The 211,569-nt window shown below is 35.6% G+C and overlaps 5 protein-coding genes and 5 long non-coding RNA genes across 15 annotated transcripts; 6 read left to right on the top strand and 4 right to left on the bottom strand.

Moving 5' to 3' along the window:
* Positions 1–5,829: 5,829 nt before the first annotated feature.
* Positions 5,830–33,769, bottom strand: LOC127869538 (uncharacterized). The gene is made up of 2 exons (XR_008044665.1): positions 33,524–33,769; positions 5,830–6,621 (listed from the first exon to the last, which is right to left on the bottom strand). It is a non-coding gene; the product is annotated as an uncharacterized LOC127869538 (long non-coding RNA).
* LOC127869537 (uncharacterized) lies at positions 9,784–24,649 on the top strand. 2 transcript variants are annotated; one of them, XR_008044663.1, is made up of 9 exons: positions 9,784–9,990; positions 10,806–10,877; positions 15,365–15,605; positions 17,982–18,062; positions 20,211–20,300; positions 21,289–21,381; positions 21,757–21,946; positions 22,735–22,958; positions 23,806–24,649. It is a non-coding gene; the product is annotated as an uncharacterized LOC127869537 (long non-coding RNA). The 2 variants fall into 2 exon arrangements; XR_008044664.1 differs by lacking the exon at positions 10,806–10,877.
* A 2,917-nt stretch (positions 33,770–36,686) lies between the features above and the next one.
* Positions 36,687–51,106, bottom strand: LOC127869536 (uncharacterized). Its single transcript, XM_052412184.1, has 11 exons — positions 50,966–51,106; positions 49,999–50,190; positions 48,793–48,924; positions 47,625–47,714; positions 47,182–47,259; positions 46,274–46,312; positions 45,742–45,810; positions 45,403–45,590; positions 43,051–43,115; positions 42,058–42,167; positions 36,687–39,730 (listed from the first exon to the last, which is right to left on the bottom strand). The coding sequence occupies exons 2-11, from the start codon at positions 50,162–50,164 to the stop codon at positions 39,606–39,608; spliced, it is 1,062 nt and encodes a 353-aa protein (XP_052268144.1). The 5' UTR covers positions 50,165–50,190; positions 50,966–51,106; the 3' UTR covers positions 36,687–39,605.
* Positions 51,107–63,675: 12,569 nt separating this feature from the next.
* Positions 63,676–66,778, top strand: LOC127869535 (uncharacterized). The gene is made up of 3 exons (XR_008044662.1): positions 63,676–63,773; positions 64,582–64,728; positions 65,264–66,778. It is a non-coding gene; the product is annotated as an uncharacterized LOC127869535 (long non-coding RNA).
* A 426-nt stretch (positions 66,779–67,204) lies between these two features.
* Positions 67,205–69,241, bottom strand: LOC127869534 (uncharacterized). Its single transcript, XR_008044661.1, has 3 exons — positions 69,148–69,241; positions 68,313–68,450; positions 67,205–67,759 (listed from the first exon to the last, which is right to left on the bottom strand). It is a non-coding gene; the product is annotated as an uncharacterized LOC127869534 (long non-coding RNA).
* Positions 69,242–84,957: 15,716 nt separating this feature from the next.
* Positions 84,958–167,472, top strand: LOC127869531 (uncharacterized). Of its 5 annotated transcripts, XM_052412179.1 has the most exons (4): positions 84,958–85,131; positions 87,457–87,519; positions 88,546–89,506; positions 166,576–167,472. In XM_052412179.1, exons 2-4 carry the CDS (start codon positions 87,457–87,459, stop codon positions 166,944–166,946), a joined length of 1,395 nt encoding a protein of 464 aa, XP_052268139.1. In that variant the 5' UTR covers positions 84,958–85,131; the 3' UTR covers positions 166,947–167,472. The 5 variants fall into 5 exon arrangements, with proteins under 5 accessions (XP_052268139.1, XP_052268142.1, XP_052268140.1 ...); XM_052412182.1 differs by lacking the exons at positions 87,457–87,519; positions 88,546–89,506 and adding an exon at positions 164,527–164,589 and having other exon boundaries at positions 165,612–167,472; XM_052412180.1 differs by lacking the exon at positions 88,546–89,506 and having other exon boundaries at positions 165,612–167,472.
* Positions 111,602–115,158, bottom strand: LOC127869533 (uncharacterized). Its single transcript, XR_008044660.1, has 5 exons — positions 115,077–115,158; positions 114,888–114,942; positions 113,961–114,386; positions 113,387–113,457; positions 111,602–112,966 (listed from the first exon to the last, which is right to left on the bottom strand). It is a non-coding gene; the product is annotated as an uncharacterized LOC127869533 (long non-coding RNA).
* Positions 167,473–181,572: 14,100 nt separating the features above from the next.
* On the top strand, positions 181,573–186,084 carry LOC127870210 (disintegrin and metalloproteinase domain-containing protein 10-like). Its single transcript, XM_052412864.1, has 6 exons — positions 181,573–181,688; positions 182,710–182,828; positions 183,301–183,662; positions 184,056–184,158; positions 184,887–185,042; positions 186,065–186,084. Exons 1-6 carry the CDS (start codon positions 181,633–181,635, stop codon positions 186,082–186,084), a joined length of 816 nt encoding a protein of 271 aa, XP_052268824.1. The 5' UTR covers positions 181,573–181,632.
* A 117-nt stretch (positions 186,085–186,201) lies between these two features.
* On the top strand, positions 186,202–188,995 carry LOC127870209 (disintegrin and metalloproteinase domain-containing protein 10-like). The gene is made up of 4 exons (XM_052412863.1): positions 186,202–186,331; positions 186,646–186,823; positions 187,578–187,743; positions 188,860–188,995. The coding sequence occupies exons 1-4, from the start codon at positions 186,221–186,223 to the stop codon at positions 188,993–188,995; spliced, it is 591 nt and encodes a 196-aa protein (XP_052268823.1). The 5' UTR covers positions 186,202–186,220.
* A 369-nt stretch (positions 188,996–189,364) lies between these two features.
* On the top strand, positions 189,365–194,199 carry LOC127870497 (disintegrin and metalloproteinase domain-containing protein 10-like). Its single transcript, XM_052413088.1, has 5 exons — positions 189,365–189,452; positions 190,684–190,799; positions 190,988–191,090; positions 192,447–192,578; positions 193,037–194,199. The coding sequence occupies exons 1-5, from the start codon at positions 189,375–189,377 to the stop codon at positions 193,211–193,213; spliced, it is 606 nt and encodes a 201-aa protein (XP_052269048.1). The 5' UTR covers positions 189,365–189,374; the 3' UTR covers positions 193,214–194,199.
* Positions 194,200–211,569: the final 17,370 nt, after the last annotated feature.

Raw genomic sequence — 211,569 nt, 5'->3', positions numbered from 1 at the left:
TTTTGTTATCGTATTTAACATCGTCAAGTCATGAATAAAGATACGTCAAGTCGAAATGCTAAGGAAACGTTTTATACATGAAATTTGTAACCAAATATACATTTTTCGGCTGACGATAACCACCTTATAACTACACACATTATATGTTTGTTGAAACATACCACTGCATACATATATATTTTCTTCTTCTTCCGCTCCACTTACAAAATAACAATTCTAAGGCCGGAAACCAATCCAATAACATATCCGGCTCGCATTCAATTTTTCAAATGTTAATTTTACTGCTATTATCACTTAACAAAAGACTTCTAAGGCTAAAATACCTTTGTTTTAATAATATTTATTCGTTCAAGAGATTTGAAGAAACAGATATTTTACTATTTTTGCAGCAAATGCGGACAAATAAAGTTTTTTATTTAAAGCCTTAAAATAACATTTCAAAAGTTAAAAAAAAAAAATAAGGTTTAAAAGGATGAATCCTCAATAACAATTTTAAGGGCCTATTCTCTAAACGCGTAATTAAGCTGTCTTTGCTTCTGGCGCTTCATTACCGTTTCGCTACAAACACTACAATCTGTGTGGTGACGTTTTGTTCTTACGAGAGATTTTAACAAATGTATTTATGTGATTGCGTAAACGCAGATGCGCAGTGTGTTTCACTCAGGCAGTCGGTTGTATGTGATTTCCTTACTGTATTTGATATTTATACTACATACATTATTTAAAAACTCGATCCTTATTGATATGATTATGATGTTAAGAACTAAAAAGTTGACATTCAAATTTACACTTTCCCTTTGACTTGGTGGCTTGAGACAGTCGTATAACGAATTGTCTCATATTTTAAAAGAATTATTATGGGTGATGTGAACGTACTTTGCGATTTTCATAGGTATGAGAGACGAAATGCATGTATATCAAGCACATACATTAGAGTAAAAAAAATTGCCATTTCCCGTAATGACAGCTTAAACCATGGTTATTATGTGCGGAGCAAAACATTATATAGCTTTTTAAGTATATCATGATTTTTTGAGCGCTTTCACGAAAGCTAATGAAAACGGCTAATTAGAATTGCGGCAATGAAATGTCCCATTTACACTGGAAAGACACCGTTTCAGCCACCGTGTTTTGAAAATGTATGTGTGTCGATCAATACTTCATGTAACACATTACGCTATTGCATATCCAAGCAAGAATATTGCTAGAGAATGTGTTACTTGTGAATCTGCAATTGTTTTGCAATGTTCGCATTAAGTACAAACATTGGAACTAAGGGTATGACACAACTTGCTTAAAGTTGTGATGTTAGTCAGCCTAAAGAATGTTTATAAATTGATAAACAATATAATATTTTAATACGTTGATCGAAATTCCATCAGAACGCACAAAATGTGTTGCTGTCCAGGTAAGTGCAGGTGAAATCAGTGATTTACGTAACCATATCTTACAGCGAATACAGATTTCATATGGCGCTATATTAAAGGAACATTTTGGTTCTTATGTGGGGAAGTATTTGATTTTAAAACTGCTGTATTACTTTTAAATAATATACAACAAAATCATAGGGAAAAAGTGTGCTTTTTTGCAGAAAAATGTTGAATTGTGGAGATGCACTTCAAGGACAATATCCAAATGCAGTACGAAGACAGTTTGTAGGGTTTTACATTAACGGATTATAGAAGAGTCACTTAAACTTACAATAAACCGTCGAATTACCGTATACTTGTTGATAGGCTCGTAGGTAAGGATCAGGATCCTTCTTAGTCTACATTTTCGTCATCTAATGGTAACTTTACTACTTTGGTATTGAGAGTGTTTATATGTACGTTTTACATAAAAATATTCTAGTAATAATTGAAACACCCAATACATCGATTTAGATATAACACTGGTATGAAAAATTTTAGACCATTATTATCAAAGTCTTTAAATAGACCAGTCTTCTAACACAACTTTTAGAAGTTGTAAAACACACGAACGTCTGGTACGAAAACCAAAGCGTTGATCGGATAATACATGGTTTCTGTCCTAATGTTTAAGCATGTGCGATCTAATTATATTAACCTGAGGTTTACATTATTTGGACTATAAGCTAACAGGTATATAGTTTCCCATTTCATACTTACTTCCTTTTTTAAAAAAGGAATCACTTTTGTATTTTTTCATTCACATGGTATTTACCAATTGCAACTGATGTTTGAAAAAGCATTGAAGTATGATTTGCCATTAAATTAGCATTAAATTGCCCGGTCGCCTAGACGTGGCTAGGTATAAGTCCGAGAGTAAATTCTCATCTTCAGCGGGGCTTCGATGCTTATCAATGTTATATTATGTTATTTTCGTTTAAAAAGCCGTAAAGATTTTCTGCGTAAAACACTTCAATAGAAGAAATGTAACTTATTGGCTTTGTCACAATTGGAAATAGCAATATCCAATAGATGAGTTTAACTTTGTCTGCTGTTTAACATACTTCCAAAAATTTAAAGTTTATGTTTTGCATTTAATGCAATTTACGGTTCAATGTTAAACATGAATAGTATCTTTAATTAAATTGAAATCCGCTTTTATTTTAATTATAATTAAGTTTTAAAAACTTTTGCCCCAATATATCCCTTCCCATTCAGACTGAAAATGTGCTATGTCAGAATTTGAATATTGAACTCTTTCAGTCAAGCAAAGTCAATTTTATTGGTAAATACATAAGTACATAGCCAAACAGCATACATACGACATGTAATAGCGGTGTAAATAAATGCTTATTCAACATGTTGATGAAAAGTATGGTATTTATAAAATGGACATGAAATAATAATTAATTAATGGTTACAGGGCATGTTGACCAAAATGACATAGAAAAAGTGAAACCAACTCGTAGACAACATAGACATACTAGATCGATGGTGGTGACATTGGTTGCCGTAAAGAACGAACAATAACATATATACTTAATTAATACTCATTATGATTAGATATTAGATCGAAGGCCATTCTAGTAAATTTAGATTGGCTTAATAATATCTGCCTATTCGAAGTAGTCATAAGTTGCTTAAATTGTATAACAGAAGGCCAATGTAGATAATATTTAGGTAACACAAGTTTTCTTAAATATCTATATAATGGACAAATTAACAAAAAATGGTATTTATTCTCAATTACACCCATATTACACCTTGTACATATTCGTTCGCTTCTTGGAATACTTCTTTATCGACCTACTTCAATGAATAGTGAGTGTGCAGAACAGCGAAGTCTAGTCAAGCAAATTCTATCCCTAACATTTACAACTATATCTAAATAGTTTTAAAATCAAAATTTGATTTAAACAAATGATACGTATAAAGTTTGGGAAAGTTATCGATATCGGTTCCGGTTTGGTGTAAACATCTAGATTTAAAATGTAGTGTGAATAATTATAAAAAAACGTGTGTGAAGTTACAATAATAACGATATTGAGTGATAATCATGACATTCAAGGTTTAATGGACAGGATATGTGTAAAATCTGCAAAAAAGGAGGTTTGTTACAACTCTCAAGCTCTTGTTTTTCCATGAGCGGGTGGGGTGTGGAAAAAGTCGCGCAAATTGTTCATGAATACATAAATATGTGTTAACAGTTGTTACACGTACACGTACATATTTCCGAACGGTTTTCTCGTCACGCTTGCCTGCACCTTGTAATAACTCTGTGGTTGTAGATATATTGGACAGAGGTGTTTAGAAGCTAATCTCACTACTATCCCGTTAAGTTGTGATTGTTGGGAACCATGAACAAACGCCAGCATTCATCCACTGCGAGTGAGCAAACGGATACCAGCTTATTGGACTCGTCTGTTTTTGACAGTTTAAAGGGGCAGAAGTCCAAAAAAGATTCAAAGAAGAAAAAAGTAGAAGATGATGCTCCCAAACAAAAATCTATTAAATCCATGTTAAGTCAGCAAAACGCAGAAGTTACCACTGAAAAGTCTATTCGGTCCATAGAAACACGTCTAGATGAGGTTAGCTTGAAACTTTCCACAGTTTTGACAAAAGATGACACTTCCGTTATTCGAACAATTATCAGGGAGACCATTGATGAACTCAAAGACAAGTTATTGAGCTCCGTCATCAAACGCTTAGAAATAATCGAATCAAACGTCTTCGACCAATCAAAGGAAATTGACACTTTACACATTCAAATCAACAATAAGAATAAAGAAATAGAAGAGCTTAAAACAAAACTAAACAAATCAGAAATGCACAGTGCAGAAAGTTTAAATGAGCTCAAACAATACAGCCGCAGAAATAACTTGCGCATCAACGGTCTCCAAAGCGACACAGAGTTCCAATCGTCCATATCGGTTACAGAACAGGTGTCGTCCCTTTTGAATACCAAGCTTAAATTGAAGGTTCAAAAGGAAGACATAGATGTCGCTCATAGGTTAGGGAAATTTAACAGAGAGGCCAGACCAGTGATCGTCAAGTTTGTAAGGCGCCAAACGAAGGCTGACGTTATGCGAAACGCTAAACTGCTCAAACGGTCAGGTGTTTTTCTAAATTAGGACCTTACAAAATCAAACGCGGAAGTCCAAGCGTCCGTAAGGCTGAAAGACCCCGAGAACGTAGAGCGTGCCTGGTCTTTCGAAGGGAAGCTCTATGCACGTTTTAAAGGCAAAGACCGCTAAGACAGAATTGACTACGAACACTTTCAAACATGGCTCAACAAACCATGGCCGCAGACAGTCGGTTCACAGTCGTATGCCAGCCGGGCCTCAGCTAACACAAATCGACGCCGTTATTAAAGTTAATCAGACGTGACATACTCTAATTTTGTTCATCTATATAAGGTGTTCCAATCAGTTTTTTAACATAACCTTGTGAGTAGACCCCATATATAAATATTTTCGTTTGTGGTATCAGACTCGATCGCATATTGCCCCATACAATTCTAGATTAGTACTTATGTTTCTGCATCGTGTACATGCTTGTTTGTATATTTATTTATATATAACTATGCATCTGTATGTATTTGTACGTGTGTTGATAGATGTGTACAGATGTTGTTTTTGTACATCGTATATACATAGTGCACATAGTGTTATATATATATATATGTGTGTGTGTGTGTGTGTGCGTGCGTGCGTGCGTGCGTGCGTGTGTGTGTGTGTGTGTGTGTGTGTGTAAATGGTGGAAACCCACTACCGGTCTTACGTTACACACCAAACTACCCACTACATATTGGCAACCCACTACACAAAACCTGGTAGTGACTTTGACATTTTGCTTTTTGGGGCTAAATTTGACATTTACTTTTTTAAAAATTTATTTTTACCATGGAATTGACTTGGGGGCAGGGGATATATTTTTGACCAAATTTCGAGTTCCGAAAGGCCGCAAACAGTCAAATCCATTGCATCAAAACAGAAAGTGACACAAGAAAGCCTTTTTGTGTCAGTGTCATAGCATAGGCAATATACATTGAAAATACAACCAAAGACAAGGCTGGCTTCTTCACTTGTGAAACTAAGGCCCTTGATCTTTCCCCCCATCCACCTCATTTTTAATGAAAAAATGAGAAATTTGACCCATTTCATGGCATGCACAGAACATTCAAACAGAATGCAATCCTAGTTTTGGCTACATTACTCATTAATTTCATCCCTGTGCTTTGTTTATTTACCTAGAAAAGTGTCTCCCATACGTTTAGATTTTTCACAATTTACCTTCAAAGTTTTGTTCTGTTTCTGCAGCGTGAAATATTGACTTCCGACAAAAGTGAAAACCTCCTTTTTGAAGATTCAAAATTTCCTTGCTAGGGAGCTGTGGCTAGTTTTAATGTTTTTTTCCAAAATTTTGAGACATTCTTTCTACAACCTAACACAAGAAATACATCTTATAAATACCTAATTGATTTTTAAAGACCATAGGGAACACCTACTCTAACGATATGTAATTTTCATGGACCCCCCTTTCACTGATATATCCCCTGCCACCTTAAGTTTTTTAATATATGCATAATAAAACAAAAAGCTTTTGTTATATTGAAATATAATGTTTAATGAATTAAATGCAACATTTCTGAACTGTATCCTGTGTTTTGTTTGTATTTTATAGTAATTCCAAAATTTCACACAATTCAAGGGAAACAACCAGAACAGAAATAATCCAAAAAATAGTGTTCCTATTCACAACATTTGACTCTATTTAGTAGAGAAGCACACAAGTTATATGTCAAATGTTTAAAATGATTATTGACACTATCAATCAGTCTTACAGATGTATATTCCCATATGATTACATAATACATGCACCAAATATTGATATTCATTCATTAAAATACCATTCAAAATGAGATCACTCCATGAGAAATCACAGCACAGTTATAAAAACAATCACGCTAGGAAAAACAAAGGTGTACTTTTCAAAAAAGGAGTATTTCCAAACTATAAAGTTTCTGCAGGCATGTGCCCTGTTGTAGAGAAACAAGTTCAAGATTCTATTCCATTGAATTCAGACCCTGACCTGGAAAGTGTCGTGCGATTGGGTGATTCTGTGGCTAACGATGTCTTGAATGCGTGTAATCGTTCTCGGGGTCCACTCGTTCTCCCTTTTTAACTGCGACCACGTCAAACAGTACCACAGTCTGAAAATCAAAGTGCTACAATTGGAAACAGTGGGCAAATATATCTGACAATGAGAACATCATTGTAAACAAGACACAGCTTGGAAACATTTTCAAGTGCATAGGGAACCTTCATGAGCACATATTTTCCTTTTGTTAATGCTTTGAGGCCCATAACTTAAGTGCTTGATGTGTACACAAAGTTTACTGTGGCATAAATGTGACACATGCATTTTTGATGACATGGCATGTTTATTTTCAAGATAATATAGTGCATGGTGAGCTTTAAGCCTTAGCCTTTTGCCGCGGAAACTACACCGCAGAACACCATAGACGCTGGGAGTGTACGCCCCCTTCCAGATGTGGCATTCACTTATTATTTCGTATTTATTTTCAAATAAATGCTTCAATCTTAGTCTTTCTCTGTTAGGTGTCACATGAAGAAATATGTTGCCATAATGACTTCAAATAAGAAGAAAAAAGAATGTATGTTTGCGGCATGTTACAAACCACTATTTTGCATAATTTTCCTATCTTTACCAATTTTTTCTACAAAACTGCAGACTTATCTTGCTTATTTTAGTATTCAAGCTCAGAAAATGTGCAAATGTAGATGCTATTACACAAATATGAGTTTAAACATTGTTTTCCAGTGCGAAACCAGCACACTTGAAATTTTCCTAAAATTAGCAATTTTTTAAACATTATTACCTCCCTTTGTTTTCCATAATCTCAACCATAGCGGTTAAAAGATATATGCAAAATTATGTTCGATTTGTTACCGCAACACATTTGTGGAATACATGTATCAATTTTCGTATGATATACACAGTTTTAAAATTTTGCGTTTTGCTATTAAGGGGGCAGGGGATATATTTTTGACCAAATTTCGAGCTCCAAAAGGCCGCAAACAGTCAAATCCATTGCATCAAAACAGAAAGTGACACAAGAAAGCATTTGTGTGTCAGTGTCAAAGCATAGGCAATATACATTGAAAATACAACCAAAGACAAGGCTGGCTTCTTCACTTGTGAAACTATGGCCCTTGATCTTTCCCCCCACCCACCTCATTTTTAATGAAAAATTGAGAAATTTAACCCATTTCATGGCATGCACAGAACATTCAAACAGAATGCAATCCTAGTTTTGGCTACATTACTCATTAATTTCATCCCTGTGCTTTGTTTATTTACCTAGAAAAGTGTCTCCCATTCGTTTAGATTTTTCACAATTCACCTTCAAAGTTTTGTTCTGTTTCTGCAGCGTGAAATATTGACTTCCGACAAAAGTGAAAACCTCCTTTTTGAAGATTCAAAATTTCCTTGCTAGGGAGCTGTGGCTAGTTTTAATGTTTTTTTCCAAAATTTTGAGACATTCTTTCTACAACCTAACACAAGAAATACATCTTATAAATACCTAATTGATTTTTAAAGACCATAGGGAACACCTACCCTAACGATATGTAATTTTGTAATTTATGGACCCCCCTTTCACTGATATATCCCCTGCCACCTACAGTAGGTATTTGTATGCTTAATTTTAAATGCGATATTAGGCGGTTAAATAATAAATGTTCTTCTTGTATGAAATAAAGCGCAAGTTGTCTGTTAAACTGCTTATTTTCGTATATAAACAGATACGATTTTACTAACAAATGTCATTCGTCCTTGCTTTTATCAAAATAAACATTGTCAAAGCTAACCTTTTACAAGTTTAGGTGATGTGGAAATTAGCTCAACGGCAACGTTATCGGAAACAGAAAAAGTATTCAATTTCCATTAGTTTTTGCGAAATACGATTTCATTGATTGAAGTTTTGTGAATCATAATCGGTAACTGGTCAGTTCGTACCTATTCTAAGCGGGTGCTGGACGTTTCGTGCCACTGATAATTTATAGGCGGATAGGTGTGAATAATATCGTATAGAAGGTGTGAATAATAACAGCAAACTTTCGCACCTTTGATTGTAACATCTGTTCAATTTTAAAACAAGATTATTTTATTTCATGACATAAGAGTCAATTTACATGCTTAATACAAAACATTAACAAAAAATTACATAAAACATTTTCAAAACATTGGCATTAACCATATCCAAAAGTGAATGTATACAATCATGTTAACAATAGCTTGATTGATTACATAAATATATTCAAACATTTGCAATAAATTGACATTAACAATATCAGAAGTGAATGCATACATACATTTTAACAATATCTAGATTTTTTACATAAATAAATTGAAACATTTGCAATAAATTGACATTAACAATATCAGAAGTGAATGCATACATACAATTTAAAATGTTTTAATACACATATACAAAAGTACATAAATATATAAACAAAAATACAACAGCATACTATCCTTTCATATACATACACAAATCAGATATACAATGTATTGCATTTCAGAAGTCATCATTGTGGATTTTGTCCATGGTTGTGCTTGGTCCCAGCCCGATGATATGGCTGCACGCTCTCAGCAGTTCAGTAGTTGTTATGTCATCGTCTTCGTACTTCTCCCAGATCTCGAAGAGTCGCCCGTGCACTTCGATCTTTGAATATTTTCCGGTGTTCCCGAGTCAGGGCGTGTTCCGACACTAGGCGTATTGTTAGATCCACTGTTTCTACCTCACGGCGCAACAGGAGGCACGTAAACCCTAGGTCGCACTTACCCCAGTCTCACACGACAGATGCTACCATCTTTCACATTCATCGCATGAGTTGGCTTTATCTTCTTCACCAACATTCCGTGCACAGTACACACAAGGATATTCGCAAGCCATTACTGGTTTTGTGAATTCAACGAACAACACACGTTTTTATACTATCAATAAATCATTTTATTGTATTTTTACAAACACATACACATGATTCATAAACAATAACAACACTTTATGTTTTATATTTATTGAACATAATGAACTATTTACAAATATTTGTATAATAACAATAAATCATTTTATTTTTAGTTATTTATTATTATAATTGTCAACATTGTTGTAATTTTCAACATAAATATACACTCCAATATCATTCACACCTATACAGCATTATTCACACCTATCCGCCTATATATAATGATTGGGACGAAACGTCTACCTCTTTTCAACACAAATATCAGTGGCACGAACTGGTAGTGGTACGAAACGTCCATAAACCTAAGCTCGTACCCTACAGCATTGTACATTGTACAGATGCTGAACAAATTTGTTGCAGGACTAAAAAGCTAAATGTTTTGTGCAATAGGTAACTTAAAATTTTTCCGTCAGGTTCTTCTTCCATGTGATGACATCATGTCTGCAATGAGACCTCTAAGAAAGAATTTCAAGAACTTTAGGCGATAAGTGGGACAGATCTGTTTCTAAAACGGGATGAAGAAAAAGGTATGTGCATCAATGAAGGGAAGCATTTAATTGTTTGCCGATTCATCATATAGACGAGTTGATCGTTATATAGACAAACTGATTGTTATTGCTTACAATCGGTATTTTTCTTGCATGCGCAGTTACTGGTTGGGCTATGGCAAAAGCGCTGATTACTGATAGCCTCAGGGTACCAATTCTCGATTTTTTTGCCGATTTTATTTAATTTGTCAAACTGTTTCAAGTGTTTTAAAATTAATTTAAGCTGATATTTCATGTAAAAGACTTCTCTTTCTGAAACTATAAAATATAAAGAAAACAAGCGTTAGTAACTCGCCCTTACCGTTGGTCAAATGAAGTTGGTTATGTTTACATTTTGCAACCGATTTGGAACCAATTATCGACTGTTCACTCATGCAAGCCATCAGACATTTGCAACACACATAAACAGGTAAAATAAATTCATTTACATTGCAACTGACGTGGATAATCATTACAAATGTATTTTGTTCATTTAATCAAAAGATTAATACTAATTGATACTTTGGACAAACATTTTCCTTTTTTGACTTCTCTAACTACTGCTTGTAGAGCACAGACTGAGTATTTATTTGATTTTTTTCGTGTCATTTGTCTAAAGGAGAGAGAAAATTAAATCTAAATAGATGTACTATATTTATCAATATAATGATTCTCAATAAATGTGGTTGAATGGTACCGAGTTATAAATGTGGTTGAATGGTACCGAGTTACGAGTTGGCTTCAGTACGAATTGATCATTAAACAACTTAGTTGTTTGCAACCTAAGCCATTAAAATAATATTGTTCTCACCTAGGTACAAGAGTAGTCCCGCAAACAATCCTCCACAGCTGGACAGAGTGATGCCGAGAATAATCAGGAATTCTGGGTGATTTAGTTGTCTTTACGACTTCAGCTTGTAGCATTTTCGTGGTAAAATATTAAACTTTTACTTGGTTCAATGAATCTTTGTCTGCAGTTGTGTTTACAAAGTCAATAAGAGGCTGTCAAAATGGAAGTTTGCAAATAGAATGTATTCATATTGGACTTACTTAAATAGGACCCGATTTCAAATTAGATAGATAGATAGATAGATTTATTTCGGAGATAGCATACATACTCAAAATGCATTGAAACAACCTGTACATAAAACAATATGAAGTAAAAACAATCATAATTGAAAAGTACATGCATAGATTGCACTATGGCATGCACACTAACGCCAAGGATTACACAAAAAAGAGTAATATCCCTTATTTCCATTGTGGTCCTTGAAATTCAACTATTCCACTGTGTGTAAATTTTATAATTTATAAAAATAATTCGAGAATTTGTTCCGTTCGAGAATCGGTACCCTGAGGCTATGGAAAATATATGCAGTTAGTCATGTTTTTATCAGAAAATAAGCAAAAACTTCTAAAATGAATACTTTAACACAATAAATAAATTTAAGAACTATATCACACCACACCAACATGAGCTTTGGAATAATTGTATTGTTATTTTTTGTAATAATAAGCCTACATTTATAAATGATTGAGGTTCACCGTCCATTGGTCTTCAACTTGGAAGCTCTGTCAAATGTTTTGTGACAGAAATAAAAGTATTTTATTGGGAAAAAAGTTATAATCTTTGTGAATTAATATTGGAGCAGTCATTGGAATCATTTTAATGAATTAACCTCATTAGTTCTGTATGTATTTGTAATACACAAATGTAGGTGGTAAATTGAAGAGTAAAATGAACCTACAAATGATTCATAATATCAATTTAAAATAATTACATCAATATAAAACTATTTTATCCTTCAATGGACAAATAAATAAATAGGTATATATATTGTGTTTTTGTTCATTGTAGTACGCATATATACATATTTAGCAATGATTTCATAATTTATTCGATCAAAATATATACCACTGATGAGCTTCCAATGTTTGTATTAAGGATAAATAGTTTTTGATCAAATTCATTATTAAACATTGTTCACCACATAATGACATTTTGATACTAAAATAATCGTATTATAACATGCTTACAAGGTCATCCCTTTAAAAAAATAGAAAGATACAGGCTATCTATACTATACAAGTGATGATGGTGATGATTATGATGATGATGATGCAGTTGATAATGATTAAAAGTGCGAGCATTCGCTGATTGCATTCAAACATTTATGTTTACTGAACCACCATTTTATTGGATTAGTATTGTATTTATTTATTTTTTATATGCAACAATTTATTGTCTATTGTTTCTTCTAATTTTCTATATTATAAAATTTATTTATTAAGACGAAGAAAGTGATTAAAAAAAAAGACACAACTGCATGCTTTTTTTAAGGTTCAAGATGAAAGCATTATTAATCTTGTTTAATTACTGGACAGACATTCGCCACCTGTTGGGGGCGGGCACTTTGGGTCACTAAAGTTTATGACACTCTTGTTAATAGTAACTAAGTATCTGTCAAACAAAGGGCCAATTATACCACGGTTTACATGTTGAAATCACGAGTGTCGATGCTTGTGAACACATGCAAATTATTTTAAAGTAGACAGCCACTTTCCATTTGTGCTTTTAAATTTTGTCCAGACTTGGTAAGGTTTCAATATTCAATTTTCGTAAAAATCAAAGATGCAATCTAATAAGAAATGTTTTTTATACACGTTGGATTAATTGCTTAGTCCATTTTGTTTATTTTAGAACCATATATATGCTGAAACAACTTTAAATGATAAACCAATGATAATCAAACGGTGTTATCTTGTTTGTACAAGTAGTTGTCACCTAAATATTGTTTGTGTATATTTATGTTGAACAAGTTGATTTCATAACTTCAAATGCTTTATTAGCGAAAACAAAAATACAATCTTACGTTTTTTATCAAAGTTATTTATTATAAATAATTATTAATATAATTGAGTTTTACTGTGTTTTGATGAGTTAAATACTTGCGGAAATTACAGTTATTTTCAACATAACCTATAGATCAGCGTAAAGCCAACTGCCTTTTTCCAACTAGTGGGCGTAGTCAGAAAATAGCAGGTGCGCGTAACGTCATTCGTCAACTTTTCTATAATAGCACATTAGAGCGTAGGCTACTTTGCTCCATATTTTCTTGCACAGTCCAGCATTTATATTATACTAAAACGAGTATTTTCCATATAGGAAACAGATATTTATAGAAACGTGATATAATGATGAATTGTTTCACCCAAACTTGATAAACTTTCCAGAAATGATATTGTTTGCTCTGCACTATTTTACCTAGTACTGAATATGGATGTTTTGTGGGTGGAATCAATAGTTCGCTTTTGCAAGAGTGTTATTTAGGTTGAATTGATTAAAAAAGATTGATGCTGTATACAATTGAGCGCTTTTTAATATAAATATAAATTGATGACAATGGAATGCAAGTGGTAATAAAGTTTAACTTTGAAGAACCAAATGAATTGATATTAAATATTGTTATATATAAGACCTATTTAATTTATTATTTTGCCTGTTCTTTATTGTACATGATTCTGATACAGTGCAATGTCTTGCAAGGACCTGTCTTGTGTAATTTCTTATAGCAACTATCTCTAAAATTAACACTTACGCCAAACATAAATACTTGTATGTTTGTAAACAACACTTTACAGGCGGACTATGTAGTCGATCTACTTTCTGCAAAATTGGCTCATATGAATAATCGGCTTACATTCAAATTTTTCCGATCAATTCATGTTCGTAGGCATAGTCAAAATAATTAATTTAAAAAAATAATAAAAATAAATTGATTTCAAGTTACATTTCAGTTTTTCTTGTTTAATCTTTGCTTGTACATAAAATTATCATTAGTAAAATAAACAAAGGTGAAACTTAAGCTGCCCCAGCAGCAGAACATTCCCATCATCAACCGCGCCTACTTAAATTACGATAGCCCTTTAAAAGAAGTGTGAGAATTATGTTAGAATATAACTTTTTGTATACATTTTGAGGAAAAAAAAACATAACACACAAATTGTATTTATCTGTAACTCTCAATTATAGAACTACTTTGAACAAAAATATTATAGCAGTTCTCTGTCTGCAGGCCCTTATCTTTTGCTAAAATCAGTTAGTTAACAGGTCGACACAATATATTTCTTAATGAAATACAAAAATAAGTATAATATAATTAATAATATTAATAAACACACATGATAATATTAATTACACACATGGCAAGATTAAAGTTCTAACCAAAAATCAATTAGGCATTCCTGGTATTAATTTCGTCAAGTCCTTCGTATAATCCTATGTATAGAGAAACAAGTTATTTATAACCGACCAATGACGTTACACAATGCAACTTTCAATTGACACAGTGCCATATGGTACAAACGGAATGGAACAATGATAGTGTTTTTAGATCTGGAATAGCAATACTTGTAAGTTTTTATTAACTTTATTGTAATGCAACTAGTAAAATAATGTTTATATTTTATATAAAGTCACTCTTGCATGATCATCTGCACTGTTTGCTGCCGTTAAAGCTTCCTACTTTTCTTTACTTGTTGGAACGATGCTATTGTAAATGGACGTTCAACAATATGAGGTCGATATATATTTATAGGAGTAGTTTGTAAGCTGTAGGGACTTGCATAGTTTGTATGCCAACGTAGTAACTAACTTAATTTGTATGACAGTGTAGTGACTTGCCTAGTGTGTATTCCAATTACATGACATGCCTTGTGTGTCTGCCGCTGTAGTGACTTGCATAGTTTTTATGCCAATGTTATAAAGTCCATTGTTTGTATGCCAGCGTAGTGACGTTCCTAGCGTGTATGCAAATTTCATGACTTAGTTACATAGTGTGTGTGCCACTGTAGTGACTTGCATATTTTGTATGCCAATGAAGTTACTGGCTTAGTTTGTATGCCAGTGTAGTGACTCGCCTAGTGTGTATGCCAATTTCATGACTTACATAGTGTGTGTGCCACTTTAGGGACTTGCATAGTTTTTATGCCAATGAAGTAACTAGCTTAGTTTGTATGCCAGTGTAGTGACTCACCTAGTGTGTATGGCAATTTCATGACTTACATAGTGTGTGTGCCACTGTAGTGACTCGCCTAGTTCGTATGCCAATTTCATGACTTACATAGTGTATGTGCCACTGTAGTGACTTGCATAGTGTGTATGCCAATGTAGTAACTTCCATAGTTTTATGCCAGTTTGGTGACTCACCTAGTGTGTATGCCAATTTCATGACTTACATAGTGTATGTGCCACTGTAGTGACTTGCATATAAATATAAAATATTTATAAAAAATTTATATACTATATGATTAAATATATATAATATTGATTAACTTTTACAAATCTTTTATTGTTTATTTCTCTTTAAATTAGGTTTGATGGAGCTACAGAAGATGGCAGTTTTGGAAGGCTTGTACATGTAAATGACTCCACACACCCCAATTGCAAAGTGCAGTGCTTTGAGGAGGAGGGTCTACCAAGCTTGTATTTTGTTGCCCTCCGTGACATTCTGCCACTGGACAGACGCTACAGGTGACTGTGCCAGTGTCATCTCTCGTGCAGAGATGAAGTTGTGTATAATTATGGTGCAGGACCATATCCATGGAGGAAAAAGGTACTTATTAATAAAGAAATGTTTCCTCTAAATGGCCCTTTTTACACCCCCACTACTAGATGATCCGTCTGTCCCAAAATTGGCTGTCCTCTAACTTCCTGATGAATTGCCTGAGGCCTGTTTCTACTGCCTTCATGGGTCCGATAGTGGGACCCTTTCCCAATGCCAAATATGCATAGTTTTTCCCAATTCGTACCCCAAAATTCCCAATTGTAAAATTACCGTGTTATTTTTTAGCTCATCTATGCTATTATGACCTGTCGTTTTCCGTCGATGGGGGTCGTGTGTCAACATTTTTACTTAATTGACATCTCCTTCTAAATCGATGGGCCAGTCTTGATGTAAATTGCCAAGAGTGAAAGTTTTTCAAAGAATTGCATGCCAACCGAAAGGAAAAAAATCTCTCTAAAACTGCAAGGTCTAAGGCTTAAATAGATATTTGGCATGAAGCATCGTCTGTTGGAACTCTACCAAGATTGTTTACAGTACACTGCAACGCCCATTTATCGCAGACCGGTAATGCGGCCTACTATGGCACGCAATGAAGCATGAAAACAGTCGATTAGTGACAGTGTTGTTTGCACACAGCCGGGGTTGTTTTTAACATTTAAGAAATAACTAATTAGTGTCCCTGCAAAGGTTATAATGGCAGTATACTGTACTTTAAATCGTTAAATTTTGCAACTGGTCATTCTGTCTCTGTACACAAAATACATCGCAAAAATGGATACGCATAATACTGTCACACGCAAACATAAACAATTCTTGATAACTGAGAAGATCGAGATAATAGACACGAACTGAAGAAGATGGCAACAGATTTCCATTGGTCAATCCATACTGTTTGATAGGAAAGTTTGTGTACATAACATTATTTCATTTATTTTGGCAGTCATTTTAAGGATCATCTCATGCTATTGAGTTACAGCAATAGATATACCCTGTTGAAGGTTTTATAGAGATGCCACTTAAGCAAACCTTTATACATAAAATATTGATTATCTAAAACTGAACTAACTACAATGCATTGAAGTTATAATGTGATCAAAGTCTTCTAGTCATTTTGTGAGAAGGAAATTTAAGTTGTTGTGTCATATTTGCTGCTATGTTTCATATACTGATACAGTTTGCGAAATTCAGATTTTAAAGTACTAGCCCAAATTCTTACATATATAAAAAGTAAAATTTCTTAGTAGCCCGACTATATAAATGTTTAAATTGTTCCCACTAGCCCGAATGGATTTTCACTAGCCTTCAGGCTAGTGCGAATTTCGCACACTGCTGATAGGTAGCAAACAAAGTTAAGTCATTAAAAGTTACAGTTTTATTTATACAGAGGTTTTTTATGCCTCTCACATCTTGATGCAGGACACATGTAATGATTGTGTTGGCCATTAGTAAATCCGTCCATAGGATGGTCTTGTGCAGGGATTGACCTTTACTGTTGGGAGGGGACGGTCCACAGGTCTGGCTACCTTCAAAGCCTACTTGTCTGATACTGAATATACATGTACTGGTCCTGATAATCAAAAAACACCAATTTGCATTATCCCATAGTGCATACAATAGCATAAAAATCCAAATGATTATCAAAATTGAATTTTGGCAAATAATAAAGCACATATAAATATTTTCAATATATAATATAACATATTTCGCTTAGAATATTATAAACCATTGTTGCTTAAATAAAGATCTAATATAGAATACTTGAACTAGACTTAAATTTTACACTATGATTTTTTGTGTGCTGAGCAATCAATAAGCAATTAGAGCAATTTAAGTATTTATCGATATTTGATAGGGCTTTCCATTTCTTTTTGTTTTGCAATAATTCCTAAAATGTGAAATCTAGACTTGAATTTTGCTTACTTTGATTGTGTGTTTTTTAAAATAGGGTTACAATTTAAAACTGCCTGTTGTAGAAAAAATATTTGCTGAGTTGAAAAGTTGTTCATCAACTATTATTGCGTCTGGAAAAATACTAATGATATCCAATTTTAGTCAAATAATGGCCTAATGAGCCATATAAGCTAACCTCACTTTGGCCTTGACATAGTTTGTACTTAAAATATTAGAAATGGGTCATCCAGCACGAGCAATAAGCATGTGTGGGAGGTGAGCACAGCATCTTGTTTTCAAGGAAAATAAAAATATGCCTAATGTGTAATTTGTGCTCTAATATATAAACTAAATAGTACATGTACAAACACATTACTGGGATTATAAATATAAATTACAAAATAGCTTATGTCTTCCAACACAGCTTGTCAGGGCATAAAATATAATAATACAGTAAATATATAAATGAAATGTAGCTATTTAATTTGAAACATGTTTTGAAATCCAAACAGTATTGTTATTTTTAAACTGCAGTTCGAAAACCTGTGACGTTATAGTATCCAAGCCAGGTGTGAGACCAGTCCATTGCCAACTTGAAGTTTAAACAACGGAAAGGTAAGTATTTAAAACCTGTAGATTATTTTTCATGGCATTGTGTAATATGACGCATGTTGCATTTAGATACAAAACTGTGTTTTTGAGCAAGCACTCAATTTTTTTCGCCTAAAACTCTTATAAAAAAAAATTAAATTGATATCAAAACTTACCTATTAGTCACGTTAAGCAGTTTGATCTGTAATAATTGACAAAATCCTGTCCGTATCAATCCTTGAGCCATATTTACTGTGTTGCAACAAATAAGAGCACAGCAAATATGAGTGCAAGAAAATGGGAAGCTGTCTTAATAAAGATAACTAACAATAAAGAGCTTGAAACTAGATTTTTAGCTCTTCGCTACATTGTTCAGAAAGTCGATAATGTGAATGTAAAGATATAGTTTTTCCTGTTCTAATTCATAGCGATAAAACCTGTAGGCATATTTTAAAGACAGTGCTAGTAGCATTGTAAACATATCTGGTTTATTAAAGTATGTACATTTGATCTTTCCTATCAGTTATTTGCAAAATAATCAGATTAAAATGACAATAAAACTTGAAAGCAGACATGAAAGCATTAAATGACAAAGAAAATGCTTCCATAAGCAATAAATAAACAAGTACTGATGTAGATTTCTTCCATCGTTTATTAGGATTATGTACTTTAAACCAACTGTCAATTTAACTTGTATGTTCAGATGAAAACTAATCGTTGCTTTAAAACAAGCTTATTGTTCATTTGAAAGCAATGATTTTTCTGAACTTTTATTCAATTTTATATTGAAATATGTTTATTAACTTTATTTGGTTAATTTTATTTATGTCACTGTATCTGATGAAAAACTCTACCCAATCTAAGGTTGCGTTCCCCTCTCATCATTCTGTTTATACAAGAAATGCAGTTATAAAGTAAGTACTCAATTCTAATTTGATAATCACTTTAAAAAAGATAATAAAATCACTGGCATAACACTTCCTGAAATACTAGATTGTTGTTTGCTACTAACTTAGTTTTAAGAATTAAGGGTTATACTAAATTGACTTAAAATGCTCTGTAGCTGAAGTATATGCTACTAGTAATTCTTATCTACTGGTTTCATTTACTGCCCTTTTGGGGGATCTTTCAACTTGCTTTCTTTATTAAATACATGAAATTACATTGTTATATTTATCAGTGCTTAAAGAAACATTACTACTCAAAATTAACGAAAATTTCGTTCAATATTTCGTAAAATAAAGCTAAACAATTAAAAATCATTGTATCTTATGGAAATTACCGAAATTTTAACGCCAGACGTGGTCTGATAAAATAGATGTTTGTAGATACAAAATGCTCGTTTTTCTTCTTGTTTTACATATTTAATTCCATTTAATAACATGGAATTAATTGTGTCACAAATAAATAAAAACGAGCATTTTGTAGCTACAAAATATATGTAATCATACCACATCCAGCGTTGAAATTGTGGCTATTGCTATAAGGAACACTGATTTTTAAGGTGTTTACTTTATTTTAGGAAATACTTTACAAAATTTTCATTGACTTTGAGCGTTATAAGGGCTTTAATTGGTGGCTCCCAAAGTGATAACTCATGACAATGCAGGCTCTAGTGGCTTGAGTGTTTGTACACACACTCTACATGCAAGTCACTACACAGTACACACTATGCAAGCTAGTACACACTATGCAAGTCACTACTCAGTACTCACTATGCAACAAGCCAGTACACACTATACAAGTCACTACACAGTACACACTATGCAAGCTAGTACACACTATGCAAGTCACTACTCAGTACTCACTATGCAACACGCCAGTACACACTATACAAGTCACTACACAGTACACACTATGCAAGCTAGTACACACTATGCAAGTCACTACTCAGTACTCACTATGCAACAAGCCAGTACACACTATACAAGTCACTACACAGTACACACTATGCAAGCTAGTACACACTATGCAAGTCACTACTCAGTACTCACTATGCAACAAGCCAGTACACACTATACAAGTCACTACACAGTACTCACTATGCAAGCTATTACAGCATAATTAATTAATTGGACATGAGATCTATACAGTTTTCAAGCTCTTCATTAAGTTCATGAGTATTAATTTGTATTTTTTATGTGTTTTAATAATAAATGTTTAAATCTTCAGGACAAGTTTGCTTTATACACTGATGTTGGAGCTTGGGGAAAGCCACTTGACTACATTACCCAGCTCAGGCAGTCTGCAATACTCAAAGAAGTGAGGACTCTAAGATAAATAATTTGTATGGATCATGGTGATAAAACAACATACATCATAGATAGCTGAATCAGGGCTTTTTCCTTCTGTGAGAATGGACGTTTTTCACAAATTTGAGAAATTGGCGACTCAAATTTTCACAATTTTAAGAAGTTCGTGACTAAAATTTTCAAAACATTAGAAAGTTCACGACTCATTTTTTTACAATTTTGAACAGTTTTTTACTCATTTTTTTCACAATTTTGAACTGTTTGCGACTCTTTTTTTCACAAAATGAGGGTTGGAGCCAAGGACGCTCCACAAAAATAGGAAAAAAAGCCCTGTTAATTAGTACTTTGTATTAAGTAGTGTGTTAATTTTTTAAGGCATTATGAATACTATTGTGTGAAAATCTGTCATAGCCTAGGACTATAATTACTATATTTAATAAAACTGGTCAAAGGAATTTTGAATCAAACTATATACTTTTGGTAACGAAATCAAGCATGTTACCACTGAGACAATCAGAAATTATAACTGAAAGCTATATTTTAAGGATATGTGAGTAATAATAATACAGGTTTTGACATTATTGGAATTTTCAGACATAAGTGGAATGTAGGGCACCTGTGTCATTTGGACATATTTCTGTTTGAATCTGTGACCATTTTTTTGGATATTTGTCATTTTGTAGACAATTCTCTTTGAACATTGTGGCATGCATAAAAAAGTTTTTTCTAATGTTCATAAGGTCTTGAGCTTTTCAACGAATGAATTTGTCTGTGCCATGTATATTGTTGGCTAAGGGATTAAATTTGTCTTTAAAGTGGGGCTCATAAAAACTTTTATCTGCAATATGTGCCAGTTATTCACTTAAATTGAACAGGATGGGTCACATAGAACTACACCGCATTGCATTGCTGCATGTCCCTATTTGAATGCTACACTGTCCTCAGTTTGACTTTTCACTGTCCTAATTAGATAAGATATTACTTTTTATATTATACAGTTCTTGATGACTGCAGTGTCCACGACTAAGATGTTGAACCAGATGGCCTACATCCAGAACTGACGCATGGAGTTCAAAACTACATGGATCAAGGTATTCTTTTCTGTGAAACCTTTTTAAAAAAAAGATTTCATGTACCTCACTCAGGCTAGTTCAGTTTATAGGGACTTTGTCCATAAACCCCACATTCACAGGTTAGATTCAAATAAAGAAGGAATTTATACATATGGAGGTGCAAAACAGCATGGAGCAAGGTATTCTTTGGTGTGAAACATGTTGGAAAAAAAGGTTTACATATACATCCAGCTAGTTCTATTATTTTGGAACTGGTTGATCAACCTCACATGCACAAGTTGGATGACAGTGACAGTCACAATGTTTACATTTTAAAATTAATGTATATGGCTCAATCTGTTTTCTAATGTCATGTTGTTACATGTACAGTAGTCTGCATCGGTTACCTTCTAGGCAGCTACGTTCGATTCGGCGTAAAGTCGCCATGGTTAGCCCAGACAGCCTTCCGGCACTTTGTCAGAGGACAGATCTTCTGAGATGTGATTGAGAGTCATGAGGTAGCTGCTGTGCAAATAATTGGCTCGGATCTGACAAGCCGCAAAAAGTTTGCCTTTTAAAGAGTGTGGCATATCATTCCAACAAGGTACATTTTATAATAAAATGATTAAATACTTGTTATATATACATGTGTCACTGTGAAACCATTATTTAGTTTAGCTGTTCATGTTATTATATTTTAATAAGAGTGAATTGAAACCTCAAATTTTTGTATTGTATTTTCACCTATATGGAACATGTGTTAGTAAATGTTTTTAATGTTTCTTATGATTCGAGACAAATAGTGTAAGCGTTTTTTGTTTTGATGATATATTACGTGTAATGAGTTAAATATTTTAGAAAAATATGTACAGTACTATATGCGTAAATGCATATACTTCACTTTTCTTATTTTATCCGAAGAAGAACTTGTCCAAAACACTCCAATGTTGAGTTTGTAAATATGTTTTGACATTTTTGGTGGTCAGTAGTTATTGCTATTTTAGATTCTCGTCTTGTAGTTAGTTCATGTACATTAATAAGGTATTGATAAGAAAAGTTTATTGGTTTGGTTTAAAAATGTATGAAGCGTTTAGATGATTAATTACTTCAATGTATAACTGTCATAGACTTTATAACTGGCGATTTATTTTTAATAAAAATTAATGTTGGATTGATTGTGGCTTCAAGGCACAGAAGACATCTCAGATACAGATGATTCCTGGAGTTCAAACATCACATTAAATTATTTCATTTTTCATTTGTAAATGTTTGGACTAACAATAGCAAATAAGCAAGCATATACAGGTATATATATCCAGTTCAAACTGTGTTTGATTTCAGTTATAAGTGCGGTGTTAAATATTCATATTGTATAAACCATAACAATTACAGATGTGCATTGCCCCATCACCTTTGTCCAGCCACCTGGCTTGACTTGTAACAGATATCAGGATTCCCTGCGGAGTAGTTGTGTGCTAACTTCTCGCGTTCCACCACCAATGATGGCTTCCCCAAGGCTACAACTACATACAGAAGATGATAGTCAACATTCAGCTTGTGATGTAAGAAACGGGCATTCAGCCGGCGAATATAAACAAGCACACCTTAACTGCTTGGTAGGTATATAGTGACGAGTACATGAAACTGTTTAGTTGTTGAAAATTAAAAATGGTTTTCCCTTGAATCATCAGTAGCAACATTAGCCAATGTAAATTTTGATGTATTCTTAATTAATTTATCATGGAAACTTTGAAAAGAACAATTTAAGTGTTATTATTAAGCTAAATAATGTGTTTGTACATTACTCTTTCTTGAATAAATTTGGAATAAAATAATTCCACTTTCCAAGCACGTGTTCTTTGTACACATGTACATGTAATTGACTTTATCTGTTTGTTTTACATTTTTATACTAGTTGATAATAGTAAATGTAGTTGACAGAAATAATTGTAAACAATATTGCTGTTACTGGAAAAATCCTTATAGTGTAAGCAAACACACCTTTCCATATGGAGAGGAAATCCAGGTTCAAATCGTGGTGGGGATCCCATATAAGCAGCAACTTACATAATGTGCATATAAATTATACAAAGAATAGTATGTGTTGTCATAGTGTGTGATATTTAATATTCATATTAAAATAGATATTAATTTTTTGACATTTTCTCTATCACACACACACACATACTCATTATACGCTGGCAGTGACATATTATGTATTTTTGCTTTATGTGATTTATCATTAGTACACCATCATTAGCTTTACGCTTCAAAAAAGGCTCATCACTCTCTACTGGCAATTAATTATAATTATTACCCTTTTTTACTTTAAAAAGAAAAGGGTTTGTTTTCAATGAGTGAGCATCTTTTTTCTACTACAGAATCTGATGTTCATATCTTCAGTGTCTTAATATAAGGCAAATACTGAAATAAAATGAATATTTCATGCAGTATTTGTGTCAGTTTTCATGTGCAGTGCTCATGGAAAGTGCAGGGAGAGGATCTTGCTGGAACACGTGCTCACCCTTAAGTTGGCTCGATTGGTAGCGCCCAAGTCACTGCCAGGGCCCATGAATAGGCCAGACGCCCTGGAGATGTGAACCACTGACACATGATCAGTTCCCCATCTAGAGCAGCACTAAAGGCGACCTCCTTAAAGCCTACTTTCTGGAATACATCTGTGTGCAGAGCTTGTACATCAAGTTGAAGACTTACAATTCATCTCATTGACAGTGATACAACATTTAAACAAAACCGTATTATGACTGAAAAATCTAAACAAAAACAAAATTTGTTGTTGTCTTATACCAGTGTCATGGCACACTGGTCGCTTTACTATATGCTGCAATAAATTGCTTCTTTTCAAGGATGAGGCTTTGTTGACTGCTTTAATAAATACATAATGTAAAATTACCTGCTCAACTATGAAATTATGTGAATCAAATATTGTGTACAACTACTGCTGGCCGCATTAAAAAAACACAATAAAGCTTCATTACTTAATGTGTCCGCAAAAATTTATTCCCGATTCTGATCAGTGACTCCTTTGTGTAGCTTATGTTTAACGACTGTTCAGTTTAGTTGCTTTTTTGAATAAGTTAGTTATTTATCAAACACAGTGTACTTTTCTAATCATTTTGCTCTATGTTGTATAAAGTTACTGTTCAAAATGAATCAGATATCTTAGATGAGCATTGTCTAATCTTTTTTAATTAAAATCACTTGTCATAAATATAACTTCCTGGGCTAGTTTTCAAAATTGCATATGTATTGCGCAAAATGTTTGTTCATTCGAATTCAAGTGTTTCAACAGTCAATAAATTAATATTAAATAAAAACAGTTTTAGTTGAATAATAATTAATGTTTTGGCTATTCTGTCTTTTTTACACTTACACAGTATTTCTATACAATTGCGGATAGAATTGAATTACAGATTGATATTATTTGACTATTTGACAGTTTGCATTCTACTGATTAATATACACAATCGAATAATTAACATGTATCTGAAAATCAAGAATAAATACAGTAACTAATTGTTATGAGTTATTACGGATTAAGTTCATATTGTATATTAATGTACATATATATCTTGTATAGTTGGTTGCTCATTCGACGATGCAGCCTGTCAAGTTTATAAATGAAGGTCACTCGCTGAATGCCAGATATATCCAAATCTTTCATTTACATTTAATTGATTGTATATCTTTAATATAATTAATGGGTACTTCAAATATAGAAATGTTTTAAAATAGGCATCGTAAGGAAAAAATAATCATAAGGTCCGTTTTGCGATAGACGTCTGCAGTCGAACTTGAATTTTACTATTAAAATAACGGTGTAAATAAAAACTACGCAACTACAGTGTCATTAACGATAATCGATTTTTACGCCCCCGAAGGAGGGCATATAGTGATCGGACTGTCCGTCCGTCTGTCCTTCCGTCACACTTTGCGTTAAGGTTTCTCAAAATGCTTATAACTTCTATGTCCCTTGAGATATAACCTTCATAATTGGTATGCATGTGTATGTAAACAATGCCTTTCCATACGCACAAACATGTTGACCCCTGTGACCTTGACGTTCAACCTAGGGTCCGCATTTGGGTTTGAAATCTACGTTTAGGTTTCGAAAAATGCTCATTACTTCTATGTCCCTTGAGATATAACCTTCATATTTGCTATGCATGTGAATATGGACAAGGCCTTTCCATATGCACACAAACTTTGATCCCCGTGACCTTGACCTTGAACTTAGGGTCCGCGTTAAGGTTTCGAAATCTGCGTTCATGTTTCGAATAATGCTCATAACTTCTATGTCCCTTGAGATATTACCTTCATATTTGGTATGCATGTGTATATGGACAAGGCCTTTCCATACGCACACAAATTTTGACCCCTGTGACCTTGAACTTAGGGTCCGCGTTTAGGTTTCAAAATCTGCGTTTATGTTTCGAACAAAGCTCATAAATAACTTCTATCAAGCGTTTATAGGGGGCATAAGTCATTATATGGTTACAGCTCTTGTTTTCTATATATATATATATATATATATATATATATATATATATATATATATATATATATATATATATATTTCATTCAAAACAATGTACTACTGCAAATGATGTTCTGTGCACTCGAAGTGTCACATTAACAATTCTTTACAATTATGAAGTTAAATATTTCGTTTATAAAATCGTACCCTATGTGATAAGCAATCATTTTATAAATACTTCAAAAGCTTAAGTAAACATTAACGAATAATCAGACACCTATTCTCATTGATCAGCTATCGCGTGTGCATCTAATAGCTATTGCATGGACACGTTATCACTCTTACGTGCACACGTAATAGCTATCGCATGCGCACGTATTAGCTATATCATTCTAACACAGTAACTGTAGCGTGTGCTCATAATTTTATTGCGAACATGATCAACTCTATCGCCCGCGTATGTAATACTATCAAGAGCGCACGTTATAATAGTGTAACGCACATAATAACTTAAGTGTGTGCACGTGATAACTATCGCGTACTCGCGTATTTACAATCACTAATGAAATAGCTCTCTTAATATCGCTGAACCATTACATCCCAGTTTCAGCACATCGGTCTTTGCATGGCGCACTCACGACCTCCAAGATATACACAGAACGCAAAGGTGCTCGTTATGCAGTCGCCGGCAACTTTTGGCGCAGCGACTAGGCATAGAACGCCATGTCGCCGCGATTACTTTGACCTTATTTCAAATAGGGTCGCCGTTCAAATAAATTGAATATGACTTTTGCAAGAGACTATGAAGAGAGTGCGTATGAAACGCCGTAGAAACACATCTTTGGCATCGTTATCTCTACAGGCGCTAGAAAACGTTTAGGGTCGGAGCCATCGGCGCGTTGTGTTGGCGTCCTTCAAACCTGCTTATACACCAATAAGATGTCAGAAAGCAGCCACCAAACCAACATACATAAGGATATAGCGTCTGTTAAAAGCTTGCTTATCAACATTGCAATGCAAATGTATATTTACATGTTTTAACTTAAGACATATTTTAAATACACGTAGACATGTCGACCTATAATACGCTGTCATTAGTGACAGGTCACACTGTCCTCAGTTGTGGGTCACACTGTCCTCGTGATGGGTCACACTGTCTTCGATGGTCGGTTGCCAAAAAATAAAAATAAGCTTTTCTTGGATCCTGCGTCCCTTTTCACAAACATTTAGAGTCTGAATCCGATACTAAAATACGAGTTACTAAACTGTGAGACATCTTCAGCTAGAAAATTGTTTTACTCTACCTGGTCATCTAAGTGTTGTCAACACTATGATTGATTTGATGTTTTTGACAATAATATAATTGTATATACGCTATATTATTCTTTTGAGTCTTAAATAAAAAATCTGTATATTTATGAAAATGATGAAGTTGTGAAATAGTACGTGATTTTAAATCATATTGCCCTCATATAGTGCAATCTATGCGGAAAACGTACGGCGTCTGCGCAAGGCGGCCCCAGTGGTATTCGTCACCGCTGTTAGTTTAAAAAATTCATAGCAAGCAGATTACATCACAACTCTTGTCAATTTGTATATGCATTTAATAGCGGTGGGTAATATTATTGCGCACGTTATTACCCTTGCGTGCACATGTAATAGCTATCGCATGCGCACGTAATAGCTATATCGGTCTCAAATAGTAACTAAAGCGTGCGCTCGTAATTTTATTGCGAACATCATTAATACTATCGCCTGCGTATGTATTACACACACTATGTAAGTCATGAAATTTGCATACACACTAGGCAAGTCACTACACTGGCATACAAACTATGCAAGTCACTACACTGGCATAACGAACTAAGATAGTTACTTCATTGGCATACAAACTATGCAAGTCACTACAGTGGCACACACACTATGTAAGTCATGAAATTGGCATACACACTAGGCGAGTCAATACACTGGCATAAAAACTATGGAAGTTACTACATTGGCATACAAACTATGCAAGTCACTACAGTGGCACATACACTATGTAAGTCATAAAATTGGCATACACACTAGGCAAGTCACTAAATTGGCATAACACACTAAGTTAGTTACTTCATTGGCATACAGACTATGCAAGTCACTACAGTGGTACACACTATGTAAGTCATGAATTGGCATACACGCTAGGCAAGTCACTACACTTGCATAAAAACTATGAAAGTTACTACATTGGCATACAAGCTATGCAAATCACTACAGTGGCACACACACTATGTACGTCATGAAATTGGCATTCACACTAGGCAAGTCACTACAATGGCATAAAACTTTGGAAGTTACTACATTGGCATACAAACTATGCAAATCACTACAGTTGCACACACACTATGTACGTCATGAAATTGGCATACACAATAGGCAAGTCACTACAATGGCATAAAACTTTGGAAGGCACTACATTTGCATAACACTATACAAGTCACTACAGTGGCAAACACACAATGTAAGTCATGAAATAGGCATACACATAAGGCGAGTCACTACACTTCTATACACACTAAGTTAGTAACTACATTTTTATACAAACTATGCAAGTCACTACAGTGGCACACACACTATGTAAGTCATGAAATTGGCATGCAGTGATAACACTAGGCAAGTCACTACACTGGCATAAAACCTTGGAAGGTACTGCATTTGCATAACACTATACAAGTCACTAGAGTGGCAAGCACACAATGTAAGTCATGAAATTGGCATACACATTAGGAGAGTCACTACACTGGCATACACACTAAGTTAGTTACTACATTTTCATACAAACTATGTTACTACAGTGGCACACACTTTATGTAAGTCATGAAATTGGCATGCAGTGATACACACTAGGCAAGTCACTACACTGGCATAAAACTATGAAAGTTACTAAATTGGCATACATACTATGCAAGTTACTACAGTGGCACATACACTATGTAAGTAAAAAAATTGGCATACACACTTGGCAAATCACTACACTGGCATACAAACTAAATAGGTTACTTCATTGACATACAAACTATGCAAGTCACTACAGTGGTGCACACACTATGTAAGTCATGAAATTGGCATACACATGGCAAGTCACTACACTGGCATAAAAACTATGGAAGTTACTACATTGGCATACAAACTATGCAAATCACTACAGTGGCACACACACTATGTGAGTCATGAAATTGGCATACACACTAGGCAAGTCACTACACTGGCATAAAATTTTGGAAGTTACTACATTGGCATACAAACTATGCAAATCACTACAGTGGCACACACACTATGTAAGTCATGAAATTGGCATACACACTAGACAAGTCACAACACTGGCATTAAACTTTGGAATTTACTACATTGGGGTATGTATGTACGCAAACTTTTTGGCAGTAGTATAGTGAAGGTCTCTTTTTGTCAGTAAATCTAAGTACGTTTCATATTCTAGTGATGTGTTGAGTACCCTATACATATCTAAAACTGAAATATTTTTCATATTGTCAAACCATTCTTGTTTAAATGTTTCTATAATTCTACATTTTAATTCACATAAAAACGAATTAGTACTTACCGTATTTACATTTTCGAATGTATTAGATAATCATTTAACAACTTTTTTGTACATTAGATACCCAATTTGTATACCGTTTATTACAAACATTGATTGCTTGGTTATACACAGTTTGCATGATAATATGTTTACTATTAACAACTTTAAGCCAATATTTTATAATACGAACATATATATTTACATACAGTGGGTGTCTACCTAATTATCCATACAGCGTGGTATGGCATGTGTTGATTTTAATATTTAACAACCTTTTGCAAAATTTTAATTGAATGCGTCGGTTTGTTCAAGCTGACAGAACGACTTATCGGGAGATATGCTATGCAGCTTTTTACAACGTGAATTACAATAAAAAATGTCTTCACACGCATTTTAATGATTTAAACTATTACGGTAAATAATTTGAAATTCAGTGAACAGTAATAAGACACTAAGCATGGTTATATCGTTTGATACGTATGTCGATTCAATAAAAGAATAATCTATATAAAAAAGCGCTTACCATTGATTCATAATAAGAACGTGAGTCCGCCTTATATCGGTAGACGGCTGTATGCGATGGACATCAACTTCTCAAACAGAACGGCATGGAGACGATTTAGTATTGCTTTGTTTGTGATGTCCATGGCTCTCAAACATACTCCGGAATAACACGATATTTAACGCAATGATTATGAGGAATGGAATACCTTTTTTCCCGATCTTTCATTCATGGCCATTCTTCTGCTTAAGATTTCATTTTAAAATAAAGATCGCAACTATGTTAATAGTAACAATGAAAACACTTTTTGGGAAATAATTTGTGTCTACATGGTCACCATAAACTAAAATTTTATGTCCAGACATGCATACAATTATTTAAGTACAACAGTTCACAAAGCAAAATAAAAATGTTGTTAAAATAGGTGAAAATAACCATACATTTTGAATAAAATCTATGCCCATTCATTTTCGTTCTAAAATCGAAATTCAATGTTCATTATAAACACATATTTTACTCAAATTGTTTTGTAAAATTTACAGATTTGTGCTGAGAAGTTTGCAAATAAGTGTTATCTTATGAAAATCTTTATACATAATTGAGTTGCGCATGACAAGTTACAACACATAGGATAAGGATAGGCATCAAACAACTGCAAATTAAAAGATCTCTGATCGGGGTGTAGTAGTTTCATATTGTGTTGCCAAAATGATCGTTAACTAACTAAATGTTGGATTAAAGAAACAAACACGTTAAGATTAATGGAAGAACGTAACTATTTTATCCAGTAAATTCAATTACACATTTTCATTATTGTAATTTTTTTTAATAAATATTTCGGCCAGATTGTACCAGTCTACTTGTACGTAATTATGCAAAGATAATGTTAAAAAAGCAAAATAAAAACACGTTGTGTACGGTTAATCAAATATAACATATACATGTACTGCTGATTGTGTACCAAGGTTCTTTCTGAACGTTTTTCACATTATATAGTTATATATGCTTTGCAATTTATTTTCACGTACGTTCATTAACGAATTTGAACAGTTTAGAGATTTTAGCCCTCTTTATTAAAGGTACTTCGAACCCCGATTTTGCCCCAAAATCCGATTTTTAATAGGCGTATAAAATAATATAAAATGCATCGAAAGGATTATCAATATATGATGCACATCAAATGTTTTTATAATTAAAGTATTTTAAGAAGAACATTTAGTTGCGAAAAAGAACAATTGAAGAAAATGAGGCTCTTTGGATCTGCAGTCAAATGCGTAACCGCTTGGCTTAATTGCTAATAAGTATGACTGTATACATGTAGTATGAGCTTTAATCAAGTACATTAAGTTAGGTTGTATAAGATTTGATAATTTTCTTTCAAACAAAAAATAATACACGTTTATTAACATCCTGGCATCACCCGTTATCCATATCAACTTATGGATTACCGTTTCCGCTTAATGGTTTATTTCAACGCCCAGGTTATTGGAGTTGAACAACGTACGATGACGTTTTATGATTTGAAATTACAAAAATATCAATGACGTTTTAGGATTCGGAAAGTTCTGACTAAAATAAAAATATAAACAAAATGTCATCGTGTATCAATAATCCTTAATGCAACTTATCTTTTAAAGTTGTGTTATACGTTAATATAAGAATGCGTGTTGTCTTTTTTTTATTACTGTCGTTTTTGACGTTTTCACATTCTTGAGCGCAGTACATTTACATAATATTTTATATTTTACTGGGGTATTTGGTAAAGAGATCTAACTTTGCCAATGTACTCCAATGTATTTTGACAGTCTAAATGCCTTAAACTTGATGACGCTTCGATGTTAATAGAAACATTTTGATAATTGCAAAGGAATGGTTGACACTTAGATATGAAGCATCTGAAAAAAATGTGGACGGCTCATTAGGAAATGGTAGGCGAGGTATAAAACCCGGAAATATCCGGAAAACCCGGAAATCTAAAAGGTTTACCACGGAAAATGTAAAAAAAAGGTTATTATACGTCCGATATGAATTATAATGGTACCGTTGGAAAGAAGAACCTCAAAAGTGTCTTACAATTTAAAAATAGGGTATTGCAGGGTCAGAGTTAGCCTGTAAATCGCGGTCAACGTCGGCCTATTGTGAGGGTGTTTTTTTACACACCAAAATGCCTAAAGGAAAACCCGGAAAAGGTAAAAGTGGTTATACAAACATTATTATAAATTCGATATTAATAAAATGCTACCGTTGTAAAGAAGATCATCTGAGGTTTCTAACGATGTAAAAAATAGTGTTTGTCGGTATTTTATTAGGGCGGCCAAAGTCGGCCTATTGATATGATTTTTTACACAAAACAATGTATTGAGGAAAACCCGGGAAGATAAAAGGGGTTATACAAGCAACATTTTTTCCAACCGACCATACATTATTTGGTACCGTTGTAATGGTATTCCTCCACCGTTTCTAAATATGTAAAAAAATATATGGTGAGAATAGCATATTATTACTGCTAATTGCGACCGAAGTTGGTGTATTTATTTAATGCTTTCCGGTGGTTTATAGAGAAATATCAGTGAATTAAAACTGATAATTTCACTGTTTCAAACAGTGAAAATTATCAGTGAGAATTATCGATAATTTTCATTGTTTACTGTGAAATGACGTCATTTTTTTACGAAATGACGTCATTATCCCAGCAAAATTCGTTAGTTAAACTCTTGAACAATGTATATAAACTGTGAAAAATGCATTAAATAAAAAGAAAATTTGTTGGATTCGGTGGATTATCGACTTTAATTCACTCGTGATCATAGAAAACATATATTTTCACTCGTGGCTGCGCCACTCGTGAAAATATTATTTTCTATGATCACTCGTGAATTAAAATCGGTAATCCACCGGATCCAACAATTATCCTCTATATTTTTATATTCATTACAATGACAAACTGTGTTTCCAGTAAAATCCGGATATGATAAAAGTGACTTTACAAGCATTATTCATTCGATATAATTGTAAATGGGGATCCTCTTAGAATCTAAAATATGCAACATTATTGTTTTGCAGTATCAGATTACTATTATTGTTAGCGTCGGACTCCATAGTTAGTATAATTTAAGTTCTATGAATGCTGATACCCAATTATGTTTTCCCAAAATTGGGGAAAATAAAAGGGGTCATAATAGCAATATTTGTCACCGAACCTTCATTAAAATAATACTGCTGTAAAGGGGATTTTATGACGCTCAAAAAGTATGCAAAAGTAATATGTTTGCAATATTAAAAGCGATTAGTAATACAACTTAAACTAACTTCGGACGAAAATTACAACTCACATTTGATATTACAAACAGATTACTTTTGCATTTAGATTTAAATGCTACGAAATATTTACCGGCACTTATAAATATTAATAAATCATTTGGCAAATACAAATGTTATGGAAATTCCAAGTATTTTAAGATTAAATAAATTTAATAAACTTGCATTTACTACATCACAATTTGGAAACTTCACGACTCGTTTTTGTCACAATTATTTCTAAGTTCGCGACTCATTTTTATCACAATTCTGAAGAATTCGGGACTCATTTTTTTTTACAAATTACCTGCCAACGGCCGCTTCCCAAAATCAGAAAAAGCCCTGTTTCTGCTATCATCGTAGGAAGAAGTATGGCTAATTTATGTTGTATATATTTCCATTTCAGTATGACTACTGAATATGACTAAATATTCGCGAATATAAACCCGAGTTCACAGAAATGAATGATATTTTCATTATTATTTCATGTTTTAAAATCACTGTACTCTTAAACAACTAGAACTTATAATTATTACCCAGCAAACAAATGACGTCTTTTTATGGTTGCTAAGACGTTGTTCTGAGACGTCTTTATCACGTCTTATTTTGAAAGGTTTATTGACGTCTTTTTGTGGTGTGAAAAAGACGTCTTTTGTGACGTCTTTATCACGTCTTATTTTGGTTGTTTTTAAAAGCTCAGTTGAATTATCCGAAGGGATATTAAAAAATTATAACTCTCTGATTATACTCCTTTAATTGACGTTTCGGCATAATGCCTTTATCAAAACATTGGAAATTATATGTTAACTACATATTTACGTCTTTTGACTGCACAATTTAAATAACAAAGAAAAATGTTTTTAAACGTCAAATGACGTTGTACATGATGACGTCATAAATGGCGTTATATAAAATGGCGCCAAAAAAATGTAAAAATTCGCCAAAAATGAAATGACGTTAAACACTTACATATTGTATCTTAATCCTATGTTAAATGTGTACTTTATATATTTAATAAATTGATATTTTACAATAAAATAATCATCATCATATGTAATTATAATCTACCTTAACTTATTATCATAAATTAAATAGGGTAAACTTATTTAATGACTCTTATTATTTCAATCCATATCTATGTATAATATTCTAATGATATTTGATTAAATAATCATATATACTTGCTATTCTATATATCATATACACATTATGGACAAGATAAATTGCATAAAGTACTATTATTTTTACATTCATTTATGTTGATGATTAATATAAAATGTTTTTCACATATATTTTTTACAAGATAGTTTCCCGTAGCAGGACATCAAGTTGATTTTTTGTATTTAGTCCATTTGGTGATTGCGTTTGAAACTTCTTTATAAATTCCGATTCTTTAATAAGTCTGTAATAATGGGAACTGTCTCTTATTTGTGTTAACACTGATACACTCATATCCTGCACTCTGTGGCCAGCACCATTGAAATGTTCTGAGATTGGTTTCTCTCTTCGTAGTCGCACGTCAGCCTCATGTTCTTTGGCACGTTCCTTTAATGATCTGCTTGTCTCTCCGACGTATACCATCTTTTGGCATTTAATACAAAATATACCGTACATCAAGTTATAAATGTTACAGTTCTGTTTTATTGCTTCGTTTGGAATTTCACTTTTTGGGTTGTTATGAAAAGCTCTTTTCAACATTTTACAGACTATACAATAAGTCTTACACGATTGTGGTATTAGTTGAAAACGTTTGTTTATCTCTTTATTTGTTTTTCCATGAACTAAAATGTCACCGATATTCCTATCTCGTCTGTATGCAACTATTGGTACAATATGTAAGTGTTTAACGTCATTTCATTTTTGGCGAATTTTTACATTTTTTTGGCGCCATTTTATATAACGCCATTTATGACGTCATCATGTACAACGTCATTTGACGTTTAAAAACATTTTTCTTTGTTATTTAAATTGTGCAGTCAAAAGACGTAAATATGTAGTTAACATATAATTTCCAATGTTTTGATAAAGGCATTATGCCGAAACGTCAATTAAAGGAGTATAATCAGGTTGTTTTTAAAAGGTTTTTTGACGTCTTTTCTCGACGTAAAAAAGACGTCTTTTTGTGACGTCTTTATCACGTCTTATTTTGGTTGTTTTTGAAAGGTTTTTTGATGTCTCTTCGTGACGTGAAAAAGACGTCTTTTTGCGACGTCTTTATTAAGTCTTTTTTTGAAAGGTTTTTTTGACGTCTTTTTGTAACTTTAAAAGACGTCTTTATGCAGTCATTTTTTGGTTGTTTTTGAAAGGTTTTTTTGACGTCTCTTCGTGACGTGAAAAAGACGTCTTTTTGCGACGTCTTTATCAAGTCTTTTTTTGAAAGTTTTTTTGACGTCTCTTCGTAACGTAAAAAGACGTCTTTTTGTGACGTCTTTATGCAGTCGTTTTTTGGTTGTTTTTAAAAGGTTTTTTGACATCTCTTTGTGACGTGAAAAAGACGTCTTTTTGCGACGTCTTTATTAAGTCTTTTTTTGAAAGGTTTTTTGACGTCTTTTCGTAACTTAAAAAGACGTCTTTATGCAGTCATTTTTTGGTTGTTTTTGAAAGTTTTTTTGACGTCTCTTCGTGACGTGAAAAAGACGTCTTTTTGCGACGTCTTTATTAAGTCTTTTTTTGAAAGGTTTTTGACGTCTTTTCGTAACGTAAAAAGACGTCTTTTTGTGACGTCTTTATGCAGTTGTTTTTTGGTTGTTTTTGAAAGGTTTTTTGACGTCTCTTCGTGACGTGAAAAAGACGTCTTTTTGCGACGTCTTTTTTAAGTCTTTTTTTGAAAGGTTTTTTGACGTCTTTTCGTAACGTAAAAAGACGTCTTTTTGTGACGTCTTTATGCAGTCGTTTTTTGGTTGTTTTTGAAAGGTTTTTTGACGTCTCTTCATGACGTGAAAAAAGACGTCTTTTTGCGACGTCTTTATTAAGTCATTTTTTGAAAGGTATTTTGACGTCTTTTCCTAACGTAAAAAGACGTCTTTATGCAGTCATTTTTTTTGTTGTTTTTGAAATGTTTTTTGACGTCTCTTCATGACGTGAAAAAGACGTCTTTTTGCGACGTCTTTATTAAGTCTTATTTTGTTTTTTTATGAAAGGTTTTATGACGTCTTTTCGTGGTGTGAAAAAGACGTCTTTTGCGACGTCTTTATCACGTGTGTTTATGGTTGTTTTTGAAAGGTTTTTTGACGTCTTTTTGTGACGTTTTCACACCACGAAAAAACGTCATTAAACCTTTCAAAAGCAACCAAAATAAGACTTAATAAAGACGTCAAAAAAGACGTCTTTTTCACGTCACGAAGAGACGTACTATTTTTCAGACGCAAAAAGCAACAAAAACATCACATATGTTTTACAAACATAGATTGCAAGTGTTCATGAAGCCAAGCCTTGTTTGCCAGGAAATAGAATAATCCAACAACTTTAACCTGCATATTTACATGCAATTTTATTTGCCTTTAATAGCATAACAAGGGTCAAAATTGTCACAAAACCAGGTTTCCAAAGAAGTATATTTCCAACTAGAGCATTGTCACAGACGTGACATATACTCCCACATGCTGCATTAACACAGAATATTTTGCATGCTGTCTTCACAAAACAAGAGAAGCTAATTTATGGCGATTTTTAATAATGATTATGCCAATATCATTTATGGCCATTTTGACCTTTGAACTCTTTCGCTTTACACGCCGTCCAATGACTGTGAACAAAATTAATGTACAGTCATTTAAAAATCTCACAATGAATGACAAAGTTATGGCCCAGACAAGCTCATTAATGGCCATTTTTGACTTGAACTCCAAGTGTGACCTTTACCTTGGAGATATCGACTTAATTTTTTCGCATGACACACTGTCCAATGATTGTGAACAAATGTACCGAGTAATTTTAAAATCTGACAATTTGACCTTTGACCTGAAAATGAAAAGGGGTCATCTGCCAGTCATGATCAATGTACCTATGAAGTTTCATGATCCTAGGCCTTATTATTCTTGAGTTATCATCAGGAAACCATTTTACTGTTTCAAGTCACTGTGACCTTGACCTTTGACTTAGTGATCTGAAAATCAATAGGGTTCATTTGCCAGTCATGATCAATGTACCTATGAAGTTTCATGATCCTAGGCGTAAGCATTCTTGAGTTATCATCAGGAAACCATTTTGCTATTTTGAGTTACTGTGACCTTGACCTTTGACCTAGTGACCTGAAACTCAATAGGGGATGCTAGTCATGATCAATGTACCTATGAAGTTTCATGATCCTAGGCCTAAGCGTTCTTGAGTTATCATCCGGAAACCATCTGGTGGACGGACCGACCGACGGACCGACCGCCATGTGCAAAACAATATACCCCCTCTTCTTCGAAGGGGGGCATAATAATATCATTAATTTGAAATATGACACAATTTGGTCCTATAAAAACTTCTGTTCAAGAGTAACAACAAAACTGACATGTTTCATGCATAACAAAATTGAATATAAACAACCACATCCAGTCTTAAGACATTAGCTGAATTTGGAGTTTTATGGAAACTGGGGGCCGTTAATGCGCTTCACCAACACGTAAAGTGGAGCGGTTAACATGAAAACAGCTGTTACATAACTGGTAAACAATCAACTGAAAGCAATAATTCAAAACTGGAAAATTGTCACAATAATTGTTATTATTATTAACAGCTATAGTTCAACACTGGACAACTGTTACAAGCAAAAACAAGTCAATACTTGTCAAATATAAAATAATTAAGTATTACAACAGTGTTTTAATACAGAATCTGATATTTTGTGCAGAACATGCACTTAAAATAGTCAGAATACCAAACTTTTAGCACTGTATGGCCATTCAAATATTAATATTTTAATAAATGTCATTACAGATGGCTTTGGTATAATACATAAAAATAAACAATTACGCAAACAATATTTCATTATTCCATATATGACCAAAATATGAGTTTATAGTGAGGATTAATTTGAAATAATGTATGAATTTACTTGTTTAGAGGTACATTAATACTCAAACAAGAGAGACAACTCCTATTTATCATGTCACAATATTCTCCCTTGAAATGTTATTCACTAATTTCCACGAGATAGTTATTGCCTAATTTTATTAACTGAAAAGCATGAAATTAAACAAAGTATTTCTTTTGCTTAACGTATATTTTTATGTTCATAAATAAACATTTGATGAACTGAAAAGCATGAAATTAAACAATGTATTTCGATTGCTAATTGTATATTTTTATGTTCATAATCCGATATTATGCAGGTCTGTATTATCTATAAGTATAATGCGCATTCATCCATAGCAATTCATTTTCTCTATTGCTTAACATGTAAAAGATGTATATCATTATAATATATGCTTTGCTGTTGATCTATATAAAAATGACAAAATACACCTATTTATAGCATACACAGATATCTTTGTTAGGTTACTTACTTATTACATTAGATGAAAAGCTGGTCATCAATATGGCTACATACAAATATATAAAGCATAATAAACTTTTAATGCTAAAATGCAAATGTAAACACAAATGATGAGCATGTCAGTATATAATCCAACAAGAACAATCTACAACCCTAACTAGGATCATTAATCATGAAAACAATCATTTGGAAACAAAATTACTTGTAGAGTAATTAATATTATACATAATAATGTTAAATAACGAGAGTCCTTTTCTAATCGTTTAACAATATTATACATAATAATGTTTAATAAAGAGAGTCCTTTTCTAATCGTTTAACAATATACTAATAACGAGAGTCCTTTTCTTATCGTTTAACAATATTATACATAATAATGTTTAATAACGCGAGTCCTTTTCTAATCGTTTAACAATATCATACTAATAACGAGAGTCCTTTTTTAATCGTTTAACAATATTATACATAATAATGTTTATTAACAAACTATCTCCATTCTAATAAAGATAACCATCTAAATTTCACTTTATTTAAATTGTTTTTTCCAACAATGTGTGCATGAATTATCCAAATATTATAAATTCGCACAGCTTCTATAACGCGCTGAAATGTTTTTAATATTAAACAAAGTATCTGTTGTCAATAAACAAATTGACAATTAACAGAAGATTAACATAGTTTGAATAAATCAAATTATTATTTTGATCTTTTACTATTACAACATTTCATGAAATTCTTGATAAAAAATGTCTCAAAAGAGCAAACTAATGAGTAGCGTTCATAGACAGAGTGACAGACCGATAAAAATAGAAGCATCACAATTCTGAAATGTTCTGATAAATTCTTTTACCTAGCACATATTGCTATTTTATCTGTTTAAGATGGTCCAGAGTCTGTTGACTTCACATTAAGGTGATGTTTTTTCCAGCCTTCGGCCCACTCCGCCTTTTCTATCAGGCGCATACTTCAAGATTTTTGAGATGACATCCTCTAAGTCTTTTTCAGTGTGGCCAATACTTTGGCTAACACTAGCTGTGCAGAATAAAAAAAATAACAATCACAAAAAGTCCAATTGTATGGAACAATTTTGGCTGCAAACTTGAAACATTGTAATGCAAGTGCATCATTATACATGGAGACAACAGCACTTGACACCTAACTGTTGTAGTGCATATAAAATCTGATATAGGCTAGGTAAGCCCTGCATGGTCAGATACTGTTCTGTAGGATAATTGCCTGTGGTAAACCAAATACCGTATTCATCCCATCTAGCGACCATGCTCCTATATAACTGCCCCCACATGTTTTCAGAATGCAAATGAATAAGCGCTTGTTCTAACAAGCAAATTCGTAGAATTGATATCCCCCACAACATATGCTTTGTTTGAGGATGGGTGCAAATCGGACGGATGAACAAACTGACAGATTTTTTCAAGATACAAAGGGCCATAACTCTGGTTTTAACAGATGGTGTACAATGCCATTTGGCGTGATACAAAGTTTCAATGAAATACACCAAAGCACTTCCAAGATATGGCTCCGGACACAAAAGTGTCGGACGGACAGCACCAAAACAATATCCCTCCGCCTCTGGCGGGGGATATATACTCATACCAAGTTTATATGAAATCCGCCAAAGCACTTTCAAGATATGGCTCCGGACACAAAAGTGTCTATAGTAAAAAGCATTTTTTCAATATACAAAGGGCCATAACTCTGTTTTTAAAAGATGGTATACAATGCCATTTGGCGTGCATCATCCTCTTATGCATATATATACTCATACCAAGTTTCAATGAAATCCGCCAAAGCACTTCCAAGATATGGCTCCGGACACAAAAGTGCCTATAGTAAAAAGCATTTTTTCAAGATACAAAGGGCCATAACTCTGTTTTTAACAGATGGTGTACAATGCCATTTGGCGTGCATCATCCTCTTATGCATATATATACTCATACCAAGTTTCAATGAAATCCTCCAAAGCACTTCCAAGATATGGCTCCGGACACAAAAGTGCCTATAGTAAAAAGCATTTTTTCAAGATACAAAGGGCCATAACTCTGTTTTTAACAGATGGTGTACAATGCCATTTGGCGTGCATCATCCTCTTATGCATATATATACTCATACCAAGTTTCAATGAAATCCGCCAAAGCACTTCCAAGATATGGCTCCGGACACAAAAGTGCCGGACGGACGGACGGACAACGCCAAAACAATATCCCTCCGCCTCTGACAGGATGCTCCACTTTTATCAGTGTTTGATAGTGAAGTGGAATTTATTAGTACATGTGTATTTGGGTTACCTGCCCATCTAAATTGAGTCTCCCCTGTGACATACATTTGACAAATATTAAATTTAGTGTTATTTGCCCTTGTAAAATGGGTTCATTTTGGACTGTTAACATGCATACTTAATTTAAACAAAATACCTCTGACAGTTTCTGATTAATAGAAAAAGGATAACCAACAATGAAAATTTTAAATCCAAAAAGGACAACTCTCATAAAATTAAATTTAGAGGTATCTGCCCTTGTTATTTGTGTAGTGGAATCCAATTAGGTAACCAGCCTATCTAAAATGGACATGATCAAAAAGGATAATAAATAATTAATCAAACAAGGGACAAAATTGTCACAAAACCAGGTTTTCAGTTGAAAAAAAGTCTGATAAAGGGAGACAATTCAAAATGTGTATTGTTAACCTGCTTGTGTAAAATTGACCTTGATTTCAATAAGAAAAAAAAAGTCTGATAAAGAGAGACAACTGAAAATCAAAATGTGCATTGTTACTGATTGTTCATAGTTACATAGTTGTTTCAAAATCAATCTATTTTTAGTTGTGGCGACCTTGACCTTGGAGATATTGACGTAATTCTTTCGCTCGACACACCGTCCAATAATGGTGAACAAATGTGTCAAATGATTTTAAAATGTAACAATGAATGACATAGTAATGGCACAGACAAGCTCATTTATGGCCATTTTTGACCTTCAAACTCAAATTGTGACCTTGACCTTGGAGATATCGACGTAATTCTTTCGCGCGACACACCGTCTAATAATGGTGAACGAATGTGCCAAAGGATTTTAAAATCTGACAATGAACGACAAAGTTATGGCCTGGACAAGCTTGTTCCACCGCCATCCCGCCCGCCGACATCGCCAATCTAATAACCAGTTTTTTTCTTCAGAAAACCTGGTTAAAAAGGATAATTGCTATGACAAACTTAAAATTAGTATTATTTGGACAAAAAGGTTAACCAAAACCGATGCCAACGAGAGGGTCATGACAATAACTCCACTTTTTTCCCAAACAGCGAAGCTAAACCATATTTGTGTACAGAACAAACGCAATACCTTTTATGACAGTATACACGGCAGTGTGCTTTACTCCAATTTTTGGTTCTAAATTCGGCCTTGTCTGTCCACTGAGGTTGAACTTCGACATGAGAGAGACATTCATCACCCTGAAATCAGAAGCCAATAAGTTCAAGTTTAAATTGTAACTTAAAGAAGTAAGTTCATAGAATCGAGCCTTTTTGATGAATGTCATAAAAAGTTTTTTTATTACATAACCAGTAATATGAACAACAATGTTGAAGAAAATTATTTAAACAAAGAAAAAGGAAAAACTTTTGATTTTTTTTCACAACTTTTAAAGAAAATGTCTGAATATTCCAAACATTTTGTGTTACAAATGCTTTAAGATTTTAACTAATGATTTCTAGCTAACAAAACGGTATTTATTTTACAGTAATAATATAAACAAATAAAATATATATATATGACCGGCCAAGCGATTTTTCGTCCAAATGACATCCCAGTCATTGTTGAGAAAAAACTTAATGTGTTATATTAGATGTTTCCATGTTCTTAAATTTTAGTAAATCCATTTGAAGTCATGATTTCTATTATAAAAAAGTAGTTAACATATTTATAGTTGTCTACAGTCATGAAAATAATATAATCTAAATTTTGCCAGTGTCATTTGGAAGAAAAATCGCTTGGCTGGTCACAATTATATACACACACATTTATTTATTATTCTGATAAATAATTTTTTTTTAAATTGTTTAACCCTTTATCTCTCAACAGATCCGTTTGAGAAGCTTTTTATTGGAAAGATAGATATTAACAGATATTAGCATAGATAAATAGATACTTATAGTGAAAGAGGTTAATATATGGACTTGTATAAAAATAAATAGCAACAATCACAGTTTGATTTGATCATTTTATTACTTCTGATGTGAATTTTGCTTTAAATTTGTTAAATAGACTATTAAAAGAGCATAATTAAGTATGTAAATATATAAACTTTACACAATGTATTCAAAAACTAATACTTACTTCTGCATCATTCTTTTCACATTTTCGCGAAGAGTTTTTCCTCCAACAGATGACAATAGGCGGATCTAAAATGATTGCTAGAATTAGTTTTGAGAAAGAACTCCGACAGTAACCATACACATACATTTGGGTTGTGAAAAGGTTATTGTTTACAAACTTTTATAATTTTCTATGGCCAAAAATTGTCTACTATCATAATCATACTATATGATTATGGTCAAATATTTGTCACTGCAGGGTTCATACAGATTTTCTCGAATGAAATTCAAGCACTTTTAAGCACTTTTCAAGGAAATTTTTTAAATTCAAGCACTTTTTTAGTCCGACATACTGAAAATTGTATATTATTTTAGTGTCCAATACTTACAACATTTTTCGCTTAATTGTTCCCTTCTTGCTTAACATTCTTTGTGACTTACAACAGTCTGCACTACCCTGATACCGTAACAACTGTTTTAATCAAAAGTAAGATAACATATTATGATATAGTACTGTAATTGACCAAAGGCATTACACATACCAAAACAAAACCCGTTATTTGTATTGAATATGTATTCTAAATATTCACTTTTCAAGCACTCCACAGCCTTTATAAGCACTTATCAAGGAGAACATTGAAATTCAAGCACTTTTCAAGGTCTGTATGAACCCTGCACTGTATTCATTTAAGGGGCCTAATTGGCAATTAAGGGCATAGGAAAGCCTTAATCCACAGATACAGTACAGGCACCGTGTACTTAAACAAACGCCACTCGCAGCAGTGTTCATCTCACTGTGTTCGCTTACCAATATGAACCCCGTGATGGGTGTTCAGATCAAATGTCGCGGGGGCCGTTTGCCATAAGGCAAACACCGCGAATCACCACAGACCCATAATATATACCCCCGTGCTCATCGTGTTCGCTTAAAATAAAATAATTCAACATAAACGTGTTGTATTGATCCTTTCATTTAAAAGTGATAATGAATAATGTATTCCACACCCATGACAGTCTTTTTTGTCTTATTAAACGCAGCGTATAAAAGAAAACAGTGTTCGCACCTAGCTGTAGGATACCGCACCTGGAGGAGTGTTAATTGAGTGTTTGATTATTCAATGAACAGTTTGAAGCCATGGAGAACTCATAACTGATTGTAGTAATCATATAATCCGGAGTCTCCAGATTCCCAGATACATATGTGTCAACTGTCTCAATCGCATACATGCAACTTCTCCCATCTTTATCCATTATTCGATAATCCCATATATGCCCCATTTCCATTTTTAAAATCTAATTATGGGTGGGTAATATAAACGATTAGAGTCATAAACACAAACGTTTGCAATTTTCGAAAGTATCAAATGAATTTCCTCATATGATTATATTTAAAGATTTTATGAAATAAGCGCCCAATCAGGACAGTTGTATTGCAACATGTGTAAATCACCTGACACGGTTTGCACGCATCGTGTACAGCTATTTTAGGTTACAACTTCTACATGAAATAAATGAATTTCTTTGTACTGATAAAAAGCGCGCGAAAATTGGCATGGTTGTAATTATTTGTAAATACAAATTTCGTAGCGGGTACAACATTGAGATCATTTAATTTCCATTAAAAGTTTCGTTGTGAATTTCAACAAAAGTACCGGGGTATCTCGCTTATTCTTTGGCATTGACATTTCCTCTTAATAAAATATAATTGAACACGCTGTATCTTTACCGTTACGCTGTATCAGTTCCTTCATTATTGAAACAATTATTGTATTGTATACTGACTGCACACAAGTGTCGTAACATACTGATGCAATACGTAAATTTGGAAAGTACTTTAAGTCGGACACAAGTAAATAAATGATTTAATACTCTCTTGATTTCTTTGAAACTCGATATTTGTTGTTAAAATGGGCAATTGCATTGATTAACACAATAAGAGTCAATAGTATTGATCATCTAAACGCTTTATTTACGTTTCTGACTTTACGTACAGTCTAAATTTAAGTACGCATACATGTGCACATACATGTAATATCAACATGTAGTATATGATTTCTTTTGTACGTTTACATTTAAAACGCATGAATAACTCTTGTAGACAGGTGTTTACGGTGGCTGCGCTGCATCGCAGTGATCACGGGTGTTTCCGTTAACAAAAACGTGTAATTGCGGCGATTTCGGGTGTTCGCCGAACACCGCGGTCAGTAGCTTGTTTGCCCCCATGAAATGTCACCCATCGGAAAAAGTGAACGGACAGGCGTTTTTGTTTAAGTACACGATGCCTGTACTGTACAGGTAAATGCATAAGCTTTACATAATGTACCATTTATAAGTATAAAATTGCACATTAAACAAATTCAATTTACGTATTTACCAGTTGCTGTCGCTTTTCCACAGATTTGAGTACGTTTTCTAACTCCACAAACTCCTCGGCCGTTTCACAAGGGCCACCAGACCACGACTCAAGTGCATCCAGCCCTGGTGTAATAGGCTGTGATCTGGCCCCTTCCTGTAGCATGCTCTTAATTTCAGAGAGCATTGAAATTACTCGCTTCTGGAATCCTAAATGAAACATATGAACAATTACAAGACATCCTTTAAAACAATGCATAGTAATTTTGATTTTCATTAGTTATCAATACAATCAAATAATTTTAGTTAAAATATTACCGATATATACAAAAAAACACACAATTAAGACAGAAGAACTTACTAGCTTCTGGCATTGGGTAATTGCTATTGTGTTGGTTGGATTGCCCAAGGCTTTTTGGCGTTTTAGTGTCTAAAAAAGAACGTTGCGATAAACAATTATAATCATTTATGTTATATTCAAACCTCCATGAAAGTTTGTATTTTTTAAGGATGCAGTTCCTAGTTCCTAAGTAAACAATATATATTTTGTAAGGGTTGTTTGAAAACTGTGTCTTGTTTACACTCAGGGGAAGAGGCACTAACCTTCATATATGGGGGAAAACCAGCATGTAAAAACCATATCATGGGATAAGTTTTAATCCATATGTTACTCATAGGGAAATGAAATTTCCAGGTGTATATGTAACTCTAATTTTTGAAAAACAAAATGCATGAATTTAAGAATATTCCTGAGGGGATGTAACTTATATTTGGGTACATCTATAGAATAAAGTCGTGTGAAATAAAGCTAACACTGACTATACATATACATGTAGAAATTTAATATTATAACTGTTACTGTAATATATTTCTCATGAATAAAGGTAACTTACTATTTGGTGGTCTTCTAATTGGGGTCGAACTGGCGTCATCTGAAACCCAAATTATATTTTTCAAACCACTCAATCACCGTCTCGTAATCTGTAAAGCACTGAGTTTGACCCCCCCCCTCATACTTAAATTGTGTGGTGAATGATCATGCATGGGATTTTCCATAAAGTCGCGTGGTACTGGCATTGGTACAACCACTTTTTATGTCTAAGTTTATAACTCTGGCAAGTGTAAATCACTACAAATGAAAATTGTGTCATGCACATCTACATTATGTACCGATGACCAAGTCATTCACTTAAACAAGAGCACCGCATAACGTGTATCACGCTCGGCTGCGAAAGCTTGTCAGATTTTTTTTAATTTAGAGGTCAGTGACCTTGACCTTTGACCTAGAGACCCAAAAATGGGCGTGCGTGTAGAACTCATCAAGGTGCATGTACATATGAAGTTTCAAAGTTGTAGGTGGAAGCACTTTGATTTTAGAGCCAATGTAAAGGTTCAGCACGACGCCTATTGCAGACGACACGACAAACTGGCTATGACAATAGCTCGGGTTTTCTCCGAAAACAGCTGAGCTAAATATGAAAGTCAAGCAATAAGTTTTATCAGAAAGACAAACAGTCAACTGAATAACAAACCGACTGACTCCTATACACCGCTTCCACACTTTTTTAGGAGGATTATAAAAAATCCATTTTGGTAAGCACAGCTCTTGATCCTGTCTTCTTCATTTCAGTTTCTTAATGTGTTTTACTAGTTCTTACATATCCTTAAAAATAGACAATAACAATGAATCATTGGGATTTTAATATATATAGAAGTGAAACTCCAGCTGCCCCAGCAGTATAATGGAACTCTCGTTATTAACTACACAAAAATTCAAATTAACTTCTAAGGTAATAATGACTTTTTGACCTGCTTGTACTTGAGCAGGATTCTTCAGACACAGACCGTGGTTCCAAAGGCGATCTAGATCTTGAATTCTCTGAAACCCAAATAGATATTATGCATTATGCTGCCAAATAAACAGTCTTAACACTAGCTAAAAGACCAACAACACAATGCTGGAAAATGAAATTTGGGTTTTTGGAAATAAGAAAGTAGTATATTGGGGCTATTTAATTTTGTATTCTATTTCTATGAAAGCATAATTATTTTGGCTAGTGATTTAAATATATTACCATGGAGACTTCATGAATTTATTATTTGAACTGCAAGTGTTCGTGATTAGAAATAGAGTCTACATTATTATATCCATGGCTATCGTTGAATACCAAATGGGCTAGGCCAAACTTATGCATATAGTCTGCAATACATGTTGTACAATACTATTTATCATTTAAAAATTACCAGAAGAAGATCGAGACAAACTGTCTCGGTTCGCACCACCCTTCTTTCGTGGACTCTGTGGGCCATGTCCATTTGATACTTCATCTGGATCTGCAAGGCATTTCAAAGTAAATTGTAATTTATAAATTAGTTAAACTTTCAGTTTCATAGACTTTAGACAACCAAGTCAATACTAGTTCTAGTAATACATCTGTAGACTATATATAGAAACATTTGACATCAATGCATGAATGGTTGTCACATGATGTCTGCCTAGTCTTAATTTTTGGAGATCAGGACGTTGGTAAACAAGAGATGTGTTTGTCAGATACACAATGCCCCATATTGCGCCGCTTTGAAGCCATATATTTAACCTTTGACCTTGAAGGATTACCTTGACCTTAACCTTTCACCACTCAAAATGTGCAGCTCCATGAGATACACATGCTTGCCAAGTATCAAGTTGCTATCTTCAATATTGCAAAAGTAATCGCAAAACTTTAACCATGGTTAAAGTTTTAGGTTAAAGTTTTGATGACAGACAGAATGACAGACAGGCCAAAAACGATATACCCCCGATCATTTGATCCGGGGGCATAAAAAACTAATAAATTGGCCTTGGCCGCCTAAAATAGTCTGCTACACAAAATCAATTTGTAAATAATAATTAACAAGAGTTCCGCGATCGGAGACTAATGCCCCCCCAAACTGGGCCTTGACAGTGACAATCACCTTGGACCTAGAGACCCCAATTTCAATAGGGGTCATCTACTGTCCAAGACCAATACACATGTGAAGTATCAAGCCAATTGGGCATTCCGTTCTCAAGTTATTAATCAGAAATGAACTGGTCTACCGACAGACAGACAGTCCGACCAACATGCAACAATATACCCCCTTAATTTCTTTAAAGGGGTGCATAAAAATTACAATAACAATGATGTTAGAAGTCAACTTATTTTAAACCTCCTTTGTTTAAAATAGAAATTTCAAAAAGATTATTGTTGTTGTTTTAGACAAATTGTATCTGCTATTATTCTACTAGGTTTCGCAAAAAAATCAACAAATTGGGAAAAATACTTGTTTTGCATTGGGAATGGGTCAGATATTAAATTCTGATTCACACGAGCTATAGAAAAAGACTGACCTGACAAGTTGAAAAACTTCTGGTCTACCCAAGAATATTTACCCATAACAAAATCTAGGAACTTTAATGTCACTTGCTTCTTTCTTCTGCCACGTCCATCCTCCTCTTCTTTCTCAGACTCACTCCTTTCCTGGGTTGTAGTCTCTTCTGACTCTTCACATTCCAAAAAGGACCCTAAAATAAATTCAAATGTTTAAGGTCTTATTTATTAGATAAGATAATTATAAAATAGTGTATCATTATGCAATAAACAAAAATCATGTACCATAAAACCTAAGTCAACAATTATCAGGGATAATTTTAGGTCTGCGTCCTGTATGCATAGAAATCGCAGGGGACGCAAACATTTGCTATATATGCGTCCCGCGGACGCACAATCCTAAGTGTATAAATTATGTTACTGAAAAATATTTCGCAAACAGAGAAAAACGAATTTAAGACCAAAAAACTTGCAAATCAAACAAAAATGGCCACCATTTTACTTTTGTGCAATCAATAATCCGGGTCAATGGAAAGCTTAATTTTGTATTCTACAATAGGACGCGTCATTATGATATGGAGCATGGGTTGCATAGCACTATATTTTTCTGGCAATTTTGTAATTTTCTAGCAACTAATTAACACTGTCCGCGTACATTTCATGTTAAACATGCGAAAATAAGAAATCATGCAATTCTTCCTCGGGGAAAGCATGGGCTTTTAATTTGAAAGATGAATAAAAACTCGTAGTGCTTTGTTTTAAAGTGGAAACTTTTTATGTTAATTGCGCTTCATCTTAATGGCTACAATCGTTGAGATATGTCAGTATTGACGTAAAACTGCTCATCTATTATAATGATCAAGTGGGGTTTTTGTTTGTCGCAATACACACGCGTGAATGTGATGTACAAAAGCCTGTTTAAGTCTTGAAAATAATCTAGTCATAAAATTGTTGAGTTGCCTTTTAAAGTTTCTTGTTTAATTGCGACCAGATAGACATGTGATGTCCTTAAAATGTTGAAATACCCTGATCCACTTTTTCTCTGGGACCCATAGATTTAAAACCTATGAGTCCCTAGGACACATACTTTTGATTACTAAAATTATCACTGAATTATTATATCATGTACAATTGTACACGCACAGCTTTATAACATGTAAACAGGTAGTGTGTAGTACTACAGAAGATTAAAAGACAATTTGTTCATCAAGCCATTTTCATGTTTTAGTTTCCATACTTACTTATTAAATTTTTACATCAATACTTACGAGATTCTAATTTCCTTTTAACTAAAGGAAATGAACGCCACTTCAGGGAAGGCTGGCGGCATTCAAGAATGTACTTTTTTGCATCTGACACCAGGGGCCAACGGACATTTTTGTCCATGATCCAACACGACGGAACAACACCTTCAATCTCTTCGCTCCCCTCCATCCATACTCCACGGGTCCAAATATGGTCTGAAAAATAATTCAGTATGGATGCAATTATATTTCATGAAATTTATGTTGTACGAGAGAACATTTTTTGGTCTGAGAACTTCAAAACAATTCCACAATATTGCTCAACAAATGTACTCTTATTTGATAACATACAATTAAGTAAGTAGTTAATAGTATAATCTGTACATTATTACCAATGAGCTAATATCTAAATACATGATATGTACATACATAATATACATGTAACATACAATTATATATAGGGAAAGATCTAGGATCCCAAAATGTAAGGGTTGCTGCAAAAAGGAGCAGGATGAAATTTGGACACAAAATTGACATTGTCTTGTAATTTGCAAAACACATGGTATCCATGTGTCAAATTCATGTAATTCAGGGCTTTGAGCACATTAGCAGGGCTATAAATTAGCATTTTGAACACATGAGCCCAGTTATTTTCTTTTCATCTTTCTGTGTAGAGGATATAGTTTGTTTTTTTAAGAAATCTACCAGCCCATTATGCAAAATTTAGGGGCCATAGGTACTGGGCCTGTGCTAATTTATATCCATGATTAGCTTTATTTGGTATTGAATATAAGCAAACATGAAATAAATAATCAAAGATATTGATTTTTTTTTTTAACCCAAGACAGGCAGGAGAGGGAGCAAAACAGGAGCAGGGTGCAGCATGCTATAGATCTTTTCCTTTTTTTCACCTTTAAGGGATGGATCACCCAAGGCCTCACTTGGGAAAAAAGGAATTACATTAATCAATACATAATTGTTCTTTGCCAACCTAGCTGCAACACACTTATAGTTTGTGAAGCAATGGCAGCAAGACATAACCACGAGAGGCAGGCAGGCACATTTCCGCCACAGGTCCTGTTCCTCAATGAGCCGTCTTCTGGTATGATGAAGGTTTGATTGTCTCACATAGACAATACCCAATGTCTTTGAATTGATTGGTGATGTAAAAAAATCTTCAATTTTGCTTTTCTTCAAGACATCACAAACATAATGTCGATCATCGCGAATCTCTTTTACAAACACAAATTCTTCTGATCGCAGCATGAAGCATGAGTTTTTCAACTGTGTCGAAATTTTGGAGTTCAGAGTTTTTCTCTCCCATTTTTTTTGTCCAGAATATTGGGACTCTGCTAGCCTCTTTATGACTTGAGCAACTGGATTTCGCGAATTTTTCACTAGACGTTTTATTATCTGCAAATGATTTTGAAATGGAAAAGCAGAAATCTCATTTAACGAACATTTAAAATGTAAAACATCATCAACTAAGTGTGTCAAATTATGAACATTGTACACAATAAATGCATCTGTGTACAACCTCTCACTTTCTTCTACAAAACTTTTTAAAAATTGTCGAGCTTGGTCAATTCTTGCATGCCGTTGGTCGTCATCTGTGTTAAGCAAAATGCTAATAGCAATACTCAGCTTTAAGAAATGCTCATAAACATCAGAAGAGACAACTTTTTTCAAACATATCAATCCGGTATATAACAAGAATTGACGGAACTCAGTTGCCTTCCAACGATCCAAATCATTTAATGTTCTTGGTTGTCTCTGAAATTCAGATGGCATCTGTCCTGAAAGCGACAGTAGGTTTTCCGAAATCTGTGTTAATTGAGAATTTGAAAGTCTACACTCTGAAGGACCAGATTTGATAAATGTCAATAAACGTTTAACAACACCTAAACATACCAAATGCATATAGTCCAGGCTAAATGTTTGAATACAATCAATTCCAGCATTCACTAATGGACTCAAACGAAACTGATGGTAAACATATGTCAAAGAATTAAATTCTGCAGTAGTCCTCTGCATATGAACAATTCCAGGGGGATATGTCACTCTATTTTTTTTATATTCACCCTTAACAGTGCAACGTTCACATGCATGATAGCCTGTATGAGACTTAATACACTTTAAAAAAGCACGAGCAGGCGCGTCACAAATGAAAGCATTGATATGCACTGTGAAGTTTTTGTCTGAAAAATTGACACCATCATTGACAACTTGTTGAAGTTCAGTCAAAAATTCATCAAGAAAATCTGAAAGACAATTTGGCTTTGACTTGCCATAAAAAATGGCAACAAGAAAAGGGTCAAACCCGTTGAAATTGCACAATATAGGCCAGAACTGGTCAAGTGAAGATTTAAACAATGGTATGCCATCTATGTTTATATAAATTGGAATGATGTCATTAGCTTGAACAAACTCTGGCTCAGTTCCTAAAATACTTAATATTCCTTTTCTTAATCCAATATAAGAGAAAATCTCACCACACTTGTTAATAATGTCAACAAGAACTGGAGTTTTAAGGAGAGTTCTTACATCTTTGGGCAGATCAGTGTGACCTTCTGAGCAAAGAATTGCAAGTAAGTTGTTAGTACCACTTCTACTGGGATTATGTTTGGTGACCCAACAAGAAAGTTTTTCTTGAAGCGATGGTTCATTTTCTTGCAGAACTTCATCAATGTCTGCATCGGTGTCAGATATATCTACATCACTTCTATAACCAAAGTCACTATTTGAAACTTAGTTTCAAATAGTGACTTTGGTTATAGAAGTGATGTATATGGAATTGTCCAAAGAACTTTCTTCAGCATCAGAATCATAATTTAAATCAGCAGGAATATTTTGTATTGCTTCATCAGAGCCAGAGGTATTTGACAGATCCCCCTCACTTTCACTACTGCTCACACCAGCTAATTCCTCTGCTTCAGCATTAAATCTTCTCCATCGTCTTAAATACATGCAGTTGGTGCATTGAATATATATTTAATATAAATTGCTGCCTTCTTCGATTAATTCTGAACATTATTTCAGCTTTTGGTTGGATCTGAAAAAAAAAATTCCTAATGACAAAACATTTATTTTTTCCCCAAATCCAATAACAAAATTCTCAATGGATAGTTTCAGTTTCAAAAGTTTAGAATAAATGAGATTTTCAAAGAAGAACAAGGGACAAAATTGTCACAAAACCAGGTTTTCAATGTGAAAAAAGTCAGATAAAGGGAGACAACTAAAACTGAACTGATTTAATCCAAATGATTGTTAAAATCTCACAATGAACGACAAAGTTATGGCCCGGACAAGCTTATTCCGCCCGCCAGCCCACCGACATTCGCCAATCTAATAACCAGTTTTTTCCTTCGGAAAACCTGGTTAAAATGGACTGGTAGGTTCTAGTAACCTTTTTACTTATTTGTTTATATATATCATTCTATTTTTTAACAATTTACATAGAAATTCATTGCTTTTTAATATATTTTCCAATTGGGGGCAAATTGTGGTATCAATTCCCAATTTCAAGGGTAAAGTTCATGTTCCAAACATGGTGAAAAAAGCCCTTTCACTAGACAGGGCCCGATTTGCACTTTTTACCGCCGAATATCGTCGCCTTCTTTCATGAAAAAAGTATACTTTTTTCCCCCTATTTTGTGGAAAAAATCCCCATGGAAAAGAAACAAGAAAAACAAAAAAACAAACACAACACCAGTAACACTGAACAGATAATGTTAGTGTTTTCTAACCTCATCGATACAGTTGTAGACAGGAAATATTACGTTTTGTGCACCTGCATGATTTGTACATCTACACTGTTTCCGGATAATAAAATGTTATACAATTTGGTCAAAATGCTAAGTAATACCGAAAAAATTCTTCCTTTAAAAAATAGATTTTCTTTTTGAACAAACTGCATCAGATAGTATTTATAACAAGAGCTGTCAGAGGACAGCGCGCTCAACTATTCAAGTGATTGACAGTATAACGTAAACCATCATGGAGAGGGGGGGGGGGGGGGTATAATGTGGGTGTGTGGTCATTTATTAGATGATCTCTCAAAAATAAGAAAAACACATTTTTTTTTATTTGGGGGGGGGGGGGGGGCAGGGGATTCTGGGGTGGAGCATGGGGGATGGTTTGGGTGGAGCGCATTGTGGTATGTCAGGTAAGTGTTGTTTTGTCAAAGTATGAAACAAATGTGATCATAAATAAAGAAGTTATGGCAATTTAAGCAAAATGTTCAATTATCGAAGTATAAAAGGGGCCATGATTCTGTCAAAATGCTTGATACAGTTGTCTGCTCTTGTGTATAGGTTGGGATCATGTTGGTAAAGAAGTATGCAAAATATGAAAGCAATATGTCAAAGGACATAACAAATATTTGAGGTGGTACACAAACTTTTACATAGATTTATCAATAATATGCATATTTTAAGTATAAAAGGGGCCATAATTCTGTCAAAATGCTTGATACAGTTGTCTGCTCTTGTTTATAGATTGGGGTCATGTTGGTAAAGAAGTATGCAAAATATAAAAGCAATATGTCAAATGTCTAGATGTAAACAATAAAACTTAACACCATTAAAAGCTAAAAGAAAATGTGATAGACAGTAATGATACACTGGCCACTGGGTAATAAAGCAACTCATGCTGCTGCAATTAATCTTATTAAAGAATTTGGTCAGGTGTGAAAATATCTTACATGTACATAGCTTACTTTGTAAAAAAGGATGAGTATACATTAATTAATGTATTATTGAACTACAAAATAATGTGTTTAATTAATCTTTATTCAGTCTCTTATCAGAGGTTTTCTTGGCCACTTTGCGAAAAGGAGTCTGGTCGAATTGGGAATTTTTTATCGACAAAGAGGACCGAATTGGGATTTTTAATCAACAAATATTGCCACATCAAACCTTTATTTGTAATAAACAGCATTTGTTTTGACTTTAATTAACAGTCTGTTTACACAATAGCATCATTATGTTTAACACATCATTTGTTTATTATAATTAATAAAAATAACTATTAACTCTCCTGCATGTTTATTTATCCATTCACTTTAAAATACGGCAATTTGCAGTTTAATATCTAAGTTAAGTTTTGCTAAATGATCACATTATTTTATTTGAAATAAATTTCGAATGGCATATAACATAAATGTGAAGTCCACAACTCTTATCTGAATTTTACTACATGCATGGCGTATAATTAGCTGCTGTTAAAGTGACAACCACAACATGTATTTTGTGTGTAAGAAAAAAGTTCAAAACTTGCATGAAAAGCACAGGCGATTGTCATATAAAAACTTGTAGCATTGAGATGTTTACTTATTAGTGCTGCAACAATATACCGGTTTATCGGTATATATCGCAATACGCAATCCGCATATTGTATTGCGATACGATTTTTATCATACCGGTACGAACATTTAACAAAAATTCATTCACATTTCGTCCAGAAAAGCCATTCGAAATAATGATAACAAGGTAAACAAAACAAAGCAGTGTACAAAATTTTTTCCATAAAAATAGTATTCTGATAGTGTATTATACGGAGTAGCGTTGTTACATCGGAGCATTCGTTTGATGCTTTTGAGCAGATTATCGTTGAATTAATAGTGCACAGCTGTAAATGTTTTGTTCGATTCTGAATTGAGCATTATTAAATTTCGGAATTACGCTTCCAAATTTTAATGCTAATGCGACAATAGAAAATTCAAGCGTCAAATAAAAAGTGCTTTATCCTTTGTCTCAATAAAAAGCGCGCTATAATTATACAGACATGTAGAACGTGGCATAGAAAGTATGGGTGTATTTTGTGTTGTGTAAAAACGGGAACATCACATCAGGTGAATTACGAGTGTTCAGTGGAAAAAAACGCCCCGGTTGGACGTTATTTCATCACATCTTTAAATAGTAATGAATGCCAAAATGTATTTGATACTTAAGAAAATTTGCCAATGTTTGTGTTTCTTGTTATTCTTGAGCACATTTATAGTAAATATATACCAGAATTTGCTTTAAAACTGGAATATACGGGATTATCGGGTAATTGGCAAGTTATAATTTTGGTACAAGTTAGCAATATATTGCGATATATTGCAATACGGGTTTTTGAACTGACAATATATTGCAATACGGTTTTTGGCGTATTGTTGCAGCACTATTACTTATACAATAAAAAATGTAGCGCGTGGTAATTAAATTTTGTCGCCCATATCGCGAATGCTGTTGATTTCTTAAAACGAAAGAACATAAATACACTGTATCGGTTAAGTTTAGTGTATATAGTTCAGTATTGAACCGATATTTCGTTGCTGTATACACCTTCCACAAGGGCTGCGTGTAACTCGGACGCTAATGCCACAGTGAGAAGACGTGGATGGCAAATAGAGCTGCAACGATTCACCAACAGCTCGATACGATTTCAGACATTCCGATACAGATTTTTTCGATTCGATTCATCTTCAAACCTAGTTTTATCATATATTCACTCTTATGCCTCAAAATTAACATTTCTGTTCAAATGTGATTTCAATAAAACACATAAAAAAGAATAGCAAATTAGGACTCAATTTTATTATAAAAACTTCTGACTAGAAGATTGTGTTGATTACACAATAATATTACAAAAAATAATCATAAGAACGTATCTGGAATCAGTTGAATGGTAGTGTTATCACTATTATACTTTTACCCAAAACCGCTATAAGCATGTCTACAATTGTGCCATGACAGCATCACCTGTTACCTGTAGGACATTTAACATTCTCTAATAAACTTAACAAAACTCCAACAGAAATATAACTACTTTTCTGGCTGGCGACTTGAGTAGTTGCACTTGTGCGACCTTTTAGTCTTAGTCTTGCTAAATCAACGTTATGTTTGCGTTTGACATATTGCATTAGATTAGTGGTTGAGCCTGATTTAGCGTACGCCACATCCGTGAAGCACAGTTTACACTTTGCTTTATCAGTAGGGCTACCATCCCGAAACCCAAAATACTGCCACACTTTTGATTTTAGCTTCTTATGCGCATCTGATAATTCAAATTTGTCGGCAACAACTTGTTCAGCCATTTTGACACTTTTTCCGAAAGTAGACCGTAACGGGCTTATTGATTGGATGACTAAAGTAATAAGCAACCAATCCCGCGCGTCGTAATTACAGGTAAAGATAAAACCTACACCTTCCTGTATCAATAGGCAGAATACAGCGCGCTTTACGTATCTATGTATATATATGTATATATGTTAAAGAATCGAATCGAATTTGGTAGGTTTGGTATCGTAATCTTATTTATAGCAATATATATATTTATAGCTTATTTATAGCAATAACAATAAAACAATAACGATAGTTATTTATTATGTTCGGGGACCGAGTACACACAAGTAGTTCCGTCTATAAAAAGCACTCGGAAAATACCCTGATCTAAAAATACCGATCGTATAGCTCAAGTTTATACGATCATTGTTAAATAATTGAGTTTCATCTGGTAAAAGGATAAATAGAAAATATTGTGTGAGTTTTGGATAAAGATCAAGTTTATCATGCGAGGCTTATAACCATGATAGCGCGAGACTTGCCGAGCATGATTAAATTGATTTATATCCAAACTTCACATAATATTCTATTTATCATTTAATTTCCTCCCCTTTTCCATTAATACTTATCAGATATATATGACCGTGAAACCCTACAGTAAGATTTCAATGAACAAGAAATTTGGGCCGAAACAATGGACATGAGATTTAACGCCAAAAAATGCTATATTCTTACCATAAACCAGAAAACCTCAAAATTCTACAAGCTCGATAACCACATCCTTCAACAAGTCCCAGAAAACTCATATCTCGGAGTAACTATATCAGAAGACCTAAATTTGAGCTCACATATAAATAAGATCTCAAAAAAAAGCAAATTCCACACTTGAATTTCTTACACTGCCCGGAATCCTGTCGGAAATAAGCCTACTTTGCCTTCGTAAGGTCTACTCAATTATAGAGCTCAATTGTCTGGGATCCTCACCTTCAAAAAGACTTAAACAAAGTTGAAAAGATCCTACAACAATCGGTGAGATTCTTTACAGGATATTATGTCACCAAAACACCTGGCTGCGTGACAAATATGCTGAAACGTATGAAGATCCCACCACTCCAGGAGAGAAGAAAGGCCAATAGACTGATCTTCTTCAAGGTGGTTGAGTGGCTGGTACAAACCCTGCCTAGCCAAGACTTCCTTATACATATAGCGCGCGCAGACACAATTGGCAGTTTCAGTTCTTCTTTCCTACAGTGGGATTTACCAGCCCCTCTACCGTTGCGCCGAAGCTGAAAGGCCCTGCAGCGTACCCATCCATTCCAGATCCAAAATATCGCAGTTGTTGACGACATTTTGTCTTCCGCATTTGAGAAAAACAGATTCTCCATTTTATGGAAAAAAAAACGATTGTGTCATTCCACGTATATTTAACAACAAAGTAGTCCATGAGATAACAAAGGTTTTATTAAACAAACAACCTTTGGAACGTAGGTCACTTATGCTATTGTGTTGAAAATGAGACAACGTTTATTTATATCAATCACACTAAATCAGTAACGAAAGTTCGTTATTATTTGCTTTATATTTTATAGCAGTTTGTCTACAAATCGGAAAATAAATCGGAAAATACCATGACATAAAAATACCGATAGTATAGAGCTCAAGTTTATACGTTTAGAACACAATGTTTTCTGTATCTAGATTAAAATTACCAACAAAGCTATGCGATCTAAGATTTAAACCCTAAAATTACAGATACGTCTCAAAATTCCATTGCGCTAAACTGTATATTATAGTACCTGATGATGTGTCTTTAAATCTGCTATACAAAAGTTAATACGCTACTGGTGTATTTTCATTTTCGGGCTGCACAAATTACTATCTCGGGCCGGCATCGGATTTTATTAAAATGTAATCGGATAACCTGTTAATCGCTTATAACACTAACAATTGTGCTGCTCTGCTTAATAGTAAATACTTGACATATAAATTTGTTATTAAATTGAATTGAATTGAACTATTTTCAATTTCACTTATTTTTTGAACTACATTAGAATGTTAGAAGGCATGTGTTTATTTTAATGGAGGCGTTTTTTTAGTAAATGTTGCTCTGCGTGTCAGGTTCGGCGCTCTTTTTAATCCAGTTTTATATCGCAAGGCGACGGCACCATTATAATGTTTGGTGTATTTCTGTTTCTTGTGTAACTCATATGTTGTAAATCGGGTCACTTTCTTTTTGAATCTGTTTTTTCTTAGTTAAATATAACGTCTGCTGCTTATTTAAAACAGAATACCTGGTAGGCTCCAAATACGTTTCATTGACCGTTCAACGGCGTTAACTCCAGTTTTTATCATCTTTACTGGATTTTTTGTGTTACATGCATTGTATCGTATTGTTCAAGCATGCAGTAAACACAAATATCAGATCTTCGCAAAATTATATCCTTATATTGTTTTGGAGTGCTGTTGTCGTTCTATAATTTGATTACGTTTTGGCGGCCTAAAATCGGTTGAAATTCATATGGTATACATTTTGATAACCGTTAAAATGTGTTGATCCCCACGTTACCATTCCATTCGTGTTTGTGAGTGTAATGTATTTTTTGTTGTATCGACTTATTTGAAACTAAGTGTCGTGCCACTTAATTCATACCTGTTTACAGAAGACTGTGTTCGGTGTAATGCATAATACAATGAACATAAAGTGCTACTATGCGCATTAATTAAGAATGCAGTTCGCGATTTGTTAATTCGGGAGTCTTAAAGAATATTTTTGGACATTACCGTTATTTATTGTATTTTACACTACCATTGATACATAATTACTACAGTGATATGCATCGTTTTACTCCGTGTGTATATGTTCATTAATTAAGAAAAAGGAAACACCACGTAGGGCCTTCTTGATCTTTAGTGACCGCCCAGTTCTGACCGTTTACGAACACGTACACACAGGACAAAATAAAACGGCACTATCATACACAAACACATTACAAAACATAAAGTTATATTTTACAAGCCCATGTACTTAACTATAATAATCTACTGAAAGCGAAGTATGACTTAATGTTTTCATTGATTTTACATATAAGGCCAGTTATAAACATATACCTAACAACTTATAAATATCGAGTTTTCAATAGCAGATAAAAACAATTGAACTAACGGAGATTGCTTCGATAATGAACGAACAATTCCCATTTACCGTACAGGTGATAGCGTGTGGCTATGATATTAATTAGTAAAAACATAATTTTAAATAAAGCATATTCAAATTATAACAAAAAATACACTTCTCTGAAAATAAAAATCAGTATCAAATATATATATAACAAGGAATTCAACTCAAAGTGACCCCAAAACGGGGTGTAGCGCTTTGAGCAGCCATAACTTCATCAATTGTGCAGCGATTTCCATTAACTCGGTCTAATTCTACACAGAAATAAATGTACTTATCATGTACTATTTTTACAAATGCTGGGTCAAATGTTAAAAAACACGATACACAACTCGTGTGATCCACTTGTCAACGATCTGACCCGATCTAGGACTGAAATTTCAATTCCATCACTCGAGGGTATGCACTTACTTTCGGCGTGTTGTTGACAAAAGTCCTTGTTTTTTCTTGATAGAAATACTTATTTAACGTTGTTTCGATAAGCTCGATGAACACATGTGTTTCCGATCTCCTCTTGTTTAATGTTTGTAAATAAAACTCAAAAAATGTGTTTCATTCATTTAAAAAAAACACAGGTTATTCAATAGCATTGTAAATACAGGCGTTCGATTGAATGTGGAAGACAATATTAACAACAACCTCGTCAATCCTGAAATTTTACGAAGTCCAACTTCTTACATGTCTGTACTGCTTGGAGCCTCCCTTTATTACACAGAAATAAATTATTTCATCGTTGATATTTGCATTTTTATACATTTGTCATACAGTTTTGAAAAAAATAGAACACACGTTTCAGCTTTCAGTCTTATTAATTGTTTACTTTTCTTAAATCTAACTAGAAATGGCGCGGCAGAGGCCGACGCGTATCCCCACGCCGCATGTTTGACCCAGGGGCGCCCCAGGGTTGGTAATGGGACCATGCATAGTTAAGATTGATCGTATAGTCATAAGAGAAGTTCAGCATCAATTAGAAGTGAATCGGTGTAGAAATTAAGAAGTTAAGTAAAAGGTAATTTTGAGTGGGTGTGGCCTATGTGGGCGAGGCGCCCCAGGGTTGGTAATGGGGCTATGCATAGTTGAGATTGACCGTATTGTCATAAGAGAATTTCAGTATCAATAAGAAGTGAATCAGTGTAGAAATGAAGAAATTATAGTAAAAGGCAATTTTTTGTGGGTGTGGCCTATTTGGGCGGGGCGCCCCAGGGTTGGTAATTGGGCCATGCATAGTTGAGATTGATCGTATTGTCATAAGAGAAGTTCAGTATCAATTAGAAGTGAATCGGTGTAGAAATGAAGAAGTTATAGTAAAAGGCAATTTTGTGTGGGTGTGGCCTATGTGGGTGGGGCGCCTCAGGGTTGGTAATGGGGCCATGCATAGTTTAGATTGACCGTATTGTCATGCATAGTTGAGATTGGCCGTATTATCATAAGAGAATTTCAGTATAAATTTGAAGTGAATCGGTGTAGAAATGAAGAAATTATAGTAAAAGGCAATTTTGGGTGGGTGTGGTCTATGTGGGCGGGGCACCCCAGGGTTGGTAATGGGGCCATGCAAAGTTGAGATTGACCGTATTGTCATAAGAGAGGTTCAGTATCAATTTGAAGTAAATCGGCGCAGAAATGAAGAAGTTAATGTGAAATAACATAAAAAATGAGTGAAAATCTCTGACCCGGCCCCACTCCAACCCCCATAACTTTTGACCCAGGGGTCAGATCAAAATAAATTCCAAATAGTGCAGGGCCGCACATATGCTCATAGCTACCAGGTGTGTAAATTTCAAGGTTCTAGTGCTTATAGTGTAGGAGGAGATAGTGGCCAGGACGGACAGACAGACGGACGGACAGACGGACGGACGGCGGAGATAACTACAATTTCCCCACGCTTTTCAAAAAGCGTGGGGATAATAATATTAAGATTGTGTTTACGGAGACTTCGTACAATTACAGGAATATTTTAAGCAACTTAATGCGCACATTTTAAGATCATTAACGTTTCTTCTTCTGTATACAAATACCCTGGACTGTTTAACCTTCGATTATGTATAGCAAAGCGGTTTATTAACTTACACTGTATAACCCGATTGTATTAAGATCAATACAATACTTACAAATGACGCCCTTAAAACGGTTCCCACAATGAAAGCAACAACCAGAACTGACGCCGACGAAACAACCACAACTGAAATGCATTAGTTTTATATAAAACCCAGGCGGTTTTAGCACAGCGGGCCCGCGGTGCCTGGACTTCAAAATCCATTTCGCCGCGGCGCTTGATTTTCCGATCATGATGCCGCAACGCCGAAAAGTTTACATGCCCTTTGTAATCTCTGATCCGTCTGCATTCGGCCAACGACCAATCCGTATAAGCTGTATGTGCAAAGGCTTAGATAAGACGCGAGCACGATTTACGGGTCGTTTATAGGTGTCAACTATGGTGTTTGCCCCCTAATAATGGTCGATAATGATCGATTATTACTGGTGCACATGGCTTAAGAGCAATTAAAGGTATGCGCGATTTTGTTGATGTTTTATTTTAGTTGCAAACAACTATGTCAGCGGTGTTTCAAGAATAATCACTGTTGTTTGTTGCGGTAGTGTGTACTATAATAACAGAACAGAAATTGTGTTTTATTATGACTTGCAGTATAATAAAACAAACAAAGCATGATTAAGATGATTCATGTCACGTTAATCATATGATTTTAGTAAAATACGGTGTACATTTAAGCGTAATTGAAGTTATATTAACGGTTAATTGAAGTCAACTCTCATTTGATTGCTCCCCAAAACTTAAAATGTTTTCACACTATTTCAAACGCGACTAAAATTAACAGCACCAACGTTTAATGCATTCACATCAAATAGTTAATTCGATATTTTCGGAATACGATATATATCTGCAACAAAGTTATCTTTAGTTTGTGGGCACGCCAGAATGCTACGATCTAAGATACGACCAGTCCCTCTGCCTGGAAAATCTGCAGTTACCCATTTCATTGTCAGTACTACTAATAATCGTCGCTGTAAGAGATTGCAATAAGTGAAAGTTTCCAGGACGTTTAAATGATCCTCTAACCTCTGACCCACCAAACAAGCGACTCAAACAGCAGCCAGTGGGTTCGACAGTAGTTGGACGCAATATTGTCCATGGGTAATACATTTTGAAGGAGGTAAGAATATCTTTACTTTTTTATAAGTTTGTAGTGAAAGCAACACTAAATGAAATCGCAAGTGAATAATAATTGAAAGCAGACAGATATTGTGTTGCATCAATTATAAGACTCTACAGATGATAAAATTTCAATATGAATGTCACTTTATAAACATATAATATACTATTAAATAAAACAGTTGTTGGTATGATGTGCTCTTTGTGTATTCGTCACATGTGCAGATCATTACGTTCTAGATGAAGCAGTCGGTACTGCTCCGTGGGTACTTGACTAGACTGTCAAGAATATAAAAACACACGAAAAAAAGCTTTTTGCTGAAACACCGGGGATGAACAACTTTTGTCACGTGACCGCAAAAGTCAACGCCGGTTGCAGAAACAGATTGTAATCTTGTACATTAAGGTAAGTTTTGTTGTTTTTTCATATAATCAAAATTTCAGTTTTTAACAAGTGATAGCCTATGACACAGTATACTAAATAAACTTTTATTTGAAATGATTCCATTGCCTTTACTGTTTCCACTTTCCGAGAACACTTCGACACAAAATTCTGAAATGCATTGCAAACGCTGTTTGTTTATGTGGTGTTGATGATTTTCTTTCAACAATATTGGTTTAACGACTGAATTAGTATGATTTTACACTTCATTTTAATATATTTAATAAGATTCATGACAAAAATAGCGGTGCAAATTGAAAAATATCTTATTTTTTTGTTTTGTTTTGTTTTGCAAACGCAGGTTGGTATTTCTTGAGCAATAGGAAATGGCAAACGCAGGTTGCGAGAATATTCAAAGGATAATGAAACGCACACTGTACACATTTTTGAAAGTCTTCTAAAATATGATATGGTTACAAATACGAAAATATTAACTATTCAACACAATATATGACTACGGAACTTCAATTGAGGACATTTAAACAGAGCGGAAATATGCTTATCAACACATTAAGTACTGTTACAAGTATATTGAACCACAACGTGCGTTGCCTCCTTTAAGCGGACCTCGAATGACGCTAAACGCGCCAAAACTCACGAAAATCCCGTGCATTAGTAAACACGCATGTTTATTGAACTGTGACGAAAAGAATAGCAGATAGTGTGTCACATCCAATCACTTGCGTTTCATATCTCTTTTGGTGTAGTCTTTAAAACTTTATAAAAACATTTTAGAAATATATTTTAACAAAAAGTAATTCTTTCATTACAGAAACATGACGCTCGTGTGTGAAATCTGTGGAAAGACATTTAAATCGAAGTGGGGGTTAAAGCTTCATGATAAGCGCCACAGAGGGACTGGACGATTCGCCTGTTGTGGAAAAACATTTTACACAAAACAGGCGTTCAACAGACACAGGTTTGTATTTTTTTTGTTTTTAGTACAATGCTAGGTTCTGTCGGTTTAAAAATCAAGATACAATTCAACATAGGTCATTGCATTCTGAGCGAAAGTATGTTTTTATAACCTAGTTGCAAAGCACTATTTAAAATGTTTTGAATGGTGTTTTCGAAAAAAGCCGGCTTTAAAACACTTAACACATTATTACTAGTGTGGTGCATATTGGTGTGCTCATTATAGTATTTAGTTTTTAACGACCATAATTGTCCAGATAAATTTCAATGCAAATTGTCACTGAACAATTGGAATTTACACCGTATAAATCCAGAATGTACGCGTTCCGATACTTCACGTATGTAATTGGACCCTTAAACATATTATTTAATGCGTATTTTGGATTTTGAAATGCGTAAATACGCGTTAACGCGCCTTATCTGGAGCGCTTCTGACGACCATCATTTTGTTAAGTTCCACATTGTTATGGATAATATTCTGTGTGTATTTTTCTGTATTGAATAATAATTCAACAGTTCCATTTGTTTTTGTTATATAGATGCAGCATTCATGGTGTTGAAAAGCCGTTCCCCTGTGAACAATGCGGCAAAAAGTTTTCAACCAAAGATGACCTGAATCGTCACGTCCGGAGGGAGGTTGCTGCAAAGCAATTTACCTGCTCAATTTGCAATGCAACGCTCCGGGAGAAAATTGACCTTCAGGCCCACCTTGCCACCCACAATGGAGAGAAAAACTTTGCTTGTGATATGTGTGAAAAGAGGTACAGGCACCGCAGTAGTCTATCAAAGCACAGATCTGCAAAGCACCGGGCCTAGTCATCTGTTGCATGACGATGATAAGACCAAGAATTATTTTTAATTCTTACCAATGTGCCGTGGTTATTTTCTTAATTATTGAAAATACAGACTGTCATACAATAATATATAGTATTACGCGTGTTTTTGCGTCTTAAACATTGTGTTTCATATCGTTTATCTTGTGTTGTTTTGTTTGATATTCCTGTTTTTAATAAGATTATTGTTGTAATATTTATCATTCTAATTTAAAATGATTATGATAATGGTTGATCTCATACAAATTATTGTGTTCATTATTGCTCATCTGTGATTACTGTTGATCTCAGCCCATGAATTGTGATTTATATTGATTATCTGTGATTATTGTTGATCTTATCAAAATAATTGTAATTTATGTTGATTATCTGTGAATTTTTTATCTTAACCTATTAATAGTGATTTATATTATCTGTGATTATTGTTGATCTTATCAAAATCATTGTGATTTATGTTGATTATCTGTGATTAGTGTTGATCTCAACCGATTAATTGTGATTTATATAACCAGTGATTATTGTTGATCTTTTCAAAATCATTGTAATTTATGTTGATTATCTGTGATTATTGTTGATCTTTTCGAAATCATTGTAATTTATGTTGATTATCTGTGATTATTGTTGATCTTTTCAAAATCATTGTAATTAATGTTGATTATCTGTGATTATTGTTGATCTTTTCAAAATCATTGTAATTTATGTTGATTATCTGTGATTATTGTTGATCTCACCATATCCGCTGGAATATACATTTGAGCCGCGCTCTGTGAAAAGGGGGTTTAATGCATGTGCGTAAAGTGCAGTCCACATAGGCTAATCAGGGACGGCACTTTCCGCTTTTATGATATGTTTTGTTAAAAGAAAGTCTCTTCTGAGCAAAAATCGAGTTTATCGGAAAGGTTTGTCCCTAATTAGCCTGTACGGAATGCACAGGCTAATATGTGACGACACCTTACGCACATGCATTAAACCCCCTTTTCACAGAGCGAGACTCATTTGTAATCTGCGATTTTTGTTTATCTATTTCGAATCAATATGATTAAAATATATTTTTGGTGAGTTAGCTTTTTGTCTCATTGGAATCATTGTGCGAATTGTCAACAATTACATGTAAATCTGTAATTCCTTCTCAAGTTGCACATAGGCCAGTTTAATGTTTTGCGTATAAGCTATTATTGCGATACGGGATATTCTTTGCAGCAATAAAACAATTAATCTGCATATGTTTGGTTCGTTTTGTTGTTAAAGACACTGATCTTGTTTGCGTTCAACCGCTGGGTTTTTCAATGTTTTTCACAGTATAGTTAGACTTATCTCGGTGAAGTGTACTTTGTCATGGATGTAGTATGCCTTCAGCTTTATTTTAAGTATTATCTCCAACAATCATATTGTAAGATTGTCAGGATTCTCACGTTACACATAAAGACATTATATTGTATGACCAATATGAAGACACTAGTGATTTGCAAGGCGCCCATGTAAAGGTCAATAGTTATTATTATATTTAAAGTTTCGGATCAAAAGATAATGGTATACACCTAAAATGAAAACTATGTCTTGCAGAATAAGAGGAATCGATTGTTTTATTTGCTTCATGATACCTCTCTCCTTATAGGTCCACATTATTTATCATTATGCAACTAAAAGAAAGATACCTTTTTTTTAATTAACAAGATACAAGATACATGGCATTTTTTAGAAACTGTAATTTTAAAACTTGAAACAAATAACAGCAAACAAAATAAAGTTAGATCCAATATGTCTGTTGTTGTTTCAAATCCCCCAAAAAGGTTGAATATACCGGTAGGCCTCGTTAAATGAAGCATCCCACAGCGTCAATATAGGCAGCATATTATACGGCCCCAATATTGGTAGCTCCTCAATGCATAAACATAGAAAGAGCAACACAAAATCAAATTCAGTAGCATTACACGGAATCAATATAGGTAACGTTGGTTAACGAATATCAAAAATGACAGCTGTCTTTTAAAGAACTACAAACTGTCGTATGATATTATGATTTCCTTTTACGGGTCAATGTCAATTCCCATTTTTGATGTTAGAAGCATTTTGCTGTCATTTCGTCTTGCCCTCTCCCATCGGACACCCAACGTTCCCTTCTGGAGAGCGTTTCTGCTTGTTGACACGGTGTCAAATTTTCGTTTAGGTTCCTTCCGTTTTGGAATGTCAAATTCGTGGTCCCTGAAACATGATATTTGTTATCGAAAACTATTTATTTTACAACATTTACCATCTTATTTACTGAGAGCGAGTTTTTCAGCTTGACATCATCCGAAGCAAAGACAATAAAATGTAATCACAATTTATGTCGAATCATGAATTATTAACAGTACTGAGTATCATTTTCAGGCAATTATGACCCCTGTACTCGTCGACGGTTCGAACCCGTGTCCTAGACTCTTAGTGAATACATGAAATTGATCTTCTTCAACTTGGCAATTAACCTTTTTGACGACAGATGCAAATTAATCCTGTTGAATATTACGTATTGATAAGTTTATATAACGAATTTCACATTTTAGGAAACATCTGCATTAGACACATATAATCCTCTTCATTACAATGCATTTTCTGAGCACGTGCCTCAGTGTACAAAGCATACCTTTAAAATAAAATAAATGTTGACTGTCTCCTGGCAATTAAATAATGATTCATTTTAAAAAGACTTTTGTTGTAGACATCTCTAAACCTAAAACATTTTTAAATAATTTTAAATCACAGGATCTTGGCTTACTTTAATCTTATTTTTCGAATGATGTCATTCTGCTGTTGCGTATTGCATCCGTCACTGTTGGTCGGCTGTGCAGTGCTGCTCTCAGTTGATCCAGTCAAGCCATACACATGGGAGCGACTAGTACGGTAAAAAAACTTCCTGAAATCATAAAATTTGATTTAGATTATTTTCTGAAAGCCAATGTGAACACAATCGGTTTGAATTATATCATACCTATATATTTTGGTATGCCATGTAAACGATATTCTTCAAATACCTGATTATTGATTGACATTAGACCGCGTTACACGAAATTCGGATAATATGGGCGATATTTGAATAATAAAATATCGCGCGTCGCCGCGACTGTCGCGCAAAATATCGTGTATCGCTTCGTGTGTCGTGTGTCGCCCTTGATGAAAGAAGGGCAAGAATATAGATGTCACTATCCGGATTCCGTAATCTTAACCAACCTGCGTTTGCCATAATCCAGCTTCAGCAAACTGCGTTTGCTCAACCAACCCGCGTTTGTAAATTTTTGAAATAGCAAGAACTGCCCAAATTAAATATAACAACAACAACTTATATCGCAAATACAATAAATCATCAAAAATTAAGCATCGTGTGCTCTCATTTTTCTAGAAATATGATTTATTCGTGAATGGAAAGTAAAAAAATATAAAATCAAACTGCGTTTGCATCGAAAATCTAAAGTTTGTGTCGAAGTGTTCTTAAAAACTGCAAAGCTTTGAAACAAGTGCAATGCGTCTTAATATGCGAAAAGGTATGAAGCATGTCATAAGCTTTGTATTGTCCAGAAATTTTAACATATTCTCTATAAAAAGATGAAAATTACCTGACGGAGCGGGATTCCTGATGTAATTCAACAACCTGCGTTGACTTTTGTGGTCACGTGACAAAAGTTGTTCATCCCCGGTGTGAAATATCTCATTGTGTTAAACCGAAGGGATTTAAAATTCTAATTTCAGTGTAATTTGACAAATTGTGTGTATTTTAAACTGCGATAGGGCATCAGCACAATGAAAATGGTAATAACAGAAAATCGTGCTCTCCCGAAGTCTTATGTCCTCAATGTTCTGGTGATGGTCATCATTGAAGAACCTGCCAATGAGGCAGTGGACTTCGGAAGAAGGGCGGATGCCTGGCAACAGGAGAAGCCTCGGAGAACAGTTCTTCCAAGTTAACATTTATATATGTATATGTGTGGTAAAATATGTTATTGTCGTTGTGGGGTTTTTTGCAATAATTTTGTAGTGCGTTCTAATGCCTACTGTTATTTTTCTTGTTATTTCATATTATAAAATATGCCTTAAATGAAATAAATTGTGGAAAAATAAATAAACAATAAAATAAATAGTAGTATTTCAATAGCTCAAAAGTAGTGTGTATTTTATAAAAGAACATGAAGAGAAGTGGTTAAATAGCTCTAAAGTATTGTACATTGTGATTAAGAAAAAAAAAAGAAAATAAATAAAACATTGAAAGCGAAATGGGCACCCTTCCGTACCAACCCCCATTCCGCGATGTCATGCCGCTGTGACTGACCAAATTCCTGGGGAAATGCCTGTATATATATATATATATATATATATATATATATATATATATATATATATATATATATATATATATATATATATATATATTTATTTATTTATTTATATATATATATTTATTTATATAAACCATATATTCCAGTTTATACCGGGTACGTCTTATTGAACCATGTGACAAATATAAAACGTAGGTAAAATAAGCTATTTAAACCAGATATAAATTTCAAGGTTTAAATACACCTGAACATGTATATTGAGAACAGTGTACTATATAAGCGCGTGCGCACATAAATCAAACGATATTTATAACTACCAATAACTAAAAATAACTTATCAGACATTTTCCTTACCTACTATTGATCACTCCTTAGTGGAAGAAACGCTAAAGCAATTTACTGTAAAGCAAACGTATTTGATATTTGAAATATGTAATTAGTAATTTGTAGTTATAAGCTCATCTTTTTTTTAGCAAACTTATATACCAAAACTTATCAAGTTAAAAACGTATACAAAGCACACTTTATGTTTGAGTGTTCTTATCGCCATTCTTATGTTAAACCACAATAAAAAAATTAATAAACTAATCTGTATCATGTACAGACTGTTAACATGAGTTTGGCAGTAGTGAGGGAAAACAACACCATATATTAAAATTGTATGACATTATATGATAGCCACTCGATTTTCAGCATCTGTGGCGAAATCTTATTATTAGAACTAATTATGGCATTTTTGTGTAAAAAATACTCAATGGAACAACAATTTCATGAATAAAACAACGAAAAAAACACTTATATAACTTGGTCGACCACATTTAAACTCATGTTGTTATCGGTTTTCGGTCATGGAGAGCATTCTTTTGATAATAAAAACTAACATGGTCATTAAAATATAAACACTGTGCTGGTGGTGGTGGTGGTGATAGTGGTAGTGGAAGTGGTGCTGGTGGTTGTATCGTTGGTGGCGGCAGTGGCGGCGGTGACGGCTGAGCCGCGTTGGCGGCGTTGGCGGCGTTGGCAGCGTTGGCGGCGTTGGCGGCGTTGGCTGCGTTGGCGGCGTTGGCGGCGTTGGCGGCGATTTTCATTCGTGGTTGCGCCACTCGCAAAAATATTATTTTCTATGATCACTCGTTAAAATAAAATTGATTTTCCAACGAATCCAACACATATCCTTTATATCTTGCTAAGTATAATTACTACATGGCCAGCAATGAACCCAGCTTTAATATTTTCAGCTTGAATTCTGCAAGATCAAAGTTATTCTACTGTTCAAAACGAACTTGTTGTGAATGTGCATATTCGAGTTAATTTGACATATCTTGTCGAAGAGAATATGCAATCTATTACAATGTAACTATATAGCTTTAAGTTAATTTCAAAATAGGAACGGTGTCATGTCGTATCAGTGTATGCATATCAAACGTGACCATATTTCCTAATCAAATTGAGATACTCTCTTCACAAAACTTAACAGTGCGCGAATATGGCATCAGTCTTATCATATAATGTTCAAGCTTCTTAATTATATGCTTGATGCGCATACTTGATCTTGTGCAGTTTTTTTTAAACTAAACTTACTGCCAAACTTTTACCGATTACCCCGTTAAATGATAACAACTTTCTAAGTCGACAAGTCAAATAGGCAAGATTAAATCCTGCTTTACCCGATACAAAAAAGTAACAAATCTGATTTTCATTGTTTAATTTTCCAGTATGCTGTCGATTACTGTCCCGGCGGCAAGGCATATAAGTTGGCAAGAAAATTTGACTCTTGCTTTTATTTTGAAACTGCAGGTGTGATATAAAAAACGCTTCTAAGTGGATTTAACACGATTCATCCAAGTTATTTTGTTGCTATAAACAAATAAGTTATCAGTTAACAGCATCCGAAATGTTCTTGTTTCGAGAAAAGAGTTTCTGATACGTGAAAGTGAGCTACATCTAACAGGCAATCGCTACAGTAGACGTTATTTTTGCATCACCACTGTGTTTTCCATACATTAAACATAACAATAAATAAAGGACATACCAAGTAAAATTCCGGTTTGGATACTCGTTCTCGAAAATAATATGATTTCGATGACAGGACATTTGAAAGCGAACGGTATATTCACTGTTCTATGCGTCTATGCTTATTTCCTGCGTTGATTTCGCAGTATCAACATTGTCAGTGGTTTTATATTCTTGAGGAAGGATAATTATTTTCATAACACTATTTCGCATAGTCGAATCGTCCGAAATCGTTTAGTTTCAGGCGCAGGCAATAACGGCACAGGATAATATTACGTATGTGTATGTCTGTATGTACACAACAACCATGGTACCCATGACGAACACACTTTCTATAAAAACATTTGATCGGTTTCGTGTGGTGGACTATAAGAGTAATTAAAATACATGTTGTCCGAAAATATGTAAGAGCTAGTTATCAGTACGTGTTTATAAAATGTTTCTAAGATTTTATCTGGATTAGTTCTTGGTTTTCCGATACAATCAGCAAGTACACCTGGTTCTTTGTTCGTTTCACATTGTGTTTATTTTAAATAATTATGTTATTCGCTGCAAATGCAACCACGTAATCCACCCGTAGCGTATGTTTTTACTTAAAGACACCATTATATGCAAGCACGGGTATATGATTGACTTTAATGTTTTTGTCTACAGCAATCAACCCTAAATGGGCATAATACATGTATAAAAACGCGTTATAGCGAGCGTGTGTCTTTGGAACAAGGCGCATTAACTTGTTTAGTACTGATAAAACATAACTTTATGTGTATGACGCGAGATTAATGAGCTGATGATGGTTGCATCATTGATTTAAACTTATGCTACCTTTTACTGCATGCACTTAATCTGAATTATTTACTCCTGGGATCTCTGAATCTCAGACATAGTCCAGTACAGCTGCAACTGTGGCATAAGTTTACAGACGGTCGCATTCATAGCGCATTGTATCTCATGGTATTTTTGCAATTTATTATGATATTTTTTACAAATAATGAATATTTTTATTAACAATAATGTGCCTTAAACAATAAAATACATACTTAATATTGTGTTTGCACCTTGTCGTTTGATAATGCAATTATCTACGTTCTTTTTCGAGTTAATTTTTTTTTCAAAATTGAAGATAAATGTCAATATCGGCCCTATACATGTATTCAAATAAATACGTAAACATGAAAAATCAGTGCTTATTATTATTTTTTGTATAAATTCCCATTACGCAATTCAATCCATCCTTACTTGTCCTTAACTGTCCGCAATATTCCAGAACTATATTCAACAACGCGCGCAGTGTTTGTGTTGTTTTTGTTTTTTCTGTTGTTTTTTAATTTTAATAAAGTCAAATTATACCATTGCTTATATTTATCACCTGGGAACCGTTTTACTAAGCAACTTACGCAAGTTTTGACTTACGCATATATTTTAAAATAATTGAATTTCATTTATATCACATTGATGCAAATTAATTTTTACTTGCGATGTAACATTTTATTATGGATTTTATTAAAACATACAATATGTCAATGTAGCAAGAATTTGAAGGCAAAACTTGGCACACTTGTGGGGCCCGGTGGGCCACGCATGCCCCAAGTTCGAGCGCCCGTCCCGGTGCCGTCGTTTCCGGTGAAACTGCTGCGGAGCAGGCGCTTACGGGCCCGTATGAATTTAAAATATGTGCGTAAGTCTACGAATTGCGTAAGTAGGTTAGTAAAACGGTACCCTGGGCTATAAGATTAGCCTTTGATTTTGATCACCGTTTCGTCAATCGTTCTTATGTACAAAGAATTAAAAACTTCTCGGAGAGATAAGTGCGAATTCAGGCTTCCATTATGGGGTAACTGGGCCAATACGTTGTGCTCTAAAAGCAGGATTTCGTACGTTAAGCTGGTTATCGTATCAGAATTTACGCTGGTAAAAGTGCCAAAAGTAAATTCGCGCTCTCACACAAAATATTTTGTATCCGCACCTGGTGCATTGCTCAGATAAGATATTATTATTTGATCAAAGTGTTACTTGTAAACCATCTATAAAATATGTGTATAATTTTCGATCATATGAATTTTAGAAACGTATTTATACAAACAGTTTTTCTTATGGTTAAAGTGTATTGTCAAAAAATACAGAAACGAAATGGGAGTCATTATTAACAAATTCTAAGTTGAATCAAATCAGCTTTTGATTACAATTGTAGGTAATATTTCATTTTGTTAGAGTAATAAATACCACTTTAAGCGTGTTGTTCATTTCCGCATACAGTTCATCAAAAAATATATGTCAGAATGCGACGAAACTTGGCACACTTTTGCGGCCCGGTGGACCACGCATGCCCCAAGTTCGAGCGCCCGTCCCGGTGCCGTCTTTAGGAAAAAATACACCAAATCTTATTATCTCAAACGGCCGTCAGTATTTAAATAAGTAAGCCTTATGAGCACATGTAATAAAGATGTTCTCATTAAGTTATCTGTCTTTGTGAAAGACGCTCTGTTAAACATGAAATCCATATTGAATGTTGTTTAGAATACCAGCTGAAATGTTATGTTCCGCTGGATTGGTTGTGTGTTTGTTTATCTGATTGTTTGTTTGTGTTATGTATATAATCCTCATAATGCAGTTCCAGTACATGTAACAACATGAGGTGAAATAGAAATGTCTGCTTGTGTTTCCGCATCTAATGCATATGTGTTAAAATTATTATAATGATCCGTATCGACTCTACTTTATTATCCATCTTTCACATTTCTCTAGACGACTAAAGAAATAATTAATATCTACTCTTATAGAAATGTTAAATATACGTGTCTGTTTAATTTGTTGCCATAGTGACATTATCAAAAATGTGCACTATCTATTAGTATTATAAGCATATTCATCCACATTATATGCGTAAGATAATCCACTGTCCATTTTGGTTCCTGCAAACAAACTAACTATTGAACATTTTACGAAATGTATACGGTAGACAGACCATGATTTCTGGTTTATCTAACAAGATACTTGATTTATGAGATTAAGAGGTTTAAAATGACAAGATCTGTATACAGCAAGAGGCAACAGCACACCTAGTATTTCACCATATTATTGTTTAATTTTATGACAACAGAGACTGCATCAGTCTAAACAAAAACTAACTGTAATATAATAAAACCATGTCTTGACAAACTGAAGACTTTTCTTCCGTGCTGCACCTATGCGGCTTTAACACCGCACCTTACCGCCACCGTAACAACGTAATTACATAATTAATAACATATCGCCGTGTTAGGGGTCGTTAAAACAAGGTATGCATCGATATTCGGCCTTGTAACCAGTTACTGTGATAAATGTAATACATATGGCTGTACCAATGTATTGTGATGCAAACTATCAGCAGGAATGGGTGTATTGATAAAGTATCATAGGAATACATACTTATAGTTAAACACGTTTCGAGAAGGAAATTATAAATATGGATGGCATGTACAAATGGTTAAACAAACGTTACGGACCGACTTATATTTGACATTACTATGTACCCAATTTTATTGTTCAAGATACAGTACTTGTAAATAAGATGTAACATGGCAAATAAATATAGAATACAATGAAACTAAAGCAACTAACTAACTAAGCCTATACTAAGTTTTTGCAATAGTACTTAAATTGATAATGAAAATTATATTTAGCAATAAAGTAAGGTTTGTAATGGACATTCTCTACCATGCGAGCAATCCTAAAGCATCAAATACTGTGACAGTTTATGTGACAATGAATTAACGATAATGGCTGTGTATCTGCCAGTTCTAGGTAAACCTATTTTTACAATTTTACTGAGAACACTATTAATTGCAGAGCATTGACTATAAGCATTTTACAGACAATTTAAATCGCGCTATTAAACAGCGCTTTGATTAAACGTTTTCTACAACTTAAACAAACAAATTCGTGTAATATTGACTGCCGCTGTAACTTAAAAGTTTGTCATTAACATTTTTGTTAAATATCAATCAAAGTACAAGTGTCTGAAAAAGAAGAAATTTTTTCTGATATATGTTGTTTATATCCATGTTACCAAATGTTCAGATGTATTTGCGCATTTATAATTTATTTAAAATAAACAAACCGACCCATGAACCGACATCGTTAACTCCAGTTACACTCTACGACCTGGTAATTGACGAGTTTTAAGGTTTTCAAATAGATTAATAAAAAAAACATACAAAGCATGAAAACTATATGTGTAAAAATGATAAACGTGACGCAATTAATAAGGAAACCAGAGGAAAGAGATATCCTACGGAGTCAAACACAAATTATGAGACGGCAATAAATCGATGAGAATACATGAGCCTCGCTCTGGGGAGGCCGAGCTTCATTCTCAAGGAGCATGTGTCGCCCCAGGGAGGCCGAGCTTCATTCTCATGGAGCATGTGTCGCCCCAGGGAGGCAGAGCTTCATTCTCATGGAGCATGTGTCGCCCCAGGGAGGCCGAGCTTCATTCTCAAGGAGCATGTGTCGCCCCAGGGACGCCGAGCTTCATTCTCAAGGAGCATGTGTCGCCCCAGGGAGGCCGAGCTTCATTCTCATGAAGCATGTGTCGCCCCAGGGAGGCCGAGCTTAATTCTCATGGAGCATGTGTCGCCCCAGGGAGGCCGAGCTTCATTCTCAAGGAGCACGTGTCGCCCCAGGGAGGCCGAGCTTCATTCTCATGGAGCATGTGTCGCCCCAGGGAGGCCGAGCCTCATTCTCATGGAGCATGTGTCGCCCCAGGGAGGCCGAGCTTCATTCTCAAGGAGCATGTGTCGCCCCAGGGAGGCCGAGCTTCATTCTCATGGAGCATGTGTCGCCCCAGGGAGGCCGAGCTTCATTCTCAAGGAGCAAGTGTCGCCCCAGGGAGGCCGAGCTTCATTCTCATGGAGCATGTGTCGCCCCAGGGAGGCCGAGCTTCATTCTCGAGGAGCAAGTGTCGCCCCAGGGAGGCCGAGCTTCATTCTCATGGAGCATGTGTCGCCCCAGTCCGCAATCGCTTATCAAGAACAAAACTTTCGACTAAACCTCAATTCCGCTAAAAGAGACTTTTTGCAAACACAAATACCATAACAGAGGAAAGTATCGCCCATGATTAACCTGTGCAGTATAGGACGACACTTTAAGCACATGCATAAAGCCTGCACATGCATATATATTTCTTCTCATTGGATAAAAAGCTCTAGTCACGAAAATAGTATCAGGTATGGGAATATGCGATTCAACTTTGTCGAGAGATTCAAATACATGTATATGTGATCCTTTTTAAAATACAACATATGTGTCTTTTGCAGATATGCAGATTTGCTCATGTATGTATCGTCGTGCATAAGAAAAGATAACAGATACATAAAAAAGCAACATACAACAAAAACCAATGTTGCTAAATTTTATGCGCAACGTAAATGTAGTCTTCTGAATTATATTCATGGTCCAAACAAACAACTGGAAAAGAGGTCGTGCCCTTTTTATAAGGGTTTGTTAGGGATGCCCCCACTTTTACATGTTAGAACCTTAATGGTGCAATTTAGGGTACAATAAACAATATTTGTTAGCTATTCGTTTTACATGATTTCAGAACACAATATAAACATGACAAATGATTAAAATAATGTATTATTACCAAAATAAATAGTTCCATTCTTAATAATATGTAATAAAATACACATAACCGACAGATCTGAAAACACCCATTAACCAGTTCCTTTACTTGGCTAAATGGAAATTGCTTTTTTCATTCCATTGAGATTTCGATTCAACTTCCAAATACGTTTTTATTCCATACCGTGACGCAGATTAATCTGCATTGATCTTCTTTAATCCTAAGAACTTCCAAGCAATTTTGACAAGTGTACATGACTATCCACACTAACGTTAATGAGTTTCTTTTGAGTCCGACTCTAAGACTAATACGTAGTGTGGTTATTATAGGATTTAAACATTATCACAATATTTAACTTTTTACGCCCCCGGTAGGGTACGTGGCATATAGCAGTTGAACTGTCTGTCTGTCTGTCTGTCTGTCTGTCTGTCTGTCTGTCTGTCTGTCTGTCTGTCTGTCGGTCGGTCTGTCTGTCTGTCTGTCTGTCTGTCTGTCTGTCTGTCTGTCTGTCTGTCTGTCTGTCTGTCTGTCTGTCTGTCTGTCTGTCTGTCTGTCTGCTGCCTGCCTGCCTGCCTGCCTGCCTGCCTGCCTGCCTGCCTGCCTGCCTGCCTGTCTGTCTGTCTGTCTGTCTGTCTGTCTGTCTGTCTGTCTGTCTGTCTGTCTGTCTGTCTGTCTGTCTGTCTGTCTGTCTGTCTGTCTGTCTGTCTGTCTGTCTGTCTGTCTGTCTGTCTGTCTGTCTGTCTGTCTGTCTGTCTGTCTGTCTGTCTGTCTGTCTGTCTGTCTGTCTGTCTGTCTGTCTGTCTGTCTGTCTGTCTGTCTGTCCGAAAACTTTAACATTGGCCTTAACTTTTTCAATATTGAATATAGCAACTTGATATTTGGCATGCATGTGTATCTCATGAAGCTGCACATTTTGATTGGTCAAAGGTCAAGGTCAATGTCATCCTTCAAGGTCAAAAGTAAAAAAATACAATTCAAAGGAAGTAAAAAGCTTTAAAAGGGAGATACTTTCTAAACCTGCCAAATGATATATTGAAATTTTATTTAAAAGCGGCACAATAGGGTGCATTGTGTTTCTGGCAAACACATCTCTTGTTTTTATTATAGCGTATGGATGTTGTATTGATCTCCGCTTTTCTGTCCGTCCGTTCGGCTACTATCTCCTCCTACACTTTTAACACTAGAACCTTGAAACTAACACACATGGTAGCTATGAGCATATGTGCCACGGTGACGGAATTTTGATCTGACCCCTGGGTCAAAAGTTATGGGTAAATAAATGGGATAAAAAAAAACACATTTTACTAACAACATGCGACGCACATGATAATAACTTATGACCCAGGGGTCAGATAAAAATTCCAAATAGTGCACCGTCGCACATATGCTCATAGCTACCATGTATGTACGCTTCAATGTTCTAGTGCTTATAGTGTAGGAGGAGATAGTGGACAACCACGCCCACCCACAATTTTGTTTTTACATAACTTCTTCATTTATTCACCTATTGGCTTCAAATGAATACTGAACATCTCTTATGACAACACGGTCTATCTCGACCATCCATGCCCACATTACCCACCCCAGGGCCATTGATAAAGGTAAAGGCAGCTTGGTTCCCGTCCTCTTTCAAATTTATCGAGAGGTCCACGGGTACAACTTCCCCGTACCCCCAAATTGTTCGTTCCCAAAATGTTTCGTACCCCAATTGTGTGTTCTTACCCAAAAGTTTTTTCGCTACGCCCTCGTGGTTTAATTACTTCGCATCGGAACTCCAAACCGATGGTTATTACCACAATAACCAACGCTTACACATCGATTATTTCTTAAATTACAGTGCAAGCATGCCATATTAAGTATTTCAACAACATTACAATATAATTGTAACCCCCATGGTATTCGAATATACGGGAGTGCATCGGACACGATTGTTTTATAAGGATGTCTATAAGGTCGATATCGACTAAACATAGGAATATATTCGAATAAGTGTTTTATTAAATGGTTTCTCAACACATAAACACGAATAAATTATGTTTTTGTAAAATTATGCAAGGTTGTCACCGGGAGCGTTTTTAGCAGGCATGCTACTCATTATTAGTTATTCAATCTTATGGAATGAAATATACACGATGTACCGCCATACGAATTCACATAGTCAATAAGGCAACTGAAATGTTGTAAACTGTTCATGGAGCTTTTTCGCCGCGCTCTGGGAAAACTGTGCTTAATGCATCTACGTAGTGTCATCCCAGATAAGTCTGTACAGTCAGCACAGGCTAATCATGGACGAGACTTTCCGCTTTTATAAAATTTGTCGTTTAAAGGAGGTCTCTTCAAAAAGACAACCCAGTGTAGGCGGCAGTGTAGTTCCTGTTCAGCAAATACGGATAGCACATGCAAATCTTGGATGGCACTATACGCCAATGCATTTAGCCCAGTTTTCCCATCAGTAGTTTTCATGTTTTGTACATTTTGTGCATTGTTATTGATTTGCTCAAAATGTGAAACGTAAACAAACTTTACATTAGTAATCTGTATAAAAATAGTATATTCCCATACGCCTTCAATGCCGATACTTATGTGGTGTATATATATGGTTGCCTTTCGGTGATAAAAGTATACATTCACTTGGATTACTTTTTATAATTTCAAATACATGTATCGATAGTGTTTATCCTTGAACTATGAGCTTTCATCTATAGATTTACTTCCCTACTAAATAATTGTTATTATGCAGAAATATATTATATGCAGACAACTCAGTTTTAAATTTTTACGATCATTACTTTAATGCATACACAAACCGAACGACTGTTACTTAAACCGCAGTGTTTTATTTTGATGTATTGCAGGTGTTTGATTGCTGTCAAAACTGTTGTTATCGTTGTTGATTAAATGAATTAACCACTGGAAATCAAACCCCTTTAAAACGTTGGTAATTGCTATCGTCTTATCATAAATCTATATACATGACTTGTTTAAGTTTTCGAACGACCATGTGTTCGCATCGTCACTTATTTGTTGGACTTCATCACTATACGTAAATGTGATAAACTTTCTTCTAGCTCTTACTGTGCCTTGTCGTTATGGATGCTTTATTATAGCATATTTGCATGACAAGAACACACCAACAAACGTGACATTATCATTTGTTAATCTGATTGTATTCAATGTTAAGTGTTAATGTAAAGTAGTCAAAGTGTATTTGATTAACCATGCACAAAATACATGGATTATATAAAGTCAAGCAGAGTCTTTCTTTAAACGACAAATACAATACACACAGAAAGTGTGGTTCGTGATGAATCCCTACGGACATACATGCTAGTATTGCACGACACTTAACGCATATATGCATTAAACCATTTATGCCTAGTGGACTCTCCCATCCTTCATAATTGGATCAATTTATTTCCAAAATTAGGGATGTTTGGTATATTTATTTCTATAATAAGAACATTTCTTACAGAAATTCCTGTAAGCAAACAGCGCAGACCCTGATAAGACGCCACAGCATGCGGCGTCTCATACGCTGCGGTGTCTCATCTGGGTATACGCTGTTTTCCAAAGCCTTTTTTTCTAGACGCTAGGCATAAAAGGGTTCAACCAACTATTTGATCGTATGAACAACAAAGGGAGCTAACCTTTGTTTACTACCACAATCAACACACTGTTGTTAAGAACTCCTGTCGTGGGAATAAAATCCACTGGAATGAACTTGGCATTATTGTTTGTGTAATTAGTTGTACGTATTTTGTATAATATATTTGTGTTCAGCCTGTATTACCTTATTGTTACACACATAGCGGTTAAACATTTTTTTAAATGTCTGTCACTTTTCATTGTTGGGTTTTACACGGATAAGACTGTTACGATTCGCCCAGCATAACTTTCCACAATGGTCATGTTGCATTATTTATCCAATAATGAATCATTAAAGTCCTCTTTAAGTTTCAGCCTATTTATTCGAGCTCGATGGTACAAAGATTCAACCTTATTGAGGCGCTCTTGGGTCCGTTTCCTGGGTAGAACCAGTACTTGGTATATATTGAAGAATCTAAAGAACGTTTGCTAATCGAGGGTAGACAATGCCAATCTGTGAAAATGTCTCTTTAAGAGATATACTTCGTTTTCCAATGAGTGCATTATGGACAGAAGTACAGATACATTGAACATATCTTTAATAATGTTATAAAAATCATTGTTTTAAAAAGCTTATATGTTGTTAACTATTTATCACTGCAATGATGGATTGACCATTTGTGAGTACTTGCATTCAAATGGAAGTCCATATATTCTCAATGAAATGTGCGTAGTACTGCCAACAGTTATCACGTATAAAACAGTCCTAATCCTGAATTATTGCCATTAGATCAAAGGGACATACCCAGGTACAGTAGAATGCAAAAACAGTTCATAACAAAATGTAATTATACTAATTAATCAACGGTCGAACGTTTAAACTATCGACCAGTTAGCGTTAGTAATAGTTTACAAAATGACAGAGCTGATGTTTAAAATTCGAATATAGACCGTACTTCCTTGAAACATTGGTTTGAAAGACGGAATCCATCTTTTGCAAGATATCCAGGTAACACATACTGTATCTGTAAATATGATCTATCTGATAGAAAGTGTGATACAGTGTATATAGTACCTTCCTAACTTATACGCTACTTTGTAATACCGTTTAATAGTTTACCCGCCATTAAACTATTGTTGTGAGTTCCCTACCGGAGCTTTACCACAGGCTACTACCGATGTTTTCTCCGACCGTTCTGTCTAACTTGCATTTTGTCCGTCCATGGTTCCAAGGAGCGGTTTTTAAACTTGCTGAACATACTCATCGATTCGTCAGCAAAGCCGTCTGGGCGCAAAACTTAAACAGCTTGAAATGTTCACAATATAGTATCACCTAACATCGGAATACATCTTAAACATGATTCTATTAGAATCCATGATTCTTATTTTCTTGGCAAAGGTCCAATATAAGGCGACTATTGTTGAAATAAAATTACTTAATAGTTCAATACTTGTAATTCGAAATGTGATCTAACATACGAAATGCTATTACTTTAATTGTGTGATTTTACATACACACACATTTCTAACAAAGTTCAACAGTTATATATTTATAACAAACAAATATAATCACTGTTTTGACTAATTGGACATTGCTTTGATTAAAAAACTGATACATGTAAAGGGAAATTACTTTCATGGCAATGCACCAAATTTTATTTGAAAGGTTCACCGCGGTATGAGGCTACTTGGCTGAGCTACTGTAAAAGCCTGATTTGCAAAATACTTTTTTTTTTAAATATAATGATTATTCGTTGATTCTTTCTGTTTGTATTAAATTACGTGTATACAATAACAATCCTCATAGATATAATTGTAGAGTACTTATTGGTTTGATGCCGAATAAAATACAATATAGCAGCAATAAAATGTATCGACTATTGAGGAAAATTAGGGAACCGTCTGTAAATTATAAATTAATTTATGTACAACCCTAAATTATAACTGAAAGGCCCTAATTATACCCGTACGACACTAAATCACAACTGTACGATCCTGATTAGTACATGAACGACCATGATTAATACCAGTGCGACCCTGAATCATACATGTACGACCCTGATTGATACACGTAAGAACCTTATTTATACATACATGTCATGTACGAACATAATCATACCTGTACGACCCTGGATAATTTATAAATTAGCTTGATTTATACATGATGTAAGACTTTGATGTATACATGCATGACGCTGGTTTAGACATGTACGACCCGGATTCATACTTGTATGATCCTGATTCATACATGTACGACCCTGCTTAATAAATGTACGAAGCTGATTAACACGTGTACGACCCTGATTCATACTTGTAGGACCCGGATTTATACATGTATGTGAACAATTCTGGGCTAACTGTACGCTGGAGCTGTTTAAAAAGGTTTATACCCACAGTGCTTTTGCATTTACTGTAACAAGACGGTTGAATATTAATTCAAATAATTTCCAGTCGAAACACTGTAATAATCTTCACAAATCTTTAAAACTCATAAAAGGTTTAATTAACCATATAAAAAAGTATTGTTCCTCAACATAAATAATCCACTTTAAAATGCAATTACTTCCATGGTCCCTATGTTTCATTGGATATTCCATATATGTTCAGTCGTTAGTTATACTTACTTACAATAGTTATCATTGAGATCTTTCGCTAACATTTAGTAATAACTTGATGTTTTTCTCAGCGTTTCCTTGGTGATACAAATGTGCGGCTTATCTTGTAACTTTTGAATTACAACGTCAATAAAACTGGATCCCGCAACTGTTTAGTGTCGTTGAAAATCGAATAATTATGAAGTTCTGTTTGATATTTTAATTACGAAATCATTATTATTTAGTGATTAAAAATTAAAAATTGAGTATCTCTTTGGGACTAAAGCATTTAATAACAATCTAATCAATATTCAATGGAATGAACAAGCGGATATTCGAATACCGATTTTGGTATTCGATGCCATCCCTATTGACAATACATTTCACACGTAGAAACAAACAATGAAGAGGTCACTGTCTTGTATCGGTCAATCTGAAGCATGCACCTCAACATACATGTTTACTGCTTGCCATTCACTTGTCGTGCATACACAACGAGCTGCAAGCACCCAGAAGCATGAGGATGTTGGCGGGTCAGCACCTTATAGACTGGGAACTGCCCTGCTTGAGGCGGAGGAAGCTGAGAAGAAAAAAATGGCGGTATCTCCCACCGACGGAGTAAGTCCGTCGCGTCCTTTTGCTTTGCCAAACGAGTTTAGACTTATTACCCGTAGCTACAGCCATCTCGTGTTGATTTCATCGCTGAAAGACGAAGCTGGATTGACTTCTCCAGACCAATACATATTACACGTTAAAACATACAATTGAATGGGTCACTGGCTTGCATCGGTCAATGTGAAGCATAAACTTTCGAAAACTCAAAAGACGTGTTAACTGGTCAATAAACAGCGAAAATGCGGTACTGCGAAATCATGTGTAACCTTATCGATATAACTATCGTTCGAAGCTTGAGTGATGTATTTTTTAAAACGATAAGCTTCTTTAAAAAATTGTTAATAGTTCCGCGCTATAACCTGAAATCAACAACTCGGACATCCGGAAATACGTGAAACTATGGGTTAAAACTTAAAAAATTTGTAAAGTTTCGCATTACTCTTTTTTTCATTTTGCGAAACGTACATCAATACTCCAAACATGTAAAACAATATAGACATGAACATGATAAACAGTTACACGTTGGCCTGAAACAAGGAAGTTTAAGAAGCGGACAATATTGTTGTAAACAAATTGTCATCTGAGATTCAGATGTCACACCAAAACAATATATCACGAGCCCATTCATTTCTATTTATAGGGACAGATCACGTTGCAGTTTCTGTCGCACTGTGCAAGTTAACAAGCTATTATAATATGTAACTATTTGTCGAGCGTTTACATACTCAAACAGGCGTTTGTCACTTTACGTTTAACAATTGACATACACTCTGCAAAAGTATGTAAGGATTTTCGATCGCACTGGATTCACAGCTTTCCTAACGCAGTTGATCAATTATTTCGCTACAAAATCAGGTAAAATTAATACTTTTTTTACTGTATGTACCTTTCTTTAGTTTTTGTTTTCCTTTCTTGTCTTTAATATAATCTTTTGCTATATGCTTCTTGATTAACATCCTTTTAGTTGAGCTTTATACTGCGTCTGTTAGACGTTGGTCATTTAAGCTACATACTGTGGTTGTTAAACAATAATTTTAAACTGACAAATGTCGTCCGTTGGTTTGAACTGAATGAACGGTTGCAAATGATTTCAGTTTCACAGCTAGAGGAATGTGAAGAATAAGAATTATCCAACGACAAGCATAATAAGTTTGGAATTAATTTATTGTTTAAGTTTGGCAAAAATATCTGTCAATGCTGAGTTTAAACAACAAATGCATAGTTATGTTTTCAAAGAAATAATACATTAACTAAAATCATACAATAACATTATGATAGCTTATATCCCACGACACCGGAAGGATGTGTTATAATAGGATCATGCCATCTATTTAAGACATATTTGTTAAATTAATATAGTTGTTAAATTAATAAAGACCCCGATACCGGAAGTACCTGATACAGTTCTTAACACAGAGAGCACTCTGGCACCGGAAGTCCATAACATATTCAATCAGTCTCTGATCAGCCTTGACGACGATAGGCGAAGGTAACACGAAGTCATGGAAACAAAGGCTGAAAATGTATGACAAAATGGCGAGTATCGATGTTCATACTTAAACGTCACAGGGAGGTGGGAGGTTGTTTTTTTTAAATAAATTTCTAAATAAGCAATGAATGCAACTTACTCAGCAATGAGACAACAGGGTAAAAAAAACGCACGTGGAAATGGAGCCCGTTCTATACTATGGTGCAGCGCCCATGCGGGAGAATAATTTTCATGAAAGTTAACTCTTGTATGACTGATAATTCGTATCTTGCGTAGGATAAAATGGTTTATTCTGAAGCGAATAAACATTAGTTATACAGGTTAAAAATATGTGATTGCCATGTTATAAATCCATACAAGTCATGACGGAGCCTGTTTCAATTAATTTCGCTTGATACAATGCCGCCTTATTTAAAAAATATGTATTTATTATTAGTCAGATTTCGAGAGTAAATTGTTTCGAACCATGTATATACATACGTTGTTAAACATGCACAGGTGACAAATCGTTTCTTATTGAAAGCTAACCTGGGCTGGAGAACAAGATAATGCATCGAATCTTATCCAAGGCCTTACCTGGGCATGTGAACAACATATTTGAATTATTTTTGATAATTATTATGTGCCTAATAATATATAAGCATATGTAAATTTGCTTACGTAGCCTCGCCTCATACGTTTTTTTTTTAAATTATGACTAGTGATTATAATAGTGACAAACTATAATTTTAAAATTTTGTATAAATGAAATTCATTCTGTCAGTTTGTTTTCCCGCATAATTTCAGTCATTAATGTGTAAGAATAAATTATTCAAGATGGGCGAGATATTTCATTCGTAAATTTAATGATGGTATGTTTACTGTCACTATCAAGTGTGATAAATTGATTGCACAATACACCTATTTATACAATATTTATAAACAATAACACAACCAAAAATACGAATTAATGTTATTGCCTATTAGATCTATAAGCCATACGTAAAATACACCATAATTCCGTCGACATTCAAAATCACGCCGACATATAAATGAGTTTTTGACAACACACGTTTGCTTTCAAAGGGACGTTTTCACGTTTTGGGAAATTGACACAATTTTTGTTGTGGTTATGATAGTTGTGAGGAAACAGTAATAATGAACATTTAACATGCTCTAAAATATCCATTATATGCATCTTTTGACGATTCAAAAACCTGAAACTACGATGACTGCTTCTATTTAGTATAAAATACATTAATACTTGTATGAGCACGGATGGCCGAGTGGTCTAAGCGTTAGACTTTTACTTCGGGGGTCAGTGGTTCGAGCCCAGTTGAGGGTTACTTTTTTCTTTCTTTTATTTTATCATTGTTTTTTACTGGAAGTTTGTATGTCCGATGTTTGCATTTATCAATATAAAAAAGTTAATAAAAAACTTCAATGTATGCCTAAATCTATGAAAATGTCCCTCTAATAATGTGAATGTATGAAGCGCCTCTTCATAAAATTACCTTTCATTAAAATTGACACTTCCCAATTTGAAATCAATAAATGATACGGTGTGCTGACCAAATATATCGGTAAAGATCAAGCTGTGATGCATTCATTATATTGTATAATGCAGAAAAAGGCTGTATTAAATATGTGTTACGTCGGCTTAGCGTCCCTTTGACCATTTGGTATAATCGATCTTTCTGTTCATATCACAGATGGCGGAAGGGGCTGTTCGACATTACACGGAATGGACTCCAAGGCTAATCAGGCGATCAAGGGTAAGTAACTGTGGCATTGTCTGGAGAATGCATTTATCACTACAGAAATATTGTGTCCCTGTCATAAACAGCTGACACTAGTTTAAGTTCTACTTCTTCTAGGGAGTTCATTCACCATGGTGATCAAATATGTTCAATCACGTATTTTCTACCATTTCCTTGAATATTTTCGATTAGCGGATCATTGGATAAACTTTAACTTTAACAAGCCGTATTCAAATAAAAGGCTAGATTGCACTTTACCGGTACGCAGTTGTTTACCACTATCGACAAAGCGGGGATTTGGGGGCGGTTGCCCCATATACTTAGGAAATATATCGGATAAAAAGGATTATTAGATGTTGCGTAAGTTGTTATGTGTTAGGTGTTAAGGGTTAGGGTTAGGGTACGCTGTTTGATGTTAAGTGTTGCGTACTGGTAAAGTGCAATTGTCCCAACTAAAAGATTCTTTCTTACTCTAATATACATATATGTTCCAATATGTCAGAGGATCTATATACCAGCAGCTAGAATGTAGTATTTGTAACTCAGACTGTTTGTTTGTGTAAGATCAAAATATATTTATAGGTTTGATTGAGCTAGACTCTATTTTAAAACATGTCTTGATTAAAATTATCGTATACCAAAACCAATGGGTTCATTTAAACTCAAAATAATCAATTTGTATATAAAAATATTAGAAACTGTATAAGTCGGTCCGTTGATGACGGTACATCTTATATAACGTTATATCAAACATCTAATTCCTTATAAATACACACAATCCAAGTTTTCGTTTGAATCTTCTCAGTACCTTTAATGAAACATACAACGGATTGTGTGAGCGATTCCAGTAGCATTAATTAAATTAATACTTTGTCTAAATTTACATAAGTATGCTATTGAATATAAAACAAAAGAGCCTCTTACAAAAATGATTATGAAAGAGATGCGAGATTTTAAGACAGATAAACTACAGAAAAAAAAACATGCTGCTGTATTATGTAAATTTAGTGAATGAATTCATTTTTTTTTATTTCGTTCCAGTATGCGTATGAAGATGAATCCCGGGAAACAAGCAACATTATGAATATCCTGGGGTATGGACCCGAGATCAGACAGAAACGCCGAGAACATTACATAGAGAGTGATAGGCTGATTAATACACTGGGAGAGGACTTTTCGTATACGTACATCACTGCGGGGAGCAAAGCGGAGGGACTGACCCGTTTATTCGAGAGCGATATTGACACAATACGTGTGTTACCATATGTTGTGTGTTTGGAAAACTGTTTTGACCAAAGCAATATTCCTTGTCACTTCACTATATTAGAAATAAATTTCCAAAACACTAGTGCGGGATATTGTAGAGTACTACTTGGGAGACTTGCTCCTGGATTCCATGCTGCTATTCCCGATTCCTTATGTGAAAATGAATATGGTAATCCTATTTTAAGCAGTGCACTATTTGTAGAATATTTCAGAAACGTACGGCATGCACCCGGTACGGTCCACCATCCACGTGCTGGTCCATCGTTGCCATGGTCTAATGGTTATTTTAAAAATGATACGGTACACGCCATTCGCTGTCACTGTCCAAACATATTGCAGACATGGGCTAATCGAACTCGTCACTGGCCACCATCAGATATTGTAGAGAAAGTGGTTGCGATGGGAGCTTTTGTTACTCCGATTGGGTTTAAAAGAAGCGAACACAACCATGTGGAATGGAGGATATGTTTTAATACTGGAGAGACGGAACTTGTCAATAATCTTAATGACACTCAGATCAAATTATATGTTTTGCTTAAAATGATCGCTAAGGATATACTGAAACCGCAGAAAAAAGAAATCACATCGTACACAATGAAGAATATCGTATTATGGCTAGCGGAGAACAACCAATCCTCTTTTTTCCATTCCGGAAGTTTGTTTCATTGGCTCCATGAGGGACTGGATATATTACGAACCGCTATATCCACAAGGCAACTGCCTTACTATATGATACCTGAGCGAAATCTTATGGCAACATCTGAACTGAACAATGAGCAGCAGCTTCTGTGGGGGAGGACTTTAAAGGACATGATTGCGGAAGGTCCGCGAATATTACTTAGGTTAGATAAATTCCGCAAGGCAGTTATTGGGTACCCGGAACCACTTCTGTGGTACAGCAAGATGAGGACTGAACTGGAGATGTGGACGTTGAAGTTATTCAACAGAGGTCTTCAATGCCTGGTAACGAACTCAATGGTTTTTGAGACTGACACTATCGTGCAGACATGTAATAAGCGTATTAATGAGATACTACAAGAGGTTGCGTGTCCTATGTGTCTGGAGGGCATTTCATTTGATGAAAAAGTATTCAAGATGATGCTAAGCTAAGGACGTATTTAAAATGTATCGATAACACAGTTTAATATGTAAACATTTTTTGTGTGTGAACATAATGACTCAGTTTTATGCGAGATCAACAATAGGGAGTTTTAATTGAATCTTATTTTCAGAAAGTTTCTATAGGTACATCCAAGTCCCTTGCTTTTTTTTAGATCAGCGTTTGGTGATAATGGCTGATTATTTGTAACGACGTTTTTATATTATTCGAGGGGAAAGACTTTGACTGTTTAACTATGGTTAAATATTTTATGTTTACATATGAATAATCAAACAAATAACATCAGTGCTACCATTTTAACATGTTGGTCCCTTTTAACTATTAATTTGTTACTTACATGTAGTAATACCTATTTTCTTTAGTGTGGAATCAGCAATATAAAGCCAACGTTAAAAGGTTATCTGATGTATGCACGCATACTGATTGCTATTCTAGAATGTGTGTGAATGTTGTCACTTATAAAGCTTATATTGGATGTTTTTTACATAGATTTTATCATTCATATGGAATAACTCTTACAACGTTAATGACACGTCAAGGGCCCCAAAAATAGCTGGAAATTCGTAGGTTATTCGACAAAACGTATATACAATTTGATAAACAAGGAGGTAAAGGACCTCGATTGCCCCAAAGTACTGCGTGAATAGAACACATACAAGTGGCTTTTAGAGCGGGAACAAAACAAATGTTTTTTTAAGATGTGTATAGTGAAATAGGGTTTGGACTCACTTGACACACAGTTGGCCTTTATTTAAAAAAGATAAACATAAGAAAAAGTCAAATATCCTTACCTTGTTTGGTAATTAGTAATAAAAAATTATATTCATCAATATTGAGTAATAAATGTGGCTTTTAGAGTGATAACAGCGCTTTTAATACGATTTAATTTGGTGAATTAGGTTTTGAATGCACGTCATCCGGACTATTGTTTGATATAGAAATTATCCAGATAAACATTCAGAGTTTTAAAATTGAGTCATACATGTGGCTTATAGTTCGATTCAAATATGTATTCGGTGATTTTAGATGGTTTCCTAATGTTTATACGCCGAGTAATTCGCTTGCAAAGTTATTGTCGATATAAACAATCTGACCAAGTTTCATCTAAATCGGATGCAACATGTGGCACCTTAAACTTTTTTGTTTTTTTACACCCGCCTGGTATTGACTGAAAACTATTAAAAGGATTATTGTATTGGAGCATTTTGTGCCCAGAAGAGCTAACATTTTAAATAATAATAGACTTATTGCTTTAAATAATATGAATATTTAGTCTTTAGCTGCAGCAATAAAACGGTGTGATCCAGGGGAGAGAATCGTTTACAAAAATCGCTGATATATGCAGTCACAGTTAGTTCCCTTTATATGACAACGGTATTTGATATGCATATTGTTATGTTCAATACATAAGCATGATGCATGTTGGTAAATAGAAGAAATAATCATATTTAAACACGGTATCAGATCAATGCTATTTATAAACATTACAAATATAGATAATGTTACGTTGAACAATAAATATATCTTCTATGAAGGCGCATGTGTTATAACCTCATCATATAAAACTAATAGTGTTTTGTATCATTAGAGAGCAATTATTAAGTCCCCATCTTTATGTTTTCTGTATTTGTTGTTTACAAATCAAACAATGAACGATTTTCAGTCGTGGTGCGAACAAATTAACAACACGTGAGAGAGGTAGGCACTGTATTTAAATTTTAGCAGACACGCTTGTCTACTTATAAGCAGCGGTTTAAACACATGATACAGACTCAAACATGATCAGGATGGCAAACGGCATATCAAATATAATGATATTGTTTTTGTACTGCGCAACGCCCATGTTCTGGACTCCATTTGGTAGTGGAAATCGTTTCGTTAAAATAATAATTATACAGTTAGTTCGCATTTATAGACTAATTGACAAAAATTGTTTGAATTAACGGATACTGTTCTATACAATCTGGGACCCTAACGATGATGAGGCGACTTTAAGCTACATACACAGCGTTTGTCGATTTAAAATTTCTTATTGATTAATGCATAATGCTGGTTGGGGATTCGACGCTCAAAGATGAGACCACGGGGATATTTGTTGAAAGTAACCACGCATTTAAATGACAAAGAGGTTTGATGTCATATATATATATATATATATATATATATATATATATATATATATATATATATGTATGTATCTAACCCCTTGCATACTTGCCGTTTTCATTGGATCATCCATGCCACATTTTTTGTATGTATATGTTCCCATTTTAGGTGTGCAGCATTGTATATAAAGTAAGTATCGCTAAATGAGATAACGGATGTAAACACGACGGCGTGATATAATTCAGAGTCGCAATTTGTTGTATCCGTTGATCATGGAGCCTGAAGGGTATAAGATAAGAGTTATTTGTTCGTCGTCTTCCTACTGACCGCTAACACTGTGATACAAGGGAGTAAATTTATATTAATTCACTGACCCTGTATCACACCATGCGAGGTATATAACAAGTCGATTAACTAATGGTCCGTAGTCAAAACCAATTAGAGAACCCTTTCCAGACTTCCGAACACAGTTTCCGCAAAGCATATCCACCCTTTACAAGTGCACATCAAATCAATCCATTATTTTGCACTCAATGATTTCTACCAGATCTTTGTGACGTGGTGTCAAAATATGTCAAACGACGCCATTATCAATAGGTATCTGATGTTGAATGCGCACACCGGAAGTCCTTACAATTGGATTGCATGCCATTTGATAATGAACACCCATGGTTGCGTGCATGATGTATATTAATTTTACAATTTAACAGTTTAAATAATATGTTTTGGTTCCGATATGAAGATCTGTATAATATATTATTACTATTTTCTAAATAAAAACTTTAAGGAAAATCAAATCAGTTTTTTCTCATATGTTTTATATCGTTATATAGCCACAATCGTTTATCCAATTATCATGCTTGGAAAGTCATTCCCTATATGAATTAATGTGAAGGTTAATAGTTTGAGTTAAAATGATAACATTGTTTGTTCTGTAATACAAAGATCATCTCATTATTGACCGAGTGCAAATGTTTATGTCAAGCTCGTCGCAACTTTATCGAATATGGTCGATGAGAATCGAAACGCTTACCTCTTTCCAACGACAGTGTTTGATGATTTTTAAGTTATTGTGTGTGCCGAGATTTTGCGTTTTGAACTACATAAACTAATTAAGCTTATATACAAATAGAGGTAGTGATTAACTGCTTGTGAAACCATGAAAGCCACGCGCTTTTCCAAACGCAAATAAATGAATAAAGTAATCAAACATTTCGTCTGTTCTTGAAGTGTTAACGTTGTAGATACCCGGATAGGCATTCGTGTGCATAGTGTTATTCTTTATATAGTTGTTATTTATATGGTATTTTAAAGGACCGAACTGAAGCAATCTGTCACTGCCGTCTGTGATAAGCTCTTTGTGATAAGTATCTTAGTGATTTTATAATTGAATGTATTGTCAAATACTTATACCAGCATGTCACATTCACGTTAACCTTTTTAAACCCTTGGTACATTTCAAAATATTCACATATATGTCGACATTTGCATAAACTCTTATGTTTATTCCTGATTTGGTATATATTAACACACAGCAGAGCTCCAGATAAGGATTTGTGAAATTAGTAACGGTACTGCCACTGACAGAAAGACAAGGAGTAATGCTGGAAATCAATTAGTATTTGTACTACCTTATCCAAAAATACAGGTAGTACTGTACTACCCGTGTTCTTGGATATTGAAGGGTATATAACTGCCTGTACAGAAACATTTGCAGCAATTATAATAAATATACTTAGCTTCTTAAACAGTTACTTTATTAGGTTTTCCATTTAAAATTATGATGCAAATACAACTACACATTAAAACTCATGACAAAATACTAGTTCTTCATTTAAATAATATTTCTTGACAAGAAAACACAAGCCAACTAGTAAGCTAAGTTAATGAATACAAATGTCACTGTCTCATCTCACAAGAATAATTGCCCTAGCAGTTAACTGTCAAAGCCATATTTTTAGCCACCGATGCAATCAAATTGTTTAATATCGGGGCGAGAATGTCTTTTTCCTTGGTTTACAGATTGAATGTCAGGATGGTAAGACGACCATATGTAGCCATTGTAGGACAACAAAGTGTGTTTTATTAACCGCTTTCGGTTTAGCCGGCCCTCCTTGCGGGCAAACATATATTTTGACCGGTTTACAAGTAACCAGAAATCACACGACAGAATAGACAATAATACTGAACCCAGTCTACAACTTTTCGGTAATTTGAATAAATGAAAAGGCGCCGTTAGGTTAGAGACCAACAAATCACGCCGCGCTGACGCGGGCGTATCGTACGGCCAGTTTTTTTCGTAAATGCGTAAAACGGATTTCCAAGTCGTAATTGTACGTCCCGTTTATAAAAATATAAATGCGTAAATCTTCATGAAAAAGCCGTATGTACGGCTGTACGGCCCTTATCTGGAGCTCTGACACAGGGCATACAGTGGGAGGTGAAACTGTATCCACGAGTTTTCTTTGATGCATTGCTTTTTAGACAATATATAAACCATACTGCAAGATTCATGATAGAGCATAACAATTGGCCGTATTAACATAATAACCAAATTATCGAGCAGTGTATTTTTTTTTAAATAATGACATGTTTGCTTTGTCGTTTTCTCTTTTATTTCTGTAATTGAATTAAACCGCAGGTTTTGAACCTAAATAGTTAATACTCATATGTTCAAACAATCAATCATTACAATCAAAGTAAATGGTTCTATTATTCGTAACATAACACTGGGTTATCGTTTGTTATCAATTAACTTATTGTGTGTGAAACAATTTGAAATTTACAACACACCACACATGACGCTGGTTGTTCGCCATTTATTAATGTAAGATATGTTTTAAATTTCATTTCTTAACACCAACTAAGGAGGTATACAACATTTTACAAAAATAAACCATGAAACAATAATAAGTGTTGATGTAATGTACAATCAATAATTTCGAATAAACAAATCACCGATGAAAAGTTGTGAAAATAATCAAATACAAAAGGTAAATAATAAATAGACAAAATTCCAAATAGTATACACAAAAGCATTAACACAGGTGCATATATTTTCAGTAAAGAGGTGAAATAGTGTCGATATTCGTTCATTGTGTCAAATGTAATCATATATTTACTTAATAAGAAACCTCAATTTTATCAAATCTGTCATATTAATGTTCGTTGTGTACGTGGCAGTCATATCTTAAAGTTCATGTTCACATGGTGTTCTTTATGAAATTGTAATTTTTTAAATCGGCTAAATAGCCACTATAATCTGCCAAACGCACACGTAATATGAATACAAATGATTCAAAAGCAAACATCAAAACGTAACGATGTCTCAAGTGTTAATATAAAAAACAAATTATTCACACTGTTCTTACTGTAGAATTTAGCTTAATGTTCGAAGCTTGATCATTCGAATACCAGTTTAATGGCACTAACGAAGTCACAACCATACTGAAATAACACACATGCATTATTGTCGTTACAAAGGACATAAAACATTATAGCTTTTGTGTAAAGCTATTTATTTAAATTCGTTTGCACAGAAAGATATAGCCTTAATCATTGGAAACTGTAATTATCCACTCGCCTGGGCGAATATCCATTAACTGTGCATAGTTCTTACATAAGTATTCGGACATGAATGAAAATCTCATCCTTAACACCAATTCCTTTCATGAATAGCCTATCACGGATTTCCCTCACTATCTCTGTCTGCCGAATCATTATTGCCTTCAATACACTGTCAGATTCATCCATGGAACCGCGCTCATCTCTGCATTCGGGATCCCTGTTCAGCAACGCGAAATTCAATATCTCCAGCTCGGGTCGGCGTTTTCAGTACCATCGTAGCGGTTGCGGATACGAAACAATAGACTGACTTCAATCGCAGAACTATCCGTGGATCTTCATTGAACAGGTATGTTGTTGTTGATCCCCAAAGATCTGCTGCTCGTTCTGCAAGTCGAAGGCCGCCATTAGATTTCTGTCTGGAATCATATAGTATGCCAGACCTTCGTGTAACCAAAATAGCAAACTGTTTTCATCAAACTTTACATGTGGATTGGTCTCCGCTTCCCAAAACACACAGTTTTTAAGCGTGTATAATGTGATTTCTTTATTGCGTGGTTGTATAACATATTACACAATCATTTTTAACAAAACATTCATTTTTTTATGAGTGTAACTTAAATTCCTGACCAGTAAATTATTACCCTTTGTTAAAACAAATCCTCCACTCCACATGCTTATTTGGGCTTACTTTAAATCCGACTGGTGACACAAACGCGGCTATTGATAATACTTTTCTGAGCGAACACGGAATAGACGGTCCTGCTCGTTTATGGCGTACTTGATTTGGTGCACGCTGGGTTGATAAATGCGTCTCAACATACCGATCGCTGCTGAGAATAACATGTTCACTGCCATCATAAAAAGGGCTTTACGAATCTAATCTACCAACGTACGGGCTTTACGCTTACTAATAAGTATACAATGGCCAGGATAAATGCTATCCATCTCTGTTCTGAATACGGCTTTGTCGTCTGTGATATTTTGTATTTAAATACGTTCTTCCAAGGCAATTGCCGTATACGAAACGAAGATAGTGTCGCGGTCTCTTTCAAAAACGCAGGCAAGCCCTTTTGCCTTGCTCCCTGCTGTGATTAAGGCCTCAGTTTTGTTAGGTGCTGTAAATCGTTTGTCACTTTTTATATACATGTCGATCCTTGAAGGCCTAACAAGGTAAAAAGAAAACTGAGCTCTGAAGAATTATTCGGTCTCTGAAACGATTTGACATTACAATTCGCACACATTAAAATTCGATAGATGCAACTTTTCATAGCGTAACAATTTTCATACATTAAAAGGCACTACAAGTAGCTTGTAACAGTCTATATTTAACATTCTTAGCTTGAAAAATGTTAATTTGAACGTCAAACAAGTGTATTCATGATATAACGTATATCACTGTATATGTATTCGTGTACATTATTGATTATATTTGTAATATAATACACTAACAAATTACGAAATACGTGTTTATTGATGTTTGACAGCCTATTTATGTTACCATTACAAGTTTGGTCAATTTAAATATTGAGCTAGATTCTTTAAATTACTAGATTGTTATAGTACGTCATAGAATGCAAATATAATTCACTCTCTAATGGTGGCATTAAATAGTGAGTGCGCTTGTCAAGCCATCGAACCATGTGTAGGAATACATAATTACATGGATTCCATTACTGTTACGTATATTAATTTAAACTTGATTAAAACCGTATTTATATCATAAACAATATTGCAATTTCCAATAGTTGTTATTCGGAACTCTCCAGTCTGGATTTTTTCGAAATTCGGTAGGTACAAACAAAAGCTGACTAGCATATTTTTAAAGAGAGTGAATCAATAATTTCTCTTATCGCTGAATAGTAAACAACACTTTTTCTGCTCAAACGTTCATTATGGTTGATAACAAAAATGATTTACTCATTTTCTTTAAGATAAACTAATCTCGATCGTGTTTATTTGGTAAGAATACTATGTAACACGATATAATGCTGCATGTACATGCAAACAGCTTCGATCACGTAACTGTGTAATTGCATATACTGTGCGTATTTCTGGGCATACAGTTTTAATGGAAGTTTGCCAACGAAACTATCAAGACATTGACTCCATCTTTTATATATAAAACTATTCAAATATATTTAAAATCATACAGACAAGTACCAAACACAAAAACCTTACTATCTTCAGTCCATTCGTAGTACTAGAACTAATATATTGTTCCATATCCGTTGGATATTTATATGTATGTTGCTATAGCTCTATTGTGATGCTTTTCTTGAATCTAAAATGAAAGGTAAAGAAGATTATTCGCTAAAGACTAAGACCTTAAGATTAGATGGCACATCACTAAGGAGCTTTACCATACATTACTTATATTTGCTATATCTAAAAAGCATTCCGAACAAACAAGAACATGAACAATGTTTTCAGAAAAAAATATTGCATAGGTCAAGCCGTTTGCATAGGTTCTTCCATTTCCATACAGCTGACAAAGTCTGTTTTTCATGTCTTTATATGATATTAGCTACTGGACCCATTCGTATAGGCGGCTGTACATCTGAACGGTGCATTTAGACTTTAATCCTATATTAAATGGCATTTTCATAGATTTTGGCATGTATTTAAGTTTGTCATTAAATGCTCTATATTGATAAATGTAAACATTTGATCTAAAAAGCTCCTGTAAAAAAGCAATAATAAAATTTAAAAAAAGGAAAAAAAGTAACCCTTAACAGGGCTCGAACCATTGACCGTGGAGTCCTGCAGTAAAAAGTTTACCATTTAGACCACTCGGCCATCCGTGCTCATACAATAAGGCATGTATTTTCTACTTTATATAAGAAAATGATACACAATGATAACGGGCAAGTTTTCATCTTTATTTTATTTATTTAATTACATACACATAATACAACAAGTAGTCTGATGTGACATGCAGTAGACATAACAAATCACTTATCAACAGTATCACACAGTGACACAATGATTTCATTGAGTCCAATATCAAATAGTCTTGTTAAACTGCACTTAGTACACAGTTATAGCTATGAGTCCTGGCTTTTGGTCATCGCCATCAGCTTCATGTGTAACCCAGGGGTATGTAACTTTTCAAGATTCCTTGAATTTTCGCATTTTTTTATTCGAATCATTGTTCTTGTCTGTGAAGTTTGGACGCTTAGATGTACCAGAATGTGGCTCATCGAGACATCTCTTCTTAGCAATTGCTTCCTGTGGTCCTGAAGAACGAACCACAAAACGGTCCATTTTATAATTCAATCTGCCGGTATTTACACAATTATCCTTGAGCATATATAGTTTAAACGTTCCGTCAACAGCGTTTGACCAAAAACGAAAAATTCTAAAATACCGTAATTTTTACAATTATTAGTTTATATTGATTAAAATATCACGACAGTGGACTGGTATATTACACTACTTGAAAAATGTTGTTAAGTTTTCATATTTTCAGTATATTCGGTAATAAATTTTACTGGGTACAGGTACCAGGTAAACCCAGTAATGCAGAGTGTACATGCGTAGCGAATCGTATATATTTTATATATAATATTAACAATCTACTTGCGTTATTTATAGTGTGCATATCGTGTATATATGTCACCCTTTTTCGCGATGTAATTTCGATTTCACATCGCGAAAGTTTATTACCGAATACCCTTAAAATATCAACTTTTTTCAAATTATGTAATATACCAGTCGTAAATCCAAATTATTTACACAAAAGCTCGTAAAACCAATCACTTAATATTAATCCAGTCACATATCGCATTTCACCTTCAAAAATAATTTAATACATTGTAATAAAAGATACAAAATCGGTGCATCTTACATACATCTCGATCAAATAATTAAAACACTGTCTCAATTGAAATCAACTTACCTTAATTATTAACAGTCGCTCCTTTAATCCAATCATTAATTGACAATGCAAACTAATTAACAGGTGTTTACCGCGTTCACACCAGTGTAATTAATATTCATTTTTCGGTTTCGTTACCATTTTGACGAATCCGTTATTGTTTTGATTTCTTTAATGTTCGGCGTTCTTGGATATTTAACGACATCAAAAACGTTTTCGCTATTACTCATTGTTGCGGTTAACAAAAAGTTCCAAATTGCGAAATGACGTTGCATCACGTGCGCTAACTATCCAATTTGCTCTCATTATAGTATTAGCAGACGACAAATGTTGATTCTGGTTGGATGTTTCAAATACACTGTTACTGTTTACAATCGACATTACCGCAAGTGATGGATAACTGATTAGATAATTTATTGCACTTTGTTATCGGATTTTAAGCAATACACAGTGTACAAACACAATGTCAGCGTGTTTATTCTACGTATGTCTGTCAATAAACCGGGCTACTGCTATTGAAACCCACAAATAGTTCTGACAGCTCTTTAATGCAATTTTACCCTTAACGGTACACGTGCAGACACGTAAATATAAATCAAAAACGAGGCGCCATTCTTACATTTTTTAATAACGTTATGTAATAGTGCGTGCTTATCACAGCGCACTTATACATCATCCCACTATAATTTTAACCGCCATGGTATTCGAATATACGGTAGAACATCAGACACGATTGTTTTATAAGGATGGCTAAACGGTGCATATCGACCAAAATGTGAACATATTCGAATAGTTACGTCCTTAACTGGTTTCTTAGCGCATAGCCCCAAATAAACTATTTATTTGTATAATTATGCAAGGCTGTCCCGTGCACATTTTTAGCAGGCACGATACTCATTATTAGATAATAGTATGAAATCAAATGTACACGATGTACCGCTGTACGAATTCACATAGTTGATGAGGGAACTGTAATGTTGTAAACTGTCCATGGCTTTTATTCGACACTTAAATGAGAAGCGCACTGGTAAAACTGTGCTAAATGTATCTGCGCAGTGACGTCCCAGGTTATCCTGTTCAGTTTGCACATTCTTATCACGGACAAGATTTTTCGATTTATGAAAATTGCCGTTTTAAGAAGGTCACTTCAACAAGAAAACAAAGTGTAGGCGGAATTGTCGTTGCCGTTTAGCAAATAAGGACTGCGCATACAATTGGTGGATGGCATTATACGCCAATGCATTTCGCCCAGTTTTCACCCATGTTGAATTATTTGTCCAATAATGAATCATTATAGTCCGCTTTAAATTTAAACCTGTTTATTTGAGTATCAACCTTATTGAGGAGTTCTAGAGTCCGTTTCCTGAGTAGAACCAGTCCCTAGTATGGGAGAATCTAAATAACGATTCATAAATGAGGGTCGAATTTGTGCCCTTCCTGTCTCTAGGTTGACGGCATATTCAATACATCCCGGCGACCTGCGATAAAAAATTACAAACGCTTTAAAATTTTACTGATATTGAATTGACTTTCAATAAAGATGCTGACATAGTTTAACATGTTTAAAACTCAGGATTGTAAATTTGCTAGTTTGAATAAAATGCATTAATTTTTGTTTGAAGATAATAATATTGCACTTTGTAAAGCTGTGAAAAAGTCTCATTAAGATAGAGAAACTACGTTTCCCATAGGGGAATTAAAGAAAGAAATACAAGATACATTGAACATATCTTTAATGGTATTACCAAAAATCTTTGTTTAAAAAAGGTTGTGCGTTGTTAACTATTTACCACTGCAGTAACAAATTGACCATTTTGCGATTACTTGCAATCAATACATACACGACATAGACAACATATAAGAAATATTGATACGAATGACACGATGAACATAACAAGAGCTGTCAGAGGATAGCGCGCTCGACTATTCGAGTGCTTGACAGTATAACGTATGCCATCATGGAGAGGGGGGGGGGGATGTTGGTCTGTGGTCATTTAATAGCTGATCTTTCAAAAATAAGGGGAAACAAATTATTTATTTTTTTTTTGGGGGGGGGGTGGATTCGGGTGTGGGGCATGGAGGATGGTTTGTGTGGAATGTATTGTGGTATGTCAGGTAAGTGTTGTTTTGTCAAAGTATGAATCAAATGTGATCATAAATAAAGATTTTGCGTGGTGTGTAGTCTTAACGTGAGTTGTAAACAAACTTTGATCAGCGTAAAAAATGATATAAACAGTGTTTTTCAAAAGTTTTTTATCAAGGATTTGTGATGAGGATGACATGTGAGTGACTCTTACTGTATAAAATGTAAATTAAAGCAATATAGTTCTAGAAAAAGTGTTTTTGATGAACTAAATGTGCTCGACGTTCTCGTGCCTAAAATTGAAGTATACTGATAAAAAAGATTGCATACAGCAGGTACAACCATGGCTAGTAAACAGGGTAAAACAGTGCAAAACCCACAAAAAACAAAAGAAACTGATAAGGGCAATAGTAACGCCAAAGAATTAGATGACAATAAAAGAAACCGAAGTGAAGTCTCCAGTAGTAGTGAACTAGAGACAAGTCTTGCTGAGGCACCAATAAACCAAAAGCAGAAAAAGAAGAAAAAGAACGAACAGCTTTCCGACACAAGTATTGATTGCATTGATGAACTTGATACAGAAGAACCAAATGTGTCATGTTTCAAGAAAGAATTAGAAAACGTACTAAAGCAAATGAGGCAAATCAACTCCAAGCTAGAACGTTTAGATGGTTCGATGAATAGAGTAAATGGTAAGCTTGAACATGTAGTGATGAAAGGCGATGACAGCCTACGCGAAACATTTAAAGAGTTGATCAAAGAAATGAAAGACGACCTATTGAAATCGGTAATTAACAAAATTGAGATTGTAGAAAGTAAATTTTTTGAGAAAGAGCAAGAGTGTGACGTTCTAAGAACATTGTTAAAAACGATGGAAAGTAAGGTCAATGACAAAGATAAAGCAAATGATAGGCTAGAACAGATGGTTAAGAAACAAGAAGAGAAGTTGAAAAAGCTTGAAAACGAGACTGAACAATATAGCCGGAGAAACAATATTAAAATACGGGGAATCCAAGATACCGATGCAAAAGAAACTGCAATTGATTCTGCGAAAAAAAGTGTAAAGTTTCTCAACGAAAAAGGTATTGTGAACCTAAGCCTGTCTGACATTGACATCGCGCATCGGTTGCCCAACCCACTCAATAAAAACAGAGACATCATAGTGCGGTTCGTTTCAAGACTAACCAGAGAAACGGTGATGAGCAACAGACGGAAACTGAAAAGCACAGGTGTCTTCATTAATGAACACCTGACTAGACTGAATCTTCACGTACTAATGTGTATCAAAAAAAAAGATGAGTGATGAAGTCGAAGACGCATGGTCGGTAAACGGAACTTTACGCTAAAAAAACAAATCTGGTAGAATCCAAACAGTCTAGTACGAAAGCTACCAAACCTGGATTGACCTCCCTTGGCCATAAATGTGTAAAGCAAACTAAACAAATATTCTTTATCGTAAATAATAGAAGTTTAATTATCAACACATATCACTAAAATTTTATTTTTAAAAGATCTGCATTCATAATAATACCATATAGACAGTGCTTAGTATGGATGATATCATTTTTTCTCTTTTGATAACCCCAACTGCTTGTTGATCACAATTCTATTTTTGAAAACTATACTACACAATTACATACTGGAAAATTACAACAAAACAATTCACGAGCAAATCATGCCTTTTCATGCTTCAACCATGTGAACAGTATATATTTAATCCATTGAAGCAAGGCCGTTGTTTTATCTACCGGTTTATCAGAGTAACCAAAATGCATTTTAAAACTAATAATTGTCGATATTAAAACTTCATTATAAAAATCTTGTGTGTAAAAACCAGTGCCGTCGACAAGCAAGATAACTGTTTGTTGTATGTTGCGTTGTATGGAAATATGTAAGCCTTGAATTGGCTTAGGATCAATAGGTTTAACAAAAATGCAGTGCATATACTAGTTATATTGATCTTATGTGTGAGCTATATTATGGACATATTAGTACCTTGATAGCGCCTTTAGTTGATGCTTTGTGTGTGTGTGTGTGTGTGTGTGTGTGTGTGTGTGTGTGTGTGTGTGTGTGTGTGTGTGTGTGTGTGTGTGTGTGTGTGTGTGTGTGTGTGTGTGTGTGTGTGTGTGTGTGTGTGTGTGTGTGTGTGTGTGTGAGTGCGTGCGTGCGTGCGTGCGCGTGCATGCGTGCGTGCGTGGGTGTGTTTTGTGTTACTGAAGAGTTGTGATAATTGATAGTGTTGTTATATTTACAGATTTCTTCTACATATAGAAGCCCAACTGTATTATAACAACATTGTTTGTATTACTCCTTAATTTGTTCATTTATGACTTAATTGTATTTTGATAAAACATTTAGCATATACACGTACGTTTAGGTTATATTTATAAGTATAAAAAAAGATGTGAAAAGGATTTACACAAAAAAATTGCTTTTTATCAAGGTTTCGTCGAAATAATTTACAAGTAATATGACAATATATTTACATCATTTCAAGATCTAGCCTGTTTACATTGTGCATACCTTATAATAGCAATACCTTATCAAAACATCATTTTCATTGTCACAATTATATCATATATAGTTAAAATGTAATCATGTCAATAAACAACATTTTAACACATTGTTTTCATGACTGTTAATATTATACATACTATCGTCATACACATATTTTACCAACGCCTATGTTTTACAAATAATGTAATCAGTGTTGTTTTATATACGAACTATTTTACACAATATAAGTTATTCATAAAAAAATACAGTCACCATGCATCTGTGGCCGAGTAGCAAGATTGGTATATTTTATTTAATTTAGCTTTTCATGTTTATTTTATTCACGCGTTCATTTTTTAATCATTTTCGGTTGTGTTTTATTAAAAAAACAAAAACAAGATATGTCCATACAAATGTTAAACAAGATAGGTTTAGCCAGCGGCTGACAGTATTAATTTTATCAAATAAGATTGGAAAAAAATGTTGATAGTTTACCATGTATGCTCTATAAATGGTATTTTATTGGTTTTGTTTACAGTGCCGGAACAAGACAATACGAAGGATTAGATCGTTCGCGACATGCGGATGAGTCCCAGTACCTTAGAGTGGTTGCTGATTGATATATAATATGCGTGCTATTTTAAAAAGTGTTTGCTTTTTAAACACATTTTGTACCGATTCTCAGTCGTATTACAAACACGCCCCTAACACGTGAAACACAACATCTGCCACGGTGAAGCCAAGCCTTTGAATAAGTGTAACATAAACCTGTTTTGGCAAACACGGTTTGTAATTTTATGTGAACCTCCACGATATCACCGGGAGAAAAACCTTTGGCATCGGCAAATAATCATTTAAGTGAAGTATTCATTTATCAATCGGTATAATACATTCGAAAACAACTTTTTACAATAGTTTGAATTTGTAATTATTACATCTTTATTAAACGGATGATCATTTTGTTTACTGCATCGGTATAGTTAAGCACTTCGGGTTAGTCGGTGTGTTAAGATGTGCGGTTGTTCTTCCTGTGCTTTGGTAATGGATAATGATTGAGTTTATGTGTTGGCATTTCATTCAGCTAATTTTGAATGTACTGATTTCGAACATAGAGACTGAAAGCTTTGAAGAAAAGGTGCATATTTTGGAAATAGATCACATACTGGTTTATGTTTGACCTCAATTGTTACCGAATAGTGTTTGCGTAGCGTTGCACCAGTGACTTTGCTTATCTTTAGTGCACAACATAAGGCACGCTGATATTGGAAGTTGTGGTGAACAGCTCGCACAACCAGCTCGCAATGCGCAATACTCTGCGGTTGTGTTAGTAACTCTTTAATAAGAATAAAAAATGCTTTTAAGGCGATCCCGAACGGCTGGTTAGCCTCCTTATAACACATGACTACACGTGCAAAAACCAGCTCTGCTTACTCGATACGGCCACCGATCTCTCAAACATAGATGTAAGTCAAATTTTCTTAATTAGTGACAATACTGCTTTAACTTCTAAATGACGTCACATATATCAAACAATAATTTTACAAACCAGACGTTAAACTGATACAGATGTGAGTAATGTGATTGATTTTATCGTTCAAACGCTCTGAAACAAAATAAACATGGAACTGCGGTTACATAAAGCGCTGTCAGGTTTGTTCTTTGGACCTTTACATGGCAACACTGGCGGTGTATTACCAACTTAGTCAAGGAGTTGTCTTGTGTGGTTATTGCTTTCTGTTACAAAATCAATGAGTTTCAAATATGACTTGTTGATCGAATTTCAAAGTTCAATTACTACAATGCTTATTGTTAAACCTATTGATCCTAAGCCGAATCAAGGCTTACATATTTCCATACAACGCAACATACAACAAACAGTTATCTTGCTTGTCGACGGCACTGGTTATAACACACAAGATTTTTATAATGAAGTTTTAATATCGACAATTATTAGTTTTAAAATGCATTTTGGTTACTCTGATAAACCGGTAGATAAAACAACGGCCTTGCCTCAATGGATTAACTATATACTGTTCACATGGTTGAAGCATGAAGAGGCATGGTTTGCTCGTGAATTGTTTTGTTGTAATTTTCCAGTATGTAATTGTGTAGTATAGTTTTCAAAAAAAGAATTGTGATCAACAAGCAGTTGGGGTTATCAAAAGAGAAAAACATGATATCATCCATACTAAGCACTGTCTATATGGTATTACTATGAATGCAGATCTTTTAAAAATAAAATTTCATATTGTCATACATATTCATGTTATTGTACTCTGAATGTATCAAAGAATAAAAACGTGAATTTGTGCTTTAATAATGAATGCATTCTACTTATTTCGCGCTAAAATTGCATTACTATCAGATAATGAAAATGAAATGTTTACTCCATTGAGCAAAACGTGTTCATAGTGATTTGTTTAGTGGGTGCTATATGGTATTCATCGTCGTATTTCTTGTGTCGTCCGTCGTGTGTCGTCCGTCGCCAGTCGTCACCTTTTTGTTTTGAAAGCTATATAAAGAAAAATGTGCATGTAACGTTATATAGTGGTATTCTTTAAAGTGTGTTCAAATCAATGCCCTGGGGTCATTATTGGTTACATCCTATGGGCCACATGATTAATAAAGGTTTATATAGCAACATTAAAAACGGTTTTGTCTTTAAAAAGAGAGATGCCCTAAAATGTCATGGTATGAGTGTCCTCTACAAAATTTCAGCCAGATCATGCCCCTGCGACAAAACTTGCCACCGCGTTTAGGTTACTTGATTTTCAATTGTGTATATAGTGAACATTGTAAAACAGCTTCTCTGACTCCGCAAGGCCAATAAGTGCTGTGTTTAGAATGCAATATTGTATGGGGGTCCTTTTCCGAGTTAGTATAAATTTAGCCTCACTTGGCGGTTGCTTGTTTCGTACATATACTGTACTTATATGTAAACAGCAACAATTGAAGAACAAACTAATCTTTTCTGAATTCGGAAGTCAGTAAGGCTTGGTAGTGTGCATTTTACATGAAGTGTGCCTTTATAAATTTTTATTATAGCCATAATTTGACTTGCTCAAGGGATTACTTGTATTCTTTACAGGCATTAAGTTAAAACTTAAAAAGTATTTTCTGAAAAAAGCAAGTTCAAGCAATTTGTTATTTATCAAATATCTTCAAAGACTTATTATTTGATTTTTTGGGGCGTTTCTTAAAAAAAACTGAATTTGCATTCGTTGCTTGCAAATTAAAACGGTAATACGAATTCCCAAGAGGGCGTATATAACAATGCATTAAACCGAACCCAGCCATTTGTAAACATGTATGAATTTAGTGGTAATTGTCAAACAATCGATACAGAACAAAAGTAAAAGACCATCACAAATGCAAAAGGAAAGGTTACGTGGGCATCACAGCATTTGCATGGTAATTTAAAAAAACAAGGATAAAACGATACATTTTTATTCAATCGAATACCTAAGGTAAACATTGGTAATATGTGTAGCGCTTATATATGAAAACATACCAACAGCATAACGACTTTCATACTGCCGATTTAAAAGTACATCATCATGTAATTAAAAAAAAAAATCAGAACCATGGAATATCAAGGCTAGGTTAATTGTTTAAGGTTGAACTATTTGATCGCATAGCTATGTTGCATGTGTTTATTGTAATCTGAGAACATATAATATATTGTACTAAACGTGTTTAACAAATATAAACCATCCGAAATCTCAAAATTGTTTATATCAATTGTATATTTACCTCCTCCTATTTGCGGATGATGCTGTCATTTTTCTCAGAAACTACAGAAGGGCTCAAGCAATCGTTTAATTATCTTGAACCAAATTGATACATGGGGTTTAACTGTATATATTTACAAAACAAAAATAATGGTTTTGTGAAAAGGGGGCGTGCTAAACAAAAATTACAAAAATGAACTGTCCGTTTTATTAAGAAGAAAGATCCAAATACACATTAAAACACTTCACAACAAGACTAAGTATGCATACTTTTTTGGAACTTTTAAATATAAATATTAAAGGGACCCTTAGGAAGAAGGCCAACTACTGTTTTACATGGTAAGAAAATAGAAAGTTGTATTTATCTTTAACTAAACGTCTATTATTGTAATAAATGTACCGTTTATAATGAAATCAATGTACATTATTTTTGTATGTTAACGCTGATTTGTGTAAACATGCACAGTTTATTATGAAATAAATGCTGTTTTGCCTGTTTCTAACAATTTTGTTAACATATGATTTATATACTCAATTCATTGTTTAATTACTCATTTTGTTCACGCATGTTTGAACGTCGTTTAATAGGAATCATGATGAGCTGTAATACAAAGCCCATACAAAATAAAAAACAACGAATATTTCGTACAATATTTAGAAAAATAAAGTTAACACATGAACAAAATCAATGTTCCTCATAGCAATATCCAAAATTTCAACGCTGGTCATCTAGCGTCTGGTAAAATGGATTAAGAAAGATACGAAATGTTCTATTTTGTTTTTTTGTGGGCCAATAAATTCAACACATGTTCATGTACAGTGTTAATGTTCGTGTGTCGAATGAATATATATCATTGCAGTAAATTAAAATAGAATATATTCTGCCACAAAAAATAAAAACGAGCATTTTGTTTGTCAGCAATAGGTCAAGCGTGTATATTTCATTTTGCAAATGCTAACAAATACCTTAATTGAATAACATACCAACGACGCTACCAGCGAATGTTTAATATATTGTATTAAGTGCAGTCCATTATCATTTTGTCTTTTAAGATACAAGTTTTACGTATTTATTAACCTTTGTTCATATTGAGTATCAGCCCACTGAAGGGACTGCACTCCAACTATAACTGAGTTATTGAATAGATTATGTGGCTTCATGTTTAAAATTAATGCCCTTCGTCAATATATCGTTTACTAACTACCGCTTGTGCGTAAATCCTTCTGATAAAGCGTAATGGGATGAATGAACTTAATGAACTATTTATATCAATAATGAACAATCAAAGCATGATGGCTTAAACCAGTAGTTCAGCTCCGCTAGTACTCATGTTGGTATAGTTTACAAATACTTATCACTAGTCTGGTGTAAGTATTTTGCTTATGTTTTATTTCTGATTATAACCGACAAAACTGGTATGGCTGTTATTCCTTATCGACTTATTTCCGAATGTGTATTGCTTGAGCGACAATGGTTATGTCTTGTGGTTTAAATCTTTAAGAACTATATACAGTTCAATATATTGTAGATTTACTGCCCCATTCAGCATTCAACAGTTGGGATATTTTATATGCGTTTAATGTAGGCAAGTGCATGCTAACAATATGTACCCTACTTTAGTGAATTTTTTACAAATGCTCTTTAGAATGCATGCGCCATTTTAACGTGTCATACGCACAATTATAACAAGTGAACACTATACAGCCACAGAGATGTTAAACCTTCAACGGCATTTGTTTAGCCATGCGTTCATACACATACAAATTATTTTATTACACTTTATACACGGATTGTATTCCGATCACAATAAAGTTTCCTTCCGTCATAGAATTCCCGATTAGTAGTGCCATTTATTGTTATAAGTAAATAAATAATGGCATAGATACTTGCTTTATCATATGCATGGTTTTAGTTTAGTTGTAAGTCTAATGGCGTAATGCCAATAGGCTATTGTACCGAAAATCGGAAACACGTCACGCAGTCAGATGCGCGTTTTTTTTTCAAGAGGTAAAAATGGCCCAATGTTGGCGAACAATATAGAGAACGTTTTAAATAAGTGATATGTTTCGCGACATTTCATGACAGTGAGCGTGGCATATTCGCTTACTGATCCAGAAGTCACGGGTTCGCATCCCCACGGCACCAGTTTTTTTTTCAATTTTGTTTCTTACTAAGTTTACCTTAGTTAAGACTATAACAAGCATTTACGAAATTTAAGTAATCGTATTTAATAACATTCCAAACTAGAAATTAAAAAGATATTCGGCGAATATATAAATTAAAAACAAAGGTTAAGCGGGTGTTCTCACCTAATAGGCGCATATCCATCGCATACAATATTTGTTATGAAAACGTTTATAAGTAATATTCCAATATACCGTAATAAGCCTAAGTTTTCTGACACTTAAAAATCAATAATCTGTTCGTGTCCGAATATTAAGATACAAAACGTTTTTTTAATACAGGTGTCCGAAAATTAAGAGACAAAAGTTGTTTGTAAGTTTTTGGAAATTCGAAATAAACCATTGACGATCGGATACGGGTATGCAAATGTGCATAGTGTCTATTGTTGAAACGAAAACTAGCACGCGCTTATAAAATACCACGACGTATACTATACATTACTTGTTTATACGTTAAACTTTAAGTTGTTGGGTGAAACCATTTTCTATTACCCGTATAGATGGTTATTTACCCCATAACGCAAATGTAATGGGCCATTGCCTTAAGGCATTTGTCAGCCAGGTTTTATGATATTAATCCGGTTGTAAAAAATATCAGTTTGGCTTAAAAAGGGGTGTTCGAAAACTTATTTACGGTACACATCTTTTTTACGTGACCTCACACCATGTGTCCGCACATGGTTTATTATGATTTTATTTGTTCTTCATCGAAATATATGGAAGGTTGATATATGAGTAAGACACAGTGTTCTTTACAGGCGTAGCTTAACACCAGCCTGCGAACTGCTGCGCTTTCCACAATAAAATCACGCAAGGTTTCGTGGTATCTCCAATCCAATTCGCCAATTAAGTTTACATTCCTGACAAGACTGCTTGGATGCGCAGGCTGGGCTAGATCTAAGCTGGCTGCATATTGCATAAGACACATTTTCATATAACGCGGGTCTTTACAAAATCCCACTGCGTTTTGTAAATTGAACGTCAAACTGTGTTATGTATAGAAAACTTGCACATTTCGTTAGCCTATTCTGTTTTGCATAAGTCACACATGTGTGGCTATATAGTTAAAGGATTTTCCTTCTATCATGGACACTTTTCTATCTCGGACGTTTTGTCTCATAATACAAGACAAATGGCATTTTCCGGTAGGGTTTCATTCAAGTTTTTTTAATATCTTGAAAGCAATACTGTGTTGTCAACTAAAGACGTTTCTTGATTGTAAATTCCGTCTTGCCCTGACGATTTACTGACCCTTGGGGATTGAATTTACCGGCAATTCGCAATTGTAACTGGGCCAAAGTCCGAATCCCATACACTGAAGAGTGTTACATCCTATACTACAAACGACGCGATGATGTTGCCAATGTTGCAGGGGATTATGCTCAAATCATTAAATGGAATAAATTAAGTTTATTCATTCGGGTCTGCTGGCGTTTTGTAAAAGGTCATTTAAGGTGAAAAGCTGGATTTAAACATCTGCGCCGAAAACAATCATAATCTGTGAAAATGTTAAATAAGAAAACTGGATGGGAATGAGATAATCGTAGTTCAACAACTTGTTTAATAGATGCCATAATCCCAATATATAGCTCGGTAACCGAGTATCGAGCGCTAAAGGAAACGAGTAACATGGTTTCTGAATTAATGCAAAAATTGCAGCAATAAACTATTTTCCTTCAAAGATTTATTGAATTCTCGTTAAATAAATGTCCTAATTGTCAATTGACAGCGTGTTTAATAAACCAAACCGATAGTTCCATATATAGCTGCACTATATTTCACTACGCGCGTGGTTATCTCGTATCGTTACGTTATAATATCGTTAAACTTTGTGACGGCAAATATTTCTCTTGCGATTCAGGGCGGCCGGAGATGGGGGAACAAATACGTATTTTGATATGAATCTGCATATAATGCTGCATAATAATTGAATTTCTTTGAATTATTTAAATAAGGGTGACACATTCAGAACGTGTGCCTCAAAATAAGGAATGCAGGTAATATTTTGCGAATGTAACGTGGTCGGTAAATCTAGCATCAACAACAGCAACACAACAGTAACAACGAATTGTTCCTTTCTGCTAAAATGAAGATGAATCAGATTATAAATGAGTAATAACCAACAAAACAAGGAAAGAAAAAACATAACTTTGGTCATAGATTCAATATCATCGTCCATAACACGAGCATAAATAAACGTCAAGAAAATCAGAATTTGTTTTCATTCGGACCTTAACTTTCTCGCAAAATACCAAGCTTCTGGATAAGTGTTTCTGATTTTCCGATTGATATAGGATGTTGGCAATATATTATCACTTCTTGTTTCATGTATTTGTACTTATTCTTAAAACAAAACTGTTTTTGTTGATAGTCTTTAGTCTTTTATTCAGTCAACTGTTCCTTAAACATTTACCGCAACAAAAACTTCACTTTATTTTGCATATGAACTTTCAGTGACGTCGGCGCTTTGATTAACACAAGCAAGTCATGCATATATTATACAATCACAATAAGTAAATATCATGAGCATAATATGTACATATCTTTATTAACAAGTACACGTGATTCAGCATGAAAGATGTTCACTAACGGAGTGCTGATGACACAATTCCTTGAGAGTTTTACTTAATCGGTATCCCACAAAGTACTGACGTGTCTTTAAGAACAGGTCACTGTTCTAGTTGACGTCTGCGTACACTGTCACTGTTGTTTCAAATGTCTAAGATTGATCATTTAGACGATTTATTTTTAAGTTGACTTCAGCTTTAATTTGTTGTATATTCCTCTCTTGTTAGAACTCCTCATTGAAAATCCTTTTGATGACCTCAATAACATTGCTTATGTGTTTGTTATCTCATTAAATATGTGTATAAAACTGCACTTCAATCATTTGACAAACACAGGTTGATAAATAACACAGGTTATACAGAATTGATAGAATGTGGAAGAAACTATAAACCACTAAACCGTAGAATGATGAAATGATGTTAAGTCCTCCAACTTCTGACATGCCTGTACCGTTTGGAGCTGGCCTATATACGACATAAATAAATAATGTTATCGGTAATATGTTTGGTTTTTATGTAAACATTTATTTGGGATTTCGTCATAATAGTATGCTACAACGTAGAGCACTAGTTTAAGAATACAGTCTGATTGATCGTTTACCTTTCTTCAATCGAATACTTTTAAGATTATATTGAAGGAAGCATTTAAAAATTAAAATAATGTTTTAAACAACTATAGTACTGCGTACAATTTAAGATCCTGAACGTTGTGTCTTTATGTTTACACATACCCTTTGCGGTTACAAACGATTTGTTTTAAACTACGCATAGCACATTAAAAGCAATGTCAAACAGTCGACTCCGTAAAGCAATGCGGTTGAAACTCATGCAGGTTATTTAGTTATACTTTATACATAATTGTATTACGCTCAATATAATACTTACCATGGAAGCCCTTATAACCGTACCCACAATGAAAGCAACAACCAGAACTGACGTCAACGAAACAACCACAACTGAAATACACCAATGATATATAAATAATATGACAAATGAATGCATGTGATATATTTGTATTTCGTTATGTAATAATTTAATTCAACAGTATTGATATAGAAAGTAGCAGTAAGTTTTGTACGCAACAATACCAAGATATGTCTCAATTATCCGTTGATAAGCTGACAGTACGCTTGCATACATGTTCTTTCACAATTCTTAATCTCGTCTTATACATTTTTAAACGATGGCGTACAACTGTCAGATCGTTTAATCGATTCTAATTGTTTAATCTACCATGGCGAAAATGTATAGTTTCATCAAAACGAGATGTCTTCCTATTGGTTGTTTATTAATTTACATGAGCATAAAAAAGAATAATTCGATTTATCATTCAAACTATATTTAGCCAACGAAATCGCATAAAATGGTAAATTAAAAATACGTTCATAAAACATGTTTACTTGTTGAATTACAGGAAACAACGTGATACACATTTGAAAAGTAAATACACTATACCAACCTGTTCCCGTATATGATAGTCCGCCTGGGAATGATGTCCTTCCCTCCTGGTCCATGTTGTCTGTACTGGCGTTGTAATTGCCTCTCAATGCGTTTTGCATGGAATATCTTAGAAGTTCTTTTTGGCCAGTAGTATTAAATGAGTGGTAACACGCATACCAGACATTTTTATCTTCAGAATGATTATTTATGGTCAATATTCCACCTGGGTTTGCATATTTGACGGTGAATTGTGTTTCAGAAATCCACGACATGAGAGAGCACACTTTGGTGAGCATATCGCACTCCGCAAGTATTGTCTCATTGTTTGATTCTAGATTTGTAATCGTGAATGTAATGTTCTCGTTAAATGGACAAAGGAACGAATTCACGTGTTCCAATGACCCATTACTTACAGTGTATGGTAATTCACTCGCATCAGCTTTTACTAAAAAAGGAAATATTCTGTAGTTAAAAAAACTACAACATCAGCATGACATAATACAACAAATAACAAAAACACTAAAAACAATGTAAACACGTACATATTTAAAATCGTTTTCATTACTCGTTTAATAGCTTAGCTTATCAAAGTGACTTCTTAAAGTGCAAAGACTAGCGCCATCAAACTGTAAACGACGTAAGTATGATACGTATACATCAAATCATCCGTCCATAAATCAATCTATGATTGAAGGATTGAGTCATTACATTCGTGAGTAAGTCGGATATGTGAGCCAGTCCGTGAGTCAGTAAGTGGGTGAGTGAGTGATTGAGAAAGTGAGTCAGTCGGCCAGTCGTATAGTCGGTCAGCAATTTAGTTATTCAATCCGGAATCGAGCGAGCGAGCAAATGAGTGGGTGGGTGGGTTGGTGGGCGGGTGTGTTTGAGTGAGTTAGTAATGGAGTGAGTGTGTGAGTGAAAACGGTAATATATAACGGTAATTTACCTGAACAGGACTTCGTAATGGCCATCAAAACAATCAATGATGGTATCATGGTAAACTGAAGCAAAGTAAAACGTCGATTAAACGCCATAATAATGAAACAACCCAATCAGAAATACATATAAATTTAGTATACGTTCACATAAACACAATAAATTACAATGAAGAACACGTATATATTAACATACATACGCGATTTAATTATATCACAATGTATACACCAGTAAAGGTTAAGTCTATTCCACCAGGTATATATTTCGAAAAATGAAGAATATAGAGAATACTAGGTCGGTGCCGAATAAAGCAAAGTTTATCTTGCTCGGCTTAGAAAATCTGAACCACGAGCCTTGGCGAGTGGTTCAGATTTTCGTGCCGAGCAAGATAAACTTTGCTTTATTCGGCACCGACCTAGTATTCGATTTATCCCATCAATTTTCTTAGTCGTAAATTATTTCTTTAAACATAGAATAGGAAAATCGAACTAGACGGAAAATCCCAAAGATATTTTAAGCAAACATTGTTTCATTATTTTAATCGTGTCGAGCCTAATACATTACAAAAAGATCAGTAACCAACCTGTTTTTCGTTTATCATACCTCTACGTCCCCGATTTTTAAGAAATAATGAAAAAAAAGACACTAAACAACTGCATCTTTAGCGAGAAACAACATGCATTGTGTCGTATGACGTATTAATAATGACGTCACGAGTACGCGCACTTAATATTTGTAAATAATGTTTATTTGCTTTTTGAGTTGTATTATGTGTAAAAACTATATTACATCTTGGTATCAAATTGTTTGTTTTGTTAAATCTGATTCGATTTTACTAAAAATGATTACTTTATAGTTGATTCCGAGTAATATGAACATTCTTCGCCGCGCGTGACAGCTATATTTCAGCACTGCTGAAATAAAGGTAAATTTATTCCACAGTGGTTTATTTCGACAATGCACGTCTGATGATGGGATAAAATCTTATACTTTACGCTTGGTTTTACGATTGGAAATCAATAAACTATGTATTCCAGTTTATACTGGGTACGTATTATGAGCCATGTACCTTATTTAAACCGTAGGTAAAATAAGCCTTTAAAACCGGATAGAAATTTCACGGTTGAAAAACTACTGATATAGTATATTGAGAGCAGTGTATATAAGCGCATATAAACAACAAACAACTTATCAGACTGTTAACATGTTATCTACATATTATTGATCACTTCTTACAGAAGAGACCCTTAAGATTGAGGGATTTACTGTTAGGTATTCTATTTGGTACTTAAAATATGAAGTAATTTGCAGTAATCAATTAATCTTATTTTTGCGTAATATTATATCCGCAAACGCCAGGATTAATCCAGTTAGAAACTAGTACAAAACACTCTTGATATGTATGTGATTGTATCGTCATTCTTCTGTTAACCACAAAACAAGTTAAGTACGGTTCTGATTCACATTCTCTACAAGGGTTTGGCAGAAGTTTGTGGAAAAACACTTTCCATATAATGCACTACAATCACATAGAAATGTCCAGTTTCGACATCCAGGTTTTTATGCCCCGGTAGGGTGGCATATAGCAGTTGAACTCTCCGTCCGTCCGTCAGTCCGTCCGTCCGTCCGTCAGAAAGCTTTAACATTTGCCGTAACTTTTGCAATATTGAAGATAGCAACTTGATATTTGGCATGCATGTGTATCTGCTAAAGCTGCACATTTTAGTGGTGAAAGGTCAAGGTCATCCTTCAAGGTAAAAAGTCAAAAAATGCAATCAAAGAGAAGTAATACGCTTATTAAGTAAGATAATTTCAAAACCTGCCAAATGATAAATAGAAATATGATTTCAAAGCGACGCAATAGGGGGCAGTGTGTTTCTGATAAACATATCTCTTGTTTAAGTCTAACATTTTAAATGGAAGATCAAACTAACACTTATACAACTGAGAAGAACTCACTTAAAACTATGTTTTAAGCGAGTTTAAAAGGTCACGACACTTACCTTTGGCTTACATGAAGCACTCATTGTCATAAAAATAGAACAAGTTAAAGCACATATGACTTAGTTGAATATAACACTATTGTGTCTGGTATCAGACAAATGTAGCGTTGAACGCAAATTCACTTGAGCGAATGGATTGTTTTATATTACTACTAGACATAATGCAGTTGAAAACAAAACTCGGTTCTTACGCGTTTGAATATATTTATATAATATAAAATGTTTCGGCTAAACCATGGTATTTTAGTAAGTAATTGACTTGTTTAACACTAAAACAAACTAAACTAGAAATAGCACGTTAGCGGCCGACGCGTTACCCCACGCCGCATATTTGACCCAGGGGTCAGATCAAAATTCCAAATAGTGCACTGTCGCACATAATGCTCATAGCTACCATGTAATTAAGTTTCAAGGTTCTAGTGCTAATAGTGTAGGAGGAGATAGTGGCAAGGACTGACGGACGGACGAAAAGGCAATTTTGGGTGGGTGTGGCCTATGTGGGCGGGGCTCTGGAATGGTTAATGTAGACATGGATGGTCGAGATAGATCGTGTTGTCATACGAGATGCTCAGTATTAATTCTGCGTCAATTAGTGAATAAATGAAGAAGTTATGTTAAAACAAAATTTTGGGTGGGTGTGGTCTATGCGGGCGGGGCGCTCAAGGTTGGTAATGGGGCCAATGCATGGTTGAGATTGACCGTATTGTCATAAGAAATTTTGGGTACGAAACAAAATTCTGGTACTCAAATTTTGGGTAAGAAAAAATTTAGCCGAAAAATGGGTACGAAAAAAAATTGGGTACTAAAAATAAATTGGGTACGAACAAATTTTGGGTACGTAAAAAAATATTGGTACGAAAAAAAATTGGGTACGAAAAAAAATGGGTAGGAACAAAAATTGGGTAGCAAAATAAAAATTTGGGTACACAAAAAAAATGGGTACGAAAAAATGTGGGTACGATTAAATGTGGGTACGAAAAATGTGGGTAAGAACAAAAATGGGTACGAAAATAAAATGGGTAAGACAAAAAATAGGTACGAAAAAAAATTGGGTACGAAAAAAATTGATAACAAAACAAAGATGGGTACGAAAATTTTTGGATACGAAAACAAATTTGGGGGTACGGGGAAGTAGTACCCGTGAACCTCTCGATATAAATATAACTTGAGGAAATACTGTCAACCAAGGCGAAGCCGTGGTTGAAAGTTTTTTTCCGAAAGTTGACAAATATGCTGTCACCTTGTAAGACATGTAATATTTATTTTATTATACCGAAAAAAATATTCAAACATGAACAATTTATATGAACCATGTCTGTTTGCAACGGAAATGCAAAACTTCGTACTGCGCATGCGCGAATGGGACTGTACAATGTTTCACCATTTCGCACGTGATTGCTAAATTAGCGGGCGACAGTATATAAATATTACATGTCTGACAGCGTGACAGTAAATTTGTCAAGGTTGACAGTATTTTTCCGAAAGTTGACAAATTTACTGTCACCCTGTCAGGCATGTAATATTTATGTTATTATACCGAACAAACTCGTCAAACATGAACAATTTATATGAACCATGAACGATTTTAATATTCAATAAGTGTATTTGATTTCAGCAATGAACAACCATTAATATGTTGAGTGGTTCAGATTTTCGGGCCGAGCAAAATGAACTTCGCTTTATTCGGCACCGACATAGTTATCGATTGATCCCATCAATTTTCTACGTCGCCAATTATTACTTTAAAAATTATATTACCGAACCAGCTTTCCTAATTTTATTTTCATCACTTTATTACGCAATTTATGACGTACTCGTGTGACGTCATTTCGGTGAGGAAACATTTTGGGACAACAATATTGACGTGGTTGGTTTTTAACAGTAAGATATTTGTTTAAAGCATCGAACGTATCCAAAACGTATTTCGGATTGCTGTAGGTGGATGGTCCACGGCCGTCCACAAGCTCAAATGACCATATATGGAGAAAAAGGCGGGACCAAACCAAATAGGCTTGCAATGCGCATGCCCAAGCAAAACCGATTGTAAGCCATCTTGAATTGTTAGCGTGAAAAGATAGATTCTACATTTATTGGATATTTTAATATGATGAATATTATAGGTAAAGAATATGGATAGTATTATCATTATAACGTCAACATTAACTCAACACTTGTATTGTTGACATGAAGATAAAGCTATTTCGAGGTTGTTTTGACCATTGAATTGCTAAGTAGGTCAAACTCAAAGTTTTAACTTCTATTGATATTTTATTGAGTTAAGGAATCTTCGAGTAATAGTTAAAAAAAATCTTTCGCAATCTATAGCTAAATCATGTGTTGTTGCTATATTATAAACTTTCGTGCATGAGCCATTTAAATCCGTTTGCATTACTTTTTTTGTTGTTTCCCCTGGAAAATTCTCTTCTTGCTAGCCTTCGCTGAGTTATTCAACAACATCGCTATATTGCCGACTTTTGTTGTTTTTTTGGTTAAAGCTGCATGCTTTTGTTGGATAATGTTTTATTTATCATTCACGTTTTACATATGATTCTGTTTAAACCATATTTAATCGATGTTTTGGTGAATTTCGCGCATGCTTAACTTGCCTGATTTCGGACGTAATTTACTTTCGGATACTTGCTCATCTTGTGTTTTTTTTCCGATGTTTTCTAATGTATGCAGATTAAAAAAACAGCTCATGCTTAAATGTGTTATTGAGCAAGTGACTTCTTAATACTATGGCAGGAATAAAAAAACTGTTATAAAATTAAAAAGGCAGTTTAGTTACATGTATAAACTCACAGTCACAAGTGTGTAAGTATTACTGTTACATTTATTTATATTTACTAAAAGTAAATATATTCGCACATATCAGTAAGTATTGTACAGCCCTGAATTATATTTAATACACCCATCTAGGCAGTAAATTCATATATGTGCTGGTTTTAATTTACATTCATGTTATTATCCCCCTGCAATAGGCGGAGGGATATTGTTTTGGCCTTGTCCGCCCGTCTTTCTGTCCGTCCGGCACTTTTGTGTTGGGAGCCATATCTTGGAAGTGCTTTGGCGGATTTCATTGAAACTTGGTATGAGTATATATATAGATAAGAGGATGATGCTTGCCAAATGGCAATGTACACTATCTGTTAATAACGGAGTTATGGCCCTTCGAACCTAAAAAAATGCTTTTTTACCCGAGTGTCAAATATAACACTTTTGTGTCCAGAAGCTAATTAGCGGGGGATATCAATTCAATGAATTTGCTTGTTATTAATTGAATGGAAATAAACCTGTTCTTTTGTCTGTCATTATGGTGTTTAAAATCACATTTAATGGCATCCAACCTACTTGATTTCAAATACAGTAACAACTGGCGCCGTGACCTGGATGCAGATTCTAAGCAGATGGGCCAAAATGGGGGCAGCTGGAGAGACTCGCCCGGAACTGACAAGCCTGGAGGAAGCTGGTTGACTGTTGGCGAGATGGGACAACAGACGAAGAATAAACGAACCTACTTGATTTGATAAACATTTTTGTAAGTCATAAAAGAATCGAGCAAACTTTTTGTTTCCAATAAGCAGTCCTGTATATATCCGAAATAAAATAAAATGTTTCACTCAGGTTCCTTGATACTCATCTTGGTATTTAAGGGACCTTATAACAGATTTTGGCATGTATTGAAGTTTGTCATTAAATGCGTTATATTTATAAATGTAAACATTAAATCTAAAAAGCTCAATTAAAAAATAAGAAAAAATTAAAAGAAAAAGTAATCATCATCTGGGCTCGAACCACTGACCTAAGGAGTAAAAGTCTAACGCTAAGATGGCCATCCATGCTCTTACAATATTTTATACTTTCAGTTTCTATAAGCAAAGCTCGTAGTGTCACAAAAAACGACAACAGAACTCCAAATTATTCAATTGTTTTGCTTTGCAACGATTTATCATTTTCAGGTTGTTAATGTTAAGTATAACTGTTTTCTCACAAATATCATAACTGCAACAAAAATGTGCGAGTCTGAAACAATTTGTATGCCCCCTTTCGAAGAAAAGGGGCCATATAGTTATCAGACTGTCCGTCTGTCGGTCCGTCTTTCCGTCACACTTTGCGTTTAGGTTTCGAAAAATGCTCATAACTTCTATGTCCCTTGAGATATAACCTTCATATTTGGTATGCATGTGCATATGAACAAGGCCTTTCCATACGAACACAAATTTTTACCCCTGTGACCTTGACCTTGAACTTAGGGTCCGCGTTTAGGTTTCAAAATCTGCGTTTAGGTTTTGAAAAATGTTCATAACTTCTATGTCCCTTGAGATATAACCTTCATATTTGGTATGCATGTGATATGGACAAGGCCTTTCCATACGCACAAAAATTGTTACCCCTGTGACCTTGAACTTAGGGTCCGCGTTTAGGTTTCGAAATCTGCGTTAAGGTTTTTAAAATGCTCTAACTTCTATTTCCCTTGAGATATAACCTTCATATTTGGTATGCATGTGTATATGAACAAGGCCTTTCCATACGCACAAAAAAAAATTACCCCTGTGACCTTGACCTTGAAGTTAAGGTCCGCGTTTAGGTTTCGAAATCTGCGTTTAGGTTTTGAAAAATGCTCATAACTTCTATGTCCCTTGAGATATAACCTTCATATTTGGTATGCATGTGTAAATGGGCAAGGCCTATATACGCACACAAATTTTGACCCCTGTGACCTTGACTTTAGGGTCCGCGTTTAGGTTTCAAAATCTGTGTTTAGGTTTCGAAAAAAGCTCATAACTTCTTTCAAGCATTTATAGGGGGCATAAGTCATCCTATGGTGACAGCTCTTGTTTTATTTTGTCAATTTACCAAAACATGCAAAGGCCCCTTAAAATACATGAAGTAATGTTTACAGTTGTCCATAACCACATATTGAAAAAGAATGTGCAAGCTCTATCTATTGGCATACAAACAAAGCCAATCTGTTGGATTATTACTCATGGCAAGCAATATGATCTTAGGTATACCTTCTATAATAAGGTGTTTGCACTTTAATCACATTAAAATTTGAAATACTATGGAAGTACAAAAAGGTCAGAATGATAACAAACAGGTTTGTAATGGACATCATCTTGCAATTGCTATTTATGTGAGTGGGATGGTACAAAAATTCTGAATTTGTTATATGTAGGACATTTAGTAACTTAGCAACCCATGCATGTTGCAAGGGTTTTAATTGTCCGAATTATTTGGAAATCCCGATTTGAGCCATTCAGGATTGAATTTTAGATCAGTGTAAATCCGATGGTTTATTTTAAGGGGGTGTGAATAAATATTGTAATTGCTTGATTGGCATGCCGGGCATGTGCGCTTAGTACGGATTTTTCCTGGTCTTTTTAACAAGGTTTTCCAAAGAAAAAAACGGGTTATTAGATTGGCAAATGTCGGTTGGCGGGCGGAACAAGCTTGTCCGGGCCATAACGTTGTGGTTCTTGGTGAGAATTTAAAATCATTTGGCACATTTGTTCACCATCATTAGATGGTGTCGCTCAAAAGAATACCGTCGATATATCCAAGGTCAAGGTCACACTTTGAGTTCAAAGGTCAAAAATGGCCATAAAAGAGCTTGTCCGGGCCAAAATTATGTCATTCATTGTGAGACTTAAAAATCATTTGGCATATTTGTTCGCCATCGTGGGACGTTGTTTCACACGTTAGAATTACGTCAATATCTCCAAGGTCAAGGTCGCCGCAACTTAAAATCTATTTATTTTGAAACAAAGGGGGTTAATTATAAACAATCAGTTTGAGTTGTCTCCCTCTATCAGACTTTTTTCTACATTGAAAACCTGGTTTTGTGACAATTTTTAACCAGGTTTTCCGAAGGAAAAAACTGGTTATTAGATTGGCGAATGCGGGCGGGCTGGCTGGCTGGCTGGCTGGCGGGCTGGCTGGCGGGCTGGCGGAATAAGCTTGTCCGGGCCATAACTATGTCGTTCATTGTCAGATTTTAAAATCATTTGGCACATTTGTTTACCATCATTGGACGGTGTGTCGCGCGAAATAATTACGTCGATATCTCCAAGGTCAAGGTCACACTTTGAGTTCAAAGGTCAAAAATGGCCAAAAATGAGCTTGTCCGAGCCATAACTATGTCGTTCATCGTCAGATTTTAAAAGCATTTGGCACATTTGTTCACCATCATTGGACGGTGTGTCGCGCGAAATAATTACGTCGATATCTCCAAGGTCAAGGTCACACTTTGAGTTCAAAGGTCAAAAATGGCCATAAATGAGCTTGTCCTGGCCATAACTATGTCATTCATTGTGAGATTTTAAAATCATTTGGCACATTTGTTCACCATCATGGGACGGTGTGTCCCACGAAAGAATCACGTCAATATCTCCAATGTCAAGGTCGCCACGACTAAAAATAGATTAAAAAAAAAAAAAACTTACAAAGGGGGTTAATTTTTTTTGGTCATTTCAAAAGTTCAGTTTGAGTTTTCTCCCTTTATCAGATTTTTTTTTCACAATGATAACCTGGTTTTGTGACAATTTTGTCCCTTGTTTCCCTTGTTTTACTATTGTCTGATTGGTTATCCGCTGACACGGACGTAAAAGATAACTTACCTAACCTCTCGGCTACTTTCCAGAAATCTTACATACTACAAAATGTAGCATATGTCCGCCATCATTAAATTTCCATTTTCTGCTGTCAAACTAAGTGCATATATTATTTCATTTGCAAAAGACATATCTGGATATATTTTTGGACAGTTGTTTTACTGTATGGTTAGTGGATTAACATTTATTATCCCCCCTTCGAAGAAGAGGGGATATATTGCTTTGCACATGTCGGTCGGTCTGTCGGTCCGTCCACCAGGTGGTTTTCGGATGATAACTCAAGAATGCTTAGGCCTAGGATCATGAAACTTCATGGGAAGATAGATCATGACTCGCAGATGACCCCTATTGATTTTTAAGGTCACTAGGTCAAAGGTCAAGGTCATGGTGACCCGAAATAGTAAAATGGTTTCCGGATGATAACTCAAGAACGCATATGCCTAGGATCATGAAACTTCATAAGTAGATTGATCATGACTTGCAGATGACCCCTATTGATTTTGAGGTCACTAGGTCAAGGTCACGGTGACCCGAAATAGTAAAAAGGTTTCCGGATGATAACTCAAGAACATATACGCCTAGGATCATGAAACTTCATAGGTAGATAGATCATGACTCGCAGATGACCCACTATTGATTTTGAGGTCAGTAGGTCAAAGGTTAAGGTCACGGTGACCCGAAATAGTAAATTGGTTTCCGGATGATAACTGAAGAGCACATATGCCTAGGATCATGAAACTTCATGGGTAGATTGATCATGACTCGCAGATGACCCGTATTGATTTTGAGGTCACTAGGTAAAAGGTCAAATTCACGGTGACCCGAAATAGTTAAATGGTTTCCGATGATAACTCAAGAACGCTTACGCCTAGGATCATGAAACTTCATGGGTACATTTATCATGACTTACAGATGATCCATATTGATTTTCAGGTCACTAGGTCAAAGGTCAAGGTCACGGTGACCCAAAACAGTTACAAATTTTCCGGATGATAACTCAAGAATGCTTTTGCCTAGGATCATGACACTTCATAGGTACATTGATCATGACTCGCAGATGACCCCTATTGATTTTCAGGTCACTAGGTCAAAGGTCAAGGTCACAGTGACAAAAAACGTATTCACACAATGGCTGCCACTACAACGGACAGCCCATATGGGGGGCATGCATGTTTACAAACAGCCTTTGTTATCAATGTTCTTTATAACATTAATAAAAATGACAATTACACATAGAGTGTTACTGGTGGTCTGGCTTATAATATTTTGCATTTTACTCACCAGAAATAGCAACTAAGACTATAAAAAGAACAATAAACTATGGCTTAGGGGGCTCTACCTGTAAGGGACCTACAGCCTCAGACTCCAGACTTTATCATTAGGATTTTAAATTTGGGACATTTGACACCCCTGATGTTGTGTCATGTATCAAACCGTCTATAAATATTAATTTTATTAATTGGATATGTTGAAGATTTGGTGATGCAATCATTGGATTTCATTTTGTGTTTTGTTGACCTACTTTTAATTTTTAGGCTCAGCAGAACTATGGCTGTCAAAACACAACTGTATTAAAATGAATAGTGCTTCAAATTATACAAGAAGTCACTTTCTTTTTGTTTTAGATGTTTTTCAGTTTATTCGGAAGACGTTTCCCAACAACCGTCTTGAAAGAAATAACTTTTGAACCTGATTTTCTGGTAATACATATTTTTTTACATACAGTTATTAGTGAATTATGAACATTTCATAAGGATCTCAATGGTCACAACAGGTATATTTATATAATATATATATATATATATATATATATATATATATATATATATATATATATATATATATATATTTAAAAAAGGCCTGTTGAGTTTTTAATTTGTTCTCTTAAAGATTTACAGAAAGACCCTTTTTAGCTCGACTATTATATATGAAATCTATATAGTGGAGCAATTCTACTCACCCGATGTTGGCGTTAGCCTTAGCATTGGCGTTAGTGTGAGCATGCAAATGTTAAAAGTTTGTGTACTACCCCAAATATTTTCAATGTCCCTTGGCATATTTCTTTCATATTTTGCATACTTCTTAACAAACATGACACCAACATATAAACAAGAGCAGACAACTCTATCAAGCATTTTGTAATAATTATGGCCCCTTTTCCACTTAGAAAATGCAGCAAATGTTTACGTTTGTGTACTACCCCAAAAAAAATTCAATGTCCCTTGACATATTGCTTTCATATTTTGCATTTTTCTTAACCAACCTGACCCCAACCTATAAACAAGAGCAGACAACTCTATCAAGCAGTTTGTAATAATTATGGCCCCTTTACCATTTAGAATATTCATATTATTGATAAATCGATGTTAAAGTTGGCGTACCACCTAAAATATTTTCAATGTCCCTTGACATATTGCTTTCATATTTTGCAAACTTATTTACCAACATGACCCCAATCTATAAAGAAGAGCAGACAACTGTATCAAGCATTTTGTAAGAATAATGGCCTTTTTTCCATTATTATATGCATATTACTTAAGATTCAACCCAATAATATCTTTGACAAGTTTTAAAATGACGCCGGTTTGTTGAAAAGCATGGCATTTATGAGGTGGGGCATTTTCCTTATATGGCGATAGTAAACCTTGTTATCACTCTAGAGGCCACATTTATTGTCAGATTTTTATGAAACTTGGTCAGAACATTTTTCCAATGATATCTTGGATGAGTTTGAAAATGGTTTTTGTTGCTTTAAAAACATGGCCACCAGGGGGCGGGCAGGCTGTCAAGCGGTCATACTTTTTCCTACTTTTTCCTACTATTTCCTACTTTTTCATCAGGATCCTACTTTTTCCTATTTTTTTACCAAATCTTCCTACTATTCCTACTTTTTCATTTTCAATTGAGAATATTTTTTTAAATAGTTTATTTAGTAAACTTGCAGGATGAATGAATCTATGGCATGACTGTTAATGTGCATTCATCTAGATGAGACCTGACAACCCATGCTGACTGTCTGCTAGCACCTCTTCAGGGAGCATAAATATTTGTTTCTTATGTAACTTTTGAAATTATTGACAAGTTTTTTTTAAGTAACAATAGAGCCTTGTTTACATTCTTTGCATTTGTACACTGCTGACTTCACTACCTTACACAGTTCCCAGTGATGCAAGAGCTGAGGGCACCCATTGTTTATTCCAGTTTTATTTTGTTTCCATTGACAACAATTTGACCAAACCTTATGCATGTTTACATGATATTGCTGTTTGGAATGTAGAGATATAGAGATACATGTATTGTATGAGTGGTTATGTAATATGGAATTTATTACACAAGTTATTGGAAACAGATAAAACTGATGCTTTGCCGAGTTTTCATCATTTACAAATATAATGTAATAAATTCTGTATTAAATGACAACGGATATGATGTTCTATTGATATCATAGGTACATCATGTTTAGTAATTAAAGATAAATGCACAGAGCCTAAATGCCCTGATACATTTTTATGCTCCCGGTAGGGTGGCATATAGCAGTTGTACTGTCAGTCCGTTTGTCTGTCTGTCTGTCTGTGTGTCCGTCCAAAAACTTTAATATGTGCCATAACTTTTGCAATATTGAAGATAGTGACTTGATATTTGGCATGCATGTGACTTCAAGGTCAAAAGTTAAAAATACAATCCAAGGGAAGTAAGAAGCTTTAAAAGGGAGATAATTTCTGAACCTGCCAAATAATATATTGAAATTTTATTTCAAAGCGGTGCAATAGTGGGCATTGTGTTTCTGAAAAAAACACATTTCTTGTCTAATGATGCCATAGCTAGTGAGGTAACTTCAAGGTGTTACAGCGTAGTATTAAAATTATTTAACGGCATTATTACACTCCCGCGAAGTCATCAATAATGTAAAAACCTTTATTTGAAACTGGAATAAACAATGTAGTGCAACTGTTTCATTGCCCAATCAATGATGTCATAAAAGATGTCAGGTGATAAGGTCCTATCTCCAGTTGCGTAATCTGCTCTGCAATGACCAGTCATTTTGAATGTAACTTAAGTTATTATATCTGAACCCTATTGTCAATTTAAAGGTTTCACAATGTAGCTGTAGCAGAGCATTGACACTGCTTTATATACTAGTATTAATCTTATACAAAAAGTTGGTGTATCACTAAATGAATTTTGTCTTCTGCTTAAGGATATAACATGCACAATATATTACCATTTTTATATCGATACACAAAAGACCTCTAACCACATATTTGATGATACACCAAAATGAACAGCATCTAATTATACTTCAGGGTAGCTTTGCTTGAAACTTAATTATCATAGATGCACTATAAGTGCTAAAATGCCTAGTGGGAAAACAAAGTTTAACCCTTCATGGATGGAGAAGTTGGACAACAGTGGAAAAACACTTGGATCATGGTGCAAGAGAGATACTGGCAATGAGTTTGCAAGATATTGTACTGTCTGAATGAAGTCCATCTTGTTGTTATTCTGGTGCTTATCAACTGATAAGTCATGCAGATGGATAAAAACACAAGGAAAACTTGAAATACATGCATGATAATTCACAAAAGCATGGAAGTGCTCCAAAGCCAGCTAAGCAGCTCTCAGGGTGGTGGGGATAAATCTATCTGTATGCAAGTACAACCATCACACAAGGAACAGATACAAAAGGCTGAAATCTTCTGGGCCCTTAAGGTAGCTTCAAGTGGGTATCCATACAGAACATGTGATGGCACTCCTGCTCTGTTTCAAGCTATGTTTCCTGGACCTGAGTCTAAAAAATTAGTATTATGTATTCCTACTTTTGAGGGAAAAGTTCCTACTTTTTCCTACTTTTTTCCTACTTTTCTTGCAAAAGTAGTTCCTATTTTTTCCTACTTTTTGAAAATAGGTCACTTGACAGCCTGGGCGGGGCATTTTTCCTTATATGGTTATATATGGTCCTTATATGGTTATATATGGCTTTAGTAAAACCGTGTGAACACTCTGGAGGCCGCATTGTCCAATCTTCGTGAAATTTGGTCAGAAGATTGGTCTCAATGATATCTTGGATGAGTTTGAAAATGGTTATGTTTGCTTGAAAAACATGGCTGCCAAGGGGCGGGGCATTTTTCCTAATATGGCTAAAAATGGCTATAGTAAAATCTTCTTAACACTCTAAAGGCCACATTTATTGTCCGATCTTCATGAAACATGGTCAGAAGATTCATCCCAATAATATCTTGGACGAGTTTAAAAATGATGCTGATTGGTTGAAAAACATGGCTGCCAGGGGGGGGCAGGGCATTTTTCCTTCTATGGCTATAGTAAAACCTTGTTAACATTCTAGAGGCCACATTTATTGTCTGATCTTCATAAAACTTGGGCAGAAGATTTGTCCCAATGATGTCTTGAATGAGTTCGAAAATGGGTATGGTTGCTATAAAAACATGGCCACCAGGGGGCGAGGCATTTTTTCTTAAAGGGCTTTAGTAAAACCTTGTTAACACTTTAGAGGCCACATTTATTGTCAAAGCTTCATGAAATTTGGTCAGAAGATTGGTCTCAATGATATCTTGAAAGAGTTTGAAAATGGTTACATTTGCTTGGAAAACACGACTTCCAGGGGGCGGGGCATTTTTTTCATTATATGGCTATAGTAAAGTCTTGTTAACACTTTAGAGGCCACTTTTATTTCCGATGTTCATGAAAAATGGTCAGAAGATTCATCCCAATAATATCTTGGACGAGTTCAAACATGATGCTGATTGGTTGAAAAACATGGCTGCCAGTGGGCTCTGCATTTTTTCTTTTATGGCTATATAGTAAAACCTTGTTAACACTCTAGAGACCACATTTATTGTCTGATCATCATGAAACTTTGTCCGAAGATTTGTCCCAATGATATCTTGGATGAGGTCAAAAATGGTACAAATACGTACAGACTTTAATGATAAACACTAGTCTGGCCAATGTCGTCTTACAAGCTGGTATATACACTCACTGCTAAAGCAGAATCATTTGTAGTCTGCTGCAGACAGGCAGTGGTGATCGTTCTTAGAAAATTGAGTTGCGGTTCTTTCCGTAGCTAAGGCTTCTAAGCACACACTGATTTGCAAAATATGCTCTGTAAATTCTAAAATGCGACCAACTAAAAACAAACCCTTTGCCAACTTCTAGGTCAAAGGTTAAGTTTGAACATCATGATTCCTTTTAAATGGCAAATGATATACGCGTACGATCTTACAACTGTAACTCCCTATTAATTGTTCCCAACTCGGCATTTTCATCAAAGGGCATGAAGGGTGTCCAAGGTGGACAGGTTGGAATCTTTGAATGGCAGGGTGCTGCGCCCTTCCATTCATGCCAAGCTGGAGCACTGGTTTTGATTGTGTTTCACTTTTAACACACCAAGCATTATGACCCATTATATTTATCAACATTGCTAAAATGAGGCCAAAATAATTGTTAAATGCCCTTTGTTTATTTCCAAAGACATGGATGGATCATCTTTGTCTCTGAATATATTATAAATACTCGTGTTGTTGATTTTGTCCTGTTTGCTTATTGCAGGAAAACTGTTAACGCATTATGTTGTGAAGACTCCTCTGTAATCAGACAGCTAGCGGTATTATGATTATCAAATATTAAAATTTGACTTAACAATATAGCGCTTCAAATTATTATTTTTGTTTCAGATATTTTCCAGTTTCCCCTCACAACAATATGCATCAAACCTCTTGTCTGGTAAGAAATTTCCATTGAAACCAACTGCTGGTAATACTATCTTTTTATACCAATGGTAATGGGGGCTATATAGGAATCACTTTGTTGGTCCGTCGGTCTGTCCCGAAATTCCATCAGATCTTCCCCCAAACTTGGTCACAAGTTGTATATAGATGATGTATAGGTCAAGTTTGAATATGGATCATGCCGGGTCAGAAACTAGGTCATGGGGTCACTTATTGTGTTTTAAACCTGAAGTTTGTCTGGACCATAACTTTGTCATTTATTTCATACAGTATTGTAAATGATGGAACAGTTCATAATGATTTACAGACATCTTCTGATCCCTGGAAGATAAACTAGGGATTGATCTGTCTGTATATAACAGTTCAGAGCCTTCCAATCTAGCGTGAGAAGATGTAATGATAATGTTAAAAGGAAATTACATACAACAGTTCATACAGTTTAAGAAATACAATACATTTTATACAATATCATTTTTGTGCCCCTGAACCAGCGATTTTGGAGGCATATTAAAATCGCTCCGTCCTTTAGTTTGTTAGTCCATCCGTCCGTCTGTAAGTTAGTAAGCCCGTCTGTCAGTCGGTCTGGATTATTTTCCGCTCAATAAGTCAAGCAATTGTCATCAGATCCTCACCAAACTTCGTGAAAATGTGTAAGGCAATAACATCTAGGTCAAGTTAGATAATGGGCCAAATAGACCCAGAAACCCCTGAGGTATGGCCCTTGAATCATAGTAAAATGGGATTTTTAGCTCGACTATTATACATGAAATATATATAGTGGAGCTTTCCTACTCTCCTCGGGGTTCCAGTGTCCGTGAGCGTTGGAACCCTGGGGCGCCCCTGGGTCAAACATGCGGCGTGGGGATATGCGTCGGCCTCTGCCGCGCCATTTCTAGTCAACATTGGAAACATTGGCATCTTAAAGGAATAAATTATGTATGAGCCCAAATTTTGCAGAACTATGGTCCTTGCTCATTTTTGTTTAGCTCCTCAGCTGAAATCATCATCTAGCAGTCACAATAGTTGAGCGGTTGGAGAGGCATGCTTTGCGTCCTACTACCTGCTCAAACTATATCATGGTAATGCCTTATCCAAATAACACAAGTATTCACCATGTGCAAATGTCTTGTTGTCTGTATAACTCTCTCTATTTGCGCAAAGTAAAAAGCATTTGAACTTGCACACTTTGGTGTTTTAGTTTAAGTAGACCTTGTGTTTACAGTGGACAGGTTTAAAGTGGAAGTGACTAGTTAACTGTTGATCATAAGCTGCACTGATGGAAAAATACCTGCTCAGACTATATCATGGTAATGCCTTATCCAAATAACACAAGTATTCACCATGTGCAAATGTCATGTTGTCTGTATAACTCTCTCTATTAGCTCAAAGTAAAAAGCATTTGAACTTGCACACTTTGGTATTTTAGTTTAATTTTGTTTGGACATTACAATTGTTTTGAAACTAAAGATTAGTGTGGGGGCATTACACTTCTCTTAAAAATGTTTATTTGTGATTAATATTTTTTTCAGTTTGGCAGACAAAACATGCTGATCAAAAAGAATGTGTACCACAGGGGCCAGTGTTTCCATTTGAGTGATTGACAACAAGAAGAGATGAGAAATGTTATCATCATATTTAAGTCTCTACATTTATAGTGTACAGCTCAATGTATTGAACTGGTGTTGTAGAATATAATTGGAGATACATGCGAACATTATAACATTATATATAAGATGATATTTCAAAAGCAATAAGAAATAAAGAGTATAAAAAGGTCAAAACAGTAGACCTTGTGTTTACAGTGGACAGGTTTAAAGTGGAAGTGACTAGTTAACTGTTGATCATAAGCTGCACTGATGGAAAAAATAGCGGGTATTTCCTATAACCCCCAAGTACGTACTGTTAATGCTATATCAAACCTGTTATATTCCTAATTTCACAAAGCGGGTATAACCGACTATCCCAGGCTCAAGTTTGCCAAGCGGTATCTACCCATATTCTATATGTCATTATGCGGGGATACTTGACTATCGTATGTTCGTATTTAAGCGATGCTGTAGCACATTAGTTCAACACTCACAAGTCATACCAAGGGTATAGAGGGTTAGGGCAACTAAACCTTATTATATTGTTCACTGCTCGCCTGCATGGTCTGTTCTTCTAAAAGCCATGTAAGAAACACAATCATTCTGCTGTGTGCATATTTTGATCAAATTAATGAATGCTAGTTCGGTTGTTCGGCGTAGCTGTCTTACCAAGCTTTTCACATTAAATAACCTTTATCAACAAACAATTAAATGATGGGGAAATTTCACGCCTGTAGACCCGAATGAATGAATCAGAATATTTTAATTATTGATTTTAGAGAAATCACCCACAGTATTGGCCAAATCAATGCGGAAATCCGGACTTCTTCATGCACGTTTTTGACCAAACAACAATCACTGCGAAATAGCGCAGACCGTGTTTGAGTTACGCCGGCCGCATACGCATTAAGACCTATTTTCGCAAGACGCGACTATAAGTGGGATTTGGTTATGTTGAAAGAACACTTTGCATGTATGAACTATTTACATCTCATTGCGATGGCGATATAATAAATTCATAATAAGCCTTGTGAGGCCACATATGATCACATGTAGTATATTTTAATCTAAGGACAAAATTGTTCGGTTTGAATATACGTGCACTTAATAAGAAACACATCATGCGGTGGAAATGCGACAATTAAACCTTTATTTTCTATTTAAATATTTATAAACGTGAATATACGACTTGCTTTAACGAAACAAGCGTTAATGTGTTACTGATAGGAACATGCGGCAGCAATGAATGGACACTCCTCGTGTAAGTAATCATCATAGTCTAGGGACCCTTCAGATTTTGCATCGTAAAAAGTGTGACCCAGTAATATTGCTTAAAATGGTTGAGCTAACTTAATTTTCATCTTTTCTCGTGCTCTCTAATTACCCACATATTTAGGTCTGGTTGATAGTACTTTTACTTCCCACAGAGCAATTCGCTTCAAATTACTAATAACAACAATACACATTTTTAGCTTTATTTCAAATGTGAACATATTTATTTAACGCAGACGTGTACATAATTTTAACACAGAACAAGGGCTGTTTGTTAAACATGCATGACCCCATATGGGCTGTCAGTTGTAGTGGCAGCCATTGTGAATACGTTTTTGTCACTGTGAACTTGACTTTTGACCTAGTGACCTGAAAATCAATGGGGGTCATCTACCAGTCATGATCAATGTACTTGAGAAGTTTCATTATCACAGACCTAAGTATTCTTGAGCTATCAACTGGAAACCATTAAACTGTTTTGAGTCACTATGACCTTAATCTTTGACCTAGTGACTTGAAAATCAATAGGGGTCTTCTGCCAGTCATTATCAATGTACCTATGAAGGGGGTCATCTGCCAGTCATTATCAATGTACCTATGAAGTTTCATGGTCCTAGGCGTAAGCATTCTTGAGTTATCATCATGAAACCATTTTACTGTTTTGAGTAACTGTGGCATTGACCTAGTGACCGGAAAATCAATATGAGTCATCTGCCAGTCATGATCAATGTTCATATGAAGTTTCATGATCCTATGCGTAAGCATTCTTGAGTTATCATCCATAAATCATTTTACTGTTTTGAGTCACTGTGACCTTTGACCTAGTGACCTGAGAATCAATAGGGGTCATCTGCCAGTAATGATTAATGTACCTATGAAGTTTCAGGATGCTAGGCCTAAGCATTCTTGAGTTATCATCCGGAAACCATTTTACTATTTTGAGTCACTGTGACCTTGACCTTTGACCTAGTGACCTGAAAATCAACAGAGGTCATCTGCCAGTTATGATCAATGTTCCTGTGAAGTTTCATGATCCTAGGCGTAAGCATTGTCGAGTTTTCTTCCAGAAACCATTTTAGTATTTTGATTCACTGTGACCTTTACCTTTGACCAAGTGACCTGAAAATCAATAGGGGCCATTCGCAAGTCATGATCAATATAGCTATGAATTTTTTATTTTATGATCCTAGGTGTAAGCATTTATGAGTTATCAGCCGAAAACCATTTTTCTATTTCGAGTCACTGTGACCTTGACCTTTGACTTAGTGACCTGAAAATCAATAGAGGTCATCTGCGAGTCATCATCAATGTCAGGGCTCGGCCGTGAGGGCGACGTGGGCGACATCTTCGCCTGGGACATAATAATGTCGCCCTTAAATTACATGAAGGAGAAGTTGACTTCGCCTTCTTTTTTACAACATCGACGTTTTTTTCTCTCAACTTTTTCATCTAAAAATTCTCTATTTTCACATGTCATAAAGTCACCGATGACGCTTGTTATGTTATCAGTTTATTATCACATCAAAAGATCGACTGCTGTGAAATCTTATCCAGGCAACTAGCATACATGGGCATTCACTCCAAACAATAACGGTTTAGATCAAAAGATCATAGCGAGTGTCATTTCGCCGACAGTTTGGATAGTTCTCTGTTCTGCAAGCCCAATTAGTACACGCCTTGTAGGCGGAGTTAAGAGGTACATTAACATCGATACTTGCCAATGAGAACGCGCGCATTGTATATACATATGCAGTAGTTTACCTGAGCGATGAAATGACGTCGATATAGAAATGTATTTACGCTCAAAAAAGTTTACACGCGCAACACATTCCCAACAGTAAATATGAATACGATTTATTCTAGTATGTTCTACTGTTTACTTGTTTCGTGTTTCAAAACTCATAAACACTAATTATCCAGTCGATGTGCAATTCATTTTGTCAGACATTAATTCATAACCATATAAACGAAAACTAACAACCCACCCGTGCAAACTGTAGTGCTAATTTCCATAATTTAATCTACCGTATCCATACGTAAACGACTTTATTTTATATACCGCAACCTCTTTGCGCGTGCTGTAAGTTGTCTAATGATTACGTGATAATTGATTGACCATTCGATAATTACAGGTTTTTGGCAGACGGCACGGTTAAAGAAAGTCGGAAAACTTATTAAAGAAAAACAAAATTGATCAAAGGTCTATTAATTACGTAGATCCACTACTGTAAAAGTCCAGCGAGTTTTGTCAGTTTGTTAATCCACCGATAATAACGAGTAACACCCATCTTATATAAACTGGAATCACAGTTCATTTTTATACTAACAAGTCCTAATACTACACAATAGACATTGAGAAAACACATTTCCTCGATTAGACATAAATTATCCGAGTAGAATAAAATTGCTACGTCATGACTCATGACCTTCGACATTGCAAATGGCAGATGTATTGTAATATTTAACCCGCGTTCAATTCAAAGCTGGCGATTCAAATTACAAGTAATGGTGATTTAATAATGGAGAAAGCATTAACTGGATTTAACAAACATGTACGTGTAATAAGGTTTGTTAAACCAGATAACAAGGAAAATTTGGATTATTAAATGAAACAGGTAAGGCATTCTCAAGTGTACATATTTCGGATATGTATACATTCGGATAAACAGTAATAGATATACTATATGTCCCATGCATTAAGATTGTGTTTTGTTGACTCGTTTTTACCACAATTTGGTGATTTCATGACGCGAAAAATTTCCGATGGCATTGGTACCGGACTTGTTCCCAATTGGGTGAAAAAATCACTTACTAATTATCATGTACATTATGATGTAAATAGGGTTTGGATTTTCATTGCATTATTAAAGTACTGTTTATTTTTATGATGCACATGGAAATCACAAGTTTTATTTGTATGAATTGATTTATGTGACTTAATATGTAAGGATTTATTGAATTTGAAAATAGTATTTGTTTGTCATTTATGATGATACTTAGGCTTGGTTTAATGAGGGGTATAAAACAAGCGAAAATTTTATTAAACGCCGAACGGAAATCACTTCTCCTTCTAGTGGCCTCACTTCTCCCTAATTTCAGCTCAGGGAGAAGTCACTTCTCCCTCAAGTTTGAACCTAGGCTGAGCCCTGAATGTACCTATGAAGTTTCATGATCCTAGGCGTAAGCGTTCTTGAGTTATTATCCGGAAACCATTTTACTATTTCGAGTCTTTGTGACCTTGACCACAAAATCAATGGGGGTCATCTGCCAGTCATGATCAATGTACCAATGAAGTTTCATGATCATAGGCCAAAGCGTTATTGAGTTATCATCAGGAAACCATCTGGTGGACGGACGGACCAACCAACTGACATGTGCAAAACAATATACCCCTCTTCTTCCAAGGGGGGCATAAATATAATATTAATTTTTAGTAATCGAAATTAACTAAAAATTGCTTGATTGTATTTTCCGAGAAATTATCGGTAAACAACGTTAAAGTTAAAGGGTATCTGCCAGTTATGCCATTATAACAGAAATATTAAATGACAAAAGCTGTTGCCCGGTTCACGGCACGCGGAGCCTACCCTATTGTGAACCATAATCTTTTTGTGTATTTCATCCTACTAGTTACCTTGACATAGAACAGACACATTGGTTACTTTTATGAAACAATTCTTATAAAACTTGGTATACAAATTGCGACAATGTTGCCCATTTGTCCGTCAGTCCAGGTCCGAATAGTCGCTAAAATTGAGAAAACTCAGTAAGATTTCATGAAACTTAATATTCACATAATTTTTTAATACACAAAATAATACATTGACCATTTTAATTTTGTGATAAAACTTGGTTTAAAAATGAACTCCGAAGAGCAATGTGATATTTATTTTGTCCCTACCGTTTTCACATGAAGGGATTTACGGTTGACCCACTGTCCATCGGTCTGCCAGTCAAATAAACCTGGATCTTGTTACAATGTTTTCCTAACATTTCACCAGGTTACCTACTTTTTGGACACACTTAACCCAGGCTTACTCAACCAAGATAAGCATGTCGATCAGGTTTCATCAACATTGAGTCGAAAAAAGCCTGGTTTCTTCCTTCACCTGATGATCCTCTAACACAGCAAGTCAATCCTCGAATGTCCGAAATATGTTCTGGTTCTTTTAACGGCAGACAAAAACAAGATCTATGATTTTAAGTAAATTTGTTATGTTCATATATAAATTAATTATTCCAACTATTTTTTTAGCTTGTATATGTTGTTATACAATTGTATTAAACATGGCCATTTAAGTCTTTCACAAGATTCTAACTAAACAAATGAGTTTTAATTTCTTTTAAAACTCTTGATGCAAGCAAACGATGAACGGCAGTATTGGGGGAAAAAAACTGGCAGACAATATGTATTTGACCATCAAAACTAGAGAATACTGAGATAAAGATATGCAGAAAATGAAGTAACACCAGTTCATACACAGTGCTAAAATCGCATCATAGAGATGTTTAAGTGCATGGATTTCAAGACTATTAAAACTCAGAACTTTGGTACAGTCTCCCCATCTACAGCATTTCTCTTGAACCATATGAGAGATGATATGTGCATCTTGCTGTCCTATGGAGTGGAAGTCTTCCTTGCAGGATATCCATTTGCACGAATACTCCTATAACAAGCAAATTTGTAAACTGCAGATTGGAAGCCAAAGTCAATTAACTTACAGTGTCCACATTTTTAACTTTAGTTATAATCATTGACCATGTTTTTCACAAATGTTATTTTTGATTGAAAATGTTAATGGCAAAAAAAGATATTTACTGTGAAATAAGTCAATGGAGATAAGCCTACTAATAGCTCTTGGTGTGTATTGTGGATTTCACCATGATTTGTTTAACTCTATTTTTGTTTTATTTATCTATATATTGATATTTTCCATGAGTACTTTACGCAGATACACATCTAATCAGAGCCTCTGTTAATGTAATAAAAGTATGTTACTGTTCTGTTCTTCTGTTAATAACTAATCTAAAAAGAAAGAAAAAAAGTAAATTTGCTCTTTTGTATGAATATGGCATACACTTATTTTTCAATGTTGAAATCTTATTAAATTCAAGATATGAAGCCCTAAAATGTTTGTAACAAACAGATGGATGGACTGACAGACTGACCGATGGAAAACGCCAACACTATATCTCTCTGGCTTTGGCGAGGATAATGATTCAACAGAAAGTAGAAATCATCAATAAATACTTGATGCATCTAAGTTAACTTAGCAATTAGTGACCTCAATATGTCCTTTAACTGAACAAAAAACAGATGTTTCAAAAACTTTACATTATTTGTCATTTGTTGCAAATATTAAAAAGCACTTACAGGTCCTGGGTTTCAATAACCAACATATGATAAAATAGTTTGCAGTAACAAAAGGCACAAAAATGCAAGAAAAAAATCACTTTAATGTTAAAATAAATATATATAGTTATTCAATAAACAATGTATATTTTGACATAAAGTACCGGTCCTGGATTTTTCTCAACATCATTTAAGAGCATCAACATCCGCTGGGACAGGTTAACATGTTGTTGAATACACAGCTGCATCATGATGTAATGAAAACCACCTTGTCCACATATACGACCCAGAATCATCAGCCCAAACATCTTGATCCACATGGTGGGTGGGAAATGTTTGTAAGTTCCTAAAGAACAAACATGTTAATGATTTATCATTTCAAGTATAAAAGGCAAGCCTTAAAATTCTCAGAAAGCTTTAACTTCTGAAGGTTAATATCATCCTGGCTGTGCAGATCTTGGTAATATACCCATTTAAAAAACATTCCTTAAAGACACACACCTTGAAATGAAATATCTGGCATAGTAAATTTGGACATAAATAAGAAACATATTTTATCTTTGCCAATTAGAATATATCTGGTGGTTGCAAGGTAGAAATCCGTCTTTTTTGTGCTTTAAAACTTAAAAATAATTGTGTTTCTTGAATTGAACATGTAAGTATACAAATCATACATTCAGTTTTAAAATATAAAAAAATAAATTACTTGCTAACTAGGCTATAGATTTAATGACAATTTTGCACACTTTCAAATTGCATCTATATGTACTGATTAACATGTATTTCATTTCAAGGTGAGTGGCTTTTAATGTAATAAACAAGAGTGCCAAACTGTCACAAGATACACCCGTTTGAAGGTTTTGGACACAATGCTAAACGCTGGAAATGCACTAAGTGACCTAGTTTTCGACCCGGCATGACCTATATCTGAACTTGACTTAGATATCATTAAGACACAACTTCTGCCCAAATTTGGTAAAGATCGGATGAAAACTCTTTCAATTAAAGAGCTTACACCATGCTAAATCCTTGAAATGCACCCTGTGAACTAGTTTTTGACCCAGCATGACCCATATTTGAACTTGAACTAGATATTGTCTAGACTTGAACTAGATATTGTCTAGATACAACTTCTGACCACATTTGTTGAAGATCAGATGAAAACTACTTCAATAAGAGAGTGGACACCGTGCTAAATGCTTAAAATGCACTAAGTGACCTCGTGACCTAGTTTTTGACCTGGCGTGATCCATATTTGAACTTGACCTAGATAACATTTTGAAAAATTTCTGACCAAATTTGGTGAAGATCGGATGATAACTACTTCAATTAGAGAGCGGACACCATGCTTAATCCTTGAAATGTACTAAGTGAACCCCTGACCTTGTTTTTGACCCGGCATGACCCATAATTGAACTTGACCTAGATATTGTCTAGATAAAACTTCTGACCAAAGTTTGTGAAGATTGGATGAAAACTTCTTCAATAAGAGAGCAGACACCATGCGAAATGCATGAAATGCTCTAAGTGACCTCGCGACCTAATTTTTGACCCAACATGACCCATATTTGAACTTGACCTAGATATCATTTACACACAACTTATGACCAAATTTGGTAAAGATCAGATGAAAACTACTCCAATTAGAGAGCCACCAATGCTAAATCCTTCAAATGCACTAAGTGACCCCGTGACCGAGTTTTTGACCTGGCATGACCCATATTCGAACTTGACCTAGATATTGTCTAGATACAACTTCTGACCCAGTTTGGTGAAGATCGGATGAAAACTATTTGAATTAGAGAACGGACACCGTTATGGACGTCGCCGCCCGCCAAGGGTGAAACTATAATACGTCCCGTTTTAAAAAACCGGCGTTTAAAAATAAGTAATATCCCTCACAGGGTTCAGGTCACACAATAAATTTATAGACAATAGGCAATACTTAATTCATTCGCTTCAAACTGTTTCTCTTGACAGATAACTAATGTTCAATCAAATTTTCATTTAAGATCTTGTCACTTCATTTGGTTACAAATTTGAAATATACTAAAATTTGCCTTCATAATGGAAACTTCTATTTCCAAGCATGCCTTCCACTTCCTTGAGCTGACTTCGTTGAGTTTATGATTAGCAGATGCAATCTGTAAGATTTACTTATAAATAACTCTAAAATAAGTGATTATTACCCAAAAAATAAAAAAATATAAATTCCTTTGTCTAATTACACACTTTCACATAAATGTGACACACGCATAAAGGCCCATAACCATCCAATCAAAATATTCAGAAATAGAGGTGCTCATTATACTAACAGTAATGACTAAGTTTGTATACATGTATGTTCTTTTCAACTATGTTTTGCAAAATATTCTCATGCAAAACCAGGGTTTTCAATTTAATAAGCCACATGTACATTGCATGTAACAGGGGTAAGACAATGCTAACAAGAGATGTGGTTGTCAGAAACACAATGCCCCCTAATGCGCCACTTTGATTATTTTTTTAACCTTTGACCTTGAAGGATTACCTTGATCTTTCACCACTCAAAATGTGCAGCTCCATGAGATACACATGCATGCCAAATATCAAGTTGCTACGTTCAATATTGCAAAAGTTATGAAGAAGGTTAAAGTTTTGGTTAAAGTTTTAGGACACACACACACACACACACACACACACACACACACACACACACACACACACACACACACACACACACACACGGACACATACAATGACAAGACAGGCCAAAAACAATATACCCCCGATCTTTCGATCCGGGGGCATACAAATAATCCTGGTTGTGTTTTTCAAGCAATCTAGCTAAACAAACAGGTTTAATTAAAATAGAAAGATTAACTAAAATGAACATACCAGTTATATAGGGCTATAACTATCATATTGAGTATGTCAACACAAAATCGTGTCATTAGTTGCTAAAAGATACAGAAAGCATTATATGGGAAAGTGCATGTGTTGACCTCCTTTTTTGTTACTTTATTTGTACATAAAATGCTTGTCAAGCATACACAAGTTAGTGATTTAAAGTCATACCATTGGTGAGCCTATCAGCTTAATTTTACTCTCTTTTCCAGTCTCTGGTTGCTTGATATGGCGACTGCAGAAGTGGCTCAGCAAAGCGTCATCGTTGGAGCAAACAACCCTGCATTCTGGACACCGATTGTGCGCCTCCTTTAAATATAAAACTTTGTGAAACATAAAAATATATTCAACATTTATTTTTCATCATTTTAACCAATAAATACCTACTAAACAAGAACTTTGAGATTAACTTAGATAAGAAAACATGTATATTATTTTCAATTAAATTGTTACACAAGAGCTGTCTCCATAGGATGACTTATGCCCCCAATACATGCTTTGATAGAAATTATGAGCATTTTTCGAAACCTAAATGCATTTTTCAAACCCTTAACGCGGACCCTAAGGTCAAGGTCATGGGGTAAAAATTTGTGTGCGTATGGAAAGGCCTTGTCCATATACACATGCATATCAAATATGAATGTTACATCTGAAGCGACAAAAGAAGTTATGAGCATTTTTCGAAACCTAAACACAAAGTGTGACGGACGGACGGACAGACAGACATCAGACAAACAGACAGAAGGACAGTGCGATCACTATATGCCCTCCTTCGGCGGCATAAAAAAAGTTAATCCAGAAATGCAAAATAAGTCCCAAACTAGAGAGCGGACCCCATACTTAATCCTTGAAATGCACTAAGTGACCCCGTGACCTAGTTTTTGACCCGGCATGACCCATATTCGAACATGACCTAGATATTGTCTTGATACAACTTCTGACCAAGTTTGGTAAAGATCAGATGAAAACAACTTCAATTAGAGTCTAGAGAGCAGACACCATGCTTAATCCTTGAAATGCACTAAGTGACCCCATGGTCTAGTTTTTGACCCGGCATGGCCCATATTCGAGCTTGACCTAGATATCGCCTAGATACAACTTCTGACCAAGTTTGGTAAAGATCGGATGAAAACTATTTGAATTAGAGAGCGGACAAGAAAAGTGTGACAGAAAAACAGACAGTGCGAAAAATATATACCCACTTTTCTTCGAAAGGGGGCATAAAAAATGTGGAGTAAAATATATACAAATGTGTTCTTTTTCTTTGCAGACTGACTTACCTATCAAAATAGTTACATAAACAAATATGTATAATTATATTGTTAATATTATGCGCATAAATAAAACATTTGCTATTTCATCTAAAATTAATTGTAGACAGAAAATAATGAAACAAGAAACCGTTTGAGACGGGTGATGCTCCACAAAGGGTTTTTTGTCACAATATTGCACTATATATTCAGATAAAAGGAAACGTCTTGAGGGGCATAACTTTGGACAAAATAATACGATGGATGGTTTAGCAACTTAAAAATTTCAAAGGGGCATAACTCTGTAAATAAATCATCTAACCAGAACCCACTTATAACATGTGCATCTTCTCAAGGTAGTTAAGCTTCCCATAAAGCTTCATTGTATTCCAGTCAGTAGTTGGGGAGAAATAGCCCGGACAAGAATTGCACTATATGTACAGTTAATAGAAAATTTCAAAGGACCATAACTCTGTGAAAAATCATCCGACCATAACCGGCTGATAATATGCACATCACCTGTTGGTAGTGAAGCTTCCCATAAAGTTTCATTGAATTCCCAGGAAAAATTGCTGAGAAATAGCTCGGACATGAATTGCACTATATGTACAATGGAAAATTTCAAAGGGCCATAACTCTGTGAAAAATCATCCGACCATAACCGGCTGATAATATGCACATTTCCTGTTGGTAGTGAAGCTTCCCATAAACTTTCATTGAATTCCCGTAATAATAAGTTGCTGAGAAATGGCTCGGACAAGAATTGCACTATATGTACAATGGAAAATTTCAAAGGGCCATAACTCTGTGAAAAATCATCCGACCAGAACCGGCTGATAATATGCACATCTCCTCTTGGTAGTGGTGCTTCCCATAAAGTTTCATTAAATTCCAGTCATTAGTTGCTGAGAAATAGCCCGGAAAAGGATTGCACTTTATTTACAGTTAATGGTAAATTTCAAAGGGCCATAACTCTGTAAAAAATCATCCGACCAGAACTGGCTGATAAAATGCACATCTCCTCTTGGTAGTGAAGCTTCCCATAAAGTTTCATTGAATTCCGGTCATTAGTTGCTGAGAAATAGCCTGGACAAGAATTGCACTATATGTACAGTTATGGAACATTTCAAAGGGCCATAAATCTGTGAAAAATCATCCGACCAGAACCGGCTGATAATATGCACATCTCCTCTTGGTAGTTAAGCTTCCCATAAAGTTTAATTGAATTCCGGTCATTAGTGGCTGAGAAATAGCCCGGACAAGAATTGCACTATTTGTACAGTTAATGGAAAATTTCAAAGGGCCATAACTTTGTGAAAAATCATCTGACCAAAACCGGCTGATAATATGAACATCTCCTCTTGGTAGTGAAGCTTTCCATAAAGTTTAATTGAATTCATGTCATAAGTTCCTGAGAAATAGCTCCGACAAGAATTGCACTATATGTTCAATGGAAAATTTCAAATGGCCATAACTCTGTGGAAAATCATCCAACGAGAACCGGCTTATAAAATGCACATCTCCTGTTGGCAGTGAAGCTTCCCATAAAGTTTCATTGAATTCCCGTAATAAGTTGCTGAGAAATTGCTCGGACAAGAATTGCTTTATATGTACAATGGAAAATTTCAAAGGGCCATAACTCTGTGAAAAAACATCCGACCAGAACCCGCTGATAATATGCACATCTCCTCTTGGTAGTGAAGCTTCCCATAAAGTTTCATTGAATTCCAGTCATTAGTTGCTGAGAAATAGTCCGGACAAGAATTGCACTATATGTACAGTTAATGGAAAATTTCAAAGGGCCATAACTCTGTGAAAAATCATCCGAACAGAACCTGCTGATAATATGCACATCTCCTCTTGGTAGTGAATCTTCCCATAAAGTTTCATTGAATTCCGGTCATTAATTGCTGAGAAATAGCCCTGACAAGAATTGCACTATATGTACAGTTAATAGAAAATTTCAAAGGGCCATAACTCTGTGAAAAATCATCCGACCTAAACCCGCTGATAATATGCACATCTCCTCTTGGTAGTGAAGCTTCCCAAAAAAGTTTCATTGAATTCCGGTCTTTAGTTGCTGAGAAATAGCCCGGACAAAAATTATTCACGGACGGACTGACGAAGCGGCGACTATATGCTCCCCCCCAAATTTCAAATTAACATGGATAATAGAAAATATTTTGAAATGCTTTATTTATAAATTAGAAACTGGATAACACTTCTAAAATGATTGCAAGTTTCCATGACTCATTGAGGAATAAACCATGTAAAAATGTTAGTTTTGCAAATTTATATAGTTATGGGAAACAACTACATTAAATTTAAATATCAAAGCTTTTTTTTATAATTGTATATGTACCAGTAAAACACCGCTTCATTCGTAAGAATGTCATTTGAGCCTAGATGAAGATACAGCTGTTGAACATCCATCTTCCGCAAGTCTCTCAACAATGCATGGCGAAAACAATCACAAGAAAATTTGGCACCTTTGAAAACAGAGTTAGCGAATGTCTGTGTAAATAAATCACAAATTAGATGAATGAATACACAAGGAAAATGCATGCTTTGCCTCAAGATTAAAATGAAAAGTTTGCAAATACAATTCCCTACAATCTGTAAAATATTCCACACGCTTAAATAAAATATATAACCATGCAAATTAGTTAGAAAACGCAATCATTGCACATCAGCATAATAAGTTTAACTTTATATTGATGACAAATACTGTAATCATACGAAGCTTAGGACTTGACATTTGAACTGTTTAAGTTTAAAGAAATGAAATAATTACATCATTTATAGAAACTACGAGTATCACGTTAAAATGGTGGCGTTTCGTGTTTTCTCAAAAATGTTTACAAAAACAGTAAACATTTAAACGACTGTTGATATCAACATAATCCATTTTAGTTCATTACGTTACAATGTTGCAAAACTTATTAAAAGCTGTTAAAAAAAGACTCGTATACATTTGTATCATGTGTGCCAGATGGCCCTTATTCACAACAGCGTAAACATAACAAAACACCATGTACGACCTAGACGTCTTGAATATTTGACACACGTCGGCACAAAGTGCTCGGAAATTTTTTCCTGCTATTTGTTGCATGATCATTCCCCGAATTGTCTTGAACATTCGACGCGCGTCAGCACAACGTGCATGAGGAAATTTTCGCGACATTTATTCATCTGCATTCATTTTTAATTTAATAAAAAGATACTCGTTTTTATGTACATCTTGTTAGGTAGAAAACAATAAAAAAATTACACAGGTGTAGTCTTATTGAATAAATGTGGGATCAATATTTATTCGTCTTTGTTATAAAATACTACGGCATGTAAGTAGAAAATATGTGTACCCAAAAACTCAACAACGGCAAGAACAGTTAGTTTTAATATGACGTCATTGTGCAAATGGGTTATGATCTGAATATAACTTCTGGAAATAATCATTACTTTCAGTTTGGAAATGCGATGTCAATGATGCTTTTATAACTGACATATGGATACCGTTTAAACGGTAAGCTTTTGTTTATTTCATTAATCATTTCGTTTTAAGGTTTAGAAAAATGTGTACATGTGATACCATTAATAGAAACAAACCTGAAACTGTAATAACTGTTCTATACCATTTTCATTACATATTCTCACCAGAGATTGGCAGGCATTTGACAGCTATATCGTCAGGAATATCCTTAATCCAATGAGCATTGGAGTCCCCAGCAATACGGTTCACTTTTCTCCTGTCTTGGGCACCTGAAAAAATAAAAGGAAAATGCTTCCTGACACAACGCTGCATCCTGTTCAAAAGAGCCTGCGTAATAAATCTACTAATTATAAAAAGACAAGTCTTAACAATCCAAATACTACCTTAACAATACTATTGCAACAAGACTAATAAGGACGACTAAACTTGTTTTATGTGTGTCTAACTACACAAAAAGAATATAAACAAAACAGATCAATCACGCTTTAAAAAAAATTAAGGTCACACAAGTTAAAAAGCCCTAATTTTCAATAATCAATAAGTGTCAAAATTGCGATACACTGGTCAGTGTTCAGTGCAAATATCACTATGAACATGTCAAGTGTCAATTATTGCACTAGTGTGTAACACACTGTATGTGTTCAAATGCGCGAAGCAACTGTTTTTTAATAATTAGTATTAAAGTGTCACTCAAAATTGCAATCCACTGGTAAGTGTTCAATCAATGCACAGTCACTATAAACACATCAAAAGCGTCAATTATTGCACTAGTGTAAAACACACAGAAGTGTCCAAATGCGCGAAGCACGTGTTTTAAATAGATCACAAAATGGGTAATAAAACACACACAGTTGAACTTAAGGTGAAAAGTAAACACAAATCCTTCGTTCACTCACACCGAGTTACTAGGACTAGGTCGCGAAAATGAATGCCACTTTGAATTATACACTTTACAACGTCGAAATACACCAAATCGCTGTTGTGGCTGACCTGCTGGACTGTTGTGTGTGACCTGGCGGAAGCGCGTTGGGAGCATGCGCAGAGAGACGAGGCACCGAGCAAATAAAGACGATCTGTGAAATTACCTGTTATATTTAAATCATTAAAGTGTTGTTATATCCTTATCAGTCTGTGTTGTCAGTACGCGGAAAGTGAAATAAGAGTATTTACATCATTGGCGACGAGGTTAATTGCGGAAAACACCGGGATTCAGGGTAAACAACGACTTTAAACTTTTGCCAGTTTGGCAAAAACGTGTTTTTGCAACCGTGGGTTTCACTGCGTAGATCGTAGAGAGAACATTTGTCGGTAGAGAACGATCAGTTACAACTAGTTATAGGCAAATTTGAGCCAGTTTGGCATAATAAATTTGTTTGAGACGGTTATTTCCTAAAAAATAACGATTGTTGCTGTGACGTCACGTGTTTATGCGTATCTATTCAGGTGCACTAGAACTTTCGCAGTTTGCGGTGGTACACAGGGGTGCTGCGCAGTTTGTGCAAGGAATCTTCTAGCCATCGCAGGTTGCGGAGGTGCACAGAGGTGTTGCAGTTTGCAACAAGGGGCTCTACTACAGTGATAAGAAGGAGGGAGGTGCTTGGAACGCGGCTGCTCATATACGTCTAACCAGTTTGGTTGGTATGTATAGTATGGTGGGCTTTTGTTGCCATTAATTAATTGGACAAGAGAACATTTGCTAACATTGTTATTAAAAATAAAATAAAAAATAATAAATAAAAACTTGGTTTTAATACATTGTTTATACTATTTTGGTAACTTCAGATTGAAACTAAAGAGTACAATATATACATAACACAACTCTGTATTGTTTAATTAGACTTGCAACACACCCGTGCTTGTTTCATCTAGTTCTTAAAATAATTAAAAATGGTTGTTCGAATTAATACTGCATCAGAGGCAGAGTTACGTGCAATTCCGGGGGTGGGACAAAAGACTGCAAAGGTTATTGTTCGATTAAGGGAAAAATATGGGACTATGACACCAGAGTTATTGTCATTAGCATTGGGAAGAACTGTCCCCAGCCATGTGCTGCAGCTTGTGGAGTTTCCAGAGGCAGAGCAGGATTTCAGTTTAGTCGTTTCAGATGACCTTAGCGAGCAGTTTGCAGAGGTTGAGCAGTTTGCTCTCTCACTACCAGCAAGTGTACAGGTCCAGTCCCCAGGTACAGCCAAGCTGGATGTTGCAGCAAGGCTTAAAAGCACATGCGCTGCCACCAAATTAGAGAAAGGCCAGCAGCAAGTCGAACAGAAGCCTAATCTGAAAAATGTTGACACTTTGCAGCTGAAAAAAGATGACAAACCATGTAAGCCCTTGGAGCGACAAAGCGGTGCGAGATTCAAGAAACACGAGACTAGTGACTCCGAGGGTCATTCACCGGTGCGAGCGGAGAAATGGCGTAAAGGTAAAAAATCCAGGACATCTGGCCATTTAAGGCGTAGCCATTCCCATGATAGTTTATCAAGGGAAGACGACGACACTACTAATGAAGTCCCAGTAGTGTGTTTTGTGAACCCAACTGACCAGTTTAAGACTATCAAGAAAAACGTGGTAGTGGGGAACGCCTATGAATTTGAAGAGGTTCTTCAGGAAGGCGATTTCCAAGCAACGACAGACGATGGCATCAAGATACATCCTGTAGCTGAAGTAGACCACCGTTTAACAGCGGAATATAATAGAAATCCGTTGGGATTGTCCTGTGCCTGGTCGACCAGTCAATCCAGAGAACCGGAGACCGTGGCAGGTTGCCAGGTGGAGTCGGTTTGGCAGAAAAGGTCGACCAGAGAACCGGAGACTGTGGCAGGTTGCCAGGTGGGGTCAGATCAGCTGAAAGGGTCGCTGAGTAAAACCAGAGAACCGGAGACCGTGGCAGGTTGCCATGGTGAGTCGGAACAGCAAAAGACATTTGAGATGTTACGGGGTGCCATGATCAAGGCGCCTGTATTAGGTCTTCCGAATCACCAAGACCCATATATCCTTGATACTGACGCGTCCAACACAGCCATTGGTGGCGTACTCAGTCAAGTTCAAGGCGGTGTGGAAAAAGTGATTGCCTACAGTAGTTTCTCACTGACATCTGAACAGAGAAGATATTGCACCACCAGAAAAGAGCTTCTTAGCATTGTACGGTTTACTAGGCAGTTCAGATATTACCTGTTAGGTAAAGTCTTTACTGTCCGAAGTGATCATTCAAGTCTTACATGGCTATTGCGCTTCAAAGAGCCACAAGGACAGTTGGCTCGTTGGATGGAAGAATTGGCACAGTACCACATGATCGTGCAACACCGACCTGGAAAAAATCATGGAAATGCTGACGCGTTATCACGTCTTCCAGACACATTGAGTCCATGTCCTTCGTATCTTGCAGGAATAATACCTGCCGACTTGCCTTGTGGTGGTTGTCACTACTGTGCCCGTGCACATGATCAGTGGGCTGCATTCACAGAAGACGTCGACGACGCCATTGGCCTAGTAGAGCAGGGCAGTTTCCAAACGAGGGGTGACCAAACAATGTCAGAACATGAATAATCAGTTCGCATCGAAGGAGCAGTTTGCTCAAGTACACCGTCGGATGGCACGGAAGTGGAGAACGTTCAGTCAGTTTATGACGTTTCCAATAGACAAGAGACAGCTGGTCAGCTAGGATCATATCCCTGGGATCCTGGGGGGCGAGACGATCACTCATTCATGCCAGGTTGTGGCAACAAGAATCCAGCAGAAGCCTGTAACCAGGGCAATGTAGTTTCGAACCATGACTTTCCCAAATGTCAGTTTGACAATTCTAGAACTATGGAAATAGGGCAAAGTAACGCGGCTTTCCAGATTTGTGCTTTCACACCCGAAGTGATTTTCTGTGCAAGTGTAAGATCACCTGAAGAGTCACAGGGCGATAATGCATGTTGTTGGGGTTTCACATTCAAAGAATTGGAGGAAAAACAAGCGGAAGACAACAAATTGGCCATGTTACTAGCCTTTCTGAGGGACAAAACCGAACCAGATGAGGGTAAACTGTTTCTTTCCAGTCCGGATGCAAAATACTACTGGATTAACAGAGATATGTTCAAATTGGTGCAGGGTGTTATTTTTCGCATGAAACCTAACTCGAAGGACTTGGAATTGGTGGTACCCACTGACTTACAGACCCAAGCTATTGAATGGCATCATGATTTACCATCGGCTGGGCACCAGGGTGTGGCCAGGACCAAGGCGAAGATCCAGGAAAAGTTCTTCTGGCGACATATTTCCAAAGATGTAGAGCGATACGTGTTGACCTGCGATGTGTGCAATCGCAATAAGAAAAGTAAATGCTATGGGAAAGCTCCATTGACAGAGTACCAGGCAGGGGCTCCGATGGAGAGGGTTCACATAGATTTCTTAGGACCGTTGCCACGTACATCTAATGGGAATGAGCATTGTTTAATGATGGTGGATCAATTTACCAAATGGGTCGAGTGTGTGCCATTGCCATCCCAAAAAGAAGAGGTTGCAGCAAAAGCAGCTATAGACACCTTCTTTACTCGGTTCGGGTATCCTTTTCAGTTGTTTTCTGACCAAGGACGGAATTTTCAAAGTAAGGTCTTTGAAGCAGTTTGCAAGGCTTTACAAATTCACAAAGCAAGGACCACACCTTATAGACCATCTTCCAACGGACAAGTTGAGAGGTTCAATCGAACATTAATGGATGCGGTTCGGTGCTTCATTGGAAAAACACATAATAAATGGGATGAGAAAGTGCAGCAAATAGCTGGGGCTATAAGGGCCTCTGTAAACCGCAGCACTGGATATACGCCCAACAAATTGATGTTAGGGCGCGAAGTTAACACTCAAGCTCAACTGATGTTCCCAATGGCGACAGATAAACATGAAGATGTGGACGAATTTGTCTGCGACCTTCTGGGGACCATAAGCCTAGCCCATGAAACAGCAAGGGCCAATCTCAGGACAGCATCAAAACGTATGAAGCGAGATTACGACGTAAGGGTGTTGCTGCGTCCCTACCAGGAGGGTGATGTGGTTTATCTCATGGACACCGCAGTACTGAAGGGAAAGTGCAGGAAACTCTGCTCACTATGGAAGGGTCCAGGTGTTAAATCAAAGAAACTCTCTGCATACCTGTACCAGGTGAAATTGCGGAACTCTGTTTTTGTCGTGAATCACGACAGAATGATGCCATGCCGGGATAGGAAGTTGCCTGCATGGATTGTGCAACATCGCAGTCAAGATCAGGTTGATCCGGACAATCTTGAAGATGAGGAACTGCACTGCGTCTGTGAAAAACCGTGGTAGGGACGCTTCATGATCCAATGTGACTTTTGTGACAAATGGTACCATGGGTCTTGTGTTAACATTTCTCCTTCTGATGCGCTAGATATAGACAAGTACAGGTGTGGGGCATGTCGCAAAAATATTTCTTAGTCTTTTTTGCCTGTATGAACACTTACGGAGCAGTTTGCCGCATTGTTTTGTTTGTATGTTTCAGATTCAATGTCATCTTTCATTAAGGAAGTCGAGGCGCTGCTAAGCCAGGGGATCCTCTACAAAAGCCCTGACAAGTTTGCTCTGGGGATTGGACTGGCCATGGCTCAGGACAGGGAGGGTGCCCTTCGCCTCCTAGAGGGGATGGTCAGTTTGGCCAAGACCCAGAAAACGAAGACCAAGGGAAAGGAGGACTGGCTTAAGAATTTATCAAGATCGCTTGATACCTATCAGATAGTGGACAGGGAATGGATCCACGAAAATGTATTTCCACTTCCCCAGCGGCCAAAGAAAAGGGAACAGGAGTATAATCCCGGGGCAGGGCAGCGAGATATTCGTTTGGGGCAGGCTGGGTCTAGTTTAGATCAGGCTTGTTACCTGGGAGATGAACTGCTCAACGTAGAAAAGCTTCTCGGAAAACCTGGCACTCCCAGCCACAATGAAGACCTTGGTCCGGATCCTGATATCCTGTTGTGAACGCCGAGTCCCAGAAAGTGTCTGGACAAGTCATCGACGGCAGTTTGCCCGATGGAGGTCAGTTTCCCTGGCGAGGACAAGGTAGAAGCTACAGGAGGTCACACAGACTCGGGGGCTGCTGGTTTACCCTTGGGAGAGGTCGAGGGCGACCCGTCCGAGGATGCAAGTCGCACGTCCACAGGAAGAGATGAGCGGGTTCTCTATTCTCGTGAAAACCAAGTCAGGAGCTCCGAGAGTCACCGGGAGGACAGAAGCAGGCTTTCAGGGGAGAGGGTAGAAGACCGGAAGTGGAGTCAGGCGAAGAAAAGAGATACCAGGTCAGAACCTGCACGGAAAGTACGCCAGATGCCAGGTACAAGTTCCGGGGGCAATCTCCGAGTGTCAGTCGAAATACCGAAGAAGATTAGGCTGACCAGGGACAGTTTGTCCCAGGTCCAGAAGAGGTTAGAATGCCAGCGCCGGGTCGAGAGGCTAAGGAGGAACCATACCTGCTGTGTCCCTGGTTGTGACAGCGTTGGAGTTGAATTCGAAAAGGTCCATGCGATGACAAGGCATGTGCCAACAGTTTTTGATGGACGGTTGGCTGATCCAAGTGACATAGTTCAGGGAATGCGGGTCCGAGCATTGTTGCAGGTTGCAACGTGGCTACTTGGCAGACCAGGGACGCTCCACGACCTGCTGGATCTGGTGAACGCCCAACACTTCCTCGAGTCCCGTGAGACGACTCACCCAAGATCATCCTCTTGGTCTACCTTGGAAGGGTTTTGTAGGTATTTACGGGAACCAGTTCCAGCGGAATTCACACTTGCACCCGTCAACAGTGTCGCAGGACTTCTTCACTGGAGAGTTCTGTACCTGTTGGCAGCCTTGCTGCAGCCCAGGGATCGCCTTTATTGGATGGAGCAGTTTGCTTATCCCCCAATCGTGATTGAATCTCTCCCAGAAGCAGTGGACAGTCATTTCCACCCTGATCGACTCAGACGTGCCGCTAATATTCACGGCACCATAGTGGTGGCAAGTTTCTGCGACCCAGAGACGTACCCATCGTCAAGAGATGTTGATACTTTTCCACCGGAAGTCATCGTGGCGGTTGGGATTCACCCTAAACATGCCGCCAACTGGAAGAGGTTCCTCTCAGACGCTTTGGAGAGGTTGAGCAGTTTGCTCACTAATCCGCGGGTTGTGGCGATTGGTGAAGTAGGGTTGGATCACTCGATGGACCCGGCAGACTGGTGGTACCAGATGAAGCTGCTGCAGAAACTCCTGCCCATCATCCGAGAAAACAAGGTTCTGGTGCTCCACTGTCGGGGAATTACCGGCGACAATGGTATGGAGGCTCATCTGTTGTTGCTTCACCTATTAAAGCCCCTTTCAAGACAACAGAGGATTCAGCTCCATGCCTTTAATGGGAACCAACTGGTGGTTGGGTGGTGGCTGGAAGTTTTCCCTAACACCCACTTCAGTTTTAACAGGAGTGTTGAAAACTTCACCCCGGAGCAAGTGGCCGCTGTAGTCAGCATGCCTGAGGATCTTCTCCTTATTGAAACAGACGCCCCTTACTTTACGAGGCCCCATATGAGGTTTTCGGCGCTAGCGGAAGTTGGGGATGTGGCGGCGATGTTGGCGGGACTTCGAGGGGTGACGACGCAGCATATCCTGGAGATCACTACAAGAAACGCCGTCAACCTGTTTGGTGAGATCCCCACAGGGCAGGTTGCCCTGTAGATCAACCCTAGTAATTGATGGTCCTCAATGTATGCCAGTTTGGCGATCCAGGATGGGCACGAACAACAACACCCAGCAGATGGCCGACTATTACCTGCGGCGGAGGTACCGGGTTCCGGGAAGCGGCTCCAACAATAAAGACGGGGGGAGTGTTGTGGCTGACCTGCTGGACTGTTGTGTGTGACCTGGCGGAAGCGCGTTGGGAGCATGCGCAGAGAGACGAGGCACCGAGCAAATAAAGACGATCTGTGAAATTACCTGTTATATTTAAATCATTAAAGTGTTGTTATATCCTTATCAGTCTGTGTTGTCAGTACGCGGAAAGTGAAATAAGAGTATTTACATCATCGCAATTAAAAGATAGCTATTGCAAGTTCAAAAACAAAACTGAAATATATAAGCGACGAAATGACTTCTTGATCTCAAAACAATGTCACAAACGTATACAATACCGGATCTCAACCGTTTGAAAGCTCGTGGGCAATCAGAAGGGGAGATTATTCAAACGATGTTTTTTATCAAACTCCTGGTTTTTTATTGTTTCTCCATTCGGTACCCCTCGCACGTTATTTGATTACGCTTTCTTCATATATGGTCATATTACACTCATTCATTTAACGTTTATTTATAGATGTTTGTGTTGTGACATATATGGTTATGATTACCATATTAGGTAAGGATTTACAGACGTTTCGCGCCCAAGTCTTTTCGCACCCTAGTTATTTCGCCCCCAAGACGTTTCCGCCCTGGTCGTTTCGCACCTGGTCGTTTCGCCCCCATACTAGCGGAAACAATAGTTGTTGAGTAGTTTAATTGATGACCATTATATAATTTTAATAAGAGGATATTTATCACGTCAATGACTAAACTTATAGTCTGGACTCTAGAGTAGTAACAAAAAACTAAAAACAGATATTTTTTTCTGACCTATTTATTCATTTGACATACAATAACGTAGAATAACAGTGTAAAACAACATGATGAACACATACGATATTTCAGTAGTTTAGTTACATGAAACGACAATGAAAGCATTCTTTATTTATAAATTTTATGAACTACATAAACACAACCGCGTATAAGCAACACAAAGAAAAGTCCGTAGAGTCAGTATAAGAACATGTAATCATGTAACTTCGAAACACAATGAGCAGTCACTATGACCAATTTGATTGTGTTAGTCACTGAGAGATATAGTTTTGTTCTCTACATGAAGATAAAATTTCATATTAACACAATAAAGCTTCAAAAGTATTTCTTTAAAAAAAATAGGCTTGTATTACTCTACAGCTAACTTAAAATTTTAATGTTATATGTTTTTAAGTAACATTAATGTTTTCTGCTCCTGTGTCTGCCTTGAAAAGAAAACAAGACTTTAAACAGCATCTGAATTAATGTGACAATATGAATTAAAAATGCATATTTTTCAAGTATTATTTATGTTATAATTACATGTTTTAATATATATTTCATGTTTTTTTTCTGACATTTTAATGCAACTTGTGTCACTTAATTAACATTTTTTAGTAGTTTAGTTACATAAAACGACAATGAAAGCATTCTTTATTTATATAGTTTATGAAGTTCATAAACATGACAACACGAAGAAATGTCCGTAGGGTCTATTTGAACACATTCGATATTTCAGTAGTTTTCCGCAGGCACGCAGGTAGGTGAGTTCGACAGCGAACAGTGAAACGAAGGAATTATTGTTTAATTACTGCATAGGCTTAGCGTCTATTAAAATAAATACATCTAAAACAAAGGTCTCGATCTAAGAAAAAAGTAATCGCCATACAAATTACATCTTCTACCTTTACGGAGAATTATTTGAAATAGTGACATCCTTTAAATACTTAGGTATATCAGCCCAAACACTAGCAAAACGCGAAAATAGAGCTCTTCATAGACTTTTCACTATTATAAATTAATACGAAAAAGTACATACAAAACTACTGCCATGTTATTTAATGTTTGTATAAGTAAATAATTCTTCAATTTTTATAGGTCCGACACTAGATCTATGCACTGGTCTGAATTTTTGACTGTATTCATTTTACATTAATATATATACTTATGGTGGCTAATTGCTTTTATCACCTACCCTTTGTCGGATTAATGCGTGATATACTTACATTATTGATTATAATGGTCACCAATTAAACTACTCAACACCTAGTGTTCCACTAATATACTTACATTATTGATTCAGGGTACTTTCTTTGATGATTATATAATGGTCACCAATTAAACTACTCAACACCTAGTCCCTGGTCGTTTCGCACCTAATATGGGGGCGAAACGACCAGGTGCGAAACGACCAGGGCGGAAACGTCTTGGGGGCGAAACATCCGAGGACCTTAGGTAAAGACGGCCAGGGACCAGAGTCGCTCTGATTGCGTGTTTGTCATGCATAACACCTTGAGAATGGACACTGGAAGTGTATATCGTTGTAACTTTATTGTTATTAGCATTGGATTCAAGTTGCCATTGAGGAAAGCGTGTCGTTTATACTAAATTGAATTTTTTTATGACTCCTGGCAAAGCTCAAATAATGGCATCACAGTTTCAGCTGCAATCGATATTTTAATTATCCAAATACAACGGATATGCAAAACTGCGTGCTGCGCATGCGCGGATGGGACAGTATAATTTTTTACCATTCCGAACGTGATTGCTAATGCAGCGGGATACAGTATTTTTTGTCAGTACATTTTTTTCCCGCTGGTGGCACATTTTTGCTATGGCCGCGGGATACAGTATATTTTGGACAGTTAATTTAATCCCGCTGGGTCTGACAGTATTTCTATGTCACGATGGCCTATGAGAGTTTAGCATTGTGAATTAAAGTAAGGTATAATAATATTTTTTTGTAGCGGGCAACAGTATTTTTTTAATTCATTTTTTCCCGCTGGGTCTGACAGTATTTCTATGTAAAGATGGCCTATGGGAGTTTAGCATTGTGAATAAAAGTGAGGTTTAATAAAAATTACTATCGACATTGGAATGGAAGGTCGAAACGTGGTTGAAAGACCCCATCTTGAAGATTACGCACGATATTTTATTTTTTTAAGTATCGCCCATATTATCCGAATCTTGTGTATCGCGGTCTAATTTCAGACCGCGACACTAGACACACGAAGCGATACTCGTTATTTTGCGCGACAGTCGCGGCGACGCACGATATTTGTACTGTTCAAATATCGCTGTAATAATATCGCCTGTCCACTGTAAGGTTTTCAAAAAATCAGGGGAGACAAAAAGGTGATATTTTCACGTCATCACGTGACGTCATCTTAAGAGTTTCTATATTTATTTAAATCACATGCAATTAAAGTCTAAATCACCAAATAAAATCATATTTAAATCGATGTTACCACTCTAAAAGCAACCTTTTTTATTCATTATTGATCAATATGAAGTGTTTTTTTTTATTACTGATGATGAAACCTTTTCAGGATATTTGATGTTTGGTTATGTTTATCTTGTTTAATTTAGGCCAACGTTGAGTCAAGTGTGTCCAAATACTACATCACCAGCAAAATCTTAGAAAAAACGTCTTCCCGCTCTAGAAGCCACTCGTATGTGTATTATTAATAGAGCTGTAACGATTCGGTTCGATGCATCGAAAAGCCGGTTCAACTGCGCCGATTCGATTTCTATACAAATACGGCCAATTAAGATTCGATTCACTGCAACCCCGATTGATCCGCGTTTTAAACCTTACTTTCCAAATCCGTCGTCTAAACTTTCATGTCATTTATAAAACGTCTTGTGATTGGTCGATAGCCAATATGTCATCCTATGAATGAATGAATAACATGCTGAGCGTTACATCAGCCGTTAAAATGGCTTCTTCAACCGCGATCCAAATTAAAATAAAAAGTATTGGAACATTTCGGGTTTCGCGAAGGTTCTGATGCAAAGGCAACTGTCAAAACGTGTTTTGTTGACGTAAGTTACCCTAAATCTGAAAGTACTACACATTTGATGCAACATTTAAAGAGAAAACACTCGGTTGGTATTTTAGATGTGATACATTGTGCATTTTATGTTTGTTAAGAATAACTCAACAGGAAGTTTTGTTCAATAAATTTATTACTTATAAAACATTGTTGGGTTTTTTAATTTTAAATTAAAAAAAAAGAACGTTTCCTAATCGAGGGTCGAATCTGTTCTCACCGGGTCGCTAGGTGGACATGATATCCCGGCGACCTGCGGCACAAAGTTACGAGCGCTTTATATTTTTACTTATTTTAATTGACTTTCAATACACATGCTGATAGTTTTAACATTTTTTTACAAACAGAAATTGTAAATTTGCAAGTTTGAATAAATGAAAATAATGCATTCATTCTTGTTTGAAGATAATAATATGGTTCAATGCCAATTTGTGAAAATGTCTCTTGAAGAGAGATACTTCGTTTTCCAATGAGTGCATTATGGACAGAAGTACACATACATTGAACATATCCTTAAAAGTGTTATAAAAATCCTTGTTTTAGAATGGTTATATGTTGTTAACTATTTATCACTGCAATAATGGATTGACAATTTTGTGAGTACTTGCATGGTCCATATATTTTAAATGAAATGTGCGTAGTACTGCCAACAGTTATTACGTAAAAAAGTCCTAATCCAGGATTATTGCCATTAGATCAAAGGGACATACCCAGTTACAGTAGACTGCAAAAACATTTCATTACAACATGTTATTAATCAACGGTCGAGCGTTTAAACTATCGAACAGTTAGCGTTGGTAATAGTTTACAAAATAACAGACAAGCTGATGTTTAAAATTCGAATATAGACCGTACTTCATTGAAACATTGGTTTGAAAGACGGAACCCATCTTTTGCAAGACATCCAGGTAACACAAATTGTATCTGTAAAAATGATCTATCATATATAAAGATTGATATATAGTACCTTCCTAACTTATACGCTACTTTGTAATACCGTTTAATAGTTTACCCGCCATTAAACTATTGTTGTGAGTTCCCTACCGGAGCTTTACCACAGGCTACTACCGATGTTTTCTCCGACCGTTCTGTCTAACTTGCATTTTGTCCGTCCATGGTTCCAAGGAGCGGTTTTTAAACTTGCTGAACATACTCATCGATTCGTCAGCAAAGCCGTCTGGGCGCAAAACTTAAACAGCTTGAAATGTTCACAATATAGTATCACCTAACATCGGAATACATCTTAAACATGATTCTATTAGAATCCATGATTCTTATTTTCTTGGCAAAGGTCCAATATAAGGCGACTATTGTTGAAATAAAATTACTTAATAGTTCAATACTTGTAATTCGAAATGTGATCTAACATACGAAATGCTATTACTTTAATTGTGTGATTTTACATACACACACATTTCTAACAAAGTTCAACAGTTATATATTTATAACAAACAAATATAATCACTGTTTTGACTAATTGGACATTGCTTTGATTAAAAAACTGATACATGTAAAGGGAAATTACTTTCATGGCAATGCACCAAATTTTATTTGAAAGGTTCACCGCGGTATGAGGCTACTTGGCTGAGCTACTGTAAAAGCCTGATTTGCAAAATACTTTTTTTTAAATATAATGATTATTCGTTGATTCTTTCTGTTTGTATTAAATTACGTGTATACAATAACAATCCTCATAGATATAATTGTAGAGTACTTATTGGTTTGATGCCGAATAAAATACAATATAGCAGCAATAAAATGTATCGACTATTGAGGAAAATTAGGGAACCGTCTGTAAATTATAAATTAATTTATGTACAACCCTAAATTATAACTGAAAGGCCCTAATTATACCCGTACGACACTAAATCACAACTGTACGATCCTGATTAGTACATGAACGACCATGATTAATACCAGTGCGACCCTGAATCATACATGTACGACCCTGATTGATACACGTAAGAACCGTATTTATACATACATGTCATGTACGAACATAATCATACCTGTACGACCCTGGATAATTTATAAATTAGCTTGATTTATACATGATGTAAGACTTTGATGTATACATGCATGACGCTGGTTTAGACATGTACGACCCGGATTCATACTTGTATGATCCTGATTCATACATGTACGACCCTGCTTAATAAATGTACGAAGCTGATTAACACGTGTACGACCCTGATTCATACTTGTAGGACCCGGATTTATACATGTATGTGAACAATTCTGGGCTAACTGTACGCTGGAGCTGTTTAAAAAGGTTTATACCCAAAGTGCTTTTGCATTTACTGTAACAAGACGGTTGAATATTAATTCAAATAATTTCCAGTCGAAACACTGTAATAATCTTCACAAATCTTTAAAACTCATAAAAGGTTTAATTAACCATATAAAAAAGTATTGTTCCTCAACATAAATAATCCACTTTAAAATGCAATTACTTCCATGGTCCCTATGTTTCATTGGATATTCCATATATGTTCAGTCGTTATTTATACTTACTTACAATAGTTATCATTGAGATCTTTCGCTAACATTTAGTAATAACTTGATGTTTTTTTCAGCGTTTCCTTGGTGATACAAATGTGCGGCTTATCTTGTAACTTTTGAATTACAACGTCAATAAAACTGGATCCCGCAACTGTTTAGTGTCGTTGAAAATCGAATAATTATGAAGTTCTGTTTGATATTTTAATTACGAAATCATTATTATTTAGTGATTAAAAATTAAAAATTGAGTATCTCTTTGGGACTAAAGCATTTAATAACAATCTAATCAATATTCAATGGAATGAACAAGCGGATATTCGAATACCGATTTTGGTATTCGATGCCATCCCTATTGACAATACATTTCACACGTAGAAACAAACAATGAAGAGGTCACTGTCTTGTATCGGTCAATCTGAAGCATGCACCTCAACAGACATGTTTACTGCTTGCCATCCACTTGTCGTGCATACACAACGATCTGCAAGCACCCAGAAGCATGCGGATGTTGGCGGGTCAGCACCTTATAGACTGGGAACTGCCCTGCTTGAGGCGGAGGAAGCTGAGAAGAAAAAAATGGCGGTATCTCCCACCGACGGAGTAAGTCCGTCGCGTCCCTTTGCTTTGCCAAACGAGTTTAGACTTATTACCCGTAGCTACAGCCATCTCGTGTTGATTTCATCGCTGAAAGACGAAGCTGGATTGACTTCTCCAGACCAACACATATTACACGTTAAAACAAACAATTGAATGGGTCACTGGCTTGCATCGGTCAATGTGAAGCATAAACTTTCGAAAACTCAAAAGACGTGTTAACTGGTCAATAAACAGCGAAAATGCGGTACTTCGAAATCATGTGTAACCTTATCGATATAACTATCGTTTCGAAGCTTGAGTGATGTATTTTTTAAAACGATAAGCTTCTTTAAAAAATTGTTAATAGTTCCGCGCTATAACCTGAAATCAACAACTCGGACATCCGGAAATACGTGAAACTATGGGTTAAAACTTAAAAAATTTGTAAAGTTTCGCATTACTCTTTTTTTCATTTTGCGAAACGTACATAAACACTCCAAACAGGTAAAACAATATAGACATGAACATGATAAACAGTTACACGTTGGCCTGAAACAAGGAAGTTTAAGAAGCGGACAATATTGTTGTAAACAAATTGTCATCTGAGATTCAGATGTCACACCAAAACAAAGCTATGGTCCGTACAAATATCATTACTTGGGCTTAAGTTAGTTAAGTTAACAAAAATCTAAGGTTAGACAATAATTTATACTGATTTATATAAATTTTAAACATGAACATATTCATACTCACAAATGCTCAGACAGAAGTATTGTATAAAAAGTTAATACTTATTCAATATTATACCTATTCAGCGGGCGTTTACTACCTTACGACTTGACATACGTGAAAACAGAACCAAATTCTAGATGTTTATTACACCAACAAAACTATACACGAACATTCCCTCTGCAGGAACGGGATTTGAACCAAAGATCCCTGTTGAAAGCATCCTTCTAGATAATGTTCGTGTTTACGTTATTTAATTCAGTCGCTTGTTTGCAACAATTTCTTTAGTTTCTAGCATGCGTTATGTACTAAAATACGTCCGGGTAAAACATAAATCCACCTGAAAGTCTAGGAATTTAATACATGGTTAAAACTAACGGCGATTGAAATGTGATATTTTCCTTATCCTTACTGCAAACAAAGGATATCACGAGCCCGTTCATTTCTATTTATAGGGACAGATCACGTTGCAGTTTCTGTCGCACTGTGCAAGTTAACAAGCTATTATAATATGTAACTATTTGTCGAGCGTTTACATACTCAAACAGGCGTTTGTCACTTTACGTTTAACAATTGACATACACTCTGCAAAAGTATGTAAGGATTTTCGATCGCACTGGATTCACAGCTTTCCTAACGCAGTTGATCAATTATTTCGCTACAAAATCAGGTAAAATTAATTATTTTTTTTCTGTATGTACCTTTCTTTAGTTTTTGTTTTCCTTTCTTGTCTTTAATATAATCTTTTGCTATATGCTTCTTGATTAACATCCTTTTATTGAGCTTTATACTGCGTCTGTTAGACGTTGGTCATTTAAGCTACATACTGTGGTTGTTAAACAATAATTTTAAACTGACAAATGACGTCCGTTGGTTTGAACTGAATGAACGGTTGCAAATGATTTCAGTTTCACAGCTAGAGGAATGTGAAGAATAAGAATTATCCAACGACAAGCATAATAAGTTTGGAATTAATTTATTGTTTAAGTTTGGCAAAAATATCTGTCAATGCTGAGTTTAAACAACAAATGCATAGTTATGTTTTCAAAGAAATAATACATTAACTAAAATCATACAATAACATTATGATAGCTTATATCCCCCGACACCGGAAGGATGTGTTATAATATGATCATGCCATCTATTTAAGACATATTTGTTAAATTAATATAGTTGTTAAATTAATAAAGACCCCGATACCGGAAGTACCTGATACAGTTCTTAACACAGAGAGCACTCTGGCACCGGAAGTCCATAACATATTCAATCAGTCTCTGATCAGCCTTGACGACGATAGGCGAAGGTAACACGAAGTCATGGAAACAAAGGCTGAAAATGTATGACAAAATGGCGAGTATCGATGTTCATACTTAAACGTCACAGGGAGGTGGGAGGTTGTTTTTTTTTAATAAATTTCTAAATAAGCAATGAATGCAACTTACTCAGCAATGAGACAACAGGGTAAAAAAAACGCACGTGGAAATGGAGCCCGTTCTATACTATGGTGCAGCGCCCATGCGGGAGAATAATTTTCATGAAAGTTAACTCTTGTATGACTGATAATTCGTATCTTGCGTAGGATAAAATGGTTTATTCTGAAGCGAATAAACATTAGTTATACAAGTTAAAAATATGTGATTGCCATGTTATAAATCCATACAAGTCATGACGGAGCCTGTTTCAATTAATTTCGCTTGATACAATGCCGCCTTATTTAAAAAATATGTATTTATTATTGGTAGTCAGATTTCGAGAGTTAATTGTTTCGAACCATGTATATACATACGTTGTTAAACATGCACAGGTGACAAATCGTTTCTTATTGAAAGCTAACCTGGGCTGGAGAACAAGATAATGCATCGAATCTTATCCAAGGCCTTACCTGGGCATGTGAACAACATATTTGAATTATTTTTGATAATTATTATGTGCCTAATAATATATAAGCATATGTAAATTTGCTTACGTAGCCTCGCCTCATACGTTTTTTTTTAAATTATGACTAGTGAACACAAACTATAATTTTAAAATTTTGTATAAATGAAATTCATTCTGTCAGTTTGTTTTCCCGCATAATTTCAGTCATTAATGTGTAAGAATAAATTATTCAAGATGGGCGAGATATTTCATTCGTAAATTTAATGATGGTATGTTTACTGTCACTATCAAGTGTGATAAATTGATTGCACAATACACCTATTTATACAATATTTATAAACAATAACACAACCAAAAATACGAATTAATGTTATTGCCTATTAGATCTATAAGCCATACGTAAAATACACCATAATTCCGTCGACATTCAAAATCACGCCGACATATAAATGAGTTTTGACAACACACGTTTGCTTTCAAAGGGACGTTTTCACGTTTTGGGAAATTGACACAATTTTTGTTGTGGTTATGATAGTTGTGAGGAAACAGTAATAATGAACATTTAACATGCTCTAAAATATCCATTATATGCATCTTTTGACGATTCAAAAACCTGAAACTACGATGACTGCTTCTATTAAGTATAAAATACATTAATACTTGTATGAGCACGGATGGCCGAGTGGTCTAAGCGTTAGACTTTTACTTCGGGGGTCAGTGGTTCGAGCCCAGTTGAGGGTTACTTTTTTCTTTCTTTTATTTTATCATTGTTTTTTACTGGAGGTTTGTATGTCCGATGTTTGCATTTATCAATATAAAAAAGTTAATAAAAACTTCAATGTATGCCTTAATCTATGAAAATGTCCCTCTAATAATGTGAATGTATGAAGCGCCTCTTCATAAAATTACCTTTCATTAAAATTCACACTTCCCAATTTGAAATCAATAAATGATACGGTGTGCTGACCAAATATATCGGTAAAGATCAAGCTGTGATGCATTCATTATATTGTATAATGCAGAAAAAGGCTGTATTAAATATGTGTTACGTCGGCTTAGCGTCCCTTTGACCATTTGGTATAATCGATCTTTCTGTTCATATCACAGATGGCGGAAGGGACTGTTCGACATTACACGGAATGGACTCCAAGGCTAATCAGGCGATCAAGGGTAAATAACTGTTGAATTGTATGGGGAATACATTTATCACTACAGAAATATTGTGTCCCTGTCATAAACAGCTGACACTAGTTTAAGTTCTACTACTTCTAGGGAGTTCATTCACCATGGTGATCAAATATGTTCAATCACGTATTTTCTACCATTTCCTTGAATATTTTCGATTAGCGGATCATTGGATAAACTTTAACTTTAACAAGCCGTATTCAAATAAAAGGCTAGATTGCACTTTACCGGTACGCAGTTGTTTACCACTATCGACAAAGCGGGGATTTGGGGGCGGTTGCCCCATATACTTAGGAAATATATAGGATAAAAAGGATTATAAGATGTTGCGTTAGTTGTTATGTGTTAGGTGTTAAGGGTTAGGCTTAGGGTACGCTGTTTGATGTTAAGTGTTGCGTACTGGTAAAGTGCAATTGTCCCAAATAAAAGATTCTTTCTTACTCTAATATACATATATGTTCCAATATGTCAGAGGATCTATATACCAGCAGCTAGAATGTAGTATTTGTAACTCAGACTGTTTGTTTGTGTAAGATCAAAATATATTTATAGGTTTGATTGAGCTAGACTCTATTTTAAAACATGTCTTGATTAAAATTATCGTATACCAACACCAATGGGTTCATTTAAACTCAAAATAATCAATTTGTATATAAAAATATTAGAAACTGTATAAGTCGGTCCGTTGGTGACGGTACATCTTATATAACGTTATATCAAACATCTAATTCCTTATAAATACACACAATCCAAGTGTTCGTTTGAATCTTCTCAGTACCTTTAATGAAACATACAACGGATTGTGTGAGCGATTCCAGTAGCATTAATTAAATTAATACTTTGTCTAAATTTACATAAGTATGCTATTGAATATAAAACAAAAGAGCCTCTTACAAAAATGATTATGAAAGAGATGCGAGATTTTAAGACAGATAAACTACAGAAAAAAACATGCTGCTGTATTATGTAAATTTAGTGAATGAATTCATTTTTTTATTTCGTTACAGTATGCTTATGAAGATGAATCCCGGGAAACAAACAACATTATGAATATCCTGGGGTATGGGCCCGAGATCATACAGAAACGCCGAGAACATTACATAGAGAATGATAGGCTGATTAATACACTGGGAGAGGACTTTTCGTGTACGAATATCACTGCGGGGAGCAAAGCGGAGTGACTGACCCGTTTATACGAGAGCGATACTGACTATATAAATGTGTTACCAAATGCTGTGTGTTTAGAAAACAGTTTTGACCAAAGCAATATCCCTTATCACATCACTATATTAGAAATGAATTCCACAATGACAACTGCGGGATATTGTAGAGTACTACTTGGGAGACTTGCTCCTAGAAGCGCGTCTGCTATTTCCGATTCCTTATGTGCAAATGAATGTGGCCACTCTATTTTAAGCAGTGCACTATATGTAGAATATTTCAGACACGTACGGCATGCATCATCCGGTACGGTCCACCATCCACGTGCTGGTCCATCGTTGCCATGGTCTAATGGTCCTTTTAAAAATGATACGGTACACGCCATTCGCTGTCACTGTCCAAACATATTGCAGACATGGGCAAATCGAACTCGTCACTGGCCACCATCAGATATTGTAGAGAAAGTGGTTGCGATGGGAGCTTTTGTTACTCCGATTGGGTTTAAAAGAAGCGAACACAACCATGTGGAATGGAGGATATGTTTTAATACTGGAGAGACGGAACTTGTAAATAATCTTAATGACACTCAGATCAAATTATATGTTTTGCTTAAAATGATCGCTAAGGATATACTGAAACCGCAGAAAAAAGAAATCACATCGTACACAATGAAGAATATCGTATTATGGCTAGCGGAGAACAACCAATCCTCTTTTTTCTATTCCGGAAGTTTGTTTCATTGGCTCCATGAGGGACTGGATATATTAAGAACCGCTATATCCACTAATCAACTGCCTTACTATATGATACCTGAACGAAATCTGTTGGCGGAATCTGAACTGAACACTGATCAGCAGCTACTGTGGGTGAGAACTATAAAGGACATGATTGAGGAAGGTCCGCGAATACTACTTAGGTTGAACAAATTCCGACAGGCAATTATCGGGTACCCGGAACCACTTCTGTGGTACAGCAAGATGAGGACTGAAATAGAGATGTGGAGTTTGGAGTATAATAACAGACTGCTTCAATGCAGGGTCACAAACTCCATTGAGACTGATACTATTCTGCTGACATGCAATAAACGTAGATATGAGATCTCTTGTGAGGTCGCGCTGCGTATGTTTCTGGAGGGCAGTTCGGTTTATAATGTTAGTGTAGAGAAGATGATGCTAAGCTAAGGACGTATTTAAAATGTATCGATGACACATTTTTACATGTACATATATTTTGTGTGTGAACACACTAACAAAGTTTCAAGCAACATCAACAATAGGGAATTTTAATTAAATTATATTTTTAGAAAGTTTCTACAGGATCAGTCAAGTCCCTCGCCTTTTTAGATCAGCGTTTGCTGATAATGATTAATTTTTTGGAACGACGTTTTTGTATGATTCGAGAAGATTTCGACTGCTAAACTAAGGATAAATATATGAAACGTTTACGTGAATAAGTAATACCATCAGGTCTACCATTTTCAAAGTTTGGTCCCGTTTAACCATTTAATAGTTTATTTTTTACATGTATTAATAATAATTTTCTTCAGTTTGAAATTAGCAATATAAACCCAACGTGAAAAGGTTATCTGATATAAGCACGCATACTGATTGCTATTCTCGAATTTTTTGTGAATGCTGTTACTAATATAGTTTTTTTGGATGTTGTATTTACACAGTTTGTATCATTCCTATTAAATATTGCGTTCCTAAGTATTACAACGTTAATGACACGTAAATGACCCGAACAAAAGCTGAAACTCCGTATGTTATTCAACAAAACTTATATAACATTTGATAAAACAAGGACCTCGATGACCCCAAAGTACGTAATCTGCGTTAATAATTAGAGCTGTAACGATTCACCCATCATTCGATTCGATTCGATTTCGATAACAAATGGTCCGATTCGATTATTTTCGATTCGATTCAAATTAAAGTATTTGCTGCTTATTTTGCAAACTATTTCATGTTTGTTTTGTCTAGGGCATGAATTAATATGTTTGGTATTTGTGATTAACTTATTATGTTGTAAATTTAAAGTGTTTAATTTTAAATAAAATTTACAATTTAAAAAACAAACATTGTTTTATAAGTAATACATTTTTTTAACAAAACTTCCTGTTGAGTTATTCTTAAATAACATAAAATGCACAATGTATCACTTCTGAAATATCAAACGAGTGTTTTCTCTTTAAATGTTGCATCACATTTGTAGTACTTTCAGCTTTAGGGTAACTTTCGTCAACAAAACACGTTTTGACAGTTGTCTTTGCATCAGAACCTTCGCGAAACCCGAAATGTTCCCATACTTTTTATTTTAATTTTGACGGTGCGTCTTTCATCGCGGTTGAAGAAGCCATTTTAACGGCTGATGTAACGCTCAGCATGTTATTCATTCATTCATAGGATGACATATTGGCTATCGACCAATCACAAGACGTATTACAAATGACAAGAACGTTTAGACGACGGATTTGGAAAGTAAGGTTTAAAATGCGAATCAATCGGGACTGCAGTGAATCGAATCTAAATTGGCCGTATTTGTATCGAAATCGAATCGGAGCAGTTGAACCGGTTTTTCGATGCTTCGAACCGAATCGTTATAGCTCTATTAATAATACACATACGAGTGGCTTCTAGAGCGGGAAGACGTTTTTTTTTCTAAGATTTTACTGGTGATGTAGTATTTGGACACACTTGACTCAACGTTGGCCTAGATTAAACAAGATTAACATAACCAAACATCAAATATCCTGACCAGGTTTCATCATCAGTAATAAAAAAACAACAACCTTATTTTGATCAATAATGAATAAAAAAAAGTTGCTTTTAGAGTGGTAACATCGATTTTAATACGATTTTATTTGGTGATTTAGACTTTAATTGCATGTGATTTAAGGTAGCGCACCTCTAATGGGCACATATCCAAATATAATCTAAGTAATTATTTTCTTAATCAGCATCATTTCACTGAACTACATTCAAATTTGTAGGTAGGCTTTCCATGCTTTTTAAAAAAATATACCGATTTTTTCAAAACCACCCCCACGCTCGGCTTTTGTCCAGTTTATTTTCACCCCTGGGGTATATAAAAGTTCCATAATTCATTCAAATTTCCAAATATGGGCATGCAGTTGGTGTGTACAGATGCTGTAAAGGTGTTTAAAGTTTAGACAAGATGAAATAAGTATTCTTTTACAGACATTTATTTTTTACAAATTTTTATCTATGGAAGAGCGCCATGAAATGTAAGTGATTTCAGCCAAGTAAAAATTGGGTCGGTTAAAAACAAAGTGTAATAAAATTCAAAATAGTATCATTTAAGTCATATTTTAAACTTAGTTTTTATAGAAACACTATACACAGCAAAAATACCAAGAAATAGACAGATTTACCGTTTACTTTTTTAAATAAAAATAAAAATGCAACATGCATGGTTCGTATTTTCCACAGTAAATCACCCAATTTCGCCATAACGTTGTTTTAATTTTAATAATTGAAGAATGTGCATAAAAATTGCAACATATTTAACAATAAATATAGTTAATATGCCATATTAAATCAAATTACGTTAGAAAATAAATAAAACGCGTCGCAAAAAAAGTATACGTCGTCGGCAGGATTTGAACCTGCGCGGGAATATCCCAAAAGATTTCTAGTCTATCGCCTTAACCACTAGGCTACGGCACCTAATAGTAGGCTCTTCAACCTTCGAAGAAATCGCGGGAAATCATTAGAGGTGCGCTACCTTAAATAAATATAGAAATTCTTAAGATGACGTCACGTGATGACGTGAAAATCACCTTGTTGTTTCCCCTGATTTTTTGAAAACCTTACAGTGGACAAGCAATATTATTACAGCGATATTTGAACAGCACAAGTATCGTGCGTCGCCGCGACTGTCGCGCAAAATATCGAGTATCGTCTCTTGTGTCTAGTGTCGCGGTCTGAAATTAGACCGCGATACACAAGATTCGGATAATATGGGCGATATTTGAAAAATAAAATATCGTGCGTCGCCGCGACTGTCGCGCAAAATATCGTGTATTGTGTACCTTTAAACGCGACACTAGACACACCAAGCGATACTTGATATATATTTTTTTTACAGTCGCGCTGACGCACGATATTTTTCTTAACAGTCGCGGCGACGCACAATATTTTGCGCGACAGTCGCGGTGACGCGCGAACTATTTAACACGATATATCGCCTTTTGGGCTATCTACACAAGGGCGATATATCGTGTTAAATTTATCGTGCGTCGCCGCGACTGTCAAGAAAAATATCGTGCATCGCCGCGACTGTCAAGAAAAATATCAAGTATCGCTCCGTGTGTCTAGTGTCGCCCTTGATGAAAGAAGTGCGAGATTATAGATGGCACTATCCGGATTCCGTAAACAGGTGACATCTTAAATTGTTTAGTTTTCACGAACGCCAGGCATTGACGGTCACTATTGTCAGGAGTAATGACTTGGAGATTGTTGTGCTCAAAAGAGCTAGGAATATCAATAATAATCGAATAACTGTGTTCAATTAGATGCAGATTGAGAGCCCGTTTCATAAACAATTCTTTAGTTTTTCGTAAGAAATTTGCTTTTCTTACGTACGAACGTTCACGCGAATGTATACGAACGTTTAATAAACACGTTCTCAAACTTAAGAATTCTTACAAATCTTACGCACGTTAAACCAGTCTAGGTTCTTCAATTGAATGTTTGAAAAGACGTTATACTATAATTTCGCGCCATCTGTCAGATTAATTCTACGAAGGCCAATTAAGCCTAATGATTACGCATATGTTGTATTTTCCTTTAATAATTAAATGTGAAGGCGTTAGCAGAAATCCTGTAAAATGAGGTCGACGTCATTCGACAAAAAAACGTGTTTTTGCTAGACGTTCAGTGCACTCGATATGATTTTCTTTTAAACATATGTAAAACTTGTTTTCTTGGTAACTATTTCAGGCGGAAAAAAAACGCTGACCCCTCGCAAATTTATCGTAAAATATGAACAACGAGTATTTAAAGTTCGTAGAGTGTAACCATTGCTTCTATGTTGAAATTGAAATACACTATAATTGGGTTTAAATGGCGTAGAGTAAAATGCTGAAATTTACTGTCAATGTTGGATATACTTACCCGGATTAACAACGGAGCATACTGATATGGATAGAGATGGAGAATTTCTTCAAAAAGAAAATGGTATTCCACGTCAGGTAAGATTATGAATCTACATGACACCATGATACAATCGCATGTGTGGAAATTTACATCTAATGTTTCGTTATGGAATGTAAATACATGTTAAAACTGACTAAATTTTATTTTTCTTAATAGTTTAAAAATGGAATTCTATGAATACTTACTTTGTATATATGTCAGATTGTAATATTAGTAAATATATTTGTATGCTTGAGCTATTTTGTCAAACCTTAACATATAAAAGCGACCTTTTAACCACAGGCACTCGGCATCAGTTACTACCCCCCTCCCCCCAGCTGCGACACGTTTGAGAGTTTTTGGAGGCGGTAGCAGCTGGGGGAGGCGGTATTAACTAATGCCGAATGACTGTGCTTTTCACAGATTTTGGCTTTATTGAAGTTTGTCATTGAATGCCTTATACTGATACTGATACATGTCAACATTTGATAAAAAACTCCAGTAAAAACAAGAATAAAGTTAAAGAAAGAAAAAAGTAATCCGCAACTTGGCTCGAACCACTGATCCCTGGAGTAAACGTCCAATGCTTAGACCACTAGCCATCCGTTCTCATACAATATATGAGAATCAGAAACATGTTTGTTTTTTTAATTTTGTTAGTTTACCAAAATGTGAAAAGGTCCCTTTAATACATTTCTATTAATTTAAATCAATAACAGGTGTTTTAAATCACGGACTCTAGATTACAATATACACTCCGTGTTTAAATACAGTAGTGTTTAATTTTTTTGTTTATTATTTTTATTATTTTACAGTTTATTATTTTACAGTTTACTATTTTACAGTTTTTCAATAACAAAGATAAAACAATTGACAAAACCGTCTTCTGGGTGTGGACTAGATTTAATTAAATAATAGTTTCTTTGGTAAGACATATTTTCTGATTTATAAAATATTTATAAAAAAAGCAAGATTGTATACGATGTCTTATGTCGGGAAAGTATCCTTCACTTCTCCAAAACAAAGTTAAATGGAACAAGATAAAAATGCAAGTTTTTATTTTTTGTGGCACAATATATTCCAATTTAATTTCCCACGACATCTATTCCTACGACAAACAAACCATTTTCAAACTCATCCAAATATCATTTGGACAAATCTTCTTACCAAGCTTCATGAAGATCTGGCAGTAAATGTAGCCTCTAGAGTGTAAACCAGGTTTTACTAAAGCCATCTAAGGAAAAATGTCATGCCCCTGGTGGGCCTGTTTTTCAAGTAACAGGAAATATTTTCGAAATCGTCCAAGATATAGTTAGGACACATTATCTGACAAAGTTTCATGAAGATCAAACAATAAATGTTGACTATATAGTGATAACAATGCAATAGTATAAGGTTACGCTTGTTTATATTCACAGTTCTCAATTTATAAAACGTTGTACATGAGTTGCGAAAATGCTGACTTTGAAATAAAGTTTGAAATTTAGCTTTCTAAATAATTAAATTGAAAACAAAAGTTAAACTAGTGTGTGTGTTATCACTTGTTAGTCGCATATTCAGCATTAAATGTGTGCTTTAAAAGTCAAACCACACATTTGTGTTAGTAGATACAAATTATACTACGGGAGTTCACATCATATGTATCCTCACATGGCTTATTATGAGTTTATTTCTCCACCATCGAAATATATCGTATGTTAATATTAAACAAGAAGTTTTCTTTCGAAACATTCCAATCACACATTCATAGCCGAATCATGCAAAAATGGGTCTTATGGCGTTTCGGCCAGCGTAGCTCAACCCCAGCCTGTGCATTTGCGTAGTCTGGCCAGAGGCGGTGTTGTCTGCTATAAAATCACTCAAGGTTTTATGGTCTCATTATGTATCACCTGACCAGACTGAGAGATGCGCAGGCTGGGTGGGATATAGCTATGATGGGCGCATATGGCATGAGACCCATTTTCGCATGACGCGGGTCTTTTTAAATCTCTATTTTAGCACAATGCATTTCGATATAAAATTGAATTCAAAAAAGCTAATACAGCAAACTGGCAAATAAGGGTAGTTTATTCAGGCGTTCAGGAACGACTTCCAGACGCGCTGACTGACTACGGCAAACATTTGTGGTTAGATAAGTAAACGATTTTCTCTTAACGTGACACTATAATATTTCCGTAGTGTTTTTGTTTCTCATCTTGAAAGCAAAACTGTGTTTATCGATAGTAAATTATGTCTTCCCCTGACGATTTACTGACCGAGTACAGACACAGTGATGAAGCTAAATTTCAGGGATTTCTCTCTAATCAGCCTATACAATATTCGAATGTATATGAACATTGATGAAAATGAATAAAAAATAAATCTGCGAACAGTAGTTTTTACTCACGAATTAGGTAGTCATGAAGACAGCGCTGTTAACCCTTACTTTGTTTTTGATGCATTACTTGTTACCATAGTAGTTCGCACGGTGTCTTTAAGTCTCTTACCTTAACATCGGTATAGAACACTCGTGCGCTTTTTCGGCGTAGCTGTTTTACCTAGTCCATATAAACGTACTCCCAGAGCCTATGATAATTTTTGCTATGGCGGCTCTGGGAGTACATATGCTACCCTTCATAAACACAATCGCAGCTTTGCGCACAGAATACGCACGCATCACTAAACAGACTTCGTTGGTTACCAATTAAGGAAAGCGATGAATAAACTTCAAAAACACATTGTTAGCATTTAATGTTCCAATATAAATTACTAAAATGATATACCAGCCCACGCATTTTTTTACTTTTTCCGCTCAGCACACAACGAAAAAATTCCAAGAGCATATATAAGAACAGATCATGTGGCTTCCTTTAAACACATACAAAATGAAACTTCAGCTACACCAAGAGCATAGAAAAACCTAAGTATACAGTACGATCCTTCATCCTTGCAAGGAAACAATTGTCAATCAGTGAGAAACAAAGCAAATTTGATGGACAAAACACAAATGCTCATGACCATGAAAACAACTGAAAATACCACCTTGAAACGGTCAATGCAAAAGCAATTGAACTCAAATGTGATGTTAAGAAGCCAAAGGTAAATGTAAAACATTATCATTACGCAATCGAGTACTTCCCAACCATTCTTTGACGGTTATGTATTAAAAACTAACGTAGACCCTAGAAATCTTACTTCACAGTTTAAAGACATAACAGGCTATCAATGGTGCCTATATCATCAGCAAAATGTTCTATGTGAAGAATACTTTATTTGCGGTGTCAAATATCAAGTTAGACTCAATTGAGACACTATTTATAATATGATTGATTTAAGAACTTTCGCCAATCCTGGACGTAAGGCTGAAAAGTTGTTGGTGAATACGGGATTATGGCTTATAAATTGTATCTTTTTAGCTGAAATATTATTGTTGACAGCGCGAATGCTCTTCTTTTTAAGTCATGAAGGAATATAACAAAAAGTTTATGAAAGAAAACGTGCAATGTACAGTATGCATAAACATAGTTTTGAGTTTGATATTTTAAACCATTATTTGAAATCGGAAAGGTTTCATGTCTTATCTTTACATACATCGAACACTTGATCAGGCATGGTTATTAAAAGAGAAGCACTACATGGTTATCACAAGAGAAGCACTCATTCGACATTCACGCAGATAAAGTATGGCTTTCGCATTTCGTGTAGCAGTTAGCGCATTCATTTTAGTTTTGCTTGAAAATTTCGAAGCGGGTAAGCACTATTCAGTTGATGTTCTTTAAATCAATGCTATATTTAACGTTATGGAATAAATTGTTGCTGTTTATTAAAAATATTCTGCAACTGATATATTTGTGAAAACAAACGCATGAAACCAAATAACCATTGACCGTTAACCGTTATACGCAAAATAAGTGTTTTAAGTTCCATGTGTTTTCTCGAATTAAATACTTATACCCGCCAAGTGTATCAAAAATCTCATTTTAGATGTGTCATACATGAATCGTTTTTGTCATCAACGTGATACTATGTATTCAGTGGCCCGGATAATTATTTGGGAAATAGGGTTTTCACCCTTTGATTTTGAAAAATAGGGTGATTTCATTCTTAAAATAGGGTGAACTGAGTTATAAAACGACGGACTAAGTCAGATTGAAAGCGCATGTATGTCGTCGTAAATTATTTGGTCAGACGCTTGATTTTACTATGAAATCTAGTCCGCAGAGCGTTTTATTTACTTTGACTGTTTCTTGCTCCAACATCCAGGTGCTTGCTGAATGAAAGCATCGCCTCGTTACGATAATACTTCAAAAGAGAAAATACCGAACACGAGAAAAGCATTTTCGATCGAAGCCATTGTATTGTACGCATCCCATTTGACGAGTTTGCGTAAAAGTCAAATTGGTTGCGTTTTCAATACGCATGATATTGTATTTCTTTGCGTTTTTGAACATTTTAATAGGGTAAAAGACGCAGATACGCAGCTTATCTGGGGCACTATTGTATTAGTCTGACATGTTTTATTATGGTGTATGTATTCACATAAAACGTGCATTTGATCACCAATTGTTAAACAAGATGCGTATAACGCATTGCAGGCAGAATCAAATTACATAGTCAAATGTCAAATGTCCCATTTAATAAAACAAAACAAAAACCTGTCGCATATACCAGCCGCAACATATGGCAAACGAAACCATTTAAATTGACATTCCGAAAAGTTTACCACTGTTTGTGTTTAATTCAAATAGTGTTTGTTTCTGACGGCAGTTATTCAAATACCATTCGTGTGCTGACACGAGATCAGAATTGTTTGTAACAACTGGAGTTGCACCTTTGTATTTAAATAACCAGTAACGACTTGTCAATAAATGAATGATTTAGGTGACAAAACAAAATTTATAGTTCATCTTAGATAAAGCAAACAGATGGAGCTAACTTTGTTTTGTAACTGGTAAAGTGTTTCCTTTCCGGTTGCCAGTTGACGGCTGTCCCAGTGGATGGACGAGATTCAAGGATTCTTGCTACCATTGAGCCTTGTTCTGAAAAAAAAACTGGGCTTGATGCATGTGCGTAAAGTGTCATCCCAGATTAGCCTGCGCAGTCCGCACAGGCTAATCTGGGACGACACTTTCCGCCTAAACTTGATTTTCGGTAAGGAGGGACTTCCTTGAAACTAAAAATACCGTAAAAGCAGAAAGTATCGTCCCTGATTAGCCTGTGCGGACTGCACAGGCTAATCTGGGACGACACCTTACGCACACGCATTATGCCCCGTTTTCTCAGAACATGACTCTATTTCGGTCACGACACTGAACCATTGGAGGTATCACAAGTAAGGATCCATTATTATTGTCATCGATAAACTGTTATTACCGCGTCCTTAGAGCTACTGTATTAAAAGAGGCCATACGACACAATTAGATCTTATCACAGACATATGTATTATATGAATAATGTATGTATCGTCGATTAGTGATCTGTTAAGCAATATTGCCATTTAAACATTCATTTTATATTTTCCATTTGTCTCAATACGTATTTATAATCATTATAAACGGTAAAATTGTCATCGACCAACTCATTCTACGAATAGCAATCGTGTCAAATACTTACTAATTCTATACTAACACACATACTTTTTCTTTAAATAGCTTTCTAAAATCATAAATACTCGTTCAGTAGACATTAGCTGCATCTCGTCACTGCTGTACAATATCATTCAACATAAGTTGAATATCGCGTGATATCGGTATCAGTTGTATAAATATGCATATGTACGAGCTTTTTTTTAAGTTTAAAAAAATAATTAGGACATATGGCAATCAATGTTGTAGTTAGCGAGGAAAATCTATCTGCAGATGGTTTGCAGAGACCTCGGTGGCCATCTTGTCGAAATCGAAACCTTTGCCGAGGAAAACTTTTTGTCCACGGACACGGTGCGAAAGGGAGGTAACTAAGAATTATTTCCCAACAGCTAAATGAATTTATAGAAGCAAACATTAGGTGCGTGTAAACTAGCCCTTTACATGCCTGGTTGCCACTACATGCCTACTTTATGTACTTAAATGACTACTTGTTGGTCTGGTACTTTCTGTTAAAGGTAAAATGCAGTTAAGATCGTGTAATCTCCCTTTTAGCGGTAACAACGAAACGCGTTGTATTATGATTTTCTTATTAGTGGTCTGTCTTAAAATTGTATTAGTATATGTAGTTGGTTATTTCACAGTTCTTTAATAAGACATTAATCGTTAATATTTGTATTGTTCATTGCATTGATTTTATTGGAAACCAATAACAAGATAAATAAATATATATTATACCGTGCTGTGCCATCCATGACGTGCCTTTCGGTAATAATTATTGCATAATGGTATACAATTACATGACATTGAGAAGAAATGATAAATACAAAATGCCCCGATATTTATGACCATGTGGTACATAATTACAACAACAACAACAACAACAACAACAAGGTGAAGCTGATCAATATATTTTGTTACGAAAAATCTAAAACGTTGCTATAAAACGCGAGCTCAAATTTAACGCCATATTACAGTCCCATTTTGGATTGGAGCCTCCGATCTCCTCAACGAAAACGATTGGCAATGGATTAGGTCACATACCAGCCTTTCCGACACGGACTAGAGTCCTCATCAACCAACGAATTATGGCGGCAATGAAAATTGTGCGGAGATCAAACCGTCCGACAGATATTGCAATGATGATCAATGTGATAGGTTGCTGATTATAACATATGCAATATCTGCCGATTAATGCTTTCTAAAGACTTCATCACTATACTCAAAATTTAACCTAAATGTTTTTTTTTATATTGTAATTTATGATTTCAGCAATGAGGCGGAGATTATTGGATAAACGACATGTAGATTGCTGAAGAGCTCATCTAGCTCAGATAGCCTTCCTCTTGCATCAATGGTGTGTTGTTGTTTGTGAAAGTATATAATTATAAAGCAGAGTTTTGTTGTCGTTTTTCACCGGCCACAGAAGTAAGGAGTTTCATGATTTGCAATCTATCGAAGCTTGGTATGGCGTTATCGCTTTTACATGCATATTTGTTATCTCTGGAGACTTTTAAGTAATCCTTTTTGATCATAAACGCATGGCCTTTTATAACATATTCAATACAACCACAATTTATTAAAACCGCTGTTCTTTTCGTGTGACATAATACATGTAAGTCACTGTGTTATAAGCCTGAGTAGAGACATTACGGTGCCGTGTGTTTGATCCTAATAAATTGTGACGGATATTCTAAATTAAACAAAAAACTAAATCACTTAATATAATGCTTGTCGGTTGACATGATATGGGTCGCTACGCTTGACGTATGGTTTAAATACGATTACAGTAGGATCGGTAATGACTGCTATCATGCATGTCCCCAAAAAGACATGAAGGACCACAACGAGACAACGGAATGCCTATATGCTTAAAAAGATGTCCATGTGCAAACCGTTCTAACGTAATTTTAACGTTTATGCACACGGTATCATGATGTCTTAATTTTCTTGAAGCTTACTCAAGCATAAACAATATTGGCTATTCGTAGAGTGTAGTTGTTTTCATGACGAACCACTTTTATCGTTCTACTCAAGCATAAACAATATTGGCTATTCGTAGAGTGTAGTTGTTTTCATGGCGAACCACTGTTATCGTTCTACAATCACAGAATATGAGTGAGCCACCAGTAAGTTAACCAAGCACTGGCGTTTGAAAACAGTTAGATATTGTTAATTTCCTTTTGCAATTGTCATGAATATACTGTGGCAAATTTGCAGTGTCGTTAATATATGTTGATTGTCGTTTATATTCTGTCAAAGCCGTTTGTTGTCGTTGATGTTCGTATATTTTCGTTGATAATCTTTGATTTTCACAGCTATGTTCGTCGACAAATGCAGGTATGCGTATGAAGTAAAATCAGGACGCAGTGTATCCCGGGTCATCGCAATGAACTTCAACTCACTTCTTTTAATTAAGCGTGGTGGCTTTGTGTTGATTTCTTAATACGAACCTTTATGTTCCCTATCAACAAACGAACAATATCACTCTTTATTTACCTTATTGCTCAACTAGGCAGAATAGGAACATGTTTTTGTTTTGTTTTAAATTTCGCATAATATAAAAAATGAATAAGTCGGACTTTTCACAAATATTGTTTATACATGTACGCATACCTGTAAACAGATTAATTAAGTATATCAAATCAATAACAACAACTTTTCCTGCAATACTGTGCGATCATGAATATTGCCTTATACACAATCTTTATAACCATATTAACTATAGCAATAATTACAACAGCTGTAGAACCAAATAATAATAATAATAATAATAATAATAATAATTATTATTATTATTATTATAATAATAATAATATTAATAATAAAAATAATAATATTAATAATAATAATAATAATAATAGTTGTAGTTGTAGTTGTAGTAGTAGTAGTAGTAGTAGTAGTAGTAGTAGTAGTAGTAGTAGTAGTAGTAGAAGTAGTAGTAGTAGTAGTAGTAGAAGTAGTAGTAGTAGTAGTAGTAGTAGTAGTAGTAGTAGTTGGTGTAGTTGTAGAACTAATAGTAACCTCATGGGCACTTTACAGTAAACATGAAATTATCACCCTTATGTCAGCGCCAGATAACTAATAACATATATTATTAATCATATCATTTTAAGGCCTCAAAATTATTTCCTAATGCAAACACATTATTTTAATATTCTATATAAGTTACACTATGCGCATGTGGTGACACTTTGAATATTTGTACCCGAACGTATAAAATTTTAACAGCAACGAAGTCATCAATATCACTATTATAAGAATAACCACCCGTACACATCGCCATCAGTTCCACCATCACCAAAACGACAACAATAACAACAATATTTACCCGATCCGTACCTTACAGCGCACAATTCACACCGAGGTGATCAGGCGTGACAATAGTTAATTATTTATATTCGGCTAATGCGTTGACGCCAATACGTTACATACCTAGGTATGTTTCGCTAATAAAGTCATTGATTGGTAATCAATATCATCAGTTTATGAAACATGTGACATTGTATTCTCTATAGATCATTGTCATTTCTGAACAAATATACGGATCTAACTTTTACATCGGCAAGGATGAACAGTTAGCAATGAAACTCGAAACATAATTGACTGCTTTCAATTTTTAATAAGTTGGACATTTCTTTTAAAATTGCACATTAAGAATGCATTAAACTTGCTTAAATATACTGGATGATTTCATAAGGTACGTGATCGTGATAGTTTTGTGTTCGTATTTATATATTCGTTTAGTACGAATTTAAAGGTGAATGTGGGCGATATGAAATAGAGTAATAATGTATTTCTTCGATTTCCGAAACAATACATATGTCAACTATATGTGAATGAATGTTTAATTTTTGATATTTTGGAAACACAATATGTATGAAACGTTTTTGTTGATACGATGTCTGTTAAAAGAATGCAAGTCACTTATTTGTTTTACCACGCACTTATTACTTATCAACAGTTTGGTATATCTAATGTGATAATTGTTTAATCATGTAAGCATAGTATGTTTAGCATCGCGGTCTTCAAAAAACATATAACGTCGAAACAAAATACTTGCCATTCAAAGTGACACTGCTCGTTTTGTTAAATGTCTTATGTTTACAAATGAATTAAATGGAAAATTGTGCCAAACAATTTTTGTAGTGGCCTTTTTACACTAATAATGAAACTCGTATATATTAGTTGTAGTATTGAAAATAGTATTATTTTACAAGTATACATAACATATTTGTATGTATTAATATTTAAGCATTACAAATATTTTTCTATACGTATTACATTTAATAAAATATAATCGATGAATTCCCTCAACTTGCCAGTTAAATAAAGCAGAAAGATGACGAAACTGGAGAAACATCAACCGGAGACTCTTGAAATATTAATCAAGCGCGTCTTTGTCGCCATAGCGCTTGTCGTCTGCTATTCAACTGAAACGGAAGCTTCTTTAGATGGTACTTATGTACATGATTTTTAAACTCTTACGAATATTCACAATCAAATCCAGTTGTTTATTTTAAAAATTAGTTTTAACAAGCACAATTCGCTACGAAAAAAATACATTTCAAATTTAAACGACCACAAATTATACTGTTATTTGAATTATAACAGTTTTCTTACCAGTTTCAATGGCAATTGCACATGAAGTGTAAGTAGGAGAATCTGAAAAACATGTGCAAATATCTCATAGTTATTTTTGCAAAATGTATCTAAGCGCTTTCTTAAAAGGCACAGTCTGTATGGTAAAAGTGGTGGTAATAACAAAGTTGATATAGATAATCTATTATATTTTGATAACATGATGATGTTGATGATATTGGTGTTGATGATGATGTTGATGATGATGATGATGATGATGGTGGTGGTAATGGTGGTGATCTCGTCGTGATGATGATGATGATGATGATGATGATGATGATGATGATGATGATGATGATGATGATGATGATGATGATGATGATGATGATGATGATGATGATGATGTTGATGATGATGATGATGATGCTGATGCTGCTGCTGATGATGCTGCTGATGATGATTTTATTTTTATTTGATTTATGATGATGTCATTTTTAGAGATTTCCCCTTTCATCAGCAACTACGAGCTAGTTACGTATGATCACGCGGCATTACGTCATGATCATATGACTAAGCGGTCAACCAACCAGCCAGTCATTTTCCAGTTTGCAGCGTTTGGAAGGTAAATGTTGAACCCGTCAAAGCAATAAAAGAAAATATCAACACACGGGAATGTAACGAAATATGTTTGTATAAATTCTGATTTTTAAAAACACATTATTATTACAATTTTATTTTAATAAATGGAAGACTTAATATATGGTATGCCTCTTTGTACAGGAATAATTAAACCAGGAAAAGTATCAGGTAATCAATTCTTGTTTTTTTCAGCTAGTCTATTGTTTATGAAAAATGACCAATTGCATACATAAAACTAGAACATATTTTAAGTAATACTTATTATAAGCATTTAAAGGGAGATTATACTATTTTATATGTGTTAAAATGTAATATATTGATGAAAATATGTTACAATTACACAAAATAGACAAGAAAAATTATACATTGAAGACGAATTTCATAAATACAGCAAAGACAAATAAGCGCACCGAGCCGATTGTGACGAAGATATTTCGTACATATTTTTCTACAATAACTGAAGCATTCGTCTTTTTATTAGGATCGGACTTAGTGTTCGTGTGTCGTATGAATAGATATCGTTACAGGAGATTAAAATGATCCGTAAAACTAAATTTAGATTCACAGCGTACATGCATGATATACATGCTGGCGAAATAGACTGTACAGACATTTTCGATTTCAGAATTAAATATCTGGCGTATTTCGCATTTTTTCGACACATATTCTTCTTAACTTTTATTTTAATTTATATTGAAATATATGTATAATAAGTTGTGTTTACGCATTTTATATAAATTCATAAATATTTGACAAAACTGTATGATCTCACTTTAACAATTAAGCCGGTTTACCGTTTGTTAACCTTAATTGGTTTTGGTTAGTCTTATACTCTTATAAAAATGTATAAGTCGAGACTAGAAAATTGCTAGCACTAAATGGTTTATCCCATATTAAATCGTTTTATTCGCACAGTTCATGTTAATATGAATGTTTACACGGGCTTGTGTATGTGCTTACTTAAAATATAAAGACGGTTTATATCAATATAAATCATTTTACAGGACTTTTACGCCTATTATGAAACTGCAGTCGGATATCTTCCATCCTGACCTGATAGTCGAAACCGGAAACTCAAGTTTGCAGTTCTCTTCGTATACTTCGTACAGCGGACATATTAAAGGTAGATATAGGTGTATACGACGACGATATGGACTTTTCACATCATCTTTGTATATAAAAATGTAGAAAATGTATTTGTCAGTCGTGTGTCAAATATGTAAGTCGTGTGTCCAAATATATCAGTCGTGTATCTAATTATTACTGATTATATCAGTCATCTGTCTAAATATGAGTAAAGAGAAGAATATGAGCAAAAATAAGTTAATAAAAACAAGTTTAATGAACGCGAAGACGCCATAACGCGTACATTAAATAACACGTATATTTTTTTTGAAATCATGTAACGTGGGCGACTATACATTGTAATTGAAATCTATCGTTGATTCTCCACTCTTATAAAGACTCCTATGAGCATTTTAAAATGATTTTGCAGATATGTTTAGCTTGTGTGAAACATAATTGCATACTAAACCGTTAATAAATTCCTAGCAATTTATTATGCAATTATAACTCTTTGTAACAATCATTTTCAGAGTGTGGAGGGAATGTACACGGTATTATCACAAAAGACGGTCATTTTGAGGGCCGAATAATTACAAACGAAGACATTTACCACATTGAAAGGACACGTCATTACAAGAACATATCCGATCCTACACCGTATCACACGGTGGTGTACAGGCAATCTGACGTCATGTTCAATATCACCAATGCAAAATGCTCACATGCTCGAAAGATGAACACAAGCTCAATTGCTGGGAAAACAAAATTCAGTGATTCAGATTCAAAACAGACGCACGCCGATTTCGGTTCTGAAAAATGGATGACAAGAAATTATCGGCGCTACAAACGAGGCGCTGATACCCTGAAAACCACATGCGAACTTTATATGCAGGTTTGAGAATGATTTGCGCAATTTGTTAAGAACATGTTGCGTTGTTGTTTCACAGACCTGTCCGATCTTGAGTTGTCATGATGACATTAAACCTTTTGTTGGTATTCAATAATAACTGATCAGTTGCAAAACGAAGATTGTGTCTGTTTGGTGAAGATTCTGGTAAACTACATTCTGGTTGACAATTCAGATTCTGGCCATATTTCGTCAATAATTGATAAACAATAAAATAAAATAATGCAAACCCCGTTGTGCTTGGATCTGTTTGAAACTTACAATGTTTTAAAGCAAGCGCTTAATTATATAAATTATAATTCCAGTATAACTACAGATACAACTATGACAATTTTGAATGTAAAATACATTATTATGCTACCTTTCTATTTGTTCTAGGCTGACCACCTGTTTTACGAGAGATATGGAAGTGATATGGACACTGTCATTGAGAAACTGACATTGCACGTGCAAGTCGTGAATTCTATTTTTCAAACAATAGGTACGTTTACCTCTATATAATTGAAATAACGATTTAAAATAATAATGATGATGTAAGTATATATCGCCAACATCAACTTGATAGAATACTATGGATTTATTCTGGTCCTCATACATTTTTGCCGATCATTCGACATTGTCCGTAATGATAAAGAGTACATAAGAGGACATGATTATAAAAGTTGTTTCCGTCATAGCGTCAAAGGTTAATATTGGACCAGAAACCTGATGACATTTCGTTATTTTATAAAAAATATTGAGTCTCTTGCTTTTTCAAGTCTAGGTCTTTAACCCATAGATCGTTTTCAAACAACTAGCAATTGCTGAAATAAATATAATTGTTGTCTAATGTAACAAAACAAACTGTTTTTTTATATAACAATTTATCTCAACTATTCCTAGAAGTTAGGTTTGCATAAAAAAAAGTGTACGAGACCTACAAAACAATAGCCGTTTTTTATTTCTTTATCAGGCGTGAATTTTCGAAACAAATTCTCCAAAAAGAAATTAAGCTTTATTAAACTGATCAAGGTTTCAAGTGCAGAACATGGACATCATGCTGTTTTATTTTTGACGTCTTTTTATCTTGACCGTTTTTTATAATGTTTTATATAGTTTAAAAAATAAAGAAAACAATTTAAAGTAATTGGGAACACTAGACGAGTAATATTTATGTTGCAGATTCTGAATTTGTCCTTTTCACTTAATTACGAATTACATGTCCAACAGATTTCGATGGCAGCGGGAGCCCGGATAACGTGGGGTTTATAATCAAGAAAATCAAGGTCTGGACGGATCCAGAGGCGCAAGGATACAAATATGGCGGCAACTTTGACGTTGACTTCTTTCTGGACCTACATTCTAAGGAAAATTATGACGCTTACTGTTTGTCGTACTTATTTACTTTTAGGTAAGTTTCGACAATCTGAATAGCAGACATTGTATAGATCAACTACGTCATCAATATGCTCAACAATTGACATATACTCCAAAAGAAAGTGGCAAGAAAAGTAATAACCAAGAACGGAAGATAAAACGTTAACTTTTGACATCGATATAAACATACTGTTCATATGCCAAACTTATCATAACTGTGCACAAGTAGAACGCAACTACGTGCAAATAAAACACATAATCGGAATAACTAGTATTTTAAAATAAATTACACGTGAATACTTTTGTAAAAGACATATACTTGCAGAATTCATCTCATTTGATAATATACAATGCTTTTAAGTAATTATTCACTTACAAAATTGTAGCCCACAGCTTTGTACATAGTAATCTATATGTATAGCAGTTGGTAAAATAATTTTAGCCAAGATACAACAAACTGTTTGTAATACAACGATCATATTTAGTTGACCTTTTTTTTATTTGTGGTGTAACTTTCGCTCAATTGGTCATTGCCGGTTCGGGTTCTAGTTCAATGTACCCCGGGTATTCTTAAGTATACTTAAATGCGTCCCGAGTGCGGAAAATATACTAAAGATTCCAGGTAATTCTCGCTAAATTGATCGTTGTCGGCTTTTTTTTCTTCAAATTAAGTATGTTCATATTTATGTCAATATTTTGGAAAATGGACTCTATATTATTGAAACTCATTTTCAACAAAAGAACGTGGATGTAAGTTTTGTTTAAAGAGAATTTTGTTTCGTTTTACGTAGCGTGTTTTTCGACAGCGGTTTCTGCGGGAATAAAATTCGGGTACAGTCTAAATGGGCCGGGTACGTTTTATTATATTTTCCGTATCCGGGGTACATTTAAGTATACTTAAGAGTAACCGGGGACATTTAAGAAGTACCCGAGCCGACAATGACCAATCGAACGTGAACTTCCCGTTTTAAGACACACGAATGCCAATCATATATTACAAGTTTTATTCAGGTATAGAATTTGATCGACAGGCAGGGCAACTGGTATTTAAAACACTGGATACACTTTTCTTGAATCTATCATGAATTATAACTATTGTGTAGGAATTTGCTAAACTAATATACATATCATCATCATCATAATCAAATGTGTCAACGTGTTTATTTCAGACATACCAAGGCATAGGCATGAGTCTCAACACCGGCATTGTGACCACGCTGAACTACGGGGCGGACATCCCGCCGGCAGTCTCATATGTGACCTTCGCCCACGAAATTGGTCACAACTTTGGATCAGACGTTAGTAGAGTCTTGTGCCTATGTGTTTATTGTGTCGAAGTTTTTACTCGTATTTAAAATAGAGGTTTAGCTAGCATTTATACAGGTTTAAATACACAGTGATTTGCACTGATCGTTCCATTAATTCTTATGACTAGTGTTGTGTTTCATGGTTTGTCCTGTCCTGTCGTTTAATACTAGCTAGTTGTAAAAAAATAATTTGTTTTCTGATTATTCAAATTCGCATTCTTGTTCTTTTATTCACATGAAACGGATTGTTATATAATATTAAAGTATATTCGTAATCTAAGAAAAAATAAATATTAACATTTCAGCATGACCCGGATTCCAATCCCATCTGCACTCCGGGAGATCCAACCGGAAATTACATCATGTATTCGCACGCGAGTCTCGGCACAAAGCCGAACAATACCAAAATGTCTAGTTGCAGCATAGAGTCGATTGGTCCTATTTTGAAAGCCAAAGCATGGAGTGCGGGTGGATGTTTTGTTCGTAAGTGTTCTTATTTTATACTTTTTTTTTACATTATTCACACATTAAGTTTGGACCGGCTATACTTAAGTCACCATGTTTGTTGGTTGATCTATTGGTTTGTGAGTCGGTTGGATGTTCTTTCCTTATTCCGACCTGCGGAATTCGTTGCGTTTTCAGAGCTCACGGTTAGATCTGTGGTAACCGGTATAGAGTTGGGGACAGAATGCGCGTACATAATACGATAAGATATATACTATGATTTTTATTTTCGTTGTGTTTTCAGTGAACTTGGGTCATTTCCACTGTAACGCTTTGGAATAGTTGGGTGTAAAATATGAATGTGTGTGACAAAAGACTGCATATAATATCTCAAATAATATGTGTGTGTGTGCTGTGTTTAAAACACCGTCAAGAGCAACGGTCGCTATTGTTGGTATTCAAAAGATGTGAAGATCCGGATTTCAACTACTTGTATTATCCCTTGGCATATAATTTAATTGACTTTGTTCAGAGAACGCCGGTCAGATATGTTACCATGCGCTAAAGTGTGTCGAGTAGTGTGCATACTAGTGGGGCTAGTTGTGCGTGCAAGTTATGCGGTATCAGATCTATGAAGCGTGGAATATGCTTTGTTTTCAGAGAGCGCATGTCTTATATGTGGTGTAAGGGCGCTGAAAGGAGATGGCGAGTGGCACGGAGTGAAGGACGAGGTGTGCTTGTAAATTACGCGATCTATTATGATCGGTATGTGATGATGCTGTTTTTTTTCCAGAGAATACGGGGCAGATATGTGGTAACCGTGTGGTGGAAGGAGACGAGGAGTGTGACTGCGGGTGGGGCGAGGAGTGTGTCGAGAGCTGCTGCAACCCCCAGGTGGAGAACCCAGGGCTACCCCGGGTGGAGACGCCATGCACACGGAAATCCTCGGCCGTTTGCAGGTCTGTTTTCTATTTTTAACCATATGACGTATTTGTCGTAAATTTATTCTAACTCCGGAAATTGTGAATTTTATAAGGCTTTCGAGGCGAGTTATTAAAATTGTTGTTTTGACTTGAATATTAAATAACATCCGACGACGTTTTGAAGCCTTTTAAAAAATAAATGCGTCACTTTCTTTATAAAATCATCCCTCTTTAAGAACTAAATGACACCCCTTCGGAATATAAAAAAAATTGGAAAACAATTTCTTTAATCAGGGCACACAAACGAAGCAGATCCATGTACCTACTTAAACCTCTAATTTGACTGTGTACATGTCCAATTGTGTGATCGTTTAGTTCCAAATGTAATGCACGATTTGTTTATCCATATTAGTTTACACACCATATCAACTTAAATTATTGCAGTGTAACTATTGTTTTCGCATAAAGGGGGTCAGCATTGTTTGTGCCTTTGGATTAAATTATGTTTTCATCACCGAAAATGTGGAGGTAAGGGATACAATTATGGACATTGTAAAAACGCATGATGACGGCACTTTTTTATTCCTGCTAATGGCACTTTCACTTTTAAGATCGTAAAAGCAAACTTATAGGTTGACAAAAGGTGACCCTAAATAAATCGTCCACAGAAACTGGGGAGAAGTGTATTGAAAAGATCTGTTTTCGAAGGTTGATTTTGATGGGCATTCAAAATTGCGCATTTTCCTCGTTTCGAGCATTTGTGTTGCTACTAATAATGATAACAGTTACTAGTAAATTGTTCAGAAAATGTATTATAAATCTTAAAAACAAAAGAAAAAAAAACGACACACGCGTCAATTTGCAATATAAAAAATTAAGCACGTAAATTGTATGATCGCCTACCGTAATCAATAATGCGCATGCGTACAGCGAGTACTATGTGTACATTTTCTTCATAACGATTGAATAACTTATTTTCCAGCGCGCACGAAGGGTCCTCCAGACAAATTTTAATAGTTATAAACAGTTTATAAATTAGGACCTGTAGATGTGTACAGCAGTCATTCAATAAATACTAATCTTAATAAATCAATGTATGCCCAGCAGCCGTCGATATGCATATTTACGATATATTGAACGTTCTCTTGGCAGTCCCAGCGAGGGCGCTTGCTGCAAGACCGACTGCACGTACTCTGGCACGGATCACTCGTGCAGGAATGAGTCTGGCTGTCTGGAGGAGGCTTTCTGCAAATATCCTTATTTCTTTTTTTCACTTCTATGTTTTTAAACTTTTATGTTTTTATTTATTTTTTATTTTTTATTTATATGCGCAAGAAGTTTGACTCTCTAATAATATATTCTATAGCGATAGAAAATGTTGCGATTATTAAGGTACCTTGTTAAATGAAATACATCAGTAAAGTTATATAATACAATACTATTACCTTGGGGTCAATTAGTTCACGTCAAACAATGCAAAGACAAAAATGTCCTCCCTTGGCTGTTAAAGATTGAATGTTATAGGCACTATTCCATCCAGCAAGTTTAATAGTATGAGGCTAATTTGTCTTAAAAATTGCGTACTTAAGCAAAACGTCCTGCATGTTGTTCGCAAACACTCCGTATATGTCCGTATATCCTTAACTGACATCACTGGAACATCATCAATGTGCCCGTCTTCTGCGCACAAAGCGAACAAAACTTCCTGTGGTGGCGACGATTCTTCTCTCGTGTGCTTCAACGGGGTAAGCATCTTTTTTAAGTAAGCGACCTTTAAAGCGAGAGTATACGATTTTTTATATTTGTTGAATTGTAATATATTGATAAAATATGTTACAATAACACAAAATAGGCAAGAAAAATTATACATTTAAGACGAATTTCATAAAATGCAGCAAAGACAAATTAGCTCCCCGAGCCGATTTTGACGAACATATTTTCCTACAATTGTCGAAGCATTCGTCTTGTTATTAGGACCAGAGTTAGTGTTTGTGTGTCGTTTGAATATATATCGTTGCAGGAATTTAAAATGAACCGTTAAACTAAGTTTAGATTCACATCGTACATGCATGATATACATGCTGGCGAATTCGACTGTACAGCCGTTTTCGATTTCAGAATTAAATATCTGGCTTAAATCGCATTTTTCGACAAATGATCTTCTGAACTTGTATTTTATTTTATATTGAAATATGTATTTAATAAGTTTTTTTACACATTTTATATAAATTCATTTATATTTGACAAAATCGTATAATCTCGCTTTAAAGAATGGCATGTCACTCCTAGATCATCCTAAAGGGATTAAAGATTGCGTGCACGGTAATAATTAAAACTATTAAATATGCTTTACAGTTTTTGGAAAGAAACACGTAACGTCGATATAATTAATATTTAAGCCGTTCAAGTATTTTGCACCAAGTCAATACGAAGATCTTTTACAAGATAATAATGATACATTTGAAGATATACCGACGATGCAATAAGTATAGAACATCGGTCGTCTGTATTGGAACACGACCTATACAATACAGCAAACCTCCGCCGTTGCATGTACGAAATCGTTCTCGTAATAACACTGTATTGTACATATGAGTCGTGTTCTAAGAAAAATGGGCATAATGCATGTGCGTAAAGTTTCGTCCCAGATTAGCATGTGCAGTCCACAAAGGCTAATCAGGGACGACACTTTCCGCCAAAACTAGATTCTCGGTATAGAGGAACTTCCTTGAAACAAAAAAATACCATACAAGCGAAAAGTGTGGTCCCTGATTAGCCTTTGCGGACTGCACAAGCTAATCTGGGACGAAACTTTACGCACATGCATTAAGCCCAATTTTCTCAGAACACGACACATATACTGTTCATGAGTTTTAGGTTCGAAATGGAAACGGCGTTCATCAAACTTCCGATAAGGAACTGTGCCGGTATAAAATTATTTTACTAACATAATAGTTTTGGTATTATAATCTACAGGAATGTTCAGGCTCAATATGCCTGGCCCACGGTAGAGAACCTTGCTACTGCCCGGGGTCAGACTGGAAGGATGTTCAGCTCTGTCAGGTGTGCTGCTTGGACGATGGTGTGTGCAAGTAAGTCATCTTTTAATACGTTTCAACCCATTTATTTCATTGTGATTTCATCGTGAGCATTATGCTTCTCGACATACTTTTGAGTCCGTTTCATCTGTAAAAATATTGGACGGTATTGTGGGAGAATTGCCATTTTACCGTTAATATTTCGGGATTTTCTGATTCACTTAAAATATGTTTCTATTCAGGTCCTCATACGTGCTAGATGACATACCGGACGCCGCAGCCCTGCCAGGAACGCCGTGTAACAATCTCCAAGGCTACTGTGACATATTCAGGATATGCCGAGAGGTGTGCTTTTAGTGTTGTTAATAGCAATTTGAAAATGAACAATACGTTAAGTTACCTATAAAAGACGTTTTGTTTGTTGGGCTTATTTTTGTATGCAAATACATGTCATAAATTAAATTCGACTCATTTTTATAATTATATTATTCGAGGCCAGTGTGATTGGATTATGTGCCATTGTATGCCGACGTTTTTGACAACACTCCTATACATAGAAATATGAACCTCCAGGAACTTTATCAGGCGAGGCCATTGTTTACACCCTCTTAAATATTGCCAAGTGACCAGTCGCCTAAACCATACGAGAATTACATACTGACATATTAGCAACTGACCAGTTGCCTGTAAAAAAGCTGGATATTAAATACTGAAACATTGACAAGTTAACTGTTGCCAATACAAAACAGGACATTCAATACTGAAATATTGAAAAGTGTCAGTCGCGTCTACTGTACGGGACATTACTTACTGAGATATTTGCTAGTGAAATTCGTCTTTACAATACGGGTCATCATATAAGATACAGGTGGCTCTCACTTAACAAGATTTCAGTAGGAGTGTCCTGTATTGTGTCCGTAATGGGTCACTGTAAATCCTCAATTAACAATATCTCAGTATGTAATTTACTGTAATGTGTCCGTAATGGGTCACTGGCGATCCTCACTAAACAATATTTCAGAAGGAGTGTCCTGTATTGTGTCCGTAATGGGTCACTGGCGATCTTCACTAAACAATATTTCAGTAGAAATGTCCTGTTTTGTGTCCGTAATGGGTCACTGGCGATCCTCACTAAACAATATTTCAGTATGTAATGAACTGTATTGTGTCCGCAATGTAATGAACTGTATTGTGTCCGCAATGGGTCAGTGGCGATCCTCACTTAACAATATTTCAGTATGTAATGAACTGTATTGTGCCCGTAATGGGTCACTGGCGATCCTCACTTAACAATATTTCAGTAGGAGTGTCCTGTATTGTGTCCGTAATGGGTCACTGGCGATCCTCACTTAACAATATTTCAGTATGTAATGAACTGTATTGTGTCCGCAATGTGTCACTGGCGATTCTCACTTAACAATATTTCAGTATGTAATGAACTGTACTGTGTCCGCAATGGGTCACTGGCAATTCTCACTTAACAATATTTCAGTATGTTATGTCCTGTTTTGTGTCCGCAATGGGTCACGGGCGATCCTAACTTAACAATATTTCAGTATGTAATTATCATAGGTCAATGTTTTAATCGATACGTAGTTTGACATAAGGAATGTTCGTAGTCGAATGGTTAGAGGATTTTATCAGATACATGTATAACCAATAATTAAATCTGTACAAATGTATTTTACATGGACCACAAAGGTTGATCCGTCCGGCCCACTGAGCATGCTCAGTCGACTTCTCACCGGAGACGGGTTCTCAAAAGAGTTGGACTACCTGTCAAAGCATTGGTATATCGGCCTAGCTGGTGGACTGGTACTCATTATAGTAATCGTAAGTAGCTGTTGATCGATTTTGTAATAACCGCAATGCTAACTCCTCGGTATGGCAAACAATAAAAAATAACATTATGCATGGAAATAACACATTACGAATGCCATCGTTCTTCACGTGTATATTTAATAAGCATACCTTTCTCCATACAAATTACAAATGATTTTTTGTGGTTCACAAATAACCTACATATCGATATTAAACTTTAATATAATGGCTGCATTAATTGAACGATCAATGTACAATACAAGAACATGAATTTCGAAAAACAACAATAAAGACTGTTAGCGCAAATCGAAATGCACAAAAAGATATTATTATCTTTTAAGAAGCACAAGACATGCTATTTTGGAAAAAAAACACTAGGTATACAGTCATAAAAGTATGGTTATATATATGGAGAAAGGTCTGATCCGACATGCCACTTACATCACACACAAGTGTATTTCCTCTCACAGGTACTTATGTTCAAATTCTGCTCAAAATCCCACAAACTGCTTGATGACGATGACGATAGGCCACCAAAGAGAAGGATTTTAGCCTTTGCCCACAATACGCCTCGACAAATCAGTGCTCTCGGGAATCGTAACAGAGTAACACCAACCGATGTGAACATGGTGGACACGTACATGTGATAGTACTCGTTTTGACAAATTTATGGAAATATAAACAGTTTATATATAAACAAATTGAGGACCTCCACTTGCACCAGCAGATCTTCTTTTTAAATAGTATAGTGATATAACAATTAACTCACAAATGGTATGGTCAATACAAATAACATTTAGGGTTTAATCATGTCAAAGATAAACATAATGATAGTGATTTAAATGTACTACAAATTTCTTGTTAAACATGAGTCTAAATTATGTTATGATATATAAGGGAATACGTTTAAAAGATGTATGTCAGCTAGATGGAACAATTGCCTGTTTAAACGCACTGCTATGTGGATGTGGTTTTAGCTTCGCAGCATTTAGTGTATTTATTGCACAAAATGGTAGCCTTTATGCCCGTTTTACCAGTGTCCTTTATTTTGTGTTGATTGTTTTGGGTGACAATGCATATACTGTTTTAAATGACTTTACGCAAGGTTGTGAGCTATTTTTTAAGAATTTAAAACGATAACACAACGTGATCTAATGGTGAACATTGACTTCGGGTAATGGCTTTTGCATATTATATTTAAAAAGATGGAATTAAAGTGGGTGTGTAATTAACTGCACTTTACTTACATAGAAGGGGGCACTCTATACGGACAACGATGTCTTTGTCGTTACACCTCGTATTCCAAAGTATGATGAGGAAATACTTTGTTTATTAAGTAAACGCCCCTGTTTTTTTCGAATAATAAAAACGGATATCAATGGATCTTTTTCTTGATGGAATTACTTTGTGCATATTCAACTGCAGTGCTTATTTGTTGTTGTTGTTGTTTTTACATGGATTACATCGTTTTCACGCGAGTGATTGTGTTCTGGCACTGCATTATATGTATTCAACTAGCAAATGTTGTATTGCGACATTAATGACTGCTTATAGTGACAACACGTAAATGTGTTTTTGCAAAGTTAATTTTCAACGAAAAGATACAGTTCATTTTTTCACTGAATATGTTAGTCAAGTCAATATACACTTTGACCCCCCCCCCCCCAGAACAGCTTTAAAAGGTACTAAGGAAGGTATTTCTGGCGGCCATCTTGGACGCCATCTTGAAACAAAAGTTTTCGGTGGATTGATTTTTGTAAACTTTAGATGTGGAATAAAGGACCTTTTTTCCTACCCGGATCAGTTAAAATACCTTTCGTAACAATTTGTTATTTTTTGGGTGGTGGTATTTTTCATATAATGACCCGACTGTGTATTGAAATCACACTAACCACGTACTCACAGACGCACCTTGATACAATGGCAAAACATAATGACTATTTGAAACGATGACACTCTTCGACACTATTATGTTCATTTCGTTCAAAACGGACTCCAGTTCTTGAGTAAATGTCAAACGCCGCCAAACAATATACAATAATCTAAAATTCGAATATGTCAACTAACGTTTGAGAGGTCTTGTGATGCCTTCTGTATATACTTTTTATTCGAATTTGTAATACTCATTCTGTAAGTATGTATAATGTCATATTGATAAAATATTAACATAAAATTTGAATAATGTTATTGCATCGTTTAGATGTTTTGTGCTACAACAATATTGCTGATATTATAAATATAGTTTCAATAATTCAATGTTAATTTCTTATACTTTGCTTAATATTATTGATAGTATTTTAACATTTTGAATAATGAAATTTGGTAGATTTATTTTGCATTACTACTATTACTCTTAAAAGTGGAACACAGTAACGATCAGACACCCTTATGTTAAACTAACCACTTTATATTAATAATACTCTTGTTGAAATTAATTTTGTAATAAAGGTTTTTATACGATGTTACATGAAAACTATACGTATTGTATACTCCTCTTTATAACCGTTACGTTGTTGGTACATGATTTGTGTCCAATAAATGTTTCATTTAAGCCATTCCTATTTGGAAAGCAGTTGAATGGTCAAATTAAATTGAACGCTCTTTCACGTATTTAATTTTTAAAACGTTCAAACTCTACTGTTCAAGCCGAACAAATAATGTTATATATTTTATTAATGACAATTATCTTTTATATCCAAACTTAACTATATGTTAGTTAATACTAGCAAATTATTTGCCACACAAAAATCAAGGTCGCTTTATAACGTAACTTTATTGGGATTACATTAACAAAATGATTTGTTTCAAAGTGAATGCATATACTGCGTCTTACGTGCGACATTTTATTTAACTTAGGTTTTACCTGTCGTCTTGACGCACTTAGAAAACAAGGGGAAATTATGCTGCAAAGGCAAACCAACCGAGGAATCTGATTCTACAAACACTGATGATCCCCCACACAATCAGAGTGAAGCTGCTCCGCAGCTAAGTAGACCTCCAGCCAATCGGAAGCGCAGCTTATATTGCATCATCACTGGGCGCGGAAAGTATGCAAATGAGGCAACGGAAGAGTCAACTGTGCCCCACCTTGCGAAACGAAAGAGCAGTCTTGACAACATATTAACTGGATGCGGCAAAGACGTTGATATTGATCAAGAAAATTCACCACCTGAAAATAGACCAACCGTAGCTCAAAGGCCAAGAAAAAAGAGTTTATATTACATTTTGACTGGAAGAGGTAACAATAATGAAAATGCGGACAACAAAACAACCACATTGCAACCCCTACGCAAGAAAAGTTGTTTTGATATCTTATCTCGACATGAAAAGGATTTTGAAAATACACAGGCACATCAAACGACAACAGCTAATGCACTGCCTAGCGTTTCCGTAATTCAGAATACAAACTCTGGTCTGATATCTGAACTGGGTCCAGAGAATAATTTCACAAGTCCACTTTCTGTTTTTCCCTCCTGCACGATTCCAAACAAATAGCCAGATCCGACGAAAAGCAGTCATTTTACCTCAAATGATATTCAAGACACTTCAAATATGCCTAAATATATAATGAGAAATGGCGCTGAGCAATGTCGAAAACCGGATTAAAATCTTGCCGTAGTTAGGCCTTTTACGACTTCGCGTGTTCTCGAAATCCCTCGTGGACAGATTCGTATGCAAATCGACGGAAGGACCGGAACCAAATGGCACGCGATAACATTCAACCAAAGTACAAGCGAAGGAATGAATACATCTACCAGGCAAGACATTGTGTACTGGTTGAAAACTGGATCGAGGAGTAACAGTGATATACGCAATGTTGCTGATCTGGAGCTCAGATCGGAGAAACGTCCGAGAGTTGTAAGACCCTCGAACGAAAGATCAGTGGTGATGCACAATAGCAAACGTCCTCGGCCACATTGACGATCCGGGTCGAGTGTTACAAAGGCTGTGTAAAAAGATAAACAGAGGGTTTGAAGTTAAATGAAACAAACGGAGAGACACTGACGTACTTAGATGTATATGGTTAAGGAAAAAAAATCGGTATATTCCAAAAACTGTTTGAAATTACCTCAGCTTTTGAGGAGTAATTTCGCTTCATCGAAAATCAAACACTCAAAAAGTGTTCGTTTAACAGTCACAAACAAACGCTTTTGTATTAAAATACTGTGAAACCATTATTATAATTTATTTTTGTTTGTGTGTTTCGTTGTTAGATCCACAAATTTAAGATTGTAACGAATAATTATGTCCTATGTTTAATTTTTAATGACTGATTTACCGCATACATAAATGACTGGTTCGCGATACAGACAGATCCATATACTGCACAAAGGGGTGTAATCTGCTGAGTAGGTGTCCGCCACGGATGATGATATGGCTGTATATCGCAAGTACATTTCAATATGATTGGGAGATGTGGAAGCGTCAATTATCTTGGAACTGTTTTAATCGTATAACGCAGTCAATTAAAATCTTTAACCTAAACGCTAGTGTTTTTTCATTTCAGCACGTCCATATTTTGTATCATTCGTATGCGTAAATAAAAGAGTACACCAACATAGCACATTTTCGATGAAGACTTACCTATTTCCCTTATGTTTTTTCCTTTTAAACAAATGGAAATTTAACAACAAGGGTAATGACATATGATCTTATTTCATTTGGACAGTTGTTGCATGTACTTTGTTCATAAGATGTCCATAGTTAAATATGTCTTAACCCTAATTACTTGATTGAAATGCACAACAATAACAAATACATGCAAACGAATCAAATGCTGATGTTTATTAAAAGACGTGCCTTTCAGAATGACAGTTCGGACTTTTAATTGACGAGTGCATAGTGACAACGAAATATGGTGTGTAGGACTTTTCTCGAATGGATAGTCCAGAAATAAAAATGAATGGTAGAAACATTTGAATAAATTGGAAATCGTATGTAATAACAGTACTTATTGCCCTAATACAATGACATAAAATACATTCATCTGACCATCTGTCATTAAACATAACAATAATTCAGATATGGCTAAATCTCCGAAATATATCGTCAACCTACAAGCTGATATCCTTCTCTAATCATATGCCTTCAAAATCTGTTAACTGTTACAGTTCGCTAGTAAAACACGATGATGTTTTTCAGCTCTCTTTTTCTGACAAAAGAGCTATGCATCTTATCTTTAACTATCATTCTCAAAGGCCTTATCTAAAATCACATACATTCTCGTGTAGAGGTTGTTGTCTTTTTTTCCGTATGACCTTGTCAAAAAGAGTATACGTCTTCCGCTGGTATACTTCAAATGAAGTTTCTAGTAGATCTACCACTGCTTTCCCTCAACTTGGGCTTCTTCTCTTGCTGTCATTTTTCTTGAAACACCTCATGGCGTCCTTTAACATTTGACTGTCTTATAAAGCACTTATTCATTTACCCATTTATATAAATGGTCCACCAAAATGTGCCTTAATCAACTGACTCTATTCCCGTGCATTATGTTCAATTCATTTACCTCAATATTTGTTATCCATTTCTCACAAATACATAAATATCCACATCCAAACCTCAGTTGGATAGGTTCTATTTCAAATTGGTTTTACCACAGTTTCATTTTCAAAGCCTCCTTGATTCCTTGCCTGTGTGCTTATTTTGTCGTTCTGTTTTTTATCGTTCATTGACCAGAGAGTTGGACGTGTTCGCTTCTTTTCCTATTCTTATCTGTAAATGTCCCACATACAACACAGCTTGAGTCAATTAGCTAATCATTTACCACGCACAACTTACCAATGTCACAAACACCGGTCCATATAGCGATCTAAGTAATATTGCAAAGTATGGTCATTATGTGATGTCTAGTGATGACATTTTCTTGTCACTAATGTCAAAAAGTTAAGGTTCGTCCATGTCTATTTTCTGTATCCCACATGAAAACTCTTTCTCAGAGTTGTTTTTACGAACGTTTTGTTAAAAAACAAATCATGTGATGAATCTGTCGCCATGTTCACTTGTCCCTAACTCTTAACAAAATATGTTCTTCCATATATCCCTGCTTTGCCATGGGTCGAAATCATAACTTAAATTCAAGAGTTTCAATGAACATAACTTACACAATTCAAGAAACAATGTTCTTCTTACATCAGCTAATAGTTCCCTTCAATTTCGAAGAGCATTCAAATACTTGTTCTTTGCGAATCATTCCCTTGAAAAATGTACTGAAATGACATTGATGACAACATTTTTAATATCTTGTTTTCGTTCGAAGTGTTTGATTAAGATTTTAAATTAAACTTTCGTACTGTATAAAGTGGATATGAAAACGTTTGAATTCTTGTATGCAGCTTTGTTCAATGATTTTAATTGCATCCATCACTAGAATTTAAAGACCTGATTAGCACATATTAAATAATCAAAGAATTCAAAATAATATGTTATCATAATAAAAAATCTTCACGGCTGCTTAGGCCTTCACTCTTAATAAGCATGGAAAGAAGCACTAGAATTCAGTGTTTGTATGCACTAGTAATCATACAAAGGCAACTGACAATCATTTTAAAAGTCCTGTTCTGTACACTATTAATCGCCATGAAAATAACACTAGTTTTATTCTGCCACTGCAATCATCCCTATTTTTAAAATTTAGTACACAGTGTTTACATGACATACTATTAAATATACCATCCGTTGGGAAAAGATGACAGTATTCACCGATGCAATCAAGAACTAGGTTTTTAACGCACAAGTAATATTTTGCACTTATACATTTACCATGGACAGCAATCACTAGCATTCGAAGTCCTGATATGTGATGGCAATCAGATCTTTCAGGAGCCCCTCCAGATTGGCTGTTTCTGCTGTCAGTCCCCCCGTACTACATAATTTCTTATGACACATATGAAAACCTGATACAAAAATGACAATACACAACAGGCTAGGTCGTTTTTCTAAAGACAAATATGCTAAGGTACAGAGCATTAAATACATATTGTTGTTTATGTTTTGCAACAGATGTTAGTGCAATTAAGATAGAATAATAAGTGTTTTGACAACTTTTCTACAATACAATATGGTTTGAGTGCAAATTGAAAAAGTAATGACTGCAACAGAACAGTTAATAAACAAGCGAATCACTTATAAATAAATAAAAACAAATCATGAGGCAAAAAACGGACCAAAAGCAATCGACACTAAAATATAAACAAACCAACTCAATTTGTTATAACATACATGCCCAACCTTTCTGTCCTCTTCATCAGGTCTGGAATGCAAGACATCCGTTCAAGACTTTAGGGACACTATGGGGTGATCATTGCCCGAGGTTTGATTGGTCCGCTATCAATAGGTGGCGCTGTATGCACATTTTGCAAATGATTGGGAATCTGCTGTGGCTCGACTGCAGAGAATATTTAACATTATTAACTGTAAAAAATATAATGAACTTTTATATTGTTATGATAATTGGACGCTATTTACTGCGATGAATTATGTATTAAATATCGATAAAATATGCTGTTTTCCAAATCGTTTTAAACCATAGCAACACACGTTTATTTGAGGTGTTTTAATATAACGTAATAAAACGTACCAAATGTAATCGTAGAATATTGGTATTTTGTTATATCTCAATTTTCCTCAATGGTTTCAAGAAGCTCATTTAGTTCAAATCACAATTATATTATTTACGCAAACATATATGATAATAAGTTCATTGATAAGGCTGGTCGACATTACGCTAGGTTGAAGATTTACATGGAGACGATAAATGTTATTCACCTTAAATTAAATAAACTTTCTGTGACCATCCTATCCAGTTATGATCTGATGATGCAGCTATTGTATTGAATGAAGTGAATAATAAAAGGTGCTCAAATGTTAAACCAGTGTCAGTCAAAATCAAATATTGAATAAGATCTTCAATGTTTGCCGAGAATGATACATATAGGTCAACCATATAGAATCATGCATCGCAATGCATGAGGAATGACATATGGTTTATTTACATTTCTTTAGGCTGCATAGAAACATTGTGTGCGTTCGTTATTACATATCCATATGAAAATCTAATCATGTTGTTTTTCTTTTTATGTGTAATATATACAAGATACCAAATGATATCTAATGCGATAGTATTATTTCGTGACTTCACGACTACCAGCTTCAGGCCAGAAAAAATGTAATAAATGCCATGTTTCATGTGATATGAACTTCTGCTTGTTTGTATTTTCTTTTTATACAAATGCTAAAGTAATGTAGTAGTGATTGCCTGAACATTATATGGAAATGGCCTTGAATAAGCACGCAAACGCGGACTCATATAAACAGCACATCCGCATTAAAATCAAACGAAACCGACTTATATACGCACATGCGCAAGGATATGTGGTAGTGATATAATTAACGCCTATCAAGATCACACATGTCTTGGCCCATTTTACTTATTTAAAAAAACGCATTAGTCTTCAAACATCATATCTTGATACGTTAATTAGGTACGATACTTTGAGCAAAAACATTGTACAAATAAATTAAATTTAGAACTATAAATGAAATTAAAAAAACATTATTTAAATAGAGCATACGCTTGTGTTCATTTGATAGTAGTAATATGGTTCGCAATATTTCTATGATATATAGTTTCAATCTTTGTTGATCTAACAAGAGATTGAAGTGCTCAGGGTGATCTATTGTGGTAAGACAATATCGGCGTCCGTCATCGTGAGTCGTATGTCGTGCATTGACTTTTGTGAGCTCGTTAACAATCTAGAGGTCACACTTTTCTTCCATGCGTGTTGCAACTTAATACAAATGTTTATATTGGAAATATAAAGACCGAACTACAAATTAGGTCACATGGTCAAAGCTTTGAAAAACATTGTTTCAATTATTTTACGATTCAGATTTTATCTTAGAAATCCAAACAAGAGGTAAGTTTTATAACTAAATTTTGAAGCAACTTGGTCAAAATATTTATCTCGCAAATGTCTAGCATGGATTCAACTATGTCACCTTGTCAAATCTTAGAAACAAACTTGTGTGTACTCTATCAGCCACATCTTGGGTAATGTGCGTCTAAATGTAGGTCCCGAGGTCAAGGTTAGAAAATTTGTTTTAAAACTCATGATTCGACTCTTGTATAACTTGGTCAGAATGTAAAGTTCACATTGTAAAAGCCATGTTTGAATCTGGGTCAACGGGGGCAAACACGCAGTCGCAAGGTCAGGCTTCCAACATTAATCGGTAAACTTAAACAAGTCAACATTCAATAGTAAATTGTTAAAACAAAGTTTAAAGAAACTTAGGTTTGACATGTCACTGTATAATAGTTTAAACTCTGCCTGCGTGCAACCTCCTATTTCTAGTGCATTTTCCTTGGCATTAGCTCCATCTCTTTTAGAAAAAAATAATAACTGTCTCGTAATTTGACTAGGAGCAAATGATTTTTCTGAATGGTTTTAGGCGATTTTTAGACTAAGACGTATACCTTGAGAACAACAAATAAACACAAAAATCACCATTTTTCCATCACTTTTACACTTTCGGTCCTCAGCGCCACCTTGGAAGTATCATTGACTTGTTTATTAATGCATCTATGCATCCCCGGAAAGAGAGGTCACTATTCATTTACGGCTATGAATGATCGACATTCAAAGACAAAATGCGAACATTGAAGTCATGAGGTTGTCGTAGCTCTTAGATTAAAATACAAACACGTGGTCAGCAAATGTAGAGCTCATTTAACCATCGAGCAAGCCTTTACATCGACATTCAATTGTAAACCGCAAATATTGAGCTGATGCAAATATAGGTGTTGCTCTGATATTGAAACACATACCTTATATATCAAGCTAGTTTAAAATTCAAGCCAGCATTGATATTGAAATCTTAATAGAGCACCGGGGATGTCGAGCTGATGCATACGAATACTATGATAGCTTTGTGATATAAATTATGACATGGACCGCAAATATTGAGCTTGGTTAAATTTTGAGCCAGCGTTGTTTCCGTTCAAACTTTGATCTCAGTTGGTTCCCATCCAACTTCCGGCAGGTGTACGTGTTGCATAGGATGTTGCACGTGGCGCCGTTCTGACACGGATTGTTTGTACCCTCGTTGAGTTAAACAATATTCATTTGGCCATTTATATACAGCATGTAAGCAATATAATACAATACAAACATACTAGCAAACTCGACGAAATATGCTAAACAAAAAGGACTGCCAAAATGTAGATTGACAGAATTGAGAATAAAGCTCGAAGCTAATGCTAAGTCTCTCTTCTGTCCTTTAGAGGTGCTGCTGATAAGGTGTAAACAATTGAGCATATAACTACGATGTACATAATGTCTAAACGATGAATAGCGAATACTATAAGTATATATAAGTATACAGTATCGAAATGACAAAAGGATAGGGGAAATAATACCAAAACGTAAGATGATGATGTAGACAGCGAAAGAAAGATATTACGTTTGTATACATCAGCATTATTAATTTGTAATAAAGAGTTAGATTAAAGTGACCGAGTTATCTCGACTTTAGAAAATTACGATAATAAAAGAAACAGATGCGGGGCGGGGCATCGTTAGCAGGATCAGGTCTGTTCGTGAGGTGGGTTTATTTTAAAATCTATGACTATTTCGGATGAAAGACTGAACATGTTTGAATATAAGTGAATTTTCTCCGTATGATCTGTCTTTGATACCAAAGAGAAGTAGTTGTAAAGAGATGGGTTGAAAACTGACATTATTGTTACGACTCAGGTCTTTCCTTCTATCCAAGAAGACGAAAGAACGGTATTGCGTAACAGTTTATTGTTTAAAACGTATAACATTTTATTGAACAGAAAAGTTCAACAGCATATTAACGAAATAACAGCTGAGAGATGAGCATTGAACATGAGCATTTATGTTCCCTATATTACCTAGTAATCAATGTTAAAGTTAGAATGTTAACATAAGGCATCATGGTTGATATATCAGCATATAAATCATGAACACAAATTATATTTCAGTCTTTAAAAATGAAAATCTCTTTACTTTACTACACAAACTTCGAGTTAAGGAAATGTAGGTGTTGTTTTATAGCTCAAACGTTAGAGTAAATTTAATAAAACTTTTAATGCTAACCATCTTATCAGAAATCCGCCTTTTAAATAAATTAAATGATATTTCGTCAGGTTTAGAATGTTGAATGTTCCTTGGCCGAAAAAGAGCCTTACTTATATATGGTGGCCGTGGCCTAAAATACAGAGAATGAGCGCCAAATGTGCCGAAAATATGACGTCACGGCCTATTATGACATCATCAAGCAAGCGACTAGTTGAATATTCCTGTTAAGAATGGAAATTTACGTATACAAAGTATATAAACACTGACATAAACATGGATTTTTTTACATCGTGAATGAAATTAGTGTTATTCTTAAGGAATTTAAACAACAAAAGACTGTGTCAATACAAAAATAGACGGGTAACTTTTCCTTCAGAACGGCTTAAGGACAATGTAAAAACTTGTTTTGTAATTGTAAAATATAAACAACATGGACACATGTCAAATAAAGTGTTTTGAATGGGAATTGGAGCGACAGGCCATCCTGGCGTTCATGAACAGATATGGCCTGTCGTGGCAATTCAGAAGCACCAACTATGTACGACTTAAACTAGTTTTAACAGGTAAGTGAACATTACATATTTAACTAAACACGATAATGCTGGGGCATAAAACTACCCTCCCCCCCCCACTCAGCATGGCAAAGCTCTTGCTGCCATATATATTAACATGAATTACAATCCCCTAAGTAACAATTGCAAGTAAAACATTTAACACTTAACGCAGAAAATTTAAACAAACAACTATTTAAACTTGAAAGGTTAAGTTCACACTATTATCCCAATGTTAATGTTTGAAAGTTCACTATTTAAAACGTCACTTTGCACGCACACATACACATAAACACATTGTCACTGGTATACCATAATGTATATCTTAAATTGCGATAACAGTTTTTCAAATTATCTTTGTCATTGCTGAAGTCTTGCGCTCAGGGTTAGTTCCGCTCTCTTCACTTTCCGCACAACGCTGTTCAAGGTCGATCGATTCTCGCCGTCATTGCTGCGCCGACGCTTGCTGCTTCTACTCCTACCAGACGACTGCTCTCGCGCCCTGGCCTTAACGTCTAGCTTCCTCTCGATGCATCTTACCTTTTCTAGCACGCTGAGCACCTTTCGCTCAGTCCTGACTGCAGCCCTCAGATGCTCTTCCATGATTTCCAGCATCCTCTTGAGGAGGTCTTCCGCCCTTGACGGTAAATCCGTCTGAGTTCCCTGCTGAACTAACCGAGACCCAGGCCTGTCTACGACGGTCCCCGAAAAAAGTGGATCACACATGTCCGAAACATTTGACAAAACATTGACGTGCTCGTCCAGCAGGGGAGTGGATAACGTCGACGATTTCTCAGGTGTCGTCTTCAAGGCGGGTTTAAGGATTGACGCTTTATGCAATGTCAATTCAGGTAGGAATAGACGCGGTTTGGTGGACTGTGCACTGTAGACTGCAAAGCTAACGGCATTGTCACAGAAGGAGCTGAAAAGGAGAGTGACTCTGAAAAAAATGGCGCCTCAGTTTCCGAAGCCAACAGTTCCAAGCCGGGAAAGTAACTCGGCATAGTGGGCAAGTGTGGAGACACATATCCATCAGGTTGCACGGGGGACTGTGTTGCCGCGCTAGCGTTGTCCAAGGAGGCTCTCGACAATGTACGTGCTGGACCGCTTGGTGTAAATGTAGACTCCGGCAGTGGAAGGCTTGTTCTTACAACCGGACCAAAAGCTTCTGTAGTTGGATGAACCATCGGCGTGGCTACGGCAAACGCGGAGTTAATGGTGCAAAATGACGACTTGTCCAAGTAATCTTCCTGGGGCCCAAGCCTACCAAGGGTTAGCTGATCAACAGGTTGTGCGGTCCACATCGACTGGCTTAAACCAGATCTTCGTCTGAACCGTCGACGGCACGCAGGCAGAAAGAACGCGGCCCCGATGATGGTTTACCGGATTCGTTACCAGAGTTACTGGCGCAACCATACGCGTTGGCTGGTAAATCAGTTGCTTAGGTAAGGTCATGGTTGTTGTAATCGGCATGAACGTGCCGGTGGTTGGTCGCTGCGATACCACCTGCATGGATGATACGCTTGGTGACGCTTGCACGTGTCGTTCACCCGTTACCATAGAGGCCGAAAAAGTCTCTTCTGTCAGCCATGATGGAAGAGCGGGTCCTGCTGTATTGTAAGGGTTTTCCTCCTGATCGAACCATGCGTCATTAGCCGAGTCATCTATGGTCCTCAGCAAGGTCTCACTCTCTTCGCGGTAAAGCCGTATGATGTCCGAGTCGCCATACTCAGCCTTTTGCAGCCAGGTCAAATGGTGCTTCCCACCTGCCATGGCCTCCTCCCTCTGGTTGCGTTATACCTCTGGATGTGGTTTTTAAGCGTTGCAGCGTCATGACACCTGAAGTTACATAGTGTGCAGTAAATCGGAACCCTGTCGGCCGGTATGTGATCACGCATGACGTGGGGAAACGATTCTGTTCTTACGTCCATAACGAGGACATCTTCGACACCGGTAGACCCGTCGATACAGTGGCTGAGTCTTGTCCTAAAATAGCAACCGAACTTCAATGCACAACTATTCTCAACTGCAACCATGATGCCTATATGTGTGTGCATCTTTTAATGTTAAAGTGAACGAAGATGAAAACCTCACGACCTCATTAAACGTTGGACTGCGTGCACAAAGACGGATGCAATTACATGCGGGCTAAACGTTTCTGAGCTCCCAATACCCAGTTCGGCGGCTCACGACCGGAGTAAGGCTTAATTTTATTATGGTGTACGACGCGTTTAAAGCCATCTACGTTGATATGTAACTCAAAGTTTATAGGCGAATGTCTTTTCACGATCATGTATGGACCGTCATATGCTCTTTCCAGCTTTGGGCACACACCAACCGAACACGTCTCATGAAGGCACCACACCAAATCACCAACCTGATACTGGTGGAAATACATTCTTGCATCGTATATCTCTTTACTCGAGTCTGCAGTTTTATGAAGGTGCTTACGTGCGACCTCGTGTGCCAGCTCGAGCCTTAAACGCAATAGCGCCGCGTAGTCAGTGGGACTTACTGTTTCGCTAGGTACTGAACTCGTGCTACCAAATATTAATTCAGCCGGAATAATTACTTCTCTAGCGAGAACCAGCATGTTGGGCGTGAGGCGAATTGACTCCTGGATGGTGCATCGGTATGCACCGGCCAGGCAGCCAAGGTTTTCGTCCCAGGCGTCTTGCTCTCCTACCAGGAAGGCCCAAACTATACGCATAAATGTTCGCATAAATCTCTCTACTTGGCCGTTGCCTTGTGGCGGGCACTTGTACGCGTTTTCCTAATTTGCAAATGAGCGCAAACTTCCTTCAAAACTCTATTTTCAAACGCCGCACCCTGGTCGGAGTGGATGGACAATGGTGCGCCACACCTTGAGAAAACGTGATTCAATAGTTGGTTTGCATACTCCTCGGCGGTCTGTGTGGCAACCGGTATGACCTCAACGTACTTGGAGCAAATGTCCGTCGCTACTAAGATATACCGAGCACCGCGTTCCGTTATCAAAAATGGCCCTGTACAATCAATAGCCACTATATCCCAGGGAGCACCTGCAATTAAATGTCCCAGGGGAGCTTTCGGCGTCTTTGTCGACTTCTTATCAGACTGGCATTCGTCGCAGCCAAGGACACGAAGCCTGACATCGACTTTTGCCTCATACCAGTAAAAACTCTTACCTAGAAGGGCCTTAGTCCTTTTGATGCCAAAATGACCGGCCGGCAATGCATTATGCACGAGTAACAACATCTCTTTCCGTAAGCTTGAGGGGACAATAAGCCGAGGTCGGTCTTGAGTACCATCCGCACTTTTGTACTGCTTATAAAGCACGTTCTTCTTTATGCAGAGAGTATCCCATATGACCCAATAGTGACGAGATTCCGGACTCCTAGTTTGCATCTCGTCGCTAGACGGTTTTACGCCGTCACGGATAGCAACGTAAATGACGCTGATGCCTAGTTCATGTTGCTGCAATTTTACCATATGCTCAGGTGTGTACAAACGAAGCCAAGGCGGGTCCAGTGTTTTAGGTGACGTTTCAGCAGAGATGCCGGCTTCAACCTGGGTAACTGTCCTGACAGGGGTCAGATCTTGGGACTTCCGGTTGAACGGTCTCCTGATTCACTGTAGATCCAAATTAATCAGGGAATTTACCTGGCCACACCAGTTCCATGCACTCCGCCAGCCACCGACATTTACGACAGGGGCCACATTTGAGGGGTTCGGTGGTGTCCACTTCGCTGCACGTGCAATCGCGAGGGGACTCGCACAACCGACTAAGTGCATCACAGTTGGGTAGCTTGGAACCCATGCGATATTCGATGGGAAAGTCAAATGGAGCTAGTATATCAAGCCATCGCGCTATCTTGCCGTTTGGCTGCTTGAGGCTGCTAAATAGCCAAACAAGCGACTGATGGTCAATACGAAAAGTGAAGTGTCGCCCCAGTAAATACTGTCTATAGTATTGTATAAAGAATACTGCGGCGAGTAATTCTCTTTCGGTTACGCAATAATTTCGCTCAGCCTTATTGAGAGACCTACTCGCGTACCCTATTTCGCGTTCGCGTCCAACCTGTATCTTAGCCAACACCGCGCCAATACCAATACCCGAGGCATCCACGTCCAAGTAAAACGTACCACCTTCGTTAAGAGGGTTCCTTATTACCGAAGGGCTTACCAGCGCTTGCTTCAGATCATTAAATGCAGTTTGACAACTACCGTTCCACGCGAAGTCTGCACCTTTTGCCGTCATGGCCACCAGGGGCTTTGCAAACTTTGCAAAGTCTGTAATAATACGACGGTAGTACGAGGCGGTTACAACAAATTCTTTACCTGCTTTGCTGTTTTGGGGACTTGCCAGTTAATCACATTGGCTACATTATTTGGGTCAGGCTTTATGCCTTTGGCGGACACGACGTGTCCGAGGAATGTTACCTCCGTTTGCAAAACGTTGCATTTATCTGCGCATAGCTTCACGCCCGAATCTTTAATACGACTCAACACCTCGTCTACCCTGCTCATATGCTGAGCCAAATCTACGCCAAACACGATGATGTCGTCAACGTAGCCTAGGCAAGTTTCCAACTGCAATCCCTGCAGAGCAAGCTCCAGTGTCCGTTGAAACATGCTAGCTGCATTATTGAGGCCGAACGGCATGCGCGTAATCTCATACTGACCAAACCTGCACACGAACGCGCTTTAAGGGATGTCTTCTTCCTTTAGCGGTATCTGAAAGTACCCGGAAGTGAGGTCAAAACTGCTAAAGTACTGGGACCCGGACACCGCGTCAAGGCAGTCATTGACCCTGGTCAAAGGAAAACCATCGGGTTTTACGAGGGCATTTACCCGTCTGTAGTCAATGCATGGACGTACCGCACCGCTCTTTTTACGAACCAACACGATCGGGCTTGCCCAAGGTGAGGTACTTTTTCTAATGACCACTTTTCGCATAAGGTCTTCGATGGCATTTCTCTCCTCGTCAGCGTAGGCCAACGGAACCCGCAGTGGGCACTGCTTAACCGGAGCGGCGTCGTCGGTGTTAATAGGGTGTTCTGTCAAATGCGTAAGACCCAGATCCCAATCGTCCTTCGAAAAGGTGTCACTGTATTTGACCAATAAGCCATCCACCATGCTCTTTTCGGCGTCCGTTTTACCCAGCGTTGATCTGGTATACAACCCTGTCAGATGGACAGGGACATCTGTTTCGCTCGCTTTGGGAAACATAACATCCGCAGGAGACGACTGGGTATTCCTTAACTGGACCCTGCGAACCCTTGCTAGACTTCCCTCGCTTTCGTTTTCCTTCTCTGTTAATACAATTACGACTCTATCGATCCTCTCTGCACGCGCGATCTCAGCATCTTGCTTCAAAGCAGCATCGGCCGCCTCCGGATTGAGAACCCTTACCTTACAAAATACGGCTTTATTGATATCTACCAAGGTCGCGCCTATCATGAGATGATACCTGTCTTTAAAGTCATTGGTTGCTTCTATTATGTACTCAGCTCGGCTATCATCGTCCTCGATTTGTCTGCGACCTACGAAAACATCAACCAAAGCCTCAGACTTGGCAGGCACGGTGACGTCTTCTGCGACTATGACCTTTCTGTAACGAGACTCAACTGCCTTCTTAAAGCAAGGAATTTCTACTCCACCAAGGACAACAACACCCTTACTTAACAGTTAGTCGGCTGGACCATGTTCACTACCCACTAGGACGTCGTACCCCAGCAGCGCCTGGTCCTCTATCTCGGCAACTACAGCATCGCATTGCAGCTCCACGTTGCCCAAGCAAAGATTTAACCGTGCGGTTCCCCAGTCACGGATGGGTGAGTCCCCAGCTCCCATCAACGGAGCGCTCCCCCTCAACACAGGTCTCTTGTACTCCGGAATTTAGCTGTAAACACTATGTGCAATTATCGTCCTTGATAAGCCTGTGTCAGCCGTTAAAGCTATCGGCACCCCTTCTACGGAACCCCGCAAGTGCACCCCGTTACCCAACTTAAGGTTAAAATCACTATTACCAAGTTTTGGCATCTTGTCACTGTACTGATTATCTGATTGACCCTCATTTCCTGTGACTAACGTGTCTAAATGGACCTCTCCTCGGGCGCACGAGAAGTTCCTTGTCCGTTTAAATGCTTCACTTCGTCCTGGCCCTTAGTTGGATATCGCTGTTTCTCCTCGATCCCATTCCTGGATGGGAATTCTCGAGCGTAATGACCCTTGTTATGACATTTATAACACTCCACGTTCAGCCTCACCCCTTTTCTAAATGGGCCGGTTACTTCTCTATCCTCTAGCTTCTTCAACCGGGCCAGTATCTGGTTTAGTACCTTGTGCTGATCACCTTTATGTTGCTCGCTCCCTGATGCGTTCAGTCTTCGATTTGGGAAATCCATGCGTTTAATTGGTTTGCTTTCCGTCACTATGTTTACCTGTTCTACCTGTTCGTAAGTGCCGTCGTCCACTGTACGCCTGGCGTGAGACTTGTAAGGCCGGTCCTGCTTACACCCGTTCTTTACCTGAATTAGGTTCACTACCTGAAACACGGCCTCTTTGGGTTCTTTGTGATATTCGACTTCGAACCAAACGTCTGAATCAAGCAATCCATCCAAGAATTTCTTTACCAAATCTTCGTTTCAATTCCCACGAGCACGATTTGGGTGTGCCGTATCATATAAAAACTTCAGTTCAGCTGCATATTTTTCCGCTGTCTCCCCTTGTCTCTGGTTACGTTTACTGAGCTTTGCCGCGAAAGCTTGGGGAGTTTCGACGACCCGGTACCTGGAAGTCAGTTCACATATTAAATCGCGATAACTCGTGAGAACTCGCTTCGGCAACTGGGTAAAAACGAACTCACTTGCCTGGCCTTCTATCCTAGGCAACAAGTTGTCCAGTCTCTCATCGTCCGTTCACCTGTAGCGTGACGCGATTACGTCAAATTTGGCGACCACACTGCCCAGTTTTTCCTTACCTGTGAAGGGGGGATTTTCATTTGGCTCAAACCCCTTGTCGCACTATGCATTCCCCTCGAAGCGGAAGTCGAATGCTTGTTCTCATTCTGCACTGCGGCCGGCAGCTGGGTTGTGTGCACGTGTTTAATCTCTACTGAGATACACCCTCGGGCAAAGTATTGGTCGCCCCTTGCCCCAGATACTTCATCTGCACTTAGTTCTCTAATAGGATAACCCACCTCTACGCGTCCTATCATCGGCGGTGCTCTTGGGGTTTGACGCAAAGCCCCCTACCACTGTGTTTCCGAGGTTGGAACACGCCGCCTATGTTCAGCGCTATTAGTCTTATAAGTGAGATTCCTAAACTCGGCGCAGGTTATAGCCCATGTTACATACCTCGGCGTGCATG

Source organism: Dreissena polymorpha, chromosome 2 (assembly GCF_020536995.1).
Source record: "Dreissena polymorpha isolate Duluth1 chromosome 2, UMN_Dpol_1.0, whole genome shotgun sequence".
In the NCBI taxonomy this organism is placed as follows: Eukaryota; Metazoa; Mollusca; class Bivalvia; order Myida; family Dreissenidae; genus Dreissena; species Dreissena polymorpha.
The sequence above is the reverse complement of the archived record's forward strand: the minus strand, read 5'-3'. Positions and strand labels throughout refer to the sequence as shown.

What these genes read in the sequence shown, in the direction of transcription:
- LOC127870210 (XM_052412864.1), top strand. Translation starts at nt 181,633, where the DNA reads ATGACTAAGCGGTCAACCAACCAGCCAGTCATTTTCCAGTTTGCAGCG. An exon ending in CATGCGAACTTTATATGCAG is followed by an intron (nt 183,663 to 184,055) that starts GTTTGAGAATGA and finishes TATTTGTTCTAG; the next exon opens with GCTGACCACCTGTTTTACGA. An exon ending in TTCTATTTTTCAAACAATAG is followed by an intron (nt 184,159 to 184,886) that starts GTACGTTTACCT and finishes CATGTCCAACAG; the next exon opens with ATTTCGATGGCAGCGGGAGC.
- LOC127870497 (XM_052413088.1), top strand. Translation starts at nt 189,375, where the DNA reads ATGTGCCCGTCTTCTGCGCACAAAGCGAACAAAACTTCCTGTGGTGGC. An exon ending in CTCTCGTGTGCTTCAACGGG is followed by an intron (nt 189,453 to 190,683) that starts GTAAGCATCTTT and finishes TATAATCTACAG; the next exon opens with GAATGTTCAGGCTCAATATG. An exon ending in TTGGACGATGGTGTGTGCAA is followed by an intron (nt 190,800 to 190,987) that starts GTAAGTCATCTT and finishes GTTTCTATTCAG; the next exon opens with GTCCTCATACGTGCTAGATG.
- LOC127869531 (XM_052412178.1), top strand. Translation starts at nt 87,457, where the DNA reads ATGGCGGAAGGGGCTGTTCGACATTACACGGAATGGACTCCAAGGCTA. An exon ending in GGCTAATCAGGCGATCAAGG is followed by an intron (nt 87,520 to 88,545) that starts GTAAGTAACTGT and finishes ATTTCGTTCCAG; the next exon opens with TATGCGTATGAAGATGAATC.
- LOC127870209 (XM_052412863.1), top strand. Translation starts at nt 186,221, where the DNA reads ATGAGTCTCAACACCGGCATTGTGACCACGCTGAACTACGGGGCGGAC. An exon ending in GTCACAACTTTGGATCAGAC is followed by an intron (nt 186,332 to 186,645) that starts GTTAGTAGAGTC and finishes TTAACATTTCAG; the next exon opens with CATGACCCGGATTCCAATCC. An exon ending in TGCGGGTGGATGTTTTGTTC is followed by an intron (nt 186,824 to 187,577) that starts GTAAGTGTTCTT and finishes TTTTTTTTCCAG; the next exon opens with AGAATACGGGGCAGATATGT.
- LOC127869536 (XM_052412184.1), bottom strand. Translation starts at nt 50,164, where the DNA reads ATGGAGGGGAGCGAAGAGATTGAAGGTGTTGTTCCGTCGTGTTGGATC. An exon ending in TGGAAAAGCGACAGCAACTG is followed by an intron (nt 43,116 to 45,402) that starts GTAAATACGTAA and finishes CAATCATTTTAG; the next exon opens with ATCCGCCTATTGTCATCTGT. An exon ending in CGTGTATACTGTCATAAAAG is followed by an intron (nt 39,731 to 42,057) that starts GTATTGCGTTTG and finishes TATTCTGCACAG; the next exon opens with CTAGTGTTAGCCAAAGTATT.